Here is a 268,964-nt window from a genome sequence, read left to right as displayed (position 1 = left end):
GAATACGCACAGATGTTTGATTTATTTAATCTTTTAAAAAGAGTGGCTTCATTTGAATTGCAGGAGGATGTTTGTCCTGCGAGCGCACCCCGTGGCAGGCAGTCTGCCAGCTCCCTTGGGACCCCCCTCTTTACAGAGCAACCCACATGGGAAACAAAAGGAAGGACATACTATCCCCTGCCATGTTACACATAACTTCTGTCATTTTCTGGAGTGTATCAGAGTATGCATCAGCTCCTGGGCCCAGTTATACTTCTACCCTGTGCCAGTAGTGGGCATAACAAATATTGCCCAGGTACATGGGAGTGCAAACCCCACCCTGAGCAGAGCTAAACTCTCTGATCACCTGTATTCTTGTTAATGTATACCCTGATTTTAGCTGGGTCATGTCTGATGTGTTTTCCTCCTTTTACCTAGGCACATGCACAGTATTTTCCCTCACCCTTCGAAATCTGAATTGGAAAGAATTTAAAGTCTCTTTCATCCTTAAACTGAAATAGAATAGTATAAGGAAAATGAGTGCTTGCAAAGGGAAGAAAAAATCCTATTAAACAGCTTTACAAGTCTCAAACCCAAGAAAGAGTTGAGGCATGGGCTAAAAGAGGTGTCCAGGTAAATTTAAAAGTAGGCAAGCCCTCTTGCTTGATGTGGCAGGCTGGGCAGTGATGGGTGGGTGAACACTCTGATGGCCAAACTAGAACTGAGATGGGACCTCAAACTCTGCTCAGCCTTGGCTACCTCCTGTGACTCGGGTGTGCCAGGTCAGGTTGGGGTGTGCCAGCCCCAGGCCCCCCAGCAGCCATCCCAGCCCTCCAGGGGAGCTGATGCTGCGGTGGGGTTTGCTCCCCGGACCCGGCACGGCTGAACACTCAAGGCTGCGGCTGACGGCAGCTGGGGAGGGCAGAGCAAGGAAGCTGTACTCCAGTAGCACGTACTCTCGCAGCGACTTTCATCCCTTTGCGCTGTGTGACATGACATGGGTGGTTTAATGGTTTTACACCAGCTGGACCAGGGAGCTCTAAAAGAACCAGACTTTTTGTGTAACAGTCTGGACACCCAGCTGCCCTGGGAAATGACTCAGCCAGAGTTTGGCTGCAAAGCGGAGGAAGCGCTGCCTTCTGTCTTCCTCCTCCAGCACCTTCACCCCTGCCACAGCCCCTTCCCAGGACGTACCACCCTGAAGACCAGGTTGGGGATTATATATTCTGTCAGGTTCCTCCAGGGCTGTTTCTGTGCTCCTTCCTCTGTATCCTTCCCTCTCTTTCTTCATGTCCCCCTCTGTTCATTCATTCCACCTCTCTCTATTTCAATATTTCTCTCTCACCCCTCTCTGTCACCAGCACACATTCTTCCTCATACACCAGCAATACTCAGGCACAGGCACTCTTTCTCTGCTGAGGAATCTAGAAAGAAGCCTGCTATCTTCACGTCACTTGGGTGGTGTTCATCTGCATGTGGCTACCACTCTGGGCCTGACTTTGGGGTCCAAATTCCCAAACACTTTGTGAAGTGAAAGGAGCATTTTGAGAGTGCATTTCCTCTGACTTAGGTGAGATGGTCTCTTAAAAAAGAGGTGAAACTGGATGGATTAGCATAGGGTAGTAGGCTCAGATGTAAAGTAGGTGGCTAATACCTCATACAAGTCATGCTTGCTGGCTTGGAGTTGAAGGGGCCATGCTAGCAGTCCTAGCAAAAGTATCTTTGCAAACAGAAGAGGAACAAGAGTTCAAAGTTCCTAGGTTATCAGACTATAAAATCAAGTATATCAGACTATAAAATCTGGTCTCATTTATAAATGACAGTGTGTTGGTTTTGTTTTTTTCCCCCCAAATATTTGATTATCTCACTCTGACTACTTCCCCTGCATATTTCATTCCCCTCGGTGAATTCCTTAGCTAATGCTGTGGTCAAGTATGTCAGCAAGGATGGAGTCTTTGAGATGTGGACATCTGGCTGCTTGCAGCTCCACAGCTCATCTCATGTTGGCCGTGGGAGTTTGTCATGTGGCGATCATAAACCAGACACTCTGTCTTAGCTTGGTTGAGACAGGGATCAAGGAGTGGGCCTGCAGCCCCAGGGCAGGGGTGCTGAGTCATCCAGCTGCCTCAGCAGCCTTTCTGATAGCGATTCCTGCTTAGATATGGCACATCGGTGCACTTACAGGTGTGACTGGGTGTAAGGTTATTTCATTAAGTCTCAAATGACAGGGACATTTAGGCTCTTGTTTAACTCAGTGATGGCAGCAGCCCACACCTTGGCTTCTGCTTCTGGGGGCTCTCGGGTGCCTCTAAGGATGACAATGCTAAAAGAGATCATTGCAATCCTGTGTCACCCTGGCCTAATCCTGGGAAGTCTTGTACTGACCCCAGTAAATGGAGGCTCTAAAGACACTTCTCTGTCTACTTCAAAGGCTTAAATTCAATTTAAGTTCTTCAAATGATGGAAAATCCACGTCATGTTTTGGTGAGTTCAGTTACATTCACTATTAAGAGTTTGTGCCGTATTTTCAGTCTGAGTTTGCTAGTTTCATCTTTCTGCCAATGTCTGCTTGGCTGATGAGAATTCAGTACCTTCTTCCAACATAGAAACATGCAAAGGTTCAGTAAATCACCGCTGTCTCTTCTCTTCAATAAAACAAGGAAGCCACATTGCTTTTAAGTCCCAGTGTCTAATTGGTTTTCTGGAACCTGAAGCAATTTTACAGTTGTAATGACTTTTGTCTCTTTACCTTTCACCTTCCATGGATGTTATGTCTGTGAATGCAACTATCCATCATTCTGCAGTCACGCCATCCACAGTGAACTGGAAACAGGTAGCATGCCCCAGTGCAAACTAGCTCTGATTCTGTTAGCCTAACTCTTTAATATCACTCCTTCCTCAATATGTCCCTTAGGCCTCTTGGCCACATAAACAGGTTTCTCAACTTGACTCCATTTTACAGTCTTTTTAGACTAAATAAACTGGGAAATGGATTGATTTATTTTATGCTGTTTGATGTGCCTGACACTTTTACTGAGGGCTGCAGCTGGCCAAAGAACACAGGGACTGCTAAGAACAGAAAGAGAGTTCAGGGAGGATGGATGCTGCTCTTGCTTGCAAATGTGTGGCAGGAATAGCTCCTTGCCTGTAGCGGATTTACCCTGTAATAAGTGAGATCAGAGTCTGCCTACAAGTCCAAGGGAAAAAAGAGCACCTTGGAATTTCCTGACTCATAAAAGGTAAAGGCTGAGTCATGAATCTGGCTTTTAAACAAGCCAGACAAGTAGCTGTATTAGTTTTCTTTCAGGGTGCCCTTCTTTCTGCCTTTCTCCATGCCGGGGTGATGGAGGAGACACCCCTTCCATGCAGGACTTGCCTGCTGAACAGCAGGGGCCCCGCTGGGCCTGCAATCAGCAGGAACGCTAGGAACTTCACCCGCTTCAGGGGGCACATACTGGAATGGGAAGGGAGGTGGGGGAGTCAAACTGCACTGTCTATTATTGTTGTTGTTGCTATTACTACTTAGGTGATGGGAAGGAGAGTTACATCAGCCTGGCCTTCTGAAATATCAAAGAAGCTTTAGAAACAAGAGTATGAAAACATCTGGTTTAGCTGACTCTTGATAACATCAAGCTTCTGAGCACTCAGCCAGCCCCACTTCAACACAGGTGAATATCTCATTTCCACAGAGTTACTGGCCTTTGCAGATGAGACCTGACACCACAGAGTGCAAGAAGCTGCAATACAGCAGGACTTACTCTTTTGCTGTCTAAACAGTCTTTCCAAGGAAGAAGGTGGATGGGAATCACAATATGGATAGAGACCCAAAAGCTCCTTTGCTCCTGTTCAGCCTTGTATCCCTGGTACCATGATGCAGAAGGCACCAGCGAGGAGCTATTGTGGTAAATCCACCACTGGATTCTCTCAGTCCCTTAAAAAATGCCAGGTGAAGGGAGGTACCTTGAAATGTTACTCAACACAGGTTTCCATTACTGAGTAAGTATGCACAATGCGGTGTGGCTTGCACTCCTCGTGCTGGCATACACCCAACAGCTAAAAAGAAAATCAGATAGTTCAGGTAAACCAGCCTGACTGTCAGCACTCCAGGACTGAGTGATTATTTCTCTAAAGAGCTGGTATAAATCAGATCCACTGATACGGGTGAAGCCTCAGCTAAGTCTGAAAAATGGAACCTTCAATATTTAATTCATTCATGCAGCCAAAACCATTTATATTCGAGTGAGAATACTGCCTTTGGGGAGGCATGACTGTGGTTTTCATCCCCCATAAATAGACTCAGATTTAGTAGGACAGGTCTTCAGCTGGTGTCAATCTGTGTGACTCTGTTGATTTCAGCAGTCTTAATCTGGCTGACAGCAGCTGAGCTGTTCCACTGTGAGCAAAAACATGAGGGTTTGAATGACAGTAGCAAAAACCCAAGCCATTAAAATACTAGTTTCTGTAAGTTCTCATTTTAAAAGAATTGTAGAACTTTATTTCAGTTTACAAATATGTGTTATATTAGATTTTCAATTATCGATGCCAGTAACTTCAGATATTGTATTTTCTTCATTGCCCTCAAAAGCAATGGCCTGACTACGGTGTTCGTCTGTTCTTAAATTGTCATAATTTCCTTTTGGACATTTATGTGGCCATTATGTGGGCAAAAGAGATATTCTGATGGTTTTGAACCAGTACCAGGCATTCGTGACAGCAGCAACAGTACTCTGGGGTATCCAGTGTTTTTCCTGAGCAATTTTCTGTCTCAGTATCTGCTCTCAAAAAACATCAGTTTCTTAATTAAAGCTTTCAAACAGAACTTAGAATAAGAAAGAAAAAGAAAAACAACAAACCACCACACAAATAAGATGCCAAGCTCTCACAATAATTAATAACCAAAATGAACAGGCCACAGAGAATCAGAAACCTGCCAGAAATATGAACAAGCTTTGATAAATCCTTGCTGTAGAAAAGTAGTCTTCTGGAAATAAAGATTTACATAACATTTGCTAACCAATAAAAGAAGCTGGATTAATAACACACATTGAGTCTGAGCCTCAGCTGGTACAAAAATGAAGTCCTTGGAGTTGCATTGATTTGTGGCATTCATGGGTGCAATGCATTATTCATAAATATTAGTTCAACTATTTGAACAAATGCAGGAAGTGCAGGGGAGGAATTAACCTTTGCATTCGCCTCCTGCAGATGTTTTTCTTGATGCACATGAAAAAAGAAAAAAATGTATTGACTAACAAACTATGAAAGGATGAAAGGATGAAGAATCTCGACAAATGTTGCACACATTCCTGAAGCAGCACAGTCTGCTCCCTTCATAGGTTGGCCTACTTCATATCATGGTCTCCTTGACAAGTAATTTTATGACATGCTCCAAAAAATGACTTTGCCCACTGTGGATAATGTGTGCACCCTTGTATTTCTATTCTTTAGATCAGCGATCACAAAATTACACAACTGCTCATTCATCTGGGCCTTTTTTCCTCCTACTAGTGGAGCAATATACTCCAGTCTCTGGGATGGAGTTGACTACATGAGGAGAGAAATCTCTTCTGTTCTGCTGGAAATTCACTGTGTCCAGTGTCATTGCTCCAAGTTGGGTCTAGCTAAGACTGGAATCAGATTTGATCTTTTCAATCACACATTGAGTCTTCCCAGCACTGTAAATAGGTCAGTGAATTCCAAGGTTAGGTTAAATTATACATATCTTTGATAGGAAAAAACCCCAAGCCAATGAAATTGCATTAAGTGTAAAATAATGAAGGTTATAAAACATAACCATCTCCTATCTCAGATGGGCTTGTTTTTCTGTTGGAAAGTAAGTCTACCCTTCTAGCCCATGTGTTGCTTTTAAAATATTTTGTTAATAAATGCAGAAAAATCTTTTTTTTTCATATTAAAGAAAATAAGAAAGAAACCTTATGAGATATTTAGAAAAGTTATTAATAGAGCCCCAAGAGATCAAACCTGTTTGAAACATGAAATATTCAAGGACCAGCTTTCCCTCTATGGCCTGAGTATCCAAATTCTGTATTCTAACTCTGGTAAGATTTTATTCGAAGTTTCCTTTGGTATTTGGTTAGTAAACGTTTCTCTCAACAGAGCTGCTTTCAGTCTCTGTTTCCTGGGGAAATGGAGCTTATGCAATCACTTTGTACGTGTTCATGTCTGCCTGTCTGTGTCCCTTTGCAGTAATTTTTGAGTCTCTTGGCCAAAATCAAGCCAAATTTGACAGAAAGAGAGATATCTCACCGACGATCACATTCCTGCGCATTTTGTGAAAGGAGGCACGGAGGAAGAAGAGAGAGGCCCTAGGAGTACCACACCTTTGGGAAAAGTGGCGTGTTTACTCATGCACTATTAGACGCCAGAGAAGCCACACAGCTGAGACCTCTCAGACGGTCGACTGCAGGAAAACAACTTCAGCTGGAGCTTGCAGTCAGCCACCAGACACAAATCTGTGGGGAAAGCGGCTTTATTGATGTAGTGCTCACAAAAATACTGCTACTTTAGGCACACGTAGTCCACATGCTCTCAAGTTCTCATCTTTTTATTTTTTTATTTCTTGCAAGCAGCACTTTAAGCTTCCTCTCCTTCCAGCCCATGCCAATATTTTTCCTTAATTTAGTCTCGGTTATAAAAGCAGAAAGGGTGAAAACAAAGGTATCCATTTTCATACCACCACCTTAGGAAGTAAAATATTAAGTCTGTCACAGATTCTTCCCTGGACACTTTCAAAGTGCAAAGATACAGTCACCTTCCAGTGGATATAGAGTGGTTCTGCCTCAAGAAGGTGAATAAATTGAGGGTCTGATATGGGCTGTTTTGGAGACCTCAGCAGAAAAAGGTCTCAGCTATGGAGATCATTCAGTATATATGTGTTTTTATTACCATTGATAATTGCATCTGAAGCATTTAAAAAAGATTATAAAGGAGAAGATAAAATACTTTTCCATGCTCTGGAGGGTGTTCACCACAATGCCTGCTAGCGTTTGTTATCAGTTTTATAAAACTGGGAGCATTATGATTTTGTTTCCTGATTTCATTTGGAGCACCGTTGTTTGCCAACCCAAAAGGTGCAGTCCCGAGGCACAGAAAGGTAACAGGGCACAGGACGTGATGTATCACACCCGGAGTGCCAGAGCAGGTCACAGCCCCAAGCTCTGCTGTTTGTGATCAGTGTCCACCTTGCTCCATCCCTGCCCAGTGTGATAACACTTTCCACCCTCTCCTGGACTGAGGGCACCACACAAAGTAATCACTGTTTACTTCTGGGCTTCTTTTTCCTTCCTCTTCCTCCCGTCAGCCTTTTGGAGCAGATGGGATGATATAGACTTGTATTCAACCTGAGGGAAAAGGAGAACAGGCTGGAACAAGGCCCTGAGCGCACATCCTCAGGGGAAAGGTTGGTGCAGTTGATGTCTACCTTGATCCAGCAAATGCTTTTTTTTCTTCATCAAGTAATAACACGGTTTAAAGGGTTCTGGCAGTACTTCTTTCCCTTTAACATGGTTTTGGTCCGTCTTCCTTTAATCACGCCTGAAATTGTTGAGTCCCTGAGGAACCGCTGGGCTGCACATGTTCAGCCAGGACAGGCTTCCCAAAGGGAATTTGGACAAGAAGGACATATTTTGGGACATTGTGTGAGACAGGCACAGCACAGGAGTTGGGAAGGAAAAGGAGAAGATTCTGGCATGGGATCCACAGCACTGTGCTCCTGAGGCTGCATTAGTTATTCCTGGTTTTAAACACTGGAAAAATACACAGAAGGTAAATCCTGTATCCCTCACAGTTAGCAAAAACTGTGGCCAGCATGTTTATTTTTTTTTTAAAAAAAGGAATGCTAAAAATACAACCTGTACACCATCAGCCCTGAAAAGCATCCAGTTTCACTGAGATGGTTGCACCTATTATTAGTAAGTTGGAACTCAATTTGACATTAGTAGCACCATTAGATGCCAAAAATGAAAACTCTTCACCATGTTCCACAGTCATTTTCTGCCCTAACACTGTCATGATACCCAGTCCTTACTTGACAAGGGAGAAGTTTGTTGACTTAAAGCCCCAAAGGGACCAACTTCACTTCAGATATCACAGGTTGAGGAATTTGGGGGCTGATTCTAGTGAATCAGAGGGCCTTTCTTACTCTGTTCCCACTCCAGCAGCTTTTTTGATTTAGCTGTTCCTTTCTACTGGGTAACAAGGTGTAGTCTTTACGTTTGCAGAGCTCAGGACTGTTGTTAAGAGTCTATCATAACACGGTTTCAATCCCTGAATAGTGCATTCAGGATGCAATACAGTGGGAACTCTTTTAACTGTAGTGAAGCCGCCCCCCCGATCCCATAGGGTTCTTCATCTCTGTGCAGGCTGGTTTCCATTACTCCCACTCACTCTGACTCCCTGACCTCTGTTTGGTCCATCACAACATGACCCACACGTCTCAGATTGTCCTTTGGGGCATCCCACAGAAACACCTCTCAGAACGAATGCAAGTGCTCAGTTTTAAAGGAGGAAACTGGAATTTCAAGCAAAAGTGGTCACTTTGGACCATTCAGTTCTAGCTTAATTTGGCAAGCTCTTTCTGCTGCCTTTTGCAGTCTTATCTGTTTGCTTTTTCAGTCTCAAATGCATTTCTCTGGCATGACGTCCCTGGTTCCTCATGACAGCCCTTTAGGGACTGGCTGGCTGAACTCCCAGCACCTCACAGAGCAGGATTCAGCATGGAGCCAGGAAAACACACAGTTCACCCCCATGACTGAGACACCACAATGCCCTTGTGGGGTAGATGTTTTCCTTTATTTTCAGTTACTTCAAGTTGTTGCAGGCTATGGAGATGAAGTGTTTCCCAGGAAAGCCACCCTTCTCTTTGCACAGTGGGGACTGTTGTCCTCATCCTGTGTCACCTCCCAGAGGCACCTTAGGAAGAAAATTCTCTGACCCATTTGAGGCCTCAAGTTGGCTGCTGAGACTACAACTAAGGTGGCCAGCTTAGAGAGCTTTCATGTATTAAATGCCTGATGGTTTATTTATTCACCATGTGCTGGGTCAGGGTCCTTGAAATGTGCCTGGGGAAAGTATCCGCCAAGGTGATGGAGAGGGCCTGCTTCCCTCAGGGTACCAGTGATGGAGTACAGCTCCTGGCAAAGGACCTCCTTGGGTGGGAGCCATCATAACCTCTCTCCTGCCTCAGGACCCCAGGCTTATTTTTTTCTGGAGCAGGAAAGGGCCTGGGCTGAGACCAAGGCCAAGGCACTGAGCCTCTAGTGAGCAGACTCAGGAGCTGAAGAAGAAAAATGGGAGGGGGAGGGAGGCAAAGGAATATGACCGAGGCACAGTCAGAAGGCTGGAAGAGACTCAAGGCATCCTCTCATATCTCCCCTGCCCCAAGGTACAAACCGCATTAGCTAAACTCTTCCTGACAAATGTTTGTCCAATCTTGTCTTCAGGAGCAAGACTGCTTCCCTCTACCCACTCTGCAGCAACCTGTTCCAGGCCTTCACTGTCCTCAGAGTTAGAGAGTTAAGCCTAATGTCTACCTTAAATCTCCCTTGCTGCAGTGTAAGTCCACTGTTCCTTGGGCACACTGAGGGAATTATTTCTTTCCTCTTCATTTCAGCATTTAACTAGTTTAAAGACAGTATGTGTATCATCTCCACTGCAGCTTTCTCCCCTTTCCCAGTTCTCCCACTCTTTGCTCAGACATTATAATTTCTTGCTCTCCCTGTAATCTTTGAGGTGCCTCAAACCAGGACTAGTACTGGGACTAGACAGAGACCTCCTTTTTACACATCCTGGAGGTCACTTACTTCCCACTTACTTCTTCTTGACCTGCAATCCCTAGATTACTTCTGTAGGAAGCCACCTATTCCCACCACGCTGGTTGCTCCCACTGAAGTGAATGCCAAGCCAAACCAGGTGGTCACCCGAATGGCCACAACCCTGTTTGTTAGCACCTGGGAAAGCAAGGCTGGTCGCCACTATAGCAGATGAGAGAGAGAATGTCTGTGACATCAGTTAAATCTGCTGGGATAAAATGGTTGACAGCAGCAACAAAATCCCAACAGCAGCAACAAAATCTCAACAGCAGCAGTAACCACCTTTAGATATGCCCTGGCAGAACCAGTAGCCTGCAGGGCTTTACTTCTCTCCCTCTCTGTTATTTCCCCTGTGTTAGTCTTCCTATGGAAAATGCATGTCAATCCTGTTCCTTCACCCTTGGAGAAAAAAAAGGTCAGTGTTGTCGATACAACTGAGGAGCCTGAGCCAACCCCATACCTACTGTTGTCCTGAACTCCTTTATGAACTATTTCAGAGGATCTCTGTGGGATCTTTTCTCTTCAAATTTTGACTTGTATCATCAGCAGATGTAGCTCCTACGTGCTGCTGTCCAAGACAAGAAGATTTTGAATGACCCCAGGTTACATCCCAGAGCCCCACTCCAGCTATTCCTCCAGGGCGAGAGAGCAGCACAGATAACCCCCGCTGAGCATAATTCTCCTACCGGATAGCCATCTACACTACAGGATTTAATCTGAGCTAGATTCCCAACTCACCTGAGCAAATTTCATGTGAAATAGTGCCAAAAGTCTTACTACAGTCAAGATGAAATCACACTACAGCAACTTCACCACCTTCTACGGTACATACTCTGTCTCCCCTATCCTCAAGATCTGTCACAAATCTGGTGTTCTTTTAATCATGATTTGTTTTGAACCAACCTATGCTTGGTGTTGCTAAGAACCTTCTGATCTTCAAAGTCTTCAAAAATGGTTTGTTCCACTTGTTGTTTCAACATTTTTCTAGGTCTTGAAAGTATGCTGATTGGTTGATAATTCCCTAGCTCTTCCTTTTCCTTCACATCGATAGACGCATATCTGCGTTTTTCTCTTCCTCTTAAGTCCCACATATCCTTCAAGACAGTGGCTAGCCAGTTCTTGGATTTGAACAAAAAACCCTGTATTTTTAGAGAATTGTCTTAGCCTGCCTTTTGCTTATTGTAGACTGAATTCCTCCTTCCCACTCATTGGTGTTAGGATATTAGTCATTGGCTCATAGCAGTTTTAGTGAAGGCTGATATGTGAAAGTCATTAACCACTTCAACCCTCCAGGCATTATTAGCTTTCCTTTCTCACTAAAAGTGGAGGACTGGCTTCTTCCTTCATCTTCCTCTTTCTGCTGAAATATTAATAGAAAGCTCTTTGTTACCTTTCATGTCCCTTGCTAGTTGTATTTCATTCTGCGCTTTGGCCTTTATGATTTTGTCCCTACATGCTCCAGCAATTCTTTTATATGCATCTTTAGTAAACTGACCTAGTTTCCACCTCTTGCATGTCCTCATAGACCATCTGTCTGATGCATGCAATTGCCAGCCGTTACCAGCACAGGCTGCGTTTCACCTCCAGTCTGGAGACTGGGGGGAACCAGGATCCTCTACCAACTCATTTTCACCAAGATGAGGTTATTAAGAAGAAATATTGTAGGATTGTTGCTTCTGGGAGCAAAGAGTAACCTTGCTGTTGTACTGGGTTGGAGAAGCAGATGCCTAAGAAAGAGTTGTGCCATCAAATGACAAAAGGTATCCGCCCTCTGTATTCAGTTATCAATGTCTTTTAATTACACACGCTTCTTCAAAATTGGGGCATGGGAATTCTGAAGAGGAATAGGGTATTAAATAACCTCAGACACACACTAGTGTGCCTGAATCCTCTCCCAGCTTTTCTTAAAAGTTTTGCTCTAGAAAAAGTCAAAATGGCAGCACATCTGCACCAACAAGCCCAAAGCCTGCATTCCTTGTGTCATCTCCCCTGTAAGCATTCCTGGGAGCTGCAAGTACTTATTGAGGGATAGCTCTTTCCACTGTACTTTCCTGTGGAGAAGCATGGTGAAGAAAGTGCTGGAGTAAATTATCCACCGCTTGAGTTATTGTCATGAATGATAAAACAGATGTTTCATATGCATGAACTTTTCATGATCTTGGGCTGCAGGCTGGCTAGGTAATGTGAAATCCTACTACAGCATGGAACAAGGAGTTGTAGTGGGCATATAAGTCCCAAATCTAGCTCCTGATGATATAGTTTTTTCCACAGCTTATCCCTTAAACCACACACGTGCTAGTGCTTGCACATCCAGCAGCATTTCTGTACCCATTCTTAGCTGGAACTGAGAATTTTGGCAAATTATTTGGAAAACTCCATAAAATATATATTCCTGTTTCCCCAGCTAATGCTAAGCCCTGTGCCCTTCAGTGTGCTCAGGGTCTCTGGAACGTTTCTGAGCATGATTGTTTCTGTTGCCTTCTCCCAGGTGAGAATGTTTATTCTTACACCTACTATTAGCATGCCCAAGGCTTTGCAAGAGAAAATGCATCAAACCCCTTTGCGCTGCCCCAGAGACACAAAGCAGCTATAAAGCAAGCTAAAGCAGTTAATTGCTTTGCTTCCCCAAAGCAACTGAAAGGACTTGGAGTACTCTGGAGAATCTGGCATTTATAGAGTAGTTTCTGTTACGTGAAAGGCATAACCCTTAAAATCATAGACATAATGCTTAAAGGGATTTTGGGAGATCACATAGTCCAACTTTCCACACTGAGGTGGGCTCAAGGTTAGAGGTAGGTTACAATTGATTATGTTTGCTTATGTCTTTTTTAAAACTGAAGGTGTTTACACAATATATTTCCAGAGACTGATATGTACCTGCACATGCAGAATGGCTGAGGTCTTGGAAGAGATTTGCACGCCAAATCCTCAGTCTTTCTTTCTGTTTGCTGTGCAACTTTCATACCTACTGTAGAGTGGGTGACAGGAACCAGCACTGGAGATAGTAGCAGAACTCTTTTCTCCCAGTAGCCACTGGGACTTGAACCAGGACTCACAAACTTTTGGGCTTGCCACCGTACAAAAGATTGTAAACCTACACTTGGGAACCAGGCAAAGCCTTCCACCAGCTGCACTGCTGGGACAGAACGATCCCCCATTGACAGCTGCCTCTCCAGTGGGCACATGTAGCAGAGCTGAATATCCCCAACATGCTGTATGTGTTGATCTAAGATCAACCCTAGATTATGTCACTGCCATATTCTCTCTTTGTAAACAGAATGAAATGTGATGAAGTTTTGGTATAAATTATTCTGATCTTGAGTAATTCCTTGCATTCACACAACTAATCATGAGGTTAGGGAAATACTGTTTGAAAGATGCGGTAATGACTTGGAGCCCAGCACAAGCATTAAAAAATTGCTCTGTTTTAGGAAATATTGTCATTATCCCATAAACACGGCATATCTGCATAGTCTCTGCCTTAGCACATATGGACTATGGAGAGGAAATTATATTACACCATCACATTGTCATGTGCAGTTGGCAGGAATTCTGGGAGCTGTTCCTTAACTCCATTCAGATGAGAGCCGTTCGGATGAGAGGAGAAAGGGGAAAGAAACAAGTGGCAGGTAGAGCTGTATCAAGGTAGAAGGTTTAATGTTTTAAATAACTTTTCATCTGAGACAGATGTACGATGACAGAAATATAAACCCATCTGTACGATGATAGAAATATAAACCCATCTTTCCCCAACTTGGCCAAGGTTTCTATGTGATGAAGTCCTCTGCATGCAGTTTATGCATGTGTTGAAGTCATTTGCTTGGCTGTATCCTAAAAAAGCAGAGACATTTAGTTCCCTTTACCATATGAAATAAAAGTAATTGCAACATAGGCCAAAGCAATGGATTGTTTGGCCCTACGTGCTACTCACATCAAAACCCACAGCAAGAGCATTAAAGGAAGATCTGGAGGTGTGTACTTCAGCAGATGAACCACCCCCTCAACCCCATGGACGCTACTGATTCATTCTCCATTGTCCATAAAGGGAGCCTGGGTTTGTTTGGTCACATATAGACACCTTATGGACATACGCACTATATGTGACGTCAAACCCACTTACTGACTTCTGTGGGAACCTGCAGAAGTCACCCTTCCATGGAACTGCATGTTTTTGGGGTTTGGTTTTTTTTTCAGAAGGAAATTTTCCGCATGGTGGAAATGCATCAGTGACAGATATGCAATACCAGGTGCACACATGGGGGTCTGAGGCACCAGTCATGTTTGACATGCTGGATTGCAACCATTAAAGGAAGAGAAAGGGGCTCAAAAAGAACAGAGAAAAATGGAGGAACTCTCATATATCCTGCTTCATAGTCCTTTATTAAAAAATTAGATAGGCCTACACATATTAATAAAATGGGCTCTGAAATCTCTATATAGTAACATATAGATATACTTTGCGCATTACTAGCAGCTCAAAGCAGGGCCATTTTTATAGGATTTAAGACCACTTTTCGTGCTTCCTGTGAATTGCAAGTCACAGAATATCACCCAGTTGCCTGCAATCAGGTCATGCTAAAGGCTTATCTTGAAAAGCATCCAGCCATGGCTGGAAACAGCAGGAGACTGAGCTGCCACCACTCCTCTTGCTGATTTGTTGCAGTGATCTAATCAGTCTCCCTTTGGAGAGACAGGTAGACCTTGCCTCTACCTTAAGCTTGTCTCATTTTGACTGCTGGCTGTTTCCTGTGCAACTTCTCTTACTTCATATTTTTTCCATGCCTCCAAGAGGCACCTCGTTCTTCTTGCCTAGTAACTTACAGAAGCCAAATTTTCTAATAACTTACTTATTTCATTGTGAGATATTTTCTTGCAGCCCTGTAGGGTTTTTTTCTGTGGCTTTTCTCTGCTACCTGTACAATTTTTCAACACTCCTTTAAAAACACAGTTATCAGGCCAAGATGCAGTACTCTAGTACACACTGCTGCTGCAAACCCAGGTAGAAATCACGTCCCTTCTCTTGCTTTCCTCCTCTGTGTATGTCTGATGATGACATTAGTGATGTCATTTCCCCAGCATCATTCTTAAGGTTAAAATTCACCTCTGTATCCAATATCATCTTTAGGTCTGCTTTGGTCTGTCCTTCTAGATACAGGTACCACCTTTATTCAATTGCATTTACTTTGAATGGGCCCAATTTACAAAATGTTTCCTAATCTTTTTATTATTGCCTAGTCACAGGATAATTTACTAGTCTGCCAATCTTTATGTCATTGGGAAACTCTAGATTCAACCCCAAAGTTGCTGATAAAAACTTGGAAGGTTTTGGACCAATCTCTCTGAAATCCACTAGAAGATTTATTGCTTCATAAAATCTACTCACTAAAAAAAAAAAATAAATTGATAGTGGTCAGTTAAGTGGTTCTTTACTCCGTTAAATATGTGCTTTGATGTTGTACAGGGCATATTTTATCTTATTTTATTTAGAATATTGTGTGGTACTAAAAGCCTAGAATATCTAGAGTATGTTCAAGCTATGCAGTCTCTTTAATCAGTCAGTTTACTGCCATATGCAAAATATCAGTTTTGTTAGATAAAAGCTATTTTCATATTAACATGTCATTAATGGTCATTAATTGTAGTCCTAGTCTTTAACATCATTGTTGATTTATGAACATGTCTCTTTTTGATACAAATGGCTGGTTGGCTTTCAGCCTATCTTTGCATTGTCTTGTTTGTCCTTAGCAAATATTGGCAGAGAATTAACATTTTTCCAGTCGTTTGTAATTTCCCCAGTATTCTGAGATTAAAAGGAAACATCAGGGAACCAGAGACCGCATCAGCTTCACTTTAAGATGCCCGAGTCAAAGTTACCCAGGCCTGCTGATTTCAGAAAGAGTTGTTTCATGTTCTCTGAACTACTAAAGGCTCAGAAAGTAGTTTATCATCCTCATGTGATCTTAGTGTATCATCCTGCTTGCTCCCAAATACAGACTAGAAGCACGCTACCTTTATTGTTACTAGCATTTAATTTGTTCCTGATATACTTACAAAACCTCTTTCTTTCTGTCTTTGGCTTTTTCAGCTTGGGATAGTGTCTGATGTCTTCAGCTTCCCTTATCAACGACCTAATTAGAGAGAAATCACAAAACATATTTCCAACCTTCTCATTTGTTCTCATTTGTTATTCTTTTATTTTTAAATTGTTTCTACTCATTGTCTTTACTTGCTAATTGCACTTTTAACCAAAACTGGTATATTTTTTTTTCTTTTCTGATGATCTGACACATTCTTCGTAAAGACAGTCCAATTGCTACTCCCGATGACTCTTACTTTTCTTTCTTTTAGTGTATCTTAGTGCATTTTTGGTTGCAAGCCACAAGCTTACAGGCAAACCTCACTGCTTTCATTTCTGCTATGGGCAATGATGAACAAGTGCTAAAAAAGAGTTTGAAACTTCAGCAGGAGAGTCCCAGCATACAGACACGTTAGCTGTAAGCATCAAAAAAAAAAAAAGAATTAAAAAAAAATACATTAGTGCATGTAATCTATTAGTGATTTTGTTAAAGCATCTACCTGAGGGCATCAGAGCAGTACACAGGGCATCAGTTTGATTATTGGGAGAATTAAGGCATCGGCTGACCTCTGCCACTGCCTGGCTGTGTGACCACTGTCAACTTTTTCTCTTTACTTGCCCTTTGAATATGAACAGATAACAATAAATAAATTGTATAGTACATATCTATGCCCAAGAAGAGTTCAGTGGAGGTTGCAGATGGAATCACAAATCCGGTGTTCCTGACTGTCTGAAGACAACTTGCAATGGAAAAGTTTTCTTCTGCATATTTCCTCTTGTTTGTTTGCTTTTTTTAATATGCTCTTTCCCAGGGATTAGGGTTTTTTTACTGAGGGAAGAAAGTAGCTTTCTTTTCATACATTGCTGTTTGTTTGCTTGCTTTTTTAATATGCTGCTCCCATGGATTTCTCCTTTTTTGTGGTAAGCGAAGAATCCCACAATGTATTGCATCAGTCTCCACACTATGCACCAGCAACACAGCCTGAACCGCGTCTCGAGCGCCACAGCAGAGAGCAGAGATAGAGCTAATATTAACCACTTGCAGGAAGCGTCTATCAGCCACAGCCAGCCAGGTGTTGAGAAGCGCTGTGCTGCTGAGCCTGATGTGGTAGGCACAGGTGAGTTTACAGAGAGATCTTGTCTTTCTTTGCTTTTATGTCTCTGAACTACTGCCAGTGTGTTTTTGCTGGCGGGGGCCCTGCTATGTAGAGCATGAATATATGTAGCCACACATTCATGCTCCAGCATCATAGCAGGCTCACAGAGTTTTCTTGAGAATCACCTGTGATAGAAAAATGCTGATTTTTATGACTAAATGCAGCTCAAATGAATATGTCTGGAATTCCATACAATAAAAGAAAAAGGCAAATCTCTAGACCCTAGACTTCCTTGCAGTGAAGTTTCAAAGGCCAGCAGACAACAAGGCTCTTCTTGCATTTCTCAAAAAGATTAGAATAATTCAAGATGTCTGACAAATGCCTCTATATCTCTCCATGTGTTATGACAAGGTCAAGGTAAATATTTGTATTGCTCAATTCTTATGCTGCGTCACCATTATAGCTGTTGCTGAGCATGTTGTGACCTACCAGCTGTGAAGGCAATGCAGGAGACACAGGGACCAGAGGAGGGAAAAATAATTTACCCCCTGGAAGCTACTGAAATCTGTGGAGGATTCCTTTACAGATGATGGAATTACTCCTGGCAGGGCACGTTCTTCTCCGTAAAGCAATCACTGGATGATCTTTTGAGGGCTGAGTGACACCAGCTGTGCTCTTCTACTCTGGAACACTTTTTAGGAAACTATTAGAAAATGTGATTTCTGTAGTCATTCAAATTAATTACAGATTGAACATTTGAATAGGAAACTTAAACTCATGGCTGTATTTCCTGACTGTCCTCAGTATTTTTTTAAATGGGTCTTGTTCTGAAGATTCTGGAAACCAAGTTTTTATTGGAAATTCTATAGAAAAGTTGCAAACAATATGTCATCAACTCAAAGTCTTGTGTCTGTGTCTATATTTTTTTGCTGAGGCCACCTATTATTTCAGCATTTATTATCTCGTTTTGATGATTTCATCTATCAGGATGCAAAATATGAATGGCACCAGCAATAGTCAGCATGATCTGTCAGTTGACCCTTATCTCTGAGCAATGTACTTGCCTGTTTCTGCTCTTCCTTAGCAAATATTGGGTGACACATTCACACTGTCAGATAACATCACCCAAAATTTACTTTCAAGTCTACTCCCTTGATCATTCACTTGGACTGAATATTAATTGTAACTTGTGCTTTCTTTTGGAGTGAACTATCTCTTCATCCAACACAAAACCTGTCATAGTTCAGCTTTAGGGCCCCTCCCAATAAACAGGACGAGTGAGACTGCAGTGTACGTGGCTCCAACCCTCACACTGCATCCTCCAACACAAACAGCCCTCCAAGGCACATCATGTATTTTGACGGTCCATGCCATTAAAACACCCCTAGTCCACAGAGTGGTCCACAAACTGTTTTGGACAGCTGAAACAAACAAAAAAATCACATAAATGGATCATGATATCTTAGAGCTGCACAAGGCACATGATGCCCAGAAAAGACCAGTGCCAAGTGCTATGTAATGTGACAACTAGAAAGTGCCAGCACTGAATCGTGGATACAAGCTTTCTGCACCATTTGGCTGTGGGCCCATATTAACTCCCCAAATCCCACTTGACTTCTCTGTGTCTAGTCCTCTAGGCTTAAGAAAGAGATTTTACCTTTTTGTTCCTCCTAAAATATTCAGAGTAAACATTTTTAAAGTTGAAATATCCAAAAAGTATGTCTCGATCCATGTTTCACACACAAAAATAACCCACTTGATTTTTCACTAAGCAGCCCCCTCAGTACTGCAGAATATACCAATATCCATAAATGGTGAAAGAACCCTGGCAACCCCAGCAACCTCCATAAATAAAGAAATTACTGTTATTATCACAGTGCGTAATGGGAATGCTATTTGAGATACATCATACTCTTTACACACTGCAAGAAGCATCCTCTGGTGCTTGAATCCCATCATTTCCCTTGGAAAAAGGTCAGGGAATCAAACCCACAAACCTTATGTTTAAATAACATTGCAGGCCTGGCTTCAACCCATGACAGTAATGAAAATGCTTAATGAAGGTTTACAGTTTACCCCTAATTCACTCCACATTGCTTAACTATTACAGCATATGTCTCACGTTGTACTTACAGTGAGCTCTCTCCTGGACTGAAGAGTCCCTCTACACCCAGGCAGTCTGAATGAATTGGAAAGGATTTTATCTTAGTTCTTGAACTTATTATTTCTGTGGGTTTCTGAGTGATCTTTGATGTTATTTGAATACTGCAATCTCGGTAGTAGAATCTGGTCTTTACAATAACATTCAAATAATTCAAAGGCAGCCTAAATATGGCAACATTATTAGCAAAATTGTTAGAGACTACTGCTTTTTTTTTTTTTCCTTCTATTACTGTAACATTCAAAGATAAAGCACTAAACAAAGGTCTTAGGAGACAAGGCTTTCTCACAAGATTTCTAGGTGACTTTGGACAAACATCTAGGTCCAGATTTAGCCCAACTAGCTTTCACTGGGCTCATGTGAAAGGATGAGAAAGACAGAGAAAGAAAAAAACAGGGAGTAGAGACTTTCAGAGGGAAGTTCATCCCTCATTAATGAGGATTGCCCAGGTGACAGACTTTCTTCTTTGAAAGTTGAGGGAACCTTGGCCAGCTGTTTTCCTGCTTGGGGAGCTTCAGTCAAGTAAGCAAGCTAAATAAGAGACATTGGGGCATGTGTCTCCAGGCAGCAGATCTTTAACTGGTAAATGTTGGCCTTTGTGCAATGGAAAGCATTGAAGAAAGATTCACTAGAGAGCAGGAGATGCTGCATGCACAGTAGCTCAGCTGGGCAAGTGCCCAAATACAAGTCCTGTCAGTAGGATACGATATTCATGTGGTCCTTAAACTCACATAGAGGGTAGAGTCTTCACTGGTCCATGTGTATTGGTTTCATAAGACATTAGCTCCTATCAGTAATAAGGTCTGGAATATTTTAAGCCCTACCCTGTCTGCAAAAGAAGAGTCAAATTTTTGCAGCATCCAGCACATGGGGTTCTACTCCAGGTCCTGCAACATGCCTACCTGTGAAAGATTGTCCAAAAAAGTGTTTAAAGAATGGCTATATAATTTTTTGGGGGTGGGAGAGACTAAAACACGTTGGCTTACACAACCAATCACCCCTATACGGAAGTACGGCCTGCCTTGGACTTCCATTGGAGGTTCGTCACAGCTTGTAACACTGTTCTGGAGGGAGTCCTGGGATGTCATGCAGAGGTGCGGCAGAGTCATGCAGAGTGACTCCAAGAGTTACCTGCCTGACTCTGGGTGTTGCTCTGAGTGGTATAACGCAGAGAAGCACAGCAGATCAGTTGAAGACAAGCTGCAGCTTCACTGTTGCCGTCCTTGTTAGTGCCTGGTTCATCTGGCCTGCTCCAAGATTGCAATTTATCAACTCAGGTCCTGCTGCTCATTGTAAATTACTATTTACCTCAACACACTTTAATAATGACCCAAGTTTACAGCAAATTTAATACAGTCTAAATGTGAAGCATGTTTCCCTTTGTAAAGCTGCTTCAGTGCTGTGTTGACTTTTATTGACAATTGTATTTATTTTTACAGGGATAGTGTAACATAATTAGGACAGAGGCAGAAGATTAACCATTCTACATCCAGACCACTAAAACCCAAAGCACATCCAGCCAAGCTGCAGAGCCATACCTAGACTGCTCGGAGAAAAACCACTAAACCCGTGAGGCTTCTCAAAACCACGGGCATCTTTGTACAGGGAGGACACATTTTGCTGGGAGAAGGTTGTGCCCTTAGCAAACACAACGTAGTAAACTATTACTATAACCAAGTTTATCATATCTTGGCTTTCGCAACTTCCTCAGTGAGTGGCTTTGCCTAGCACAGTCCTACTGAGGCTAGAAACTAATTTCAGTTTTGAAGGGGTCTGTAAGCTATGTCTACGGCAAGTGACAACCACATAGCATATAGTTACCCAGATATGCTTTAAACTGTCTAGGATGAGTACCAACAGCCCGGAGCTATAATGTGGATTTGTTTCCTCAGGCAGATAAACTAGCCCACCCCTAGGCCATTGACAGGCTGCTTCTAACATCCTAAGGGGAGTGCTGATTCGCATGGGCCAAACTGGAACAGCTTTTGTGCTAGAAATTAAACTTTAGGCATGACCACGGCATGGTTAAGCCCACTCCCCTATTTTAACACTACAGCTGTAGCCATACAAACAAGTCTGAATCTAGCTTGATGTTCCTAATCCTGATGAATGCCTGCAAGTTAGCACAGACGCTAAAAAATCCAGAAGGTCATACTTTATTAAGACCTCATGTTATTTCATGAGGCAGTGTTATTTCATTGCAGTTGAGGCTCACATTTTTACAAGATATAAGACAAAAAGAAGTCAGTTTGCCAAGAATAGATGTGTTCATTGCCACTCCATATATGTATCACAGATGTCTCACAAGACAAAAAACTAAGACTGTTCTGCAGCAGCACAGATAATTTATGTTCTCCCTCCACAGCTAACTGTCCTTCCATGATTACAAAATATTTCCTTCTCTTTCCTCCTTAAAAAAAAAAAAAAATTAAAAGCACTGTTTGGGATGCTTGGTGGGATGATGGAATGTCTGTTACGCTGAAATAGGGGACTGTTGGCTAAACACTGATGTGTGGAGTGTAACTTTTATGTAAGTTGACATCTTTAAACGTTCAACAGCTGCTCCTCACACAGGATGCCCTCTTTCCCTGCAGAGTGAGCACACAACAAAGCCTGTGGTGCTGAAATATTTTGTGTTCTGGGATTTAGAATGTCTCTTCTCCTACTGCAGAATATAATAAAAAATTAACCCATGCATCATTCAGAAGCGTTTAGCAAGGGTGGGAAGGCAGGCAGTGTTTTTGTAGTCAACTAAGCCCCTGTTACATGGTAGCCAACAGATGCTTTCATCCTGAGATGAAATGCAGAGTGGAGGTGCAAAAGTAGAACCTGTGTTGCTAGCTTGCATTTCTGAGGCAGAGCTGTGGGAGTTTACTGGGACTAAAGCAGCTAATGTCTTCCAAAATAAAGGACACTGAAATTTAGCAAAAGTACAAGCTCAGTCATGGGATGAGAGGTCCATTGTAGACTGAAACCATGAAAGGATCTGATCAGCCTTGTATTTTAACATTTTTTCTCATGATGAGACCAGTTAAGGGCAAAACCTTTTGTGTCCTCTTTTTACTTTTGGTTCTGTGCCATTGTTTATCAGGAATAGGATGGAAAGGTTTTATATATGATTCTATGATTCTGTTGTTCTTGGGTTTGAATTTATTTGGGCAAGTTACTCATCTGTGACTAATTATATTTGTTATAATGCCATGGACATGCTGTTCTAGAAGGGCTTTTCTGTATTTTTTTTTCTTCTTTACTGAATGCTGAATATGAATCTTTCCTATAAAATCCTAGCTAGGATCTCACGACGCTTATTTCCGAATATTTATTGATCACAATAATTTGTTCATGATGCAGGAATAAAATTACTCTCAGCTATATATCACATATGCCCAGAAAATAAAAAAAAATATTACTTCAATCTGCATTGCTGTCCATACTCCAAGTGCAGCTCTTTAATAACACAGTATCTCAGGCACAGCATGGAAGATGACCATGTTACAGTAAACGGATTCTTTCTCTGATAGTTCTTCACCAGTAATCCCAGTTCTACCACTGACTCAAAACCTACAGGACAAGGCCAACATTAATACTGCTCTGCACTCAGAATTTGGGGCTGTTTTCATTTGCCTTCCACTTTTTTACGCAAACAGATTTGCCTTTTCCACCAAACCATGAGGGTTAGAAATGTACTTTTATCTACACAGAACAGGCAAATCCTTGCAAAATCACATGACCCCAAAAGCTGGCTTTTGAAAAAGTCATGGCTCTTTCAATGGTATCATTCTCTTTCCAGTTTTATTCTTACCAGTTGCCAGTTAGTCTAATCCTACATCTCTTGGTAAGTTCTAAAGATAGGAAGGAGAGCAAGAGAGGCAGCGTTCATCAGTTTGACCACAAAAACGTTAAGATGTCCAAGCTAAGCTAATCATAGGCACATTCCAGAGTCGATGGAAGTAGACAGGGATGGGGGATTGAGACAATTTATTTTAAACACCTATCATAGTATGAGAACAATTTCCTTCTGGGATTGACCAAAGAGGGAGTGTAGTTCACTATTTGGAATACATGCATAACAGATGCACAATCTAATTTTTTTAGATGACCTGAATTCTACTGTATATGCCTTCAACAGAGCCCCCGGAAGTCATGGCATGCCTTGCAGTATAAAAGCATTCTGGGAAAATACCAACCTTTTCAAAAGGCCAGAGCAGAAACCATACATGAAAGAGTGCTTCAAAATAGCATTGAAGTGGGGCATAAACAATGTGTGTCCTCTGTGCAAGGACAAATTCTGTGGCCCCATTGATGTCCTGCTCCCGAACTTTGGATGTTGCAGCCCACTGGGATCTGATGACGGGGCTAAAATATTTAACTTATGAAATTAGTTCTTCTAACACACACGGTCATCTTAAAAAAGCCCAAATCCTACGGAGCAGTACTGGAAGGGCAGTATACCCAAGATGGAAACACCTCTAAGATTGCGTATTGTTTTTCTACCCTGTGAAAGTAATTCCCATTGCGATACATACACATACCAATATCTTTGGAAAGTAGAAACGCACTGAAAATCTGCTGATGATCTTCAGCTCCATCTTCACCACAAGCTCCCCCTGGTCCTATCTTGAGGTATAAATAGAACATATGCTTTCTTTCGTCACACAAAGCCAAGCCGCAACAATGCGCAGTAATGGGTACTTCCATTGTTATTATTACTGTGGGACAGACAGGGGCTAGCTCAGAAGCACCATGGTGAAAGAGCACAACCCTAATTGCCTTGAAATCGGGTCTAGAGGGAGCAGTTTCCTGTCTAAACCTGCTGTGCTAATTATAGTCCTGCAAAATGAACATGAACTTTGACCTGTGTTTGCAGACATAACTTGAAGACAGCCCTTGGCCTGGATCCAGTAACAACCTCCAGGCGGGTGGGTCCCGGCGCTCATGAATCACCACAAAAGCAGATCCTCCATATGTATGTGGAAAGAGGTGAAAAAAATGCTGGCTGAAGAGAGATTGTAAACAAAATCTCTAATGGAAACAAGGTGGGTGGAAATGCACAAAGAGTAAAGATGGCTGATGGGCCTTGTGAAAGTACGTTTGTCTAAGCACAGCCTGGAACGTAAAGATTGTTTTATAATTAAGATATGAAATGAAGGGAATCCAAGTTCAAACTCTGGCCTTTGTAAACGCTTGTTTCATATTTTTCATCAAGTCACTGATTTGATCCTTCAGAGCTAATAAAGACCTATGAAGAACTGGGTCGCAGGTCCCCTTCTCTCTGCAGATGGAGAACCTGTAATTCCTCTCTATACATCTTGGTTTTTTGCAGGACCCTCCCCCTTCACAGTCTTGTAACCATATGGAGGAGAGTTAAAATATGTAGACATAGCTATACACTTTGCATTCATAACTTGTAAATAGAGATTGCCATAAAACTCTAGGTTCTGAAATAAAGAAAAAATGTGAATAATAATTTAGAGAAGTCACTTGAATGTGTCAAAAGTTTAAATTCCTGGGGATATTTCAGCAGTAACAAAGTTAGCTGAACCTTCTTGTATCCTTGGTAATTATCAGGCATCCTGAAACAGTACTTTAGTTGATGTTTTAGATCCTATAACTGAGATTCTGTATTTGAAATGTAAACAGGAATTTTGTTGTTTAAAAATTTTGAACATAAAAATAATATCCTAGAGGGTATGAGTGTATGAAGATAGTGTACATTTAGTGGCTGTCAATCTGTAAGAAACGTGTCTGTCATTTAGGTCAGCAGTGACATGTAAATTCACTGGAAGTATCCCATAAATGAGCAGACAGATAGGCGAATAAATAAATAAAATACTGAGTGGGGGGGTTAACTCATCTTCTGATCCTTCCTCTAATGTACTCATAGTTTACATCACCTCCTGTCATGTCAGCCCTGGCTCTGAGATGAAATGTGTTGGTGTGATTTGTGATAACACTGTATTGCTATAGTAATAAAGGCAGCTAGTCTGCCTATGCACTCCTATGCTTAGCTGAATACTTGAAGTGAAATGCAGCTCAGCGGGAGTAGACTACCACGGTGTACTGAAACAGAGTCAAAGAAACCTTGCCATCCCAAACTGGTAGCCAACATCAGACTCGTTTTATGAGTTTCTCTTTCTTACTTGTGACAATATACCTTACCCTTTAAAATACTGTGGCCAATTCTTCTTTTGACTTAATTTTCCTACTACAGTTGCACTTTCATTTTTATTTTAGCTATTCTTCTATCAGCACCATATTTCTTTTATTTGATTTACCAATTTTTTAATGTAATAGGGCCTAAGGGCTGAAAATCACCATACTCTTTGCTTTTCCATTGGCCCATCTTTCTGAGAGGAGCTGTGTGCCTTGGGGCTATGTCCTGTGCTGTCCTAGGATGACTTTTGCCATACTTTTTCTTGTAAAATCTGGCAACCTAACCTACTCTGCATCCTTCCCTGCTTACAAGGTTATCCCCAGTAATTTAAATTTCATGGACCTTTGGCTGAGATGAGACAAGGGTAGGAAATGAGGTAAACTCAAGACACTCAGTTGAAACACCTCAAGATTTTTGGCCTAAAACTCCAGGAGCTAAGGCTGACCTATGTCAGATGTCAGATCATGATGTCTGAATTTAGTACAACAAATCCCTCCATTGGTATTGTCTCTCAGAGTGATTTCTCACTGTGCCTGAAACACAGACAACCCTTTCAGAAATGAGTGTTACCACTGTAAGGTGGTAAGACATGTAAACCAAGAAAATGGGGAAAATAAGGAAAACTATCCTCAGTAAGTTCCTCCAGAAAAAAATCAGTGCAGTAGGGAAATCATCACTGGATTTGTTCACAAGGATCTTGGGGAACGGAAGGACTTTTATAAAGGAGCATTTGTAAACAGGTAAATTCATCCACTGCAGCCACTCACAAATCCCATTTCGTTTTCCTTCTAAGTCTGGCAGTGTCTTGCACAAGGCACTGTAACCAAGGCTGCATGGTTAGACCTTGAGTGTTAAGGACAGTAGGCTTTTCATTGAGGAGAGTGTTCAAAAAAATCCCATTTCAAATGTGTTGTTCAGCCTCCTATGTACATCTAAAATGCCCACAACTCATGTAGGATCATGAATTATTGATTATTTGATTCCAGCCAGAAATAACGAGTGGAATGTGCTAAGCTAAAATGAGAGTCTGCCCTAAAAGTCTTCATCCTTTAGTAGGGGGGCTGAGCATTTTGTCTTCAGCCTTAAAAGGGAAATCGTTATTCAGTTCCAAAACTCTAAGCACTGACAGTCTGAGCACTATTTATCAATGCACTGTATTAAATACATCTGACAGTGGCACAAGAATTTGAAAAATATTGCAGCCAGGGCGGGATTACTGATGTCTCGTCTGTTACTACAGGTAACTGGGTACAGTAATCAACACTAGTGATGTGGTGACAAGGGGAAACATCCAGAAGTGGATCTCTTTTTTAGTAAAAGGTTCTCTGAACTTGGCTGTGTAAAAAATTGGAGTAAAGGGAATGTTCAGCTTCCAGGTTTCCAGGTTATGTTAGTCACACTGGAATTAATAACACTTAGAAACAAAACACCTTCTTGCAAAAATACAAATTTAACTTTGGTAAAAGGATAAATTTTTCATTGATGCAGGCACTGAACATAATCAAGAATACATCCGTGTTTTTAACATGAGAAGCCCACAAAACACAGGTAGTCTCCAGTACCTGCATTTTCTGGGTTAGGGAACAAAAGGATCATACAGCCATAGGAACCGTTGAATTTCCATCACAGCAGACCAGAAACCCATGTTTTCACATCTCAACACGAAAGAAAAAATGAACACATGCCTTGGAATTATGAAACTGTGGTTGAATTTCCAAGAAAGCTTAGCAGCTGTGATTGAGCCAAATGCCTCAAGCCAGGAATCCTGGTGCGTGCACATTAGAGGAGAGAGTGTTTGGGATGCTTGTGACAAGGAACATCCTCAGGCTCAGAAAGGTCAGAGGGGCTGCTCAGAGAGCAGGACCAGGCTACTGTGCTGGTGGAACTGGGTCTCCTGCCAAAGGGACTACAGCAAAAAGCAGTCAGAGATGAACGTTTCACTAAATGAAACAAGACCTCCTTGACATTTCATGCATTCAGAACTGACTGATGTTGATGAGCTCTGGAGTAGTCAGGCAATAGGGAATCCCAAAAAAGAAGAGCATTCTGAAGAAAAGGCCCCAAAACTGAAAAATGGTTGTGAAATGAAAACTGATCTTCAAGAGAAAGCCTAGGTCAGAAATGTATCTTTCAGCTGTGTTTTCTTTAATCCCTTTTCCCTTCCTTAGCTCCTTCTCTGTCTCAGACACAGCCACTCAGACATAGCTGTGAACATGGCTCAAAGGAAAAATAACTCTTCTTATTTAAAAAAAAAATACTAAGAGGAAAAAAGCAAACCCTAATAAACCTGTCATTTCAAATTTTTATTCAAAATGTATTCAAAGCTCTGTCTTCAGGACGGGTGAAGGAAGAGGAAAGTGGAGATAGGTAACATGTTGACTGACCTGCGGACAGACCTTACAGCAGATGGGACTGTTAGGATTTCACTTTGATGGTTCACCCCAGGAGAGAGCCAATCTGAATTGGGAAGTCCCCTGCTCACACTGGCATTTTAGGATCTCAGCGTGGGATTCCTCGGGCTACATTGGGGTGTCTTACAGGCATCCTTTAATAGATGATGATCAGTCAGTAGACTTTTAGGCCATGAAACACCTGATCTGTGAGGTGCATCAGCCCTGGGAGAAGTCCTTAGGCCATGCCCTAGGCTGCTCTGCCTCTTCTGCAGAGGAACGTGTCCAGCTGGAGGCACATCCTCTGCCAACACCTGTGGGTAGTCATTCCCTTCAAAAGGCTCCAGAAAAACCTAATCCCAACATTTTGTAACTTATGGGGAAAAAAGAGAGATGTTATTAGCAAATATTAGAAAATTGAGCCATTTTCTGGAGTTACTGGCTTCTTTCCATTATCTACAGTGGCTACACCTGCATTAGTGAATTCAATAAAGCTGGACCAGTCTCTGGCCCTGAGTGTATATATGGGGTGCCTGTGCCCAGGTGCTGGCAGTGGGGTTCTTCTTCCTAAATGTCACACAACCGTTAACTTTGTAGACTTTAGGAGCTGCAAGTGGAGGAAAGGATCTTTCCTTCTCTTCCCACTCATCTTCTTCTCCTGGGTGTTTCCTGGGGGACTGGGACCAGATCCTGCTGCTCCTTCATCTGTGATAGTAAAAATAGTGCTGAGGGTGCTGGATCTCCTTTTGTCCCACCTCACTCCACACCAGTATGAGACCTCCTACCCTCATGCATCTTCTGTGCAAGACAGGCAATTGCTCCTGTGTTTCCTGGCCCTAGATTGTCACCGTCACTTCACATCATCCTCCCTTTCAGAATTATTAGTCCTAAGGGATGGTAAACAGTATCAGGGAACACAGGAAAAGGCAACAGAAATATTTTTGTCAGCATAAAACATTTCAACACACTGTAGATGAAGATTAGAAAGGATTGAAGGTATCCAGACATTTGAAGTAGTAGTAAAACACCTGGCCCCAGATTGTCTATGATTTTTTGTAGGATGATGAAAAATGAGGATCCTTGAGCAGCCTGCAAAAGCAAATAATTCAAGGACCCCTGTTTGCTGCACAGGCTTTTTTTTTTCGGTCACTTAAGGAAAAAAAAGGAAACTTGCATTTTCTATTGTGTTTGCTGCTCTTTGGAACTGAATCAAGAAACTACTCTTCTATTTCAAATTAACAGTCTGAAAACTGAAAATTTCTGCCTCCGTCTTCATGGTGGAAGTGTGACTGGAGCCTCCACAACAAAATCTCCTCAAACAGCCAAGGATTTATGCAAGGAATACATTGCCATATCCTTTCTCTTTTTTCTCTTTCCTGCCTTTTGTGTAGCAGTTGGTTCTATCAACACTTTATTTTTCTTCATTGAGAAACAACTTTTAACCCCAAAGGACCCCTGAATGGTAGCCTGAGGCTTTTCAGAGCTTTGAATGTTTGGATTCCTTAAGCTGAGAAGAAAAACGAAAGAAAACTTCAGCTCTTCATCTGAAGGCTGTATCTGACTCACCAGCTACTGGACAACTATCTGGAAAGTTTTAAACTCTCCTGACAGTTTTGGCCATGAATAACTGAGATGATGATACACACTTTTCTGAGACTGCCAACAACCTCATCTGTCACAGGCTCTAGTCAGGATTCTGTAGACTGTTTTTATGTCACTTAAAGCTACTTCTGCAGAGGATATTTCAGTTAATAAAGTTGTTCACAAGAAGAGCCTGAAAAGTGGTGGGGAAAACTCAGCAGGTGTCTGTGGAGGGATGCCTGGCTCCACAGACCTTTATCAGCTCATCCCAGTACTGATGTAGAGCCTCCCAGGTCCTTGACTGGGATTGTGCTCTGGATCCATGGATCTCTATGTCATCTGCAACTTCTGTAGCCATAAACAAGCAGAGTGGTGCTGTCTAGAAGAATGACTGAGAAACCTGCTACTGCTAAGTGCTTTTAAAGCTTCCCTTTAGCTACCAGTGGTACTCTGTGTTTTGGGAATTTAAGAAAAGAGCTCTCGTTGCAGCTCTCAGTGGCTGCAAGTTATTTCTGTACTCATCATATTTGCTGTCTGTCTGCAGGGATTGCCCCAAAGCTGTAATAGAAAATAACATCCCTAACATGCTGCTAACTCTGCAGGTTCAGATTACAGACAAAGAAATAGTGCACAGTGAAGGCTGCAGCCACTGGGGCAAAACAAATGGATAAGAGTAAATTTGACACTCGCATTGTGAAAGATGCACAGACGATGCTGCACAAGAGAAAGCCTGCTGAGTGTGACTGAGCTGTTAGCTGTGCATCTGAAGTGGTGTAAAGACTTCATCGGTCATGGGGACCAATTTACACTGTATCTTAGTAGGGTGAGAAGGTACGCTGTGTGTGTATACATAAAATGTACTTTTTCCTGACAGAGACTAGTGCACTGTTCCTGCCCAGGATTTGCTGAAAATGCTCTGCCTTGGGCTTTGGTTTAAAAGATACCAGGAAGTGGCAGGAAACATGCACTCCAGTTGCACATCGCACTTGAAGGGAGACTTGGCAAATAGTTAATTATTTATATCTCCCTATGTAATTGTACCAATATTTCAGTTGCATCGAGTCTCTGCCTTGGCTGTGTGATGCACAGCCTCAGAGGGAGACTTGCACTGACAGAGAGAGCCTCCGTCCTGCTGAGCACGGCTGTGTTCAACTCAGCACCCTGCTTAACACTAGCCCTGCTCCTCCTCCTCCTCCTCTTCCTCCCCAGCACCACCAGCTGATGCTGTGACGAGTACCCCACTCATTCCCTGCACATGGACGCGTGTCCCTCTCTCATTGGCCCTGAAGACCTCTGGTCCTTCCTCTTACAAGAAGTGAACACCCAAGTTAGTTATCAAATATCATGATCTGATATTTGATGCTTTTAACTCTTGCCCTGGTTCTGTCTGCACTGCAGCCCACAGGGTGATGGGGGTTTGGAGTTATACCCCAGTTATTTCTAAACCAGCCAGGCTCAGCCCTGAATCACCCCCTCTTTTTAAGGCTGCGGCTTGGTGGCCTTGCAGTTCCAGCACATTTGTTTTGCCCTTCCTGTCATCAAGGAAGGCTTTGACTTGAAGTCAGAGAGATCTCTGCTGTGGGTTTCAGTGGGAGGAGACCTCAGCTCTGTTTGACCCTCTGTTTTCTTTCAAAGTACTCTAAACAGAACTTCAGGCTGCTTCCAGGGCCAGACACTTTCTTGGCCAGTTACAAGAAGCCTTCCTGATCTGGCTGCGGTACAAGCAGTCAGAATTTCACTTGGATGAATTGTTCTCAAACAACGTCTCCAATGTATTAGGTAAAAAAAAGGCTTTTCTTTTGATGTCAGCTGTGATACAGGTTTTTTTATCTCAGCAGACTTTTGTTCACAGACCTACTGTGGTGGATGAATGAAAATGCTAGGTGGGAATTAACCATGTTGTGTCTCAGGCACCACTGCAGCACAGTTTTCGTTTGTTTATTTTTTCCCCTATACTGTTGCCATTAGATTTTATCTACTACCTTTAAATGTTGCTCTCTGGGGCTGTGAATCAACTGCTTTCTGCAGAGCTCTATTCTTTTAATTAGCACTAAACTGACTCCCTAAGCACCTTTTAACAATATAAACACTGTATTAATTTGTTGTTTGGTTTTTTTTCCTCTCTCTCTATTTTACTTTTCTATTCAAAGTCATCGTAAACTGTGAAGTAAATTTCATGAAAAATGGAAGTGGAATAGCTCCAAGTTTCCCACAGCAGCAGCACAACAACAAGCACCAGTGCAACTGCAAAGCACAGCAGGTAAAAAATTTCTGTTAGGGTTTGCTGCAGTTAAGGACAGCATCACAGCATAGAAGCCAAAATGAGCAGGGACTGGATTCCTTGCTAAGTGCAAGTCACCTGGAGAGAAGAGGGGTACCTTGCGGGGACTTTGCAATGCACCCCCGCTGTTGGCTTTGCATCAGAGGCTCAGCTTGAAGGTGAGGGAGAAGAGTTGCGTGAAATGAATATGGACAGTGTGAAGAAATGGGATAGAGCGGAGATAAATAGTTAGGGGTTAAAGAGAACAGAAAAAGCAGCTGCAGAGGGGAGGAGGAAGTGGGGGCAGGAAAGAGACCATGTACTGCAACGCTAAGCCTCAGCAGGCCAAGGAAGGGCTGTGGGTGTAGAGCAGGACTCTTCCAGGACAGCATTTTCTGTTGACTCAGGGGCTGTGACAAAACCAGTATCAGTTGGGGAATGTGTATTTCTTGAAACATTTCTGTACTGGCAAAAGCACCACTATTAGAGACAAAAAGGGCCCTTTTTTTGGAGTCCTATGAGCAGTAGGAGTGCTTCTTCACTACTACAAGCTGATTTGTGTAGGAGGGTCTAGCTGGACCAACTACCCCGGTTCAAGTGTCCTCACAAACCTTTTCTAGCATAGACCTGACCTACGGCAGCATCAAGAGCAGGGTGGGAGTATGGTCTCCTCTAACTTATCTTTTCCTGAGAGTAATTTCTTGCATTGCTATACCTTAAAATCTAGCTGGCTTTCCACTCCACCCACCACCAGCGGCCCTCCTGAGATGACAGAAAAAGAGGAGTCAAGCAAATGATGAAAGAAGCCCAGGTAGACATGCTCATGGGCTTACAGCTCTCCCAGCCAGGCTTACAGCTCTCCCAGCCATGCTTGCATTTGAACTGGTACACTGCAGAGCTATAAGTATGACACTGCTGGTGAAGGGAAACTCAAGAGCCTACTGAAAAGCTGGAATAGGTTCTTAACATCTGCGACTTGGGCTAGTTATACCAGGTCTTTATTGTACTTATCTGGCTGTAAAATGGGAATAATAAAAACTCCGCTCTTTGCAGGCAGGAAAAAGAAGTAAATGCCTCATCTTGTAAGCTATAATAAAAAAGGTGATTGATTTTTGTTTGTGAAAAGTAGAGAAACATCCTATAGAGACTTACGTTCTGGAGATACAGAGCACTCACCTTCCCTCAAGGTCTGCTGTTGGGCATTAAAAGTAGTAGCTGATCTTGAGCATCATATCGCACAACCTCTGGTGGGACACACCATGTATGTCATGCTTACACATGATGTTGTGTTCTGTGAGCACCATGTTAACTGAATTTGAAGTGATGATCAACAGCCAAGGAGGACCATGAAACCTAGCAGGTAGAGAGGGTGACAAGAGTGGAGGAGTAACCAAAGGAGTTGACACTAGCCTTTTGTCACTGACAGGCTTGTGCAAAGGGGAACATGGCATCCTCCATGAGATGCAGCCTGGTCAGCCATGGGGAACTGCATGCATAGAAAAGCAATGAGGATAATAACAGGGAAGGCAAATTTCACCCAAAAGAAAAGGTTGTGGATTAAAGTAGCAGGTTAGATTTGTCTGGGCAGATCGCAAGCACCTGATCCCTGGGAATCACCCTCAAAGTTTAGCTTTCTAGTCTTCATTGAGCTCCAGTGTGTAGACACAATGGCCTTACTGAGAGCTAAGCATAGGCCAAGAGGTCTATTTTTAACATGCTAAAATATTCCAAAAAGGTGAAAAAAAGGGTGTAAATCTGGAACTGGATTCCAAGGTGGAGGGTTGTGGAGCTTTTTTGAGAAAAATGGCTTCTCAGAGAAAGTACTCCTTTTGGAACATTTGTGGCATCTTGGCAAAGAAATAATTCATTCCCTCATAAACACAGTCACCACTCTGAGTGCAACTAGTATAAATCAATGCAGCTTGCAGCTTCTGGCTCTGCTGGCATTTCTGACTTCAGCTGAAAGGCAGGCCCACAGCTTTTGATAGAAAGATCACTGCCAAATTTAAGAGCTTCAGCCCTTGTTCAGGCATTTATTACCAGGCATGAAAGGAGTGCAAACTGCCGTGCAAGTGATCTGAAGCAAACATTTCTGTAGAGTTTGACTTCTCTCTCTGCCTGTCAGCCCTCTGCTGCCTTTGAAAGCAGCCAGGCTTGTGAATGTATGTTTGACTGTGTCAGCTGGGTCAGAAATGATTTGTGAGGCTGATCTTTTAACTGGCTCCATGGGATCCTGTCTCCTGTGAGTGCTTATCCCTGAGGATTCCCACAGGTGGGTGTGCACCCCTTGCATCGTGATGTCCAAGGGGTTCAGCCTTCATCTCACAGCACAAGGCCTGAGACCCCAGGAGGCTGTAACAAAAACTGTGTAAAAACAGAGTATTAGGGTCAGAGAAACCAGGCCGTCAGCCACAACTCTGGCTAGTCTTTAACATCTTATTATTTCATGCCCAAATCTTATGTAGCATTTGCCTACAAGAATTAAGGGTAGGACAACAGGTGTAGTAACATGCTTAGCTCCTAAGGTACTAAGTTAGGTGCCTAAATAACTTTGTGAATTTGGATGAAATAGGGAGATGGCATAGGGCTCTCTTCAGCACATTTTGGGAAGTGACCGCCTCCTTTCCGGATGCTTTATCCCCCACAGACCCCCCCCAGCGAGGGAGAGACAGGATGAGGTCCATCCTTCCCCTGCTGTAAGCATTGCTGGAAACACCTCTACTGCTTCTGAACAAAGTGCTGTTGGTCACCACCCCAGGCTGATCTACACCCCATGTGATAGGAGCTGGCTTGTGTAACTGCCATACACCTTACCCCTGCTACAAGTTAGGATTTTGAATGAAAAACACCCATTTGGAGTTTTTCTGTACTTTAGGCTGGGCTGACTTGCTGAACTTAATGATCGTGCTTTGGCCTAATCCCTTGATAAACCAACCATACAGTTGGTTAGTTATTTGCCCTATCTTTCACCTGAACATGGGCTTTACTTTCAGAGCTAAATCTCCCAGCTACCAGCGTCCCACATGATCTAATCAAATCCCAGGTACTTCAAATCCCCATCGCAAACTACAAATCTGAGGTCACATCCCTCTGACCACTGAGTTGCCAGCCTTCCTACTCTAATAGCATCTCTTATCTCCACCTGGCTGCTGGCGGTCCTCTGCACTTTTGCTCTGCACTGCCAAATACAGCAATACCTGCATGCAGGTTTCATTACATCATGATGCTGCAGAATTGTATCTTGATCTGCTACATCACTGAAATGCTCTCACGATAGCAGAATCCAATCTGCTTCATCTCAGGTTTCTTAAGTTCAGTGTTTGCCCTTGTGAAGAATTGTCATCGTAGTCATGATAATAAAGGGCTGTGCTAGATGCAAGCTAAAAGCCTGCTTGAGGCAGGGCCTACCAGTCTTTCATGCTTGAGCTGTGCCAGTTTTGGTAGTTACAGAGTAAGGTAGTCAGCACCCAGCCATTCACATTTGACTTGCCACTCCAAAGATCAGCCATTAATTCAAACTTGTATTCACTGTGTTTTATGATACAAGTAGCGAGCAAGATCTTCAGACCCAGAATAAATCCCTGCCTTACCTAGATAAGCTGTTCGTAAGGTATCTAGCCAAAATATTTTAAACAAAAGATTGTTCGCCGAAAATTCATCCTTCTATTATTTAGAATTGATGTATTTGAACAATTATGATTGCATAATCTTTTTATGAGAGGCTTAAAATCAAAACCATAGCCTTCTTGATGTTTTATTTGGTGTTTTATTGGTTTTATTTTTCTTCTCTTTTGTCCCCCTGCCAAAAGAACCCCAAACAAACAAAAATCCAGTTCATCTGACTCCTGTAGGGTGACAACAATCTTAGAGTTCCTTACAAAACCTTTTTTTTATCCTTTGGTCTGAATTTTTGACCAGGTTTGATTTTTAGCCTTTCAGCCGAGGAGGACTTAATTTGCTTTGCTGTGGAAAGTCAATTCTACTTTACGCACTCTCTGCACATGATGTGTCAGTCTGTGGGAGCTGAACTGAAAAGAAACAGCAAGCCTCTTTGCTCTTCAGCTTGGCCTCTCATTTCACTGGAACTGCCTGACACATGCAGACCAGATCACTACCTTCAGTGGCACATACGAAATGCTGGTGTAAACTGGTTGTGACTCCACTGACTTCTTTTATATTATTGCAAAATAGGGGTATGTGGCGTAAGAGAGCACACATACGTTAGTAATGAATAATGGTCATGAAAAGAGCTAGCTGCCCCTGAAAACTGGCCGGCTGTTAACATGGAACAAAAATAATAGGTGAACTTTTTTTGGTCTGTCTTGCTAAAAATCTCAGTCATCTTCAGCAGGAAAGCTAAGCAAAAGGCTAAATTGTCCCTTCACAAGCCAATGAACTGCTGCCAATTGCAATGGTTCTTTTCAACGTGGACATCCACTCATTATGAAAGGGCCAAGACTCCTAAATGAGCACTGACCATTGCACAGATGTTGGGTGGGGCTTCCAAAGCCATAATGGGAACTGGGCATCCAAATTCCCTACAGGTTAGTGGAATCTGACTTAGAGAATTCCTTAGTCAGCTTTGAAAACCAGCTGTGATGTTTAAAAATACCCAGACCCGCCTGACTTTGATACAGTGGCCTACAAGATACTATCAGTTGCGTTGACTTTTGCTCACCAGCCTCTCTATAGAGTGATTGCGTAGGAAGCAGCCAAGGTAAACTACTGAGACATTGCCTCTCATACCATTATAGCAGAATACGTGAGGAATAACAACAGCAAGGAAAAGGAGGTGTCCTTAAAACAACAAAATAACAGCTTTTGTAATGACTCAAAATCTGTGCTGTGAAATGTGCATTTTCCATACCCAATCATACAGCCAGCCTCCTAAAGAGTGAGTAAATTTAGCAGGAATCATGATGCGAAATTGTCTTAATTGTCCTTGGTGGCACATCAGCTCTCAGCTGAAGTCCACTGAGTTTTAGTCACTGCTGGAATCAAAGGATCTTTCTTGGGCAGCTGGAAAACTAGGAGAGGGAGCTAACATCATTGTGACCAAAGGCCACGCTAGAGGATTCACATCTGCAGGGGCAGGAACTAATGACCTCTCAGCTTTGGGCCAGATCAACGTCATGGAAATAGAAAAAGTTGGAAGCACTGACTATCACACTTCCTATTAACCAAATTCTCTCACCACCTGAAACTTATATAAAATCCCTGCTAGACGGGTGTCTATGTTTCAAAGACCAAATGAGAACCATGTGGAGGATATTTGGCTTTATGATCATATTTATTTTTTTAGCTTCATATAGGGAGGAGCAACTGTCCATAAATCTATAATTACTACTATATAAGCCACTGCTATATATTGTAGTTGGAGCAAGTTAGAGAGAATATGAGCCTTTCATATAATACAGAGCATTGGCTGTGATGCTGCTATGGTAAAAGACGGAGTTGTTAAATTTAGCCAAGAGAATTATATGACGTGGGTCGCTGCAATAGCAGGAAAACAGCCATGATGTTCCAGCTGCATGTGTCAAGTACTTATGAAAATAATTAACATTCCAGCATTGCCATTTAGTTGTTTTCTTTCCAATTTTGCATGGTGAAATCTTTCTAATACTCTACATTTTTTTCTGTTGCTTAATATCTCCTGTGCAAAAGAATCACACAAAATGCTGTAGGTTAGATATTCAAGCCTTAAAATGAAACATAACTCAGCTCCATATACAGAAAGGTTCTGATGGCTCGTCTTTCAAAAAGTTCAAATTAAATTCCTTAATTGTCATTAACTTGGTTTGTCTGTGTTTGTGTTCATAAGGAAGTTTCAAAGGATGCTTCACTTTTAATAAATTATAGCTGTTTCCAGTAGGAAGGAGGAAAGCATGGCTCTAGTCAGCATGCTTCTGTGCATTGTTTCACCACCAGATCATTGAAGTCTTTGGTATTTCAGCTTAAAGCACAATGATCTAAATAGTCTGAGAATGTATTTTTCTTACTAAGAACTATATGTGGGAACAGACTTGGCCTCTCAGTATCACTAAGGCTAAAGTGTCCTGACCTCTCTGTCAGTCAGCCTACACGTAGGCTTTTCTAATTAAATCTCCTTATTGGATTTGACTGGCCTATTTCTCACAGTGTGGTTCCCCATAAGGAAGAGTAGTAAAATCAGGATTTACAGCCAAAGACTGGATCACTTGTACTGCTGCAAAAGTCACTTCAGGTTTCAAAGATGTTTGAGCTTAAGGACCCAGGATGGAAGATGGGTGAAATATGGGATTAGATGAACTCATGGGATCATGAGACAACATTTGTCTGCATAAAAATGCACCTTGGCAGAAGCAACTTGAAAGAGGTATGGAGAATGAACAAGACTAGCATAAGGGAAGAAGACGGTGCAAAGAACTGGGAAAGTGTATTGCTTTTTTAAAGGAGGACACAAATAGTGGGCTATAGAAAAGAGCATTAGAGCTTCTAGGAAACCCGGAGAGAGACAGAACGGTCTAAAAAGCTGCATCTAGCGCAACAGGGTGGGTTTGGGGCAGTCTGTCGCTAATGAAATAAAGATGTTTTACAAAAATTCCATACTTAAAAAGGCTATTTTACCAAACTGACAGTTGAGCTGGATGCATCGGGAGGGGTGACCTGAAAGCCCAGTCATACCTAGCAACCTACCAAGCCTACTAGATGGCCAAGACTGCAATTAGGAGGCTACAAGGCTAAGCTGCTGAGTTCCTAGCTCAAAATTAAAACCTTTTCTCAAATTCCAGAGGCATATTTGGGCTCAAGGTGGAGCTGAATAGTGAGTGGGAAAAGATTATATATTTGGCTTTCACCAACATTAGTCAATACTGAAGACTTTTAAGTCTGTCCTCTGTTTACCAGATCCATGGGCAGCAGATTAACACTGGGGTGGTTATGTACAATAATTAGTTCTCAAAGATATTTAATTTTGTATGTTATATTTTATGCTTTATCATATTATGATACAGAAGACAGTATGTTCACAGTATTATGAAAGGAACCCTGGTGAGCTGAGCATTTCCTGTTGGAGTTATTCAATTTATTGGAGGTGTTTGGTTTTTTTTCTTAGGATTTGATGGTTTAGAAGCCAATTGAGATTAATTTTGGGGAAGCTGGCCTGTTTGGAATGACACTACCAAAGTTGGTATACACAGCAGGGAAAAAATTTCTTCATTTGCGTTTCTATTTTTAAATATTCATCTATATAAAATAATAATTAAAAACATATGTTTAGAGTTTACTAGGATTTAAATGATTTAGGTATTATATTTAGCATTCCAGTGTTCATACAATAGCCTTTTAACGTCTCTTCAACAGGCGCTATGGGATATTGGGTTGATTCATCAAAACTGTTAGTCTCATGGCCCATTTTTCCCCAAAGTGATTATTTGACTCAGTGTAACAACACAGCCTGGCATATGGCTATACCAAGCCCATTCTCCACAAACAATAGCCCATTTAACATCAGTATTTCACAGGGACTTGGCTGGTGTCCTGGAGAATTTGATTTTTTGGAAGACTACAGTGCAGAAAAAAAGAACATTAGCTGGGAGAAGATGCCTCACTCAGTGTTGGGATTGAAAGATAGAAGGACCAGTATAGAGAGCAAAGTGACCTAAAATACTTTTAGATGAGTTATAATACATTTGTTTAATGGATGAAAAAAAAATTTTCACATTTGCTGAAAATTTTTATATATATATAAATACACATATATATATATATATAATAATAATAAAGATTCACAGGACTATTAGGGTCAAGCTAAGGAGGACTGGGATGCTTCCATTGTGGAAATTAGGTGACAAAACTAGAGAAACCCACATTTCTTTAACCCAACTCACTGTTAAATGAATATGAAATACTGTAGCTCAGCTTTGGGTCTTCCCAGGGCTGGAGATATGCACATGACTGTCTGCATATGTGGACACATGTAAAATCATACCTGTTATTAAAAAAGGAGGTTTTGGCAGGGTGCATTAAGTTTTAAATAGAATCTATTAGACATCGAGTTCCAGAAGCAGCCTCAAAAGAGGAAAAAGTAAATGCAGTCTTGGCCAAGGAATCACAACTGCTGCATCTATAGTTACTGCAAAGTAAGCATCCTCTGTTGAGCTATACCATTAAGATCTGGGCTTTTTAAGAAGTTCTTGAATCTTTTCTTTTTTTCATTACCAGTTAGCTAGCATAGGTAAAGATAATGATGGAAAACACAGTTCGATTTCTCCATCTTTACTTTTTTATATTTAAACAGTTAACAAGCTTCTTCATTCTTATGTTCTTTTTATTGTTTATTGAACAAGATGTAAGTATAAGAACTATGAGTGTTACACACTTTTGCTTCTAGCTAGGTAAAGTCTTTGGAAACCTGGATACATGGCAGACAGCAGTATCTGCTAATGCACTGGCAAAGGTCCCAAGCAGCAAACAAAACCTTATGAGTTGTTTTATTAAATCATTTCAACACTGCACAAGAAATTTGGGTCCTACTGAAATCAGTGGAAATTTTCCTATTAGTTTCAGGGCAACCTTGGTTTCACTTTTTGTTCTCAAGTATCATGAACACGTGTGTGATATCCTGTCAAATGGGGATTGCCGGTTGCCAAATGATCCCAGCAATAAATTAACAACCTAACCCAAACTACCTTCAGACCCATTAGAGATATACCCTACTATGCACTTTTCTTTACGCTTCCCAAACTATTCTGTATCTCACCTTCTCCTTACAAAAGATAAATGTTTGAAGGACAGCACATTCTAAGCTTTAATTAACATATGCTTTGTATTATCTCTGCTGTGTGTTGTGCTTTACCCAGATGGTCTTATACATATTTCACAGGTGATCATGAGCTGAATATAACATGTGCAGGTGCCTGACTTCATGTGAACACACTCAATGCATACTCTTGATTCCCTTCTTACATTGTTCTTCCTGGATCCAACCCCTTCCCATTTTCAAGCTTTTTAATTTTCTCCAGAGTGCCAAACCAGGCTCCCACTCCTATCAGCAGCTTGTGATAGGATGAGTAATAAAAAAGAACAAGTCAGATATGACATCTGGCAAATTTGAGCCTCATCAGCTAAGGGTCTTCTCAGAGTTTCAATGTACATCCTTTTCTGTCTGGTAATACTACAATGTGTTGGCATTTGGGTAGTTGCAAAAAATAAAGTCCAAGTACTTTTGTTCTGTTTTTGCAGTTTTTATTGATACTTCATTTTTCAAATTACAGTTTCTTTTGACCTAAAATAATAGCTGTAGGGCTTATTTTGTGCCATATTCAACAATTTTCTTGAAAAACTACTTTCTTGAAAGGTCTACTGTACTTGTTCAGAAAGTTAACTAAAGGAAGCAACTTGTTCACCTGGTGTGACATGGTTGCATGGATGTACAATTGTGTGACAAACCCATCCAATAGCACTGTGATTTTCTATCTGCTGTAAGCCACCTTGTCTCCCAGTGGCTGGCTCTCCTGGGTGGTAAGTCCTTCACTGGGAGCTTCACTAGGGCTGTTTTCTGCAGATGGCTCTCCATTACTTGCACTTCCTGAAAAGACAATATTATTAAGATTAAAATAAATGTCATATCTTTATGCAGCAAGCTAGAAGGTATACACTTAGTCAATGACACTTCAGAGCCTTTTTATGCAGCTATAAATGTTCAGGAAGCTATTTTTCTCAGTTTGCAGTCCACTTGCAAAATGCTTTAGGGTAATGGCAGATCACCTAATGGTAATTAAGTATCATGCTTCCAGCATGCTTTAAATAACTGCCACTGGAATGCATAATAGTTTGCACTCCACTTGTGCAAGACTTGTTCTCTTTTTTGTATTATCTCCTGATACTTACCTACGAGGCAGAAAGTGTGGGGAACACTTTGTGAATTTTCTACAGGTGGGGTCCAGTCTGGCTAACTTGGACACATAAAGTATGCCTAAATGTCTAAATTTAGGCACATGAGTTAGGCAGACAAGATTTCACTTTGAAGACACTAAAGGTATCTCCTTCTCCCCAGTTGCAACATTGCTTACAGAGGCACTTATTTTAGGAGGACTGGTTCTGTTTAGACACCAGTTACATGAGTAAGAGATGTAGACTGGATCCAAGTCTACCTGTTTGGGATGCAGTGAGAAGCCCCTTATAATGGGAATCACTGTTAGGCAGCACAGTGCACCACACTATGCAAGGGGAATTTTAGCATTCAGACATACTGTCTGAATATGCATAAATATTCTGGAGCTCCTGTTTTTAACTGAATTTCAAGTTGTTAACACGTTCCCTGGAAAAAACCATCCACAGCTTTTTTCCACAATGGCCACTCCTCTTGTTTCTCATTTTGATGTTTCCCATGGAAACCATCATAATTCAGAATATAAAGCAAGTCTTTGAAATGTAGCCATGGGAACTCCATTTACTAAATCCAAACCTTTTCAAGCACCATAACTTTCATAATTCCCCAGGTAAACTGCTCCCCAAAATGCCAACTTTACAAACTGGTTTCAAACAAAACTTCAACAGATTTATAGATCATCTGAATCAAACAGAGTCAAACTTTCCTCCATAATTTGTAAAGGCACTGTCAGTAAATACCATGAAGAATCAGTGTGTTTATGACATGACTTTTGTTAAATTATCTTCAATTATATACCAGGCCAAATGAGACATTCTGTCATTAAATATTGCAGTCTGATCACAAAATGAAACATCTACTACAACTTGGACAATATTTTTACTAAATTGAAAGAAAATTACAGGTAACAGTTAAGCTGGATATGTACACAACAGCTTCTAGATCCAGCAGTGAATAACCTAAAAGACATGTAACTTAATCTGTACAAGAGATCTGAATATGAGAGACTTTATTCCAGTAACTGCAATTTATGAGTTTAGGAATAACTCAGTTTTCTGCTGGACTGAGACCTAAGGTCTAAGATATAGAGCTTTGAGGCTTTAGTTATCCCTAATTTGACATTTCTAAGTCAAGACATTTCACATGGCCGTAAACAAAGGATCAAGAAAAGATTTTGAAAGGCCACTTGCAGTTAGATTTTATGATCACTGGTTTGTCCAGTTCTTCTCCATTTTACTGAAATATGTTGATTTTTTTTTTTGCTTATAGGTCACAGATGATATATGAAGCTGGAAAGATATTGATTTGAAGGAAGGGTTGAGACAGACAAAACAGGATTCATCACAGATGGTTGAGGCTGCATCAGAATAGACCCTCTACAGCTTTGCACTTGGACGTGAAAACTGGATTGTTTCATTAGCAATGCCTCTTGCTGCCACACTTGTAAACTCCATCTACTTGGCATGAGGCCACAAACTGCAACATGCAACAGCTGAGACTCAGCAGTCAGAATGAACAGTGTATCATACAATCCAAAAACACTATCATGAAGATTTATAATTATTGAAAGGCAGGAAACTGCTCTTTTTTCCACTAAGTATGTGTTAGATCGGATCTCACAGTAGCTGACTGACAAATACCTCCCCCTCAGGATGGAGTGCAAGGTACATCATCCAAAAATGGCTTGCAGCATTGCTTTCTCAAATCTAGCATCCAATATCATGCCAGGATCCTATGCGACAGCCTGGCAGCACTCCAGAAACAGAGTCTGGAGCAGTCAGGTAACAACAGAGGTGCAGTAATTCAGTTCTGAAGGGAGGTACAGCAAGCTACCACTGGTGCCACGAGGCACACCAACCAAGCAGCAACATTATGTTTAGCGACTTTAAAAAAAAAAAAAGATTTCAGTTCTCTTGACTGAACACATTCTACAGTCACTTGTCCACTCCTGCAGAATGTAATTTTGGGGAGCAATGCAAGCGATGAACTTGTACTGATGGACAGACACTGCTTTGGCATGAATTTCAGCACAACATCCTCTCAAAAAGAAATTGAGGGTGTTCAGCCATCAGCGTCTGAAGTTCATACAGTCCTTCTAGCTGAACTGATGAACATTATGAATCTTTTTTCACAGGAGGTGGGCTCAGATTGTTATCAAGAAACCCACATCATGAGTTTCTGTAAGTTACCATCCCATGCTGAGGTCTGGAGCAGAAGTGGGTTTGATGTGATGCCTATTTAAGTAGAAGTTGTATGAGAAGTGTCAGTATTCCAGTGTGAGATAAGACTAAAGATGACTATCGAAGCAAGGTGACAAGCCAACGTTGCTATGAGATGGAATTTGGTAAAAGTCAACTGTGTAGCTGCATTACCATGGTGCTGAGGCCAAGCAAATACTGGCTTGAAGAGCAGGCAGGGCGTACTCACTTCTGCTTGCAGAATAATATGTTGACATGTACTTTTTAAACTTTCTCCTTGACAATCTATACTCCATAACTCTCACACTCTGTGGCTTGTTTTCAAAAATTTGGCTCATTTGTGAACTCTTTCAGTGTGTTTTTCTCTCCCTCTCTCAATTTTCATGTTTAACATTCAAGTATTTGGTTTTGGCCACTGACAAGGGCAGGATGTTGAGCTAGGCAGACCATCGGACTGACCCATACACGAATGTTGTTGTGTTCTTATGCCAGTTTGGATGGTTTTAAACCTTCTCCGTTTCAAAAACAATCTGCCCTGGTAGATATTTTCCCACCTTTTGGGGGGATTTTCTGTAAGAGCCGGGAATAGCCTCTGTCCGTGGTGCTTGGCCAACAGTCGTTCTGCCAGAGCTGTGACTTCCACTCAGTCTGGCATTACACAGCCATAATGCTGCCAGATGAAGTCCCAAAAGATGTAAAAGCTATACTTGGGACTGTTTAAACATCAGAATCAAGCTTTGTAAATTAGGAATATCTCGACCAGCAGAAAGCCATCAGAGAGACCAAAATATCTCCTCCGAGCTTGAAAGACATTGAGGGATACCAGGAAACTGATTAAAAGGCCTACAGCAAAATCTGGAGTCCACTTTTGAAGAAAGACCATGAGTAATGATTCAGGCTGCCTCCTGAACAAGAGCATTGATGCTTTGTGTTTGTATCAGAACCACCAACTTGATGGTTCTGAGACGTTATAGTTTTGTGTCACTCAAACATCAGCCTCAGTCCATTTGAAGTGGTCTGTCAGGCATAGATAGCCTGGGTATCTTGGTATGCTGGAGAGTACATTTTGTTCCCAGAAGTGCAGCTGCCTGCAAAGCAGGAAGGACCTGGACTGTGTTCACTGTGAAGATGAGTCTTTAGGACATAAAAAATACTTGTAAGCTTGCAGGCCTCCAAGAATAATTCAAAACATCTCTGAATGCCAAAAAGGGATGGTTTTGTTTGCTTTTCTTGAGGCTATCCAAATTAATTTATAAGATACACAGACATGAAGGGGACTTTATTTACCAGAATAAATTGAGAGTTCAGGACAGAGGAGCAGATTGAAATCTCAGCAGAGTTGGTTTTACTGTCCTAAAAAGTAAGAAAAATTGAAGGAATCTCACAGCTGCATGGAAATTTATGGAGACAAAGGAGAAATACAAGGGACATAACCAGCACAGATATAAAAAACCAAAGAAACTTATCTAGTGTGAAGTCAAAGCATGCAGGATCCATAGTGAGAGATATCTAAAGCCTCAGTTACAACTTTACAGTGGATAGAAGTTATTGTGCTCCTCCTAAGTCATATGAATCTCAACATTCTCATGTTAGGTGCTTTCAGTAGACAAAAGAGGCCCATATACCTAGTCTTCCAGTTTAGTCAAAATCTATATTACGACTGCAAATAGAGAGCAAACTATTAGAAGATACAGCTTCATCATATCTTCTATCATCACTGCAGGAAGGTTTCCCTAGGTCTAACCCCTGGACAACAAAACTTTATTATACACTATCTGCTATAAAATAAATTTGTTTAGTGTTGCATCCTTTCGGTCTCCAGAGAGTCTTAACTATATACCCTGGACAATGCAAGATGTTTAATTTATGAAGAGTATTTTTCCACACTGATATAACAGGACTACAGTCAGAGGAAAACATTAAGCAGAGAATTTAGGTTTTATTTAATGACAGGAAACATTCTGCTTACCTGTGGATGCTTTCAGTCTTCTGATATAATCAGACCAAAAAGAACAGTCTGCTTTTTTCAATCCTTTACGAGTCAGCAAGGAAACAGTGAACTCCTTGTAGTTATCGCTGTCATCATTTGACAGATACATAGGCCAGTGGGGCATCACCCCTGACATTCTTCTTGAGAAACTATGAGGGTAGTTTGGATTTCTAAGGGAACAGGAGAAATGATCATTAGAAAACAATGTCATGGACAGTAAAATGCAGAAGGAGATCGGCTAGGTCAAGGAAATGTGTATCCTGTCCCTCTGACCAGCAGAGTTCAAATTCTGTCAAGTCTGGTGAATCATCCACTGTGTCTCATCTGACAGTAACTTGTCAGTCTGGTTCACTTCCTAAGGAACAGGTTCACAGAACCTGTATAGACACAGGCTTAGGAACACCCTCAACAGCCCTCGGTCCCAAAACAACCCAAGGTATTCTAAAAAGCACATAGAGTCACAGTCCCCACATTAGCTTTCCAGGGATACTCCTCATTCTCGAGCACCCACAGCACAGTAAAGCTGAGGGTTATTCACAGAGTAGTTGGTAAAGGGTGCACTGTGTCTTCATGTGCTTTCCCCTTTCTTCTGGGAATAAGGAAACTCTTAGCCAAGAGACTTCAGAATTGCGGTCCTAGAACTAAGCTCTGGAAACAACACCAAGGCCTTCGTAGTCCCATATATTTAAGTAGAATTTGCAGCTGCTCCATGGAGATAAAATTCCTGTTACTTCTAGCTAAGTGTCATACTACAGATCTTTGGTATCTGCTTGACAACTTGGCCATGACTTTCCCACAGTGTTGACTAAAGCCCCCTCTGTAGGATTACAGATTGCTAGAGGAAATGGAGGCTACTTGTGTGAGGGCAGGATCTGGACTACATTCTCTCTACTCCTTGCCTCCTCTGCAATCATAGCAATTTTTAAATGTCACATACATACCCAGAGTTTACAAAATTGGAGATATACTGCATAATTTGCAAGGAAAGGCTCTTTTCTTCCAGAGTAAATTGTTCTTCATAGTTTGGGTAGAATGGCAGTCCAAATGCATACTGAACGTCCAGCAAGAGCTCCTGACCTGAACTAAAAAAATATTTATATAAAGACAATTAAAACCACCATTTATTTATTTGGGGGGAAAGGGAGATCATTTAATTCAGAGAATAAAGCAAAGTTTTAAATAATTAATGACCATTAATTAGAGTGTGGTGAGCTGTGGGGCTTCTTTAAATTAGAACATAAAAGAAGAGCAAGCAATAACAAGAGAATTTGCGATTAAGTTAATGCAGGGTCTTTAACATTTGTTACAAGAGGAAATTGTGGAAGACAGCAGGGCACATTTTCTAAATTAAGTGGGCATATAAAAGAAAGTGATAGAGGCAGAAAGCCACTTGGCTATTCCTTAAATGCCTCTTAAGTTTTGTACAGATTTTTCACTAAAATTAAATTCAGAAAGTGGAAGCAAGTGGTGACATGGAATCTGGCAGCCATGATGGAAGGTTAATTATGGTTTATTTCACAGACTTGGAATAAAACCCTGGCCCTTCTTAACAGCAGTTGGAGTTTTTCCATTGACTTCATTGGGGCCAGGATTCTGCCCCAAATCTTTGGATAAGGAAAGATGTAATAGGAGATGTTTATGAAGACTTCTCTTAGACATAGTTTTAATCCAATTTCTCTGCTGGCTGGGTAGTTTTGGTTCATACAGTCTGTTCTCCCCAAGTTTTATATGGCAGTCAAGTCAAAACAGCTTGAGATAATCACTTGCATCAGATTTAAGAAAGAACAATTGTTGTGTAGTTCCATGTAATAATTGACACATATAATAAGGAATATTTCAACAATTCAGAGACAAGACTGGCCAGGCAAGACAACACCACTTGTAGGAGCTAGTAACAAAGGTTACACAACTCAACATATTCAAGTCCTGCAGAAAAACAGTGGCCAACTTCTACTAAGAAAATTATAACTAAACTATGCTCAACACGTAGCTTTGAACCACAGCTCAGAAGGAGACATTTCTGGTATGGTCCAACTGTGTTTTCTGTATCCCACATTTAGACAAAAGTCTAACTGACTCCGTTAAATGCTGCATGAAGGCACACAGCATCAGGGAACCTGGGAGAAGGAACAGATGCCAGGTAGGAATAAACAAATCCCAGATCCACTCAGCAAGATTTCATCTACAGTAGCTGCAGAGGTTGTTGTCAAAAGGTAGCACACCTGAAAATATTTTTTCTTTGGACAGCAGCATTGATACGATGCTGATACTACCTCTAATGGAACAAGGCTTGTCATTCAAACCGTTATGGGCAGGTGGGCTGAAAGCAAGATGAGTCCTTCACATTTTATGAGTGGTGGCACCAAAGCCTCTATTTTGAAAAACAAACACACAACCCTCTAAATGAAATACATCTTTGGTTGTATTTTCCTTAGTCTTATCATAATACCTCAGTAATACTTTGCATCTGGAAAGTGAATTATTCACAGATTATTCACCAAAAAAAAGTAGAACTGAAACAAGATTAAAGCATATTTTTCTTCCCCAAATGTTTATAGAAGGATTAAGCAAGATCATAGTTTAATAATTTTGCTTTAAAAATAATTTGCTTGGCCCAGTATATTACAGCAATGTTTAGTGTCAGTATTGCAGCAAAGGTACTATATACTTAAAGGAGCTATTTTCTTTTCAATGAAGAGTCACTTTTGAATAGAAGAGAGGACATGAAATTAGTTGAGATGCAATGAAGGGACAAATGTACCCAGTTAGGGAAGGCATAGCAGAGGTGAACTTAGCTCTAAATCTAAAACGAGTGAGCTGAGACTGAGGGTTTCCCTCCAAATGAGACTGTGATCTCAGCCCACATGTTTCTAGAGGTGAAAACTGTTAAGGTCACAGCCCAAACTAAAATTCAGCAAACTCCTAAACAGAGAACTTACTAGGATTGAAATTATTTGTACAACTGGAATGGGTTTGATACAGAGACATAAAGTCGTACAAAACTACAATTTCATGGGCTGCTTTCAACATTTCTGGTTGATATTACCACACCCTGGCCAGCGAGTATCAACAGTAAGAGGATGAGAAAGAAAACATAAGGTTAAGAGGGGAAACAGGCACACACACAGAAAAGCAGTAAAGACCACTGTGAAACATCTAGATGGCCACTATCAGGGGAACAGTTCTGTCTCCTCCCTCAAACTCGGATCACCATCTGTTACTGCCAGAGAGGAGTGCAAAAGGGCCAGAAATACCCAAACAAGGGTTTTGGAGTCTTGTAGGAGCTCTGAGCATATTCAAGCTAGCACCAGGTAGTGACACTTTTTTCACTGGAAGAAAAGTGTAGTGAGAGAAAGAGAGGAGTGACAGACAAGCACATATAGCTTTGCTGTTGTACACTGCTAGCTCTGCAGGGAGGTTTTCATTTCCCGAGCTGCTCCAAACTGCACTCCTGATACCCCAGGGTGCCATATAGGTGACTCAACAGCATCAACTCTAAAGAGGGAAATGTAGAGCCCAGCAACTGCTGGACTTCAGAGGACAGTTTGATAAAAGGGAGGACTGCAGAGACAATGACGAAAGGGATTTGTAAAGTGTTTTTACGGAATACAAACCAATAGCAACTAACTTCCCCTACAGAAGACCCTTTTCAAGGAACAGATCTATAATTTTAATAACAGCGGTGAATGTAGTTACATATAAGGATGAAATCTTGGCTTTGGTGACTTCATGGGACTAGTACTTCATGCAAAGGTATCGCTTCAGATCTTCTGTGTACACCTTTCTATTTAGGATGTCAACTTTTTTTGAAAGCGATTCACAGCTCTTCTTGTGCGACAGTATGATGGTCTGGTAAATTGAGCCATGGGGAAGCCAGGAGCCAGACCCTACCACTTCGTTCACACAAAAGTGAGCTCCCCTTGAAGAATTATTACTTCACTTCAGAAGGAGGCACTACTGGAGTTCAGTTATCCAGTTTACAGAAAAACAGGTGGTAAAATCAGAAACTTTGTGAAATTCATAGCCAATAATTTAACAGCAGACCCTGAAATATCACTTGCTGGGAATTTTCATTATACAGTGCCAACCCATTTAATTGGGAAGGTATTAGTTCTGAGAAAATTTTCCTTAAGCCTGAGATGGAGTTTCCATTTAAAATTTTCCAAGTAAGAGAGAGAAAGTGATTTCTTAGCCATCAGATACTCCACTGCTCTTTCTATAGAACTGTGGTTACTTTTGCATACAAAGAACAGGTTCAACAGGGAAGATTAAAAGATGAGAAGGTCAGAATTTAGAACAAAAATACCCAGGTTATGGTTGATTTGGTTCAAAATCTTGTTCCAAATCAAACAGAGCATAAATGTAAATCCAGATTTCCAACAGTTGAAGTGAATATCTTAACCACAAGCTTTTGGAACAGTAAAAAAAAAAAAAACCACAAAAGCCAACAAAATTCAAACAACAACAACCTAAAAATTTTGTTTGCAAAATGGAATTGTCATTAATAGCTATCCATAATCATGGCAGGCAGAACAGAATATGATCTGGCAGACCACCATGCTATTCTACATAAGGACTGAATGAACAACTTAGAGCTGGAGCTGCAGAGACCTCACACAATGATCCATTGCGAATTAGGACATACATCCCATTTTGAACTTTGTCCTTGTTCTAGATCTGTCTAATTATTTAAAACTGGAAACTCATTTTGATGATTAATGACTGACTGTAGCCTAACACTTCTCTTTTTTTTTTCTTTCATTTAAAAATAGTCCTTAGTCTCCCAGTGTAATGATTTCAACTAATCTCAAAGCCTTTTGAGTCACAGCTTCTATTCTTAGTTGGCTTAATGTAGTTTTTGGTTCTTTTTTAAAACTCTACACACAGATAGAAGCCAATGTAAATTAACTCAAAATTCAAATGACATCCTATACAATACCAAAATACCAAACTTCCCACTGCTATCCAATCATTTAAAATTAAAAGTAAGAAGATAAACATAACTCTAGCTAAAATTCAGCCAGCATTATCTGTAAATTACCCAGGATGAAAAAGCAAGCTGAAGAAGAATCAGTTTGTCATTAGTGAACATATCAATGGGTTATTTATTTACCAATCATTTTAGCTGTATTGACAAATAACGATAGATATTTTAGTCCTCATAAAGCACAGATAACTATTAACAGAATGTTTTTCTAATATATATGGTCCAGAACATGAAACTAATGTGTGGACATGAGTTTCATTTTCTTTTTGTGCTTTAAATTTTTTTACTGATAACTAGGCAAAAGAACCACACAAATGGAAACATAAAGCTTACTGAAGAACCTGACACCACATCTTAAATAGTATGTGGGAGGAATTTAATTGATATTTTCACTTCAAAATTCATTCTATCTTCATTCATACAAACAATTTTAGCCAATTTTCTTCATACTGCTTTTTATACAATTTTATATACTCAATCTACTGTCATTTTATGACACAAGCACTCCCTTTTTCACAAGGGATACTGTTTTGGCATTTTGGTTTTTTGGTTGGTTTTTTTTTTAATGAATGATAAGTTTGGAACAAATATAGTCTAGCAACCATATTTCTCAAGCCCAAGCCTGAAAAATCCTGTATTGGGTTTGCGTGGCAAGGTTTTGGTAGCGGGGGGGTTACAGGAGTGGCTTCTGTGAGAAGCTGCTAGAAGCTTTCCCTATGTCCGACAGAGCCAATACCAGCCGGCTCCAAGCCGGACCCGCCGCTGGCCAAGGCTGAGCCCATCAGCGATGGTGGTAGCGCCTCTGGAAGGACGTATTTAAGAAGTGGGGGGAAAAACTGCAGTGGGAGTGAGGAGTGAGAACATGTGAGAGAAACAGCCCTGCAGACCCCCAGGTCAGTGAAGAAGGAGGGGGAGGAGATGCTCCAGGCGCTGGAGCAGAGATTCCCCTGCAGCCCGTTTTTTAAGATGTAGTTTTTATTTCTCATTACTCTACTCCAGTTTGATTGGCAATAAATTAAACTAATTTCCCCAAGTCAAGGCTTTTTTGCCCATGACAGTAATTGGTGAGTGATCTCTCCCTGTCCTTATCTTGACCCATGAGCCTTTCATTAAATTTTCTCTCCCCTGTCCAGCTGAGCAGGGGGAGTGATAAAGCAGCTTTGGTAGGACCTGGCATCTAGCCAGGGTCAACCCACTACATCCTCAAATGATCTTCAGTGTGTCCCCCAGCTTTGACTAGAGATGTTGGCCAGAATTCTCATTACCCTATGTGATATGAAGCCAGGCTACATAGCCCAGTAAGCTAGGCCTAGCAAAACCCAAAAACCTAAGCAGATAACTTCAGAGGCTTAAGTTCCCAGCCCCATCACATTGGGGACAGTAGAATCATTAGTCATAAATGGTCTACCGGGCAACTCCTTCTTCAATGCCTGCACAAATCTTTCAGTTCAGCTAGAGCATTGCAACCCAGTCTCTTCAGGAGATGAAACAGAGAGATCTGTTCATTTTGTTCCAGCTACAATGATTGTCTGAGACATGTAGAAGAAATAGTATACTCAAGCTCATGTTAGTCACTAAACTTAGCAGATATTGGTGATCTGCAACAGATTTGTGAGATAAGAAAACCATTAATACTTTAAACGTAAACTTTTATGAGCATAACTGCTCATTCTAACAATTCTGTGAAAGGGTTTGTGTTAGAGATGGGATCATGGTTTAGAGTTCCTAGCCTCATATTCAAGACCCCGTTCAGTATCCCATTGGCCTATCACTACGAACTAGGAAAACAAAACAAAACGCCTATCCACTGTCACTTGGGTTTAGTGAGAATAGGTCATTTACATGCTGATTGGATTCAACAGCACAGATGAAATCCCGACTCACAGAGTTGGTGATAAATCTGCTGATTTGAGTCAAGATAAGATTTCATAACAACCATGTCCCTGGAGAAGAGGACATGATTTATATATAAAATGCCACTGACTGCATGATCTTGTTGTCTATTTCTGTGTTTATTTTCAATAAATGAATTTAAAATAAATTTTTCCAGGGAGTATTGGAAGTACTAAATGTGGTTATTTGCACACATCTACATTCTCTTCATATTAATACCAGCAGATTTCCAGAGTGTGATCAAGTACCTTAGGCTGTTAACAGGCACCATCTCATCCATGTCATGGAAGAGGAGCAGCCTACCAACACTGCACTTCGCCTGGACTGAAATGTTCATTTCAATGATAAGCAAAAATAATTTACAAAAAAAATATATATAACCACACATCTTAGAAAAGGAAATGGTACATGATTGCAGAGAGAAAAAAATGCAAAGGATAGCTGGATATTTATAGAAATTTAATGAGCCAATGTAAGGCCTGGTGTGACCTCTGCAGTCCTGGGGATGCATTTGGCTCATCGTGTCTCCTCACATTACAAAGTCCTGCCAGACAAATGGGGGAAAGCATGTGAAAAACAGATGAACATTTTTCTTTCTTTCTTCTTTTCAGGAAAATCAGGACATATGGAAAAAGCTTAACTCCTAAGAGGATAAACTGCCAAGTTTATCCACCTTTGTACCAAAAAAGCCCTATAGATACATGTGACTTGCAGAAGTATCCTGGAGTTTGCTATGTCTTTTTCACTTGGATTACTCCCAATACACGCAATGTTCTACTTTGCATTATAGCTGTGCCAACTGAAGAAAATAAAACTGAAGTAGCAGATAATAAATTCAAGAACCTGAAAGCTCATATTAATTGAAAAACAAAATAACACAGATTAGAGAATTTTGTCAGGGAATTAGTGCATTAAAAACCTAGTAATAGGCATGTTGAAGCTTGAGGGCATCTTTGGGGAACAGAAATTCAAGCAGTTGTTCAGAATGCCTACTCCTGAGCTGAATGAATGGATTAATTTCCTTAAAAAGGTGATGAGTCCACCCAAAGACCCCAGAGCACAAAGGAAGGTTTCTCTAAATATATGGACTTTGTGCTTATCTTCTAGATTACATTTTGTGGGAACAACCTGTTGCAGTACAGCACATGCCATTCCGAAAATTGCTTTGTACTTTTCCAAGTCTTTTAGCTGAATTTTGGTTAACTTAAAGCTGATTTCTGCTTTTTCTGAGCTTGGTACTTTGCCTTTGTATATTTATGGCTAATTTCCAAAATCTGAAAAATCTACTGAATGATAAAGGCCCCTAAACCACTCTGTGGGAAGAAAAAACAAATTGTCTAGACCTCAAGCCTTTAGTGACACAGAAATTGTCTAAAGATTTGAGAATGGCGTGATGTGGTTGAATCAGTGGGAGAGTGTTTTCATAGCTACAGATGGCGTAACGCAATGGATAAGGCCAGAGGGATGAGAAGTAATTCCAACAAGAAGAGCAAAACAACAACGTTTAGGAGATGATTGGGAGTACAGCTTGACAGAGAAAAATGACAAGCTGTTGTTGCAGCAAGTGTATGTAGCTACCTAAGGCGACTGTGGTACCTGCCCAGCTATGGAGGCAGCGTGCATCCTATCGTCTTGTTACAACCTCTCTGGTGCCTTACCTGCCTTCTGTGTTTAGATGAGTTTCTCTGAAGTGCAGAGGCATAACTTTCTGTTTGCCTCCACAGCACCCAATTCACGCTGTGGCCCCCCAACCTATGGGGTGTTGGTACTCATGGATTAACAACTACAGTCAGGAGGAGAGCCTCAAGTGGACAACAAGTGGTGGACAGGTTAAAGGACGGGCATATGATTATAACAAAATCAGAAGAGTAGAAAAATCTCCTTTAATTAATGAGATATTAAGAATAGCTAAAATTACCACAGCATATATAATAAATAGAAAACAAAAATAATTCACGTAGTTTATACACAAACATTTTTCTTTTTTATCAGTCAGGAGTTCTCACCGTCAGTTACAAGAATCATAAAAAGTGTCACCAAAATCCAGCCAACTATGTGAGCATTGGCACAGAGCAGTCTTTTAACAACACACACCAACATACGCAAGAGCGCATAGTCAGGAGGTAAAGACAGCCCCAACTAAAATGACTCAAACCAGACAGCAGCTCATTAATCTTGGATGAATCTGTCCAGTACACAACAGTTAACAAAAGCTTCTGTGACAATTTTTATGGTAATGTTAATAAATATAAGATAGAGCCTCATTAAGTCTCAGTTTAGACCCCTTCAATGACAATAATGATGCTTTGCCATCATGCTGCAGCTGATGATCTGGCCTTCTCAGTGAGCAGAGGACTGATTTTTATCCACCATCTTTAAGACAGCACATTTGGCACCACAGCATGACTTGGAAAATATGCTGGTGTGGCAAGCAGTGCTACTTCATATAATATGCAAAAATCACCCAGAAACCTCTTGAAGGGTTAACAAGGCAAATCTTTGTACAGTTAATAATATTATCCTTGTCAAAACATACTTCTCCTATCACATACTTCTTTACTGTAACTAAAGCTATATTCCAGCCCTCCTCACTAATCCTAGGGAATGCTGAGCAGTCACATTCCTCCCACATTGTTTAGAATAAATGTTTACTCCACGGCCTAAGTGTTCTCAAAAAGAGAGTGAGAAAATGGCATCAAGGTTATGTATATATTTTTACCACAGATCATTAATGCAGGAGTTGGCTACACATCCCGCTCCTTATTCAAAGGGGAACTGAAGACTAAAGCAGACATGGTGTCACGCCAAGCTCGGGAGAATGCTACCACGTGGAAGGAGATATTAGTTTGCTCTCTGCAAGATCCATTCATCTATATGAAAACTGTCAGTTCATGGTTTTATGTGATTTTCCACATATGTCATAGACATCAGTTTAGAGTGGGCTTTTTAATCCTACCCCTGTATCTATGCGTGCTTGAATGTGTGTATGTGTATACATTTTGGAAACATCCAATTGTGAGACAAACTTTTGCTAATTGACTTTACTGGTAAAAATTCCTCCCTGTTTAATAACTTTTTGTCTACTTCGCATCATTGCAGTTGGGTCTGTCTTTACTGGCTGACTTCTCCCTCCCTCTTGTTTATCTTGCTGTGAGTTATTAAGGGACTGGACTGCTCCATGTGAAACAAGAGGAAATACCAGTACTTTTTCATCTCTGCATTTTAACTCTCTGTTCTGTTACACATTTTGGGAGACACACATAAAGTAGGAGAGAGGTAACAGGGTAGAAATTGGAGAATGTGTTGCTATACTGTGCCTTATCTTAATTAGTGAATGGCCATTTCCCCAGCCAGAATATTTTACCTAAGAGTAAATAGTCTTCCATTGTTGTAGTTATCTGAACACAATATTACTTTAATGTACTCTTTCCAATACCCATGTGAGGTAGCTATTTGTAGTTATTATAGATAATATATAATTATATTATCATCATCATCTTTATGATATAGATAACAAAAAGAGGGAAAGGTCCATATCCTGTGTAAACTGATATCTTAGGAAGAATTTAGACACCAAAGACCAAAAAAATCATTATTTTATCTCTTATGTTACCCTATGGACATAATACTGTAGCAGTTTCCATTTTTACAAGCAGAGGACTGTATCTCAGCAAACCAAGTTGTGATTCAATATCAGACGGGCCAAGATACCATTTTTCTGTCAAATGCCTATGAGTGATCGGGAATTTCTAACAAGGTGTTCCTCCAGATACAGTACATTGAGGGAGATCTGATCCAGTATGTATACTCACAGAATATCCTTTACATGACTACTATGTGCAAAGCATACTGTTGGTTACTGCATTCGTTAACACAAAGAAATGGCTGTAACAGGGTTCTTCTATTCAGGAATTTAACAGCTAGAGTGTTTGCAGGGCCCCAGATTCAACTCTCACTTCTGCTGAGCAAGTTCAAACCCACACATCTTACCTTCCAGCCTAAGCTGTAGGTTACTTGGAAGAGTATCTGCCTCTGCTCTTCCTCCTAAGAAGAGTCACAATTTTCAAAGAAGAACTTGAGAACTGTCAGGACTCATTACTCCCTTGGAAGTCCCTTGGGAGTTGGTGACATGCTTGCCAGATCTTTCCCCAAGATTAGTTTGTATTATACTTGAAGGCTGTTCCATGTACTTCATTGGTTTGAATCTGGTAGGGCAAATCACCAATAATAATCCCAAACGCTGTGTTTTGTTGGTTTCAGAGTACTGATGGTTTCTCAGTTTGTGGCAGGTAAGGCCACTCTCCCACGCGAAGCTCCTACCCTTGACAGGATCACATCATTGGCATGCAGTGAGGCTGCTGGCCAGCCTGCAGTGCACGTATACTATATGGAGGGGGAAATGCTGTAGGGAGGGTGAGGTCACATGGCAAAACTGGGATGAAGAATAAGGAAAGATTCATTTAGGAATGAATGACAACAACGTTTAAACAAAAAACTAGCAGCACATTCAGCAGAGGACCTAGTGTGTGGTCCCTTGGGAAAATGAGGGTATCACTTCATAAATAGTCACGCCGTAGTGTCAAATGAGATCCTCTGGTACACGGACAAGCTGAATTCTGCAATTTCTGTTTAAGTGCTTCCCTTTGTAACCTAAACATTTATTTTAATGGTACTTAAGCATGACTAAAGATGAAAGGAGTAAGAATGTAAATGCAGCATACCAATTTGGGCCCGTTTCTCCTTGCAAGTGGCTTTGCCTAAGGCATTTGAACCTCTGCCTCAGGTTCCCACAAGTTTCAGACAGCACACTGGCTTTTTTGTTCTTTTAAAGAGGGTTATGAAAAAGCAAACTAATAAGTTTTGAACTAAAATTTAAAGTAACTAGCTTAGGAGACAACTGACAACATAAATATTATTAAAATGTGTAGCTAAGTGCTACATAAACTACTACTGCACTGGAGAGTGTGAGGAGAGCTAAATAACACGAGCACAAGAGAAATCTTAAATAGGAACAGGAAATTCTCATCAATTCAAAATCACTGCCTCAAAGCCAGTGAGTCTAAGCTGTATAAGTACTATTTCATCTACTTTCAAATAAGATCTTATCATAGATGACTGAGTCACTATCATTCTCCAAAGCAAGAGAAAACTTGCTAGCTAATTTGAGAACACATCTTTTCTTTTTGTGTGGCTGGATTTTTGTCATACCATAGCTCAGCCCTGTTTGGAGCCTTGTAAAAGTCACTTATCTGAGCCTATCAGTAGCCAAATGGAGCACTGCGAACATTCCCGCTGGAGCTGCCAGCGAAATAACGGCTCCCCGAGGATTAACTTCTCTGCTAAAAAGAAAGCGCGCCTGTGTTACCGCAGCATAATGGCCTTCATCTGTAACCTAGATCTTGGCTGGTTTCTTTCAAATGCTTTTTCACTACGCTATCAGAAAAGGAAAAATACGGAGTAGTTCACAGGGAACTTCACAGTATCAGATGGTGCCAGTAGGAACTCGCTGTCCCTCGCCTGAGCCCTGTTGGAGAAAGCCTCCAGATAAAGAAAGGGTCTCAAAAATCTTTCCTGGAGAGAGGTATGGGACAGTAGAGGAAGCAGGGGACAAGCGCTGCTCTCTCAGTAAGGAAACAGTTAGAAGGTAAGTATCCCTGTGTGATTTGCTGCCCTAATGTGTGCACCTCGGGAACAGGAGGGGCTACTGTCACTGCAGTTTCTGATCACTCAGCCTTTGAGAGCAAGGGACCAGGAGCTACTGTTGTGTGTCACATCGCAGCCCAAAGTGCTGACCACTGCCTGCAAACCTGTGTCTCATCTTGACTTCTGGAAGGAGCTGGGTCTAAAATAAAACCAAGGAGGGTCACCTTAATAGTCTCTGACTACCAGCTTGTTCTGCGCCCAAGGGAACAAGGCATCTGCATCTCCCACAGGCCTTTAGACCTTTCTGTCTAAAATATCATACAGCTTCTCCTGCTGAAAATTTTTCAAGTAAGCTTCTAACATGAAGGACGACATAGAGCCTGCGTCTGCAAATGGTTTTGTTCAAAAGTACTTTCCCTCCCATGAGACAGTCTGTCGGCTGATCACAAGTCACGGTGCTGGAGCAGGAAGGAATAAATCCCAGACCCTGTCCACACTGAAGGCCAGGCAGTGGAACTGTGGTACAACTGCACTGACTTCAAAAGGGGGCAGTGTTAAATTAATGTTGAGTCCTTAGAAAATGTTATCCCATTTATCATGAGAGCTGTGGACTCCTGATGACTTAGACTACCTTCTGGTTCTTTGTGGGCGATTTATCAGATATAAAGTAGAAATCTAAAAGGCTATCAGGAAATGGCAAAGGTAGGTAAGTTGAAAAAGGGAAACTTAATTTAGACATCTAACTTGAAGTGCCTCAGTTCAGAAACAGCATTCCTATATAGTCAATGGAAAGAAATAATCTATTAGAGCCCAATCAGTCCTTTGTTAACCTGAACTGTTTATTTGAGGTACCTACATCTATCCATTTACTCTACAGGGTGCCCAAGCAGACAGCTCTGGTTTTGAAAACTCTAAATCCAAGAAACATAATAAAATATGCCTCCTTACCTGCTCTGTGAGGAGCTCTCGGGTACATGGTACATGAAGACATTTCCTCTGGAGGCAGCAGCCCAGTGACTGGCCATGTTTATGATGGGACACGTGATAAACTGGTCACTGATAAAAAAGGAGGAGCAGGGAACAGACACAGTCACATAACAGAAAAAAGGAAAGAAAAAACCCCACAACCAACAGACCTCTCTCTATATTGATAGTGTTCTTTAAATTTTCCAAAACAGCTCACATCTCTGCCTTCAAGTCCACTGAGGGAAACCCCATTTGCCCTCTAGGAGTTCAGTACAGCTTAGAATTCACTAAAATTGCTGTTTTATGGAGTGTTGAACAATGGTAATGATACTAAATAAACCAGATCTAGCACATAAGGAGTATCCCGGCCAAAAAACCAATCCCATTTTACTCTAGTTTATGGGGGCCCATGCTTGTAATAATATAAAACTCCTTCTTCTGGCACCACTAGGTTGCAATGGCATCTAGTAGAAGGACTTATACATTTCCTGGGTTAAGGATCAATAATATCATTTCTGCATTTGGATCCGTGTTATTTTTGGGGGTAGAGTTTCCAGAGCTGGAAGAGGTAAGAGACCACTTTTGGAGATATCCTGCAGGGCCCCTGGCAGGGCTCAACAGCATGGAATAACTGGTGCAGTATGTCTGGGAGAGAAAGGTTAAACAAGAAAAGTACAATGAGATAGTTAAATTTATCACCAGGTATTGCAATGCAAAGGTATGAGTGAAGCAAATGTATCCAAAGCTGCCTAGCTTCCATTGCCCCAAGAAGTGGGGCTAGAAGTTGGGGTAGGCAGTAGCTGGAAGGAGCACAAGCAGTTCAAGAGGGGCAGGCAGAAAACAGGACACCTTACTGCAAGATATCGCATTATGATTCCTCAAGGCAATATTATATATACACGTATCATCACTTCTCATTCTACATGTGCCCAAAGACTCAGCACACTCTTTGTGTGTTTATATATCCATAACTACATGAGCACACACAAACATATCTGCTGCGGAAGTGGAGGTTTCAGTTCTCAGTCTAGTGAATCTGAAACAGTAGCTGCTTTTTCAAACTTGGTAGGTAAAAAAAGAATGATGGCAAGAAAGAACAGTGCCAGAGAAGCATAAAAACACATTGCTATATTTAACTGGTATGATTATGAAAGGCACTGTTTGGGTAGTTATCTTTGTTCAGCAGAGTTTATTTTAAGCCCATCTGTGAGACCACAAGCTATGGGCTGACTGACCACAATACTCTTTGACAGTTATGGTTGACAACACCCATATGAAATGAAAATTACTGTTCTTCACATGCCTACGAGCATGGGGTTTTAGAGGAGCAGATGGTCTTTGAATACTAGGGAGTCTGTGGAGAGCACTGGCTCTTGAGAAATGCTTTGAGATACATTTCACCACTTAAAACTGATTCTCAGTTGGTGCTATGGGGGGCAAAAGTCAGCTATTCTGTGGAAGTAAAAAAAAAATTTAAAAAATAGTAACCACAAAAATAAAATGGCTCTTTCTTACAGGCATGTAATACCAGAGTTAAAAAAAAAAAAAAAAAAAGACTCATTTTATACCTGGGAAAAATACCAGAGAATTGCAGCTAAAACAATTTTTAAAGTGGAAATATTTTAAAACCACAAAATATGCACAATGTATGTAGTTTATAACAACCACTTATGTTGGTTCCTCACACTTTATAATCCTGTTAAAGCTTTAGCAATGCATTATAACTTCCTGACATGGAACTTTTCTTGGGTTACACATCTATGCCAGTAGTAAGTTTTTTGTTAAAAAAAAAAACAAACAAGACAAAACAAAACAAAAAAACCCAACCAACCACCAAAAAAGCAGAACCAAACCCCTCTTTTCTCCACTGTGTATATGATACTGATGTAGGTGACTGTCATTCTGTAACTGCTGTCTCCCCTCCCTTTCTGCTGTAGCTGAAGAAATTTCCAAAGTGTTTAAAGCAAAGGATTATCATCAGATGCCCTGGTTTCACTACTCATCCTTCGCCTTGCTCATGGTCACTCTTTAAGCCATTCACCTCTTTCCTTAGCCAAGTCATTTGCCACATTATCATAAAAAAGCAGGTAATCCCTATGCCCATGAGGCTGCTGTGGGGTGCTCGGATGCTGAGAGCCGGAGGAGCTATTTGTGTATCATATTCTTGCTGCAAGCGAGCTAGCTGTCGTAGCTTTGCAAAAGTCAGTGTTTGCACCATGCTGAGCCCTGGGGTGAACGTGGATGATCAAATGTGACAGCCCTGTGTTATAACAGCTCCTTATGGAGGTGTCTCTTGATGGGAAGAAGGGTTAAAATTTAAGTCCTTCAGTGGTTTATTATGGCTTAAAAACCTTACTGATCTGACTAAAAAATTATAGCTCCATGGGTAATGGTGGTGATGGAAAGAGATTGAGGAAGAGTTCTGGCTTCAATGCTCATGAACCGCAGCACTTCCATGCATGCTGCATGCAGTGGCCCCAGACGCTGCAATGATGGGTGGCCTGTCCCTGGGACAGGCTACGAGGCAGGGCAAATGCAGCACGGTGCAAGACTCAATAAATGGCACAAAGCTCAAGCCACAGCCTTCTGGCTTGTTTAATCCACAACCTCAATGCACCTGCACACCTGGACCACCCAGAAACTTTCCCCAAACAGATTTGGTCACCACTGTCTTGGATCAGAGGTTTCCAAGTGAATCTTGGCTTCTGTTCATCTCCTGCTCCTTGAGGCTCCTCTGGAGCAATGCCCTGCAACTCTGATGGAGGACTGAAAGGAAAGTCTTGTCTCTAAGGTCTCATGGAGAGGCTCACAGTGGGACAGAAAGCTGTAACACTGACAGTGCAGATACCAGGAGCTTGTAGCTGTGAAGCCTCGGTTCAGAACAGAGGTGAAACAGCTTGGATGGGCACACTAGGACTCAAACCACTAGCTTATAAAACACACCATCTTAGAAATGTAAAGAGGTTTCATAACGAATCTGCTCATGAAGCAGAGACAGGAATAGGGAAAGAGTTTTTTGATTCATTTTCTGAAAATCTGTTCCACTTAAACATTCAGCCCTTGAGTTTGCACAGAGGCGGGAAAAAGGAGGTAAGGAGATTTTTCTCAGTTTTTCTCCTTTCAGAAAAACAGGCCCACCCCCCCGCTCAAGATCTGTAACTGGCTAGAGCAAACTGGCTGCCCATGGGGGAGAGAGCAAAATCTACAGTCTACTCTGCAGACCAAGCCACCATGTGACTCAAGCTAAAGATACCCACCAGTCTCTATGGCCTACCATAGGTGTCATGACTGCTGTGGAGTCTTAGTTCAACAGGGCAATGAACTCGTCAAACTGACTGTTATTCAGAACTGCTGGACCCTGATGCCATACCCAATTAAGGGTCGAATCTATGCATATACACTAGGTGACGTGAACATGGCCCACTGCTCATCTTCCACTTCCCAACGGTCCCTGCCTGCAATGTTTCAATGCAAAGTATGGCAGTGTAAGTTGCTCATGCAGCTGCTGACATTTCTTCACAACTATTTCCTTTGGAAGAGGCTGGGAGGCACTGTGAGTCTGCAGTGTGTCCTGATGGATCAAACAAGGCAAGAGTCAGATATCATGTATTCTCCTTTCACCTCCACAAGACTTCCTACAGAAGCATCCTATTGCCTGATTCTGCTTTCTCTCACCATGGGAAACCATACACAAAGGGAGCAAAATGCAGATTGGATGACATTATACAATCACTGCACGCTGGCATAAATGATTACACAAGGGTCAAGTAAATACATGTATCAGCTTAAGGGGATTCTTCTGTCATGGGTAAAATGGAGATTAGCAATGCACAGAATGGGGTTTTCTGAACACTTTTCTGAACATTCACAAATGCTTCACTGTTTTATGCAGGATACTCACCTGCAGAAAGCCTGACATTCTGAAGAAATATATTTTTCAGGTTTCATAATATAAAAATTAATGTAATTGTTGAAATCAAAGTTTTCAAACTTGACCACTCTCCAAATTTCCAAAAACTAGGAAAAGTATCTAACTGTATAATTAGGTGACTGTTTGTGAATAAAAGCCAGTCTATCAGTTCTTCTACTGTCACAGGGATGAGAGGACTCAAGGAATATTTGATGCAGAGTGTGCAAACAACCAAGACATCTTTGACATAAAAGAGTACACGAAGCAATAGTAGTCTAAATCTAATATACAGTTCAGGAAAGACAATTCCAACTTTTCACAAAGCATAAAAATCAGTTCAATTTCTGTTTACCAATGACATTGGAAACCTGATGGAAAATGAAATCATGTTGCCCATTTTCTATTCATTTGCATAAGAATTTCTCAAGTTTTTCAGAATATAAATGCACCCTTGAGATAAGCAAAACAAACGTTGCTTAACCCCAATCACGCAGTTGTAGTAAGATGAGTTTCTTACCGGGTGGCATTTTCCAAAGCCCTGGAAAAGGATGAATAATCATCGGTTGAGTGTTCGAGGGAGTAATACCACGTAGCTGCATCTTCAATCAATGAGTTGGAGTCTTCTCCTCCTAGAGAATTTTGCAGAGCCTGATAAAAGGCTGTTTTGCTGTTGGCTCTTCCTTGACTTTCTTCAAATTTCTGAGAACAAAATGCATATGTGGAATTTACAAACAAAACCAAAATATACATTTTTAGTGGAACAATACAGGCTCAGCTCTCCCTCTGCTGGAATGAGTCCTCTCTGCTGTGATCTCTGATTCCTAGGGCAAGAAGTAGGGGACAGTCCTACTTTTGCTTTCCCAAGACTGTCACCAGCCAGCAGTATTGGCTTCCTCAAAATATACTATAGGATTGAATCCCTAATCTAGTAAGTCCAAATCATAGGTACCATGCTGTGCTGATGTAGCTCTAATACTACAGAAACCTCTCTGGCTCTCACAGAAGTAGTCCACATGAATAGTTCTCCACTGTAGGTTTGCCCAATGCTGCCTTTCTGATGATCTCCCTGAAGGAAAACTAGAAGGGAGAGAGGGAGATATTGCTCCTTTCCTTTGGAAATTCCAGGAAGTGAACATGTCATATAGCCATTTCATGGATATACCACTCTGCCTCTTCTGGAAGCACCTACGAAGAAATGTGGCTGCCACAAGGCCTGTATTTAGGTCCCTTCTGGAATAATATCTGCCTTAGCCCTGGAAAAGAAATCCCCCTCCTCCAGATCCCAATGCAAGTAACAGCTATGATCTTCCAACTTCATAACGCTAGGGCCTTGCAGAGACACCTACAGTGAAATGCCTTTTTCCTGAGATCTGCCTCGGGAAAGGTTTCAGACATAAAGGCATTTGCCCCAGAGTAGAGTGTCCATGTCACTGCAGAATTACTGATAGCAGAGGGACAATCTTCTATGCCAAACTGCATACCTGAACTTATTTTTACCAAAGCTAAAGACTGCTGGAAGTTTACAACACATCTTTCTTTAAGGAAGTTTTTTATTTTATCAATTCAGACTTTTCACTTTTTCTTTTTTTTTTGAAAGAATTTATTTCAAGTTCAGAAACAGAGCAACTTCCTGAAAAAAAAATGTAACCTGAACTTTTCTGTGGAACAAGTCCTTTCTAAAGATGGAACCTTGCAAGTGCATGCTGGCTGAAACTTTGTATAAAAGAACTCCAGAGAGAAAGATCTAATAAACGACCTATATTATTTTGGGCAGTCAATCTGATGCAAAATAGGCTGGTGTCTGCCCAGTCCAGTTACCATAGATGCTTTACTGAATACATTATTTTGATGGCTCACAGCTGGTCTTCATCACGCTGCTAGAAGGTCTTTCCACAACCCTATACAGAAAGTACACAGGGAATAATTACTTTTCAACAGATTCACAGAAATGAAAGATGGAAAATAAGTCCTCATCTGCTGAGGCTGAGGCCTGTCCTTACTGACATACTCTGATGCTTTGTGCATTTTGATTAAGTGACTTTACAAGGGATTTCAAAACACTACCAAATATCCCAAGGTCCAAAAAGATCTTGGCAATTTTCCTTTTATTTGTAATAAATGCTTCTTTTGCTAGATTTTGGCCCATGCATTATGAAAAGAGTCATGTGGTGCCAGTTTTAGTAATATAGCTGTGCTTCGAAAAAGATCTGCAACTCACACATGACACGTCACTTCATGTGCACAAACGCCACATATGAAACTGTGTAGCACACTTGCCTGCAAAATCATTCAGTTTAAACACAGCAAGGACACGTATATTTTTCTGCAAGAAATAGAAACTATTACTGAAGACCTGACTGCAAGTTCACTGAATTCAAAAGCAATCTTTCCATCAGCTTCGGCACACATCAGTTCAGGTCCCTGCTAACCAGCATAAGCATTGCTGCTGTCTAATTAGGAATCTCTCATTTGGTGACTGGGGCTGGTGGATTTGGCTAGCAGTTATGGATAAGAACAGCTGCTTTTCCATGTCAGTGCAGAGCCCAAGCTCTTATGTGTAAAGAAGTAACTTTCATGCAATGCTTTCATTTTGTTGGGTTTTTTTAAATGGATTTGTTACCTTATTCTACACCTGTCATGGATACTTAAAACAGAGAGAAAAAGAGAGAGAAAAAACCCTTGGGGTATTGATTATGTACCCTAGGAACTGATCCTTCCCTGCCTTATCAACTATCAAGCATCAAATAAAGATTATGGTTGAAAACCACAGAGAAGGAGATGGATCATCATACAACACATGGTTAAGCTGAGGAACTCCTTGTCACATGGTTTTGCAGATGCCAAAATTGGTGAAGATGCAGTTTCATGAACAAGTTTTTGAATTTAAAAAAAAGAAAAAAAAATCAGTTGATGGTTATTAAATACTGAAAGACCAAATCAGGCTAGGAAGTCCCTGGGTGGCAAAGTATTAGAGATTTGGAGAGCATTTAGCAGAAGTATCAGATTTGCTTACCCTATTCTTACAAACATCCACTCTTAGCCACTGCTGAAAACAGCATTCTGTGCTAAATGGGCCTTTGATCTGACTCAGTGCGGTTGGTCTTAGGTTTTTACCGTGCCTATGTACTAGTTTCTGTGATCTTCAAAATGCCCCAGAAATTCTGGTGACCTTTCTCAGCAATCATTGATAATAGAGTGGGGCCCCGAGACATGTTGAGTCAGATGAAAGAGGACTCAACAGACAGAGATGGATGAGAGACAAAACTGGCATTTGTAAGACATCTTGAGAGTTTTCATCCCAACCACCACTAAAATAGCACAATCTGAAACACGATTTCTCAAGTGTCGCTTTGGCTACAATACATTATAATTTAAACATCTGAATTTAACATGATAGCACAAAACAAAGCAATGTGTTCAAAGTAAAACCCATGAAACATTAAAAAGACAAAGCATTTTAACTTCTCAGATATTGATTCAATTTGACCAATTTTCTATGTCCCACAAGCGTTTCACATTAGAAAATATATGACCAAGGAACAATTTTCAAATAGCAGTAGATACAACAGCTGCTACCAGATTAATAAAAAAAAACCCAGCTGCACATTATGTCAAATAATTTACATTCTGCTAACCTTTAAAGAGGTATTAGCAACTGACCTCAGAGTTATAGTGGGGTTTTCAACTTTTTTTAGAAAGTAAGTAAGAAAATAATTAAAGACAGCAGGTGCACCACTTTCTACTGTTCTGGTGATGCAAAGCCATCATAAACATTGCCTAAATAATGAGTTAAATAATGCTTACTGTTCTTGTTGCTGCAGCATAGCTTCTGCAGCATATGAGTGAATCTGGTCCAGTGTTTTATTTAAAAAGAAATTGTAGCAGCAGGTAGACCAAACATTTACATCTTTCCAAGGGGGAAAATGTACTTTGATAAATGTTGTCACAAAAGATAGTGAAGGACCTGCCAGCCATTCAGTCTTTCAAGGATTCCAGCTAGTTGCAAGATAAAGAAAAGAGCTGATATCAGCCCATTCTCCTCACTGATGGCATTTATCAGGACACTGCTCTCCTGGTCATTACAATTAATATACACATATCTGCTGTCTGTTGTATGTTGCTGAATATCTTTATCCATAAAGAAATTAACTGACTGTGATATAGTGCAGGATGGAAGTTCTGCTCTGCTTAGATCCAGTTGCTTACATGAGGTAAATAATCTATATTTCTACTTATCCACTCCCCTATATCCTGGTTCTGGGTTCTGCAGCCAACTACACTTTTACTAAGGAAGGAAAGAAAAAGAAAGAAAATGCATAAAGTACAACTTTATTCTTCCAACTAAAAACAAAGTTAACAATCCTTGCAAAGTGGAAATTACATAGTAGGCACAGAACATATGGAGGATATAAACAGGGCTATACTGACTTACTTACATGCATATACAGACTAACACAGATATAGAGCAGCATGAGTGAATACATATATTTAATGCCAGTAGGAACCATTAGATTCTCCCACCTGAGTACCACATATAGCACAGGGATAAAATTTTGTCCAGTTGGGAATTGAAATCAACATTTTTAGAGGTTTCTGCTCAGCTGCCCTAATCTATGACTGCTCAAAGCTAATATCCCTGAAGGTCTGCCATGGGAATTGCAGTTAACGGGTTCAGGCTTAACTGCTCCATATGCCACATAATAGTGCATTATGGTACCACTTGCCATTCCCTTAACAAACTCTGCTTTGTTTCTCACCTAGTTTCAACCATGTGATGGCTGCACTGGGGATGAGTGCGAAGTGCTCCAGGAAGTGGTAAATCTGTCTCAGTTCACATGAATAAGCATTCAAGTGAATGCCATAAAACGGTCATTTCCATGGGCAAGACACTGAGCACAAATGTTCAGCGTACTTTCTGCTGCAAGCATCACTGAGAGACCTCAGCTTTTAATTGTAAACAAATCGAACATAAATGTTTTGCTAGCACAGAAGTGGTGCCTTCTGCCTTTCTATTTCATTTTTAATAGTAAAGGTCTTAGGCATAAGCACAGTGTTGCAGTGGGAGTACAGAGACACCCAACAAAACCAAATGCCAGTAAGCCCCCACAGAACAACATGGTGCCAACTGGATTTGCCACCTTCAGGTCTGGTTGCAGTCTAGAGGTTGCATCATGTCTCAAGCTTGCTCGCATCCAAATGGCTAAAAGTGTCTCCTCACCATTTACAGGATCAGTATTAATAGAGCAAGACCAGAAGTAATAGTGCAAGCCCTTGGCTGAATTTGCCAGCACAGTTATTCACAGGAACTGGTGGAACAGGTCAGCTGGGGTTAAATTTTTCTATCCCCCACTCTTTGCATCTGACTACACTGAAATCAGTCATCCTGAAGGAGATGGAAATGAAGGACTTTGCCAATTCCATACTCTCGCCACAGGACCTTTTAGCTGTGCTGTTTATCTACCCAAATACATGCATGGTTCTTCTCTCTACAGAGTTGGAGCACATCCACAGATGGATTTTTACCCCTGGGAGGTTTGGTCCCCTCTTTGTAGAACTTATTAAATAACATGGTTGTAGTCAGAGGCAAACTAGGAGCTATGCCTTGGTTTCCCGAGTTCAGTGCTCTGTCCACCAGCTAAGACCTCCCACCGTCCTTAGTATATCGGAAAAAACAGCTCTGGGTTTTCCCAGAAAGAAGCAAGTCAGATCTACCTCAAGGGAACCCTTAAAGTGAATGAAGTAGAAGAGTGGGATACAATGTGGGTTGTCTCAAATGCTTCTTCTAGGTCTGTTGTGGGGACAGGACAGTTAGCACAGATCAAACATCCCTTTCGACATTATGACAGAGGAAATGGAGCACAGACTTCTCAGTAACCGCCACCCGCACCAGTATCTGCCACTGTAGCTAAATGCGTCTGTGGCCTACTCAGGACTTTATCATCTGACTGACTGCAACCATGCATGGTCACGGCTATGATGTAGACATGTTCTTGAGGACCTGGAAGATGCATGTTCTTAAATAGCTCAATGATGGAGGAAGCATTACAGTTTCACAGCAATTAATACATTAACTGTGTGGACAAGGAAGTAATCAGGAAATTTTAACCTTGCAGCAGGTCTTTAAGAAAACAATCCGAAGACAGGAATACAGACTGGGGTATGTAGTGATAGGACAAGGGCTAATGGCTTTCAACTGAAAGAGGGTAGATTTAGAGTAGATAAAGAAGAAATTCTTCACTGTGGGGGTGGTGAGGCTTTGGAACAAGTTGTCCAGAGAAGTTGTGGGTGCCCCCTCCCTGGAAGTGTTCAAGGCCAGGTTGGACGGGGCTTTGAGCAACCTGGTCTAGTGGAAGGTGTCCCTGCCCGTGGCAGGGGGGTTGGAACTAGGTGATCTTTAACATCCCTTCCAACCCAAACCATTCTATGATTCTGTGATTCTATGATTGGTCAAAACAGTCATATTCCCTCAAGGCCTAAAAACTTGAAGACACAGGAAAATAGAAACAGAGGAAAATGTGCACAAAAAAATCATCAGTTCTTACTGAGAACCTGAAAACAGCTTAAGGAAGTGAAAAGGGAGAAAATAAAATATAACCACCTACCATGAACATTACAAATTTTCTGGAACAGAGATGGAATCTGACTTACAGCAGTAGCACCAAGGTAGGTACTATTATAATAGCTAGTAAAGAACTTAACTATACTTCTAAGTAAGCATAGTTAAACACTTGCCAAAGGAGATCAGAAGATCTCCAAACAGTAGGAGATTTTAAAACAGGTCTCTCAGGTTGAGGTAGATATGACCATTTCTTAGTGTTGAGTTGCACCAACTTTTAGAGTCCCTTCCAGTCTTATTTACTGCAAGCCTTTAAATAAAGAAGATATTCCAGATTTTGGGTTTGGAAAGGCAACATTTTACTGCTGAGCTCTTAGTTACAAGTGTTTTTCCTTTTCATTTCAACCTGACAGTACTGGCTTTTAGCACTTGTGGCTTTCATTAACACTATGATTTGTTGCATAATTTCTAATACATCATGGAATTTCATTTCCATTTTGCAGAAAACTGTCATATGTGGAAATAGTGGTAAAGGAAAGAATTTCACTTCCTAGTCTTCATCGCATGACTTGTAATGAGGTTACTGAGGTTTATTCCCCTCTCTTAGCATCTGGATCATTATCTGCAGGCCTCCAGCATCACAGTCCATTTCCTACGCCTGACTTCCTCTTTTAATTGATTCCAAAAGAGAAAGATACATGAAATAAAATCAGGAAACTTCTGATGGAGACTAAACAAGCAATATGAACTTTATTCAGGTGGGTCAAAAAGCCTTCTTTCAAACGGGTATTTTGTCATTAATTCGGAAGTAAATTGGTCTATGTGTTATTGGCTACCAGCAAAGAGAAGCTGTAATTGACCTTTCACTGCCTCCTAAGAGATGAAATCCACACAGTTACAGAGAGATAGCAACAGACCTGCAGTTCACTTAGATAACCCTCAAAACAATCCTGCTGTGTTAACATTCTCCTGTTGATTTCTCAGCATATATCTGAGCATGTTGGAACATTTAATTTAATTTGGCATTGTTAAACAGGGAAGTGCTATCGTTACCATCGTAGAGAAGGACAAATGAACTAGAAGAGGTTGATATGCTGTCTCAAGAACAGACAGTGCCAGAGGGTGCACAAGAAGATGTAAAATCCCTCTGAGTAGACCTTCATGCTTTTGAGGACTTTTATGTCTGAAGTACAGCATGGAAGCAATTCTTTTTCATTTCACCAGTTTATGCCCTGAAACCTTAGCCCGCAAATCAGGCTAGTCCAATTCTTAGTCACAGCTAGCCATATTCAGAATCATCTTTACAAGAAAACATACTTCTTAAAGGCAACAGAGAAAAAGGGTTGCCGCAAAAAAAACCTGTTGGCATGGAAAAGACTGACTTAGCCCTGCTGCACAGTGAAGAACCTCATAACCAAGTTATGAGCTTGCTTTCTTCTTTGTGAGATACAATTGAGGTTGCAATATAAATAGGATTTTAGGGACAGTAGAACATACTGCTGCATATTAATACAAGCTAAATCATTGCCGATCTCTTACCTTTTCATATCTCTCCCAGTAATGTTAATCAACAAATATAATAATGCCATTAATCAGCCTAAACAGGACTGGCTGGAGGCGGACAATGTCTTTGTGTATTTGCGTGGAGTATAATTCACAAACCGTAGAAATCAAAAAGCATCTGTCCTGGCTGCATATGATTACTGCCATCACTATAATAATAGTAATGCCATCAATTCATTAACAGTGAGTCTCTTCCTACCTTAATTGCCTTAGCTCTGCTGATCAACCCATCTTGCTGAGCACTTCCAATGAGCAGATCTACTTTCCGAAGTTGAGGGCGCTGCAGGGCTTTAGCTAAAGGTTCCCAAAGGTAAATTCCATCCATCACTGGACCCCAGTACTGGAATGGGCCGCTTATAGCTAGGAGCTAGGTTAGCAAAAAAGCAATAAGAGTGCAGTTAAATTAGCTTACCCTGGTGATTTCCATTTTATTTATGCTTCAGACAACTGAGTTGATAGCCTTGAAGTGAACAAGTGATCGGTTAATGTAAGTACAAACTCAGCATTGGCAGGAAACAATGCTTTTGCTGACGATCTCAGTAGGTGAAATGAGCTGAATAGGCCAAGAGAATTGATTGTCTTATAGTCATAAAAAAATTGTTGTAAATTAGGGATTGGCTGGTCCTGATCAGAAAATACATTGCCAGTGGGTGTTTTAATCTGTGGGTAAAGGATCCATCTCGTTTATACTGCAGTTTTTGCAAGTCTCCCACTTAGGAGTCAGAGCACTGACATCCCTCCCCACTTCCTTTTCTGGAAAAATGCAGTTACTGAAGCTACAGACACTTCATCCTCTTCTAGAGTAACACCCAGGGGCAGATGAGAGGGGACTGAAAGAAGTCAGAAACTATATTTAGATTAATTTTGGAAGATGTGGTCAAAGTAGTGTAAAAGGAATTCAGTCTAAAGGAGAATCATGCTGTGAGTATTCATAGGTCGGAGGTGGATGTCATGGACATCAGCATCACTCCACCAAAGCTAGTCCAGTTCCTCTTCCACAAGGATTCAGCCCAGTTTATTTCTTAAGCTTCCTCACAGCTTTGTATCAACGGAAACTTTTTGATTCCTTGCCAATGGCACATATTTTGCTATGGTGTACCTTAGTCTGTGCATCATTGAGGACACGAGCAGGCAACTGGCGGAGGCAGGCTACGATTTCCTCACTAGTGGATGAAGGGCATCCCACTTCTTCAGCCAGGACTGCTGCTTGGGTCTGCGCTCTTCTCTTAGTAATAATGGATGCTGGAGAAAAAGCTGAACCTCCCTGGAAAAGAAAGACAATATCAGTCAACACATGCTAGCAAAACACTTGGTCCCCTGGTGCAGGTAAAGAAGATGAGAAGCAAAATCTGACCAGTTGCAGGTTGTTAAACACTGGTATTTAAATCATAAGAAGCAAGTTCTAACGATCAAAGCAAAGGGGAGAAGGATAGGTTTGTTTTTTTCCAGCTCTGCCGTGGTTATTTTGGAAGACCTCTGAAAAGTGTCTATGTTATGTCTATAACCAAGCCACAAATCTTTCTGAAAACTTTGCTGAAAGGAGAAACATTCAGACAGGAGGGGATACAAAGAAGGTGCTGTGAGGCACATCAGGGAATGGAGAGCCCATCTTACAAGAGAAGACTAAGTAGAGTTTTACTTCCTTAACTGTCATAAACAAGGACCGAGAGCAGGCATGATCTTTATAAATGAATCCATGAAGAAGAGCTATTTGTACCTTAGGACAATGCTGGTAAAAGGCCAAATGGGCATTAACCATTCATATTGAGTGTAAGTAAATTTAGGCTAGAAACACTAAGATAGCTAACCCAAAGAGCAGCGAGGTTTTAGAAGAGCTATGAGCAGAGGTAGTAGCAACAAAAGGCTAAACCAAGATGAAGAAGATAACCAGAGCCAGAGTGCATCAAAATCAGAGCACGGGCTACAGTCCAATCTCTATCCCAGACTCTTTGTTTCTTTCCTACAGCTGTGCCAGCATGGAAAAGGTCCTTACAAAGAAAAGATGGTACAACATCGTTGAGTAACCATGAAAACTACTCATTGAAAATGCAGAGAAATTAGCATAAATCTGATAAGATTTGACTGAGAACAGAAAGGCTGGAATAGCTCTGACATGGTTCAAATGACTAATTTCCAAACATTTATATCAGTTTACTATAATAACTGCTAAGATTAGCTTCCGTCTTCTAAAAAAAACCCCAAACCCTAGATGCATGATATGAAAGACCCCGATCTATTAAACCGATTAACTTACTTCTCACTGAATTTGCTCAAAGCATAACTACGTCTGAAAAAGCGTAAAACCAGGAGCAAGTTAAAAAGAAACAGAAAACAAAAAGCAAATCCTTAACTTGAAATTGTCTAAAACCTTTGAGCCTGAAGAACTCTATGCAACCCTGGCCAGCACCCAGGACAGTTTTTATATTTCAAACAAGCAGACCCATTGATACTAATGGGATAACATTGCTCACAACTGGAGAAATTAGTTTCCAAAAATAATTAGGAAGAGGTTATTGTTTGGATGAGACATTCTTTTTCGTTCACTGTATGTGGAATTTCCAGTGCTATTACCTTCCTGAAAGGCTTTTCTTCCTTTTTAAGTGATCTAGAAAACAAGCACTGCTGTTAGCTTAATGACTGAGACCCGGATGGTTGCAGATAAGCAAAGGAAAAAGCTAAGATTGTCAATCCTGGGGCACTAGAAGAGCCATCTCTGGTTTTAAGAGGGCAGAAGAACTAAAGAAGAAGAAATAAACACCACTTCGTCATATTCCTCACTTCCATCCTCGATTTAGATGAGAACTCGAGTGAGCAATGGGCTTTATCCTCACGTGGGATTTGCGGTGGCCTATTTTCTGTTTGTAAGGCATGATATTTGCCAGCTGCTGACTAGGTGCACTGACTCAGTTGGTCATGAGAGAGAAAGAAAAATATCCTTGATGAGAGTATCTCTGTGTGTGGGTGTGTCCCCAGGACACAGAATGAGAATGTTTTTTTGCCTGGCCTTCAGAAGAGCATGTTCACCAGAACTAGGATGAGTGAGACTAGAAAAGGGATAACGTGGCATGCCAGCTTCCCTCAGAAGAGTAGCTTCCTTGCTTTTCATTTGGAGCAAGAAATTATGTGCCTCCCTGGTATAGCACAGAAATTAGATCTAGGGTTGCACAATATTTATCCACTAATCTGGCAAACATATTCTTCAACATTAGATCTGAACGTGCTCAGCATATTTTATCAAATATCCAGTACGTCTAAATGACATTCATTTAAAACCAAACCAAACCAAACCAAACCAAACCAAACTATAAAAAATTAAAGGTCTTCAGTTTCCCAAATTCTGAAAGTTTCACAAATTTTGAAAGTGGAAGTTTCTGTGGAAATTCTGAAGTTGCCTTATTAAAAGGCTAAGTTTGGTAGGGAAAGAGAGTACTGAGATCAGATGACATACAGAATCCAAAAATTCACTGGGACCAAGAAAAACATCCTAGTCTGTGCTTGATTTTGAACACATCTCCTCCCAGGGATTTAAAAAGCTGTACAAAGTTCCCCTGTCTCTGAGATGTCTACAAAGTGAAAGACTGCCCTTGGGTCAAGTACTGAGACAAACAATGATTGCAAAAGATTCTCCCACAAGTCTTCTGTGCAGAGGGAGAGCTAAATGCCTGGACAGGCAAATCTTCATGTCGCAGCGCTGGATGTGTATGGTCTAGCATTAGATATGGTCCAAGCTCAACGTGTAAAAGAAAACCCCAAAACTTTTGCAAATACATTTGCGAGGTGAGGAGAGTTCTTGTTTGGAGCCTTACTCTAGCTGCGGATATTTTCTCCTGTTTCCATAAGTGGTTAGAACAGGTTTACATGCTCTTCTTTATTCTGGTTTTTTTTTTTTCTTCTATTTTCCATGGTAATGGCCACTTCCTCAGTTTGCTTTTTTGATAACATCTGCATTCAGGTATCATGTCTTGCGTTTGGGGTTTGAAAGAGATGTGGTATCCACTGCTGTTATTCATGTTTAATTTTTATTGGGACTGGAAGTGGGTGATAGAGGAACTTGGGACATTACTCAAGCAGTATTTGGAAGCAATACCATTATGTTCCCTCCCCTGGTGCATCTGAAATACATTCCAAGCTCTAGAAACAAGGCTTCTCTTACCGCAGAAGTTAGGCAAGCAAAACTATACAAGTTGTCTGTTTCTCAAATTCACATCACAATTCAAGCTCATTGTTTCCTCATCCTCACCAAAAAAACCTCAGGAACAAATAAGTGAGAGCAGAAGCTGGAGACTGCCCAGAATTAAATTTCTTCCTTTTTGAGCCTGCACTTTTCGCATTAAAAAGAAATCTTCCCTAAACACTGTAGCCAGATTAAAGGCAGGCTCAGGACACAGAGGATAACATAGCTACACTCAGCATTTCCCTCTTTCCCTATAAAACTAAAATTTATTTGTGTGATTAGTCCCAGCAACCAGTAATGAAGGAGTTGTGTGTTTTAAAAAATAGGACTATTTAGGCAGAAGCAGAAATAGCTGAGGGACTGTTCATTTCCATTACATGACATCCATATTACCATCAACATGACAGAATCATGAATCAGGAAGCCAAAAATCATGAGATCAGCTCAAAAATAACAAACACTGTGTTCTTTTTGTTAGTCCTCTGTTTTTTAATTCTCCAGGAATTCTTCTGTACCTATAAACACAAGAGCTAAAAAATTAACTTTTGAAACTAACAGCTCTGATCTTCAGATAATCCTGCAGAGTAGTTTTTTGAAAGCAGACCTCTAAACAATATGAGATATACTATAAAATTGTGAATGTTAGCCATCTTGCTGTCACAAGTTATTTCCCTATCTCAGTATCATTTAGAAGGGCTTGACAGGGACCTGAAGCCACACGCAGTTCTTGCTTCAGCTGTCCTTACAGATTGACCTGCTGTCATCAGAGGAAGTTCCGATGACATTTTTGACAAAGAACCAGATGAAAGCATTCAGCACTGAACTGCAGAGAAGAAGCATTTGCAACTGTGTTGCACAATCCACAACAACAATATTACACCGTCCTTTTCACAGGAATAGTGGGAATATCACAATGTTGGGCAATAGTACCTACTGTAAAAAATGATGCCATTGAAAATGAAAGGCAAAGCCTTCAGTACTATTTAGTTCAGGGACCAGAATTTCTTTATTTCTCTTTTCAAAACTAGAGGTTAAGCTAGACAGTAGAAATTCACATACTAGGACATGTGGCAGCTCACAATGGTGAGAAGTTGATGAACACAAATCAGTGTTACGTGAAGATGAATTCTTACTTTGATGTCAGGCTGTGATCGGCTGAGTTGAGGCTGGTACCTCTTGCAAACTTCTCTCTTGAGACATCATAGCTCACAGACCTGCACTGAGTGCTATCCTCTCCACCCCAATTCTCCCTCCACAAGCCCTGGCTGTTATTCTAATGAGATAATAAAAAAGAATACACAGAATTGTATTGGATTTGTGTGGCAAGGTTTTGGTAGTGGAGGGGTTACAGGGGTGGCTTCTGTGAGAAGCTGCTAGAAGCTTCCCCCATGTCCGACAGAGCCAATGCCAGCCAGCTCCAAGACGGACCCGCCGCTGGCCAAGGCCGAGCTCATCAGCGATGGTGGTAGCGCCTCTGGGATAACAGATTTATGAAGGGGAAAAAAAACCTGGTGCACAACAGAAACTGCAGCCAGAGAGAGTGATAATATGTGAGAGAAACAACCCTGCAGACACGAAGGTCAGTGAAGAAGGAGGGGGAGGAGGTGCTCCAGGCACCAGAGCAGAGATTCCCCTGCAGCCCGTGGGGAAGACCATGGTGAGGCAGGCTGTCCCCCTGCAGCCCAGGGAGGTCCATGGTGGAGCAGATACCCACCTGCAGCCTGCGGAGAACCCCACGCCAGAGCAGGTGGGTGCCCGAAGGAGGCTGTGACCCCGTGGGAAGCCCACGCTGGAGCAGGTTTTCTGGCAGGACTTGTGACTCTGTGGGGGACCCACGCTGGAGCAGTCTTTGCCTGAAGGACTGCAGCCCGTGGAAGGGACCCACGCTGGAGCAGTTTGTGAAGGACTGCAGCCCGTGGGAAGGACTCACATTGGAGAAGTTCATGGAGGACTGTCTCCCTTGGGAGGGACCCCACGGTGGAGCAGGGGACGAGTGCGGAGTCCTCCCCCTGAGGAGGAAGGAGCGGCAGAGACAAGGTGTGATGAACTGACCCCAACCCCCATTCCCCGTCCCCCTGTGCCACTGAGGGGCAGAGGTAGAGAAAAGTGGGAGTGAAGTTGTGCCCAGGAAGAAGGGAGGGGTGGGGGGAAGATGTTTTAAGATGCAGTTTTTATTTCTCGTTACTCTATACTCTGGTTTGATTGGTAATAAATTAAATTAATTTTCCCCAAGTCGAGTCTGTTTTGCCCGTGATGGTAATTGGTTGAGTGATCTCTCCCTGTCCCTATCTCGACCCACGAGCCCTTTGTTATATTTTGTCTCCCCTGTCCAGCTGAGGAGGGGAGTGATAGAGCGGCTTTGCTGGGCACCTGGCATCCAGCCAGGGTCAACCCACCACAGGTTTATTACCGTAAGTTCTACCTCTGTCTCCCAACATACCTGGAAAAGACAATTACCCTATAAGCTGCAGTGCTGAATGTCTTTTAATTCCTCATTTACTCTGGAAAGTAGCTTCTGCAAAGCTTTTCAAAACCAATTCACAACAGATCTAATGATTAGAAACTTCACTGCAACTAGTTTTTATCAACAACAGTCTGTAAACCCAAAACCTTCTTCCTCTCCTCACATAATGACCTCTTGTTTTTCCAACCTGACTTGAAACTGAAAACCCTGCTTGAGCCACGTTTGCCTCTTTGACACATGCACTCCCTTCAAATTAATGCAGTTTCTCTGATGGCTGCAAGGCTGCAGACTCCTTTCAGAGCAGGCTTTCTGTCTGCCCAGAAGCATGCTATAGACAATACAAACAGGAATAACAGTAACACCACCCGAAAGGTAAGATCAAAAAATACCTAATGAGAACAGTCAAACCAATGGAATATCCTGATAATTCTACTTTCCCAAAAGAGCCAGCTGTACAGCAATATTTTATTCGTTAAAGATATGCACTCTCTAGGCACAGATGCATACAGTTCCCAGCCAGAAGTATCTGTCAGACCATCTGGTTTGACCTCCAGGATAGCCAAGGCTCTTCCATTTCCTGACTGCTGAGCTCAAGTGCTTCCTATCACTTAAAACACAGCTTGTCTTTGACTAAAGCCTGATCTTGCATAAAGCATTTAAGCTGGGCTCAGAGACACCAAGAAATGGATACTGCAATCTTCTCCTTTGCTGTTAGTGCCTGAAGATAATCACTCCACTGACAGAAAACTGCACCTTATTTCTGTTTGAGGATGTCTCCAGTTTCAGTTAATGCCAGATTAAAAAGACTTTTTATATCCTGTTTTTTCTCCCTGCAAAAATAAGCAAGCTGCAGCTGAGTGACCACTAACTCTTCTTTCCAATTGGCTTAACAGATTATTCTCTAAAAGACCGGATTTAAAGTATTTTCAGAAGTTGTTTTCAATTTGGAGCCTTTTTTTTTTTTTTTTTTCTTGCAGGGTTGGTTTTCAGTATCCTGCATTGCTTTTCCTTAGACATCTAATTCTGCATAGTGGCAAGTGCTTACAAAACACCAAGGTTGCAGGGCTCTGTGTGAAGACATTAATGTCATTTTTCCAGGCTTTCAGACAAACTCTGTCTTCAAGAACCTGGAGGAGTAGAAATCTTTAGGACCAACTCAAGGAGTCTCTGTCACAGCTAAGGAGCTACATGGCAGACACGTGACAAACACTAGCACACGAAGTGTAACAGGGAACGGGCAGGTCAGTCCAGAAATGGAAAGGGAGACTGAAATATAAACATTTTTCCCTCCATAACCATCTACTAGAACTGTGATTTCCAGATAAAAATGGGGGAAAGGGGAGACTCATCTCTCTGTTATCAAAAATAACATTTTGAAGAAGAAAGATTTCTTTTTTACACGAGTCTCGGCAAATCCCTCTTTGCTGTAATCAGAGGCAGTCCTGCAAGTGCAATGCTCCTCTCTCAAGTGACTCACTGAGTGCCTGTGTCAGGTTAGTGACTTGAATAACAGGATATGAATACTTTTAAGATGACATATAAAGCCCCACTTAATTAATATCAAAACTTTCTTCCATTTAGATGTAAACATTATCAATTATTTAAAGCAAGTTATTAGCTGAACGCACTGAAAGGGTAAACTGGCTCTCATCATTGCGCAAGAGTAAATAGCCACCAGAAACAGGCAGAAATAACATGGAAATGGAGAATTTTATTTACCTCCCTCCACTGCGAACTCTACAAGCATGGTACAAACCGTGGCTGAGATTTATTGTTTCCAGTGGAGCATATTCTACCAAGCAAGTCCAACCTCTTCTTTAGTGTGACCGATCTTTCCTGATCAGTCTGAGGCCTGCCCCATTCGTAAGTGCAACTTAGGACGTAACCTTACTTTTTGTAAAGGCACAAAAACCATCAGAGCCAGCCTAAGGCAGATATTGGTGAGAAGGATCAGGAAAAGGCAGAGCTCTGCCCCTGCCTGTTCCTATGTGTGGTGCCGACATCCCCCAACCCGTGATCTTTTAGTAATTCCAGAGACATTGTACATCCATTTGGTGAATGCTGTTAAGGAACATGCATGCCACATCCCTATGATTTGAAGAAAGTAATAAGGTCCTAAACAATGAAAATACAACTGGCGGGGATAATCATGGGGCATTATGGTAAAACCAGCTCCCCAGAGCACTGGCTATAATGCTGTCACGGCTCTGTGTCGGAGACTGATTTGCTTATCAAGCTCCCTAATGCTTTCCTGTCCCTTCAAAGCGGGGACTGCTAGCTCAGCCCATCAAAGAGAAAGGATATTCTCCTGAAATTACCATAGCTCCAAATTTTGGCACAGCTTTGGGAATTTAATCAGTGTCTCCTGGTTCCGATAATGCTTACACAACAGTTCCCACCCTAGCCAACTTTTAGTTTTCATCATCAAACAGATTGGCATTACAATGAGCATCTACTCAGAGCTACTCTGGTGTGAAGTAGAAACTCTACTTTGGTTTGCTGGGTTTTCTGGTAGGGTTTTTTTGTTTTGTTTTGTTTCATTTGGCTTTTTTTTTTAATTTTACTATACAAAATTAGGTATACGAGCCTTTCAGATCACATCTTGATTATAAAAGCAAACAGCAAACCTCAATAAATCCATTTGACTTCTATATTCACATCTGCTGTACCATATTCCTGAGTCACTTCAGTCAGGTTATTTAACTGGCTAGTATCTTGGTTTCCCCATCTCCGACACTGAGATGAGAGAGGTCCTGAGGCTCCTGCTTCTGCACCTTGTACAACTGATGTGAAAATGTACTTCACAGACAGGCTTTCACTCCATATGTTTTCATTGCTAATACTGAGTTTCAATTATTTGCAGACAGAGGTATTTTGGGGTACAGAGTAAAGAATAAAGCAAACCTTGCATTCCCATTCAGGCTCAATAAGAGTGGAAAATGAAGTTTTGTGCCTCTTACTGTCTGTCTGAAAAAACTAGCAAAACTACATAAAACAAAACAGTTGGGGACTGAACATTACTGGGTAAATAAATTTGGAAGAAAAAAAAAGAGAAAGAGAAACGCTTTTTGTGTACGTAATGTAAAACAAGTTATTTTGCTCATTTTTTATATCTGCTAAAACCAGCCCTGATGCAATATGTTGAAAACCTCCCTGTTTTTCTCAGCCCATAGATAAAAAGTGTCTTGAGTAGTGACTTGCAACAGGAACCTCATCTGTTGCAAACACTTTGAGCCTTCCTTATTTCTCAGAGAGGAAGTATGTGGCCTGTTTGGCAAATGCTGCTCTACATGACAGCGTGAACTTCACAACACACTCATTCGACCGGCTGCTCCTTGACTTGATCAGCTAAACCTTGCTGGCAGCATAAGCACGGTATTATGACTACGGCTTTTTTGAGAAATACTGCGACCTGGAATATCATGCCTAGCATTTAAAGGTAATCATTGCTCTGATACATTTTAGATTATCTGCATACGGGACCAAATGTTTCAATTTTATTTATATAAACGGGAGTTCTATTTCATTAACAATGACAGTACTCAGACCATGGATTTCAAGTACCACCAAAGGTAGAAATAGAAAAGGCTGCCTTGATCCTTTTCATAAGGAATGGTACTAAAGACAGAAGGGACAAGGATTATTTCTACTGAAAGCTCACAGTAAGATAGGTGCATAGGACCTTATGCTGAAGCAAACTGCATTTCGCTATAACCCAAAATACAAGCCCACAAATTAGTGGGCTTTTTATTCGACGTGTTAGAAGTTCACATAATGTGGTATTTCTGTGTTGTTTCATAGTTGCATGTTTCTGTGAATTACCTTGATTACAGCATTACATTGTTCTTTCTCAGTGCAAAGGTACAAGTGCCTCAAAGCTGAAAGGATGTTTATTTTGATTAATGACAAAGTAAGGGAAATTCACCAAAAAATATACAGCTTCTGAAATCTAAGCTGCTTTTTTTCCCACATGAAAAATAGCAGGATGCCTGTGCTTTTATTTTCAAGCTAAATGGGATTCAGACATTACCTGTGAACCTCATTGAGAATTAAATTCTGAGACCATGGCTGTATAGGTGTGAATGTCAGGCAACAAAAATGAAATAAGGCATAGCATCCCAGGAATGATGAATGTCCTAATTTTACTAGTCTGCAGTATTCCTTGCAGAGGGGCTTTACTCAGGTGCTTATCTTGCCTTTTTATTTCTCTTACTAGTTTAATTTCTTTATATTTACTAATTTTCAAACATTTTAAATATAACTTTGAAAAAGTTCTTACAAAGTGACAGAGGTTCTTATGCATCGTGTTATTTAACTGCTCCAGAAGCGCATTTTCTCAGAGAACAGATTCTGCGAGAGGAAATTACTGCTACATGTGCTGCACACAGGAACGGAAGGTGTAAATTGTACCACAGGTTTTTGGGACCTACTATGTAGGTCAGTTGGATCCAAGTCTTGGCAGCTGAAGAGTTCGTTTCTGCTGAGAGCTCTGCCACTGATAAATAGGACACAAAGCAGGACTGGGGCTGTAGATGTTTCCTCACCTTCCTTTTGGCAGCAAAAATAAAGCATTAAAGATCACTAAACCCCACTAGTTGTGTGTTTGCAAACAGCTATGGCTGCACCGACCAGCTTTCCTTAAACAGCACATGCACAGGTGGAAAGGGGACGGGAGGAAGGACCAAAGCTTTGAAGACTGCAAATGTGATCTTAATGGTTAAAATCAAATTTCTGCACAAGCCCGAGGAGGTGGCCTGTGAGTGGGGAAAGCTGCAGGTAGAGTTTGGTTTGCAGCTCGGCAGCACGGTGGTTTCTCCGAGCTGAATAGCAGCTGCGCTCTTCCATGCGGGGCTTTGGGTTGATAAGACAAAGTGAGCTTAGAGTCTATTACCCCTCCTTAATTCTTCCCAAATCACCCTCAGTGAACAATTTTCTTTGGATCTGGCATAATTATCTGCTTCTGCGACAGAGGGATTCCACCTCTACTCGTATTCCAAACTCTGTCACCAAGTTTAAGCGAGATGCAGTGCCTGGAGCAGATTCGCCATTTCAAAAGAATATCATCTGTAAAACTGTTATTGTTCTGCTATTGACTTAAATGATAAAAAATTGGCTCAGCCACAAGATGCTCTACAGTTTCCTGTAAGTCTAAAATTTCAGAAAACCACCATACAGGTTATCATATGGTGATACAATGGATTTGTATTGCACTGCCAATACTCGATGCAAGCACAAGCTACTTAGGCCATTAAGCTCTAGCATGCACTGGAGCGTCATGTGCACTCTTGTTTTAGAAATACCCCAGATACTGATTCATACGCTGTTACTCTAAAACCAGTGATACACCATTGCCAGTGATGAAGTAGAAACAATCTTTTGCACCCCCCCTGCCCCATTTCAAACAAAACTTCCAGTTTCTTCCATTTCCGTCCTGTTTTCAAATGTCTGAGAGTTGAGCCATACCTCAGGGCATTCACTCCACCATCTTTGACTGGACTATAGGCACCTTTACTCTGCCCAAACATATAATGACAAGTGGCCTTAGTGGTAAAACCTAGTCTGATATCTGTCATTTTCCTTTTAATCACTTTGGATAAGTGAATGAACAGCAGCGGTCACAGCTTTCCATTCGCTTATTTTCATTGAACGCTTCTGCCACGAGTCTAGAGAACATCTTGAACTTTCAGTCCCGTTCAAGACTTTATGCTGTCACCAATGGTAATAAATGGCAGTAAAACAGCATGGAAAATATAATGAGACACAGCAAACTGTCATGCCAGTGACATCAAAGTCCAAAATGTCATTGCTCTTCACTGTTACTGTAAGTACTTAATAACATTTGTATTTTCCGTAAGTCAGATTCTTCCACATTTAAAGTAGCAGCACTGAGCTGCACGCTCTCTCCTGTTGACTTCAGAGGTCCTTTGAAAAGAACGATGATTAGTATGGCAGAAGCGAGCCAGGCCAGTTTGGGATGTGCTCTGCAAAAATACAAAGCAGGCACATGCCCGTTGTCCGGTACTTAATCCGTCTGGACTAGACAGCAAGTGGTTTAATTACAAACTATATATGAGCAAACCTTCAAAAACACTTCAGGTATTTTTAAAGCAACGTTTAGAGTTTAGAGCCCTAAATACCATCTAGGAATATGAAGGCGTCTTGCTCAAATGTGCCGTGCTTTTAGAAAGTTTGTAAGTGTGAGGTAAAGCTTTCAGAAGTCTTTCCATCACGTACAAATGCTACATATCACTTTCCAGAGTGACTCAGGCACACCTGAAAATTGTATCCCCTGTGTCTTAAGAGTAGGAAAAAAGCCCTTGAAAGCACTTTGTCACAAGTCTGCCAGTAGGATGACTTGCTCTCCTGGCCCTCAAATACCAACACCCAGAATAAAGGGGTATATAGAGGTAGGACTCTATTATTTTTATTTTTCCATACTTTTGTGGCACAAAATTCAAGTACTGTTCTCATCTAAATAACAATTGCATGTGTTAAAGTTATAGATGGGCATAAGATATTTACGCTGCCATGCTTGGCACCTATCTGGAATTGCACAAAATTTTAGGTAACTGCAGCTTATTTACTATACACTTAGCCAGATTTGAACTGCCCTTTTCAAGTACTGCAAAAATGCAGCTACTACAGCACAGAGCTCAGTGGAGGTAACCTGTACAGGTATTTATCTCACTTCTCTGGCTGACTTTTTCAGCGCTGTTGAGCTCTCTATTGCTATGCCCAGGAAATTTTGATGGCTAATTTGAAGATGAGCCAGGAACATCTATAATATCTGCAGCCAAAGTACTGGCTGCACTATTCCTATGAGTATACCTCTTATTCTTGATGGGATACAACTGAGAAAAATGTTGAAGAAATTAAAATTGGGTCTTGTGAAAAAATATTCATAGTTAGTTCAGGAAATTATAATCTTGCAAGTAGACAGTGCTTGCCAAAAAGAATTCTGATTTCAGTTTTAGAAACTTAGATGCATTTAAATGGAGAATGATTTTGTGTTTTCAGTGAAGAGAGACCCTTTTATTCAAACATGAATACCCAAATAGTTTATTTAAATTTAAAGCTACTTTTTTATTCAGCTTCTAGACTTCTTACATCAGGCAATGAAACGATTTCTTGTTCTTGCAAAAGCAGATTTCAGACACTTGTCAGAAAGACGCTGGCACAGCTGCATCCTACAGATGTGCCACAAGCTAGTTCCTGAGTGCAGACAGTGAAAGGGTAATGCGCCATTTGGCCCGTGAAATAGACACTTCTAGCAAAAAGCCTTTGGGAACAAGGACTAAGAAGCTCGAAATCGGATGAGGTAGAGTCAAACTGTGCATTACCATCTGTTTTAGCACTGATTTACTTGCATTTGATAAGAGACGAATTCTCTTTCTTTTGAACGGCATTTTATTCTGTAGGGTGTCTTCCTGAACTCGCTGTATGACATCAAAATTTATGGTATTAAGCCATGCACTCAATTCTGCCAATCTTATGCCAAAAGACAATTAGTAATAAAGTCTCACTGATTCAGCAGTACCACTTCTCAAGTTAGACACCTCTCCAGCTAACACCGTCAGGCTCTAGCCTGTTGTAAGTAAAGAGCAGCATACCAAAGGCAGTAATCATCTTTGAAATAATTAAGCTAGAAAAGACTGAAAGATGCAGAATACCTCCATGATGCTGCTAGAGCTCCTGTTATCATTTTCACAGGGCAACTGTCAGAAATATATTTTTGAAAAATAATTACCTATCAGCAAGTGGTGTTGAGTTATTTTGCTTTAATGTACAATTTCAAACATATATAGCTTATTCTCCTCTGCCTTTGAAAATATACCCTAGCATGAGACACCTTCGACATCCAAAGGGTTCTTCTCTCTGTCCCCTGTCAGGTAGAAATAGGATGGGTGCAATAAAGCCATGAGAAGGAACTGTCCCTCTCACAATATTTAGTTCCACAATTGTCTGATACTGTTTCCTGTACATCCACCAAGACTTTTTAAGACAAGTATCTGAAGAATTTGCACCAGTGACTTTATGTAGGGGGAGTGTTTTGAGATCAAACATTTTGAGGCAAGGTGTTACTTAAGAAAAAAAAGAAAGAGGAAAAACAACATTGCCCACATTCGCTGAGAGCACAACTGCATCAGAAAAAAACTACACCGAACAACGTTCTTAGAGTCCAGCAATAAAGCGACATAATATACACACAGCGCTGAAAACCAGATACATCAATCTAATTAATTTCTTTGTAGCTTCAGAACTCCAAATGCTGAAAAGAACATTTTGTATACAAAATGACTGTATGGGCATGGCTTTGCTGTGACTTCCTATTGTGCTGAGGTTCTGGTAATGGAAACTTTTACTACATTGCGTTCTTCTGAGCAACTTCCCTAGCTGTGGTTTTCTGCTATTCCCCTGATAAAAGCACCAAGTGGTGAGAGTTTAGCAAGTATGTAAAACTCTCACATGAATTTGACACAAGAGTTCTCAAAAGCAAAACTGTATAAAACTGGAGACACCCAAACTAGGTCATTTCTCATCTGTTGGCACAGCAGGTGTTATTCTGATGTTTAATTTCAACGTCTCCTTTGATTTAGTTCTGAAGAGCTTTGACGGAATTAGAGAGCGCAATGGGAAATACTGTAAAAACGCCGAGAGCCTCCGAAGAAACAAATGTGCCAAGCCAAACGGGTAAGCACTCATTTAATTTCTTTCAAGAGAAAAAGATGTTCCGAATATTCATCCATGGTACATTCATCCATGTGTCTTCCTGTAAAAGCAGGCAAGTGCGTGACTGCTGTGGGAGAAGGAGGGCATCCTCTAGACAGTGCTTATTTTTAGGTACGTTCTAGCTCATTTTCCAAGAAGTACTTTAATTAAAAAGCCCAAATGTTAAAACCATTATTTGCTGGTGCTCCTTGAAAGACGTTCCTTCCAATTCAAAAAGCACTGAAGCACTATTTCAGAAACCAGAAATACTGTATTATTTTGATGTATTAGTATGTGATATTTTATAAAAATTTGTTCTTGAAATTTGGGGTTGCTTCATTTAAGGTTAAAAACCTTTATGATGCTGTGCTTGCACTGAACCTGAAGTCCACTGTTAGGTAGTCACATTAAAAGTAGCACACAGACAACTTGTCACCAGGTTTATCAGTAAAGGTTATACAGAAATACACATTTCACAGGCCAAACTGCCAAAGGGGGATCTAACGTATCTGCCCTATGCATCCACACGTGAAAAAATCAGGTTGCAAACCCCCCCCCCATAGGCTGGTAGAGGTCATGCATCGGAGGGGAAAAGCAAGAGGGATTCAGTGACCTGCTACTCCCAAACTGCAAGTAGGTGGAGAGTTAGTACAGCCTCAGCCCTCATGCTGCAATACGAGAGACAGCTGGTAGAAGAGCTGCAATAAATCACTCCCCATAGGTGAGGAAGAGAAAACAGTTTTGGTTTTTCGTTTTGTGCTTTAGTTTTGTTGGTTTTGTTTTTTTCTTTTAAGGGGGAAAGCCTTAATCAAAATTTTGGGGTTTTCCATGAAAGATGGTCCAGTTGGGCTGCTCATTATTATAAGGATAGGGAATCAGCCTGGTTTCATTAGTGCTGGAAGGAAACCCAGCCCTGGTTTCAGCATGGCCAAGAACTGATACGGGCAGCTGTGTAGCCATAGGTCCTAATAAAGCAGAGACCAAATACTGTTAATGGCTACTCAGAGGCCCATAACATGAACTGACAATTTCTTTTATTTTACAAAGAAGAATACTTTATGTTGATATTCCCAACAACTGCTGTCATGAATACCATAACCATCAAAACAGAGACTCACCTGCACTCAGAGCAGGACCTTGCTGATGAGTAAGTGAGTGAGGGGTCGCTGCCATGGCTGTGACCAGGTTTGTATTGTTCCTGCACATGCTAAAAGTCAGGATTCAGCAGGGCTAAAGCCAAGTGCATCCCTTCAAGTGACGTAAATAGAACATACTCCTAAAAGATAACTCGGCAAACATCGATAGCACAGCAATTGCAAGGGGAAATTACCCATTTAGGAATTCAGGGCTCGATCTACTTGTACTCTCCTACACGTCTAGCACATCTAGAAAGGTGCTTTGTCAGATCCTGCCTGACCTGCTGCTGCCACTTGGGAAGGGAACAAGTCTCCCATAGCTGGCAGTGGCATCTGCCAAGGCCATAGGGATGTCTCAGACACTCGCACAGCTGAAATTGCACCAGATACCTATGTCTAAGCACCCAAAGGCAGCTTTTTGGCCACAAAAATGGTCAGAGGGATGGAACACCTCTCCTATGAGGACAAGCTTCAGAGAGTTAAGGTTGCTCAGCCTGGAGAAGAGAAGGCTCCAGGGAGGCCTTATTGTGGCCTTTCAGTACTTAACGGGGGCTTAAAGAAAGATGGGGACAGACTTTTTAGTAGGGCCTGCTGCGATAGGACAAGGGGCAATGGTTTTAAACCTCTTTTAAAAGAGGGTAGATTCAGACTAGATATAAGGAAAAAATTTTTTACGGTGAGGGCAGTGAAACACTGGAGCAGGTTGCCCAGAGAAGTCACAGATGTCCCATCCCTGGAAACGTTCAAGGTCAGGTTGGACGGGGCTCTGAGCAACCTGATCTAGCTGAAGATGTCCCCTGTTCATTGCAGGGGGGTTGGACTAGATGAATTTTAAAGGTCCCTTACAACGCAAATTATTCTGATTTAACAGCTTGCAGAGCTCTTTGGATCTAACTCTTAGTCTGGATCAGACCAGCATCTTTCATAATGGCTTAGATGTTGCTAATTAAAGTTGGGAATACTGACATCAGTACTGTCATCCAAATCCAATGAAAACAGACTTTTGAAAAGGAACTTGGTACTAAAAGCATTTATTGGGGTTAATAGAGTGAGTTTGTATCTATTTTTCTTCCTGAGCAGATCAAAATCCAAATCACATCACCAAACACAGAAGATTTCCCTGAGGCCAGAAACAGCCACCTTTGATTTAAGTGAGGTGGAGGATCCAATCTACGGACTTAGAACAGTCCAAATAGTTATTAGGAAAAGCAGGTTTTACACGGGCTCATTTCAGTGAGACTGAATAAAATGAAGGACTGAAACAAAAGTGAAAAGAAGGGAAAGAATATCCAACAAGAAGTGGGAAGAAAACAGATAAGTGGAGTCTGCAGATTCAATCTGCAGCGTGAATGTGTTCATCAGAGCCCTATAAGCCCCTCATGCTGCCTCAGAGCTGCACTGAAAGCAAAACCTTCTGCTTTCCTCACCTCCAGTGCATCAGTCTTGGTCCTAGGAAAGGGAACAGTGCATAAGCTGCATTTTCCAAGGACGCATTTGGACTCCAAATATGACTGCACTCCATCTGAAAGCCCACGGTATGGGCATCCCTGGCATAACCTAGGTACTGATAACAGAGTAGCTACAGCAGCAAGGGATCGTCAGGGGACTGTGAGCCCACCCCCTCCTCTTTCCTCCCTTGTGACCCCGAATCAAGGGTTAATCCTTACTGAGCTGCACCTGCATAACTCTCAGTTCCCAAGCTGGCTGGTTTAGATCTAATTTGGGTATGCCAGTGTGACTGCAGCCACACCTTACGGCTGCTGTACAGACAGCCTCCCAGACACACACGAGTGCCCTCCTTTACCCTCTCTAGTATATGCCGTGCCATAAATCATATTCTTTCTGCTGGACAGTAAAGCTGGGATGATGCAGGGAGCTGAGCTCTGAGCAGCTCTTTCCCACTTCAGACGTGGACCACACTGGTGCACAGCACAGCGTTTTTCGAGGGTGTTGAGCTGGATCTGGGTGCTTTGCCTATGCTCTCCTTTCTTTCTTATAGTGCTTTGTAGTCCATTCACAATGAATAATTTGAAGCCTGCAATATTCAGTCTCACACTTTGCAAGATATCCAGGGATGCAGACATCTAAAACTAGCATGTATTTCATATTCATTTTCTACTCCCAAAAAACCCCCACCAGAATTAACACCTGATTCAGTGGAAATGACTGTGCTTCGATCTTTCCACTCTTAACTTTTGAGTTGTTCCATTTCAGATGTAACCTACACTCGCACTGCAGAGGAGAGGTTGTGTTAGAAAAACTCAGGCAGATCTTCTTTTTTCTTTTACAACTTAAAAGTGTGGGGAGCTCATCAGATCAAATCTATTAGATCACTGTGAAATTTAGGTGTGGAGAAACAGTGTAATTTGTTTAGTCCCTGTTTCGAGGCTTTTGTGTTTGAAAGGAGCTAGTATGGGTTCTGTAAAATGTTGTAGAGTGCAGTGGAGTACTTCACATGACCAAAAAACCCAATGAGGTTTGATTTAAATACCAATTAAAATGAGGTCTTGTTTGTGGAGTAGGAGAGTTGAAAGTTTTTGAGTAGTACAAAACCCCTTTACTTTCACTCTAATATCAGTACATGTAGTTTAAGAGGTAACGTTTGCATGGATGTGGCAGTGAACACTATGATTAATTCCTTCCTTTTCAGAACTACAAATTAACATGCAAAATTGAAACAAAAACGAATATAAAGATGAAAGTGTAAGCAAAGTAACACAGATCTTGCTAGAGTAAAGTCATGTACCCCGCCATGCATAACAAAATGCAAACCACCAGTACGCAAGGAAGGACAGCAGAAAAGCACTTGTTTTCCACCCTTTCAGTATGGAAACAAAACATTTATAAATAAACAGCATAAGTTTAAAAAAAACATTGCTAAAGGCATTGTCATTAAGCTAAAAAAGTGACATTCCATGTAGAACTGCTGTCTAACAATCTGCAATGAGAAATTAGGTGACGGCATTTTATCCTCATTCTGCAGTTCTTACAACGTACCTTCTGGTATATATTTCTTGTAGTCCTGGGTAAAGATTTTGCTTTGTTGAAAAAGACTCAGCACCGATACTTAGGTCTTGTTAGCCTCAGGTACTAAGCAGTTTCATAGACAGAGAAGCCGTCTCTTAATTTTTAGTGCAGAACAGAGAAGCAAAGGCATGCTCAGCACAGAATTTCTTCAGTATAGTTGAACTAATTGTATAATAAGTTACAGTAGACTAATCACAGCAGTTGGCTGATTAATATGAAGGTACTGGACTAGTCCTGTTTAATTCAGTGACACTAATCAACTAAGAAAACCATGGCAATACTAATACTAAACACAACATCAAACTAATCAATGCCTGTTCCAGACTCCGCATCTATGCATCCATAAGGATGCTCACTAACTGTATTATGGGGCTACTTGAATGGGCAAAGGCTAGCAAGACTAAAAATGCTTACAGTCAGCTTGAAAATTAAGGTAAAATGACCCACTACTTTGCATAACACAAGTCCCTATAAGATAACAACAAACAGATACTCAAAATGAACTGAGAAAACACTGCTTTTTATTTCCTTTAAACCACAGATGTGGAATATTTTCCTCAATACTTATATTCTTATTATCACTGCTGTAAGGATAACAAGTGTAAAATCTCTCCCTTGAAAATATTTATTTTCTGCAGGCTTGCATGTTTCCTTCAGCCTTTCATTGTTATCACTGTGAGTTATTTGTAAGGCCCTGGGACACAGATGCTGAAAACACAGTCAGTCTCAGCATTCATTCAGGATACTGTTTCTAGGTTTCCCTAAAAAAAAAAAAAAATCTTCCTTAAAGACAAATTGATGAGGAATCTATATTAAACAAGAAAATCTAACAAGATACAGAAGTGTGTCTATCTCTCTGGGTAATTTCTTTCGCTCCCCCCTGAACTCATTCCCATTTTTGCACATGTTGAGCTGCACAGAGTGGGCAAGTTTGGAGATCAAACCACCTCTGCTAACATACTGCTAGATGGTATTACTAAGGAACGGAGCGCTGATCCTGCTGGAGGCAGAGGGAAAGCTTTGTCTCCCCGTGTGCCGGTGGAGAGGGAAGGGACCCACTTTCAGGAGAAACACAGGCACTGTATCGCACAATCCCTCTTGCCAGGACTTCTGTCAAAGAGCTCAAAACACCCTGCATGACACATTTCTGAATCTCCCACCTGTCAGCATTTGGGGGCCACCACGGATTCCTGCTGGATGAGGAGCTCTTGAACGTTTGATAGTCCCAGTCTTGTGCAAAGTGCCTCCTCCATCCTTCAGAAACCCAGGAGACTCAGCACGTGTCCTGCACAGTGCTGCAAGGCCCAGAGTCATCTCAGCTGACGTAAAAGGTCTTCTTATCTCCTTACTGACCTCACTTCTGCAAATTGCAGTTGTACAATAATTTAATTGTAAACACCCACGTTGCCTCTGTTCTTTCATTGAAGATAAGGGCATCACGTGCGACCTCTAGTGCAGTTTCCACACAAGGGGGGAGAACAAAGTGCTCTGGCTGTTCATCAAGCTAATTTTAAAAAGTGATGGGAAATGGGCAATAATGGCCAAACTCTCATTGCTCTTGATCTAAACTAATTTCATACCTTTGGAAAGTATCAGTGGTGTTAAATGATGGAACAATTCAATATGCATCTTTCATTCCCTAAATATAATGCATTAGCTTGGCTCAAAATTGTAGCTGGAGGCATTTAGAGACAGTGTCATTAATCAAATGGGGTTACTTCCTAATACTGTAAATACTTACTAATTTTGCTAGTTTCAAACTGAGTATGTCCTTTAAATATGGTAATTACTAGAAAAAGTGGTCTAAATTTAGTTGCTTACAATTAACCAATTGACTTTTTTCATTTCTAATATCTTCACATTCTTCTTATAAAGTTATAGGCTCATCTTTAGCTCTTTATGTTTACCAAGCGACATTTCAGAGTGAGATTTTTTTTCCCATTTGACCTACTATGTAATTTGTGACATATAATGAGAAATCCATTTCTGCTTCAGAACTCTATCTTGTTGTTGAGTGACATTTTCTTTCTTCTTTAACAGGTCAGGAGAGTGATTTCCTTGCTGTCCTCTATGACTATCCTTCAGCAGACATAAGCCAACCTATATTTCACGTAGGGGAAAAACTACGTGTGCTATCAGAGTAAGTTGATTCATTTTTTTTAAATTAGGTTTTGTTAAAATTGATGCAAAGCTCTGTTTTATGCATCCAGCTCAAACTGGATGCAGTTCAGCAAAATGAACTGAGTTTAGAATTTGCAAGGAATTTGCTTAGCCATGGTGTAAATTTCCCTATAGTTTAAGGGTTTGGGATTTCAGATTGTTCTTTGATCCCTGTATTCCTCTGACATGGTTTCTGAAGCTGGATTCAAACTCTATTCTAAAGTAGGACTCAAACCAGAATTCTGCTTTGAAAAATTCTTCTGAGAAAGTATCCCCCCCCATGTTAGTGGAAAACAGAATAAGAGCAAAAATAGTTTGAATCACATAGAAAAGGAAAATTATTCTGAATTTCTGTATGTCAGGTGTGTCTCTCATTTTCTTTCTCACCCTATTTATCTAACAACTCCTTTACGATTAGGTCTTAGAATTTTACCCTAGATTTAAGGCAACACTAACAAAATTAAAAAAAAACACAACTTTTTTTTTTTTCTTAAGTTTTTTAATTGATTTTGCATTTTCTTAGTGGTAAAAAAAGTGTCAAAGATTTCCTAGCCAGTTCCACTCAAAAATGTATGAGCCCCAGAAGGAAGCAGGCTTAAAAGCGCTAGTCCTGACTGTCTTAAAGCATAGTGCAAATATTGCCACACACGAGAGTGAGCACACTTCTTGAAAAATGGAAGCTAGAAGCCCTGAAATTCTTTTATACACAGCTTGTATTGGCTCACAGTGACCTCCTAGAAGTTACTTAGCCCCACAGCCACTGTTTGCACTGCTTAAACAGAAATGAAAGATTTCATTTTTGCAGCTGGTGGAGCAGATGGATTCAAGGGGGGACCAGGCACATTCAGAGCAGAGAAATTCCCTGAGGATTCCTAAATTCATTAAAAAAAATTCTCTACCTGAAGAAGTCAGAGCATCAAAGAGTTGGAGGACAGAAGTACTCAAGAGATGTATCACAGACAATTGATGAATTATTGGACTTTTCTGCAGGCCACCATGACCTACAATGGCCTTTTTCAGCAACAACATACGGGGCTATGCGGACTTTTGGTCTGACCCAGAATGGCTGCAGTTACATTCTGCTGACAAAGTGCTTTCCCTGCCTCCCTGAACCTAGAGGTCACAAGGCTCAGACAGTACCACTAGATGAATTTTCTGCTGATGGAGAGCTTCCCCAAACCAGGGGAATTCTTCTCTGGTAACTTCTAGCTGTTTAAACCTTTCTGCAGTTTGTGTAACACACACGACATGGTACAACAATTGCTTTAGCTTGGAAATTCCAGCTTAAAGCCTCACTCCCAGCTTTCAACACCTACGAGCCCTCACAACACCGCATAACTACATATGCCTGTATCAATGGGAATTATAAGTGTGGTGTATCATATGCATGTATGTGCTGCATAGTATGATCTACTGGACAAACAACTTCTAAAAGAACTAGGCTTCTGTAGCAGCAGTATTTATCACGTTTGTCTGTTGTGCAGTGATCAAGGGCTTCTCCTAATAGTAAATAAGAGTCCAAGCAAGCCTTGATAGGAACTTTCCTCCTTCTCTTTTGAATCAGCTTGTTCACAGAAGACAAGACACTCCAATGCTCTATGCAAGGCATAGCGTCCTAATGATGGACCTGTTCTTCCCTACTGGGGTATGTGCTGATGTTAATAGGAACTGTTTGCCTGCAGATTCTTGCCACACGTAAGCTGTAGGTATAAACTTTTTCTCAAGTCATTCAAAGAAGCAAAATGCAGTGGAAGAGAAGAGTAGCATGGCAGGCACGACCAGAGCACAAGTGATGAGGAGTCACCACGGAGAAGCCAGCATGAGCGGGCAGCATGTACCGCTTTTATATCGTTGGCTTTTCAGCTTTCTACCAAAGTTATTATGCGTAGCGGCAATCAGCCCCACCAATCCTGCCAGGAACATGATATATGGAACCCCCATAGAAAATATAACTCCTCACAGATGTTTGTGACTGCTCTGGGTTGGCAGGATAAGTACCACTGGCACAGTTTCTCACTCTCCACACTTGTCAGGCACCTTTCATTACCAGATGAACAACTGCATTTAGCTGGCAGCAGTCAAACCAGATGTCCTCCAATGATCCCCCCAATCTACCTAATTTTTGTGGTTCCTGCCCAAGGAGAGATGTGCTGCTTTGGGACTTTTAATCATCACAGAGTTTTTTCAGGGTTAGTAATATTACATTTGGGAGGGAGGGAGATGCTGAATCTCTCAGGGGTTTTTTTTGTTATTGCAATTTTTGGTTCTGTCTGGGAGAGTTGCAGGGAAAAAAACCAAAATAACCTAAACTTCTTATAGGTAATTTCATGTCAGCTGGAAACCCACAAACAAAACTTGAGGGGCCCTGAAATTTCCAGCTCTGAGCAGTAGACACTTCCCTTTTTCCCTCAGCATATACATTCTGGATCATGGTCCCAGTGGTTATAACTCAGGAGGTTTAACCTAAGTGTTTTCAACTTAGCTCATTTGACATACATTGAGACTCTGGTCTGCAGTCCGGGCATTATTTGGGAGCATTTACATAAACATCCACAAAAACAGCATTCAAATACAAGACACAGTATTATTTAGATCCAAACTCTTAAAGGAAAAGGTGGAGAGAACCCATCAATCATCAGCATCCTTACAGTAATCACTAAAGCTCCACAGCATCCTGGTGAAAATTCTTGTTACCCTGCCCTTCCTAAGGGATTCAAAAGCCAAAGCCAGCATTCAGCATCACAGCAAGATCCTCAAATATATCAGTGAAAAAACATACATCTAGTCACCTAGTTTCAGCTATGAGGTCTTTTTTATTTGAGTCTGGTCAGCAACTCATTGAAGAAAAGGAAAAGAGCAAACCATGAACCAGGTTCTGTTAGACTGAAAACCTGTTCCCAGGCAGGCAGGGTCCATTTGCTAAGTATCTCTACCCTGATGTTACAGGAGTAACTACAGGGCTATCCAGACACAGCATACTCAGCCATAAGCTGAATATCTTGGATACCAGTACAAGTCTAGCTGTGGGAAGGCAGAGCACAGCATGGTTTAACCACTGAGTATTTACCCTTCTTCTTTTAACTACAGAAAAATATTTTATTACTTACGTAATTTAAATGGAACAAATGTAGCTTATTTCTGTGTCCAAATCTAATCCTGATGTAGGTTTAGAAATGGAACTACTCTAAATGAAACAAACTTGGGGCCCTTTCTGAACACGTAGATTCAGGAACATAGACAGAAGGTTACAGGCTACTCTGTATGTCTCAACTCACTTCTAAAATGAGGACAAGCTCTGAAAGTATATCTGAAAATATCCCTTCTCTTGCTTTCACAGTGAAGGAGGCTGGTGGAGAGTCCATTCCCTTACAACAGGTCGAGAAAACTATATTCCAGGAAAATATGTAGCAAAGGTTTACCACGGGTAAGTAAATGCATTTCCTATAGCCTTTCACCACTACATTTCTACATATACTGCCCTGATTACTTACTCAGTGTCATAATCAAAACAATGCCAACAGTAACTAGAGAGACAGAAATTTTATTTATTGACAGTCTAAAATAGTTCCTTTGAAATCTGAGAATATCAAATCCACATCTAAGTTTAGATTATATAAAAAGGAAAATCCTAGTTTTAAATGTTGCAAAGCATCAAAAACCCCTCAAATGTCATATAAGATATTTAAAATACTTCTGTTGTACATGGACTGACCTGTAATTTTAAGACATTGATAAAGAGACCCTATTTAGCAAGATTTTTTAATATTTACAGAAAGTAAACTTTAAGCTAGAGTTGCTCATGAAAAACAGACCATAGAGAACAAATAGAAAGACTAGTAAGTCTTACAAGAATATAAACTCTCACACTGGAAGAGCTAAGGAAGGTTCAGAGGTTTCTTGTTGCCCTAGACACCAGTCAGGAAAAAAACATTAAAGCACACACTTAAAACTTTTCTGGCAAACATTTTAATACCTGTTTAATTTTAAGCATATGAACTGTGAACTTCACTGAGACTTATGCAAGTGCTTAAATTTTAATATGCTTTTATATCCTCCTGAAATAGAGATGCTTTCCCAAAGACAGGGCACAGATATGGTAATGGAAGCTACTGTCTGAAGCTTCCCCAAGATCATTTTGCTGATAGCAGACTGGATCGAACACACGAGAACAACTTTAAAATGAAATGCCAGTAACTCCTACACCAGCCGAGCAAGCTCAGTTACGTAGTTAGACACTAGCTTTGGCAAAATACAGCAGTGCACCAAGCTATGATGAAAATCAGTAGGACTGATTCCACTTTCCCTTATCCACAAAGCCAATTGACTTAAATGCCTGGACTGTTCCCTAGCATAAGCAGAATAATTGTATTTTATTTTGCATTTGTTTATGATACAATAAAATACAATTTAGGGTTTGCAAAAGTGGTTTAAATGAAAAAGAGGGATTTAACTAATGCCACAGATACGCCGTCAATATACCACATGGATACGTCCCCAACAATTCAGATCAAGGCAGCTCGAAAGGTTTTGTTTTCCCAATAAGTCCAAACCTTATTCACTCTTCTCTTAGTCTCACAAAAGTTAGTGGAACTCAAAGAGAGAGAGTTTTTCTCCATAAACTGGGGAAATATGCCTGGACATAGTTGAGAGAATAACTACAGAAAGCCACAGTGTTATTTTTGCAGTCACTTTTCCTGGCTAATGCTGCACTTTCACGGCCACATGCTGATCTCTGTTTCACTGGTGTCCAAATTTCAGAATTTGTTTTTTCCTGCTTCACAGCTGGTTATTTGAAGGGCTGGGAAGAGAAAAAGCAGAGGAACTTCTACAGCTACCCAACACCAAGGTCGGCTCCTTCATGATCAGAGAGAGTGAAACTAGGAAAGGTGAGAAAATATGATTTTTCCCCCCTCGATCTCAGGCATTAACAGTTTTACAGCTCTTTAATTCACTCCCTGTCCTGCTTCATATGGATCAGTCTGAAACCAGAAAATGTATGTAATGGGAAGGCAAAGGCACCCAGTGCAGCATGCCAGTCTTCACCAGTCACCTACGTTATGAGCGGTGCTGGAAACAGGGTTAGCGATGGCCATGGAAAGTTCCACAGGCATCAGCACAAACAAGACACAGTTGTTTAAACACTATTATTTACTTTGGTCGCATGCAAAGCTTATTAGGCAGTGGGACTTTTCAAATGGAGGAAAAGTCACAGCTTTGCCGTGGTCCACAAAAGATTGCCTGAAGAAGCTATAAAATGCACACCAAGCAGCGGGGGTGGCTGATAAGTGCATTTCCTATATAAACAGATTGTTCTTTTATTTACTTTTTAAAAATGAGATGCCTTCAATTTTATTTTCTTTCATAGCAATTCTTTTGCTACATGGTAATTGTACTATACACACTTTACACTTTTATTCTCTTCAATGGGAATACATCTCCCATTGTGCAACGTGTTATCTTCCCTTTTTCTGAAGCACCAGAACACATCCTAGTATCATGATACTACAGTTCAAAAAGAATAATAAATCATCTATTCTGACTTCTTGCGTACCACAGGCTAATTAGTTTCATAATACCTATATTAAATTCAAAGAAATTTAGGATCAACATTGGGTCCTTACCAACTAAACACTGCACAATAATTTCAAACAAAGAAACAGGAAAATCCAAGTTGTCATCTCCTGCCAGGACTGCATTATCAGGTATCAGCTACTGCATTATTGGGAACTGACTAAATCAGCATACCAGCACATGAGTCTGGTCCCTCTCTTCAGAGGAAGGCAAACAACTTCTGTAAAGGCCTATTTCCTTTACACCGTTTAAAAAAATCCCATACCAGCAAAAATAAAGGAAAAACACACCAGAAATCTAAATTCAATCAAAATCTCAGGCCCTGATGTTGGGCCCTTTATTCCCTTTGTTATAGTTAAGTATATATAAAGTATACTATATAAGTAGAAATTAGGATGGCCACTCAGTTTTTTTCAGATCTTCCTGGGACCTTTTGGATCATGGCACCACATTTTACAGATACTCTGGTTGCAGTCACTGCTATCCACCCAGAATTAGGCCCTACTTTGGTGTAATTGGTTCTCCTCTTTCTCCAGGGTTATATTCCTTGTCGGTGCGGCACAGGCAAGTGAAACATTACAGGATCTTCCGCCTTCCAAATAACTGGTATTACATCTCTCCACGGCAAACCTTTCAGTGCCTTGAAGACCTTGTGAATCACTACTCAGGTAAAAAGAACCGCAGAATAAACATATTTTCCACTGGCAACTCTAAAACTATCTATCAAAGGTCCAGAACAAGAAGTTTTGCCTATATCCGAGACTTCTAACTACTGCCACAGAACAAATAATGGAAAAACTTTTGGTTTATATCTTTTACTTTATTTTTGATGTTAAATATAAATACGCTACCCTTAACAGTACAACTGAAAGCAACCCAAGAACTCAGCTAAATAAAGACAGATAGGCTCTGCCCATATTGGTATATGATATTGTATGGCCGTAACAATAATACTTTTTGGTCCAAACACTAGTGTCTAGCACTTCCTAGACAACTTTCAAATACAGCTTGGAGGTTAAGCACAGGCCAGTGATGCCCAGCCCCTCCCAGAGCACAGCTAAACTCAAAGTTTGGGTGTACAAAAATGTTAAGCTGTACAGATACAAGTCATGGTTCTGGGTCCCAAGGCCAGAGTTCAACTCCTGGCTCACTTTGTTTACCAGCATGGACACATCTGCCATTTATTTATTTACCATAGAGACAGATAGCATCAGGACATGCAAGACCAGGTTCTGCAATCACGTTTCTGTTAGGAACCACTACACTACACAACCTTATCTGCAGCAGAAAATTCTCAGAAATGTTGATAGTTTCTTCCCTATTGCTTTAGAAGAGTATGGCTGGATTTTATTAGCAGAAGTTATCTCAAGGGGCTCAAGCTGTTAGCTCAAATCTAGATTCAGCTGTCATTTTGACTAGTATCAGTCCAGCAGATGACACCTGTTGCAGTGATAGTTTTCCAGATTTATGGCAATTTAACCTGTGTCAGAGAGATAACTTGACAAACGACACAATTAAGTGGCTGCAGTTACCATGCACTAAAATGAGAACATTTTAAAATGAGGAAGGAAGATTGCAATAAGTTAATTGCATAAAAGTTACAAGAGAACAATAGGTTCTGTGCTTTAATTAGTAATGGCTACTCTGTAATTTTAAAAGTGTAAAGCTACCATATCTGCATTTCTCATAGGTAAATGAAAAAGACTGTTGGCCAAAGAGTGCTCTGATAAACTGGGGAGAAAAGCCATATTCACATTCAAAACATGCAAAAGAAACTTTCAAGTCCAATGATATAAACAGAGGAGTGAGAATTTGGAGAGGATTTTTTTTTTAACATTTCAGTTAGCTGACACCTTTCTCCATTTAGAAAGAAGCAAACAATCGAAGCCTAAAATTCAAGGGTGGTGGTGGGGGAACCTAAAACTTGTAACAATTAACATTTTTACTTGAGTTATAGACGTAAGAGGAGACAGTGAGATTTAGCTCTCCTCCTTCCCCCACCATGAGATGATACAGAATCTCACCCTGAAATAAGGTTCAGAGCGGTAAAACACTAGCATTCAGCCACCATGTTCTCTACTTGGGTAGAAGAACATATGCTATGTTCCTAGTGGAACAAAGAGAAGAGGATAGAGAGAAGAAACATAGATGAAAGCAACATGTGAACCTTGACTCATTCCATAGCCGTGTTCCACAGCAGAATAGGTGCACGTACAACCCAATCTGAGTGGTTGCATCTTGCATCTATTTTACACTCTGTTTGCATGGCTGAGATGATGGGAGGCAAAAGCAGAACTCACTAAGGACTCAGAAAACTTAGTTTTAAGTCCCTGCTCTGTCACAAACTTCCTTCTAGACTTTGGGCAAGTCACTTCGTCTTTCTATGTCTCATTTCCTTACTTGTACTGTGGGAATTATACCCCATGATAAATAAAAGGCAAAGGTATGAGGAAAGGAAAAAGTTAAGCCTGTGTTAGTGTCCTTGCTGAGAATGCACAATTTATTGACTACTACTACTGTGTCCAAAACTGTTTATTTGAGCATGCATCAGAGAAGGAAAATAGTGAAGATAACAGTGAGCAAAGATTAACTGTGTCTTCATTTCCCTGTTCAGAAGTTGCTGATGGTCTCTGCTGTGTCCTTACAACACCTTGTCTTACCCAGTGCACTAACAACAACAGCGTAATGAATCAAGTTCCTCCTGTGGTGATGCGGAATAAAAACTTCAACTGGAGAAATATTCACAGGTACCACATAGAACACAGGCTGCCAAAAACAACAAGGGTTTTTTCCAGCCTTGTATGTACTTGTATCTACAACACAGAAGAAAAAGCCATTTCCTTCTCTTGAGACCAGTTTTAAAGACCAGACAATCTTCAAAGCTGCTGACAGCAGGTTAACCCAGGAAAACTGGATGTCCAGCTCTCTAATTGATAATCTTGGTCTAACTTTGAAAGAAAGTATAGTTAACATTCAACCATTTCTCCTATCCAGCTAAGAGTGTGGCCACATAGGCAGTCCCTTTGGGCCTCATGAGTCCCCTCCACCAAGGGAACAGGAGTAAGAGCCAGGCCATAAAGCCTAGTCAGATCCACCATCAATGGCACACTAACGTGCAATGGCTTACAGGTGAGCCCTGACAGTCAGAAACGGCTCTCCCTTGTTCACATGGTGGCCATCCAAGAAGCAGCACAAGTGCAATGAACACATTATCCCAGAATAAATCTTTCCTGCCGTGTGTGTCTCAATACACAGCCCAGCTCGAGGTTCATGAGATTTCTAATATCATGACTGCGGGCTAGAGAAAGTAGGTCAGGTTTCAGAAGGTGGTGAAACAACCACCTTCAGAAACAAAAGCACGTCTTACTTTTGAAGTGTAAATTTCCCTCCGCTACCCTTCCTTCACAAAGCATATTCATTTGCTTACAAATGCAAGAAAATTTTGTGCAGTATCAAGGCCGTTTTTGATACAGATTAAGAAGAAAGAGAGAAAGTACACAGATGTTATTTCCTTTCCAGATGCCGAAAAATATTTAGATACTACTGTTGTACTGATTATTTCAGAAAATCGCTAAGTGACAGAAATGTTTCATGATGTATGAGATAGGCAATTTTTTCTACAACAAAATTAACATCATTTGGTTTAACAACTGTTAATATTATATTAATAGGCTCAGTTCAAGTAGCTGAAACAGTAACAAAATTTTGTTCTTTTGAAGGCTGGAGGTGACTGAAGATACTGAAAGCACCCTGGCAGCAATGGATGATTCTTGTCTCAGCTATGGCCTGAGGGAAAGTATCGCTTCCTACCTCTCCTTAACAGGGGATGACAATGCTTCTTTTGCAAGTACCAGAAAGAAGAAAGCCCAATCTCTTATATACACAGGGAGCAAACGTAAGAGTACCCTTCATTTGCCACCGACATACTATGAAGACTAAATGTAAGACAACCAGGGGAAAAAAAATGCCTGAGGGGTTAGAAGGGAAACCCAGAGCATTCTGTGGTCCTGCAGTCCTTCGACAGCTGAGACACACAAGCACACCAGCTGATGATCAAATGCTGGCAATGCTTCTGCATTTCCTCTTCTGAATGTTAACCAGAGACCTTCTTAAGGGTGCTATCACAGCCATGGCATATGCTGAGAACGTTCCCAGTGCACCTGATATTAGAACCTGCTCACAAGCAAGATAAACTGAGAGAGACTCTAAGTCAAGAGCCAAGTGAGGCAGATGACTCTTCAGCAAGGTTGATGCCCTCCATTGTACAAAGGTGATTGCATAGGCAAGGACTAACTACAGCTCAAGAACTTAAATTAAGTCTTACTTTGGTATTCTCCACAAGGCTGAAAACCATCTTTACAGAACTTACCTACGTTGAGAAAAGGAGCCTTTGTCTTGTCCATATAGAATAATTCATTGTCATTGACAACGGATCAGAAAGTCGTCAATAACCCCAAGAAAGTATCTAACATCTGACATCCAAGAAACTCCTGATTATAGTGACTCCATACTTCTGTCATTTTTGTCTTTTAGGGGAAAAAACTAAAATCATTGACTTCCCAAGTGGCATTTAATTCAACTGCTGGTAATGGCCTGCAGTGTCACAAAGTGGTCACAAAATTAAGAACAGGCTTAACTCACTGAGAAAAGCAGTTCCTGCTTAGCCCTGAGCTGGGAGTACAGACATATCTAAAAGCATAACTCAGCTGCTCATAGTCTAGCAGATATGCAACAGAGAACAAAGGGGTTTTTAAGTGAAAAGTAAAATGTGGCAATATCATGCCTAACTGCAAAGGTAGGTAGGCTTGCAAAGGTGTGACCTTTCATGTGTAGAGGACCACATTTTAACCTCATCTCCTGAAGACACCCCCATATTTATGTATAATATTTATATTAATAGCAGCTTTTTAAAATAAACAAACTAAAAGAGCAAATCAGCAACAGTGGATGTTAACGAGTTTTCTGAATTTTTTGTCTGAAGACAGTTATGTCAAATAGTAATGATGCATTTCATCGAACTGCTTAAAGATTTGTAACTGGGTTATCTGAAATGTCACAAATTAGAGATTTTTTTCCATATATATGTACCCTTTGCTAAGTGACAAAGAGCAGTTAGCATGGTCCTTTGAACCTGACATGTGATTGCTTTCTAAATCAAATAGTCACTCACATCTGGGTGTGTAAAATACTGCAATCTATGTTCTCGAGCCAAGATCTTTTCAACCTAATATTCTGTCATACCTTTTTGCACAGATTTGCGTCATGAAGGTTTGGAGACATAGGGAATTGGAGTTTTATATATACATATATATCTCCTCTCTGTAAATACCTCTTAGCACAAATCTCTTTAGATCTTGTAACAGATCATTTGCACTAGCAAGAGAGATTCAGAGATCAAAGTAGTTCACAGCATATTTAAACATATTTCAGAACTTAAAGGATGAATGTAATTTGACTGGTAAACATTGAACACCACAAAGCAAAATGAACTCAGGAACTGTAGGTGTTTGTATAATCTCATTACTGTTACTGATCATTAATATGTTATCGTGACTGCATTTTATCCAGTGAAATGTATATGGGGAGCATTACAGATTTCTAAGTCATGACTTGTATTTATTCATTAAAATAATATCCAGTAGTTACTTTGTATTGCTTCTAGAAAATGGTAAACCTAGCGTGCAACTAGCACAAACACCCAGTCTTGCAATGGCACTGCAGAAGGTATCTTTGGCAGAACACAACTAAAGAATCCAAGAGCCCATGTAACTGGGCAGCACTTGGAACATGCTCTGTAAGAAGGGGATAAGACATGTTCTGACGATGACAGGTGCGCACATCACAGACTGGTTTAGGTTGGAAGGGACCTCAGGAGGTCACCTGGTGCAACCCGCTTGCTCAAGCAGGGCCACCTAGAGCTGGTTGCCCAGGACCATGTCCAGATGGCTTTGGAATATCTCCAGGGATGGAGACTCCACAACCTCCCTGGGCAAACTGTGTCAGCGCTCAGTCACCCTCACAGTAACAACATGAGAAGGTGACAAAAACTTAGGAATTGTGCCATAAGGGATAGCTGGATTTCACAGATGGTTATGGGGAAATTCTGTGAGGTCTGGCCATTTCTCACAAATAACTCAAAGACTATATTGGGGAACTTTTGGGAAGCATGATCTTGCAAGGGCTGACAGTACTGAGGTGAGTCTATACAAATCTGAGATTACCTAAGAAACAATATCAGAAATACCAAATTTGGATAAGGATGTAGCAAAACTGTGACCAATGGAAAAAAGTAATCAGAGGTGGCTGGTTTGAGAGGGAATGAGGCTGGAAAAAGGGAAAGAGAAGGAGATGGGAAAAAGTGGAAGAAAGGGGATCTAAAGGGTAGCTAATCATAGGATCAGGGATATTTAGGGTCCCTGCACCTGACTCTAGTATTTTTCAGTAGGGCAATAAATCTGGTCTTTCCACCATTGGCTGACCTGCTTCCATGGCCAGGAGGGTCCTGGTGTCTTCCCTTGAGCTGGGTGGAGGAAGCCTGGGAGGTCTCCTCCTGACACCCACCAGAGAATGCCTGGAGGGGACACCTAACATCTGCCCTTGACAGCCTCCTGCAAGAGATGGAGGCAATCCATACCATCGAACCACTCCTCTACATCAAAATTGCACTGGTAAATAAATCAATTAATCAAAGGATGAAGTCAAACATCATGTTAATGTTCTCTAAATGATTTAAAACAAGACCATAATCACTGAGACTACATTTTTCTAATCATACTACTGAAAGATGAAAAGTTATAAAAAGTCCCCACGACAGCTTTGTGTTGATTTTGTACAATCTTTTTTCAGATCTGTTCCAAACAAAATCTATTATAGGGCAGACATAGGAAACTCAAACGCATTTCACTATTTCAGGTGCACATCTTCTTGTAGAGAAAGTTTCATACATCACACTTCTTTGCATGCTAAGAAACAGTATCATTTTTTTATGCATGACAAAGACCCAAACAAGGAGCGCAAAACTAACTTTTGCAGAAAAGCTGTATTGCTTCATGGGATTTTCCCTCAGGAAAGTTGTATCTGGTATATATTCTCGGTTTCATGATTCTCAGTCTGTGTGCACCTCCTTTTTTTACAGTAAAATTAAAAGTACGCAATGATTTTGATGTTTTGGAACAAAAACAAGATACATCCCCTTACAGGAGGTCTAGGTGAGAAATCTGAGTAAACCAACAGTTGCATTCTGCATCACTTCATTACTAAAAAAAAAAAAAAAAAAAGATAAAATATATTTTTAAGCTATTGCTATTAGGGCTCATTTTTATTTTATCAGTGTATTTCACAAGAAAACTAAATCCACCGTGACACTGTAAGGATAAATACTTAACTTTACTTTGAAATAAGTAGAGATCCTGCTTTTGCCGAGACAGTGGTCCGCACTGTCCCAGGTACAAACACTAGATTAGTGGGAAGAATTGATCCCCCTGCCTGCTCGTTGCACTTGCCACTGTTTTCCATTATGCGAAGTCCTGCTGTAGGAGAAAGCAGGAGTTTAAACTTTATTTTATGAAAGAAAAGATGCAATGCGGAACTACACTCCAGAAAAAATGATAAGCAGAGGTCCTTGCATTTCCCTTTTATCAGTTGCTCAATGGGTAAATTGCACAGTATCCTGTTACAGCTTGCACAGGGCCCCATCCTGAGCCACGTCGCTGAAGGGTTTGTGACTTCAGAGAAAGAGTAGGATGAAACTGTACTCTGAGAGAAAAGGACCCTGGGTCTATTAGCAAATTAACTGCTATGCCAAGAGCTGAGTAAAAATCTAGGAACTGTGAGAGGAATTATCTGAGAATGACACAAAAAAACAACTACTGAACAGCAATTTTCAACAACTTCCCTTGCCTTCCCCACTAGAGTGATGCAATTAAAATAATCTTATTGAGACATGGGGATCCAAAAAGCAAGTTATGTTTCTAGGAACACGGGCAAGCTGAAGAAGAATCATGTAGTGAATAGAGATGTCATTATTTTCAAGGCAAGATTTTATTTAATTGGGCCCTGAGTTTCCTGGACCAAGAATTCTGTTTCTCTGCCCACTGTTTCAAGTCAACACTGCTAGCAGAGATCATTTTGTTCAGGTACAACTTCTGCTGGATATATAAACCTCCACTGAATATTAAGGGTCATTTCAGAGCATACTACTCTCACCTGAGGCTATAAAGATCAATGGTAGTATCGATGCTGACAAAGCTGATCTCAAAGTCTTGAGATTTGACATGGGAAGGGCTGTAAAAATACGGATCACTTGGGTGGCTGTGAAAATGGTCCGAGCTGACAGCAAACAAGCCCGTGGGTAAATGGATTTTTACTCTCTCTCTGAAACTTGCTTTTTCTTTTAAATGAAATCTGTCATGAGATCAGATAAAAAGATTGGATACTTTAAACATGCGGATGTTTGCCTCGTCAGTTTTAGAGTCTAAAAACTGCTGATCAACAACCATATTTATGGAATGGAAACTAACCTGTTGTACCTGTAAGTTATGAAACAAGACTATTTATATAATATACAAAAAACCACAGTGACGAAAACCAGATTCTTACTATGACTAATTCAATCACCAAAGTGCATCTCTTGTACATCCTTGTGAAGCACCCAGCTCCTGGAGATAGCAGTCACAGGTGAGATGAAAAATAACTATAGCAATAACAGCCCTATTACTGCTGCCAAGGTATGGATGAAATAAAACCAGCGCCCACACACTGCAACATCCTCACGACTGTAACAACGTCCTTTCTCAATGGAGTCAAAGTAGCAGGAATGGGACTTACCATCAACAAAACCCTCCTGAAGAGGTCCATATTCACTGTCTCTGTGAGCAGGTGAATGCTGGTAACGTCTGCCCCACCACGGTCGGCTCCTAAAGAAACCTGGCTTGGATCTCCTCCAAAGCTAGCAATGTTCTGCTGCACCCACTTCAAAGCTGTTAATTGATCCAAAAGGCCAGCATTTCCACTCACCTCAGGAGAACCTATTGTGGAAAATAAATAAATAGGTCTGAAAAGAAATAAAACTATAAAAATTTGAAGTTTTGATTAAATGTTACATTTTTAGCAGCTCTGGCAGCTGAACCTCGACAAAACTGATACCAGAGTTTAAGTCTGAAGTGGTGTCTTCCAAGGTCAACACTTTACAGATTGACTCCCTTTCAGTTTTTACCACTCCACCAGGCATCCCTGGAGGTGCCTGATTGTCTGTCCTAATGATAGGAAAATAACACTCCAACTTCTAAGCTTCTTTTGGACACCTCATGGCAGGAGACTTGAATCCAGGCTCAAGTATCCATAAATTCAGGCCGTAAGATTCTTTTTCTACATAAGCAGCTTGATCTTAAAATGAATTAAAAGTAAACAAAAAATCAGTGTGTTTGCCAAATTCTCAAGTTGGAAGGGACACATAAGGGTCATCAACTGTTTCCCTGGAGTACACCTAATTGCATCTGTTTGCTTCCTACATCCCTTTTACACTTACCCTGTCTGACCAATCATTTTTAACACATAATTTTTCATGTCTTTACACATGTACAGATATTATTTTATAATTTATAATATCTCCATAAATATCCTTTGAGATTGACCCATGTCTAACTGATAGAGATCTGATTTATATGTATTCATATTTTTGTTCCCATGAAAACAAAAGCAAAATAATTAATCGTGTACACCCCATGCTTAGGTATCGCCACTGAAAAAGACTTTCTTTTTAACACCAACCAGAGGTAACCTGATACTTTGATTAATAGGAAACTAATGCTGAAAGCATCTAATGATGCAACCCCCTAGGCAAGCTTAATTTTATATCAAGAAAAGCAGAAATAAGTAATTCCTACACAGTCCGTAAGAAAGGAATAGAAAATTATTATTCACTGTCTACTTCTTTTTAATCCACAATGAGCCATTCATTTTTAATGATTTTAAATTCTCCACATTTGAAACTTGGGAGAAAAAAACAAGACAAGACAGAAAAGCCAGGAATAGAAACACAGCTGAAACTATTTGTTTCTTCCATTGCCAAGACCAAATAGTACAATTTTAAAGTAAGGGCAGGCTCAGAAACTAGTGAATCAAAATGAAAACATAGTGGAATAAAAAGCTGCCACTTTGTGGACAGGTAGCCCCGTCTCAGGCGAAGAACAATTGAAAGCATGCATCGTGTAGTAGATATCCATATGCCTAGTGTAATGAATTACTGAGATACTGAGATTACTGTTGATATTACTGAGGTGGATTTAAGCAGCAGAATAAAGGAGACCAGATGTTGATAGCCTTGCAGTTCTTACAGATATCCGCATCACAATAGCTACCACTATAAGTGCCCTTCCAGTAGGACAGCCAAGAACTAAATGGCCCCGGAAACTACAACCTTCCACCTATAGCCATAGTTTCAGATGATCAGGCCAAGCCATGCCAGTGAAGCAATGGAGGAAAAACTTTCCCTGCTTTATTTTTTAGGGTTTTTTTTTTAGTTTGTTCTGCACACCACAACCAGTTCCTAGGGTTCTCAATCCAGTAATAAACCCACTCTACGCTGTTAAAAAGGAACTTGCTGCATGCCTCGTGAGACCTCCCCAGAAGAAGTGAAATCATAGAATCATAGGAGCATTTAGGTTGGAAAAGACCTCTAAGATCATGGAGTCCAACCGTTAACCTAGCACTGCCAAGTCCACCACTAAACCATGTCCCTAAGTGCCACGTCTACACGTCTTTTAAATACCTCCAGGGATGGTGACTCCACTACTTCCCTGGGCAGCCTGTTCCAATGCCTGACAACCCTTTCAGTGAAGAAATTTTTGTATGTAAAACCATGTAAATGTTTTAGTCACACAATGTGCCTCACTACAGATACACTAAACAAGACCAAGGAGGGAAATGTAACCAGTTCCTTTTGCCCTGGCAAAAAGCACAGCCAGGTTGTGAAATGTACCACACAGGGAACAGATGCATGCATGGACATTCATGGTAGTTAGACCAAAAGAAACGTGTCTGCCAGGAATCTTTTCCACTGCCTTTGTGCAGGGGAAGATCACATTCCTGAGGACCACAGGAGAATGAAAAGAAACCAGTGTTCGGAAGGAAGCAAACAACGACATACATATGCATTTCTGTTATTACTAAACTGGAGAAGAACAATAGTGCTAAATTTAAGCATGAAAATAATCCTGTTTTATATGACTTTATGGACTCTTGAAAGAATCAGGCCTGAAAACGTGACTGTCTTCTCCATAGTCTTGCCATCCATATCACTGGCAATTCACCTTAACTTTTCTGGGTGCAAAGTGAGAGGTGAAGGCACAAGTAAGAACGTGCATCACTTTTTGCAACATTAATGGGCAACAGAAAATTAAATTAAACATCCTTTATACTTAGAAGAATAAGATCTTTTTGACTGCTTGCAAAAACCTTGTTAATGACAGAACAAAACTGCAGAACTAACAAAAAAAACCCAAACAAAAAAAGGGAAATCTGTTGTTTTCACTACCCTTTATACCTCAAAATCTCCACTTAACTCCGTCATTTCTAGTTTTGCAATTTATAAGAAGTCAGTGTGAGAGGATTCAGCACTTTTCTTAGTTGGACAATGAAACTGATATTGCTTACAGGATCGTAACTTTCATTTGTAACTTCAGAGCTTTCTGACAGTCCTTTTCCTAATGTCCCTACAATCCTAAGGATGAACGTCTGCTGCCTTTGGGGGTCCAAAGGACCAGGAGTTGTCCAAGTCTTTCAGTAAAAATGGAAACATCCCTGGTATGTCATTAAGGATTTGGTTTGAGAAAAATTCTTACAGTATTTGACCCAGGTTGATAACCTTCATTGAAAATCCCCAGTGGATACTGGTCATGTACAGAAGGAGTCAGAGGTACTCCACCAACCTGTGGTGGACCAAAGAATAGATATTGCAGTGGGAGCATTGCTCAACAGAATGGGTATGACTGAAAATCCACGCTGACAGGGAGACTGGTACAGACATACGACAGCTCATGACCCCCACATGGACTGAAGGGGACATAGGGGAGACAGGAGTGTGGCACAGAAGGAATTTTTAGGGCTTCCTATGCATGTGGTGCTTAGCTTGCTCCATTGACTCTTGCAAAGAGCTTTTCCGACTTGCTCCAGTTCCCTCCGGAGCAACAGGATTTTCCCAAATGCACACCCAGGATTTCCCACAGGGGAAGAGGCCAGGAAAGACTGCACTTTTCCCTGGCTACATCTCAACAGTACAGAGAAGGAGAAGGTCCCTGATCACTCCCCATCTGTAATGGACCACCCCTATCTGAAGGTTTGCAGGAATGCAAATTCAGTACACTCAGCTCATGCACTGACATTTTGGGCCAGGTGTGCAGATCCCCATTAAAAAGAGGCTGGAGAATTCATCCCGATCCTTAAATTATGGACCATCATATAAATACTGCTATATAATATTCAGCCCAGCTAGCAGTTTCCACTTAGGAAGAAACCTAGGTGAGATTCACAGGGCTGAAGGAGGTTAGTGGGTAACACGTGGGCAGTGCTGCGTAATGGAATCTTGCACAGCACATATCCACACTGCATTTGGCTCCAGCCAAAATGAAGCCACAGTATCACTTTCATAAGCATCTAGTTTGCACTGATGAAAACAGTGATTCTTTCCCCAGATACACCTATTACCAGCTTCTTATCTAAATGAGTAAGGAGTTTGTAGTGCCAGCTCTCTAGTTATTGAACAAAAACCAGGCTTTGCTGGGAGTGAGCTTTGAACAAAACACTAAAACAGAGAAGGGAAACGATAACCAACAGCTGCAGCTATAACCCCAAACTAGGCAAAATCCACCCAGCGTCACTAGCAGTGATTACTCAAAAGAACCATGAGGCCAAATATGTAGGTCTGGTATCTGCAAACATGGCAAATATAACCTCCTAAAGATTATAAAGGTATTAAAATGTCCACTAGAGAGACCAAGGATTGCCACCAGACCAATGGAGCCAGAGCTCCACTTGCAATTGTTGTGTTTTCTCTTCATGGCTCTCTACCTTAAGTTCCCCTGCCCCAGCCAGAATTGAAAAATGGTAGAAATAAGAGTGTTCCCTACTTGGTTAAACAGGCAAATATAATACAAAGCAAAATGAAAAGAAAAATAATCCCAAAGACTAGATGGCACTACCACAAACGTTTAGGGAGATGTGAATGTGCGTTTTCACGTGTACAAGACAAAATCCTGGATGTAATGGGAATTTGTATAATTTTTAATGGCAATTGATATTAGGAGGCAATAGGAGAGCAAAAGTATCCTTTACACTAGAGTATGGGGAAGGGATGCAAACGCAGAACACACAAATGTTCAGTCACGTCCAGGACTGTAAAAGGGGTTAACAGAATTCAAATTCAGTGTGGCAAACCCTTCAGAGAAGAAGTCAGACTGAATTACCGAGCAACAACCAACTATCTTTGTGCTATACTTTCCATACTTTCATGTCCTTCTCACCATTAACCTGCATTATCCCTCTCTGCCTCTTCCCCACCCCGACACGGGCACAGTAGAGCATTAGCAAAATTTCATGGATGGAACAGTTGGAAGTTGGAGACATTGAAAACCATATCCACAATGAGAGGTCACTGGAATTAGCAGGAATTTTGATGCCTAACCGATCTTCATGTGTGTCTGCAAAACCCAATATCCACAGTTGCATCTGCAAACAGAAGTCTAGCCAGTGCTTTGAAAGAGATGCTTGCATTTTATTTGTTCTTGTCCCTTTGCCTCCAGTCTTTCTCTTCAGATCAAGAAACAGAAGTGTTACAGAATGCAATTTAGCCCATAGTTGTGTTTATTCTAGAAATCCATGACTCACCAGTACTAAGGAAGCCAAAAACACCGACTCGGTAGTTTGCCGTCACGATAATGATGTTACTGATGGCAGCTAAGTATGATCCATCAATGGTTGTCTTTCCTGTCTCAGCATTGTAACTCCCTCCATTGTGGAAGAACAGCAACACTGACATGTTTTTGACCTGCTGTGACAACAACCAGGTTAATATTCCTGTAGCCAACTGCTTTTGTAGGGCACTGATGAGAAAACAAGCGTCTTCCCCATTAATATTATCTCAGCCATTCATAGGTCTTTAACAGTGACCATAATGAGAGGATATCTGGCCATCTGTCTGAAATTCTAGGGCTAAATTGTCCACAATGACCTATATACCATTAAAGAGCACACTATGTCCAGTATAAAGAAGATATAATGGCACCACTGTGTTCCACCAGACAACAGCTCTACCAGGTTAGCTCAAGGCAGACCCATCCTGCTGACTTGGCCATTGAGCACGTGGTGGGCTCATCTTTGCTGTAACATGTCTGCTTTACACAAACACACAGGAAAAGTTCAAACAAGTGGGAAACAGGAGAAGGAAAAGGCCTGTTGAGTTGCTTCATCTTGAGCAGGACTAATGCAATAGCTGTGCAGGTCTGCTTCCTACTCTCCAGTCTTCAGCACTTAAACATTGCCTAGTCTCAAAAATCTCACTTGACAAGAGCTCCTCATTGCTCCTTCGATCCCCATGGAGGTTTTCCCCTACTAGATAGATAGAGTGGTCCTGCAGAGAGGACTTTGTCTCTGCACGGGAGAGACTCACTTCTCATTAAGCACAGTGGGGGTCTGCCCTGAAAGAGCCCAGCAGGACTCCTGGTATGGGAAGGAGCTATGATGGGCAGCTGCACCCGATTTTGCTCAGAAACTGAGGCTTTTTCCCAAAGCAGCACCCCATCGGTGTGGACCCTCTCTGCACACACAGCAGGGCTGCAGCCAGGCTGCACAAAAGCAGAACTGCCCCAGGAGACCTCAGCATTCACCAGCAGATTAAAGCTCTGTCAAGGTGACACTCAGAAGAAATACCAGTGACACATACAGAGGGGTTTGGTTTTGGGGGTTGGTTTTGGGGTTTTTTTTCCTTCCTGCTGCATAAAGCAGAATAACCTGCTCCAATGTTAGAAAGGGTTTTTCAAAGTGTAACCTCAATTGTCCATTCAGCACTTTCACCCCCTATTGCCCACTTTGGGACTATCCTGAAGGAGGCTCCTCTCTCCTCCGCTCGGCAGCGGGTCACTCACAACCACCCGTCCCGCTTTCCGCTTTGGCAGCTGGTGGTGTTTTTCAAAGAAGGGCTGGTGGCCCCCGCAGCAGCATCAAAGTACATCTGAGGTTTGTTTTTGCCTGCAGCTAGAGGGCATTGGGCTCTGTTGCTGTTATTTTCTGGATGGAGCTTAGCTAAACACAGCAGTCCCATCTGCTCTGGCAAAGAATAACTCCAGCAAAAACGCAGCTGGCTGTACAGGAGAAGCAACAGAGAAGTGATGGTTGCAGCCCCCTGCAACATTACAGGATAGGAGGCAAAATCCCCTCAGCTGCCCTTAATTTGTCAGGACTGTGTGCACTCCTCACTTATCTATCTGGAGAATCACTTCAGAGGCTTCTTGTAACTTGACAATGTTACCAAGAAAACCCCAGAAATTGCAAGCACTGAAACATGCTGTTCTCTCTCAGGAACTTCTGCTCCTGAATAGGAATTGCCTAATTCACACTGTCTTGTCCCTGGTTCCCATTTCTGCACCACGTGCAGCACAGAGAGATGGGGGTAAAGAAAAAAAAAATGAAAGAATCTGTTTTCACATAGAAATTCATTCTAAAATACAACCACATTGAGCCATGTCAGCTAAAATGGCATTAAATATGATGTTGAGCCTGCTCTGTCCCTCCAGCTCAGCATGGTTAAGCCTGAGGTCCAAACTAAGCATTTCCCATGTGTCCACAGCCTGCATGGCACCATGACCCCCAGCTGCCCTGTAAGTTGTATATTACATTATGCTGACTGACTTTACCCAATGCTGTAGTGACGAAAAGCTTAAGAAAGGCAAAGATGGGAGATAAAAGTTAAAAACAGCAAAACAAAGCCTGCTGCAACAGATATGGAGCAATTCGGGGGAAGATTCAGTACTGGGGCTGTGCCTAGTGCCAAATGTCTGGACATAGCATTCCCATTTCTAGTCTGCATCGAGCAATGACATATCCCTCTCCTATGTAAAGGTAAACTATCATGAAAAATAATTTGGGTTTTAATCTCAAGGGATTTCAATCCCAGAGGTCATGGATTTGGGCATTTTAGACGAAGGCTGTTTAACGTAATTGCCTTCCCATTTCTTGTTAGCCATTTTAAAAGCACAGCACAATTATTTTCATGCTGTAATTGAACTGTGCCTCACAATATGAGATACTTCACGTCACCTATCTATCTATCTATATATTTGGTAGCCAATTATTTTCTTACTGTACATTAGCTGCTGGATAATTTATTTTGAATATAAGTGAATTTCCCCCAAGCCTTGTTCTCAACCAAATTCAACCAACCACTGCAATTAAATCTGTGCGGCAGAAGAAACACAAGGCCTTAACTAAAGCCTGCTGGAGCCAGTCCCTTCACCCACCACCATTTGGTACCAGGCTCAGATGCAGCACCTCCAGTATCAATGCCAGGCTGCAGCGGGGCACACGCGGCAGCTGGGCAGAATGGGGCCAGCACGTTCCTCGTAGACAGGCCACGGCTGCCGTGTGGCTACTGCCCAGTGCAGGGTTTTGGTCCATACTTAGCAACAAAATGCAGAGAGTCATACTTTGAGGTGTAAAATCTGTGCAAAGACTTCCAGCTGGGACATGGGTCCCTGGCTTAGGTAGAAGGGGGATGTCTTCTGGGTAGCCCTGCAACTCCACTGTGGTCTCATGTCTGCGGGGGCTTAGGTCCCATGTGCAAACTCGCAAGGGGGAGAGAAATTCAGCATCCACCAGGAAGCTGCAAGTCAGCTGGAAGTCTGAAAGGCTTCATAATATTCAGAACCATCTTCTCCAACCTTCTGTAAAATGCTTAATGAGCTACTTGGCAGGGATAGATTTAAACTCTACCGAGCCAGGCAACATCCAGTGCTTTTACTACTGTACAATATTGCTCTGTAAAGAATTCAGTGCAACAGGGATGAGAATAACACGTGCAGGGAATGGGAGAAGTGGAGAGAGAGTACATTTTCTATTCTTATTTAGTGGAGAGTTTCAACTCTTGATCTTACATTTGAATGCTTTGTAAATCAAACTGAAGCACAGCTTTGATTTGCTAGTGTGACAGGTGGTGATGGTTATAGGTGGAAAAAAGTCTCTCAGAAGGGCCAGTTTTATTTGGAGGGTTATGTGGTACACATAGCTATGGAAGCAAAATGAGGTGATGTCATTCACCTTCTTCACTGCTTGACACTTAAAGAGTCCTTCGGTGACAGGCAGCAGCCCCCGCACCGTGCTCTTGTTCAGGCTCAAAATGCTCCTGAATGACCTCTGCATTCACTGCTCTCCAGGAGATTTTATATCCAGTATTTACTAGCCAATTTAACTTTCCATGGGCTGAAAATATATAACTATAGCTCTCTGTACGTGAGTAAAAAATAGAGCTAGCCACAAAAAGAAACAGGAAAATGCCATGCCTTCTGCTCCCAGCTACTTCTGCAAAAACAGAAGTTTTGGTTCTCTCTTGGGCTAGACTTACACATGTGAAACTGATTGACTTGATCAGACCTACTTCTACCTTACGCCTCTACAAAAGGCAGGAGGGATTCAGTTCTCAGTACTGCTAAGGAGAAAAGACAAGCCTATTTAGTCTATCAGATGTTAGAAAATACAATGCTTTCAAATAAGCTATCTTGAAAACAGCACTTAAGCAGAGATGGCAAACTGCCTGGGACGGTGACCTGATGTTTTCAATAAGCAATGACTGCACTCAAGGCAAAATGACAGTCTGGTGCTGCAGGGAGAAAACAGACTGCTGGTCTTTCTGGTGACTAAAAGGACCTGCAAGGGACTCTGTGTGCTGCTGTCAGATAGCTAGACCAGCTCTTTGCAGTATGACAGGCTCATAAATTTCTATTATAACCACCGTCACCTTCTGAACGTTACCAGTACTGTGGAAAAAAATAAAGCTCTATTCCTGTGCTCTGGGCGCACTCTTCAATGGGATTCACATGTTATTCAGCATCTTTATCCCCAGCCCCCCAGGGATTTGGCCAATCATCTAAGCTTGGCTCTAACTTGAAGCTTTATTTTATATCTGTTTGGAATGAGAAATTCAAGAGCTTTCAAATGATAGTTTCTCAGACTGTACCACTGGCCCAGTCGTCTTTAAAACGTCTGTTTTTATGCTCTGGGGGCTGGGCACAAAACTAGCACTGCTTGCTAACCTCATTCTTCAACAGAGCTGCCACAGATATCAACAGGGGAATAGTGAAGACGAGGGTGAAAAAAGCCTCATCTGCTGCTGCTTGATTGGTGGTAAGTGTTGATGTGATGTGTTGTACCGTGTTATCATCTCCTGGACAAATGGTCTCATTTCAGGGACATTGCCATTTCTGTCCTTAATTTCTCCTCCTTTGCTGCCACCTTCTTGTGTTTTATTTCCCTCTTTGCTGCTCTCTTATTTCTAGGTTTTTAATTTTCTACCCTCCTAGTTACCCAAACACGGCTCACTGAAAGCCTGTTAGGGAATACTCTTGCACCAGTACAAACAACAGAGCACCTGATTTAACCTTGCAGGGCTTTGTGAAGACCACACGAAAACCAGTCATTCGTGCCAATTAAAAGTACTTTGAAAAGAGACAGTGCTCAGCTACAAAAAAATTTGACTTGACTCCTACTTACAGTGGTGGCAGGAACAAAGACATTCAGATATAGGCAGTCTTCACTGACAGAGTATGACGGGGCCTCTCCATCTCCTGGCTGCCAACAAGCTGCCCTAGAGACACAGATTGAGAGAATGACAAGAAAAAGGCTTGTACTCTTTTTCCACTGCTTCTATTTCCTTATATTTTGATGCACTAAGTTTATAAAATCTTTAAATCTGTAGATCTCAATCACATTTAAAACTATGCCCACCTGTACCTTAGTAACAAATACGTGGGTTTGTACACACACACAAATGCAAAAAACACATTGCATTTTCACATCTAGAATCCTTCCCTCAGAAAACCAGCCTCATTTTAAAAATATTAGAACTTGAAAATAAGCCTTCAGAAAACTCACACTTTGTGTAAATTGCACAAAATTAGTACCAGATGTAAGGGGAGCAGGACTGGGGGTCTCAGGCACAGGTCTCCCCCTGCTATTGCCTGCAAACCTATGTAAGCCACTCTTTCGCTGAAATGCCAGTTTTCTATTTTAATTTCTAATAGTCTGTGGGCTACATTTATTTATATTTATTTTAATTTCTACTGGTCTGTGGGAAAATATGTTAAGTTCAAAATTTTAAAGCATTTTTAAAATCTGTTTGCTCTAAGCGTCATAGCAGACTATTAACAGTGCCCAGCAATGTTAAAAGTAACGTTTCAACAGGAATTCAGCCAGCCAGCCACGTACAGAGAATCATTTTCTGGCCATCATCTGTATGAGATTCATGTGATCGAGGTCTCTCCATAAGAAGAATCAACTGGATGACTTTTGCAGGTCAGATATAAGCTATTTTGAAGCCAGTTCCTTCTACTTCACAGCCATATTTATATCACATAATGAGTTATGGAAAAGCATCACAAGTTATTAGGGAAGAAGCCAAAAGAGGCTATGGAAAAGACAGTAATATCTCAGAGAATTATCTCTAAATTATCATTGTTAATGCCCTTGTAAAATTTTACACTGAAAGTGCAAGGAATTTAATAGAAAACTACAAGGAAAAGGACCAGCTTTAATGCAATTCTACAAAATCTTTCCATAAGAGAGGTTCCTAGGACAGTGATATCACTCAATAGCTTTCACACTGACATAAAGAAGCACATCATCTCCAAATAAAACTACTAAAACCATTTTAGGCAGAGAAAATACAAATTCCCAGGTAGGAACCCAGCCAGGACAACAGATCTAACGCTATTAATCGTACAGATTTCCACAGGGCAGTGGGAATCATCACCCGTGCTCACTGGCTATTTTTTTTTTTTTTTTTTTTTTTTGTTAGCAGCTCAAGATGCCCAGCACCTCCAGCTCCCAGGATCTCCTCCTGCTGGGACGGACTCCAGGGAAAGGCTGCCACCTGCTGAGCAAGTCCACAGCTCCTCCAGCAGCTGGAAACTCCAACAGCTGGACAGGTTTTTTGGTCAGTTTGGGCTTTTTTAAAAGTCTTTTATCAGGTCCAGGATGATAAATAAACATTTCTCTTCCATCAGTAACGTCACTGTGCTAATGTGAATTTCCTATATGCAAATATTGTGCAACACCAGTATAGAGTCCTAAAAAAATATAGATGTCAACACTCTATACACACACAGAGGGAGGTCCCTCTGATTCTCCAAGTGCACCTCCATAGTGCTAAGATCAAATAATTTTTTTTTTTAACCTTAAATGAATAATAGAAGATAATGGCCAAGTTCTTCATTGGCCTAAGGAAGCACTGAGAATTCAAAAGATAGGAGCAGGTTAACTAAGGTCCCTAAATCTCTTTGAAAGTCTCAGCCAGGCTGCTCATTGCAACACCAGGTCTTCAAAAGAGACCAGAGAGGCAGACGGCTCTTACCAAAGTCCTAGCAGACACCACGCTGTGGCTACAGACACAAAGAGCTGATGGTGTGTGTGTTAACCCAAAATCACTGTGCACCTGAGAAAATAAAAAGCCACGTCTCACCAGAACCCTCCGACGTACATGAGGCTGTGCGGCTACTGTGGTTATGCTGTTAACACCTCCACAGCTCAGGTGCAACCTGAAGGATGAGACTACCAAAGCCCACGTGCTCTTTCAGCTCTTCAAGACAATGCTGCATCTCTTTTCACTCAGTTCGTCACAGGCTTTGCTAGAAAACTCTGGAGGCAAATCCTGAGCAATGGAGGGACCAAACAGCTTCCACACAGCTGATAGGTCTCTAAATCTGTAGCCTTAGGGTGTGTTTCCACCAAAACAGGTGGTGATTCGTGTCAGGCCTGCAGGGTGCCATCCTCCCAGCTCCCTTGCAAAATCTGCCTTTTCCTGAACCATGTAAGCTCTCGGCCAGATCAGCTAGCTCAAGTAGTTCGTCACTAACCACATGAAGACCGCTCCCGGTGCCAGGAATTGAACAGGACTGCATGGCCAGCCATGGCTGGAAGGATAACACAAGTTCTCAAGAGACCTTAGAGTTCTCTCTCAGGTCCATATTAGCTGCCTTGGAAGCTCTTGGGTTGCTATACCTCAGCTGTCAGCCCTGATTTCTTCAACTCCTTCTACAGAAAGTTCACCAAGTCCTTCCACCAGACTCTCTCCTTTTGACTGTTCTGCACCTTCAATCTCCTGTTTCTTGTTTCTATTTTTTTTTTCCTTGCAGCTCCTCACGTCTGCCACGAAACAGTCTGCCTTTTATTGATAGGGACATGATCGGGTACCAGCTCTCCTCTATCAACTTCCTGTGTACACGTGCAACACGGCTCGCTCAAACAGGTTTTGTGTGCTCTCTAGTTTGCTTTCTATTATGTGGAGCAGGGATGCACTGTGAGAAAGACCCTATGAAAAACACTCCACTTCCACATCTTATTTCTTCTTGTTGCTGCATTTCTATCTGCTCTGGGTATTTTTTTAAAAGAAATCCACTGTCCTAACATGTTCCATAGCACAGATATACTAAGTAGTGTCACCCAAACCTTCTTTTCTTTAAAAAAATACACATTCACAATTTGTCATTTTGGTTCCCCAATGCAACAAAATAAAGACTCATATCGCAAGACTAAACGAAACACAAATGTGCACACAAAGACTATGTCCATAGAGTGCCTCCAACCTAAACTCACCCAAAAGGGATATCTGCACAACCCTGGAGAGCCAGGGCCAGCCAACAGGAAATATTAGATATGGTGAATTAAGAGAAATTTAGCTCATCTGCTAATACAGTTCCTAGCACTCGTTTCCTCTTAAGGCATTACCTAAAATGTTTATAACTTCTGTACTTCTGTGCAAGCCATTTAGCAAGTATTTGTCTTTTAATAGTTTTTGGACAGAAAAGACTATCTGGGTCCTTCAGCCTGATCTCCTAGACACTACTAGACAGAGAATTTCTATATGAGGCCCACAGCTTCAGGTTACATCAGCGTTGCAACACCCCTGTTTGATTAAATATTCTACAAATTTATGGCTCAGCAGGAGGAAAATGTATTTTGTATAAATATTATAAATACTTGTATAAATATTCAGAATGAAAATGGATTGACAGGAGACAGTCAGTGGAAAGTTATGCATAGATTCAAGGCAATGTACTGGAATGCCTTTTTTCTTGGGGATGCTTGCATGCATTAACATGTAGACAGAGAAATTATTCTTTTTGTTAAACAAAGTCCTAAACTTGTATTAATCTGTACCCTATAGGTTCTTTTGCAAGACAGGACATGGATATCATGGTCATCGCTCCAGCTACTTTCATACACCTGGATGGACAAGCACTTCTGCAGACGATCAAAAGGGTTTCTTACCGAGCCACAGTAGCATCCCAGGTTTCCACCCAAGCAAACGGCTCTGGAGGACTGAAACGCCTCTCTGCAAGAGGAGGTGCAGCATACGGGATCCCCAGGAACTGGCTGATATTTTTCCATTCCGAGCCAATGCGGATCACCTGGGATTTGCCCATCAGATCTCCATGGGATGGAATGTACGCAGATGGGGTTAAATCCGATTCAGAAATGGGCAGGAATAAATCTATTGGGGGGAATGGAGGAAAAATAATTTGCTTTTTCAAGTTAGTACCATTTCAGAAAAGAAAATTAATCCCATTTCCCTTAATGTTAAACTGTTAAGTGTCTAAATCACTTCTTTAAATGAAACAGATAAATTTGTATTCTCTCCCTATAAAATACTTCATGCTATGCTATATGTTAGCTACTGGATATGAACATTTAACTTTCCAAACGTTTACTCAAATATTTCTTCCAGATCAGACATCACATTAGAATATAAATCTGAGCATTTCTACAAAAAGGGAGAGAGATTTTCAGACTTCCCCCCACCCACAGCTCTAACAAGCACAATGTTAAACCTTTAAACTTTTATAGCAAGTCAGAGAGAGGAAAGATAACCACACAGCTCATTGGTTTGGGCTCTCACCAGGAGAGACTTGCACTTCAGACCCCTTCCCAGTAGCTGTTTCATCATGCGAGACAGAAGAGCTTCAACAGAAGGCAATGAGCACAACCCAGGTCCAAATTCCCTACAGTCCTGTGTCGGGACTGCTGTTCTTGAAGTGGGAATCACCAGTGCAAGCGCTCACTTGCATGCTTTCTACGTGCCAGAGAAGGGAATGCAAGAGTAGAGGGTACCAGAGGGCCTTCATCATCATCTCTTGCCTTACACACTGTTGTGAATACTGCCATTTTCTTCCACAGAGCTTATGCCACTATCTACATTTTAGATCAAACAAATTGCTATCTGATTTATTTTTTTTGTCTGCAGAAAATTGTGACATATTAGGGGGTTATAGTTTGATCCAATTTTTTTTCTTTTTTACATAACAATTATCTGAATCATTAGCTATCTACCCAAAGAAGAGGTTTTTCAATAATGCCTTACATTAAAACAGAGCTAAGTGATACCTCATACTATTTCTCTCTTAAAACAATGTATTTGATAGGCAGGAACCAAATTCTAAGTCATGTGACTAAAACTAAAACTGTACAGAAATATACAAACACACAAGTCCAGCTTTTAGGTCTCAGCCTGTGATTTTGCTTCACTTGACAATGATAAACCCCTTTTTCTCTCATTGAGTTTGAACCTAGAAGGTTCCCATTGATTTGTCAATTCTTCACAGAAATTTCAGTGAAGAGAAAAGGAAATATTTCTTCCCTTCCCCCTTATTGTTACCTGATTTCTAATTACTTCTAATAAAAGAAATAACCAATATTACATGAAAAGAAAGCAGTCTCTTTTAAAATCAAGGGAAAAAAACAACAAAACTTACAGTTACAATAAGTAAATAGCCAAACAATAGAAATTTTACCTGTCTACACAACTTCTATTTCTCTCTTAAATAATTTTCTATTCTTTAAAATATTAGTTCATCTTGGTTTAGGGTTTTTTGTTCGTTTGTTTTTGTTTGTTTGTTTTCTCCAGAGATGATCCTTAAGACTTTCAACTGAAAATGGGTTTTCAACACTCCTTGTGTTATTCTCAGAGTTTAAAAGGAAGAACATGCAGAAACATCTTCTGCAGATGAAAAGGAAGGAGCTGGACTTTCATTAATTTTTTTTGTTTGTTTTTACCATTCTGCATTTTCAAAATGTCTTTTCTAGACTAGACTTCCTTTATTATACCCGATTCAACACTAGATGGTAACACTATGATTTCATGCATTTTTACAAAAAGTATTTGGGGCCATTTTCCCATCCCGCTTGGCTGTAACTCCACTGAAACAGGAATGGACAATTGCCTAGGAGACATCCATATTGCTTTATGTCTAGTGAGGATTTCCTCACTCTTCCATTCACAAGAATTGTGCACAGGCCACCACAGTTGAGTTCCTTCCTCCACAGCCTTAACCTGCTCCTACCTTGTCTCCTATAGATATATGTAGCTGGCTCCTTCAGTAAGACCCGGCAGCTGTGCCCTTGCAGGCCATGTGTGCACATCTGTGTATCAGGGTAGAAAAGGCATCTTATTGCCGAAGGCTTGATTTCCAGTGTAACCACTGTACATGACTGGTTCTTTGAACAAGCTGCGAGGTGAAACGTGAAGAAAAAGAGCAGATAAAAATGTATTCTCAAAGTATTTGTATGACACTGTTATAAGATAGTTAAAAGAAAGGTTTTACAACAGGTCAAGCAACAAGGATATGAAGTAGCTCTGAAGCAGAATAATGGGACATAAACGTCCTCAATTCCCAGAACATTCTCCAAAATAGCTAAAAGGCAAAAGGTTATATTGGCTTTAAAATGGAGCAATACAGCAAGAGAACTGGTATAACAGGTCTTAGGAGAAGAAAAACATCTTCTAATAAAGTACTGAGGACCTCAGCTGAATTCAACCAGTGCCCAGGGAGCCCCAGGGAAAGTTTTCAGAATAAGAACAGTGATCCTCTCACTCATCCCAGTTTGTACTCAGAGGTGGGTATCCAAGCCTTTTCCTTTAGCAAGGCTCCTCCAAACAGTTACAGGAAAAGGAAAAAACAGTAAGTTATGCTGCTCACCCTCATAAGGTGAGGACCATTTACTGCAAAAAGTAGGACCATTCCAACGACCATCCTCAGCGGTAGGTGGGAACTTTTCCTTGTTTCTGCTGCTCTGTGGCATTCAGCGTTTTCCAGTCACATGAAGTTAAAGGACTCTTTGCTGTCTAGCCAGGCTATTGATTAAAGCAGTTCCCTTTGTTGTTACTACAGTCCAACCCCTGCTTCAGCCCAGCTGTCAGTTAACCTGCCCTCATGCACCACAGCTACAGGTTACTTCAGATAATGGTAGGTGGCTCTACTATCTGTCTCACGCAATGAGCTTCCCTTAACTGTTCTTTAGAAAATAATGACATAATCCCTTTAATTATTCACCACAATATTCTCCAAGTTGTACAATGCCTGGAGAAGGAGGAGATCTCTGCACCCCAGCGGTGTCAAAATTACACAATCACCGTATGACATTTTATGTCTATTGTATCTTTCATTAGATAAACTGTTACAGGTCCCTTCTCTCAAATTCAGAAACACTGGCATAGTCTTTATAAATAAGTAAAATCAGTATGTCTATGCCAGAAGGGTGGGAGGGCAGATAGCTGTTCTTGGTTTTTCAGGCTCATGAGCCAGTATTTTCTGTAAAGCTATGAATAACCATTTCTTACCGGATAGACAAAAGTCTCTGGCAGTGGAGAAGTCATTGGATATATCTCTACTAATTTGCACAACTTCAAAATTTGAGATGGATGAATCCATGAGAACGGAGGACACATTTAAGGGTTGCCATATATCCAAATACTCTGCAAGATGAACCATACAAAAATAATATAAATATAGGAATCAGTACAAACTTCAGAGGAAAATAATATAGAAGTAAAAGCATTGGGGAGTTCCCCAATGAAAGACTTTCACCTTCCTTTGCATCAACAGGGAATAAATGAAATAATATTCAAAGACCTCTGATTGACTAGAGGGTCCAGTCCCATTTTCAGAGGTCATGTACAACTAGGTTTACAAAGCTATTCAGTTAATAAAGAGGTAAATCTGGAGCAGCTCCATCCAGGTTTGCATGTAAATCCAACTGATTTAAATAAAAGGCTTCTGAACAGGCCTAATTACATTAAAGGACATAGGTCATAATGCTTACACACAAGTTCCTGAGCAGGTACAGTCACTAACTCCTTGGAAAGCAAGTGGGGATCCTGCATGTAACTGAGCATTCCCAGAACCCTTAGCAGACATCCACATCTATATCTAAAACAGGAGCTGGTTTCCTAAGGTAGGCTTTACCTCAGTCACCTGCAAGGTAGATGTCTACATCTGAATTAATTACACTAGACTTCTACTATCAGGAGGAACAGACAGTTTTACTACACAATCTCTCCATCCTGGTTTAGATGTCTGCTTTAGGGTGAGACAAATCACCCCCAGGAACCCACTGACTACATGAGCCAGATGCCCATGTTGTCAGTACAGGGAACCTCATGTGAGTAGCTGAAATGGAGATGCCTATGTTGCCTGCATACATCCACATCCAGAGGACAAGTCCCGACCTTACAGACTAAGTGAAAACGAGACAACAGTTTTCGCAAATGGTATATTTTGTCTTCACTTCCCTTACAAGCAATCGACCAAACTCCCACAGAAGCACATGCAATTTTCACAGATTTAAAGACTTTTTTTAAAGGTCACAAGGATTGATTATTTTGATCATTTTAATCTGATTTCATAGACAGAATTACAGAAAATACTGTGAACTATGCTAATGTCATGTAACTGCTACATAATTAAGATTTAGTTCTATTTCATATGTATATATACACATATACACAAATATATACATATGTATATATGCATGTGTATTACATATATAAAAACGTATATTCACATATGTACATGTACACATGCATGTACATGTGTGAGCATAGATATACACATACACACTCACTAGTATTCATCAAGAATTATTCTTCTGTCTCACAGTGGATTTAAAAAAAATGCCGAAAGCATTCTTTTCTCATACACAAACAGACGAAAACATCTGCAGGCTTTCAGTTTTGCATACAGAAGTCAAAAAAGAAAGCTTGGGAAAGAATAGGCCTTTAATTATTTTAGTTCCTTTCAATAGTTCAATATGTTTTAAAAGCAAAAGGGCCCTGCTGTGGCCACCAAGTCCTAAACAGGAGGTTGGCATTATCCTTTGCATGTAATTGTAGGGTGAGGACAGAGCTGAGTCAGCTGTTGCCTTGCTATTCCTGGTGAGCAGGTCTTGCCCTGTTGCTTGAGTTCATTTACCATGCAGATGCAAAAGTTGTGACCATTCACTTCATTAAAGATTTCTTTTAGTATTCTGTGAAATGGGTGACTTGCAAAGACAGCCAAAGTTTCCTTCCTTCCCTTTCCTCACAGAAAGACAGCTGTGACCATACCACTCAACATAAACCTGAAGCTGAGGTCTGGGGTTCATACAATCAGTGCTGTGGCGTGCCCTCCCTGCAACTTGGAAATCCTGGCGTTCACACACTTGTCCACTTGATGAGAACCCAAGACCCAAAAGGGACGACAGACTAGCCTGGTTGCATCATTCCTTGAGCAAATAGGCAGGGAATAGCAATGACTAAATTAGATTTGAAAATTATTTTATTCCAAATAATTCATGACAACACAGGGTAACTGTCACAACCCAGGGCTCCACATTGATGCTAAAAGTCTTTGTGTTCGCAAGGTAAATCCTTCCCAAGGAAGTGTAAACCTCAAGCATGAGTTATCTCCCAGAGGACAAGCTGAAAAAAACTGATGTGCTACCACCATTGCCAAGGCTGTTAACCTTAGTGCTAGCACCTTTGTTCTTACCCTTGCTGAAGAAAATGTCTGATAGAGTGATGAACTGACCTACTGTACTCCATGTAACTTCCCAAACAGCCCAGCCCTAGTTCACACCTGTGAACTAGAGGCAGGAAAGCAGCACTGGCTCCCATGGATCCTTTTCAACCACTTTAATATCATTTTATTTCTGTCATTTGGGAGCAACTCTTCTAAGAGGTAGAGGCAGAAAGTCTCCAGCTAAGTAGAAATTAAGGTTAATTCGGTATTGCACTGTTATATGTTAGAGACCACAAGCTCACTTGATATTGCAGAGTAGCAAAGTCATCATCAGCACTATATTCAGAGGGAGTCTGAACTAGTAAGGGAGTAATGACCCTGCAATGACAGCTTGACTTGTGCAACAGACCCACTGCACGTAATTTTTTCTTCCCCTTAAGCACTGATTATTCAATTATTTTAGAGAAACACAGTGGTTTTAGTCATGTGGAAATTACTCATTTCATATTGTCAATCGTTTCTCTATTTTAAAACCATCTAATATGACCTGTTGCATAACCTGTGTTAGAAAATTTCAGCCTCTACATCTAGGGTGACACTTTGTGGCATTTATTTAGAAAGACACTTAAAAATAGAAATCAACTCTGTAAGTGATGGAGAATTAACCATTACATCCTCTCCAGAGATTATCTGCCTGCACTACTAGATTGCCCAGGTCTTACTTTTCTAGATTATATCTTGTCAGTTTATGTTTTCAATTTTTTTTTTTCTGAAAACGTGAACAAGAAAAGATTTTTTTTTAATCAGTATGACTTAAACTTTGTTTTTACATAAGAGCAGTGTTGCCATCTTGCACCGTGTACAGTACTAGTAAGTGATGTCCTACTACTGGAACAAGTAATCTTTCAGACACAAAGCTTCAAATTACAAGCTGTGGTTCTTTCAAAAAAAAGCCTTGTCTGGATTCCATTGTAAGTCAACAAGTCTGGGTGCATCAGTGGTTTTGGAAGATATTTCACCAGACTGACTCTCTTCCCATAGCTTGCCTGATTCACCGAGTGACCTTGAGCAAGCCTCATAATCCTCATATGCCTGTTTGCCCACAGGTCAAACATTCAGAAGTGTTCTTGCAAGCTAAATTCTACTCTCTTAGGAAAGAAATTCAAAGCAATTCCACAAAAGCAAAATAAATTCCTTGGATTTACACCTCTGACACTTGAATTTGGCCTCCTGTATCTATTTCCCTGAGGTTTACTAGCTTACCATTATTAAAATCTTTTGAAGGTGCTCAAATTAAGCCTGTGAGCGCACACTGCCATTATTAGGCACATGTAATGTGTTCTACATTTGATCACAAGGTAAACTTCCTATTTCTATATTAAAAGATTTTTTTTTATCCCTTCATGTGGGGTAGAGTTAAGTTAATAACATTAATTTTGAATACATATAAGACACAATGGGCACTTTGCAGTCCATGCTAGGCACAGAAGAGTGACCACTCACGATGCGAACATCCATAGATTGTACGTTCATACCTAAACCACATTATATTTTGCTTATTCTTTGCCCAGAATCTCACAGAAGTGACCCTTGCAACCTTCCACTACCCACATGGGGTTGTTTTTTGGGTTGGTTTGTGGTTTGTGGGGTTTTTTTTTTTTTTCATTCTCAGTCCTGGACGAAGCATTCATAACCTCAGATCAGTTTTATATACTGAAATTTCCAGTGTTTTCCCTTTCCAGTCTTCTGCCCAGCTGAACCCAGATGCAAATAAATGCAGAAACACTAATGCTTATTTTAACGACAGAGCAAAGCCCTTTAACCCAGAGCCATCCATGGCACCACTGTGGACATTGCCAGCCAGCAGTCAGCTGCAAAAGAGATTTTGGCTATTAGTTGTTTCCTTCTTCCCTACTCCTGGCAGCCGATCCAGCAATGCCTGCAGCCATGCACACCCACTTCATTACATGGGCAAAACAGAACTTTCCATGGCTGATCTAAACTTGCCTCATTAAGAAACTGCTCTCACAAGGCACGCAGCTACAAACTGGCACTGCTTTACTGAAAATGCATAGTGCACCTGATGGGCTGGAAGACATTTCTGGTTTATATATAGGTTAAGCTCTGACCTTCCAAACCACATTTTGGCAAGTGCTTTGATTGGATAATTACAGCACTCTGAAGCCAGCCAGCCCTTTAAGTTTTATTGCAAAATTATAGATGTCCCATACAGAGAGCCTTTCTCTTCCAGATGTTCTTATTTGGGTAGGCAAGGTTTAAGACTGGATTTGCAAAAGGACTCACACTGGCCTTGCTCTGTTCCCACTCAAGTCATAAGATCATAAGACTGGAATAGATTTCCTGGGGGCACAGAGTTCAGCCTGCCACTTTCACAGGCAATGACAGTATAAAATCCTTTTCATAAAGTCAACAATAGTTTCATCACTGACTTCAGTGGAAGCAAAGAGGGGTCAGTTCTGAGTTTGCTGGAGAAACTGACATTTGATATAAGGAAACAGAGATACAGAAGTGCAATAATATAACAGGTTAAACATAGAAGAATACTCATGAAGTTGAGGAGGTACATAAATCAGATGAGGCTAACATGAGGTTAGGGAGGTACATAAATCAGATCTCTGGGTTCAGTATACTTGATTTTTGTTTGAAAGACAAATTCTAACTTAATTCTGAAACTTGTGAGCCATTTTTAATAGCCCTGACTCAAGCCAAAAACTTGCTTACAGACTGAACTCATTGCTTTATATTCCTAGTGTTCAGGTTTTTTTCCAATGAAGACTGCTAACCTGTCTGTATACCAATAATCTCCAAAACCAGCAAATCATCAAGTCGGAGTGGAGCTACAGAAAATATACTCTTTCTAAAATATAGTTGCTTCTCATTTTTGTCCATCCACAGAGATTTGAACAATTCAAGCCGAGTCATTTTCTTAAAACTGCTGCATAATAACTATAATCACGCCTCAGACAAACATGTCCCAAACTAAAAAAATGTGTTATTTATGGCCTTTAGCAGTGAGCAATCTTGCTATGCTCATATTAAATGCAAGCTTTCTGCCTCCTTCAGTAGTGCCAATTATAGTAAATGGTACAGTAATAGGATACTGAAAATGTACCAGATATTTATCCAAGTTTAAAATAAGCTGTTTTCTCAAAAGGCTAAAATCCTCATGTTTATGAACAGAATAAAAATCAAACTTTAGACCAAAGATAGAGTAATTCTACACCAGAGGTCCTATATGCTGTATGGGGGCATGGTAGATCAGTTCTAGAGGATGGATGAAAAAAGGCTGTCTTTCTTTCACACCAAAGATCTCTCTGACATAGCCTCAGCATTGTGGGAAAAGAGGAAGAAAAATGATACTATTAATCACCAAAGTCAGCTACATCAGTACCTGTACTACCATCAGCATCTCTGTTGAGAGTGGGAATACCCCATGTGTTGAGATAGCCTGATGGGAAATTTATTCCCAGATCAGAAAATCCCACAGCCACTGCTCAGTCCTGTATCGAGGGAACGACTATAAGTCATTAGGGGATCACAGGAGGCAGAAGCAGGAAGGGCCTAGCAGATCATTACATCCATGTGCCTCGGTGGTTTCTCAATGGGTTACTTGATTTGAGTGGAGTAGGAATGGAGCCCATATGATTTGTATATGATCTGCAGTCCTATGCAGAGATCACTATTTAAGGGCCATTGTCTTTAGCAGTTGCCAAATCTAAGACACATAGCTGTATCCTATGTGAAACTGAGGAACCTGAAGACAGAAATGCTCATTAAAGTTTGGATAATTACCATATACAATTCATAAATCTCATAACAAATTACAATAGCAGAAGTTATACATCAGTGTCACTCCTCCCTTCCACATGTGCAGGAATATTTTGCTTTAAACACAAGTATTCCTTCTAAAAAGCCAGGTAACATGTTTCACAGATTGTTTTGCTTCTTTCAGTCTCAATTGTAAAGACATAAAAACTTCCATAGCTCAAACCCGTGTGCATAAACTGTATGAATACAGCATTATAAAACCATAAAATAACAATACATGATTTCTCATAAAAAAACTTTTCTTATATCTCCCTATCTTACAGCTGGCTGCAGAAAGTTCCATCTCAAACCTAATTACGAGACCTGACTGTTTTCTCTTTTACATAACATTCCTTCATATTCATACAACTCAGTGGAGTTGTTATTTAAATACCAGCGTAGTTAACTCAAGACTGCAGCATGACATATTAGCATTTTTAGCGCGGGCAGTCTTAAAATAACAGCTGTCCTTCCACTGTTAAAGGTCACAGATCATACCTGAAACTCGTCACAGATGGTTCCATACTCAGTGTCATCACAGCACATTAACTTCTTCAGGGGAAAAAAAGCTCCAAATGTAACAAGTCGGACTTTCCCAGTCTGTTCAGGCTATCTGCTTTTCAAGCATTATTTCTCAGGTAACAGAAACTATGTGGAAATCACAACAGACCAGCAGGAGCATGCTCTGCTCCATGTGATAGATGTACAGAAGACAAATAAAAGTATTCATTTAGTTAAAGATGCAAACCACACATTCAGTTAAACGCACCACAGATTAGTGATGAAGATGACTTGGTGAGTATCTTGTATCAGAAAGGGTACTGCAAGAACACAAACAGGCAAAACACATTGAAGCAACAACAAAGCAACAAGAATTCAGTTAAAAGACAGTGTGCAGCTCACCTCCCTCCTGCCAGACAGCAGTGACCTGCAGGCATTACAGATTACACTTCATTCCCCTTTTTTTGCAGGCTAATGGGGTATCTAATGAGTGTTAGAAATGCCTAGCAGTGCTGCTTGTAGGGGGAGTAACGTGGGGAAAGCCAACAGGAGCCTCAGGCTATCAAGAGGAATCACAGGGCTACAATGGGCTGCTGGATGAACAATCTGGTACAAGGCAAAGAACAGGAAGAATCTCAAGCCTTCCCTCTCACTGTATCTCTCCTGAGGTTAGCCTCACATGGGGAAGGGATGTTTTTGCATCTCCTTGGTGGCTGCAGGCTGCTCTATGACAGGGCATGAAAAGAAGTCACTACTGAAAATTATTTTTGCCATTGCAGATTCAGAGGTTTAGAGGTTTTATGAAGATCACTGCCCATGCACATCTTCAAAAGTCCAGATTGGGGAACAGAAGGAAAACAAATACGTGGTTTTGCTCAATTTATTTAGGGAGAGTTTCAGTGAAGGAAACTCCAGTAAATTATTTGGGCGAGACAAAAGAATTTGGTCTCAACTCTTCATCTTTTAAACCTGTAGCAACGGCAACAGAACTCCCCTTTGTGTACAGTGGAACTAACAGGGCTGGACAGTGCCTTGCAGCTCCTTGGCTCAAGGATTTCTGCCTTCGGGCTGATACTAGGATAAATTAAATCATTCCAGCTGTCCCTTGCTGACTTTGGGCAGTTAAAGATTGTATATGCAAGCTTTAAAAAAAAAACCACAACAAAATGAAAAAACAGTGATATTCTGAGTTTAAATAACACAGAAAGTGAAACAAATCAAGATCTGGTGACAGGCCAAAGAAAGACAATATAGCTCTGGGAGAGCTGGCTTCATTGTAGAACAAACAGACAAACAAAACGGTTTGGGGCCATAAAATTTTCTTTTAAAGAGTGTTCTCCAGCTTATTCAGGGAGAAAATGGAGAGTCTTGACAGGTTGGTTTGTAGTTTGGTTTTGGTTTTTTTTAAATTAAAGAATGGCACTTCGACATCTCCAGGGCAGAAGGATTCTATCGGCTCTTCAGAAATGCTCAAATCTGAAGTGATATCCCTCCATAAGGTTAGAGATGGAGGAGCTGGTATTTAACGATCTGGACTCCTGGCAGATGTCAAGGATTCCTCAAAATGCAGCTTCTTATAACTACAGAAGCCAGCTAATGTAAGATATTACCTCAGCTTGCAAATCTTGTTTTCCTGACCACCTAAGGAAAGACAGCAAAAGCCAATAGTCCTATTAATTTGAACTAGAAAAGCTGAAGCGTGTGTGAACATGAGAGAGAATACCTATTTTTTTTAAAAGACTGAATGTTAAAACAGCTTCTCCATACAATTGCTAGAAGAAGGTCCTAGCCAGTTTTCACACAGAACTGAAAGACAACTTGATGGAAGACAGCTTGATCCAAGACATAAGTCTGCCCATTTCTCCAGCCTGTTGAGGTCCCTCTGAATGGCACCACACTCATCTGGTCTGTCAACCACTCCTCCCAACCTTTTAACGTCTGCAGACTCACTGCAAGTGCACTCTGTCTCATCACCCAGGTCATTATTCAAGATATTAAATGGTAGTAGCCCCAGTATCAACTCTGGGGGTATACCAGTGGCTGGCCTACAGCTGGATCATGACTCTGTGCCCAGCAGTTCAGCCAGCATTTAGTCCTCCTCACTGTTGCTTTATCTAGATCTTACTTCAGTTTCTGTGAGGCTGTTATGTGAGACAGTGTCAACAGCCTTTCTGAAGTCAAGATAGATAACATCCACTGCTCTCCCCTCATCCACTTAAGACAGTCACCTGATTGTAGAAGACTATCTGTTTGGTCAGGCATGATTTTGCCCTTCATAAATCTATGCTGACTACTCCGAATCACCTTCTTGTTCTTCATATGTCTGGAAATGGTTTGCAGGATCAGTTGCTCTATTACCTTCCCAGGGATCAAGGTGAGGCTGACCAGCCGATGGTTCCCTGGATCTTCCTTCTTGCCCTTCTTGAGGACAGGGGTGACATTTGTTTCCCTCCCAGCCTCAGGCACCTCCCCCATCACCAGGACCTTTCACAGGTAATTGAGAGTGGCCTCCGAATGGCACCAGCCAGTTCCCTCTGCACTCATGGGTGCATCTTGTCAGGCCCCATGGGTTTGTATGTCCAGCTTGTTTCCTAACCTGATCCTCCTCCGGTGAGGATAAGTATTCCTTGCTGCAGTCTTCCTCCCTGGTCTCAAGGGCCTGAAGGCTGGACTCACCAGTAAAGACTGAGGCAAAGAAGGCACCTCGGCCTTTTCTGTATCCTTTGCCATCAGGTCTCCTGCCCCATTCAGCAGCAGACCCACATTTTCCTTACCCTTCCTTTTGTTGCCCATGTACTTGTAGAAACCCTTCTTGTCGAGGCTTTTTCTATCGTTCTATGGTCCTACATGCCTCTACCCTCTCTATCGAGAAGAACAATGAGTAAAATAGGCAAAGCATCTACTTCCCACGAGACTGAAAATAAGTCTGCTAATCTGGGTTTCTTCACAACGTGTTGGGGCTGGACACACCACAGACTTGGAATGGAGTCAGCACCCTGACTGCAAATGGCAGGAAGCAAAGTGCTGGGCACTCTGTCCTGAGCATTGCAAATTAGCTAACTAGAAAATGAGGCAGTCAAATGTATTAACTGTCTGTTGAAATATAGGCCTTAATTGTGCTTCAGTAAACTCAGACACTAGATCGGACATAACATTAACTTCACTATTTCATAGAGCCTTCTGGCAAAGTGTTGAAATATAAGTATCTTTCTGATCTTTTTATGAAAAGTTTTATATATATTTTTATATACATATATATATACACATGCTTACATGCGCACACACACACATATACACATATGACAACGCCCTTTAAATAGTGCCCTTTTCTCACACTCACCATCTGGTTACCACACAGGAGTCACAGTAATTTTTTTTTTCCCCATGTACAAGCAATACCACAATGTAGCAAATTCAGTCACTGCTAGCTTTCTATGACGCCCAACTCTAAACCCATTAATCTTCTATAGCATAAATTAATATAACATATATAATCACAAAGAGTTTGGAAACAATGTTTTTGAAAATTTCCCCAAACCTCTGACAACACGACACAGATAGCAATCTGACCTAAATAACCAGTCTGGTACTTTTACTATCAAAATGAGGCAGAACATAAGAAGGGCAGATGGTGCCCAGTTGCATTTTGAATGCATTGCTGCACACACTGGTGTCACAGACCCAAAGAGTACAGGATACTAGCACTAATTTGACTTCCAGGCTAGTTGTGCTCTTTGTAATTCGGCAACTTCTCCCGACTGCTATCCTCAGGACAACTGCTCTAATCCAGAATCCTGTCTCTTTGTGGGAGGCTCTGCTCACTTGGGTGGTTAACCAGACCTTTGCAAACCAGAGACATCCCTAGTTGTTCTGCATTTGAAAAGATGACCTGAAAATGGGTGTGATAGATCAAGAATGTTGCTAAGGGTAAGATGAGCACCTCACTTGCTGTGGCTGACTTCTGGGCAGTCTTTACAGCAGAAAGCAAATGACAGATAGAAAGGCCTAATTTCCTTAAGTGCTGCTTAGGTCACTGTTTTCCTAGATTTAACAAAGCAAAAACAAACATAAAAGGAAAATGACAAAATTCCTACTAAGCTTCACACTGGGAGAAAAAAAGCTTTAGTAAAGTGCTTTGCTACATGCCATGGGAAAAACAGTTTGCAAAGAAGTTGAATTGCCCAACCTACACATTACCCCACTAGGTCCTCAAAGCATTTCACACAAAAAGTATTTCTGCTTGCCTATAAAGATAGGAGTTTTCCTTCTATTACATTAAAATGATCATTAAAAAAGCACAAATTTTACTAATAAATACAAATAGTCTCAAGATAATTGTGACTGGTAGTCAGAGATATGATGACAAAACAGTTAATAATAAATTCTAAACTCAATATTGAAAATTCTTTGGAAATATTAACCGTCTACTGCAAGCCCAGTTGCATATGGTTTAAGGAACGACAAACACAAACAGATTAAAAAATTTGTTCAGATCAAACAGAAAATCAAGGGCAGAGATGGATGAGATTTCTCAATTTCAGTCTAACCTGAGGGTTAAATTGAGTTATCTAATGACTAGTCAACCTGCTTCCTTTCCGTTACACACAGCATTTAGCGGATATGCTGCGTATTTCTGGAAAGGATGCATCAGGAAAGCCTGTAGCTGTTGACAATTTGCATATATTTTTAGGGGGCAATAGACACAGAGCCCTGTAAAAAAGCAGTTAAGTTTCATTTATTAAGAGGATCCACCCACTTTTAAAATAACGCATGTGAGTACCATAAGGTTCATTTACTGTAAGACTGAAATAAATTTTCTTCCCGATACAAAAAAGATGGTGTCATACTAAGTTACAGCATCTCTTCAAAAGTGGGACCCAACAACACCTCAAATACTACATTTCTTTTGATCCAGTTCTGAATAATCTTCGAGACAATATTCCCATCCTTGCAGAAAACCACAAACAGGGACTAAAGGCAGTACATTTTATCATTCTTCTGTACCACCAATTATGAAGCAGTATAAACCTGCATTAATTTCTGGAGGAATTGCCCCTTTCATCATCTTGGGTTTGGGGGAAAACTAGATTTGCTAAATTTGACTTTGCATCTCTATTGCAATTGTTCATATCTATTTGAAAACCCATTGTCACTCCTTGCATTCAGCATTACTGACAGAAACTGCTGGTGATTTGTCTAATCTGACATCCCTTGCCATCCTGGCAATCAGCAGATGCTACAAGAAAGGTGCTAGAACACCCACAACAGTGGACAATAATGCAATAAACAGCTTTTGGGGGCTACCATTGCCAGAGTTTTTTATCATCGGCCACTGCACTAAAATGTGAAGTTATATCCATTGAAAGTGATCCGACATCTACACTTATAAATGATAAATTTCTTTATCAATCCTGACAAATATTTTGCCTCAGTGACCTCTTGTGGCAGTGAGTTTGAGAGATATTAGGGCAGCACTGTGGATGACAACAATTTTTCCATTTAAATGATACACAATTAATAAAAATAAGTAAACACCTGAATGAGTAAACTCATGGGGAACACAACCACTTCATTATAGTGTGAGCTTTTAGCAATACATACAAAATAGAGGATGTTTCCCTTTTTTTTCGGCTTAATACATGAATACACTTACCACTTTCTGGCCTGGAAGGTAAACTAACAGGTGGACACAGGTTAGGCATGGTATTCTTCAAGTCAGCTAAAAGCAGAAAAAACAAAAACATTTGAAAACATTTACACTTGAAGGTTTAAAGTGTAATCAACACCTCAATATTTCCAGCATCACTTCTGGGATCTGAATGTTGCATCTTCTCATCACAAACACCAGGAGTAAGGATGCGAGGCTGCTTTGCCATCTAACCCTTTTGAGGTCGTACATGAAACCAGACTTCCCTAAATTTCCATATTTATAAACATTCCCACAAACACTTTTCAAAATGCAGTTATTTATGAAAAACGCATTTCAGTAGTTCTGTGGGTTTTTCCATGCTCCTCTCTGTATTTGGTTTTCTGCATCACAACAGACATGAGATTTTCTCTGCTTCCTGATTAGCAAACTGGAATTTCTCAAAATAAGAATTAGGAACAAGTCAGTTTCCAGCAGGAAATTTTCCAAATTAAAATTCAAATAATCATTCATAATTTTCCACATCGAAATTTCTCATTTGCTAATATTTCCCTTAAACATTTTGTAATTTAAAAAAACAAATAAGAAGTTTCCCCTGTGCATTCATATTTTGTAAAACACTTCAGTTAATCAAATCAGTTATGAATTCTCAGTTATAAATTACCATCCCTACAGAAGCTGAAGACAGATCAGATTTTCCGTTTGCTTCTTCCACTTTGTACTGCCCATGCATGTAACCAATAGATATTTCTAAAAACTCAGGAGTTTTACTATTCACACCAAGAGGAGTGAAGAACCAGGGCTACCCAGAACTCTCTTTAAAATGCTACTATATGTTCCTCATTGACTGAGCTGCAACCATGACTATACATACAAAGTCAAATTTCTAACGAGCGGAGCTGTGCGGTCAAACAGCTCACACGTCAACTTAACATATTATGAAACGCGGAGGCACAAGTACCTTCCCACAACAAGGCTGTGGACTAAAACCAATTCGTGCTAATGTACCACTGCCTACAGTAAATTCCTCCTCCGGATTTCACTCCTTTTCCTTTTTAGCCTCAGAGCTTTTTTGTGGCTCTTCCTGGTGCCCAAACCCCCAACACACCAGCACAACTGATACAAACTGTTGTCTGCAAATATCTCCATTTGCATAAACATCTGTGCCTTACTGTATGTCATGGTGGAAACACATCTGAAGCTTCCTCACTACATAAGGAAATGTCACTGTCTCTCCTAACACTCCCCCCTTTGCATATAGCCCAGGCTCCTCTTCGTCATCCCTCTGCCCGTAAAGTGAGCAACATCCTTTATTTTTAGTTGGTTCTTTGCCAACGAGAGGAAAAACAATTCCAAGAAGAGGAAGCGTATCTACACGTCCGCTGTCTCCTCTTCACGGCACCTTTCTACCATTCTTCATTCCTACCCCCGGCTGCCTCTGAGCTCCCCCTGCCCACAGGCTCCTGCCGTTGCCTACTTGATCAGGGCTGCTCTTCCCTTCCTCTCAGTGCCAGACCCTCAGCCCATCCTCAAGCTTCCCCGGTGCCTCCCCACTCCGTGCTGTCTCTACTCTTTAACAAGTGTTGCCCCAGTAGAGAAGGAAATGGATGGTCTAGTGGGCAGAGTGCCAGCGCAGGACTTGAAAAACTCAGGATTGAGTTCATATGACACTTCTAGTGTGAATGAAGGTTTTCTTTAGGTTTACCAACACTGTAAAAAGCAGTGTATTAGGATATCTGATCTAGCTCTACACAACTTTAACTAGATTATCTTTATATCACATGCCCTGGACAGTATATATCTACACTTCATGCCTCCCCTCTCCACTCAGGTATCAGCCTTTCTCTACTCTGCAAGAACTAAGAGAGTTTAAAAGCAGGAAAAACTACTCCTTATTTAATTTTTTTCCCTGATTCCATCAACATCACCGTACCTGCACCCGTGGGGCCTTGCTGCTCTCAGGGGAGTTCAACAAGTTTCTGCCTTCGTAGACTCAGTAACAGGCTATCCTCCCATAAAGGGGGATACAGCCAGCCAGGCATTTGTTTTCCTTATTGTTTCAGTTATGTTCTATCAAAGTTTAACAAAGTAGAGCTAGACCCACCCAAAAGAAGTTTGACAAATGACAAACCCATTGGAATTTTTCAACAAAGTAAAGGAGCCTTTGTTTCGCTATGAAAAAGAAAATTCACTTTGACTGTGAGTGGTTTTGATTCCTCTCGAGGAAATAACCTAACCTCTCACAACTTCTCTTCTGTTTAAACACGTGACGGCTTCTTACTGCTTAAAGAATACAGCGCTACCTTGGAATTGGTCTTGGCCCTTTCTTTACCAAAACAGCCAAAAGTGAATTTTAAATTCCGTAACAAAACCAAAACTTTTGAAGTTATGCATCCACACACACTGTTAAACCATAAGCCAAGCAGTGAGAAACACAGAATGATGTCCTGACCAGGACTGTGCAGTGGGACAAAATATCTTTGGATTCTGACATTGGCCGCAAGTGTCCCATACAATCTAAGAAATTAAATTATACTTCTTTCAGGTACTTCTATTCCTTTTCTATTAAAATGGAGATTAAATTGCACTTTTCTTTCCCTTGCACATGCTTGTCTGCTTTGTCTATTTGTGATCCTTGCAAATGGGTCCTCCATCAGAAAGTTGAAGCTTCTGCACATTGAAGCTTATTATTTAGCTTCAATGTGCAGAAACCAGTCGGAAAGGCCATGTGCCCTGCATCGCTTACCAGGCTTTTGATACCAGCCAAACGGGTGTACTCTGACTTCAGCATCTGGTGAATTACAATTTGAGACTTGCCAAGCACTTCTTGTTTCCTCAGCACACGTCTGGATTCCTAGGCTGTTCAGAGTCAGGCACAGAATCTTTCCACCTGCCAGGGAAATACACGGCTATAAAAACAATGAGGATAATTTTCCTCTTCTAGATAGTATTTTGAGGAAAGCGAATACAGCATGGTTACACTGAGTATTAAAAGGTATTCCACTGACTTAGAAATCAAAGGAGGGAAATACTAAAGTGGGCCAAGTTTTACTGGTTTTGAAAATAGTGTTGAAAAATCACAATTAATTCAATGTGAGGGAAGGTGGGTACACCAACATTATAACCCTTTAAGGTCACTTGGCGTATTTCCACTGAGCAAAGATCAGGACCTCTTCTTTGAGCAAGCAGCCCTTCCTTGTTAATGCAATCCTGGAAATTAAAAATCTGCATGTATGCTGAAACACAACCCCTACTTCCATCAAGATAAAAATATTTATGAAGTGTTCCAAATTCTCAAATGAATTGTAAAACCAGCACATCCTAATGACCTCAGGGAGAACTGATTAGCACATGACACTTCTGAAAACAGAGCTGGCTGTTTTAGTGGCTTAAATCTGAATTTGGAATAAAATATTAAAAACTACTTCATTGACTTTGATCTGGATGGCATCCCATTTTAAACACCTGCTAAAGATTTCTTTTAAACACAGCATTTCCTTTACAGTCAGTGGAGAGAAAGAAAACTATCTCCAGAACAGGATTCAGTCAACCAAAGCTCTTAATGACCCTATAGTTGTGTCTACACATCTCTCTGCTGACTATAGAAGGAGCATAGGATGGCAACACCCCTTAACTTAACCATCTCAGCTGAGTAAAATATGCGTGTTTGACTTTCTAATGGCTTTCAAGTCATGCATATTTTTAAAGATCTGATTTCCTCAGACTAAGAGAAATTTTACTTGAGATGTCTTAAGTAGCTAAAATACTGAGGAGAAGATAGGCAACCTCTATCCCAAACCAATCTTCCTCAGGTAGAAGACTAAAATTTGGGAGCACAGAAGTTCAGACATCCGAGAAAGCCAAAAGGCTAAGCTGCCCCAAAGTATCCACAGACATTATGTGCCTAACGTGCATTTAATTTCAGTAATATTTAGGCTTCTAAGTCCCTTAGGCTTTAAAAAATGAAACAAACAAACAAAACCAAAAAAATCACAAAAAGAAGTCAGCCAACATTTTGGAATAGAGGTTGATAAATGAGAAGTAACAGTTCCCTGGACTTTTATCAGTTTGAATTCCATGCTGTTGGAACTGCAGCCATTTAAGGAGTCATTCTCATGAAGTTTTCTTAATAATTTCTGAGACATGGAACACGTCATTGGGCTGAACTCCTAGAAATGGTTACGATTACTCAAAAAGTTGCTAAAGAGAGTTGCGTAAGATCTGCAAGGGCTTTTAAAGTACCCTTCACAGCAAAAGAATGGCAAAATTTGTAATAATGAGGGAAGACTGAAATTATTTTAAAAATAAAAATAGTGGAAAAATACCTGATAGCTGGGAGTTATTAAAGAAGCCAAATCCTGTGCAACAGGGATCAGCATCACACCAACGCTCACACTCAAAAAAGCTGGAAAAGGAAAAACATCATTAAACTACGACACTTTTATTATCAGTAGTAATCTGTCTCTGCCATAGAGAAGGGAATAGAGGATACTGCATAGGGGAGAAACACCGAGAACCTGTAGAGACACCTTTCATGATAAGACCACCTTATGCTTCTTCGTACTGCATAGACACCTCCATACATTTTCCATTTGTAGATGAAATTACGTTCTATCAGTATACATCTACCAGACTGTATCTAATAATTTAGATGAGTATTTTGATATCTGCCCTAAAAATATCAGTTTACATTAATTTGGTGTATTATTGCCAAGAGATTTAACTGGCCAACCAGCAATTTAATAGCAGTATGAGTAATAATTCACATATATACAATTACTAATTATACACATTATTATTTATAACTCAATTATAAAAATCCTTTAAATTATATGGGGTTTTTTTTCCTTTATTAAATATTCTCAAATAATGCTTTTCTTGGATCAATAGGTCTGATTCCCTTCATTTGCGTAACAGGGCCTCGGTATTCCAGGCACGATTAAACTTCCAGTAAAAACAAAGGAACAGTCATGCCCTACCCATCTGAAACAGCTTTTCTGCTCATGTCAGTCTTATTCCTCACTGAGATCCCAGTTACTTTCTGGAATGGTACACGTGTGTAGAAGCTCTTCACAGAACTTTTTAGAGTGACTGGAAGGAAAAAGAAAAACAAAATTGGAAAAAAATCAGCTTAACATTATGATTTACATATGCTGGTCAAGTAATCACATGGTAAGGGTAAAGTTTATGTTTCTATGCTACAATGGTCTTGATGCATCAAAAGGTAATTTTTACATTATCACAGTAAACTTTTGACAGTTAAGCCTGAAGATGAACAAAAATCCAACAGATGAAGGCTCTAAAAACTTAGCAAAGTACATCACCAAGGAAAGACTTCCAACCCAGGGCTTCTGTTTCTGAGACCTGTATTGACATTACTCCTTCCCGAAGGTCCAAGTACTGGGGGACAACTCCAGATAGGAAGACACCAGTGTACTCATGCATTAGTCAACTTGGGCTGCACTTTGAGCTCCCCAAAAAGACACAATTTAATAGTTTAGTTCAATGGACCACTACATTTTTCACAGCAAATGTATAGGTTCCTGTACAGTGATAACAAGTTTGTTTGTCCAGCTTCCACACATGAGCCCTATGAGAAAATGATTGAACTTCCGAAACATTCAAAGAGCAGAGGTCAAAATCCACATGTCTGTAACTCTGGATTTTCTAAAAAAGATAATAAAATACTACACTCAATGACTTTCAATTTTTGCATTGCTTAACTACCATGGAAATTTTAAATGGTTGAAAATGGCATTGGTGACATCCCAATGACATTCCCATTTCACCCACATCATAAAAAGATCTAAGACCCAACATACAAATTATTTGAGCTACTTTTGGCCTCTCTGAATTGGGAATAACTGAGGTGGAGAGTCAAACTCATGGTTAATATATTTCCATTCAGAACCAAAAATAAAAAACCATACCCAGGACTGCCTGACCTTCTCTTGCCCTGTCACATCCCAGGACTCATTCATATATTCAGACTTTTTATCTCAGAATCAAGAGCCAAAACACTAGCTTGCATTATCAGGGTTAGAGCACACATTATATGGCCAAATCCCCAAACTTGCCTATTTTATGATACAATGTCTGTGGTTGTTGGGGTAGCACAGTTCGACAGTTTTCTGGTATTTGATCGATGCTGCCATCACAAATCTGTGCCTCTGGATAGAGCGTGCACACAAAGTATATGTCTGTGGTGTTTTGAAGATCTGCCATTCGACAAAACTCATCTTCTTGTGAACAACCTAGGAAGCAAAGTCACTAAGAGTTACACACACGAGGGTTTCTTCCCCTCTCTATTCTTCTTCATGACTTCAGTGCACTTAAAGCTACCCATCAGAAAACAACTAAAAGTGAGAATGTCAATATTATTCTGTTACGGCGCAAGAGAAACAGGGACAGATTCTGTTTCTAGCGACACTGAAGAGCAGGTTTACCTGGAGAACACAGAAAAGGAGCTACACCACAGCTAATTGGAAAGATACATTCCCCAGCTGTGACAAGCATTAGCCTAGTGTATTGGTGTCATGCTTACATTGTGATTCATAAAGATCTCTCTTTTTCTTTTTAGTAAATTTGACATACAAACTGTATATAAAATAACTCTGCATTAGTTGTGGGGGTCTATTACTTCAAAGAATAGAAAGGACAATAAAATAACATATTTTCTACAATGTCTTAGGATATTTTTGAAAAAAATATTTCTAAAGGGTTTATACATTACACAAAAATATAAATAACTTTTCCAGAATCAACTGTTCAAGCATTTGCTTGTAGCAATTTGCACTGAAACTTGCCCCAGGGTAATAATGCACCTTCAGAAAAGAAACAAAGCTGTCAAACCCTTTTCTTAATTACTGGGGCAATGGCTTCTGTAAATACATATGTCAATGCTTAATTTTAAACAGGCATAGCTCTACTGACCTCTGACTGTGATGTTTGTGCACTGTTTAGTACTCTAGGTTCTGCCTTCCTGGTAGTCAGAGCTAGAAACTCTTCCTCATTTATCGCATCAAAATATACTTTATCATTAACCCCAAATATCTGTATTATACCTTCTTCCTTTACCACTATGTCATCTATCTATTTGGAGGGGAACATTTCAAGAAGAGCAGAGTATTGCCTAAGCTGTATCTTCTACTTCTCTTGCCCATAACAGGGATATCCTGATGATGAGTGATGGGTATCCTTTCTGCCACAGTAGACAAAGTTAGTAAGGAAGAAACAGGTGGCCCCATTAGCAACTTCCATAAAAATTTTGTGGGTTTTCCCTGAAAAATCTCTAAGTCCAGAGTTTCTATTCATTATGATTATAATACCTATTGGAAGATTTTAATTAATTAGTATTCACTACAGAATAACAGTCTCCAAGTTGTCTTACGTGTGAGACACCAAAGCATAGCTTCCTCTGCTGAGTACTTCTGCCTGAAGACCCAATACTGCTGATAAGGGAGAGAATAGTTCAGGTCACTTTGTACCCGGCTGTTGTCCATTAGGTAGAAAAGATCCTTTGTGGAATCTGAGATTCAAACAAAGAAACTGCTCAAAACCACAAAAAACTTAACTATGATCTGGAATAAATTAAATTTATTTATATATAAAATTCTGCCTTTCACAGTAGAACAACTGCAACTGTTTTGTAGGGCTAGCATACACCAAAGGCTGCTTTTAGTAACAGAATTGTCCACCCACAGTTATTGATGCTTGTGTAGGCAATGCCTCCTCGCTGAGCTGCACTGCACAACATAGCATTGTCTCACTATTTCCACCACCCAAAACCTAGATGAAAATCACAGCACCTAGAAATAAGAAGGTTCTCTCTACTCAGTCATACAACACATCATCCTAACAGTGAAATATGATGCCTCAGAGGATGCTCACCTTAATCTAGTTTTATTAATCCAAAATACAGCAGTTTCCTTATATTCCCTTGAGAAGCTTTTACACCTCTCAGTGTTAAAAGTTTTCTTAACAAGCTTAATACCTATTTCAGCCATTTATTTCTCCTAGTTTATGCTACCATAGACTACATTAAGTAACTACTTTCTGTCACCTGCCTGTGATCTTTAGATGTGTATGCAACGCTTTATATACCCTGAGCTCCCTCTGAAACAATCAATCACAGCTATTTCAGGCTGTTTTCAAATTAATCCCTCTAAATAAGAGTCCAATATTGAAAGAAATAGACGCTCTTCACTGATCTCTTACAAATTTCTTCATAAACACCTTTTCATTTATCAAATGCCATCAGCAGGTCTCATCCCCAGTTACTCCTACATTGTGAGAGATTCTGTTATTTAATCTTACATGCACTGAAACAGCCAGACAAAAATGAGAATAGGAAAGTAAAGACATGCTGATAATTGCAGCTGAAATGCTGAAGTACCTACTGACATGCTGGGAGTGCACAATAGCTTTGAATTTTCTATCAGAAAATAGAAAAGATATGTTACCATGTGCTTTAAGGATGATCACCATGTAATAAAAGCTCTGTAGATATTTTCCCAGATGTATCCATAACTTTTTTTTAAAAGGTGACTTATAAGTCTTGTTACCTCTCAAGACTTAACTTCAACCTTCAGTTTCTCTTGAAACACTTTCTGTCATGACTAAGACTAAGGGATGGAGGAAGAAACTGCATTCCTTGCATAACTTCAGGTTTTAATGATATCATCAGCCACAGCACCGTAAATGGAGAGAACCCTGAGGGCTGCACTCATGCCTGGGCAAGTAAACGCAAGAGAATTTCACCCAATGTATTAAGTGCAATTTTTTTTTTTTTTTTTTTTTTTTTTTAAGTCTAGACTTTAAAATACCACTAATTGTAGAGGAGCACCACTAGGTAAATGGGCATTTTAGTTTACCTTCCTTTCAAATTACATAAGCAAAATCAGCAATTCACTTCATGTTAGGATTTTACATGTATTAAACCACATGCTCAGGTATTCATCAAGACTCCTCAGCAAGGATTACAGTTCATTAGAGATGAACCAAAGTGCTCTCAACAGGCTCCACTGCTCTCTTTCTCTTAGGATTATGGTGCTGAAGGCCCAATGAACTCTAGTAATTTAATACAAATTATTTTGGAAATATACATGACTTGGTATAATGAAGAGCAGACCCTGGTTTAACAAAGGAGCTAGAGACTTTCACAGGTCCCTCACATTCATCATGCATGGTAGAAACACTTGTGATTGCAGTTTCATCCTGAGTTTCTCTAAGCATCATATTTACAGTCATATTGTCAGTAGCAGTAAATATGCCCAGGTACCCAGGCTAAGGATTTGATTCCTGGGTTTATGCAAAATTTTTTCCCAGCCAAATAATATTTCCTGAGTCTTTACAGTTCAGTAAGTCTGAAAGAATAAGCTTTCACAGAACATTTTAACACTTTCATTTCCAGCCTGGCCTGGAGACGTAAAAACCATAAAGACAGGAGGCTTACATTTTTAATATCTTTCTCAAAACCTGTATCGGACTTCCTACCTAAGAGAAATCCTCTGGACTTCACAATACCTATATCATTATGATGCATACATGGCAATATATGATATTTTACGGTTAAATTCCGCACCCCCCCTCTGCTATCTTCTGCTGCCTTCTCTGTCTGCCCTTACTATAATACCTGATAACGTTAGAACATTCTCTGTCTTCAAAGTGGTAGCATTGCATGCAGAGGTTTTAGTCCGGGTCACCATATCGGAGCCTGGAATGCAACAGGGATTAAAAAGCATAGTAATTCCCTTTATCTTTCTTCCACGAGACAAAATCATCCTTAGTTCCCAAAATTTAACAAATATTTTAAAGTGCACCATTTAGGAAAACTCCTTAGGTAGTTCCACCAACTGTTGAATCAAAAATGAGTAAAACTATCTCCGTATAACTCTGAGGAAAACCTAAACCAAAACACGCTGTTTTGAGGATAAAAGTAAATGCCATACCCACAATCACCATGCATTCAGCCTCAGTGCTCTGGAGGCTGTGTACATTTATAAAGCAGTATCACAAATAATTTGTGCAGGTCCTGCTGTGTACATTGCAACATTCAGAAAGTAAACTTGCAAAAATAACACATACAGGGTTATCATGCTAATAAAAATAACCCATCTAGTTATGCATAAAGTGCCAAATTATTATGGTACCTGGACACTGATGGGACAAAGGCAAGTGTCTGCATGGTACCATCTTCACAGGTATTAAAAGTTATCAAGTAAATTCTCAGACACAAGAATTTACCCAAATTTCATGAAACTGACAGTAGCAGAATTACTCCAGATTATACCCACCCCTGCCAGAAAAGACTTTTGAGTAGTGTCTCAATTTGGACAGTATAAAATAAAGTAAGAATGACACTTCCATTATAGAACACACATCTGCCACTGCCCACAGTTCATCACAAGCTTTTATAACAACTTCTGAGAGATAACTCACCTCTCCACAGGTAAATTTTCTGAAAAGTAGTAAAATTTCTTTCTGCCTCTTCTACCAACTTAGAAGCTAATAAAGAAAAAAGTTTGTTAGAATAGCCGCTCAAATTAACAGGTAGTACTGAAATGCTCAGAAATTGCATTAAAAATGCATGATTAGACTATGCATCTAATTTACAGTACAAGACCCTAAGGAAGAAAGTCCCAGGTGTGCTGGTGCTAGTCTGGGTCCAGGGTACCAAGGCTTTACTCTATTTTCCATCATTGCTTTTTCTGTGTAGCTCTAGACATCTCTCTTTTTGTCTTTGCTCCAGACTTTGCCTTTCTTTCAGATTACTGGCTTGAATCTGCCTGAATTAAATACTGCAAGTATTACAGGGGGACATACTAAACACATTCTTGACTTTCATTAATGTTCACACAGTAAAACATGAGAGGTCCATCTGTCTAACAATGCATCCAGTTAGAGAGTTCTTATTCTTTTGTGATTGTACAGATATGGATTTACTTGAGAAAAAAGCACAAGAGCAGGCTGGTTAAAAAGGCAGAGTCTATACGAGAATTAAAGAAAAGTAATGGAAATTGAGATAATTCATTGACGTACTTCCACTGAACACTTGTCCTCCCAGGGTGAAGGAAAACATCTTCTCTTTTTCATCATAGCTCACACCTTTACATATCCCATCTATGACAGACATTAGTGTTGGACTCCAGCCATTTGCATTGCAGATCAGCACGTCTGGGTAGCTCATCAAACTACACAAAATGGTACCTAGGTTCAGGCAAAGAGAGAGTTGCATCACCCCAATAATGCTTTGCACTTACACAGAGCTTTTCACCCAAGCATCCCAATACTTTCTCTAAATGCCAACTGAACTTGTGTCACCGAGATAGATAACCTTTAGCATTGCTACCAAAAAAAAAAAAAAAAAAAAGGGAAGAAAATCAGAGCCATACATTCAAATTGGAGTACTAAGGTTAGCTATTCATACCTAAACTAAACATTCATAGCCTGCCTTTCAGAGATTTTAAGCACATACTGTTACCACCTAATAAAATATTACTATTATCTGATAATACCCAACAGCGTTCTCAGCACTTTATAGCACCACGGAGACATATTTAATCCTTTGGCGGTCTTACAATCTCAGGCTCTGAACCAAGAAAGCACTTACATTTTTACTGGGATGGTTTCCTGGACTGGTGCCTGATTTCAGTCAGCCCAGGCTTGAGTCTCGCCCAGCATCGCGATGTGAGTCAGGGGGACCAGCATGCTTAAGGCCAGGTGTTCTGGCGTCAGTCTGTTACCATAACGTCTAGACAATGCTCAGCTCTTGCTTTGTACTTGCTGTCACAGCTCAGGCATTTCTATGGTTTTACAATGCCCTCTCTGGTTTGTTTTTATGGACTGGGTACATGAGATGTTGAATATGCTACTTTTTTCTTCTTTTTTTATTTTTTTTAAAACAAAATGCTAGTCCAAGTAATGCATTTACCTGTAGTATTGATGCAAATAGGTAACCCCAACTAAACAGAGAGCTCAGCAACATTCACCTTCTCCACACCCCCTTCTACGCTCACAGGTATGGAGAACCCCCAAATTTGATGGTAAATGTATAGAGGAATGGACTTCACAACAGAATCCACCTAGAATATTTTGATGCAAAAAAATATGAGATGCCAAACCAGAAGATAATTTTCTGGAAACATTTGCTTGACAACTTCCACAGAGAAAGTTTTCTCAAATCCAGGATCACTTTCCACTCAAAACTGGAGAAGTGCTGGCCACATAGCAGCCAGTAGCACGTGCCTGGATTTGTAAGAGCCCGTCTTTAAAAGCCTGAGACATCTCAATCAGAACTTCACTTTTTCTATAGGAAATGCACCTCCAACGGAAAAGTTGATCCCATGTGAGCTTGAAAAGAAACTACAAAAAGCAGGCACTGACATCAAGTGCTTAAATTTGCTGGCAGAATTGTGGGCTCTGCCTAAATCCCACCTCTGCCAGACTCTGTCCATCCCACTCCCACTTGCTCTCCTAGCTAGACACCCAGACTTAGGAGATTATAGCATTCCTGCATGCAATAACATAACATAATTCCCTCTTTAGCATCCTCTTTTCCTGCTCCAGAAAGGGAGCTGATTTACATTTGCACTACAAGGACTCTGTCTGGAGGCACTGTCTTAATTCCATCAGCTGAAAGGCACCAACTTCTAGCAACTGAGCTGTGTTACATGAGGGCGGAGGCATTTTCAGAATGATTTCTCTCATCCAGATGCAGATGTCTAAAGCAGGTCAAAAGAATAATCCTTTCAAAATGTCCATTCCTCTCCAAGAGCAGCTTGCTACCTCAGGCCTTTATCTCTATTGCTCCAAGTCTTTGGCATTACTCAAATTCTGCCTACACCAAAAAATGTCAGTGATGTAGAGGCAGGCTGCTGACACTGCTGTGATGTAGAGATAGCTGTACTGTGTCCAAAAATGCGTTCTACTCAGTTAGTGTTGGTTTTCTACTGCAGAATTTTTTATTTTGCAGCTCGACAATACCTCCATCAAGTGCAATCTGACTCAAGATGAAGCCGTCACAGCAAGAGTCCCAGCTGCAAGTCTGCCGACAGAAGAGCTGAGCATCAGTCAGAGATGTGCTAGCTGCTGAGAGCACCACGGAGCGATACACGCCGGAAAGCACATTCTGAAAACTGGTTCTTTCAAAGGTCTTGAGTCCAGATGAGTTAAATTCTTGTCCTGGGTAGACAGAACAGGAAAGAATGTTCAAAAGAGCTCAAAGAGGAGATGGGATGCTTTTGGATTGCCTGCAGACTGGAGCTGGTTGAAAGTTTTATGATAAAAACTCAGCCTTAAAATTCCTTTTCTAGACCTTGAGTTTCAGATGCAAGATAAGATCGTCAAATGGTTTGGTGCAATTATACCCGGATAGTTGGTCAGAATGTACTGCCAGGGTAGGAAAACCAGTCCACTGTACCAGCAAAGGGCTCCTAAATCCATGTATGCAGTAAGGTTGGTAATATTCCACTTTCAAACACTACATTAGTAACTCCCAGGTATAAATGAAATAAAACTTATCTCACTAAAAAAGTAAAATGTGGAATTTGGCCAGCATAACTGCATCTGCAGTTAAGGCTTCTGCTGACTAGACACATATGTAAGAGGACATGATTCATATAATCCTGGATCTAATTAGCAATATAAACAGAAATCTAGAGCAGATCTGGTATCAACAAGATTTTGACTCCAACAAGCTCAGGGGACTTGTCTTTTTTCAGGGGAGACTTAGCTCTTTATTTTTATTATTGTTAATAAATGGTGACTCAGAGGTTTGATAGAAGTAAAAGGAAAACAGTGACAGCAGAGAGTTTTGACTCAAACTCTGCAGCATTCTGCATTTGGTTGTCTTCTTTCAAATTTGGCATGAGGCTTAAAGTAGGACATACATTGGATAGGACATGCAGTGATATCAATCACACTCTAAGCCAAAAAAAAAAAAAAAAAAAAAAGTATCTTGTACTTTCATTAGTTCAGCTGAATCACTTTGGGATTCACTGAAGAGCAGGTTATTTCTTGGCTGGTATATTAGTAGGACAATTCACAATCAAAATTAACGTAAACTGTTAAATTATGTACAAGCTAGCTGTTAATAATATCTTATATATTCAAATAACAAACTGTTTAATAAAGAGAAATCATAGTACAGCAGAACAGAACAGAATAGAACAATACACTGGATAGAATTTGAGGGGTTTTGGGACTATCTGCTGGAGAAAGCCATCAAAATGGCTTACAAAAGCTGTATTCCTAATTTCTAGGGAACAAGACATGAAGGGAAGATTTGATGAGGTTTCTGGGCTATCACTAAATGCTAAACTCTGAAAAGTATTGTGTCTTCTTAAACAAAGATGCTCCACACATTTAGTCATGATCCTATATAGAAGTAACGACAAATTTGGGCACAGCAGTCTAACATTAGAGAGTGACTCGCATCTGGTACCTCTCTTCAAATAGACCATCACTGCATCTCCCTCTGGATTCCTGACATGAAGCAGGCAGCTGAGACGACTGATACTAGTGGCAGCAGGGTTCCCCAAAACACCTTGCACCTGAGACAGAAAAGAGGCACGCACAATAAATACAACCTAATCGATTTCCTCTCCTAAAACACATTTTCCTTATTCAGAAACTCAGGGGGAGGAATTAGCACACATGGCTTATAACCATCAAAGCTCCAGGTGGCCCAGTGTGGACTTTTTTTATTCTATCAAACTGAGATCTCAACTCTTCAATGCCACATTGCAGTGTTTAAAAGTAGCGAATAGGAAGATGTTGCAGTGCTAAGGAGCACACAGTTCATACCCTGGGCTAGAGGAAGGCACCAAGAACTGATGACTGTTTCAGCTGACCTGATTATCAACCTGGATACTTCTAGTCTGGATTATCCAGATTAACCCTCCTTTTAAGTTAACCAGATTCCCTGACTGCAGGAGTTCAGCATGTTTTAAGAGCAAAAGTTTCAGCCAAACACTGAGACATTCAGATGTCACTTTTGGAAACATCTGGGTGTAGCTGCTTTACCAACTTGCAGGAATTTATTACTGCCACAGTGAAGAGCAATGCGCAAGGGGTCAGGTAATAGTCTGCCTTTCTTCTGTGATGCCATCTACTTATATGGAACATACAGTATTATGATAAACACATATTTTTAAATATGATCATTTTTACCAATCCAGAGGTGCTGCAGTTGAAGTTGACTTCAGCAGCACTGTATAATTCACAGAGAACTTCAGCACCAGCAGGAGTTACAGTTGCAAAACCACATGCATCTTCCCTGTCACAGCCTGAAAAACAGGAAAGAAACCTTAGGTTTCCTAGCATTTCATATGCAAAATTTCTGCTACAAATTCCACTGCCATTTGCCTAGTTTTTCATACCTCTATCAGACTGCAAGCACATGAATTTCATTAGCCAGATGAACTTTAGTATTCAACTATTTTAGTAGAGGGTTAGGTTTTTAAATTAACTTAAATTAATGCAAAAAGTTTTTCTCACCTGATGATACAAACAGCTGAGTTAGGTCTAACCACCCACCCTAGTATTTACAGTCTGGTGGACAATTTTGCCCGAGGCAGGCAGGGAGGACTCTCACGGACCACTTTGCCAGCACATCACATCTGCCTGATACAGTAACCCCATGGCAAACAGGTTGTGACAAATATTGGAGCGATAGGAAGGAGGGAAACATCAAGTTCTTCAATCGTGCCGGCTGCCTCTGCAGCAACCACCTGGCCAGTGGAAGGGAGCCATCCCCCTCCGGATTTACTAGTGGCTGAAGATCCTTCTGCCCTTACACACTCACCACTAACTTGCGCCCACAGCTCTGCTCCTAGAATAGGAGGTAGAAATTTTTCCAAATGTCTTTAGCATAAAATCAACCAGCTTTGATCAAAACATTATTAGAAATGTAAGCTAAGCTGTCTGACTTTGTAGGGAAGCAGAGAGGGAAATACTAACCCTTACCCTTTAGTGAGCACCCCAGCAGTAATATTTTGCAGTAGTGCTGCCATTTGACAGTGGATGTAACCTATAACAAAAATACAGGCTGCGTGCACTGAATCAGATTGCTTATCAAAGGGGCATCTTTTCCTCCCTAATTTCATTCCTACGGTTCTCTCAGCTCAGTCTCTTGCTTTTGAAGGTCTCCAGCTTCAGAGGAAGGTGCAAGAAACCTTATAGTATACAGCTAGGGGATGATCTGGTGCAGGAAAATAGTTCTAGTAACACATATAAGGCTTAATGTATTCACTTCTTAGCATGAGAGATGACTGCTCCAGCTAGATCACAGCATGTGACACAAAGCCACTGATGTCTGCCCTACAAACGGGCCACCTGTGCTATTACTGCCTGGGTGTCTTTATTTTGAATGTAACCCCTCTGCCTCTCTTCACAGTCTGAGCCTTTGGAGACAGAAGGTGAGACTGATTCAAAGCAGCCTGAAAGCAGTGCAGTGATTCCCCTTGCAAAGTTTAGATGACTTTGAACCAATATAAACCAGCAAACATGATGTATCCAGAAGTAATATAGTATATACACTGTAAGGCTCGGCAGAGGAATATCTCTGCACTCCTTATAATATCCTTCTGACGTAAGCAAGGATGATTATTCCTCTTTTATGTGCCAATCAGGTAATTTGGGAAGAGGTGAAAGCTTGGTTTTCACATGTCCTGAACACCTAATCCTCCTTCTGTCTGCACGTCTGAAAAGTCTGATGAATGTTTCCTGGTCTGAACCTCAGCTCTCATCTGTATTGCAAACTATACTAACTGGCTTTAAAGTCAGATGACTTGTCTGAAATGGTATGTAAAGTCAGAAGACTTCTTTCTGAAAGAAAGACCAATGTCTTCCCTGAACCAAGGTCACCAAAAGTTGTAAATATCTTGCAGTGAATTGGTGCTGAACCACAAAATACATAGTTCATCTAGGAACTTAACTATAAGCTCATCATATAAGAAGATTATTATTTTCCATGATTGTTAGTGTTGTCTCTACAGATTTTCTGAGAGTTTTCCTCACCTGAAATGCACTGAAAAGCTGGACTTTGCAGGTCTCCCCCAAATGACTGAGACTGAAGAATTTGAGCTTCTTCTGACCCATAAATCAGTCTGGAGGCAGGAACTCTCTCAAATTTTCTGAGCACTAAAGAAAACACCAAAAAACCAACCAGGTACTATTATCAGTTCCCATGCTGCAGAGAGACAAAGACTTTAGGTAGAAATAAAAATTGAAGAATTCTGTAGGGAAAGAGGTTTGCTCATTAAATGATGTACCATAACTCCACAGATAACACAGGAGACAGCTGGACTGAAGATATAATTTCTGTTTAGCAAAAAAAAGTGTCACAAGATCTTTTAAAAAACAGTTAGCCAGGAGTGGGCTGGAAGTTTATATTCAAGTGAGACTTCTCTTCCAGCAGCAGACTGGCCATCTCCCATCACTTGTTCGTGGCACTGAACCAACTATTGAGTCAACGGGGAAACCAACTATCTGCAAAACAGCCACTGAAACAAGAGCCAGCTCCAACAGAACTTGGTTAGAAAGGAAATCTAGGAGCCTCATCACGTGTTTACAGGAGCACAACAGCCTGATCTCCACTGACTTCAGGCTCAGGGATCTATCCAATGTAGGATGTCCTACATGCTTCTATTTTACTCCTTTATTCAACCTTTGACTCCAGCCTGTCACTTTACTTACCAAACCCTTTTATCTACTCTCTCTGAGTTGGACCCACTGCACCTGAGCGTAAGGGTGTCTGACAAGCAGCACTGTTCACACTCTGGGAAAAGCTCATGGGGTCTACAGATGCAAAACTCAAAGGTCACTAAATGGGGCGAGAATCCAATTTAAGCTCCAGAATGTTTGGCCCTGGTCGTGCCCTGAAGAAGATTATAATCTGGTGAAGGGACACACAGTGGTACCACCACTACCCGGCTCAGGTTGCTACTGTGTTACAAAGGGGTTTTGGTACCGTGTGTCCACATGTTGATATACTGGTATCTTTCAGTGAGCATAGCATATTAAAGAGAAGGGAAGAACGTGGTGACTAAGCATCACCCCTGTGGTGACCAGACTTCTCCTCAGAATGCCCCAAATGAAAGCAAACCTCTGGCTCATTGCAGCCAATGCCTGGCCTAGACCTAAAAGAGCTAAGAAGCAGGAGCCCTGGTCTGATCTCGGACCGTGGGAGATGTCTGCACACGGGAGAACTGGAGGCTCAGCCCTTCTCTTCCCTGCGCATTTGGGCGCAGAGGTCCAGGAGGAGCATCCCAGGCCTCTCTCCCTGAAATGTCTGGATAAACCACAAAATAAAAGTCAGGGATAAGTTCTTAAAACAATCATTTGTACTCTTACAGCAGAACAGTCAGGACTAAATCAGAAGCAAATGTCCACTGTTGTTAGGGCTGAGTCAGCAGATGCTTTTGATAAAACTGTCATTTCTGCTCAGAAAAAGCATGAGGGCTAGCCAAACATTTAACACAAAAATATCCTTGCACTCCAGCTCGGCTGGGGAGAGGGCTGAATCATGGTGTAAACAGAGGTGGAAGTTTTTCCCTTCCTAGAAATACAGGACACCAAAATACAAGCATCAGCTTAATTCTGCACTAAACTGAATCCCTCTACATCTGCAACTTGCAGTGATGCCTGGTTAAAACCAGAATTCACATATTTTCATAAAACTGAAAAGAAGCAGAGTTTTTGTGTTGTTTGTACTTTTTGCTGCCATCATTTCTAATTCAAAATAAAAATTACATTTTTAAATGTTTTTCTTTTCTTCTGATACTTTTTTCCTAATTCTGGCTTCATCCCACCCCTCCATTTTCTCTGCAATAATATGGGAGAAAAGTAGAGGAAAAAATAGGAAGTGTAATGAAACACTAAACTGAAAGCATTGCAAAACTAATAGAAAAGCTGCCTTTTTTTAATTCTTGAATTTTGGTTTTTTAATATAAAGAAAGATAAAAAAATTGCATTAATGAAGCTACTCTGTCAATAAAAAAAAAAAAAAGGTACAACAAAACATATTCTACCAGCTCCCATTTTCATGAACTAGTTAGTTCACACTGCCCTCTTCTCAACAGTAATATAACTACTCAGCCATTTCACAGGCTTAGTGTATAGCAGAAATTCTCCATCTCACTTACTACTAGGGTAAAGCTCTAGATCCTATCCCTGCTGCAATGAATGAATGAATATTAAGCGTGGCTTAAAATATAACAAGAGAGAGAACAATACAAATGAGCATGGGTTGTTACAGCTTATTACTGTGCATTCATACAAGGGAATTCTTCTTCCATCTGAAGACTCAAACCCCCAAAAGAGCTGGGTTATTTATTGACCCTGCCCAATCACCATCAACCTGTCAAAGCAAGATCGGTCTTCAGACCCTGCTGTCTTGTTGCATGCTGAATTCAGTTACAGGAAATAGAAGGGGTAGGGCAAAAAGTAAAAATAGAGATAATCAGTTTCGCTTTATATAATGTTTTCTGGAAATGCAGCATGATCTTTAAAAGAAAAAAATGAAATTAAATTAGCCTGTAAATTATTAAAAAAAAAACACAACCAGATTTCTTGGGTGTTTGTTGTTGTTTTTTTAAACCCTGAATTGTCAACACTTATAAATATTTATTTGTAATGAAATCTTCTAGCATGACGCACAAAAATAAACACAGATATCTACAACTACTCCATCCTGGACAGAGCCAGAAATGCTCATGCCAGAAGGCTCAAGGTAAGTAAATAACAGGAGAATTAGGCTGCTGTGAGTCCTCTGCCCAGACAAACATCCCAACAACGCTGTGACTGAGAGCAACAGAGGCTAACACCTTGTGTCGATAACTACGATCAGTCTCTGAGTATGCTCAGGGAAAAAAATAGCTATTTTAACCGAAGATAGTTTTGCGACCTCTTCACAACCAATGGCTCCCATTTCACACTTCTTCCACTGATCACACTTGTCCTAAGACATTGTCTAATTCAGAGCACATCATGACATAAGTTTCTAAACTGAATATTCCATTAAATTTGATACCAATCATATGATGAGTAATAAAAACTTCTGGAAAACTATTTTTGGGCAAGGCAAAAGCTTTGAGGCTGAGAACCGTAATTAGACCTTACTGCAGGCAGTTTGGGGACTGTTTGATGCATGACTTTTTTTTCAAATTATTCATCCTTGAGAACTGGCATTTCACAACTGTGTTCAAGCAGAAGTTCCCCCAGCTTGCAAGGATATGTTCACCAAGTCAGATACCATACAGCAGGAGCCCAGAGGGTGACGTTATGCTGCAGCTGTGAGGTCATTGCCAAACACAGCCTATTATTTCACATGAACACACTGATAAGTGATAATTTTACGAAGAAATTAATCATTCTGCTTCTTTCCCATTAGTCCTCTCGTTACTCTTTTGGGTTTCCAAGCAGACAGCAGGAGGTCAGCATACATCAAAGGCTGTCAGCCATCTGAGAGTGCAAGAAACCTGCTTCTCTCTCTTCCCTTACCAGAAATAGCTTCCCCAATATAGTCAAGAAATGCAAAATTAAGGAGGAATGTGGCTTAAGGCAGAGGCCACAACTATGGGAAAGTGAATCCCCACAAGCTGTCAAGTGATGAGTATTTTCATAAGGAGGTTTCACTTATGTGGGGCCAAAACATATCCAAAATATTCTTCTGACACTTACCTAGGCACTGGTAGTCTGTAAGGAGATCATCTGTTTCAGTCCAGTCCAGTGCTGCTCCAAAGCTATCGACGCAGAAGGATTTCTTAGTGTCAGGGTCTTGTTGGGAAGGTCTATACTGGCCATCTTCATCACACTGCAGACCCTGCTCATTGCTTTGACAGTATGAGATACCTGTTACAAGCAAACAAGAAAAGAAAAAAGTACTTTGATAATGCTGTTACTGGGTTTCACAGAATGGTTCTGGTTGGAAGGAACCTTTGGAGGTCATCTGGTCCAATCCCCCTGCTCAAGCAGGGCCACCTAGACCTGGTTGCCCAGGACGATGTCCAGATGGCTTTGGAATATCTCCAGGGACGGAGACTCCACAACCTCCCTGGGCAACCTGTGCCAGTGCTCAGCCACCCTCACAGTAAAAGTGTTTCCTGATGTTCAGCTGGAACCTCCTGTGTTTGAGTTTGTGCCCACTGCCTCTGGTCCTGTCAATGCAGTAGGAGAGTGTTTCAATGCCGTAGGACAAAAGTGCTCCAAGTACAGCAGCGACTTCACCGAAAATTGATCCATAATTTGCAGTGTTTCATGCTCTGAAACATGGTAGTCTCCCTGCTTTGTTGCTACTGCAATTCATATTCCAAACATTTTTAGGATTCTCTGCCATTGATCAAATCTCCGTTTATGCTAAGTACTGTAAAGCAAAGAAGTACAGAGAAGGAACTCTATATTCATACAGGTTTGTTCAGTGCCTGCTGCAATGGATCTGTGAAATGTTATGAACAACAGCACAAGAGCCATCACATCAATTAAATCAGCAAAAGCTTCAGACTTTTTAAGGAGACAGCAGGGAAAGAAAGAAAGAAGCAAGCTAAATGTGTACAACATGGCTTTTTGGAAAGGGCTGGCACTGAGACTCAGCACACAGGTAAGGTAGAAACAGGCAGGGAGCAGGTTTAGCTGCAGGCACCTGCAGTAAAGAAAACCTAAAGAGCAAACTTTTAAGCACAGGAGTCCAATACCAAACAGGGAACACATATGGAAATGAAGAATGACAACTTTAGGCAAAAGCTAATTGATGTCAGGGTGCATTATAATAAACCTGTTCTTTTATCGCACCTAAGAGAATAAATAGGTTGAAACAGAACAAAGCAGACTCTGTACTCACCTATACTCCCAAGAAACCCATTCTTACTACTCACATTGATTTTTATGCATGAGCTAATTCTGCAGACACAACTGAATTGGGACTTAATAAGTAACTTTCTTTACGGAACTGCATTCCAAAATAGGTCATTTAAACTGAATACACCACCTTTAGTGAACATATCGATACCTGCTTTGTGAGAAGTGTTTGTATTTGCAGGGGAAAGACCTGCACAAAGACAAGATTACTTTAGTGTTCATGAAAGTGACAATAAATGAACTACATAAGATGTTTCTCACTGATACTGAACATCCAGATATCATTCCTGAGGACAATGAACACGTCTTAAGGAACCACAACATCCTGGATGAGGCTGACCACTCGTTTCTCATGCATTTTTGGTCAAAACACCAGACAGTTTGTTCTGCCCTTGTAAAAATGTCTTTGAATGTATGCAGAACAGATCATATCCATCCAAAAAACCCCAGAGGAAGGATTTTTTTTTTTTTTTCCAAACTTACAGATGGAAGAAAAAAATTCCAGTAGTTGTTTGAAGCCAGAACACAAAGGATAAGGGAAAAAATGAGTTTAACTTACAGTGATCAGCACTGATGGCCCCATAGGAGTTGGTAGTTTTGCCCACAGGACACTTGATACAGGAGGAACGTCCTGTCTGACGCTGATAGTAGCCAAGAGGGCAGGGAATGCATTCATCATTCTGGAAATGACTGCCTGGAGGACAAATAACTGCAAAGAGAACAATCACCTTATTACTCTTTTGGAATCTAACCAGTTCAGGCATTTGCACACATATGTGTGGGTATGTATATATATATATTATGCTGGTAGACTTGCCATAGGCTTCAAGCTTTTAATATATGTATTTCTAAGTGCTATAACAAAGGTAAACACTCCTTAAATGTTCATTAAACTCACCAATGACTGGAATACAGACTATGGTCTTTTTTTTTCTCAGATCACCCTAAAAATGTTCTTGAATTAGTGCACATCAAGCTGTTTGGAAATGCCAAGTGCAGGCTTAACTTCCATTTGTCAAATCCATTTCTAATAAGATAATGCACTTTGTGGATACGTTGTGAAAGAAAACAAAGGGACACAAGCTACAGAGTAATTTCTCACATTACAGACAGAAACAGGAAGGCTCCTAGGAGTAGGAAATCTAAAACCATCATATAGAACCACCATATGGTAACATTTTCATTCAGAATTCATGGTAATGAAATTTTTGGTAAGCCCTTCCAAACTAAACAGCAATGGCTGGATTAAAAGTCACTGTTTGTGCACATGACAACCCAAACACAAAACAAAAAGATATTTTTAGTCTGCATATATATAATTTTCAGAACAATCAGGAGTAGTATTTCCAGCTGACCTGTTGCATATTACAAATAAAACTCTTTGTCTTCTGCAAAGGCATGAAGTACTGTCTTTCCCTCCAGATCATTCGAATGAACGTTAAAGCAGAAGAGTCACAGACACATTTGCAGGACAATACCTTTACTCGTTATTTCACAGCTGCTTTCCAGATGTAGATTTCCTTCAAAACACTATCAAATGTATATTTTGGGACTTTGACAAGGTGCAAAACTTCATTTCTGTTCTTTCCCTATGTCTTGACAGCAGTTTAAGGTTGTATGAGAGAGAAACAGTAATGGAAAATTGGCCATCCCCAGAACAACCCATATGATGAATTACTGTTCTGGCCAACACACCGGAATGTAAATTAATTTAACTTATAGAAGCACCTAAATTTTAATAGAATAAAAAGACAACTAGTATAAAAACGATCATATCTTCCTTCATCTGCTCTAACTGGTCCAATGGGAAGGTCTAGGGTGAGACAACTGTGAGATTGAAATTTTCCTCCCAAGTACACATCAAGGTAATTACTCTAGGTATAACACATATCTAAAATCAACTATGGAGCCAAAAAATCCTCCATCAGACAGAATTCTCCTTTCTCAAGCACATTATTTAATACACAAGAGTGTCTGGTACATTTTAAAGACATTTTCCAACACATGCAAAAAGGATCATACTCATTGCAAATGAACAACAGTTGAAATTAAAATGAAATGAGTAATCCATGCCTAAATTGAAGACAAAATGCAAACATGAGGGAGACTAATTAAGCAATTAAAGTTTAAAAAGGAACAAATTAAGCTCTTCAAAGCATTCTCCTGTTTTTGCAGTTGTAGTTACGATGTAAAAGTAACATCTGTGTCTCCTATCACATTTTAAGTAAAATTCCCTTTTGTCTCACACATTAGATTAACAAAAGGGCACAAAGAACAGCAAAAACTGTTGGTGCAGAGACGCATGTTTTCTAGACTCTATAACTCTTGGAGGCACGTATCATTTCAGCTATAGGTTACATTCAACACAATCACATAGAGGTTAGGTTTGATTCTAGAAGTCAGACAAACCATCATATTGTACTTCTTCCAAGCTTTAACATTCACACATTTTAAGAATATAAGAAACTAGACAACAGCTTTGTGCCAAAATCTCAGAGCTAAGAGTTAGCACTGGATCCAGACTTTGTATCCCTGAAATAGGAAGGAAAAAAAAAAAAAAAAAGCCCAAATTTAATCCCTTTCTCCGGCACATGAAATTTGGAACCTGGTTTCACTTCTAACTAGGCTCGAGCTTCTGTGTACCAAGGAACAACATGCTGGGTAGCAAATTCCAGGCTAAAGAACAACTCACTGGAGCGACTGTGCAGATACCACTCCTCACAGTAGCCTCCTTCTTCTTAAGACCAGCTCTCACTACGCTAAGCATGCTTAAAAACTGTCAGAACTGATCATTACCCAATGCTTGCACTGCTCTTTCCTCCCTCCAGGGATACTGGAAAACTTTGGGATATCAGATTCTTGATCTAGGTTACTAGAAATGAAGTCCTGAACTGCCAGCTCAGCTATAAATCTAGGACTTTATTTGATTTGGGTTATGCTCTGCTCAGAGCAACTCTGATAGAATTGCCAAGCATTCTAAATAATAAAAGGAACCAGCATAAAAATGTTTAATAAAACAAAGATAACTCACAAAAAGGCTTCAGGTTTTCTCCTGAAATAAATGGGGGGAGAATGTTTGAGTTCATAAAGCTACCTCCTGGACAGTTTCCAACTCTCTTCTTTTCGACTCACACCTAGCAATGAAAGTGTCCTTTGCCCCTTTAAAATTTAGCTAAAATAAAACTGTTACCTCAGACTCTTAAGAAATTATATTCTTAAATAACTGTGAGGTAAAGTAACTCAGTGTAAGACTGAGACAAAGAAAAAAATGTCACATAAGAAAAACTAACACATGATAAATGTTACCCGTTTTACAGGCAAGAAAACATGAAAGAAACAGATGGCTGTAAGGAAAATACATGAGATGAAGAGGCAGGTTCATGCAAGCTGCATGCTCCTAAATGAAAATATTAAGTTTACTGAGAACACCAGAAAGCTGCTGCTACTAAGAGCTGTCCGTGCTTCCTGAAACAAGGGGAAATGTCATTTACAGTGAAATAAAAACAAACAAATAAGTAAGATCAGGATCCAAGAAGACAATTTGTATTGCAACATCAAGGTGGAACAGGAAAGGGAAAAGAATAAAGAAAGAAACCCTGTCACCCTCACACAATAGATACCACACAGGTGATAATTCTCACTACTAGTCCCTATTATTAGTAGAGAAACAGACCCAGACAGGATAAATGACCAGAATATATCCATAAGGCAAAATAAAACTAAATATATATATATATATGCATGTATCTTAGAGGAACCAGAAACAGAATTCCTAAATCCCCTGTTTAGAATAAAACATGCAGTCCTCCCACACAAACCAGTGTCCAGCAGCGTGTATACCATGACATCTTAGAATACAAAATCTCTGCCAAAAGCTGGAGCGTAAACTGTCTCCTTTCCACATCTTTACGATAAGTCTGTTTTATTGAGTGCCTTTTTCTACAGCTAGCTGGTTCAAATATGTACGAACTAACTCACAAGGTAAATTAATTCACTGGTTCCTAGAGGCCTTTATCCCTGGAAGGAAATATTTGGCAGAAGGATCCAATTCTTTGTAAGTTCTTCTGCTCTCAGTGATGGACTCTATAAATAATGATATCTTTAATCAGTACAACAGTACATCTTGTTAAGTAACTGCAAGTTGTTACAGACTCCGGATTCTCAGTAGGAATTAATCTTTTTTTCTGCACGGTGTATTTAAATAACCAAAATCTGAAGTGTTTCAGACTATGGAGATGAACTGTAACTGCAGTCAATTTACCCTTAAAGGTCCAAGCTGGAAACTGCAGCAGTTCAGAACTGATTCATCACTTGATTACTTTGAAGCCCTTGCCCAGGCATTAGGAAGCTCTCCTAACTTAAAGAGAACCACCATACCAACCAAGCAGGAAGCTAAGTTGTTCATGTATTTTGATTTGCTCCCAGGGTCTCTAATTTAAGCTGCATAGTGTTGAAGTTTTCCCATCTGAAAATATTCCCCATATTGCAAAACGTATCCAATACTTGCTATTGTTGATCTTATACCTAGAAGTGGTACGTTCCCACTCTCTTCCCCCCCCAAAAAGCTAGGCATAGCGAATACATCCTAAACTGACCTAAGTAACACACAGACTCACTGAGGCTAACTGGGCCAACGAGAACGATCAGGGTTGCACTGTAGGAGGGTTGATGTTGATAGAAACAAGAGCGGGGCTGTTAAGGCAAAGGCTCTTTGGCAGCATGACCCGGTACACAGGACTGCTAGGCACAGCCACGGGGATCTGTCAAAAAGGTAGGTTTGGCAGCCCTGAGCAGGATGTTGGCAGAAAGGCAGCCTGTTCCAGGGAAGCAGACTAAACAGAAGGAAAGAAGATGAAAAGAGGGCAGAAGTGCAATCAGGTCTGGGTGTTGGCCGACACCAAGAAAGCTTCCATCTGAGCTGGCTGGACTTGGCCCAGGAAATCACAATCTCAGGATTTTTGCCGTTTCTGCATCTAGATTTCTATTCTGGGTAATGTGTTATCACCTGAAGCACTGGCTACATTATCTTTGTGAAATCTTCTTATTAATGATCACGTACATTATAGAAAGACCACTTAATACCAGACAGATCTAAAAAAATCCCCAAAAATGTTTGCAAAACTTTCTAGACAATGTCAGTGCCATGATGCCTATTTCCAAATCGTTAAATCATTGGTTCAATGCAAGGACTGAACAGTAAGCAAAGCACTAATTCCCATCTCTCCTCAGATTTATCATTCATGTTGGTGCTTCATGCCTTTCACATATTAACCATGAACACAAGTTCACTGATGATTTTCTAACTGTAGCTTTATACTGATTCCTAACAACATCAAAGAAGGGAAAGCTAAACTAAGACATACCACATCCTTGTGAATTTGGGACTGCTTTCCCAGAAGATGAAGTTCTTCGAAACCCGCTTCTACATCCTAGTTGCACACTCGGAGACAGATCAAACTCTTCATCCCGGGGAAAGTCAATGAAAGAGTCTGCTAGGAATAGCTTGGAGTCCAAATGCAGCAGAAAAGCACCATCTTTAATCTCTTTTATAAATGCTCCAATGAGATTTTCTCCCACAATTGCATTTTCTAAAGGGAGAAAAATACAGCAAAATAGCATGAAAGAGATTTCCAATATGGGAATGGATAACTGCACAGAAACTGATGAACTTTAAGTTAAAAACAGAGGCAGATACAGAAATACAAGCATGTTAGCAAACAGCAGAAAAGAATTAATCTGTACAGCGTCTATCAGATTAAAGGCCTAATCTCAATATATGTAGAAGGTGCTAAGGAAACAGCAAAAAAACCCCAACAAAACCCAGCATATTAAAAAACTAAAGCATCGGAGAACAAAATTTGATTTCTGAGTTACAAAAATTCAGCAGATGAAAACCAGGATTATCTGACATTCAGATTTATTTTATTCCTGTTTTTTTCAATGGGTATCATTTGCTTCTTTTTCAGCATTTTGTTGGTTTGTTTTTGAAGGCCAGAATCTGTAACAATATAATAATCACCTTCCATCACACTACTGATATTCAACATATCCATGTATGTAACAGGCATGCTCTTCACGTTTGCTGAAGCTGGTGTTTAAAGCTGGAAAACAGTGAGTACCTTTCCTACTCTCTATATTCTTAGTTGCCCAGACAGCTTCCCTTTTGATGACTTGTGCAAGGTCAATTTTCAGCGCTAGAGCAAGAGCAAATTACCCAGTTTGGCTGGACCAGAAGTACTACAAGGACAGTGTTCCCAGAGGATTTTGTTTGCTATCATGTTCTGTTTGTCCCTGCAGGGTTTATGACATTGAATGAAATGTTGATGTGGTTTACTGGTCCAAATTTGCAAGACAAAGGCCTCCTGTAGCTACAGGTAATGGGCAGCCCAGTAACCCAGCAGATGGGGAAGCCCTGCACCCTATGTACTTTGAGTTTTGTGACTACACTTATGACCTTGGATGTTGAATTTTCACAGGGAGGATGATACATACATAAAGAGAACATGAGGAATGTTACAGCTCACATGCTGTACAAAGATTATTATTTTGTGACTGACGTGTCCAAGGCAAATAGCTGAGGGTATCGCTGCCTTCTCATATGGCGAGTTTCCTGACTTTGCACTGTAGCCCACAGGTGGCTTTTCAGTTGTGCGAAGAGAGAATTTCACAGCCCGGTACGAGGCTCCAGTGACACAGCACTGCCCTCCTGCCCGTGCTGAATGGACCACAGACGTACAACGCTTTTTCTGAAAAATCATCCTAGACCTTTAATACTGAAGGTGTAGGTGTCCTCTCTTCCTGAATGTTGGTCCGTAGCCAATTGCTGTCATGTAGACATTTCCCCCCTTGCAGAAGAGGGACATGAGGTTTTTACACTTATGGGCTAAAGTGAACAGACCTCTCATTAAAGCTGGCAGCTGTGTCCTTGTATTGTCAATGCTCTGTTTCCTCCAGCTTTGAGCAACCTATCCTTCTGCTGCACTGACACATACTATAATCAACAAAATAGCACTTGGTTTTGTTCAACCCCAGGCCAAAATGATACTTAGCTCAAAGAAGTAATTGGAGATCACCACATAACCAACAACACTTTGCAAATGTTTTGCCAGAAATTGTCTCATAACTGAAAGCAGGAATAAGCAGATCAGCCTTTTATTCAAACAAATATCCTTCCTAATTCTCTAGTGACTAGCTGAGGCAGAATTAAAAATCACCTTGAAATGACAGCCAAAGGGAATTCACATGTAGAAAAGAAGCCAATAATCAAACCAGTAAGAACCCACTTAAGTCTGCTGAACATCCTTTAGTCTAAAATGTTTCCCTGTGTTGAAAAGTTCTTAACACTATCACTAATTGTGACTCTCCTATGACCAAACTATGTATCCATGCATATACAATATCCTTTACATTCAGAGTATATAAACGAGTGTTTAACTGTAGCATACATGTTCACGCGTGGCAAGTAGACAGGTACATCCTGGAATGTCTCAATAGAGAACAATTGAGTGCCTGACGGACATGCCAGCCACAGACTTGCTGCTAACGTCTTCCACGAGCTGCCTCGGTTCAGCCCTTCCAGCACAGCTGGCCAGCTTGGGAACACACTTCCCTGCTGACATAAGACCTAGCTTCTGGTCCAAGATGAGCTTCCTGGGACCTTCAGCATGCTCTAAAGCATGGCAGATAAAATGGTGCTTCCCTGGTTTTGCTCCTGTTTTGCTGAACAGTTTTGGCAATTCAAGCTACCACGTGTCTCATACGTTGTTAGATTTACTGGAAGTTCTTACTAAGCATTTGTCCTGGGCCTGGTATACCTTTAGGGACTTAGACTTCTCAGGGGACAATACATCTTTTCACATACAGAAATATCCTGCAAATTGTTGCATCTTGTGTTGTGCAGTGGGAAAAAAAAATCTGATTTAAGGTTTGCTTCTGTTGAATGAAGCACTAATTTCAACAGGAAAGGTTACCTAGAGTTTATATTGGCCAAATGAGAAAGTGAGAGAAAAGAGAAAGAAAAAAAAGTAAATTTGTTCTTTTTTAAAATTTTCTTTAAGGAAAATACAGAACACAAAGACACAGCTTAAAATATCGATTGTGTAGGGCAGGGACTGATTTCCTCCAGTCTCACTGATGGGGACTGTTTACTATATGTTCATCCACCAAAAGCTCATTTTTATAATCCACAGTATTTTTGCCTGTTGAACAGAAAAGAGAAAAGTTGCTGCAAGTGATCCTCAATATTTTAGAGCTGAGGTCTAAGCTACAAAGCCAAATGGTATAAGATCCTTCATGAAGGGATTTGCACAGCCTTGGAATTTAGTACATGAAAAAATCTGGAAGGAAAAAAAGTAATGAAGCATTCACAAGTGATTTAGATTTGAAACTCTCCATTGGGAACATATGCATGCTGTGCTTCTGTTTAGTAATTTTTTTCTCAGCTACTCCACAGGAGAAAAAAAAAAATAGCAAGACCTCTCATTTACCCATAAAGAAGCTAGGAGAAGAACAAAGCTGGTTTAGTAATGTAGATTTTCAAATCAGAGAGCCAATTTGCTCACCCTATGTAAATACACCAGAAAACACCTCAAACAGAAAGACCCAAAGCTGCCTTAGAAGGTAATGGAAGTTGATAGTGCCAAGCGTATACAGAGAGCAGGTTCTGCTCTGCCTCGTATGAAACCATACAGTCATTCCCTGAAAAGCAGTTTAGTACTACAGGGAAATTATAATGTGGAGAAGGTAAAAAATGTAATGCCCTTGAAGTGGAACACTCTCAAAAGTAGAGTTTAATGTAAAACCAAACACACTTATTCTTTGATCCATCTTCTGAAAACTGCTTGAATATTCATGTTTACCTTATAATCTGGAGCAACTGAATGGATGTAAACATAAACAGACTGTAAAGCCAGGAACCACACGACCACTGCAGCCGCTCTCTGTGTCCTAAAGGCTTTTGAATTCGATTCTGATCAGGCAAAAACTGCTGTAGGCCACACGTCTCCAAGTCTCAAAGATAGAGGGAAGGACGCGTGCAGGCAGAGTTATTTATATTTAGTGCTGGGAACACCACTGCAAAGCAAGGAAACTGGCGAAAAGGTGGCACAGAGGGCATTTGAACTTGGGATATGTCTTTTACCTTTTTTATTTTAAAGGGAAACACTGACTGCTTTCAAAGAAGTTCCTTACACCATCCCTACCTCACTTGGAAACTACAGAAAAAATCTGCCAGTCAGTGGTCTCTGCATAATTGCTCTAGGACATCTTAGGCAAGGGTCATTCTTTAGTGTCAAAGGTAATGTAATAAATAGAAAAAGCGGAAAAAGAAAGAAAGCACAAATACAGGCTGGGAGATGAGTGGATTGAGAGCAGCCCTGTGGAGAAGGACTTGGGGATATTAGTGGATGAAAAACTGAACATGACCGAGCAATGTGCGTTTTCAGCCCAGAAAGCCAACCGTGTCCTGGGCTGCATCCAAAGAAGTGTGACCAGCAGGTTGAGGGAGGTGACTCTCCCCCTCTGCTCTGCTCTGGTGAGACCCCACCTGGAGTACTGCATTCAGCTCTGGGGCCCCCAACATAAGAAGGACATGGATCTGTTGGAGTGAGTCCAGAGGAGGGCCACAAAGATGATCAGAGGGCTGGAGCACCTCTCCTATGAGGACAGGCTGAGAGAGTTGGGGTTGTTCAGCCTGGAGAAGAGAAGGCTCCAGGGAGACCTTCTAGCAGCCTTCCAGTACCTAAAGGGGGCCTACAGGAAAGATGGAGAGGGACTTTTTACAAAGGCATGTAGTGATAGGACAAGGGGTAATGGCTTTAAACTGAAAGAGGGTAGATTTAGATTAGATGTAAGAAAGAAATTCTTCACTGTGAGGGTGGTGAGGCACTGGAACAGGTTGCCCAGAGAAGCTGTGGATGTCCCATCCCTGGAAGTGTTCAAGGCCAGGTTGGATGGGGCTTTGAGCAACCTGGTCTAGTGGAAGGTGTCCCTGCCCGTGGCAGGGGGGTTGGAACTAGGTGATCTTTAAGGTCCCTTCCAACCCCAAACATTCTATGATTCTAAAGGGGGAAAAAAAAAAGCCCCAAACAACAACTTGGAAGAAATTAGTTATATTTTTGGCAATGTGTGAATTGTGTTTCTCTGAGTCCAACCCAAAAAGGAACACAATCTTTTCCACCACTGAGGACCCACCCAATGGAAATTAACATCTGGGACAGTTCAAGCTCATGCCCGATAAAGTAATTTTCAATCTCAGTTAAGGAAGCTGGGAGAGGCAGTTCTATCTAAAAGAAACATTCAATTATAACTCCTTTCCACTGTGCAGTCACAGCCTGAAAAGAGAAACACATCAACACCATAAAGCTCAAAAACACAACTCCAGTGTTATAAAGACAATTTCAGTGAGCATTTGTAATACCGTGTTAGTGTCTCCTAAGAGCAGACACAGGGAAGCAAAACAATTAAAAGCAAAGGAGGTTTAATTCACAGAAATATCAGAGGAAAAAAAACTTACCAATATCATGTAAGTCAGGGAGAGAAGCTGCCGGGATGTTTTCCAGCTGAGTTCTCCACGTGACGTTCGCCCCGAGGCGGTCCATGCCCAGGCATTCGACATAGACAGTGGAATCATCACATACAGAAACGGAGCCAGTACTTCCAAACGCATTTACCTTGAGTTCAAAATTAAATGAAACCACAGTGAGTCAACCTGAGAACCTTCCAGTTCTTGCCTTTCCCTATTCATTTGCACTGTGCTATGCTAAAAAAAAACATTTTCAAAAGGGCCTGTAAAAACAGAAGGAGGAAAAGTAATTTTAGCGAGTCATTTACTCACTGTAGGAATAGTCAATATGTTCTCTTCCATAAAAACATATTTTTAATAAATATTGGACTGATGTGATATAATTTCTATAGCTACAATTAAGCTGATGTGGGTTTAGTGAGACTAAACATCCGATTTTCCCAGTCATCCATATAAGAGTGCTGCCAGTCCTGACAGATTTCATGGCATGTTCTGCTCTTCCACCTCTCTCAAACAGGCAAAGTCCTACTTTGTGTCTCGCCTTTTTTTTTTTTTTTTAAATACAGAAAAACACAACCAACAAACAAACAAAAAAAACCCCCACCAACAACAGAGAATAAAGAATTGAAATTACCTGGAGGTGACATAAACCACGAGCCTTCAACTCATCTAAAATAAATATCTGGAATGCCTGGAGTAATCCAGAGTAGTCAGAACTACAAGTCTTCTCAGGAGGCAGTAGTAGTTGAAAGTGCGTTTGAGCTTGGACTGTCTGAAATAATTGAAGCTCTAAAAATTAAGAAGAAAGGGCATTTAGTAGCCTTGCTAATGTAGAAACTGACTTTCAAAGTTACTTTGAGAAAAGGCAACATTGATTTGGCATTTTGATCTTGCATCAATAGCATCTCCCCATTTCTAGCTGAAAGCAATAGAGTTGTTGGTAGTAAATAATAAGCAGCAAGAGACATGCTTGATAAATATATATGTTGTGCATTAGGGAAAAAGCTGGGTGATATAGTTATATAATAACAAAGAGATATTTTACACTGAAGCATTAACTCACAGAAGGATAAGGAACAATCTGGATCATTAATGATGACTTTCTATAAGCCTTAGCAGATAAGAATTTCCAGAGAAGTAGATGAAAGCTGACGTTATGCCAATACTTAGAAAATAAACAGGAAGACAAGAATTATTGACCTGTCAACCTCCATTTCTCTTAGACACAATCATGAAAATACTTCTATTAAAAAAGGAATTAAATGGTTAAAGCAATTAATACTAATTCAAATGGGATTTCAGAAACCTAGGTTGTCAAATTAACTGGGAAATCAAATTTTAGGAGAGAATAAATTTGATTGCATAATAATGGCGTTGATGTGGACACCTACAAGGGCCTTTCGATTTTTTGATAGCAAACCAAAGTGACACAAATCACACAAATCGATGAGAAATCAGTGAGCTCATCAGTCACAAAATGAAAATCTATTTAGCCAGTTTTTAGCCAGAAAAAAAAAGGTGCAAATTTCTTGTCTCCACTGGAGTTATGCTGATCCCAGGCTTCACGGAGGGTTTGTTATCTCAGAATCAGCACAGCGGTCATGCTGTCATGCCACCTCCAAATGGAGCTGGCTCTTATCCCACCAGCCTGGACAAGCGCTCCCTCTTTCCTCTCCCTCATTCACCTCCTCTACAGACCCTCGCTGCATCACATACAAGCGTCACTGCTGGATTCCCTGTCCCTCGCCCCAAAACGAGCATGGGAAAGCCTGGAGAGCTTCCAAGGAAAATGGTGGGAGGGACCAGAGGACACAAAAGCCTGTTTCTTCCTGCAAGGCACAAAGACCTCTCTCTGTTTAGTTTATCAGAGAGTACTTAAGAGCTGCCTTAACCACAATCTCCAAGTGTACACAGAAAGAACAGGCAATAAGATTTTGAAGAGTGTGGGTAATTATCCATTGGAACAAATTACTAAGTGTTGTGGTGAATTCTCCACTATTGTGAAGTTTATTCGATCACCTTCTGATGTGCTGGGAATTTTTTCTTGCTCCTTAAACCATGCTCTACTTCAAACACAAATTACTGGGGGAGATCCTTAGCTTGCATTGAACAGCAGCTTGTATCAGATTGCCACACACCCCCCTCTGCCCTTACAGTTATTCAACTGCCATGAGGCAAACACGAAAGTTACTTGATAACATGCTACAATAACCTAGCAAACATGATTACAGACAGACAAAAGCCTCAGTCTGAAATTTAAAGTTTAAAAACATTTACATGTGGAATAGAAGACCTGGGTTACAACTGGAAATGTGTCAATACAGAGGTTTCCAGAATGGGCTTAACCTATTCTGGAGATGAAGAGTAGCTGCAAACTTGTCATCAAGATCTGCATTTCTCAAAGTTGGGCACTGCTGCAAATTGCCATTTTGATCAGAGTGTATCTCTATTTGAAATAATTGAAAAGGCCAACATTCAGATCCAATTACCTGAGCTCTGAATAGAAAACTGATTCTTCCAAGAGTTAAAGTGCCATTTTTTTCTTGAAAGAAAAATGGTTTGAAAAACACCACAAATCAGCCAACAAAGACAACAATAATCCTAAAGAACAGACTGCTGCAAAAAGATGCAGAAGTAACAGTGACTTGATTATGCAAATAAACAGTGAAGTTCTGCCAAATTCAAACATCTGGTGCTCATCTGTTCTTCCAGGACTAAGTGGTTCCATCAGAATCACTTTGTGGTGCCAGCATCTTTTAACTAACAAAGAAAAATCTGCATATAGATTGAATAACTATTTATAGCTATATCATTACAGAAAAGTGGGACTGTTTCTGGCATAGGAGCCAGCCAAGAGACAGAGATGAAGATGGCAGAAGACAGGACGAATCTACTGCACCTTAATTTAGCAACTCCCATATAACTGTTGTGTCCTATTAGTGTCATTCACACAGTAGCTTCGTGGTGAAAGCAGATTTTTGTACATCTATTTACACTACTCTGCACCCTTCCCAACCCACAGCAGTTCAGACATACTCTGGCAGGCCTGGTAGAGTGGGACAGCCGAGACCCATCGACGCTGTTGCACGTCGCACTGAAACGCCGTGCTGGAAGAGGCACTGCGGAAGCCCTGGCGACACACCAGCCAGCACTGCTGAATGCTTGAAGCTTGCCCAGAAATGTTTTCACAAAATACAGCTCCGTTGAGAACAGATGAGGCGCCGAATGGCAGAGCACACTGCGGACCTTTAGGCACATGAGAAAGGGGATATATTAGTGGCATACTACGAAGCACTTCCAGTAAAAAGTCCGCAAAACCCTTGTATCAACAGAGAAAACCTAGACAGCACGCTGTGCATTTCCCACTCATCTCCACTTGGATCTGGTTTGATGTCAGCACGGTTCAGTTTACTAAAACTGATGAAAAGACACATGTTGACTTCGATGGGTAATGCATTGGGTCCAGAAAGTTACATGCATGGTTTCTAAGAACAGATAAGTTTAAAACAGCCCTGAATAAATTTAAGCAGGAAATGAGAAGGAGGTTTCTAACCATCAGCAGAACAAACCTTTACAAAAGATATCCAGTGGAAATAGGCAGAGCCAAAGAAAAAAGTATCCATTCCCTTTAGAGTGGAATTTGAAAACTTTAAGATCAGGAGCTCATGACTACAGTGTCTTCAACAGCACCAGGATGTTTCTGGTGACCCAGCAGGTCCTTAACAGCAGTATACAGCTTTGGAGTTGGAGCACAAAGTCTACCCTATCAACTCACACTGCATCAACACAGTCATTTCAACCCTGCTAGCCCACTGTAACAAACTATTATAGGAGGCTAACTACAATGATAATTAATTTCTACTAATCAGTGCATACCAAATGCTTCACTCAGTGTTAGCCAAATCCCAACCTAATTACTGAATATATCTAGTAATAATTAAACAATTCTGAGTTCTAGAGCTACAAAACATAGGAAGAAAAATCAACTTTTTCAATTAGAAATAAAGAAAAAGATGTTCTCATATTGTACATTCACTTGCTTAGTGTATATATAGAGAGAGAGATCATTTTCCAAATAGCAATGCTCAGATCAGTCCCAAACTCCCTGGTCACTGGAGGAAGGCAAACATTGCTGATGATTCAGGTCTGAGCAGCCTCTGTCTCCCCTTCTGATGGAGATATGAAGATTAATTCCTTAACTTAGCAGCCACTTCAGTTAAAGCTTAAAACATTGCAGGATGAATCTGGGATCCAGTGTGCACAGTACATCTTTGTTTTCCAACCCTGAGCATTTCAATGCCAAAATAAAAGGCTCTCCTATCTGTCTTTCTGAAGTGCAAAATGCATTTTTTTTCCAAGTTTCCTTTATAGCATCTTTTCTGCAATAACTCTGTAAAATGGGGCCGCTACATTCCTTCTCTTCACTCATTGACTCTGTATCCAGTCTCTTTTTCAGTAAAGGTGGAAACCTGGCATCCTTGCTTAACTAACTTTTAATAAACCCCCCAAGATTTTAGGACAAAAGATATCACTGTAGAAGAGATAGTAATACTTATCCTGACCAATGTAAACTGCATCCACCATTGTGTGTAAATTACATTAATATCTCTTTATACAAAGTACATAAAAATCAGCCTGTGGTCTTTTTATCGCTCTGACACAATTCTATACCCAGCAAGTCAAATCCAGTCTCAGCTGTATGCTGCTACATGCTTTTACTGTCTGTTCCAGTGAGAGTTGGTGTGTGAACTAGGGAGATAACCAGCCCCCAAAACATAAGTGATGGATGGTTTCCTGGTGTGGTTCACAGGTTTCAGTTCACAATTAGTAATTTGCTCATTTATCCCTCTACAGATGTCATCCCATTTACTATCGTTATCAAGCCTGCACCATTTTGTCATTCTTATATTTCTGCCCCAATTGCTTGGTCCTGTAGGAGTGAATCAGAATCCAGCTGAATATTGACACTGCTTTCATAAGTGTTTCTAAACGTTTCCATAAGGAAATTACTGTCTCCAGGACCTTCTCTGGAAGGCTTTCTCTTCTCTATCTCTGCTCAGAGCTGTGGAAAGGGGGCATGAGGATGGGAGAGGCGTGTGAGGACTGCTGGGATACTTGGCATCATCTCTCCGGTGCATGTCAACTAGAAAAAGTTGGATTCTACCTCTGATGGAAATGATTAAGCTAATGAAAAACTCATTGCATGCACTGGGCACTGTGAAGTTATTACTTGCTGTTTACAGCTGTCTGTTCTGATGTTGGAGGAGAAGTTTATCATATTTTCCCACCACAACAGCTTCTTTTGCTGATAGACAAGATCTCCAAGATAGTGAGATAGCACTCCTTTCCCTTTTTCCTGAATAATTATCAGTACTTCCCAGGACTAGAGGTATAAGGCTGATAGACTGAGGGGAAAAAAATCTCTTTTGCTTCTTTATTCTTACACAATAACTAAGTCATTTAGCATGAAAAAGTTCCACTGCTATTTCAAAATCCAGGAAAATCATTAAAGATTATTTCAATGGTATTTCTATGCAGAAAATAACAAATAGCTTTCAGTAAAGCCAGGTTTCCACTATATTTTCAAAGCAGTTCTCTCTCTCAGCTCAGTCTTTTAAAAAAAAAAGGTCATTAATCATTCAGTCACTATTTCCGCTAGGAAAAGTACAGCATCAGAAAAGAAACATCAGAAGTGCAAGCAAAATGTAAAATCACCTTAAAGGCACACTTCAGGGTACACCTACACCCTCCTTAGAACATATTCCTAAATTCCCTTGGAATTTAGGGGGAAATCTAGAAAATGAGCTTTCATGGAGAGGAGGTATCAAGGACTTAACATTTACAACTAGTTCTGACTTTTCTCTGGCCTACTAGAAATGCTTCCATTTTTTTCTGTTCACCTTCAGAGTCTATGGGAACGTCAATCCCAACTGCTGAGTGCCAGGTGTCACGCTGAGTTCCTCCAGCTGGTCTAAACAAAATAAATATCACAGAGTCCCATGTCCCACAGAGATACTAGCCCGTAACCTGAAAGCAGGACGGCAGCAGCACTGTACTCGTTAGACTGATCAGCTCTGCTTCTCTGAAGAGCTAGAAACCTGTATTGGACTGCTACGCTTACATGGCTATGCCACCCGAGCTCTGGAGCTCATCTCTTCAGAGCTCAGTTGGGCATCTCCACACACCACCACAACGCACGAGGCAGATACAACCCTGGGGTCTCCTTGTGGCTTCTCATAAAATCCCGACCGCATAGCTCTCTATTGGTATAAGAGAGTTCAAAGAAAATTATGTTGGCGGTGGTTTCCAAGTTGGCTGAGGAGCTATCTAATTGATTGAAATGCCTTACAGCCAGTTGGGCTGACCCAATCAGGTATTTGGTTGGTGAGCATGTGTTGCTCTTTATACAGCAGAATCACAAAAGGAAACTGAAGCAATTTCTTATCATATGGTCTCATTTTCCTAAATCTACCAACAGCTGTCATTTAAAAAAAAAAAAAACCAACAACTATGGAAACAGTAGTGTCCCGCAGGAACTAGTTGAAGGTTTTCTTTTTACATCTCTAGTTTCCACTAATCATTACACTTCGGAGCACAGCCTTGTAGAAAGTTTAATTTGTTTTGCTTCAGTGATGGGAACATGTAGAAAGGCCATTGCAAATTAAATTTAGCAAAATGTCTCCCATTTGGACATCTCACTGGAAACCATGAGTGAATTCCAGTGCTTTGCAGCTCTGGTCATGCAGGAAATACTCTGTGAATATGTAGTGTTTTGGCACATCCTTTTCACAACTCTTGTCACAAGCCAAGAGTAGGAATGGCAGAAGCATACATTTTTCAAATTTTGTTTTAGTCAGTTGAATGGCTTTTAATCGCAGAGCCAGCTCAGACTAGAAGAGGTTCAAGTTTGCACCGAGCTGTTCAGATTGACTTTTTAGCTAAGTTTTATAGCTCAACTGCTCTGATTGAATCAATTTATGAATAAGGAAGTCAAAGATCCATTCCCTTCTCCTTTCTCCCTGACAAAGCACTTGAAGAAAACTCGACATCATGCCCAGGTAGGTCTGAAATCTGCTATAACACAAAGATAAGCATACTGCTTGAGCAAAAGACTCTATAAAGGTCTGAATAAAGAAGATTAAATACAACTAAATACTGGAAAAAGTCAGGATCGGGGTCAAGTTCAAGACCTGGATTTGCTCAGAAGCAATACGCCTCAAGGAGGAACTCACTTGCACATGCAGGTCTTCCTCCGCTTACTCGTGTCCCTGGCACCTCTTCTCCATTGTCAAAGACACACCAGCAGCTCTCTTGATCCTGGCTGCATTGCACGGGTGAGAAAGTCCCGTTGTCCCCTTCACATTGTGGGATGTAGCCTTTCCCAGCTTCTCGTAAACCAGTTTTAGACTTCAGCATATTGCAGAAGCTAGGACCTTTAAAGAGAAATTCATTGCAAGATACAGAAGACAACAAACTGTCCTAAAGACTTTAACAGTAGTGCTTTCAGCCTGTTTTATTAGAAGGAAGAAAGATGAGGGATCATGAAACCATAAATAATTTGAATCATTATTGAAAGAGGGAATTTTACTTCCACTAGAAAAACCAAATTTTTTCTAAAGATTTAAGTGCAAGTTATATGGGCTTGCATCAATAAAATAGTTGAAAAAATACTGGTATTTATTTTGCACTTACATCTAATTTTTTTTACCATAAATTCGATAATGTATCATTTAGATGCTGATATTTAATTTTTTTTTAAATCAAATCAATCTTTTCTGTAAGAATTTTTGATCAAGCTCATTTTAAAATGTAATAATATGATCATTTACATTTTAAAATAGTCAAAATGTCCCAGTTTTATACAATTCTTCAGTGAACATGCAGTTACTTATCCCTCATCAGTTTTGTTGCACATCTTCATGGATTTCTATCATTAGCGCATATGTAAGAAAAAGCAAGCAGTCTTGCTGGGTCACATGAAAGTACTATCTAACTCACTATCCTCTCCTAATTATCTACTCTGTTACAGATGTTCCAGGAGAAGGTTTGCCTGAAGCCACCAGATTATTCTCCCAAATTTTCCATGGGAGATGGCAAGCAGAAAATCACCAGCTAAAGAACTGAAGAAACAAGCACAGCAGAACTGTAGGCTCTTGGGCTGCCTGTACTGCTCAGAAGAGCAGAGCCAATGCACGGGCTCCAATAGGGCATTTCAATTCCTACAAGCAAAGATTCTTCAACTTTTTGGACCAACCATCTCCTATGAGACTTCAACAGTTCTCTCTCTTTATTTGAAGACAATAAAAAGGTATTATAGATCTAATTCCATTCCATGGAGCAGTTGTGGACCACGTAAAATGGACTCACTGACCGCACACGGCCCAGTTCCTGACTGACTGCCTTAGAAAACTCATCCATGACCCAAAAAATTTTCTACGGTGGTAAGAAACGGAAGGTAAAAAAAATGCATAGAAGCCTGTTCATCAGTTTGTCTAGACTGGTTTATTCCTGGTGTTATGGAAGTAAAAGGATAACTATTTTCAGATACCCTTTCAATGTTGATGTGCTTGTATGTACCGTATCACTGAGGAATTAAACTGTAAGGCTCCCATGTTTCACGGGCATCATTCTGAAAAGGAAAGTACATATGCTGCAAGCATGAGTCATTGCCACTAGCCTCACAGGCCGTGGGTAAAGCATTACTCACACTCAGGATTGCCATCCAAATCTTTGCTGCCACGCTGAAATATTTCTCCTGACACAGGATCTACACACCAAATATCTGAGTCGGATCTCTGTAGCACAGCGTATTCTCCTGTCTACAAAGAATCAATTGCATGTCATTGCAGAGCAATGTATACCAATACAGACATGACACAATCCGTACCCCAAAGGTTGGTTAAAATATTTGATTATATTTACATTTGTCAATTAATACAATACATTGAAAAGAAACACAAAGGCCTGTCTCAGGGCTCTATCCTGCTCACTGCCATGTTTTGAGAGCATCACAGATGCTATTTTGGGATACTTGCATCCAAATACCTCTCTCATCCTGACATTCTCTCACAGCTCAGGAAGAAAAAGCCCCCCAAATGTCAGTCAATTAAGTTGTGCCTTTTAAGCACAGCACTGCAAAACGACTAGGCAGAGCTACCCCGTAGGAGGGAAGCGTAGGCAGGGACAACAGGGCTTCCTATTCTCAAAACTATTTAAATTCTGCCTTTTGCAGGGCAACGCCTGCTGTTAGTTTTGTCTTACCATTTTCTTTCAGGTTAATAGGAATGCACAAGGGATGCTTAAGGAGCATAGACTGAAACTATACAGGCCTTTGGCATGGTGTAAGCAAAACCGCGGAGGTTTTGTTTCTTCCTCCCTCATTCCTGTTAAATCACCTCAAGGCAGTAGGGGACGAATAGATCAGCTGAAGAGGCATCCAGCTTTGAACCGCTCTGTCTCCAGCTGGAAATTAAGGCATTGGTTCGAGATCGCTGACATGATGTCTGGCCTGTAAGAGAGAATACATACATGCATGTTAAAATAAAATCAAGATCTCAAACCTAAGCTAGAGAAAGGGGTACATCCCCAGCTCCTTCGCACATCTCCATTAGACTCTGCTACAGCCTTAGGCAGGGAATTCCCAATCGGTGTTTGATAACCACACAATCGCAGGATGGTTGAGGTTAGAAGGGACCTCTGGAGACATCTGGTTGGATGTCTGGTTCAAACCCCTGGCTCAAGCAGGGCCAGCAACAGTAGAGGGTCCATTCTCAAATCAGGCAAGCCAAAATCACACGTAGTGAAATTAAATGAATTAGCAAAACAAGCATAAAATCTCTTTTTCTTTTCTTGCAGTGGTTAGCAACAAGCCTTGCTTCTTGCATACCATACTAGAATTTTCAATAACTATTAAAATTTGTAAGACCAGGTAAAAACAAATATTTAGAAAGAAAAACCAACTGACATTTGGGAAGTTCTGCTGAGCGTGAGACCAAAGAATCCATGACATAACGTCCTCTCTCATCCACGCACCAGCAATGACCTGGCCAGGGAAGAAAAGCAGCTTTATTTTAGAAGTTGTACTGCAGTATGCTTTGTTGTGTACTGGGGAGATTTTCATCCTCAGCAGCACTATAGAAAGTGGTCAGCAAATCTAAGTCACAGTTAAGTCTGCTATCCAGAGATAAGTAGACCACACCTGAGAGCAGTGGTGAGAATGGAAATGTAGCAGATCTGGTGAGACTCTTCCATTGCAGCCCTATCCCGCAGCGTCTCATCTGCTCCCAGCAATTTGGTATCACCCACAAACTCGCTGAAAGCGCACTCCATCTCATCGTCCTGGTCATTATTGAAGGCATTAAGCAATACCAGCCCCTGAACCGACCCCCGAGGAACACCACTAGCAGCGAGCAACTGAACATCGACTGGGTTTTGAGCCCCAGTGAGCTGCCACTTGAGTTCCTCACTCCAGTCAATTTTCTACCCATTTTGTAGACCACTTCACCTCTTTCCAGTTTGGCTACAAAAATACAGGTTTTCCATCTTTTTATTAGAATTCTGCTTAGATTTTCTTTGCTCAGACAGCCCAGAGTATCTTGTTAGCAATTGCTCACCTGTGCTTTCATAGCACTGAGTTGGCTCCCAGTTTCCCAGACCATCACACTGTGGGATGTAAGGGAGAAATCCCAGCTGCGTTGCTTCCCCAGCAAAACGTTTTGAAATAAAGTGACTTCGCCAGTAGAAATGTAAAACTATAAAAAGATAAGTACAAGAAAGCTGTTAGTGTCCAATACAAGATATTTTAAATGCACATGTTTGCAAACACCTGAATGTTCCCTGTACTTCAGAAGGCAAATAGACAAATGCTGCAAGTACATAAACGCTGGTAAGTGTCCAGATCTTATGTATGCATCACGTCATACATATAAGACAACTGAAATCAGCTCTTGGGTTGGCAGTTTAATTATACTGATTAATTATACCTGCTGAGTTGCACCTGTTTTTCAGCAAAGTTGAATTTGACATAGCGTACTCCTGCAGAGATTCTGGGCATTAATCCATTTAATTAAGCTCTCATCAATCTTTCACCTACCTGACCATGCAGCCAGCTGGAGAGCATAGCCACTGCCCGATAACAGCTTTTCAGAGACCACCACCTCCGACTCGTAGGGCCGAGCAGAACGTAGGAGGTCGTTGTCTGTGAGCTGTATTCCCTTTGCCATCAAGAAGCTCTCTCCAAAAGGGAAGTGGGAACGATTTGATGCTAGGATGAGCTGCTCTGCCTCCTCCATAAACTTCACGGCTTCCTGCTTAACACCTTCACATATACCAGGACCTGTAGAACCAGCAGGTATATTAATGCCCTTCATCTAAATCCAGTAAACATTTGCATGTAAAAACTAGCTGGTCTTTTAATTAGCATCTTCTGTTTCCTTCTCCACTTGCTTGGTTTTGAATTGTTTAATGAAACAAGCAAACAAACGAGACTTGTCTATGCTTAGCTATATAACAGCAAGAGTCCGAGAGTACCAGGAATCACCCAAACATTCTCCAAGTCTTGGGCCGAAGCCTTGATGATTTTAAGTTACCTCCTCCTCATTGGTTACAAACGGAGTTAATATGTCTCTATAGAACTGCCCTCAGTTGCTGTCATAAAAAAATCGGATAATCAGAAGAGAGAGCGAGAAAGGAAAATGAAGGTTTATCCCTTGGGTCCAGAGTGGCAGCTGACACTTGGCCTGTCCTCTCCATACATCTACTGGCTCATAAATGGCAGTTCAACATAAACCAGGTCAGTGAAAGCTTCTCTGCTAAAATAACTCTCTGCTAATATTCTTCGTCCCCTTTATTCCCCATTTGCCCACAGAACTGGCATCGCTGGCACTCCTTGCCCATTTGGAAGTTTGCCATTCATTGTCCTGTCTCTTCCTCCCACCTGCAAAATTACTATGATGTGATGAGAATGGTTTGAGTGACTACATTTATAATATAGGTCATCTGCTGAAGTAACCCCAAAGAGGACCCAACAGCTTTGGTGGAGGTGTCTAGACAGAGGGCTTACCAAACCTCAGTGCTGGCCTCACTCTTTTCCTAGTGATTTTAAGGGATATCTGTGACTCTTGACTGTGTAGTAAGAAACAGTAAAGAAAACTCCTCTTGCCTCATTTTAAGGCATTCTTGAAAGTCATTTACATCACAGTGTAATCCTGAATTTTCCATACAACTCTTCACATACTGTTTCTATCTTCAAAGTGTCCTTTGCTGCCTGGCTAAGTATCTTCTGCAAAAGCATTATATGTTCAAATTCCAAATTATAAAATCTACACAAACTTGATATGGAACTTTATTCCTCCTTATTTCCAAAGCTGAGACACCTCATTATTTACCAAAAATGAGTCACCAAACCTCTGGTGGCCAGTGACAACGGCAGTATTGGTGATCTTTCTGACAAGTAATTTTCTCCTACTTCACAGCACTTGAAAAGACTTTCCTCTTGTGGCATAAAAGCAAAGACCAGACACACTGCTACTTCTGTGCCAGAAATTCTGTTACTTACATGCTGGCACCTGGCTCACTTCTGCCTTTGTTCCTTGCAGCTCTTCTCCTTTGCTATCAACACACCAACAATCACGAAGTTCAAAGTGGCTTAATGGAGCGCTGAAATCAGTATAGGGTCCTGGGTAATAGGTCAACTGCTCATTCAGAAGCTGCCAGAACACATATGGATCCAGTAAAATGTTCTCAGATGCAGAGGTCAAGTTTCCTTCCAGCACTTCAGGTGGGAGATCAGTGAAGGAGGAATACGTGGTGAATGCTGGGAAGACGTTCTGGTGCCCAGCCTCATACAAAGCTTTAATAAAAGCTGAAAAGCCTTTGGAAGATGCCTCTTCATATCCGGTTGTGATGTTCAATAGATTAGCAGCTGGCAGGGGTTTGCCTTCGTTGTTCTCTGCAATCCACCTTTCGTACCACGCAAAGGCTTGCTCGGGAGGGCCGCTGCACTGCACCTGCCTCCAGGCACCGTCAGCATCGCACTGCGGGACGTAAATCCTGGAGACCTGAGACAGAGCACTTGGATCTGACAACAAGAGTTTCACAGCCTTCAGAAACTCCTGACCAGCTGTTACTTGGCAAGCGCTTGGGCCTGGGGAAAAGAAAAACATGCATAGCACATCTTAGGAATGCACTGAAGATATACAGTACCCCCGACCCCCCTAGTACTATAAACACCATTACTAAAACTTGGTCACTTATCCCAATACTAACAACATTATTTCTGGCCTGTTAGTAAGAGGGCTAATGCTATTAAGCTCCCATGCTGAACCAAGGTAAGAGTGCTCACATGCCTTTGGAAATAAAAGATGCATATAGATATGATTTTTAAAAATATTTGAACACATTGGATGCCTGTAGTTCTTACTGGGGAGGATAGGTACTTGATGCCACTAAATGCCTTCCTGAATCTGTTCGCATCAACAAGGTATTTTCAGATACACTTGATAATCTGGCAGTTACTTCTTATTCAGCCAATCCCTGCAAAAGCAACCATCTGAACAGCAGGATAATACTGATTTTATTTCCCCTTGGACCTAATCAGGATTTTCAGATTCTGTTGTCCTCTCTTCTTATTCTCTACAGAATATTGCAGCTGAATATAAAAATACCATCTCTCAAAATGCTGGAGTGATTTTTTTGGAAGCCTTTTCTGCCATCTCCAGAGCCAAATTTCATTTTGCCACCAAGCAGCTCTACAAACCTAGCAAAACATAGGAGCTCATCTCCTTTTGAGCACCAGAGAATTATGAACCTGTTTATTTTGATTGCACTACAGATGTGTTAAACCCCCTACCAATTCGGATCATTGGGATAAATTCCCCACTACTTCTGCAAACTGCTATTCAAAGGAGCTCCTTCAATATGTACCACTGTCATCTGCTGGATACTCTGCTATTCCTTCTAAAATGAGAAGCGGGCTCTTCTCTTGGTCCGTTCTCCCTGTTGATGTGCCATTTTCAGTTCACAGAAACTTGACAGACAAATATCCCCAGCCTATGTGCTTCCTTCTTCCTTTGTATTACGTTAACAGAAGGGCAAGAAGAGGCAGTTCATAATCTATAAGCAAGTTGCAATGCCAAATTGATGTCTGACAAGTCATTTGCAACTCACTTTTCTGGCCTGACTGTGTGACCTTTATGAGAAACCTATTAGCCTTTGACTCCCTCTCCTATGTTTGGACTCCTGTGACATTCTACCAAGTTGAGGATATATTCCTGGGCTAAAAGACTAAAAGAGGTTCACGGTTTAAGGCACTGAAGCTCTTCAGTTCTCAGGACAAGGATGAGCCAGTGACCATGCCCACGTGACTTGGTCCTGAAAGTAGAAGGGCTTTTTCACTTGGCATGGGTCACATTCAGTTACACAGATGCTCCAGGTCTCATGGGCATCACAGATGCTATACACACTAGCTACGCACTTAGTAGAGACATATGCCAATGACATGCTCATTAACAAGGCAAGACCTCAGGCTCCTCTGTTTTGACTGTGCCTACCCTATGCACTGGAAGAAGAAGGGACCATTTTTAAGACTTAGGATATCAAGGTTTACATACACTGTTTCCCACTGTTCCCCTGCAACTATAGGGCTGACTTGCTTTCCTTTTAGGGGACAATATTGTTTGTATACACCATTCATACATTTCCAGATATAATCAGATATGAAGAAAGAATCATGAAATTCCAACACAATAAGGAAGCATTTTTAAATTTCCAGTCCCTAGGACTTACATTGCATTGGCTTTCCAGCTTTTCCCCTTATTCCTGGAATAGTCTTGCCATTCAAATCAACACAGAAGCAATTTGTCCCATAACACTGGAGTGGCAGAAAGTCTCCATCTTTGGTACAAGAGGGAATAAAAAGATCTGATCCAGCAGGCAGGCTTTGCTTCAAGTTTTGCAGGTTTCTCCTTTGTTTCTCACAATCAGTGGGACACCTTGGACGTTTGCCTTGAACTCTTGAGCCTGGAATTTCCTTACCTGAAGTGTCCAAACACCAGCACTCTCCCACATAGCACTGAACTTCCTCATACCTCCCCTCCTTGGTGCATGTTGGAACAAACAGGTCTCTTGGCTCTTCACCACAGTTTTCTGATCCCAATGCTAGTTTCAACACTTCACCTAAATCTTCAGCAATGCTCTTGGGGACAGAAATCACTTGCTGAAGAAAAGTAAAGAACTCTGGTAGTTCCAGAACAGAGGAAAGGAATTTCATCATATTCTGATTGTCCTGTAGGGTTACCGTGCGGCCAAAGCTGCCTACAAGAGGTTTATTCAAAATGGAGCTCCCCTTTGATACCTCCAATGAAAATGCCTCAGCTGATTCCAGAAGGCTTTGCTCGTTATCCCTTTCTGCCACATCCTGTGGGAAAAACTGGGCAATGCTGTACTTCCCACTAGTGCCAAGTGCCCCCGTGAAGTTAAACTGGATCAAATTCTTCAAGAACCTTCCTCCAAAGAGGTTTTCTTGGAAACGTTTTGGATTGGCAGTAAATTGCAGTGCCATCTGAGCCAGTTCCCTTGATGGGAATATCCCTGTGATGGCTTCACTAAGGGTGGTTTCTAGCCCAGGAATCTGACTGACATACGGGCTTTGTGCAACTGGGGACAACAATCCAGAGTCCAGAAACAGCTCCTTGAAGGAGGGAGGGCAGGGTCTTGAGAAGCCAGCTGGTTTTTCCGATTGCGTATCTGGAGTGGAAAACAAATTGGTCTGGCTGAAGTACCCAGCAGGGCCATAAAAGATCCTCGACAAGGCCCGTCGCCTCTCTGAGGTGCACACTTGTTCTTCACCTAGACAAAGATTAAAAAAAAAAAAAAAAAAAAAAAAAAAAAAGCAAATTTTGGAACCTCCAAAAGCTGTATCTGTATGACTATCTTTCAAGCAATCTAGGCAGAAACCACATAAATGTGTAGTTTAACCTGCCTCTAGTTCCTAGGCTATGCATCACGCATAGTGATAAGGAAATTTGAACTGTTGCTGAATACAGTCTATAAATAAAATTCTCCAGTCAAGACACAAAGTGAAAGAAAACATTCCTTCACCACATCTGAGTTGTCTGCTCTGTGGTCTTCTTCTGGTTCTATTGTTTCCCAATGTAAATCCTTATTCCTGTTCCTATGGCTGAAAGAACAAATAAAGTCTTTTCTAAATACTTTAATTCTCTGGTAGGATGCCTGCTTCTAATGAAAACCTCCGATGATCCAGATGCAGTAAGTGAATCTAAGAAAGAGAAATAGACTGCAGAAGAACAGAAAGTTATTTTAACCAGTGCCCACTAATGAGGAATTTATGGAGGCTTCCTACCTAGATCTTCAGTTTCATAGTGAAGTGTTCATTACAAAAAGTTTGAAAACAAATTGTTAAAATTAGCAGTAATAGAGTGCTAAGGACCAGATGGCACTCACAAATGAGCTCCGAAGGAAAAAAAGTACAAAATTTCAACAAAAATAGTCAAATGTCAGGGTACTAAGGGTACCAACAGTGGCCCTGGCCACCCATATCCTGGACCAAGCTATGTCACAGGTGTATCTGCATCCAGTCCCATCTGTACGTTCATACACAGACAGCAATGGCTCCAAGTTAGGATGCAAAATATCACTGAAGAAGGACCTTTGAAAATGTCAGCTTAAGGCTCAAAAGACATCAAAAAAGGAAAGACTTGGTAGATATAAATACACTGAGAACCAAACAGACAGGATGGTTATGGCACTGATTGGATCTCTGGAACACACACAGCAGCTTGAATCATCTGCCACATGGTTACCTCTCCTTGAAAAGTAGCAGAGTTATAGAGAAGGGATGCAAAAATATTTTGAGGACAGAACAGCTTTTCCAGTAGGAAAGACTACTCAGCTTGGACAAAAAAAATATGATAAAGGTTTTTAAAAACCAAGATTCTCCACAAGACTCACAATAGACAATTATTATTCAGTATTTCTCACAGTACAGGAATTAGAATGGTCCAGAAGTAGAGCACGTAATTATGATAATGAAATTTATTGCCAGAGGATGCTAGGAAGCATAAAAGGTTAAAAGGCAATTAGGCATATCCCTGGAAGATGACTCCATAGGGGAGTGCTGAACACAATGATCTGGGTTCATCCTCCAGTTTGGGGCCTCTCACGCCTGCAGCAGGATATATGGAAGCTAAATGTATTTCCCATGTTTCTCATACTTTCTCCCTAAGCACCACTGCTGTGCCTGTAGGGGACAGGATGGTGGATAAACTGCTTTGGTCTGCTCCAGCATGGCCTCCCTTGGGCTCCCCACCCCATCCCTATTTATTCCACATTCAGGCAATATGATAAAGCAGTCATAAATCCTGTTAACAGTAAAGATAAAAGCTGGAAGTCTTAAAAGCTGCTGAAATAGATTAGCAAGTAATCTGAGGCTCTGTGATCAGCATCTTTCTCACTCCTCCTTTCGCACCCTTGTCCTGCTCTGCGGTTCCTGGCAGGGGCTCAGGGTCCCTCACAGTGGTTCCTTTGTAAAGGCATTTTCTGTAGGATGGGCCCCTTCTGTTTTCAGTGTTGGCTCTTGGTAAGAGGGTTGAAGAACATTCCTCTGGGGACCAATAAGTTAGTGTAAGCCACAATCCCTCAAGTATGCTGATATGAAACAAATGTAGGATCATGGTCTTTAAATGCTCTCCCCTCCTACCCACCGTTGAATCAAATCAAAGCAGAGTGAGAAGGAATAAAGAGAAAAGCACTGCTGGGTTGAATTTACTGTAAAAGGTCTGAAAAGAAGCATGTCCCTATCAGGACTGCCTCGTGGCCCAGGTCATGTGAGTACCCAACGTGCTACCCACACCTACGTCTCCGCCTCCTCCAGTGTTCATGCTGCTGAGTGTGAGAGTCAAAGATATTAAAGAGAAATAAAACAGAGCAGAACTGGAGACACGCACATGGTATGTAGCTGTCTGAACACAGACTGCAGCTATATCTTCATGAAATACCTTCTCAGGAGCTAGTCTGCAAAACCTCTGCAGAAATTTTTCCCCACTTAAATTTCCTGAGTCCGCCAATAAAAGCTGCAAGCAGTCTCAAGTCATTGTGTGCCCACCACCCCCCCAAAAAAAAAAAAAAAAAAATCATCAGGAGGGCTCAGCAAAGTACATTCAAAGAGAAAACAACCAGTCCCAACATATGGCAAGGCTTCTCGGAGGTTCCCTTGCAATATCCTTGGTGATCAGCCTCGGAGGCATGTTAACATTTTCATTTCGCAGTAAGCCTGTCTGTGCCTAGAGCACTCTGAGCGACTTGGAGCCGTGACACCCAGACTAGGTTTCTCCTTCTCTATCTGCATGGTAAGACTGTGTCTTGCAGACAGAGCAATTACCTTTCCCAAAGGCGGCCCCCGCGTTAAGACCTTGTGCCCCAGCCCTCCAGCGCAATCCTGAAGATTTAGGTAGTACGCTTCAGAGTGAAGGTTTTTAACTTTCCTCCTCCCCTCTGGCCCTTGGACATTTCTGCTGTCATTTCCATTTGGGGCACTGATTTGATGGTGTATTCTTCATGAAATCTCTCAAAGCCCAAACCCATACACCTTTTCTGAATTGGTTGGGGATTTTTTTAACTGGTTTTGGCAAATTTCATGGCCAAATATGCAGTGACAGAGACGGGAAAAAAAATGCTTAGGATGAGAGATGCCTTAGAAATTCCATAGCATTTCACCAAAGGGAGGAGGTAAAGCCCAAACCATCATCACTGGCTTCCTTATATTATCCCACATATTCGGACTTCATGCCCCAGCTCCAGGAATCAAGAGACAGATTATCATGGCTGCAGAGAAAAGCCTTGCTGTATGCAAAAGTAAAAGGCTAAAGAAAGGTCACGAAGGAAAATAAAAGGAATATGATATTTAATAATTTATTAGAATGTGGTTCTTAACCCCAAGGAGGTTTTTGGATCTCAGGTTTTGAACACCAGAATCTGTCAGAGCTGAGAAGGGAACCGGTCCTTCGGGTTTCTTTCTACAGACGCCGAGAGATGTGCTCATTTTTCCTTTTCCAAACCTCATACATACCGCAGGCTGGGGGTTGTCCTCGTCTCTTTGTGCCCTGGACCTCTTGCCCTTTGGTGTCCGCACACCAGCACTGTCCTCCCTGCTGACACTGCACCGGCGTGTAGCTCCCATCAGCTTCACAAGACGGCACGTAGGCGTGCTGGTAACGCAGGGCTGCGTACCGCTCAACCTCACACTTTGAGGGGCCTGGAAGAAAGCCAGTATGTGTTAAGGAGACAAAGCTTAAAGTTTCAGAGCTATCTCTCCTTGATCCCATTGTTTGCCTATTTGGGAGGAAAAAAAAAAAAAAAAAAAAAAGGAAAGTTTAATTTCCTGACTGTTTTCAGTCACACTTCAAGTACCAGCCCAAAATATGAATTCTCCATCCTCTTTTCTCCTCAAGGATTGGCCCCAGGGTTTTCTACTGTAAGTAGTCATTTCTGAAAACTAAACAGAAAATAAAACCTCAACACATTTTTCAGCCATAGTCATGGGTAGGCAGAATAGCAGCATCTCTCTCAGGGAGTCCTGCTGGAGGCTAGGTGAGCTCTGGCCCTTAATGCAAATGCAAAACTGGTCAACAAAGACAGATATGCAGCTTGGAAGACTGAGATGAAGGCAAACATCAATGTTTCTGAAGAGAGTGAGGCATTGCTCCCGCAAAAGGTTCTGTACCTGACTGTGGAGACTTGGTCTGGGACCACCCAATATATTTCTCTCTGCAGGGATCTGAAGACCCTATTCCTGTCAAACTGGCCTTAACGGCAGAGAAGCCAAAGCTCCATAAAGCAAATTTTCTGAGTTTCGATCTCTCCAATACTGGACTCCATCCTTCCAACAGAAACTTTGCTTGTTTATACAAACCTGCAATCCTACAGCCTAAACATTTCTCACCTTCAGGAGCTTTTCAGCTACCAGGTTGAGGCAGCAAGAGCATCACATCAGAGCAACCTGTCCATCAAGGAAATCTGACAACTTTCCTGATGCCTGTGGCTTCAGGTGGCAGTGTGAGATCTGGGTAAGTCACCAAAGCAGTCCCCTTCAGCGGCTGACGAACGTGGTCACATCTCCATCTTGTGGCTGTTACAGCTTCATCCTTGCTGGCAGCCGCTGCATCCCTAGCTATAGCCAGAGCTTACTCAACAGCACTGTGCAGTGAAGGGGGGAAGATGCTTTCCAGACTCCCCAGAATGATCGGCTTGTCCCAGAAACAGAAAAACCGTCTGACTCTGTGGCCGGAAGACTTACATCACTATGTGCTTAGTACATCTGGTGATGCAACTTCTTAGCGAGGGTCAGACAGCGATGGCAGAGGAATTTGGATAGGAGGATGAAGTATCACACCAGCGGGTTCAAACTCTCCCCAGCCAAGGCAATTCTCTCAGGCTCTGGTAGAGGAGAGAGAAGGAGGCACCTGACCTCCTGTCCCACAGAGTTCACCGCCCGTAGGCAAAGAAACTCTCTCCCCATTTGCCTGCCCCGACCAGGACGGGAATGGACCCAAGGGCAGATCCAGAAGTTCAGCCTTGCTGGCTAAGGCAATACAAACTCCTCTGTAGCCTCCTGGGGACTGAGTGTGTTGTGGTCAGTGTAAGATCCTTCCTATTTCTGAGTGTACCAACATAAATTAGGGAGCATTTTCTCAGGCTTTTAATTTAATAAATCATCAGATCCATCCCCATGATCTCAGGGCAAGAGATATGGAGAGTTCATGGGATTTCAACTAATGCGAACTTCAAGTGCATGGGAAAGCACTGATCGGAGGACAGGTACAATCTGCTGGTAAGAATGGTTAAAAGCCAGCTGCAATTCAAGGACCATGATTTTTTGCACTGAAACTGTGATATTATATGCTTTTAGTGCAAAAGAATCCTAGAACAAATCTCCCTAATGGCAGCTGTCCCATATAAGCTCCAAAATTTTCACCTTATGTACAGGGCATCACCTGAGTACTACTTACATCTGAACGTGCCAGAGGTAGCTAGCTGAACCCCCAGAAACCGCCTCTGCAGGATCCGATATATACTGGTCTCTGTGAACATGCGGGCAGGGTCCAGCGTAGAGAAAACTGTGTCATAAACTTCATCGAGCAGCAGTTCCAAGCCTGGAAAAGAGAAACTTTTAGCACAGAGCCTGGTTTTAAGACAGAATTCACCTGCTTTACACCAGAGTAGCAGAACTGGAAGCCTATCAGGAAAAAGAAAACCAGTCCTCTAAACAGACCAAATGCAAAATTATACTGCATAACCCTAATGCACCACACCATATAACCCACTGCTGAGTCCCCAGCCGCTAGCTTTATGCCTTGACATCTACCAAAACAAGCAGGAGGAACATCCCATAACCAGCACTGTGCTGTGGTTTTGTTAGGTTCAGTCTACAGTAGAGTAATTGATGGAATTTTGGAAACAATTCCCAATCATTTTGTTTGTATACCAAAAAAAAAGAGGTACAGTAGTTCCCCTGAGTGCACAAATTTTTTGAGAACTTCTCACCCTTGTGGCAATTAAATGTTGAAGTTCTCATCTACCATGTAAATTTTAAGCTATTATGCTTTGTGTTTTTCACGGGTTGGTTTGTTTGTTTGTTTTTTAATTTTTAAAACCACAGTAGCTAAGGAAGATGAGCTGAAAGTCCTTAACTTCCTCATTCCTCCTTCTTGGAAAAAACATTCTTTCTTCTAAAGTGTCCCATCAACTATTAACATGCCTAAAAGGTATCCTGAGGCGATGAGAGGAAAGGAAGTACCACCTGATGCCCCCACCCATAGCAGGGGGCTTGGACTAGATAATCTTTAAAAGTCCCTTCCAACCCAAACCATTCCATGATTCTCCTGAGCAAGAAGAAAACAGTTCAGTCTCCAGGCCCTTTATACTCCCCTGCATTTGCTAATTTGACTTATTAAATATGACACAGCTTTCTAGTGTGGGCAGAGGTTGGACATTCAGATACCCTATTCCACCATCCCAAAAAGGAGAGGATTAGCCCCTGGGCAGCAGCTCACAGGCTGAAGTGCTGCTCCTAAGGATGGAATTTCATTAGTGAGCTCCAGCCTTTCCCATGGGCACTACACCGGTCACAGTGATCTTACCCCTTGTAAGAATGAAAGTGAAGTCCCAAATTAATCTGAAGATGGGTAAATGTTATTTGTCCTTTCCCTTGGGAATTCAAAGCCACTCAAGTAAAAGGGCTAGATGCCGGAGGGTACTCACCAGTGTCTGCTAACTCTCTGCCCAGGCTGTCCACGCAGTAACAGTACCCAGAGACCTCGGGGAACGTCTCCCGCAAGGAGCTGAAGGTTTGGAAAGCCCCCGGGAGCCTGAAAGGAAAAGCAGCCTCCTGTGAAGAGCCCAGGGAGGCCCATCGACAACAACAAAGCATCATCTGTGTTGCCCTCCCGAATCTGTATGGCAAGGATGTCTGCAGAGCACAAAGCCATCACAAAACCCTTCCATCTCCCTGTGGCAACCAGGTTCTGACACGATGCTGATCAGTGTTTCAGCAGGCTAACAAGTCTCCTAAATGCCATTTTTTTAAACAAACACAGGACAATCTCCCTTCAGACAGATTTCTGACCCTTCCTGAGCAGGTACACTCAGCATCCAATACTCATTTTCAATTCTATTCTCATCTTTGAAAGCCTGTCAAAGAGTGTAAAATAGATGGACGCTGGCTTAATGTTATTGCAACACCCGTTCATTAGCTCCTTCCACAAATCTGCACAGGATGGCAGAGTGCCTAAACAAACAGGTTGCTTCCTCTTCCCTACATGCTACGTACGCTTTCTGCACTGAATTAAGCACAAAAGCTGATAAAAACCTCACTAATCTTTTTCATTTTCAGAGCATGGCTCAACAGATTAAGGAGAAAGGGTTTTTAACATATTACAAGTAAGATGATTGACTCTTATTTCTGGAGATCAAAGAGATGCTAGTTTGCAGTATAATATTCTAGGAGTGGCAACAGCCAGATTCCAGCAAAGCAATGATTTAGGAAGGAAACTTAATAGGGTCAGAGTTGGAAAAAACATAATAAATGTGATCTTAACTGACAGACACTCTAGGGTTTCTCCAAGCAAACAGAAGGTAAGTTTTTCTAAATTCAAAGTGCCAAGTTCCTAAACAACCATATTATTTTACAGACACATACCCATACCCCGAAATACGATAAATATCTGGTGTCCCAGCTGCATGTGGCTTATTTAAGGAAACCTAGCAACAGGGAAGTGGAATTTTCTGCTCAAGACATAGAGAATTACACGCATTAGGTTTTTACCAAGGAAGGACACTTAGCAGTAACAGTAATGGTGGATTAGGCCCTGATCAACTGGGAAAAAGATGAATGTGCCAAAGCAGCTTACAGTGACGCTGTGAAACCGGGACTATGACCAGCCTCAGTTCAGGTGCCACCCTCCTGCAGCCTCAGGGCTGCTCTAGCACGTGCAGCCTGCGGTGCCCCTGTGAAACGCAGTGAAATGCTTGTCTGGCTCCGAGCCAGCGGTCAGGTGAAAGCAGTGGAGTAAGGGGCCTTTGCTACCTTCAAGAGTCTGCCTGAGAGCTCTGCCACCTCTTGCCAGGAGAGCTGGAGATGCTACTGCTTCCTCAGTACCTCAAAGCAGAAGCTAGGGAATGCACGAAGCAACAGCAACCCCTGGCAGAGGAAGGGGCTGGTAACCTCGGGGTTGTCCCAGCGTTATCCAGCAGTGCTCCGGGCTCAGAGCTTGCACATCCCTGCGTAGCGCTGCTTCGCTCTGGCACTATTCCACGTCTTCAAATTAAAAGCCTACTGACTCCCTCCATTTTGGATCGTCAAATCCTGCTCCGCTGCTGACACCGGCATGCTAAAAGCAATCAAAATGTCATACTTCAGGGCACAAGGAGACTTCTGCCAGCATTAAACAATGCAATTTAAGATATAAGCACCTAAATACCATCTTTCTATGGTCTTCAGTACACACGTGGACATAAATATCTTGGGGTATTTCAAGAGCTTTCTGCTCCCCTAAATTATCATACACTGGCCACTGCCTAATCAGGAATATGATCTTTTCTCTTCTTAGGAGAGCAATGCTCCTATATTTAAAGGCAGACCTCTGCAGTGCTCATGTCCTTGGAACTCATCACCTCAGCACCTCAACATCTAGCTGAGTGAAACAGGATGCAATGAAAAAATTCTGCATGCTGCTTTCTTTCAACCTCAACGTTAAGAAGTCACATGCATAATTATACTACTTCTATATGGGGCAGATGTGTAGTCATATCCTGTCATTCTGGTTATTTTTGTTCCAAGTTAAGACTACAGCTAAATAAAGTACAAACGGATATAAATTAGACCCACACAAACAAGAGGACAGAACTTTTCTTACCTTACTTGGAAAACTCACTTCCTACTGATTCTCTTTTCTCAGCTTCTTTTTAATCAGCCCTCAAGATGAGTAGCGATAACACAGAGTACCTCATCTATCAGACCCAGTCCAAAACAGTGGCCAAAGCAAAGATGACTACATTTAAGTTATGGATAAATATATATAGTGTATCCATGTGTTTCAACAAGAATGCTCGCACTCAGAATTATGGGAAAGTAAATAAATGTGAGGTTGTTGACCTTTTCTTCAAACGGTGAGTCTCTTCTCTTGGCTTCGAGCAAAAACAACTCATTACTGATCTTCAAAGCAGGTTTGCAAGTAACCCCTTCTATGTTTCATATGTGCAGCTCAAGTTATAGCTGCCTTTCTCATTGACTATTCAGAAACAGAGAAAAAACCAAATCCTGTTTTTTCCACTGCCAATGAAATAATACATAATAGGGCAAAACCTCCTGCGAGCTGGGATAAAGACACTGACACAAGGTCTTCAGCCTGATGACAATTATAGCATGAAAATAAAAATATCCTCCTTGATTTTTGTTTTTTTGATCATTCCCATCAATCTACTACAGGGCTTTCTATATGGCTGCCCATCCAAGTAAGACCCGGGCAAAATATATATATATAAAATAAGTAACAGCAGCCAAGCTGCCAGGGTGAGGCAGGAAATTTGGGCTCATCTTTCTTTCCCAAAGTTTTCCTCTTGGGAAAGTCTTAGCTCTAAGCTTCTGTATCTCTCCATATTTTTTTTTTAACATACTGATTTATTCTGGAATATTTATGAAGGTGTAGGAAAACAATTTGGGAAGAGTGTTAGTGTGACATGTCTAGATTTCAAAAATCAGCCTGTGGAACCAAGGAAAGTTGCTCCACTGATTCCACACGAACATAAAATATGGGTTTAAATCCCTGTTCTGCTATAGTCCTTTGCTGTGGAACTCATCCCTTTCAACTTTGTATTCTGGCCTCCTGTTTATGGGATGGGATAATGACATCTGAGGCAGAAACAGTGTGAAAATAAATATATTATTAATGACCTGAGATACTCAGATATGATGGCAATGGTTTAAGTCAATGCCATAATTAGAAAGGTAGACAGCTGGGAGTGAAATGATCCTGCTGTGATTAATTACATGACATGGACACAAGAAAAGCCCAATCTTGCAGGGCTTTGCAGACAAATCTCCCAATGGGAGAAAAAAATTGTTAATTTAAAGCATTGCTTTCTCCTCTGTAATTGCTCTTTTAGAATTTCCACACTCCACAGGCCAACAAATGAAACAGCCAGATTATTTTGCTCTTGCCAAAATAACCTCTCCTGAAGCTCTGACAAATTTGCACTGCGCATTTGGGTCTGCCTTTCAGTTTTGCTTAAATTAAAAAAGAAAACCCTCAAGACAGAAAAACTGACATTTACAATAAAACACCTTTGCTACTACAGAGCCAAGTCAGAATGAGACATTACATTTACTCCACTGCCCTCCACCGGAGAAATGTGTTGGCTGAGATGCCAAGATAACAGCACTTCATGAGAGACCAAAAGGTTTCTCTGGAGCGTCTGAACATCTGCACCAAACCAAACTCCTATCCCTGTAGATGGCAAGGGGCCCATCCCTTATTTATCCACCTGAGCATTAATTCCCAGCTCTTCCACAGGACAACAACTTCTTGCTCCCACGGACAAGGATTTGATCCAGCATTCTGAAGTCTTCCCCAGCCCTCTCCAAACGTACAAAGCCAGTGGTATGTCAGCACACTGTTCAACACTTGCTGGTTCACCTGTGTGAGCAACCCTGGCACAGCCTAAATGGACAAGAGTTTCCCGTCGTCACGTGGAACTTGCTCTTTGCATGTTGCCACTTGTCCGTCTGTCCATCTGTTTTCATCTCTCACATGGAATCATCTTTCCTACCTCATATATCCATCAGAATTCCTCTCTTCCTTGTGTATTTATCTCATTTGCAGTTGTGTGTCTGTCTGAAAAGTAGACCTGGCTACTTTTCCAAATACAGATTGCAATGTGGTATCCACTGCTGTGTGTAAGGACACACTGATTAGACTGCAGGGATAGAATATCAGTTTTTTCTAAATGAGCAAATTTAATTCAGAAGAAAAAAGTTTTTTACTTGGTCCATTCATTAACAGAAAATAACATCACGTGCAGTTACAGAAGAAGGGCTTCATGTGGAAAAAAAAAAAAAGCAGTAAGACAGTGGCTTGAAGAGGTATGCAGGATTGCTTTCCTGTTTCAGAAGTCTGCACTCTTACCTGTTATAACTATGAACGAGATCAAAAAACATCATGTCCGTAGTGTTGACAAACTTGCACTGGACAGGCAGAAACTCTCCATCTGCTGAGCATTGTGGTGGGCTCTTCTCCCCAAATCCATGCAGAATGCGACGGTCTCGGATCTCACAGTTCCCTGGACCTGATGGGAAACAAAGGTAATGCTTATTGGTGTTTTAACTTCCCATGAACAGCTGAATAGCCACCCCAGGGTTTGGAAGGGGTTTAGATTCATTACATTGAACATGGACATCTAGGTGCCTCGTATTGTCTTTACGAGGAGCAGGGAGTTGGACTTGATGATCCTTATGGGTCCCTTCCAACTTGAGATATTCTTTGACTCTACAAAACAGGGACTTAAATGCCTTAGTTAAGCACCTATACTTCTATAGGATAAGTATAGGCTGCAGTGTCTACGCTTTTGATCTACCACCTTTCATTCACACCAAACCTTTCAAACCTACGAACCCCACCATTTTGTTGAATATTACTTACAGCGCATTGGCTTTCCTCTCTGCCTGGTGCCATAAATCTCCATTCCTTCTGGATCTACACACCAGCACTGACCCAGCTTTGTGTCACACTGCACCACATCAAAAGCCCCTGAATCCAGGCACTGAGGGATGTAGGAGATGCCACTGCTGTTGACGTATCGACTTACTAAGATCCTCTGCTTTTGCAGCTGGCAAAAGGATAAGCCTGTTGTAGCGGAGAGGGATACTGTTAGAGGAAGGTACTTATTGGGCACTGAATCATTTATTAAAAGAACATCAGTTTTCTCAGAGCTGTAAGTTCTGATTCTGCCACCCAGGTGGCATGAAGACATTGATGGACTTAAGGTTATGAAAATTGGTATAGAAAAAACCACCACAGAGGGGGTTGAAGCTCTCCAACTCAAAAGCCAATATACTAAGTTGATCTTTCATTCAAGATTTACATTACTGTGACCTTCATACAGACCATCCAGGTGTATCAGGTTTCCATGATCAGCCCTGAAGAAACTCCAGAACTTCCACTAGAAAGACCCGGCAAATTACAACAAACTGGAGTCCATCAAAGTCTGGGGCTAACCTATTCTTGATTTCAGCAGTTCAAATGCAGATTTAAATGGTTCTTTACCCAATCTGAACAAAAATAGAAACTTGTCACTTACAAGATATGGGATAACCACTCTGTTTGCTGCCAGGTACCTCAATGCCATTCTCATCCACACACCAACAGGAAAGACCATTCCTACTGCACTGAACTGTCCTGAAGAAGATCACAAGTAACATATTTTATTTTTTTAGTGACAGAGTCCTCAGTCAGTACAGAACATAAAAAAAACCATAAAGCAAGCCAAACAAGTTCAAGTACTTTAACACCACAAATAATGGAATCGGAAAGGGCTGTGTTTCTGGTGACTCTAACTACCTGATGGGAGCTCTTAATTCTAGTAATTCTCTGAAGTCTTCAGGAATTGCAGGTAAGTGACTTGAAGTCATTCAGGAAGCAAGCAGTTTGGACAGTACTCTTGATTCTCAGTGTTTGAGATTTACTATATATTTTGAGACATTTTCTAAGTCAGATCTAGAATAGTCAAGGTCCCCCATCCTAGGCAATAACAATAAGATAATAGTAGAGAACATTACAATTTGTGCTCCCCCTCAGCCTCAGCTTTAACTCATTAACTTCTTGCATCTTCAAGCAACATGCTGCCCTCTAAATCACTGTTCTCCATGTGCTTTTTAGTTCCTTTACTGCCTTTAGAAGGAAACCCAACTGTGCCACTTACAGCAGGGTGGATAACTTCTCCAAGTCAACTTGGCTCACCTGTGCCAGCTGGGACACTGATCACAGACCGCGTGCCCATGAGCATGCGTAGGAAGACAGCAGTTGCATTACACAACCACTTGCACCAATTTAACATGCAAATAATGTTGCCAAGATTAGCCTGTTAATATTAGACTGACCACTTAACCTAGTGATTATTTCCAGCAACAGGGAATTCATTCAGGATAGGCTGGATCTGCAAGATGGCTCAATGAAGTCACTTCAAGTCTCCTGCACCCCTCACCCTCCAGTCCACCGATACAGAGGCTCTTCAAAACAGAGGCTAAAGCTTTCATTAGTAATGAAAGGTCAGGTCGTATAATAGCAGAATAATAGCAGGGATGAATCACCTGAACTGGCCATCTTCTGAGCACTGAGGAACGTAGGTTTCTCCTCCTGAGAAAGCCTTTTCCCTCTGAAGTTCACACGGTCGTAATGGTTGGGAATCTGTCTGATACTCTGAAAACAACAAGGTAAACACATAAGGGTCATTTCGCCACAAACCTGTTTTTATCAAAACCCTGTTAGTGCCAATGCTGCGTGGTAACAGCCCCAGGTCCATGGGTCCTCCTTAGCTATTTCCCCATCGCTCCTTGCATGCATTTCTGCATGGGACAGCACTGAGCAAACTTGCTGGGCTGCCAGCTGCAGGATAAGCACATGACAGAGATGCTCATGAACTCCTTTCCCAGTCTTGTATTTAATTAGTCTCAGCTCTGTTCTGTACTGGTATGGCTATCATTTTCTGGTACCTGGGGTACTTAGAGTTAGTTGTGCCTATCACCACAAAACAGCCCTTTGCCATAACGACACACATCGCTGTTAATGTTTCTGAGTATTTATTCTTTACTGAAGCTAAGTCACTCACTATTCCACCAAAAGGAGAGGTATTTCTTCTTAATCTCATGAAAGACCTAAAAAGAATAAATGTCTAGCAGTTAGCATCAGGCTAATTCATATTAGGAGCACTTCTCAATTTTTACTGGGGCAAGTGATCAATTACTGAAGCCACCTAGCGAGAAAACAGTCAGCTCTTCAGTTCTTAAAGCATTCAAAAGCATATTTGGATGCTGTTTTAGGAGAATGATGAAGTTCAGTAGGTTCTTTATTACAGAATAGATTAGTTGATTTGACACTTGCCCCATCCTCAAAACCCAATGAATGTCATGCTCTTAATTCTGCTGACTAATTCTATAAAAATACAGCAAACAAACAAAAACCATAGCAACAGCGATTTAGACCAAAGGTTCACTTAATCCAGTATTTGGTCTGAGTATGACCACACATAGTAGGGCAAATACATCATAAGCATTCTGGATACTTTTCAGCCTCCAATAATTTGCAGCTCAGGGACTTCTTTAACCACAGATGGTTTCTGTGCACCTAAGACCTCTCAAGCACTTCTGTAAGTTTTTACTGTGTCCCCTTAAGCCCACGTGAAAATTTTCAGGAGACTGTAAAGCAATTTTAGGTTAGCTAACCTATAGATATCCACATGTAGGCAAACCTCACCATTTTCATTTCAGGCATGACTTTGAGCCAGTTGCTCTGGGATGTGTGGAGATCCCTGTGTACAGTGCTAGAGAGGGTCTACTAAGACATCTGAGTTAAGAGATTAACCCAGTAATTCAAATTGCTTGTTGTGCAGGACTATCAAACTCAGACCAAAGAACTGGGGATGGCACTCAGCCTATCCAGTATCTTAAGGTTCAAGCCTAAATTAGATGATGGCACATACAAATAGAAGATACAAGCTTAGGATCTTCACATTCCTGCAGCACCACCTTTTCTTACCCAAAGTCCTTCTGTAGTCCAGCCCGTTCTTCCAGAAAACTTTTTTTTTTTCGTCACTCAAAATCAAGGTGTACTGAACTCAGATAACCCTGACCATTTAAAGATCCTTATAGCTTAGTATTTAACCTGGAGTCCAAACTCAGTTTGCACCGCGCACAGTAACTAGCCAAGTTTGCAGCGTGCAGCATTCAAGATCATTATATACTTTGTCGCAATAACACACAGAGCAGCACAAAGATCACAGGAGCACAGTCACTACTGGACGCAGGCAAGGGAAAACAACAAGCGTACTTACCAAATATATTGGCTGCTGCTATGCTAATAAAGCAGCAAAGAAGGGTGCAAAACGGAATGGAGCCCATCTTGCGATGGGAGAGCTCCATCCCCTTTTGTCAGCGAGGCAGCCCTGCACACCCCCTGTAACCTTCACCTGCCTTTTTATAGCAACCATCGTGCGGATGGGTTCACTTACGCACCGGTAGGCTGGTCACAAAATTGGGCGAGTGACGCATGCGATGCTTCTGAGAAAACCAGAAGAGGCCCGTTCACCTGGAACTGCCCTCGTGGTTCTCCTCAGCCAGATCTCATCCCCGCTCCAGGGAGCACTACTGAGCCCGCTCATCGGAGAGGAGAACAACCGGCAGCAGGCCCAGGGGTGTTAGGGGGGACTTCATTAAATCAGCACGCAAATTGAGCATATTGACATGACCCCGGCCAGAGCTCCGGCTCTCACCTGCACTGTGGTGCAACCAGACTTTGTGCTCTCCATTAGAAATACTTGTTTATGTTTCTAGAGAGCCTACCTACCGAGGGGACAGGCAAGAGTTAAGCCTCCAAGTGCTAGGAGTAAGTACAATTCATAATGCAGTTATTTATCAAGTCAAAACCAGGATGGACGCAGCTCCACTGACTATGAAGGGAATTAAGGGTCAGAGTCAACTGCGTTCGACCTTTTGCTTTTGCTCCCACTTGCACCGTACACTTTGATACAACCAAATACCTGACGGGAACCAGCTGAGCTTCTTGGGTTTCACCCTCTGGGTGTAAGATCAGTATAACCATTAAGCAAGTCAGGTTGAGATTTTTGGTACTAACTACACGCAAGCTCCTCGACTTAAAACACATCAGAAATACTATTTCCTTGGCTGCAGAGCATCACTTCTTACTTGTCCACCTCCTACAATTGTCAGTTAGCATTTACTTGCACCGGGAATTATGAGAACTCACCTTCACTTGTGCAAAGGTAGTTGGACAATTGGGCCCAGAATAATTAGCTAAATAATAACAGAAGCACACGTTTGAGGCTCAACTTAGGCTGATTTCAAGAAAAAGTGACAGCAGCACTCTTGTTTGTGATTCATGGGTACTAGACAGTCCAGAAACAACCCTACTGATACTCTTACAGACCAAGATTGTGCTAACAGTGATCCAAGCATCCTTCTGTGTGGGCCATTGAAAACTGCAGCGCTACAGTGTTTGATATATATGGTAAATGTCATCTCAAACAGCAGCACAAGCTTGCTTTAGCATGACTAGCCTTTTTAAAATAAGTGGGACTATATTTGGATTTTACTTTCAAGCAACCTACTCTGGACTTGAGGGAAGCCAATAGTCCGCAGGAAGATGAAGCTGGGAAAAGATGTGTCCAGCATAGATGACAGACCAAAAAAGGCAACCTTCAGAAGAAAAATCCTGTAACAGCCCTGATTAAGCAGGCACAGAAAGAAAATTAATTTCTGGATTAGCATAGCATTTGTAGGGAAACATACGTGCAGTGCAAAGGATTCTGACTAAACAGAGAATAGCCAGCATTAGCACTAGGGTGGCTGAATCAGGAAAGATGAAAAGTTTGACCGTGACATATATTTCTGACTCAAGTATGCTTCAAAAGCCTCAGGTTTGTGTTCGACCCCCAGTGCAGCGGGGCAGTTACAGCAAAACAAGAGACAGCCCAGCCCAGTATCATGGGCTCTCCAGGGGCAGCAGGGTCCGTGCTTACAGGAACAACCATGTTTCCAAGCCACTGAAACGCAGATCCAGAGTGTGTGTTGGGGTTGTGTGTGTGGTATTGATTTAGTCCAGTTTTCTAAAGTTAGTAAAACAGTGTCATTCAGGTTCCTTGCACAGCAAATGGGGAGAGAAGCAAGCTCATTAAGGTAGCTATTCACTTTCCTCCTCTATTCTTTGCTACCAAAGGACATTAGTAGCTGATAACAGAGTAAGGCAGACAGGAAAGCAAGGAGGTATCAAAGGGCTATTACTAACAGAAAGAAACACAAACCTGCAATATCTACATAGTGTTGATTCCCAAGATTACTTTTATTTCCTTCAGAAACACTCAGAAAACAACCTCTGAACTATGCAAGCTAGAAAGAACAGCCAAGTCTTAAAAGTCTCTTAAAAAACAAAGTGAGAAAGTGAGTTTTGGCAACTGGCGTCACTTAAACCACTTCTAGATGTGCATCAAACCAAGACGGGCATCTCAGTACACGCAAGTTCAATGGGATGCAATAGCCCATGGATTAAAAAGAAAGAAAAAAAAAAAAGCAGTTTACAGAGAAATATGCGCAATCCACATTCGTCAGAGAAAAAAAGGCACTTGTAGTCTATGGCTGGTCAAATTCAAATTAAGAAAAGCCTCACTGTATAACTTTCCGTGAAGGGACAACTGAATTGACCTCTGTTTTTAGCACTTGAGAAAAGATGGAAGAATACCTTAAATTAGCTCACCAATGAAAGGGAGAAAGAGTAAGTGGAAAAGGTCTCTGTGGCCAATACAGCCTTAAAAAGAACATGTCTTCAAAATCATTCCTCAAGTGCTGGAAATGAGGGTTTCATTTGTTGTACACACTGGCAAAAAGCTACTCAATCTAGACTATAATTGTTGGGGGGGGAAGAAAAATGTCAGTGTGATGAAACATTGAAATCACAAACCTCAAGGGAGAAGCAGACCATTTATTCATTGTTCCAGTTTTGCATACACTTTCTTAGCAGAAAAGGTGGTTTGTGCAACTGCAATTTTTACATATCCAAAAGCCCAAGTGTAAACGACTCCTGTATATGAACACATAAACATCTACGCCCACAGAAAAGTTGCTCTCACCCAAATAAAACTTGAGCCTGAGAAGTCAACCTTAGTTTAAGAAACAAACTTAAGGGAGCCTCCTGAATGAGGCAGCAAATTGGAAGCAAAAATTTTAAGAACTTAAAGCATTGTCAAATTATGCCTATATCAATTTATTTTAAAATAATAAACTGCTTTTCTGTGTTAAATAGATCACCAATATTGGACAATCCTCTCACACATTTTAAGAAAACTATGTAAAAACACAGACTAACACCATTCATTAGTAATTTATTACACTTACAGACAGAGGAGAACTGTGTTTTACATTTGGTACATTTCTTCCCAAGCATGAGACATTTGTCTCAATCTTCTTCACATGATTTTGGCAGAGAAAACAAGACCCTCTGAAGCACTTCTCATCTCTATCATCTCTACTTAAGTTTTAAAAAGGCCTCATGTGATGCAAAACTAAAAGATGACAAGGAAAAAAGCACAGCCCCACCAGATAATACAAGTTTCAGTCACTTCATACATGACATGTTCTTCAGATTGAAAGAATGACAGGGAAGTTCCAGTAACTTCTATACTAAACTTGGCTAGATAAGAAAAGAGGGCAGAGGACTTCTCAAGTTTTTGTATTATAATTTACTGGCTGGCAAAGTGCCTTTGGTGACAAAAGAACCTAGAGGCCCATGTAAGAACATTTGAATTTACCTTTGTCCCTGCAGAAATGAACCATTTCTAGGACAGGTAAAATGGCTTTTTTTCTTACTTATCCATTGGAGATAACACAGTTTTCCTCTATCTAATAGTACCACAGCGATGCAAAGTAGAAAAATATTTATTTTATTCTCACAACATCTGGGATGCACATTGTTTTGAAATCGCAAGCAGAAGTCAGTTCTGCAACCCCCAGTGGTGCAAAGGATAGATTTGCACGCTGGATAGATTCAATGTTTGACAAAAGCAAGCTAATGCAGTAAGAAAAGGCCCCTCCAGTCACACAAGACAGCAATAGGGTGCCAAACTTCTGGTGTTGGTAGGATAAAACTACTTTTGGTCTTTTCAATAATGCAATACTTAACCTTCTCTGAACTGAAGGCAACAGCGTACAGCCAATGGAGTCAGAAAGCAAGTTCAAGGACAAACACGACGACTCCTGCCACGCGACACAGCTGGGGAATTCAGTAACACCACCTGATGTTGTGGAGAGAAATGAATGAAAAAAGACTGATTAAACTCACGGTTTTCACAAAGGTTTTGGTAAGGGAAACCTCAGTTTACCAGAAGTGAAAGATACCTTAAGGGAAAGACCAATTTGTACAGATCTTTTATAGTCAGTATGTTTCTACAGATGCTGACACTGTATTTCTACTGAAGGTTATACGCTGGGCTGGCTCGGTATTTGGTCTGTCTCAGGAAACCTCTTCTTTAATAAGTCTGCTAATTAGAAAAAGTGTTTCAGCGTATTACTCCAAGATCTGAATTTGGCCTCCTACCTTAAATTTGAAAGACTGCTCTGAGACTGTACTTCAATACTGATTAAAATATCTGTTTCAGAATTAAAATTTTGAAATTTCTTGCATGTTTAAGATGATACCTATTTTTGCTATGAACAACAGAAACATTTTTCTGTGTTAGTAACTCATTTAGTTTCTGTCTGATTTCATTCACCTGCCGCTTACCATTTGCACCCTGTTCCACAGGACGTCTAGGACAGGAACTTTCTTAGCATCTTTTGCTTATTTCTTTCCTACTACAGTAGCATCCTAAGCAACAGCTTGTAGGCAATATTAAAATAAATCACTAAAAGCAAACTGAAGATTAAAATAAATCACTAAAAGCAAACTGAAGTTATTTTGTAATGACATTGTACAAAGGCACAAAACTAGAAACACCCTTAGAAGGCAGATGTCTGCCCACAAGAAGAGATGCCATCACTGTGAATGAGCCATTGAAAGACATTGTCTTTCAAGAACCAAGTGCATTGCAAAACTCAAACCCCGAAATTGTTAAACACCAAAGCAGTTCAGGAACAGAAAAGTCTTCTAATTATTTTGCCACCCAGTAAGTAATTCAGTACTGTAAATAATTTACTGACTCCATAATTTGCCTACAGGCTAAAATACAACTGAAGATTCCCTAAAGCTTTGCAATGTATACAAATAAATGAGTATCGATGACTGCATATAGCTTACTGACTACAGGCAAAAAATGCAACTGAAGATTCCCTAATGCTTTAAAAAGTATACCAGTACTCGCTAGCTCACCAAAACAAAAGTCCACTGAATGGGAGCCCAGGCACATAACAATCTCAACAGACCTTTATTGTGAGTATTAGAATGCAGTCAACATTATTGCTATTATAAAAAACAAATCACAGAAGAAAGTATTTTGCTTCTCTCATAGAAGATTTAATAATAGTGCACTGCTGCCTCTCTCAGAGTGTTTAGTGACAATACACTGACACACATGGCTACAGCTGAACAGAGGTGGCTCTGGCCAGTTTTAAAGAAAGGAAGGCTGCTGTTTGAAATAAACAGCAATTGAACTAGCTTTAGTTATTCAATTCATAGAATGAGGCTGGCTCATGTAGCGCTTACACACAGGCCTAGTGTGTATGGAAAGGGAAATTCACTCCTGAACGATTTCTCACGCTAGTTCATTTTCTCCATGTGGACTCCAATTTTTTATTTGAGTTGTTCAGGCTGGTGCAGAATGGCTGCCAAATGCACAATCTGCTCTCTGTGCAGTGTATTTTCACCATCATTACATGCTCCATATTTGTTTTCCATATATAAACAGATATACACATAGTGTATAATACTTATTGCTAAAGACAGACCCCCACATCCAGTGCCCAGGACATAACAATAAAAACCATTACTGAAGTATTTCAAACATCCTCTGTAAAATGATCACCTAGAGCCATATGGACTCAGTACAAGAGAAACAAAAAGTGTTAGCTAATAAAATGTGAGAATAGCAATGGGCATTTCAAAGGTGATCAAGCCTCCGACCTTAATAAAGCCCTCCAAAATTAAGGTGCATGTACTGTAACATTTCTAAGCAGTAGAGAGAAAACCTACGGTTCCAGTGTTCTAAAGTGACATGGCAAAGATGGGTCCTATTTGCAAATGAATGGCATCATTGCATGCACCCCCTTTACACATCAGCACCTCCGTATAACTACCAACAGGGTGAAGTAGTCAAGATGGCCTGACTGCACACTTCTTGTTATGAAGCCCCTGTTTGCAGAGTGCTTCCCACCCCCTACTTTTGCTGTTGATATTTACATCAAGCTCCAGTTTAGTTCAGGATCTCTTTTGTGTCTAAATTTTAAAGTTTCAGTGAAGAAAAATAGTTGCAGTTTCCCTTCAAATACAAAGGGACAATATTCTGGTTTGCAAGCATCAAAATACTTTTATGATTTTATTGTGATCTTCAAGTGACTCCTTTACATCCCAACCTTCAGTTTGGTAAGGAGTGCTGGGGCCCAACAGTGCCAGAGAGGATTTACTGTAATATGCGTTCAAGTCTAGTTAAGTTAGAAGCCAGATGGGAGTAGAGGCAGATCACCACTTGCCCAAGATCAGAAGAGGCTCACTAAAGGCAGGCAGCAAAAACATCTGAACATTTTGATCATGGTACACACACTCCAACTGTGCACAGCTCACAGGACACACTGGAGGCTGAGGACAGAACAGCAGAGACCGTTCCCTACGACTGCTTCCCACAGCAGCCAGAAAGAACTGGGCACGAGAACAGAGGAGTGAAACCCTCCGGGCATCACGGAAGAAGCCAGAGTGCAGAAAGCTGAAGAACAAAAGGAGAAACAGATGCAAGCTGCAGAACAGATGAGGGACACATGTAGAAGCTCAGAGACAAAATTGAGAGACAGGTGCATGTCAGCCATACAAGAGGACTGCACCCATGGAAGAACAGTTTCATTCTTTGCCACCAAGCAAGTACGTGAAATGCATCAGAAAATTGCAACCCATCATCTTCGACTATTTTAAAGAGAACGACAGGCTTCTACCACTGTAAATTACTCCATAGTTGAACAGAGATCTACGCATCTAAGGCCAGAATACCCAAAATATGGGCACTACTCAACCTACAGCTACCCAAGAAAAGGGTTAGCTGGAAGCATCTTCCAACCCATTCCCTGCCACAGGACTTAAAGTACCTCCACTTTGTAACTGAAACATAGGCAGCCCCATCATGTGGTATCTCATCATGTCACCAAGACTACATTTCATTTATGACTGCAATACTGATGTCCTACTGCCATCACTGCAACTGAAAATGCAGAATTCCTGATGTAGATGCCTACAGTATTGTCACAGGAAGGAGGAGGCTTTGAAATGAATCACCCTGATACCTCCATGAAAAAAACAACCCTCAGACAAAAAGCTGGGCATTAAAGGCACCGCAAGTTTCCCATTTAGCCCTGTGAAACAGCATGTCCCTTTTGTTTATTACTATTGAAAACTTACATTAAGTTAAAAGAAGGCTGCAAATTTAAAAATTTTACTTCAAAAAGAAGTCCTCACATTGCCATATACTATTTCTTCCTCAGAGAGGGTCTGCCTCCATCATCATACAGCACAAGCAATTGCAATTCACACCCCAATAAATGATGCTGCAAATAGACTGCATGTAGATCCCTGGCTTATTTACAGAGGAAGTAGGAAGACAGATGGAAAACGAAGCCTACAGGAAAGTATCTCTCGATAAGGCCAACTAGAAGAAATACTGGTATGAGCCAGATCACATCAGGTTTGACTGGCACACGAGCAAAGCAATCAACTGTAGGTTACATTCTATGCAAAACACTTAGCATTTTTATGGCACTTGACTTGTAAGTGTTTAAAGAAAAACTTCCAGAAGCATCCCAAACCTTTGAATACTTGAGAAACTGGGGCCAAAACTAATGTGCACGTTACAGACTAACATCACACATTGAGAAAGCAAACTCAGACAAGTTTGTGAAGCATTCAAGCAATACACAATGCATCATAGCACTGTCCATAAGGACACTGAGATTGTATTTCTTAGAAGATATGAAAGCTTGCAGGAATTTTTATAATACATGACTACACAAGAAATGAAGATAAAAAAATAACGAACAGATTATTTGTTTTTGTAAGCACAGCCCATCCTGAATAAGGCAGGATCCTGAGGGATAAAATTACATACTCATGTAAATTTAGAGACCATTACATATACAAACAGAAGACAAGTTAAAGCTGCAAGGGCAACCTTAACTTTGACCTTACGATTTCCTTTTCAGGATACCATTCCTCCATCTCTGTAAAAATGAAACCTCCGTCCTCCCACCTGGAATCTCTCGGTCCATCTAACCTTCAGCAACATTTACAATTATATTACATCACACGCATGCACACACATTGCATAATATTGCTACAGTGTATGCTGTATAAATTATGTAAATACACTCCACTTTGTTTCAAAGTAATTCATCTGGATTTACACTTCTCTTATACAGTACACACAGTACCACATTCAAGGATATGCAGCAAGTGAATAATATATAAAAAAGTCTCACATATCCAAAAGCAAGTAGGTCACTCAACTATTCATATTGTTTGAAGCAGTTATTTAAGCATCCAACTATATAACACAGAGTATTTTATTTATTAACAGTTGCTATAAAAATGTCAACAACTCCTCAGCTCTTGTATTCTTTCTGCATTATGAAGTTGCCAATCATGATTCCATAATTAACTTCCATGTTACCATGCAGCTCTGTAATGTCTCCTATAAGCTTGATGTGGCAAGACTTTTTAAATAGCAACCACTCTGTAACAGGGGTTTACAGTTTGCTTTGGACATCAAGAGTGATAATTTCAGATATGATAGACAGATGGGAAATGTCAGGGTAGGTTTATTTTAGCAATGAACCAGCCATGCTGCTTTCTTTCTCAATAATGGTTTTATCATGGAAGTTCAATGCACTGGTTGCAAAGTCTTTCCCAGATAATCCATCTTTGGCACATTTTTAAATTTTATGCATCCTCAAAAGGCATTCCAGGATTTTTTGATTTTTGATGGTCTGTACATTATAACAATCACTTCTTTTTTACATTTGTATGTAGATCAGGAAGAAAAGTGGAAAATGTAGAGTATGCAGAATAGTTTTAATAAACAGTTTTACATACAGTACCTTACATATAGAACAGTGTGTTTGCAAATTTAAATAATTTTTGAATGTACAGTGGCTTGTACTCTTATCAAAAGGTAAATTCAAGTTTACTGTCTATCGGTTCTAAAATGCATTTATACAGATAACTAGAACTGATAAACAGATGTGAGGCATAAAATGTTCAAGTATCTTAATGTCATCAGTTAAATAGCCTCCTTTTAACAGTCATATTTTACAAATTTCAAAACCTGTACATACATTATTTTCAATTTTAGAAACTGCTTGTTAAAAGGTAACATTTCATGTTAACCACCAGTTCTTAAAGTCTATTGTAATAAAACTAGACATGTGTAGATATAAATGTATATAGTATGTATATATGTACATGTGTATCTATACACATATACATACACATACAAATATGTATGTAGCACTGGGTACAACGGCAACGTATAAGCACAGGGAAAGTCCTGGGCTCAAAATCCAGCAAGAGCTAACAGAGCAAACAGGTTGCCTTTGGTTTCAGGACATTTCATTCACTGAAGCTGAAAGATTTTATAAAAACATCTTGGATAATCTATCTTGTGATATTTATTCTAGTGGTTTAGTATATTCAAAGCCACAGACAGTTTTGCTGCTCTTGTCATTCCTCATCCCAGCTGAGGATGGTAAAGTTTCAGAGGGCCAACACCAGAACAGAGCTACCCAGGACAAAAATTGTACCTTAAATCCTGAATACTGCAATAGAACATAAAAAAAAAATATAAACTAGACACAATTTTGGATGGATTGCTGGCACCAAGTAGGACTTTGGAAAAGCTTTCATGTAAGTCATAATTAAATTCTCATCCCAGTGGTTTTAATATTGTTTGGCACATCTGACCACTATTTGCCACTTATATTTTACAAGGAGCCTAAGGGTGCTGTAATAAGGATTTCTATTTAAAAAAATATTTTAAAAAGGAGACCATGATAAGTAATTTCTTTCAAAAAAAAAAAAAAAATCAAAGCTAGTATGTTCGTTTTCCTGAACATTCACGAGAGAAGGAAATAATCTAAAAACTTTCCTTGTAGAGAGGATACATATCTCTCTGTGTCTATCTTTCACTAGCAAGATAAGAGGAATTCATTAAAAAAGCAGTTCCCAAGAATTTTTAGTCAGCTGAATTCTGCAAATTAATAATTTTTTGCCAAAGGTTTCAAGATAGTAGCATTGTTCTTCGCAGAGTTTTTGTTTGTTCAACTTTCTTGTATGCGGGCATTTTCTTGTTTATCATGTTAAAATGATATCAACATTTCTCAGTATGTAATATATTACATTTTGAAGCCTGGACACTGAATATTCAGATTTTCAATATACCAGATTCCTTACTCTAAATTTCCTCTCCTCTCTCTAAAGCTTCAGGCTATTAATGTAATCAGCAAAGAACCAGATAAATGCTCAGCTTTTTGCTGTCTTCCTGTCAGTCTTGTGGCTAGTAAGAAAATTCACTGTGAAGAATCTATTTGTATTTATTTATTCTTCCTTTTGTCATACAGAGCAAAGCGTTGCTATTTGCTGTACTTTTCCCATGTCAACTAAGAGCTGTTTGATACGTCGCTTGAGCTGAGGCAATCTTGCCAGAGGATCTGGTGGTTCCAGTTCTCCAGTGAAATCAAGCCAGCTTTCTAAAACTACAGAAGGAAAAGGAAGAAGCTGATTAGAAAAAGTCTTCAAGAAACAGTTTACATAAAAATTAAACTTTTCTTTCTTATTCTGTCTTTTATAAGAAGGGAAAATATACTGAGGCTGTAATTTTTATTTAACAAAAGCAATTTTGATTAGGGAAACACCAATTAAGTCCGTGTTTCACTCAAACGATCCAAACATATCTTCTGATTTGATTGTTACTATAAAAAGGTAACCTCGGAGCAAATTATACCCTTGGCTAACAATTTACCTTCTACACACATATAAGAAACTTTAGTTCATGATCTTCTTGCTATGACAGTTCTGCAACAGAAAAAGCAACCCTTAAATGCAAGGCTTGCTTCTGTCACTTCAACAGGCTCCTGCTTACAAGGTCCAGATTACAGAATGGTTTTCCAATCTTCAGCAAATGTTTTCAAGGAATTTCTATGCTTGTAGAGCCAGAGAAGGGAAAAGGTCAACCCTGTTAGCCTAGAAATACTGCCTAGTATGAGCAGGAATATTGAAAGTAAAACTGCAAATAGGAATAAGGCAACTTTATTTGTCAAAAGCTAATTAGAGACTCCTATGACTAGACTACAAACTCACCTCATTCTTAATTTCTATGACTGGTGAGTAAACTTATGTGCTGTAATATTTACACCTACACTGTAATTTCATTCAAGTTTTCTCATGAAGCCTGACTTGCCTTCCTGAAACCCATTACTTACTAATATATAGCAAACCAAAGTTGAAGGCAGAACGAACGCATCTTTTTCTTCCTAAACATTGCCAATTACTAAAACAATCAGGCCAAAAACACTCCAGGCATAGAAAAATCCATCAACTTTATGATCCTTATCCAGACAAAGACTAGACAAGTTATCTAAGCTTTCTGAAGTCTGCCTAATATCACAAACTTGAGCTAAATTTTCAGGCGTCCTGAGTGCTTAAGCTACTTTATTGGGCACTCAAAACTTGTGGAAGGCGGTGGGGGGATCAAGGGTACAAGCTCTGGTTATAATTTTGGGTACCCAAATTTGAATACAATACTTAAAAAATCCATCCTCAGTGCCTTCAACACAGTGGCTATGAAATACGCTGTTACAGGTATATTAACAAGTATCTGGTAATGCAGTTACCATCAACTTCTTTTTCAATCAGGTCCATTCTGCTGGTGACTTCGTTCTGTACATTCTCTATATGGGTAAGGAGATTTAGCTGCCATTGAAGATGTGTGTCCACTTGTTCTTCTGAGCCTTTTCTTTCATTACAAACAAACACAGTGTTTCCTTCAGCAGAATTCTTCTTCATAGGAGCAACAGAAAGAAAAAAATTGCCATTTAAGAGGGGTTTTTTTGTTTTGTGTTCTTTTAATTTCTGGTGTTGCTTTCAACACTTGAGTCACATGATAAACTATGCTGTTTTAGAATTGTACTTCCGACTACTTGACAAAAAAGCATACTCAGAAAGCCACGTACCATGACACACCAATAGACTAAACCAAACAAAATGCAAACTCCATACAAACGAGCATGTATAGCACTGGGGGAGTGAGGCAAGAGGTAAAGTTTACCAGCTCAAGCACTTTGTTTAACGCAGTAAGACAGACTGCATTTCTGTGCCCTTTTTATATAAATCGTGACTTAAATCATTAAGCGAACTGCATTGGTCTACTGTCACCAAAAATGTGCAAAACCCTAAGGTTTGTTTCAACTTTAGCCAGAGAATGAAGGAAAACTCTCTAAAATGCAGTAATATCCAAGATGTCAGTCACTATTTTTCATAAATAAGCTGGCCATTCTATTTGTGGATTAAGACAAAAGACTTCTCTTCCTACTATTGCTATGGTCCCTTGTCACTTGCAAGCACAAGTCTGGGACAGAATTGTACATGTTTGGGGATAGTTACAAGGGCAGTAACACACAGAGTTACGCAAACATAGTTTCTGAGGAAGACTGACTTCTTTGAAATAATTAGTATCTTCATAGCAAGTCAGACATAATACACAAGCTCCTCATCTTTCTGTATTTGACGTTTCAGCTAAGGGAAATGACCAAAGGAAGTATACCGGATTTAATGAGTTAAAATGTTCAGCATCTCCGTTGATTAGCAAGATTCACAGTTTCCATTTTATAACCACTATGACTTCGTATCTGATGAAGTTCTTTCACTATTTATGATTCTATTTTAGGGACTAGAATGCTGGATACGTGTGCTCACGCAGTGTCATGGCAAATGTCAGAGCAAGGAGTGAATTTTATCCTATAAATACACTTCTCTGAAGAAGTGCTCAGCTGATTTTTTTCCACGTCGCATAACAGATTTAACACCATCTTTTTCTTCAAGTATTTCTTCCTCCAGTCAAGAATGGCAACAGTGAGAAGAGAGGGGAAGAAAATAGGGACTGATGGATTTTAAGTTACTTCTTAAGCAAAACAACTTTCTTTTTAAGACTTAAAATCAATTAAAAAAACAAATCAAACTTGGACCAACCTGCTGGCAGCTTTATGAGCGAGTCCTGGAGAACAAGTATTGTTAATACAATATTCATTAAAGGAGTTATTTATCAAAGATAGATTTTAAAAGTCATAAAAGCCTCTAAACTCTCAAACCTTTCAGATAAAATCTTTTTGTCAAGACATCAAGTTTGCCTCCAGTGTTTTCACTATTCAAACTGTTATTAATCTGATAAAGGTATTTTTCAGCATAAATAAGAAATGCCCTATGTATTACAATTTTCAGACCCTCTCTAAAACCACGAGAGAAGAATTCCATTGCTGTATGAGGACCCAAGTCCATAATTCTAAAATCAAGATCATCTGTTAGGTGAATCTTTTAGATGCCCACTGCAGTAAGTTAAAGTCTTAAAGCTAAATAACTTGTCATCTAAATAACATAATAAAAGATTTTTTCTTCCTTTTAATGGCCTCTGTATTTATTCAAATGGCTAGTAAATGCTCCTTGAAAAAAAAACCACAAGACCGAACAGGTCCTTCTCTAAGCTAAGAGATCAATGTAGGCAATCAGGGAGTGGTGGCAGAGGTAGTAAGAGAAGCAGAGTACAGGATCCAGCTTGTGACGAAGAAATAAACAGGAGGTTCAGGTGCGGAAGGCTTGTGCTTTCAGAAGCAGGAACAAGGAAACTAAATACAATTTTAAAGATGATGCATAGTCCAAAAAGGGACTTGATAACAGTCAATCTGGTTTATAAGAGAAAGAAGATATGTAACAGAACTGTAGATCAGGATAAGACAAAACAGTACGGAAAATCAGAACATTCAAGGCTCTGCAGGTGCTAGAAGGGAGAATCCAAAGCCCCAGCCAAAATTTTGACAAGGAGAGGTGAAGAAGGCAGTTTACAGAGAAGGCAGTTCTTGTAAAAATGGCACTTCAATGTCAGCGTCATCATGGTTTTAAGGTAAGTACAAACAGGTTCATGGAGAAACCAAGGAGAGCTTTTCAATGTGTATTAAGTCTAGACAGAAAGCCTTATTTCAGATATCAAGGCTGACTACTGACAACAAGGTGAACTAAATGTGTCCCAAAGGAAAGACACTGCCCCAAACAGATCTCTTCCTGGTTTAAAACAGACAGTACCTAGCTTTTTACATATATGCTTTGGTCTCTGAAGGAAACATTAGTTTTGCTTCACTGCTCATATGTATTTTCTTTTAATTCTAAATATGTTTATATTATTTACAATGACAATTTAAGGTACTGTTGGAAGGAAAGTGTATTTCATACTGCTGCATATCTCCTTACTATAAAAACTGAATATAATCATGCGATTTAGCATACAAACAGTTATTTCTAACTAGAACGAGCCAAAATTTCCCATTCAGACTATATAGCTTACATGCCACATTTAAAACTAAAATTAAAAGAAAAAAGATGTATCTTACTCATTTCTTCCACACCAGAAACTGTACTTCAAAAGGGGGATGAGTTGGGCCATTTATTCTCACACAGTTGGTATTGTAGAAAACAGAAAGGTTTGTTTCACTTTGTTTTTTGCTCAACTTCTCTTCACTAAAGAACTCTTCACTAAAACCAGACTAACAAGTTCAGACCTTTTCCACAAAGTAATGGATTCAAACCATTAATGCAAAAATGAGAAAGAGATGTTTAAATAGCCAAATATAATCCTGACTAAAAACCTGTGAAACATTTAATTAGAAGAAATACGCAATATAAAAGACTCAAAAGAAGTTGCACACGAGGTGAAATTAGTTGGTCAGTAAATCATTACTTGTGGACAGAATTCTAGATAGTGTTGGTATTAAAAGAAGAACACAGTACAATAATAAACACTATTACAAACCTCAGTTTAACAAACAACAACAAAAAAAAACACACGTAGAAAACAGAATTGAGAGGAAGAAGGAAACTTGTCCCATTTTCCTCACCTCGCAAAAACATGCAAGTTTTCTTCAAGACTCTGCATTTCAAGCATAGGATTCCCACCCACCCCATGCCCCTCAACACTGGACTGAGCATAAACAGTTTTAGCACAGGCAATACTTTAACCATACTTTGCATTTCATTCACCAGCTGAAATGGGTATACTTCACCTGAAACTATTTCAGTCATCCAACTTTGCTTCTAGTGATTTCTGCTGACATTTGATAGAGTATGTCAGCTTAGAACAATGAACATTTCTAAATACTTGTATGCACTTGAGGTTTATCAGATTGAACATATTTTTGCACCTAAGAAACTTCCCAGATGAAGAAGGATACTTACCTGCTCATTCATGCCATCATCTTTAAAAGAATATTGTAAACAGTTTTTATTCTCTGTGTGAAATTCCTGATCTTCCTCAAAACTACTTGTATCTTCATCATCTGAGCTCATAGGGTCAGTGACTGCTTTGCAGTCTTGACCAAAACTCTGTGGTTTTTGGTAACTGTGCTCACTTGTGATGTACGTTTCTTCCATCTTCTGGGGTATACTGGGCGGCTCTTTATGGTTTTGACTGTGACACGTCCTTTCAGTTGGATTAACAGCATCTGGCAAAGTCACTAATTTTTTCTCTACCCCAACAGTTATTTGTTCTTGTTCTTTTCGCATCCCTGAATAAGCCCAGAGATGAAGGTCTGGGTGATGCTTATTTCTGCAATGAAGGGGAGGAAAAAAGCAAGTTATAGAGATACCACTTACAGCACTAAACTATTGAGCATCCACTTCTGCTAGATCACAGCTATTGATAAGCACCATTATCAAACATGTAAGCATTCCTAGGTCACTTATCAATTTAGGATAAATCCAGAATGTCCCTTTAACACAAAAATTGACTTAAAAAAAATAAAAATCACCAATAATCCCAATACACCGGATCTGCTCAGGTGCTGAACACCTAACTCCCACTGAAGCTGAGGGTATTCTACATCTTGCACTTGAATTATTTAAACTATTATACAAGAAAGAACTTTAACGTGAGAGAATAATGCATATGGAATAATGGTAGTCTCTGCTACCTAAATATATAAAGATGGAGAATAAACCTCCACTGATACTTACTTTAATATCCCAATCTTCAACTGCAGTCCATGCAATATTTCAGTTACACCATATACATCTGCCAGTAGGTGATGTGTTGACACAATCTTTTTGGCATTAAGATGAGAGTAGTTTTCTTTCAAAAATGATAATCCACACATGTGTCCATTGTTAAGCCAGTCTTTATCATAAAGATATTTGGCACTCCACCTCTGACCTGGGGTAAGCAATAAACAAATTGAGGGCCATCTAAAGCCACAGCAGAATTGTATTTAAAACTAGAGTGCTATAATTATATGCTGTACTCTCCTAAATGTCTCCTAACATCCATCAAAAAATGATTCAAGATCTTGCTATTAATATATTAAAATTTAGTTTTCATGGATTAAGAGGAAACTCTTAACACTTATGTAAACAAAAATAAACCTGAAATCTCAAGACCTCTCTAAATGGCATTTGAAATGAAAATCTAATCACCTTTGCAATCAAAGTACAGGATATCAAGAGCTGTGCTATTATCAAACTGAAAAAAAAGTTTACATGAGTATTGTATTTATCTAACTACTGCAGCTTACTTTAAAAAAAAAAAAAAAAGCAAACCTAAGTTACCAAGAGAAATTTCAGAGAGTGGATTTTATATGGACATATCCAAAACACCTAGTTCATTTCTAGAAGACAAATATTTTGCTTCAATACTGAAGTCAGTATCTATTTATTAGAAGCCAAGAGAAGACTTCAGGAAAGCAGACATTTCAAAGTTATCTGACAGCAGAGTTCTCACACTCTCCTTTGAGGTGCCTTTTACCAGGCACTACTAGACAGGATATTGATGTAAGTGGGCCTTAGGTCTCCCATCCTATGGCAACATCTACAATTGTAAACCAACAGGCATGACTGAGTATTTAGCTAATGCTTCTATAGTAACTTAATAACTATTTAAAAAAAAAAACAACACACAAAAAACCCCAAAAAACAAAACTAGAAATGTATAATGCTAGTTATTCCGATATTATTGTTTACAATGAGGAACCCAGACAAACAGACTGACTAAGACTGCAATATCTTACACTCAATTTCATATCAGACTATCATCATATACAGAACAAAGAATGGGTTGATGGAAGCCCTTCATACCTTTCAGGAGAATACCCTGTCTATCTCCTTTCTGCCCATTATCCCAATACACTTTAAAATACTGACATTGTGAATGACCTTTTTCTCCTGACATAGAAAGAAAAGAAGTAATGGTTAGGAAGGGAGAGAAGATAAAAATTAGGGACACAGTCTCTGCATAGCAGGGGATAACGTAGTACCTAGTACAGTGCAGGGAAAGAACACAAGACAAATTAGTTGGTTTTAATAAGAAAAAGCTTGACTGCTCAAAGAGTACACCACACAGAACTATCAAACAAGACTCTGTATCATCAATTTAGATTCAGATTGGGGCAAATGGAAAAAGTCACATCTTTCCAGCTCTATTTTCCTAAATTTCCTTCTCAAAAATAACTAATAAAAACGGTACTATTTTATACCTCTGCAAACAATTTTCAGATTTCATTTCTTAAATTCAGAATTAAGGGAAATTTGGGGGTGTAGTCTCATTGCCCTTTTAAAACAGCTGGACTGTTGGGATATTTCACCAGAAGACATATATGTGCTTTTGTACCAATTGTCAGAAAAAATACTAAAACCTTTCTTCCAAATCGTATAGTTTTTCTCCAAATAACTGCTAAGAAAAATGGGTTCATGAACAGAACCATTTTTAAATCAACATCTTCCTAATCAAGTATATTCAGTTTAAAAGTAAATAAACTTTTCCTAATTCGTACCATTTCAAACTTATTCTAACAAGCTTGAGTTCAAGATGTGCTGTTTGTGCACTATCATTTACCATAAAAAGTGCTAGATTTTTTCATATTTTACATTTTCAGTTCCACACCTTTATTTACACAATTCTAAACAAGCACAAACATTATAAAATTGCAATTAATATGAAATGACATCCACAGCGTATTTCAGTGCACTGTGGTAATGAGTGCTTTTTCTCTAAAAAAAAACCAAACCAACCAAACAAAAAAATTTTTAAATGAACAGGTGTGATTCCAATTATAGGCAAAACAGATCACTGAAAAGAATGATTTGTTTAGAAAGACTTTTCAGACTACAATGACATGAAAAAGTGCTAAGGTTTGGGGGGAATTAAGTTTCAACAACTAAAGCAATGGTAATTAAGATCAAGAGTAAGATTTAGCATAGCTGAACAGGATGTTACTAACAGGAAAGTAAGTTTCTGCTCAGAGCCAAACTTCAAATCACTTGCCCCGAAGAAGTATAACAGATAACACAAAACAAACAGAGCTTTAACAATTTAAGCAATGCCTAATATCTCTGCTTAAAAATCCCAAGCAGACAGATGCAGATAAAGGTGGTTTACCCGTACCTGGTGGATCTCTGCAGATATAACAGATGTACTGCTCTGGAATGCTGTCCTCTAACAGTCCCATGCATACACTGTGCTGCCAACACAAGCACTCTTCACACTGACATCAGAAAAAAAACAAAAGCAAAAACTAAAACTGAGATAAGTAGATTAAAAAATCGGAAGCTACTTCTTGTATCGTCAAAATGCAGAGAACAGCAGTTTAACTTAAATAGCTGGTTTGAGTAAGATTATTTTAGTTGGGCAATTTGTGTTTGGGTAGGCAAAGACATCAAGCTAAAAAAGAGCTCTAGTTCTGAAAGTTACCTCAACCACAAATTCCAGACTGGAAAAAAAAAAAAAAAAAAAGAAATTGAAGATGTAAAATTTAATAATATTTTATTACAACATTCAGTATTTTAGCACCTAAATATTTAGTAGTGAAACATAAGACAGGAGTATAATATTACAGTAAAGTAGAAAGATAATGTAATACATTACAGCATAACAGTGAAAAGTAGAAAACTCTTCAGTTTAATTATTTATATTTACAAAGCATCTCTCCAGTGCGCTAGAAAGATGTGTTTTTAATATCGCACCAATGGAAAATCTAAAAGAAAAAGAAAATGAAGAGAAAATGAAAGAGGAGAAACAAGAGAATAGGAGAGCAAAATAGAAGTGGTAAGACATGAGGGCCTAGAAACAGCAAACTGGTTGGTCTCAGTGAGACAAGGCATGAAGAGGAAAAATCAGGCTGTCATTGGACTTCAGAAACGGGCAGGAAACTACCACTTAAAAATACATTTCCTTTTCTCAACTGAGCGTTTGCCTGTGTTCTAAATATCTGCTGTTTTACTACTGAAAGTCTCTCCTCTTTTTACTTTGACATGCTTTTGAGCATCGACCTATTCAAAACACTGAAGTCATCTTTCCTCTTGTTACACTGCTATGGCTACAACTTCCTCTCCTCTCTCCAAAGATTTCTACGCTAGTCCATTTTTCCACATTTTTAGCATAGCTGAACTCCTGCTTAGTTCCTCCAACACAGCGCTGCATTTCAGTGTGTTCCCAGGGACAGTCTTTGTGTCCTTCGTTTTCAGATCTTTCTGTCATTTCCCAGACTTTAAGTCCATTAACACAGGACAGCCATACTCCCTTCCTTCAAATCTCAACTAAAAAGGCTCCATATATTCTACAGAAACTGTACCACATAAATAGTTGAATACAAACCTGATTTTCAAGTGGGGAAAAAAAACCAACAAGAAGTTCATGACTTTTTTAAAGTTACTGACAACTGAGTTCTTCCTCACTGTTGCTTTCATTTGATCTAATCGCTATATTATGAATTCCTTGGGACAAAAACTTTAAATTATTCATTACTAGATGGGAAATGCTCCCTTCATTGGAGTACAAATAAATAAGCAGCAGCAGTTGCAATCCATCAGCACTTGAATGCTGTGCAGACACTGTATACTCTTCTCCCCTTTTTTCTACACCAACTAAGATTTAAATTCTTAGCAGGTTCTAAAATGAGCTAGTGATTTCTAGTTTGAGAACTGCTATTCTAAGATGAAGCATGCACATCACACACATCACAGTTACTGACAATATTAATGTCTGTATGGCAGAGATCTTGGATACAGCTGAGATACATTTACAGTGAGCAGAGCGGTTTCTACAATTGGTACTGCACAGCACAAGGGCCAAACCAGAAGGGCTGGTATAATCGGGATAGTCTGTGGAGAGAAGCGATGATTTCTGTGTGGGAAAGGATACTTTATTCCAAATTTATCAACTGGCTATAAGGAAAAACGTTACCTTTCCTTATAAATCTGTTCTACATATCGATTTGTTAGAGAAACCCCATCCTAGAGTAATAGTTCTGCATACATCAAACAGAGTCATGCCAAGTGCAAAACATAAAAATATTTTGTTATTGTTCACTTCTATTTACAGCTCTCTACGTAACTTCGGTCTCCAACACATCAAAAGGGCACCTTCACAAGCAAGAAATTTAAATGGAAAACATACCGTCCCCCCCAATTTCTTTACCTGAATCATAAAGCCATTTTCTTCATCCAGTTCACAAATGCATCTAACAATCTCATTGAGAGCATCATCTTCATCCTGAGACTCTTCGAAGTTAGTTGAATCAAAGTCCTGATTGTATTCATCACCACTAAGTAACAAACTCTCCGTAGAGGAATCATCCAAAAACTCCACATCTGAAAGGTCTAGTAAAAATAAATACACATGAAACTGTGTGTGCATAGATGCACTACTTTACAGAAATATAGGGGGTTTTGGCAGTTAAAAATCTTAACCTGCATATAGCAAAAAATGGCTCTCAAACACACTGCTGGTATATTAGATTTCTTGACGAATTTTGCAAAATGCCTTTAATGTGATCTCCTCAGAAGCAGAGTAGCAACACTTAACCAAAGCAAGTACAATGCAGAACAGCTTAAGGAGTGTAAGCATTTTGATTTAAATAGATGAAGTGTAAATCAGTCACTACATTTATAGCTACAATCCCAAACACAAACCAAATTATTTCCTTAAAATTCTCTCTTTTAAAGAATTAAACCTACAAACTGAAAGTTGCTGTTCAGCCAACCTACTTTCTCCACTAAGGTCAACAGACAAGATAGCTCTTGGATACTGGTATGATGTATTCTTCTCTGAGAACATGCTGCGCAAAGTCAGAGAGCTCCCCGAGGACCGTGTTAATGGAGAGGAGCACCTGTCCAAGAATTCAACAGAACTATCTTCATAATCTGAATAATCTGAAAAGTTACAAGAAAATAAGTTGCTGTTACAAAAGTAAAGAAAAGTTTATGACAAATTTAAAAAAAAAAAGAATATTTAAGTATAATGCAAAATTATGTTCAGAAGTAAAGAATATCAACATTGAGGTATTAGGATGATGAAACTGTAAATATGAAATGGCAAAAGCTCTTCATAACATATTTTATAAATAAATTTCCAGTAAGAAACAATGATGTTTAATAGCCAAGACAAGCATTACCCATTTAACTCCCTGCTCCCTCCCATCTCTGAATGTACAGAGGAATAATTTTTCCTAGAACATTATACAGTCGTCTTTTTCCAAAATTCATCCTGTACCATCTGCTATCCTTAGAGATGCTGCTGGTAGCACTCTTTTTTTGCTTTAGGTCTGTTGGTAGCGCTACCAACATTGCTACCTAGAAGTAACTCCAGATGGTCCTCTCAGGTTAAGTCATAAAAGCTTGTCTGCACACCTGCAGAGGAGCACAGGAAGCCCAAAGAAAACGCTCCTGGGATGCTCCCAGACCCATCCCAGGAGCCATCAGCCATTGATGGGCCGATGGCTCCTGGGATGGGCCTGGGAGCATCCCAGCAGGGTACGCACAAGCCCAGAGGAGCATGAAGAGCAGGCAAACAACAAACACACCCTGCCCGCGGCCCTCCCAGGGCTGTCCCAGCCGTGCCATCACCCCCCTTATCCAGGCATGAAACCCATCACAACGTGTTACCCAGAGCAGCTCTCCAGATCACCTTTTGGACTAAGGGCATTTGCAGCCCAGGATGGGGCACACTATGGGACACAGGGGAAAATCATTTGGGGATTGCAAGACTTATTATAGAATGTTTAGGGAAGGAACTAAAGGTGGGGAAAATGGATGGGCCTAAGTGATTTGGGAAGGAACAAGTGTGGGGAAAATAGAGGAATAAGAGGATAAAAAGGGCCAGTCGTGCATAAACAGTTTGCTGGTCAGTACAGTTCTCTGGGCATGCCCTGCATCTGATCAGCACAGTCTGTCCTGGCTGTGCTGGCAGAGGTGGTGGAGTCTCCCTCCTTGGAGATACTGAAAAGTTGTCTGGACATAGTCCTGGGCAACCAGCTTTAGGTGGCCCTTCTTGGGCGGGGGAGTTGGACCAGAGATCCCTTCCAACCTCAACTGTTCTATGATTCTTATTAAACCCCATTACTAACTCTTACCCAGGTGAGAAGCTCTTTATTCAGTGTGCAGGTGTGTATATGGGGGTCTAAGTGCCAGCAAATGGAGTCAGGCCACAGGTCGAAAGGCCCATGTGTCTGTGGTGCCAGCACCTGGAGAGACTGGAGTGACCGAAGTGTCAGCCACTTGCAAAGGATCTCTGGTCACAGAGGCCCATGAGTTCATGCTGCAGCACCTGGAGCCAGTCCCCGTGTCTGACTGCTAGCAGAGATCAAGGTGGACCAGCTGGTGAGCAGATGAAGTGGCCTGGGAGCCAGGGGTGAGTGGGTCTGCAAGGGCCAGCTCTGGGTGTCAGTACCTAAGGGTGAGAGCCAGGGGGCTATGGGAATCTGGCGAGTTCTGGCCAACTCTGGCAGTGTGCAAGAGTGCACATACGAGTGAGATGGTCTGTACTGCAGCGGGGCTGTGGCCCCACGGACTCGTGTCTCCAGGTGCCAGCAACTCCAGAGGCAGCTACTGGGCAGACAGTGTCTGAGCTCAGCTGCTGGAGAGATCCACTCTGTACATGTATACATCTGTATATTCTCACCAGTGGACCCCCATCCTGCTCAGCCAGAGAGGGAAGCAGGATGAGGCTGTTAGAGCACACACACAAGCACAGACAGCACCTTGCACTTGTGCCTACTGGTAATACAGCAGTATTGACATTTATATTGATACCAGCACGATATATTTTCCTCTAACATATACTATTTGCAACAGTCTCAAGGAAAACATTTCCAAGCCTGTCCTTAATCATAGCGACAGGAGAGACTGTCCCAGGTAAGTCATGGAATCACAAATCACAGAATGGTTTGGGTTGGAAGGGACCTTACAGATCATCTAGTTCCAACCCCCCTGCCACGGGCAGGGACACCTTCCACTAGACCAGGTTGCTCAAAGCCCCATACAACCTGGCCTTGAACACTTCCAGGGAGGGGGCATCTACAACTTCTCTGGGCAACCTGTTCCAGTGCCTCACCACCCTCACAGTAAAGGATTTCTTTCTAATATCTACTCTAAATCTACCCTCTTTCAGTTTAAAACTGTCACCTCTCGTCCTATTGCTACACTCCCTGTTAAAGAGTCCCTCCCCATCTTTCCTATAAGCCCCCTTTAAGTACTGGAAGGCTGCAATAAGGTCTTCCCAGAGCCTTCTCTTTCCTAGGCTAAACAGCCTCTCAGCCCGACCTCACAGGAGAGGTGCTCCAGCCCCCTGATCATCTTCATGCCCCTCCTCTGGACCCACTTGAGCAGGTCCATGTTGTTCTTATGCTGGTCAAATGGTAATTAAGAGTAGCCATCCATTTACTCCTCTTAAAACTTACTATTTTGAATACGTGAGTAATCAGATACCTACAATTTCATCCTTCTGTAGGAAGCATTCCCGCTACCACCTGTATCTACAGTTTTCTTGCAATGAGTTCCACGATATGCTTCTCTCCTAAATACCTTCCATAAAGCCAGTATTCACATTTACTTTCTCCTTCTGCCAAAAACACTATCTACCACACTTCCTAAGTATATTCACTGTAGGGGAATCAGCTCAACGTGTAGTTGAGTTGATTACTTCATGTTGTATTGCTACCAACCTCACTGTAACAGAACAGTATAAGTAACAGAAATTACCTACCTTCTGTGTTATATGGGTTTTATATAAACAAACATGCACGTACTCAAAGCACAAAAAAAAAAGGTTTTGTTGGGGGTTTTTTTGATCATTTTTAAGCCTTGCACAAAACTCATCTGAAGCACACAATGTGCCTGCTTCTTGTTCTTCCCCAAGATGCCTCAATTTGATTCCAAAGGAATGAAGCATGCCTCACACCCTTTCATTTTTGCCCATGCCCTGAGTAGAGTGAGCCAGTACTGGAGAAAAAGATGACTACTTTTTTAACAGATTATTTTTCAATGGTCTTTCTCAAGGTCAGACACTGGAGTCAGAATCTGCCAAAGCATTTGTTTTTCCCCAGTTTAAAAAAAAAAAAAAAAAAAAATATCCAGGCAGAATACCTCTATATTTCTAGAAAGAGATTTTCACTAGAAGAATTTGCAAAGAATAAAATGCTCAAGTTTTATTCACACTGCTTTCTGCATCTGGATTTAAGATTCGTATTTTTGGGGGCACTGGGAGGTATATGGTTTTCTCCTAATATTTACAAGCATTGGACATGGCCCCTAGAAGTTGGAACCTAATCATGGTACCTCTGCCAAGCTTCTAAGTTTCAAGACAAGTTGGCAAAAAGACCAACGGAATAAAAAGAATTAAAAGAAACATCCCACCCCCAACAAACTACCTTACGACCTCAACAAGATAAAACCAAAGAACAATACTGAGCAGAACACAGCTCTGTGTTAATTTGCAAGAGGTACTCTATTTGTATCGATTTGGAAGAATAGGGTTTGCAGAACCCACTGCATGTCAGAGCTGCATGGAACCAGAGAACCAAGTGCACCCCAGACAGTCCGAAGCCTTAGACTCTCTGATCTCAAGCACAGCGCTTCGCGAAACAGCAAAGTGTCACATGCTCAGATGAGAACCACCCGTCTGACCAACTCCTCCAAAACCTTCTAAATTGTGTGCTACCATCAGCCTTTTCTGATGATTCATCTAAATTCCAGGATTCAACACCAAAGATGATAGAAAACTTCTCTATTTACCTCTTTCTTTGGAAATATAAGAAACAGAAGGCTCAGGGAAATACCATATCAATGTTTCCCCATTACAAAATATACATATGTAGTTCTAACCTTATTTCAAATCTGTAGCTTAACTTGTTACCTATTAAAACAGTTCTGCTCAAAAGATCTTTTTTCAAATTCTTCAATCATTATTTTGCTTATTTTTATGCAAGTTCTTTTTCAAATACTTTTACACCAACACTCAATGTCATATACCAAAGGATAGAAGAGCTATAAAATATTTTTCTCACTCTTATCAAACTGCATTGAGAGTGCTACTGGGGATATTGCTGTACACAAGGTGATGGGATATTACTTTTGAACATCTTCCTAAAAACAGAACCAGTAGAGCGTATTAAGTCACTCCGCCATGTCTTAATAATCATAGATGAAGTAGCCAAGACTGCACAGGGTCTTGGGGTTTTTGTTCTTTTCTTTGGTTCTTGCATACCTAGCATTTACCAGTATCTTCTTGCAAAGACTTAGATGCCTTCCCAGTGCAAGTAAAAAACTCCCAATAATTTTTAGGTAAAATAAGCAATTTAAGTTTACAGTTTAAAATTATATTACTCCAGTATAAAGATGGTGAAGTACGTGAAACCTAGATTATTGCAGTTCACATTCAAGCACTGCATGATTTGGGAGCATTTTCACGTTATAGCACAAATTTTGGACAAAGGCGTAACTACTCAAGAGATCCACAAGGCATCTTTAAAAGTCTGTGGTCAGAAGCTCTTTTAATGCATAGAGTTTTTCCACATGGTCTTGAGGAAAAGTTTCTAGAAAATTCTTTGTTTGATAGGTTTTGAATTTTCACATTCTCATATTTTAAGAAATTTTAAATCAAAGTTATTATTACAACTGATATCTAGTAAAGTACACTGTCAATGTACATGAAAGTAAAGTCAATCTGATAGGCATAGAAAGGACAGTCTATATTCTCATTTTTAAATTTTTGAATATTTAAAGATGTTCTCAAAAAAACCCTAAACCAAACACACACCACAAACCAGCAGCAAGATAAAATAAGTAGTATTATTACTGTATTATTATTATTATTACTAGTAGTATTATTAGTATAAGTGCTAAGGATTAACTGTTAAGGAGGGGCTGCATTTTATACAGTAAACCACTGAAATTCAGCAACAGACTAGATACTAGAATAATTTTAACATCCAAGCAAAATAGGTAGGATGTGTATACAGAGCTTCAAATGAAGGATTTGGAGAGAGGAGAAGGGCGAGCATATCTTTTGAAGGAAGAATAAAAATAAATCTATGAAATATCTATGTCCATCACACAGAGACAGGCTATAAACATAAAAATGAGGTCACAGACATAAGTGTCCTTTCAACATTTAAAGCCAAAACTTATTCTTTGAAATTTCTAAAATTTGACATTTATATTGTTTAGAAACAAGTTTTAATATCTAATGCCATAAATATGCTGAGTGGTTTTGCTTAATTAAAAAAAAAAAAAGTAAATTGAACTTACCATGCTGTTTAGATTTCTTCTTTTTTTTCTTCTTCTTTTTCTGTTTTGATTTATGATCTTTCTCCTTTTTCTCTTTTTTCTCCTTTTCCTTTTCTTTCTTTTTACCTGAAATAAAAATTAGTAATTTTAAAACAGCAGTACCATTCCAAATTACTTGCTTCATTTGGCTTAACCTAAACATGACATTCAAAATCAAGTATTCCAGTTGCCTAGTCAGATCAAAATGATTCAGTTAATTTACTTGATATCTTGGGCATGTCTCTTATTAATTGCTGGTAGAATGGTTCAAAGGAATCTCAACAAACAACATTTTACCATTGTAAGTATTTCCAAATGAGATATCATAGCAGAAGATATAGGAAAGCACACAAAATAAGTGACATTATTTAAATAGCTTATAACATCCATTTTACTTACAGCTTATAACAAAAAGGTTTGGGCAAGAGAAAAAGCTTTCAAAAGTGCAGAATTCCAAACTAAAAAGATAACATTGTCTTAAAAACACATATTAGACCTACAGAAAGTGATTTGAAGCAAATTTCAGTATCACAAAACTGCTGATGCTGTCAGCACTTTCTACTACACAGCGACATCCTCATAGAAAACTGATTCTGACTAAAATTTGTGATACATTTTTTTACACTGCAGCTCACTTCTAATCACTGTTGGTATACGCATGAGGACAAGTACTTTGTCTCAGAAAATTCTATTTATCCTGTTAATTCTCCCAAGACAAAATACATCCCACAACATTTTCACTCCATTAATCATTTTCTAAGTAATCAGCAGTGAGATAAATAATGAGGAAATTGACTTGTTACAGAAACTAAATCCTTAAAGTCAGTATTTAAGGATTGTTTCCTGCACACAAATTAGAGTGTTATTATCTTCTTGGGGAATACAGAAACAGAAATTTTACCTCTTGGAAAAACAAGGTATAATCACTTCTAAATTCTTGTTCATCTCTAATATTTTTTTTTTGTTTTTAAACACAGGATAAAACCAAAGCCCTCTTAATTTATATTTTCTTTCAAGAATTGCCAAATGTTTTGCTAGTAACACTTAACTGTCTTCTCCTCCCCTTGCCAAATCGGTCAGTACAAGGAAATAAAGGCAGTACCCCTAATTCAACTAAAAAAAACCCAAACAAACACAAACTTTTTTTTTTCCAGGCCTCTCATAGGTACTTTTGGATCCTTCCAAATCCTTGCTATGGGCACTTTCATTTCCTCTTATAAAATTATTCTTCTACTATAAACTTGTCATATATATAAAAACTGTTTTTAAGACCTAAACAAACAAAAGAAGTGCAGCTGGGCCCAGGAAATATTTTACACTTTTACATTTGCTCTTCAAAGACATCAAGTGTTAGAGAATTTTTCCTTTTTTCCTGAAAACATTATTGCTCTGTACATACCATATGTTGAAGAACTTTTCTCTTCCAGTTTTCCTTTTCTTTCCACTCTCACTGCACCTGCAAATTGAAGAAGAATATGTGACATAAGTGCAATGTCTGGCTGATGACCCACTTTCTTGTAAAATCATTAGACCGTAAAAAGTCCTACTGGTACATAATAAGAAGAAACATACAAACAATAAAATTATTTTTAATGCCACTTTACAATTATTTTTATTGTCTAAAGCACTGGAAACAAAAAGTATCGTAGTTTACCAACTTCTGAATGCTTGTCCTTCTCAATCACGTTCTTTAATATTTTCTCCTTCAGACTCTCAAAACATTTCTCCTTTATGGGCACAGAGCACTGTATCTCTGTCCCTTCAGAGCTCACTGATGTGGAAGACCTCTTTTTTTTACTATTCCCTTTGGGTAACTTTAGACTATTGGTTAAAGGCATTTCCAGATGCAAGGCATGTACATGGGACGAGGGTGCTGAAAACAAGAAGACAGATTTACTAGGCATTCTGTAAGGATTGCAGCCAGATCACTGGCTGGGTCAGATCACTGAAATGTCAAGTACTGGTAATAATATCATCACACTTAACATATAATTACTGCATATGAATGCCTAGGTCTTAGTCTTACATACAAGACAATACATGCCACAGAAGGTTTCTTTGGTTTGGAATTTGCACGTGCTTTTTAAACTACTTGTATTGTTTAAGTATACTTTTGCTGCTTTTAAGCCTTTTTGTTTCCTTTTTATTTCACTGTAATAGAAACCCGCGTCAACAATAAGGGTTAAAGGTGCTGACATTGTCAATATCATTTAAGTTAACATTCCATTATCTGAACAGAGAAACTGAGCTCTGGTACAACATTTTCAGTGCTATGTATAAAATTTACACTTCTGCTTATTGCATTTTTCATTTATTTCAATAATGTTTAAATCGTTCACTGTCTTTCATGAGTGTATTTAATCCACATTTGAATTACATGCAAAATACTGTGATAATTTGTCAGAATTCAGCATCATATACTGACAGTTCTTACCTTACACTATTTAGAAAAGTTTATTCAGTGAAATATTTAGTTGATTTTCAACCTTATTCTGATGCAAATTAGGAAATAACACGGTAAAATAAAACTCAAATTATAATTTTCAAATAATCAAACTAAAATAAAAGTTATTTAAAACTCTCTATTACTGTGTTCATCAATATTGTGAGAGCTTTAAGTTTCATTTAAATGTAATTAGGAAAGCCTAATCTTCATCAGGCCATTGAGGACATTTCAGGACCGTGCTGAGGACATACTGTACAAAAAATGCATCTCTGCAAAGTCACAAAGGGTTCAGGTTTTTCAATGCCAGCTGTAAATACTTGGAGGCACCAGACACCTGTGGTGTCTCTCAACTTACGAGCCCAGCAAAAGTATCAGCACGTAAAAAACACTCATGGGTTAAAGTGCTGAACCAAAAAAAAAAAAAAAAATCCTGAAAAATACCTGCTAGCATGCTAGCGGTCAAGATATTAAACAAGACAAAATACGAAGCTTTTTAAAAAAAAAATTCACTAATAAAACAACAAAAAACATTTAAATAAGCAGTGTTAAGATAGTTTAGTAAATTCATCAGTCATAAAAGGATTCTGGGGAAAAGGCAAGAACATCTCGGGGTTGACTCTGTAAGGAGGCCTTCCAGGCTTGGACAGACCAACCCAATTCTACTATGATACAACATACACGTTACATGAACTTACTCCAGCTCCTAGGCAGACTTCTCAGGAAAACAATCAAAATGCCACAAAGTAAGAAAGCCGCAGGGGCACCGAGAGCAACAGAAAGTGGTACATCACCTACCACACCACACAGCACTTTTAAATGCCAGACGTTCCCAGCTGCAAGATGCAAGGCATCGCCATACCATGCAGCCAGAAGCAGCTGCTCAGTTCTGCATGCTGGCTTCTAACACAAGACACGAGCTGCTTGACCATGGCTGAGGCTACCTGAGCCTTTCCACTACCTCAAATCAACAATCTCACCTAAGACCATAATCCTTTCAAGGGTGGTCTACTATTCAAGCTCTTGCCTTTGTCTGTATTTCAAGCAGACTTAGCTTGCTGGGATACTTCTCGACACAAAACATTATCCAAATTATTCTTTTCTTGGGTTTCCTAATTAGCATTTGTCTCTGTTACAGGACTGAACTGCTTTGCCATCTGTGGAGCAATGAGTATATTTTAGCACCTCAGTAAAAGAAAAAAGTGACACTTCTCCACATCATCATGCTATCAACGTCTTGTCTCGTTTCTAAAAAGAGCACAAAAGGATCACCCAAACGCACATAATTTGGTTAGGTCACTGCCGTTTTGATGAAAAGATGTGAGAATACTCCATCCAAACAATCTCAAGAGAAATTTAGTCTCGATATCAGATTAATTAGTATTTAAACTTCATTACTCAGAAGAAATCCTGACCTCAGACATTCAAACATGCTCAGATATTGATAGCCACAACACAACAAACTTCAGTATCTCAACAATTTTCAACACAAGCACATCTGACAAAGTAATCAGGTAGTAACTAAATAACTCTTTGAGGGAACATTTATGATGGGCAGAAATCTGCTACAGTCACACAAATATCCATCTCAATGACAGAGCTCTCCAGACAGCCTTTCTATAGTAACCCGAAAAGAGAAATTACTATTATGCCTGCACACACTGCAATGTTATTCTTGGCTTTTACTTTTATTAATCAGAAATCATTCTCGACTGAGAATCTTAAATTCTCAAATCCTAAATAAAGTGTTAAGGCTTGCAAAGTCTAATTTTCAATTGTGCAATCACTACGCCGTACAAGTAACCACAAAATTAGACAAAGTAGGCAATCACAGTCTGAAGGGCAAGTAACAAATACAGCAAGATAAATATTAGTTTATAAAAAATCTCCTTTATAGAAATGTTAACTTTTTTTTAACTGTTACTTTTAATTGCAATTTTATTCCTGTTAAAGAGTCTAGTCAGCCACCTCCCACACAGTGAAGTGTGGGAGGTCTGCAGTTAACACTCAGCAGAAAGATGCTTAGAGATTAGACTTGATAAACTACTGATATGTCATTGTTCTAAGATCAATTTTATCATCAGAAGACTGATTTCAGATGAAAACCAAATGCAAACTACAGCACTTTCCAGTCCGGTTTATGACACGTTTCCAATGCTACCTCTCCTCGTCTGGCACGGTGAAGTGACACAAGCCCCTCCTCGTGCAAGCACAGGCACAGAACAGGATGCTGTGCTACAAGCGCAGCAGCACAGACGGGCTTTTAAGTGGTACTGCTTATTTCAGTTCAGCAAATTAAAATAAATTGTACCAATGTGAAGTGACTTATTTTGTTGCATGATACTCTATTCCATGGCTTTTGATGTTTCAACTTTCCTAATAACAGACATATCATCATCTGCATTAATATACAACTTAAATCATAACATGACCAGCGGTTCTATCATAATTAATTTTGTGTTTTGAATTCCCAGTGCATAGGATGAATTTTATATCTAAATGCATTTTAAATACATATTACAGATTAATACCAGATCCTGCACAAAATTATCTCTTTAGGAAGGATGAGGACATGAAAATTTCTTGCTTGCCTTCAGGTAACTACCCCAAGAATCAGCTGAGAACTTCAGGGCAGAGATTAGAATGGCAGACATTCAAATTAGGGAGTAAACCTGACTGTCACTAGATGTTTGGAGTAAAACAAAAAGCTCCAAAGTAACAAGAGCTTTAGCTCACTAGAGTCTACATACCTCTTAAAAGCAGGGCAGCCAGTAACACTGGCAAGAGCTTATTAAAAAGCGACTGATCTCATTTTCTGAAAATTTTGTACATCAGCCATTTCTTGTTCCTGCTGCAGTAAACTGTTATCAATAAAATTATGTAAAAGTATACAATGCTTTTTCTTTTAGCCTATGTGAAAATGTCTCCCATATAGTTAACCTAATGTTACCCTACTAGCAAAATAATCTAGACTGAGCTACAACAGGAAATAACAGCTAATGATAATATTGTTATATTACTATTATAAATATGTTAATATTGCTATATTAGCAAATGTAACAATATTTTCCTTTTACTTAAATTTTAAAACCCATATTGCTTGCTGAAATTGTTTGCTTAATACATAACAGTTAAACTAACATAAATGGTGTAGAGTTACAAAAACGAAGAAAAACCATCACAAATTTAAGAAAATTATAACTACAGAAAGATCTGAACTTCATGTAGTCAGAACTAGAAAACTACAGTGTTCTGCATGCATTTAGACTGACTGTGAATTTAAAGTCTAAGTGACAAAAAGGCCACTTATCTCCATTTTAAGCAGTTTGACAAATGAAAGCAAGGATTCTTAGTTATGTATGCAATATCAAGTGATCACATGTAGGTCCTTGCACCAGTTTAGGCAAAGCAGTACCTCTGTTCAATAATTAACTGGTAGTGTACCAGTGTCTACCAAAGTGCACAGTACTTCCATGTAGCCTGTGGACTGAAGGAATTGATCATAGTGCTTTTGTGCTGCCTTTATGCTGTTGTGCTGCCTTTCATGCTGTTCATTTTGAGCAATGATCTTGAGAAGAAATCTATGTTAATACTATGGGTTACCATTTATGCTTCTGCACTTCAGTGCACTTTATCCCTCCTCTCTGAAAAACGCCAACTTAGTATCTTTTTAGTGAAGAAGTCATTGAAATGCATCATTTTCAACAACATAAAATTATGGATAATTTCTGAAACTATCTACAGTTATCTGTTTCAATGATTACGAAGACAGCAGGTCCAACTAAAGCGCACTTAGCAAATTCCATAGTGTTGTCAAAATCTAGAATGCCAGATCTGTCCAGACTGTGTCAATAAAATCTAAAAAGCAGAAATATCATAAAAGGACATAGATTTAAAATAGCTCTTTCAGATTAAAAAAAACAATTACAGGATAGTCTGGATTTTACACCAGAGTTCTCAAATTGTAACCTATAGAGTCACAATGCATACACTAAACAATGCAATATATTAAATTACATTTAGGCAGGCAGGTGTTCCTGCATAATGCAAATTAACTTTTCTCAATAATTTCAAGCATCAACAGGAATGAGAAAGGAAAGCTTTGGGCACCTCTCCTTTATATATTATCTGGCTATTGTTTAAACAGGTTCATTAGAAAAGGAAAAGTTGTGATAAATAGAGTGGGTTCCATTCATTCTCCTGAAGCATGCAAGAATTTGGTAGAATCATGCGTGCTTAAGTAACATGACTTGAGAACCTGTGCTATTTCAAAAGTAAAAAGATGCCTTCTAAAGCACAGAACACAACAAAAACTATTCAACAGTGTAGAGTAACTCCAGAGTTTTCAAACCTGAACTTAAATGCTATGTTTTTCTTTTTTTTTCTAAGAAGAATATGAGGATAGGACACAAACAAGTTTCACCAGAGTTAGAAACCCGAGATGAACCCAAAAGACATATGAACTTCAGTTATAGAGTCCTAGAGATACTACTGACAGAGGCAGCTAGCTCCAAAACTTTCTATGAAATCTCTGAATTAAAGATAGCAAACTGCTTAGATTAGTCTTTCAGCCCACAAAGCTTATACTGCTCAAGTGGAGGGCTGGGCTGAATACGTCTGAAAACTTCTAACATTTGGGCAAAAAGTCAGTATGAAAGCTCAAGACAGAGTTCTATTGCATGGAAGAAAACTGTAATACATGAAAATTAGGAACAATACACAGGTCCTTCCAGAATGCAAAAAAACAGAAGACAAAAAGGGAGCTGGCAAATCAGTTCCTTAAGAGCTTATAACTCTTAAAATCATGTAGGTCCAAAAAAGCTCCATTAAGCTTTAAATACAGTATAAACTGTATCCTCTAGCATAGGTTGCAAGTGGTTCCATCCTCCCATGCTGGACTCAAGTAGTAATAAGAGAGAATTTTGTTGGGGAATGGTTTCCCCTCACACAAAGTGTGTGGACATGTCAAATATTTTTGACTCATAAATAAAAGTAGCTATAAATGAAACATATTATTTCTTTAATTAGACTCAGCTGTGACCAAGACCCAGCTCAACAAATAAACAGGCAGAAGTGTACTCGTGGACACTGGGTTTAGAACCAGCTTGCTCAGACTCCAATCCAGTCCCATGACGGAAGCAGGCAACAAAATAGATACCCGTTAGCATTACCAACTACACATTAAATGATCCAGAAAACATATCAGACAAGCCAAAAGTTAAATTGCTAGTAACTGAAGTGAGTTCTAATAAACAAGAAACAGATGGTAGTTGGAAGCTGTCGGTTTCTTTTATAATCTTGTTCTATGAATGGGCAAATATACAACTCCCAAAAGCACTTCTCTTAGTGGCAGAAGACATGAGATAAAAGGACATATACAGAAGTAATTTTCCCAGGAATCTGCAATTCTACTGCTATGCAACGTATCAAAGGCAAACAAAGACTGTCACATGTTTTCACGTGAGAAATTAAGTAATATTTTTAAAAGCTGAAGTGGCAGCTCATTAGAAATGCCCATAGCCCTTATTTTGACAAATTACTTTAAGAGATTAATAGATTTTTTTTTTTTTTCAGAGAGAGAAAGAAAGGATAATTAACAATCACCTATTTTAATCTACGCAATATTGATCCAAGAATCCAACCCGGCTTTTGCTACATCAGGTTAAATAGCTATGCTACAACTCAATGAAGTGATCACCTTACACTTTCAGTGGAAGCATGTGTGGGCAGACACCCAAGAAGGGGCTGTACGTACTAAATAAAATGCTTCACTGACCTATTGAGCACTGCAGCTATACTATCAGCTTAATACAAAGCTGTTGCTCCCCCCCCCCCCCCAGACAAGACTAAGTTATAATTTGAGTGCCATAATTATATACTTTAAGGTCGTGTTGTCCTCCTTTACTATTGATCACATTTACCAAAAAACTTCCCCAGAAAAGTAGAATAACTTGATTTTTTCCTCCTCTTACTTTATTGAACAATTTTCTCATTTAAATAAAAAAACCTCTTTCTTGGAAGCCAGTTAAAAAAAGTATATGGACACCTAACATAAACTGGATGAAAACCCACTTTTAGGTTCTGCAAATCACTATGTAAACCGTCCCCCCAATCTCTAATTGCCTCTATCCAAGTGATTCACTTAAACCACAGTAGCCAGTAAACTGTTACAAAGTGAAAGGCAGCACAGAGTTCCAGTATTGGGCTCTATGCTAACTCTGTGAGGGTGAACCAAGTCTATGTAAGTTTCAGAGGATTTTTCAGAAATATTTTCAAGTAACATTTTGTAGCAAGCGACAAAATTTCCACTGCAAACAGAAGCAAAGGTAGAGGAATGCTGACTGCCTCGCAAAATGCTACTAAGTTTTTAAAGCTGAAGCTAGAAGATCAATGAGTACATCCAGATTTAGTGTATATTAGTATGTTAGTAAACAACTTCATAAATTATTTTTACAAGTTTTAACAATATAAAATATTTTTGAAAGAAATACCACTTTTTATACTCCACACTCTCAGATCCCCCCTAAAGTGTGTTAGAAAAAGTGCTAATTCAGCTCAAAGCCAGTGGAAGACGAAGAATATGCAGATGGATGGACCCCAGAATGAGTGGCAGGTTTGTAAGTGTGCAGAAAGGGGGGGAAAAAAAAAAAAAAAGTATCCTCTCTTTCTGTGTGACATACACGTTTCAACCCTGTAACTACAAACCTAACTGGTTGTATACTGAATCTCTTTACCTGACGCTGTTGTAGCTACTCTTCCATCAGTTACTGCTTTGGAAGAAAGATAAGTAATCATCTGAATATCTTCCTTGTCTTTACTGGGATATTCATTACGGAAAGTGGATTCTGTGGATAATGGTGCTGTAACTTCCGAACTACGGCTTAAATCAAGAGGGAGACATGGTCCACGCTTCTCAAGTGACATATGAGCAACATCAGGTACTACATAAAAGAAAAAATGTAATATTAAAAAAGATACATAGGTCCAACAAACAACAGTTTGGATTGCAGCGTTACATAACATAGGAACAGCATACAGCTTTAGCTACAGTAAGTCAAAATATCCCATTAGATGAAAACCGTGAAAGGTCTAATTTTTAGGATTCAATTTCTCTTGGGCAGTTCTTTATTAGATTAAGATACATTACCCTCCAATTTTGATGACTGTTGGTTTTGACCACTGATGGAGAACACTTTTCCATCAGTAACTGAAGAGGGAGAAGAAACTTTTTCTACAGAATCATCAGGCAAGGAGCAAGTGGCTAAACGCTGTGATCTTCTTCTCCGTTGGCTATGTTTGTAGGATCTAGGGGAATTCACTGGCTGTGATGGACCTAAAAAGAGATCTTTCAATGTTCATGAAGCAGAGAGATATACCATAATCTTACTGCAGTATTTGAGATCTAAAGATGGGGAGTGCTTTAAATAACTCTTATTTGCAAAGCTGGTAATCACAGCAGAACCGGTAAAAGTAATTAAAAACTGTGACTACCAGGAGCAAAAGGAGTTATGCTCAAGATATGATTCTGCTTTTAGCTTATTACACATTATGAGGGCATCTACTTCCCCACTGATAAAGGCTGTTGTTTTAGGCAAACAGTGTACTTAAAATAAGCAACCCCCCCATATAACCCATGAGAGTAGGCTACTTATAATGGAAGGGGGCAATAGAATTTAACAGTAAACAGAACAAAAGATCACAGTTAAAGATCTAAAAAGTATGGATAGTGGTAACATACAAAAAATAATCAAAAGCAGTGGTTAATTTTATATCCCACCTCCCATCTTCTGCTAACCTGTTATCAATACTCCAGCTATATTTCAAATGCACACTGCCAACACATGGCACAGTAAGAAGGCTCAAGAACCTTATACTTTTTTTTTTTTGTAAAAAAAAGGGGGGGGAGAATTGATATAGATTAATAGAGGCCTGATTCATTAAAAACGAAAAACCCACACTCCTCTATATCTCTCCAATTTTACCCAGTTTCACAAATTCTGCCTTGGAAAACATTTAAGTCATTATTACACTGTAAAACACTGTTCTCTCCTTTCCTTAAGCAGTTTTTAGAGTCAAAGACATACAGATTTAAAAATAGACACAGCAAAATTAAATTTCCATTAGAGGTGGTAAAGACTTGGAAGTCAAAGTTGAAAGACAGCACTAACAAGATCTAATGTATTAAGTAACCAATTTTTAAATTAGCTAATATTTAAAATATTGCTACAGAGAAGTTTAACTTACTCCAAAATACAAACATGCTCAAGGAAAACTACTTACCATTATTTTAGGGGTGGGGAGGGAAAGCATATTACAATATAGATGACCACTAATATTTTGTGGGGACAAAATACAATTTATACCTGTGTGCCCTGAATAAATAAAGATGGCTGAATTTGTACCCCCCCCTCTCCCATTCATTTAAAGTTATCTGTGAGAAAAGATTAAAAGAAACTTATCTCCTAAGGGAAAATATCAAATTAAGGTTAAGGGGACACGATGCAGGTTTAGTCTCCCATCCTCAATCACTATTCTAAAAAGGAAACAAAAATGTAGCTTTTGACTCACTGGAACCCACATTTATTTTAACTCTTGGCCTCATCATTTAATGTTCTTCAGGCAACAAAGAGTCTGACCCTAAGCAACACTAAAAACCTAATGTAATCTCAAAAAAAAATTATAGAAATTTTAATATTCACAAAAAATAGCATATTCAAGGATGCAGCATGAACCTTTCCCTGTTCTTCTGAGAACCAGTATTTTGGTACTTTGCAAATCAGTTACACGTGTTTGAGAAGCTTGTATTTTTCTGAGACAAAGAAACCTGACTTTTTTATATTTCCCCACCACAGATCTTGAACCCATCTTCTCTTTCACATCGTATTTGGAGGAAATATCACATAAGGTGAAGAATGCCACAGCCAACAGGTACAGCATATCAGCCTGCTGAAGGTGGAATTTCTCAGAGAAGGAAGGGTCCACAACCAAGGTGTACATCTTTTCTTTTTAATGAATCAGGCCCCTTCAGAAGAGAGGTTTGATTTTTCCTGTATCACTGTTAATACTAATGTGAAGATTTAAGCTGGAGGGAAAGCCAACCGTTAAAAGCCACGACTCCATAAATATAAAAGTATTATTTAAATGTATTATTTCCGGTAGAGTAATTCATATGCCTTATTATCTGACTTGACTTTTAAAATACTGAGCTACCCCTAAATCTCCCGCTTGGACCTTTTATTTAAAGCAGATTCATTTTTAAAAGCAATAGCGATTTACAACCAAAAAAAAATTTCTGTATATCTCTTATAAGTAATTACGGTATTTTTTTTAAAATGTCTGTGCTCACTAGTTTTATTTATCACAGAAGAAGGAAGCTGAGAGACCAGCGTCAAATCCTCGACTTGTATTAATTCTGGGGAAAGTGGTGATTTAGGGGGCTTTATACACCCAGAAGAATCTCCAGATTCTTGTTTGCATTTCTTGCTGCGAGCCTTTCCTGAAGACAAAGTTGAGGATAACAGTGCAGGTTTCTGAATGTTGGCAGAACTGCTAATATCAGCTTCATTTTTTTTCTGACTTTGTGGTTTAGGTGAAATCTCCTGAATAAATAATAAAAAATTGATACTTTTATTTCAGTTTCTTCGCTGTAGTTCTTGTATTCTATTTTGATTTTTTTAAAAGCAACTTTAGTATTCAAAACACATTTTAAAGCAACATTATTTTCAGTACAAATGAAAACTATTTAAAATTCATCACATTAAACAACTTTTTTAAAGGAGCACCATCAATTAGTTTCAGTGTTCAGAACACCCTCATTTCTTACTATTTGAAATATATGCAAAAAGCCTGAAAACAAAACATTTTTCCTCTATTCCCATTTTAAAAATTCACCAAAGTCTTTTCAGTTTCTGTCTCTTTGATTTTCAGTAGACCAGGACTGCCAGTGCTTCCTCAAAGTATAACTTGGAGAACACTTGTTACAAGCTAGAATACATACACTGATGTATAATCATAGAACATCTCAATTTGGAAGTGACCCATAAGGATCATCAAGTCCAACTCCCTGCTCCTCGCAAGACTACCTAACACTAAACGATATGACTATCATCCAGACAATCCCTGAATTCTGACAGGCTTTTGCACTGCTATGAGCAAGCGATCCTTGTTCAGGACTGCAGTTCTAAAAAAAGTTGCCAAGATTTTCCCTTCACGGTCCTCTCCCTGACCATAGCAAAAAAAATTGAAAAAGTTCCTCAGGAAAACCTTGTTTAACACAAATTTCATTTTTAGAAAAGAACCTGAAAAAGTTGATAATGCTCCTTTAAGGAATGTCTGAAAACAACAAAAAGTTTCCAAATACTGAACACACTCTCACAACAACCCCTTTCAGTGCTGGGAGTCTGGATTTCACCACATTATATGTTTGTGCAAACACATGAAGAAATCACAACTTCTAGCACCACAGGGTTAAATAGATTGCTAACTGTTGGGGAAAAATGAGCAGATAAAGAGTTAAAACAGTTTTTGAAGAAAAAAAGAAAAAATTCTACATATAATGCAGTTTTCCAATTTCATCAATTTTCATCCTTCTTAACACACATACTTAATTTGTAGACAATTAGCATGCATTGACAGACATTAGCATTTTAGATTTTTAACTGGAAGTTCTTCCTACTTTACTGAATAAACTGTGCATGTGTTACAACTTGCCCAGTAATGGCAAACTACAATATCTGAACATAATTCCTTAAACCTGTCCCCTTTCTTGTCCCAGTTACATCATACAGCATAGTACCATCTATTAAAACCATAACTAACAAAGTAGAAAGATATTTCTAGAATGTGTGCACCACTTTATCCAAACTAAAAACGTCACATTTCTGATGATTTGAGGGTATTATTGGGTTTTGTTATAAATGGCAATTTTATTTTCCACTAGAACTTTCCATGTTCCAATGGAGGGGGAAAAAAAAAAAAAAAAGTAAAACAAAAACCCACAAGTGCACGTTCTATGTTTGCAAAAGGGCACCCCTGAATGCTACATGAATAGCTTGCTGGAAGTATCATGTAAAGATCCGGTGCAAAACATCCCATTCAGCAGACATCAGTTCTACCTTGAATAACTCAATTACACATGTACTAAGTGCAGTTTATTCATTTAAATAAAATATTCCATGAACTGTGGAGTATACCTATGCTGGTTATGAGAGGTATTACCAGAAATTAATTAGAGTCGTAACTTGTAAATAAACAATTTTATTGTTCATCTTCACAGATGTGAAAGACATTACTACAGCATCCATTATTTTCAAATTACAAAGTTATTTAAACAAGATTAAAAAAATTAAATTAATATTTTGATAAGGTGCTTAACCTCTTAACAGGACAAATTAACATTAAAAACCTTAATGAATTAAAGTTATTCATCTAACCAGGTCTTGGTCAAAAGGAAATATAACATGACATACCCTAATACAGTTAAATAAACTACTGTATCTGCAACTAATCGTCTGAGGTTTTGGGTTTAAGACAACTGTAAACTAAAAATATATAAATATAAATAAAATAAACTTCCATCAACAAAGTCAGTTTCGGCTATTGGCCTGAATACTTCTACCATGTTCTGTATTACATTATTAAAAAAACCTACAAGATATTTTACCCATTCAATTTTATAGCAGTAGCAGACAAAACCTCTAAGGAACGTCAGCTTTGCTATTGGAAAACCTTTTGGGGAGGTTTATAACTCGGCCATTTTAATTTGAGTTTGGGCAGGAACTTAGTGAAAAAAGCTTTAAGCTCAAAAATTTTCCTCCCCACAGTTAATCATTTAAATATTTGCGAGGTTTCTGGTTTTAGTTAGAAGCAAAGGAATAGGACAATTTGGGATTTTAGATGCCTCTTTAAAGGAGCTTAACTACTATTTCCAAAAATGAGTTTTTTCAGACCATTAGCATGTAAACAATGACAAGAGACATCTTTTTTTATGTTTAATCAATAAAACAGAAACAGCCGAGTTACTAAGTTTAAGAAGTAACAAAAAGGTTTTAGTAAATATGCACTGTAGTTTATACTGTTGCATACACAGTCTATGTAAACCACAAAGTCCCATTCACTCTAATGGGATTCTGCATGATAAGATTTACATTGTAATGATTCTTCCAAAAACAACATGCTGTAAGCCATTTCACAGTTTTTTGCACATTGAAAATATCACACACAGTAGCAATAAAATCATAGCATCTTTAATATGCAAAAAATTTGAGAAATGGAATGTCATGTCAATACATTGTAAACCTTTATGCAAAATATCGGTCAATGCATTGACACCGTAGTGGCTCAGTTAGCCGTTACAGTGACAGCATTAAAAACAGAAAATCATGTTCCATTGACAAGATTTGCATCCAACGCAGCGTCAATGGAAAAACCACAGCAATGCAGTTATATATCAGCTCTAAAGAACCAGTACAACCAAAATATCGAATAAAGTTTGGGGTAGGGACTGTTCATAGAGTGTGCCGGGGCTTAAGAACAGAAGTGCTCTTTTAAGAATTGCAAGCAGCAAGGCTATTTTATTCAAATGCTGCTGTTAAAGAAGAATGAAAATGAATACAAAAAAGCTGTATTAAAACTACATTAAGGCTCTGATTTAAATCATTGGAAAACAAAGATGTCCTGAATCAAGACTACTGTTCATCCTTAGCTTGCTTTACCATGTTTAGGCATTCAGCCCTTTTAATATGCAAGATAATGCACAACTCGGAGTCAAGCAATGCCTGAACACAATGGAAGAAGCCAAAGATAAAATGGCAGCCTTCAGGTCCTGCAAATATGCAGGTTTAAAAATCAGACCCTTAACATTATTTAAAAGTTTCTTTTTTGTATTTATTAAAATACACACCCTTGCAAAATGTATGGCTCATTGAGCAGTTCATAAAACACATACAAGCCTACAACACCAAATTCGTACAATATAAAAGAAACTTCTTTTAAAAGAAGTTCTACGTGATGTCAAAAACCCTGTTTCAAACACAAATTACATTTGTGTAAGGGCCTTTTCCTAAGCCAGTCATGGTCATGGTTCCAGCTATAAAACTGGACCTTGGGACACTGGTCTCCTCACATTTGTTGCATGGAGACTTCATTTTTTCTTTGTTTTCTGTTAGTTTTCTAACACAAAAGCTGATTACTGAAATCCAAGTCAACACTGTGTTTAGAGACAATTAAATTCCATACTTCTGGCTCTGCCAGAAATGTAAACATAAGATCAATTTTCAGTTCCCTGTTATATCTGAAGGGGCAAATTTTAATGTTGTAGGTACTACATCTCCATGGCACACTCCAGTGGGAACCTTGCAAAAGAATCAAACTCTACCATTTCATACCTGCTCCAGGACTGGAGCTGTTTCTTTGTTGCCTTCCTTTTTTTCAGCACCATCTGCAACAACAGCCTTGGATGCCAATAAACCTTAGGAGAAAAGTTGCAGAGATTTTTAGTTAGAAGGAGCTTGCAACAAGAATTTGTGGAAAACAAGGCAAAACAGTGAGACGAGAAACATGAACTGCTTATATCTACCAACATAATTATCTCTGAAACAGCTCCACACAAAGCTGAACACTTTAAATTAGAAGAAACAAAAAGTTAAAGGACATTCCCATGATGGTGTCCTTTCACAAGAGGTACTTCTCTGGCATTTCCACTAACAAGATGAAAATCAAATTATCAACTGTAAAATAATTCCTCACCATCCTTATAAAGCCCAAGCACTTGGGCTTTAAAACCAAGCCTGCAATACTTAAGTAAGTTCTGAGAGATCAAAATTATTTACAAACCTTTTCTACCTCTCCCCTTTCCAGTCTTTAAGAAATTCCCATCAGAATTTGTATTACTACTTCTTAACTCTAACACATGCAAAACTTTCTTAGACATAATAGAACAAGGGATTTAATTTCCAAATGAATATTCTGAGCAGTGGAGCTCCCAAATTACCTCAATAACAAGACCATATTGGGAGCAAATACATCAGAATATGTCACCTCATTCATGAACTCATATACAATACCACTACTACTGAAAATCTGTAAAACACAAGGAAACATAAATAGGAGAAAGCTTTTTGTCGCCTAAGCATATAGCAATAGCTTCAATTCTACTTCACACAATAACTTAACTAAGCATATAGCAATAGCTTCAATTCTACTTCACACAATAACTTCAATTACCTAGGTACACAGAGAAAGAAAAAGTTCTATGCCATAAGACAAAGCAGAACTGATAAAACCTGAAATACACAAATCTGAATAAAAGTTACTATTATAATCCCTGGGAATGTCAATATTAGAGGTGGAGAGTTTAAGTCCTCAAAAATAACTTGAGCTGACAAATCCACAGGAAATTCCTGTTGCATTCCATGAAAAATTAGATATGCTCAAAATTAATTTACAGTGCACAAGGTCCAAGGAATTATAAATTAGTTAAGCCTGGGCTCTCAGGAAGTGTTCAGGACATTAATAAACACCAAAACACGCACACAAAAAACCACTGTGGTATTTTGCTAGAGAGCTATCACATTTCAGCATTCCACAATAAATACTAGGTGCTCTGTTTCCTTTACTCTTTATGTTAGATTAAGTTATGCTTCAGTGTACTGGAAAGCAGTTATGTTTTAAATAAACTTTTTCAGAACACCATGTCCATAACAAGAGCTGTAAACTAATTGATTTTACAGCTAAATAGGTTAACTGAAAAGCAGAAACTTACTTAGCCCTATTACATTAATACAAATAAAATTATCAGGTAAGATTGTAATTCTGCATTAGGCTCCATAAAAGATTTAGGTTCCGTGGACCTAAATAAACATTTGTAACGCAAATTATCCTGTTTAAATCAAGTTGCAAAATTAGCTATGTTCTCTATACTGACAATCATACATTTAAATTGAAAAGCATAAAATAATTTTCAAAATTAAGTGAAGTAGAGTTTTAAATACTAAACAACAAACTACAGCCTATAAGGCAGCTTTTGTGGTTCTACAAACCACAGGCTGGACCAGAGAAGTGGATGCCCCATCATTGGCAGTGTTCAAGGTCAGGCTGGACAGGGCCTTGAGCAGCCTGATCCAGTGGAAGACGTCCCTGTCCATGGCAGGGGGGTTGGAACTAGATGATTTTTAAAGGTCCCTTCCAACCCCAAGCATTCTATGATTTTTATTTCTAGCTAGATGCTCAGTGCTCAGAAAGTAAAGCTGTGAAATGAACCTAGATTCTGTCAGACCTGTGAATATATAACCCTTCTTTCTTCCATTTTCTCTACCCCATTACTTATTTTTCTAACCAATCACCATGTCTGTAGAAAGACAAAAACAACTCCACAAGCTACTACAGCAGCAGGACTACAGGTTCACCATCCTCTGTCAGTAACAGCACATAACAAATAAAAAGCATGGGGTGGCATAGTGAATCAGAACTGTTTTGCTCTGTAAGCTTGCTGCGGATGTTATCTGTTCTTTTAGGTATCACACTGCAGCAGGAGATGTGGAACCAAGCATTCCAACAGAGGCAAAAACTAACTGGAAGAAGACATGAATACATGCTTAGCAGGAGCCATCCTTCACCTTCAGGAAATGTAATTTCCCCCAGTGGCGGTAGCAGAGGGAAAAGGAGCAAAGGAAGCAACTTTATTTTGTTGAATGGTGAGCAAAGAACACCAGATGCAGCTGTGGTCCTTGTGGCAGACAAGGAGAACCTTCTGCAACAAATACTGAATGCTGAATTGAAATCCAGGAAACAGTTCCCTTCAGACAGCCTCTTACAACCACATTATTTGCTCTATTTCCTCAATACAGCCATAAGACACTTGGTAAATGAATATTTTCCTAACAGCTACAATGCTTTGTGATTCTTTTGTAGCCATTCTGATGGGTACATCAGCATGATTCCCAACGTTCCTTCAAATCTAAAAGCTCATGTCGCAGACACAAACGACAATTTACAAGTATTTCAAGCATAAGAAATACACATGTAGCAAGAGAAAGTTTGATCATCAGCAGTTACATTTTCAAAATACTCTATTATATGCAACAATAAAAACCTACTACAGTATGAGTTGCAAAAGTGCATTAATTTGAGAACAGCTACACAAGGTAGCTACCACGCATGACAAATTTCATCTTGTAATTAAAGGATTAATTCACTTTCGCTAAAAGGTAACATATTCTCTGCCAGCAGAGTATGCTTTCACGGAGACAGAGACGCACTGTTTTTAGAATGATAACAAAGTCAATGGCTGCAACATTATGTTTTCTGATTATTCAGTTCAGTCTATATGAGCCCGCCCAACTGCTATTATTCTCAAAAAGCTCCTTAGAAAAGGAAAATCTATCCACAAGCACAGAAAAATATAATTTCTAGAGCTACAGGTCTTTCAGCTGGTTTTGGTATCTTCTGCTACTAACTGCTATTGGAAAGAAATTAACAGGTCTCTGTAAATATATATCAACAGTATATATATCTTATACTTCTACTGCTCATGGGAGAAATTATATTGGGACTTAACTGAGAGTATATGCAGTATGGGCAAAGGAGAGTAGAAATAAGGCTGATAAATCAGACATCTGTTAACTTAGTACCAAATAAGAAGCCTTCCAGGAAAGAAAATCCTGGAGGCAGAAGATGGGTTTTTCTAAAGACTGTTTGCTTCATATCATGTTCCATACTGCCCCATTTCATTTATTTTCTCCTTTAGATTGAAGTACTGATTGAGAGACTGAAACGGAACCATACTCATAAGAAAGCTGACTAAACATCCTCCACTGCTGACCTATGAAAGGTTGGATCAACCAAAACAAGTCTGAAAAAATGCTCATCACGCAGTTTACTAAATCAGGTTATTTTTATCTTATAGAAACAAGACTTTTTATATGAACGACCATACCCTATCTACTACAAAAAATAAACACACACACAAAAAAAACCCCTCTCATCTGTAGCATAGAAAAGTTTGCCAGATTTCACACAAAATATTATTTACTAGAATAACGAGTGGAATGCATTTCTATCTTACCGTCTGTCCAAGGGGGCCCTGTACCCTCTGCTAAAGGGAGGACGTCACAACATTTTTCCACCCAGCTTTTGAAATGCGTGATACTTTCCCAGCACAGGTACAAATTACCTCATCCTAAATACCGACAGGATTAATGCTGGCAATACAATTTGCTTATTGAGAGGTATGGGGGAGGAGAGATACAAATGGAAATAATTTTTTCACAGTTAAGTAAATTTCTATTAAATTTTGGAATAAAATGCATTTTTCAACTTTTAAAGATAAGACCAATTATCTATTATTCCATTTCCTTTTGTATAAAACGTATTCTATAGCTGTATATTTGCTTGCCATTAATAACTTTGAGTAATAAATGTGGGAAATGAATGCCTTAGACACTGAAAAAAACATTTCAGATCATCATTGCTTTGATTTGTAGCTAGGCTTGTATACTTTTAAATGACATACTGTAAACTCTTTTCAGCATCAGTTTTACTTCATGACAAACTATGACAAAACATTTAGTTTTTCCATAGCTAACAAAAGCTTTAATTTACAGGGGTAGTATGTAACTCATGACTATGTTAAGAAGTTGTACAAACCCCGAATTCACACGATAATGTAGAAAACTGTGCAGCTGGAATTAAAACACACTCAAGAAATTCATCAGTTCAGGATGGCTACCTTCCTAAAAAACTAAAAAGACCAAGTCAAGTCTGAGACCATTCTCTGAACTTATGAACAAGGTAGATTTTATTACCATTTATAGATTTCTTTAAAATTCCAAACATGTAAAAGACTGTAGTGAATATCTGCCTCACGAATGGGATTTTATCAGTCTACTTTAGTACCTTATGAGTAAGCATGTATATTTCACTACATGAAAAAGAAAAAAAGTCAACAACAAAAAAAAGTATTTTACCAGTGATCTTGTTAAGACGAGCTCTCTTTGCCTGAAATGAGTTGCCTAGACTACTTTTCCTCTTGTGTGATAACGTGCTCTCTGCCTGCACAAAGGCCATCTTTGGAACATCCACTACAGGAAATCCTACTTTTAAACACAAGAGAAATCTAATAAATGCAGATTTCATAAATATGTAACAACACACAAAATACTTCAATATTTCAGAACCCCTATTACAATTCTGCAGTAAAGAAACTTTAAAATTCTATTAATAATGAAAATGACACATTCTGAAGATTTAGTATTACACATTGAAGCATTAGATGCAGATTACCTCAAAACTTGTAATTTTTACTCAATATTATGGAAGTCAGTATTAAAGACTATTAAAATGAACAAATTCTTATCAACCTAGAAATAGTTTCAAACAACCCTGAATATGGATATATCATCCATACTGGAATTGTTTTTTTCTTAGTACAAGATCAGGGATTGTCTCACAGGTAACAGAAGATGCAGGAATATGAACCAAAGCATACAATTAGGTCATTTAAAAAAAACTATGTTCTGCTCTTGTTAGAGCTAGTTAGAAATTTTGCACAAGGATTAAATGCTGACTGAACTAAATTTATCTGATAATTGTTTCTAAACTGATTAATGTTATGTACCATAAAGCTATCATAATAGCAAATGAAACATCTTCCTCTAGAAATACTAGTTATTACTTAACTGCAAAATTAACAACAGGAATTCTACTTCAACATTACAGAAAAACCTATTTTATCTTTCATAGAATTTGTTTTTACCAAATGTGTCACTAGATGTAGGCTCCTCTTCCTTTTTTTGGACTTCCTGCATGATTGTAGAGGTTGAGGTTTCTTCCTTTTTTGAAGGAACTTTTAGCCATTTTCTGTCCTCTTTATCCTTATTGCTGTTTGCGCTGGTTCGAGGTTTACTTCCTGCTTTGTTCTTGGCTGCTGCTGCAGCAGCAGCTTTGACCAAAGCTATCCAATCCTCCAAAAAGGAAAAAATGGTAAGTAAGTATTAAAAAGTGCCTGAGACTCAAATAGAAAATACTTATAAACCCAGTGAAACTTCATCTAGAAATGTTCAAGAGCAGTTGAATTTATTTTTATGGCTACTACTCAGAGAGTGGTAAAATGAGTTTCCCAAATTGCCTAAATAAACTTGAAGTATTATCAGTATGCCACATGGATAAAAAGCAAAAAGAAAAAACCTTCAAAAAACACTGTGTATAGAATTCTGGCTGCACACATTCCCTGCTACCTATTTTATATGTCATAGCTTTAGAAACCCAGAAGCTCCCAAACCCAGAACGCTGGGTTTGTTCTTACCCTTCTGGCTGTGAAATACACCAATTCCATTGTTGCTGGAATTTAACAATTATTCAAAACTACAATCAACTCAAAGCATGATCCAGCAGCTGCATGATTGGGCAGAGTTCTTCCTGAATTAAACTGATAAAGCAGGGATAACTCTTACCTAATTATATCTGTGTTTCTAGAGTAACTAGAGATAGCACTCTCTTTGTATTACATAATACAAGTTTCATTCAACAATTTCAATAAAGTGCTCTATAATATGACTGAATTTCACAGTCTACATTTAAGATAATAAATGTGACCATACAGAAACATCCAAGGAGTGCACAACAGAATATACAGCCCAAATTAATCTACTTTTTGTCATGTAGATGAAGTCTAGCCACCCTATAAGCCAATGGAGAAAACTAAATACTTCCAAGGCCGAGCCATGCTCTTTCCACTAGTTCAGAATGACTCCTGCCTTATGTCTCCTGGATGTCAGGGATCAATCTGATCGCAAAAATTTTAACTTGCTCCTTTTTACTGAAGTATTTTTTCACATTTTCTATAACATCAAGGTACACAATTTTTCCATGGAGAAGTAATATGCGATATAAAAACCAATAGCAGTGTTCATCCTCCACCAGTAAGAATTACGCATCTGAGTGTTTTGAACGATAATTAATTTACTACATGGCAATTTGGCTATAACAGTATTTGCAGATTTGTACTACCACATATAAAAAAGGTACGATAAAGACTATTTTTTGTCTAGTTTTGCATGAGTGTTTTACAAATAGTAATTTTTTTTTTTTCCCCCAACTGTAGACAGACTATATTTTATCCTGGACTGTTTCCTTATTGTTATGTTATCATACGAGGTACCTAAGTATCTTGATTTTATAAATCTTGTTTCAATGCAACTTTTTCCCACTCATTATGTATTATAAGCCTTTCAAATTTCTGTCCTATTGAGGGTTTCTTTGCCTTTGATGTATGAGAAAAGCATAATACAAAATACAAAGCATCACTTTTCCTTGTATTATGCTTTTTCTTTTCCATAGCTCAATACTTTTAAATCACTGCTTTACATAGGTTATGCTTCTACTTTGCATCAAGCTATGTACTTAGAAACACCAACAGTTTTGATTCCTCTAAGATGAAGTGTTCCGTGTCCAAACTGTCAATGCAAGATGCATACACTCAATCTAGCTAGCAGCAGCAACGTTTGGAAGTGCTTTGGCAATGCTTACACGACAGGCAACTACCCAGGCCATTTGGTGACATGCCAGCCACAAAGAGCGTGTCTAACTGCCAGCTGCATAGTCAATCAAAAACACACATACCTCTTTTTTGGCCAGCCAAAACGAGCACACACATTAGCCCCAGTCCATCCAGAGCCTTGCCCATCCAGCAGGACAAAAAAAGGATTGAGCTATTTGTGCTGGTGAGGAGTTAGGAGGCCTGAGAGTAGAAGTCTTACACTGTACCCTGGCCAAGGGATGAAGAGGATCAGTAAAATGGCTGGAGCTTGGATCTTATGATAAAAGTGGGAAGCAAAGGAAGCGCAGCCTGCATCAAAACAGCTTCTAAGCAGCATTATAATTTTCAGTCAAGCTAAGCACCCTGAAATCGGAAGCTTTCAGAAGATACCTAGCTTTAAGGACCACACTGAACTAAGTATCCTGTTCTAATGGTAGCTGTACTGGTGCAACATGAAGGGGGTTTTTGTTTGCATTTTATTTCATTGTTTGGATACTTAAGACATGGAGCTTACAAAGGGTAGCAGGACACATATAACAATGAAGCAAACAAAGGTTAAACATTCAGAAGCCAGAGCAGAGTGACATTAATTATGGCGATAGTTATACTTTTTTCCTAAATTAACATGCAAATTTAAACTCAGTGAAGAGAACCTTGAGTGGGGGGTAGACAAGATTATCACAAGAGCTCCCTTCCAACCTCAACAATTTTGTGATTCTGAATTGGCCAGAAACTCTGTGGGTCCATTTTTATTTTGGCTCCAGAGTAAACATACAGGCACTAAAGTGACACAGGTAGTTCCTGCTTTTTAACCTTGAACTTCTGTGGAGCAACTGCTTAGCTGCACAGCTCCTGATGTGTGAGAACTATTTAGCACCTAAGATGCTAAGGTGACTATATTTCTTTTGAAGAGCACAGGAACTCCTCCTTCAAAAAGGATATATTTGTGCCTTTTTCAGAATTTTTAGAAAATATTAACAAAAAATGGGAAAATAACAGTGGGAGCCTAAAGCACAATGAATTCTGAAATCTGTCTCAGGGTCATTTTAAGATATCTACTCTGTCAACCATAATAGCAGGACACTAAGTATCATAGATATAACAGAAACTAGTTGCAAATCTTTAATAGCAGGACTTTTCCCAAGAGCATTGAATATACACAAAGCCAAGGGCCCAAATATGAACACATTAGGAATTCGTAACATAAAAGCAAAATCCTCCTAAGAGAAGTTTTCCCTACTTCTCCCTCATGTCCTGACATTTTCCCTCTATTGGCTGTGGTTTTGTAACTCTGCACCAGTTACTCTGCACCATCCAGCCTGATTTCCTGCCTCCCACAGTATCTCACCCCAGTGAGTTTCTCATTTATGTATATAACTTAAGAAAAAAGAAGGAAATACACTTTTTTTTCCTTACTAGAATTCATCTTTCAAGTAAGCTGAGAAAATTGACAGGAGAGAAGTAATGGGACACTGTAGTTAAAAGACAAAACATTACTTTATCACTACTGAGGAAAACTGTCATTATGCTAATCAGAGTCACTAAATCAAAGCACAGGAAATTGCACGATCAAGAAATATGTTAGTAGAAATTACCCAACAGCCTTACATACTGGCTAAAACACTTGTATTTTAAAATATTCCTTTGCGTAACCTTAAACCTGCAACAGTGGGAAGGCAAAACCAGAATAATTTCTAAAATCCAACCCTTGCACCAATAGAATTCACACACACATCGTTCTCCCTTCACCTGCCTACAACCACCACCTTTTTGCTTCTCTAGAGTACTAAAGATTCGGCTGTTTTTCCTCTCCTGACACATCACAACTCCCAACTCCCACACATTCATACATACACATACACAAAACATCATCAATCTATTGACTGGCTGATTCCACATCAAGCCTGGATTCCTTACCCTCACCTTTCAATTCTAAACAGTCTGCCCCACCTACATCTTGGCTCACATTGTCTCCTGTCACATCTTCTTTTTTCCTCTGTCCCAATCGCAAATCCATGCTTTTTCCTCAGCTTCCTCTTCCTGTGTGCCAAGTCCCCTCCCTCTCCTTCAAAACCCTCCTCAAAACTCACTTCTTTTGGTTCGATTTCCGTCACTAATCTCAGCTCCGGCGCTATCTGCTCCCTCTCGCGCGCCTAATTACATCGAAGATAAAACAAAAAACATGAAACAGAAAAAGTAAGTTATCCGAATACTTCATATGTGCTCTCACAAGGGCAGTCTCAATATCCCCATCTTTTTTTATTTTCTCTCTATACTACATTAGCCACATTTCTGTGTGATTTCAATTAAATTGCTCTTATCTGCAGAGCAACCTAACCTACAGTCTCATTGCATTGAACCACACAAGTATTTTCCACTCTTTAAAAATTTTGCCTTTCCACCCTCACAGCTGAGTCTTATTAAAACACACTTCTGCTGCAACTCAAAAATAGTTTGAGTGTTATAGTGTTTACAGTCTCTTCCTTTAAGACATGCTAAGCTCAAATCAAAGAATTAACTAGTCTATATCTCGCTTCCTCCATGTAATTCAAATTCTGCATGCTTAGCACACACCTTCCAAACAGATCTTATATTTGTTAAATTTGCTAATGCACTAGCACTTGAAGTATCTTAAGCTTACACTCATCTCTTGAAATGTATTTTTTTTCTTTGGAAACAGATAAAAAAAAAAAGCCATAGGTTTAAATTAAGCATAAAGTGTTGGATCTGCCAACTCAACTATTTTTCAAATCAAGTTATAGTCTTGGCTTTTTTTTTTTTTTAAGGTTTACATAATTTTTAGTAAATGTCGTCTTATAAAATAAATAATGCAAAAAACCAAAAACATCCATTTAAATTCTAGGCTTAGACAAAGCTCCGTTTCAGAAAACTGATTTTCAAACCAAATCTTAGATCACTTTTTTATTCTTAAATACCACAAAAATATTTTGAAAAACAAACTTATTACCATAGCATAATGATATAGGAGATGTTGCAGAAAAAAAAAAAGTATCTTTGCCTTTGAAAACTACAAAGTTCATGCCTGTCTCTAATTTTGCAGAATGAAATGCTACGACTAGTATAAATTAGCATTATAGAAAGCATAATTGGTGTTCTTGCTGCAAGACAACTTAAAAATTCTAAATTCATCTCAGAAAGTGTAAATTTGGCCCACTTATTGTTTCTCAAGACTTCATTGAAGCCACCTACATTCAGCCCCAGAGATGCACGAGACTGACACTGTAACTCTCAATTACTGAGAAAAATCAGAAATAATAATAATGAGCTGGTCTGCCACCAAGCATGTCTGGATGTCAAAATGGTTGCTAAGGAATGGACTTACTATTTTTTTTTTAAAGCTGAAAATGCCTGTGGCCTAAGAGTAGTAACTCCAGATTAGACACAACATAGCTCCCTAGAAAAAGTACAAGACAGAGTAAGGGACTTCACATTGTCACAGAAGGGCTATTTCAGTTCAGTTACAACCACATTACCCAAGTTTTCCTTTTTATGAAGTAAAATTAAATACTCTGGCTTCCTAACTTACTGTTGTACTGAAAGTATTGTTTGAAATATTATATACTGGTTCAATAGAGTTATTGTAAGACTGCAGCAAGAAGCCAGTGTTAGCGTGACTAAGGATTTCAGTTTAACCTGTTTAAGAAAACATAGTTTAAATAGTGCAGTGTTGCCTGCACAAAGCTCCAGTGTTCTTTGCATAGATGATCAACTCTAGTGTACAGCTACCTGTAACCTGGAGGAGAAGATATAGAAATGCTTTCAAGCCAATTTGCTATCCATCTGCCCTTGTTACAATATAGATGGTTACCAACAGTAATTATTAAATACCCAAATTTTGTTTGCCAAGTTAGAAGGAGTATTCTGAAGAAAACTGAGAGCAAATAAGAGCATTTTTTTCACATTTCTTTCAATTTCAGTGGAGTAATTTCTCATTAACTATGAGAATACAGTTACCATGCAAGTTCAATGCAATGGCATTTCCACTGAAAGTATGTAACAGTTTTCAATGCTGTTTTCCTTTTGCAAGGAAAGATATGCCTAGTGACTAAATCATGTCCTCTACTTCACAGCCTCCCTCAACTTCTACTCAGCATCTCTTCTTTAACAGCAACTGGACATTATCAGAGATAAAGAAATATTCATCTGTCTGAATCCCCAAAAGTTCTGATACAGGGGAGAAAATACCCACAGAAGAGTCATGTTAATAAGAACATGTGGGCAAAAAGCTACCACAGTAGCAAACAAATGAGATGGGGTGGAGGGTGGGGAAAAAAAAAATAAATGGAAGGAAAAAAAAAAAAAAATCAGCAGCACAGACTTCTGACAAGCTAAAGCTTTATCCTGAAAGGACACCAGAGAAAAAGGTCTCTGGATGACCCCGGTTTTGTAAACTCTGCAAGACAAAACTCTGGGAACAGATTAGTCAGCAATGGAGTGTACGGCAGCTAGGCATTTCAGAGAGAGGCAAGACTACTTGAGCAGCATACTCTGGGGCATCATCCATAAAACTGTTGAAGCAAGGCAGTGCAGGACCTAGAATAAAGACTGTAATCTAAAACTAGTTGTGCTAGATAGCATTTTTACTATCTTAAGATATTTAAAAAAAAAAAAAATCTATATAAAACCTAACAAAGAGATACCTAAAGTATTCTTACCTGCCCTTTTGCATCCTCTGGCATAGATTTGATATGCATCCTCTTAAGACATCGAATAACACCATCGTAGAACTGTACTGTGAACGTTCCTAGAAAAGGATTGATGTAATCACTATGAGTAGTTAAGAAACAAACACACCTTGTTACTATGAAAGCTTTAGCAAAAATGTTTTGCAGCCTATATGAACAAAATAAACAGGTGTTACCTATAGTCAGGACAGAGAATTTTAAGACAAAAACAAAACTGACAGCCTCAATGAAACCCTGCTTTTATATTGTTACTCTTTGTCCACTTGGACAATTTCAAGCATGTTTAAGCTACTGTGTCACTTTTGCTCATAATTCATTGAAAGAATGATGTAATATTTAAGTTGCCACAATAGGGAAACAACTCAATTCACAGTCAAATCCTTGTTTACTTTAAACTACAGTAAAAACTTTGACTTCTATTTATGTTCATTAGAAATATCACTCCATTGTGAAGTATTGCATCTAAGGTGTTCCTTTATTTCCCCATTTCCATTGCTTTTCTTCAACAAACAGAACTTTAAATATATCTACCATTCCTAAAACAATTATGAAAATTTAAATATATTGTTAGCCCAAATCAACAATAGTACAAAACATTTGTAACACTGTGCACAGGACATTCTTCTCGTCACTGAGAAATCATTAAGTATTTTGTCTTCCAGGAGAAATTCCAGTTTTCTAATTTCATACAGATAAAAGACAAACCTCTTACTAAACTTGATAGAAACATTTTCACTTAATATTGAGGCAGTGAGGAAAACTTTATACACATGTCAGTTTTTTAACCAGACTACAGCTACAGCATAGCATATGCAAACAGTCCTTACCAATGGACCATACATGAATACATACCCTCTTTATTAATTGCTTCAATCTTTGCAGGGTAATATCGACAGTCTGTCCAACGAGCTAGGACTTCTTCTCCAGGTTTAAAATCCTATTTTATACAAATTTAGTCATTAATATTTTAATCATTTAGATTTTTTCCTAAAAAGAATGAAACATTATGTGCTAGAGAGATTTAATGTAGGAAAACAAGTAGGACAGTTTACAAAAAAAAAAAGTCAAAGACAAAATAAACGTGCCACTTACGACAAATTCTTCATCATCTTTCAGCCCTTCTTTCCTTAACGCTGGTCGCTCCAAGGGTCGCAACCTATTGCTGTCCCAGTAAATCCACTCGTCGTAGCGATGACTCCAACGTTCAAAATGGACCAACATCTTCCCCTCTTCATAATCTATCTTCTCAATACGAGATGGATACCTTGAATGATAAACGTAAACTGATAAATTTCAAAGCTTTTTCAAAGGTTTTTATTTTTTTTTTCCATACAACAGTGCTTACATGACCATTCAGAATATATTAACACCTTGTACTGAGAAATCTCCCAAGTCTGAAAAAGATGAAGCTACTAAATTGATAGCAGGGTAACACTTAGTTTAAGAGTTAACTACACACATCAGTGATATGTCATCAGCTTCATCCTAGTCAAATGATTACACACAAATTTAAACCTCAAACTCCTAGACCAAAACTGCCTGAAATTGGCATTAGAAGTTTGTGCTTATCAGTTTTAAAACCTGTGTCTGTCTAAAGCAAAATCCTGTAAGAGTTTGTTTGCTTCGGGATGGAAAGGATATAAAATAGTTTTAGGAGTACATTCATTACTTTTATAATACAAAATATTTAATCAGACTATAACATTGATTCCAGACAAATCCGAGCAACTAATCAAACCCAGAAGTCAACAGAACATTCTTAATCTAAGCCACTTACTAATTTATAGATTAGCTTCCATGATTTCACTGCCATTAAATTTGATTCCTAGTGACTATTTTTTAGCAGTCATCTCTTTTACTCCACATGCACTAAAATAAATATGTCAGTCTTAATTAACACATGGATTTTACTCTCACCAAACATTGTACGTGCTCAGTAGAACTAATCAGGACTGAGCTGCAACCAGATCAAGTTTTAGACACATAATTTTGGGTGTGGCATAGATGTAGTTTAGGAACCATAAAGGCTGAGATTACATTTGTAAGGAAAAATGGCAAATTTCTCTAACTTCAACAATTACTATTCAGTCCTACTATTTCTGTTTCACCAAAGTGATATATTTCACAAAATTGTAGTAGGGGAGCAAGGCACAAACTGGTTTTGTCGCACTACTTCCTCCACTGTATGAAATGCAGAGAAAATTGGAACGAGGCAGAATTCAGCTCCTTCTGCACTTCACAAAAGTACTGAAATGGATTCAAAAGTGCAAAGAATTAAAAAAAATAAAAAAATTAATTAGATCATCAAATTTTCTCCAGAGTTTATATTAGGGATGGTCTAAAGTTAACAAAACACGTATTGAAAAGAAAGACCACAGTAAAAGGACAGCTGTCTTTCATTAAGAGACAACCTTTTTCTAACAAAGTGCTACTGTGGAGCAACAGTAAGAAAGCAGAGCTTGAGCAACCGATTTCCAGTCCTACTGAAAATTCCATCAGCTAGAAGTGCAACTGACATATACAGGAACCCTGACAGTGTTTTCAATTTTGAATACTTTCTCTCTAAAATACTGACGGTGCTGACAAAGGAGTCTTTAACACTACGCTCTGAGTAAAATATAAGTTCTCAGGAAATACAGGCTTCCCTTGTTTTCTGGTGACTAAAACAGGTCATTAAAACAAAAGGTGTCAATCTCAATTTGGTCCTTCATTTCTCCAGTCCTATTTCTTCAGCTGCAGTGATGCATACAGCTTCCCAACATCTAAATATCTTGGGACTTGCTGAATGAGAAAAACTCTCTCTGATTTTCTAGGTTACTACTGCAACTACTTCAGCCACATTTCAGCCTCGCATCAGAATGCACAGACAGTCCAGCCTCTTGTTGCATTTCTCTCATCCATACATTTCAGAAATGCAAAATATTTTCATAGCCGTTCTTTAAGTTCCCAACTTCTTCTCACTGAACGTTAAAAACAAACAAAGAAAAGTCTTAGTCTCAAACTGGAGACTCTCATTTGCCATCCTACTAACAAAATCTTTTTCAGGTTAGGAGAACTCCATGCAACTTCTTTCAGAGGAGCAACAAGATCAACCCCTTTTCCCCCCCTCAAGCAGACTGACAACAACAATCTAACAAGAACACTGAAGCTGATGGTATATTGTATCAAAACAGAAAGTAAAACTCTTAAGTCAAAACCTGAATCCCACCATCAGCATTCTGGTTTAACTTTGAACAAGGCTTCAAGAAAATAAGTCAGCCAAGAGGTGGTTTTCCTAAGCCCTGCCTCTGACGACACTTTCTTCTTAAGTCCACATGCTGCTACATTTAGGAATATTATTACCAAATAGTTTTTTCATCATCCCAAGTGCACCAATTTCAGACTTCTTATAACTAGACACCGAGTGTCAGAATAAGCAGGAAGAGTAGCAAAACAGAGGGAAAAGTAAAGTTATGTCACTACAGCAAATGTATGAGTAGCGATGTTACCTAAAAGAGTTCCAAATAGAAGTAAAGGATGACAGAGAAAGCATTTAACAGAGGGAAAGAAGGAAAAACATCAGAAGAGCAAGAGGACAGGAAGTTTACTTTGTAGCAATCAAAAATGTGAGCCTTATGCACAAGCACTGAAGCTGCAGTAGTGAAATGGAAGGCAAGAACTATGCTGCTCTTTCTCACTACAGTTGGAAATTTCAGGTTCATCAAATGTGAGCAAGGTACTGATGCAAAACTACAGTTATTTAACAAAATTCAGGGACCATCAGCCAAAAGACAGAATTCTCCTTTTCCTACGCATCTACAATGCAAATACTCTTTTCCCATTATGCCGCTACCCCATAGCAGTTCCCTTGCTACATTTTTATTGCTGTTATGGCTGGTAGCTTTCACTGGTCATGGTCAGCAAAGTCACCATTCCAAGCATTGTGTGAAGACAACAGAAGGGATAAACTGGCAAAATATGGTACACTGTCCTGGAAAGAGAAAACTGAGTGAGAGAGGGAGGTAAAATACAGAGTATGGTTTAGAGACAAATGTATAAAAATTAAGATAGTTTTAAGGAAAATTCAGCAAGCCAAGAATCAAGACGTTAATATATATGGGGGGAAAATAAAGTGCAAAGCTAGCATCAGTTAATAAAAAAAGATATGCAAAATATTAAGTCTCATTAGGGATCACTCAACAGAGGAAATGCAGCACCAGGTATTTATTAATTTCTCTTTGATAGATACAATTTCTGCTATCAAAGTCTTTTTAAAATGTCATTACCAGCTCTGAATCAAAGTCCATGATACTCATTTTGCACAGTTAAATCTTATAATAATCATATCATCACATAATGGCTTTATTCCAATAATTTATGTTTCTTCAATGTATGTTAAGACAGTGGTTGCAAGATGAATATAGCCAAAACCTGCACTCAACTCCAATCCTCAGAGATGGAAGATTTAGCAAATCTCTGAACCATCCAAGCTATATACAATTGGTTATTAGGCAACCCAAAAATAACTTTGTATGGATTTAGCAACAAGCTATTACCCTCAGTACCCACTAAATTTAGCCACACAATGTGCTACAAATATGTATAAACAGCAATATTTCACAATACTGATCCCATAGTGGAAAAGAGCAGAACATACATATTGCAGAATTTACTATTGCAAATTTTACACCGCACAGAAACATTTTTCTGGTGTTACAGCTTTTGTACTTTTACTGAAAATAATCAATTTTATAAACTGCAAAATCATACAAATATTTCAAAGGTAAGTATGTGTTTCCTGCTAATAAAATGGCAACACAAATTTTTTAATCTGCCTCTTTAAAGAATTATAGTAACAATGCATACCGGAAAGCTTTTACTATGGCTAAGAACAATGTTTATATTTATTCTGTAGAAAGATGATTAATATGAAGATGGTTACATCTCGTACACATAAGAAATTTTATGTAGAAATTCCTTCCATCGCAAAGCTACAAGTAGGCATTATGAAGAAGTACTACAAAGGGGACTACAAACATCGCTTTTTACAGTACTGAAGTGTAATGATGTCTAAGGCCCAAACAACCTTCCAGTCAGGTTAATTCTCGCCATTCACCCCCAGCAAGTACTCCACACTAAGGGATCAGAATGAATTTGGTATACAAACAGATTTGCCAACATCTGTTCAGCACAAACCAGAATAATACACTCTAAAAAACTAACAGAAGTCTTTAATTTTCACAGAAAAAAAAAAAACCAACAAAACAGACCACCATGCTCCAGTTCAATAATGAAACTGTTCTTTTTGTGGGAAGAAACAATAACCTGCAAGTTTGGGGTGTGTGTTTTTTAATAGCGTGCTGGAAATAGTATTTAATTATCCCAAACAAAGTTTAATCCAAATTTCAGGGGGGGGTTATTCTTCTTTTTTAAAGAACAAGAAAACTATTGTTAGCTGATAGCATTTGCCCAGTTTACACATTGCATGTTCTCCATTCTCAGGTTCTACTGATTCCAACCCATAAGAATTATGGAACATTTTTGTAAAGCTGCAAAATTGAATATGGCTTACAAATTTTACACTATGAAGCAGCAGTCAGACAACAATAATGGTCCAACGTTCATATGGAAAACTTGCAGCTTTCATTTCTTGACAGTGTAAAAGAAAAAAATACCCATTTTCTCCAACACACTCAACACACGTTAATGGCCACACAGACAGTATTTTTCATTTTTACATCATCATCACCTTCCTTTTGACCCTTCAAAAGTGACCAAAAAGTGGAGAATTGCCCTGTGAGCTGGGACAACAGTTATTTCAGACTGTAAAAAAGGATGCAAAAACATTAGTAAATTTGCCCATGTTTGCACATACGAACTCTAGAAACAGACACATACTTCCTGCCTTCACAGTAATGGTATAAAAAGTCTTTCCTTCTACTTTGTAGAAGATATAAAACCAGATACCCTTCATTCTGACTTCTCCACAAAAAGTCGTCTTGTATCTGCAAAATCTGCAAACGCCTATTTTTAACTCCCCGTTTTTTATTACATATATTGTATTATACCAATACAAACCAGTCTTCACAGTCCTCCCAAATACCTGGCTGTCAGGTAACCCAGTCAACTGAAATCCAAAGCAAGGACTACAAAATAAGGTTTCCCAGTCTTACAGGCAAAAAGCTTCCTCCGTACTGAAAAAAGAAAAAAGTCCATCCAGATTAACAAATACACCAAGTCAAAGTGCTGCTGTTCTGATAACTAACTTATTTTAGTGAGCTGTTTCCATTTCAGAACTGCAACAAGGGTCATGTATCTGTGCTTCCTTCATTACCTAACTCATAGTTTAGAACAAGCAGATTAATAAAGACTATTGTCTCAGAAAAATAATGACTGTTTTTTTCAAAGCAATATCTGGCACTTAAAGGACAACCAGTAGGGAGCTAGAGCCACAAAAGACACAAGAAAAGAGAAAAAAGGAAGAGATGCATCTTTAAATACATCAACCTTGCAGAGACTGTGTCCTACTTGTGGGAGCTAACAGCTTAAGAACCAGTCTTACACGTGGGCGCCTACTTTCAGGTAAGTGCAGTTTTATTACTGTTTCATTTGTTTTGTCAGTGAGAGGCACGGGGGGATTGTGCACATGTATCAGTTTTTTTATGAGATCATAAGATAATTCAAGTTGGAAGGGACCTCAGTAAGCCTCTAGTCCAACCTCCCACTCAAAGCAGGGTCAGCTATGGGATCAGACCAGGTTTTCCAGAGTTTTATCGAGCCCAGTCTTCAAAACCTCCAATGCTGGAGACTCCCCAAACTCTTTGGGCAACCTGATTCACTGCTTGACTGTCCCGTGGGGAAAAAAGCTTCTCCTTGTACCTAGCCTGAATCTCTCTTGTTTTAACTTGTGCCTGTTGTCTCTCGTCCTCCAACCACGCACTACTGTGGAGAGCTTGGCTAAGTCTTCTCGATGACATCAGTGCAGGTATTGGAAGGCTGCTAGTGGGTCTCCTGAAGCCTTCTCCAAGGTAAACAAGTCCAGTTTCCTCGCCCTCTCCTCACAGGTCGTACTCTCCAGGCCCCTGATCATCTCGTATATATTTAATAATTTTCTATTATCAGTCAATCCCATCTCATTTACTATCTGCTGACAGATGATCACATTGATTTTGATTAGCGCTGCATTTCATAGTTTGCTTTAGTGATTTTAAATTTAACAGTTGGTACAAATTCATTAGGTAAGATGACCCCCCCTGTAACAGTATACTGTTGCACTTGATAAAGAAGCAATGGCAGTTACCTCCACAATAAAGCAAAAATAAACACGCTCATTGACAGCCTGTCTTTGCTGATCAGTTTGACCAGGCTTTCTTCTACTCAGCAGCTGTACGTGCCAAATGATATCATTGACCCAAACACTGTCTGCAAAAACTTCCTCATTTAAAAGTACAGAGTTTTTAAGCAATAGTCAAGGTACACAATAACCTCTCCAAAGTTTACAGAATTCAAACAGAACACCAGATTCCATGAGATGATTTTCAGCAACTACTACACAGGTGAAAATTTAAGACCTGCAGAAGTGCCTCAGAAAGCAAAACCATAATTTACTATATTTTTTTCCCATGCTCTAGAAGCCTTTCTTGATTAACATTTTAACTGGTCATGAGCACTGGATCTTTAAATGACAGCAGGCTTTCAGAAAAATGGAGAAAAAAACTAAAACCCTTTCAAAGGCTATTTTTCAGCAAGTGTTCTCAATTTGTCACTTGTAGAAAGAGTAAGCTAAGCAATATTACTGCTCTTCAATTTTGGTTTTGTTAAAAAATATAGAGATTTCACGTAAGTTCAGCAACTTTATTTTCTTTAAAGTATGTATTTCTGCATGCAGATGAGGGGAATGCATACAGCTTATATATAGAAAGAATTTAAAAAACATCCACCACCCCCTTATGCAACAGAAAGCTAAAAAAAAAAAAAAATCCCACAGACTATTATTCTGGCCCACGTCACCTGAATAATAAGACAGTAGGCTTCCTCTAACAAGCTCTTTGGTTATGTATATGAGTATTATTTCATTTGAAAGAGTCCTGTTTGTAGTGTTGCTGTACCTGCAAAATTTTAATATTAACTGTCTGCTCCCATATATGGCACCACAAAAGTTCACAAACGTATAAACTTGACCTGTTCTACCTGGTGGTCCAAATGATGAATCAATTCCTAGAAAGTTCAGGATAAAATCTATTCTGCTTGAAAATACCAAGCAACTCAGCTGCAGAGCTTGCGACAGGACCCACACCTGACAAGGCCAAACCTAGACAAGTACTCCAGAACTGACACGCGACCTTTCCCTGTGAAAAGGCTGGGCAGATCTGATACAAACTATACACTGCATATTCAGTGATTTTTTTTTTTTTTGATGCAATTAAGCTGAAACTGGTTTTACATATTAACTTTTGTTATCTGGTTACATTAACCAATTATCTCTAGTCACAGAAGATGCTATAAAAAGTTCTATTAAAATTATTTTATTTTTATAGCATTATTCAGACAGTTTCATGATCTTAACATTCAGCTATAGAATCAATACGTTGAAAACCCACTCTACAGCAACAGATAAGAACAAGAACTGTTCTGTAAACTGTATCTTCCTTTAGAGATAGTTTATTAAAACAAACACCTTTGCTATAGTTAAAATCAAAGCTCTACAGATAAAAAGTTTAACCCAACTTTTTATACAGAGCATATAGCTACTGAAGTAAGCATGTAAATAATACACAGACTTCTCTATCACATAACTTGGAGTTAGCAGGATCAGACATTTACAGGAACACGCTTAGCTCTCTAGGAATGCAACAGAAAAGCAGCTACAGGCCTCTACATTTCTTAGCCCTAATTAATCAGAGAGCAGCTAAGAAAAAACTGGGTAGAAGCTTCAACTTCCTCTGTCAGCTACTTTAACAAAACCAGGGATTTTTCAAACTGAAAGAGCATGGCCAGCATACATCATGAAATTATCCCACTTGCATTAATAAAATTTTGACTAACAATTTATTTCAAAAGAACAACTCCTTTCACAATACACATGCTGTGTAGCATGATCCTTATGCCCACAAATTTCCATTTTATAGTCTTGACTCTTATGATATGACTGGGTGGTGCAGAATCAGAATTTTAAGCACTTCATTCCTCCAACTGTTTGATACAAATACAATCACACTTGCCTAGTCCACAAACTCCGATTAAGGATGTTTTCTTTTTTTAAAGTCAGTTTTGTGAATTATGAAGTGTGATAACTGAATACAAAGCAAATTTCCTTGCATTCCTTCAAATTAAAACAAAAGAAGTCTTTAGTCACAGAAGTTTGCCACATTAACGTACTGATCGTCTTGCACATGACGCTGCATTCCACACTACTCTGGAAATGGTCTTTGCTTACTACAGCTGCACAAGCATCTACAAGCAAACAAACGAAAACCTGTAGAAAACGTTAGTTTGATTTCTGAAGAGAGAATATTTTCCTAAAAACTAACAGTTTTAAGGGACTTATGTGGAAATTCATAAAGTTCACACGTGAGGCAGTCAATTAATAAGCGCACTAAGTTTTATAGTTAGACATCAAAACATAAAATATAAACATAATTATGCTCTTAGCAAACACTGCACAATGTCTTCCATACCATTTTTGTAAATAGTCCAGTGCCTCCAAACGAGCACCAATCTCAAATGTGATTCCAGGACGATTTGGAGGCTTTTTACTCATCTTGATATTTTCTTTTTCACTACCTTTGGAGGAGGGGAAAAAAAAAAAAAAAAAAAAAGTCATATTAAAACACATAATGTTGTCTAAAACATGTCACTGACAGCAAATATATTCCAGAGGGTAGAAAAGATGTGAAATTTCTATCCTGACTGTCCATTAACTGCTTAGTTTTCAGAAGTATAGTCAAGGCCCAAAGGTGGCATTAAAAAAAATTCATGTGTTTTTATTCAGATTTCTTTCCCTCCCAAAAAAAAAAAAAAAAACAAAACTAGTCATCAACCATAAGTGAAAAAAAAAACCAAAAACAAAAACCTGGTGCTCATCTCTGGAACTGTACTGCACTGTAATTCCTTGACACCCTTTTGGAGCATAATTTTAAGAGTTACTTAGAGCCAAGGTGTGTTCTCTCCTCTGGTGTGGAAAGGGTAAAAAGAAAAAAAACCTGCCTTACCAAGAATAGAAATTTAAAGATAAACACGGCCTAAAGGACAGGTAAGATGAAATTAGCAAAAACAAAAACAAACAAACAAAAAAGCCATCTTCAGCCTTTCTATGCACTCCCGAGCCTCACTCACAGCACCAAGTAAGTTTCAGTCACAAGCGCCTTTTGATGGTTTTTTTGGCAATTCAGTCACCGTTAAAAAAAAAATATATATATCACTCTTCTGCCCGGCTACCACCGCTGTTACCGTGACTTTCTGAGCTACTACTACCTCTGTCATCCCGAAGCACAGAGCGGCTCGCCGCGGGCGCCTGCTGCACGCCCACTGAAGAGCAAGGGTTGGTTCCAGGCTGCAGGGCCGGAGCCTCCTCGGTCCGGTCGGCGAGAGGAACGGCGCCCGGACCCCCAGTTTTTAAGCGGGGCTCCCCTCGCCAACGCTGGCACCGCGACCGGGGCCGGCCGCCGCGGAGGCGGTGGCCGATCCGAGGAAGCCCACGCCGCTCCCCGAGCGCGGAGGACACAAAGGGGTCCAGCCCGGCCGGGCTCGGAACGCGGGAGGGACACCCCCGCCCCGCCGGCCGGGGGCCCGGCGCTCCCGCAGGCCCAGGGGAGGACGCGAGTGGCCGCGGCCCGCCGGACCCCCCCCCCCCCCAGCCCCTCAGGCCGCGGGCAGGGCCCGGCGCGGGGAGGGCGGCGGGCGCCGCCCCGCCAGGCCCGGGCGCCGTGAGAGGGGCGCCGGAGCCCCGCGCCGCGCCGGGCCGGGCCCGCCCGGAGGGGGGCCACGGCCCGGGGCCGCCCGCCCCGCCGCCCGCGCCCTCCACGAGCTCCTTACCGCCTCCTCCGACTCGCAAGGCAGCGGCGGGGCCTGTGGCGGCCCGCGGCCCCGGCGCGTCGCCCGCTGCTCCCGCTCGGCGCGGCGCGGGGTGTCCGGCGCGGCGGCCGCCCTCACAGCCCCATCCTCCCCGCGCCCCGCCGCCGCGTCACCACCCCGCGACGAGCCCGCGAGGCGCGGCTCGGCGCCGCCATGCCACCGCCCCCGCCACGTGACTGCGGAGCCACCGCCGCGTGACTCCGCGGGGCGGGGGGGCGAGCGAAGCGAGGGAGACAAAGAGAGGCGGTGGCGCGCGGTGACTGACAGGGCCGGCGCGCGGTGGCTGACTGACTGGCTGACTGACTGACTGGCTGACTGACTGACTGGCTGACTGACTGGCTGACTGACTGACTGGCTGACTGACTGACTGACAGAGCCGGTTCACTCCGCACCGGCCCGCGGGGTGTGGGGCCGCGGGTCGGGGCCGTCGCTGAGCGGTGCTGGCACGGCGTCACGGCTTCCCCTGCTGCCGACGTACGCCGTCAGCCTCGGCCATAAAAAGAGGGGAGAGGGAGAACGGGGTGGGGGTGGCCACCGAGGTGGCCGCTGAGGTGGCCATAGCCAGCGGCCGGCCCCCACACCAGCTAGCCGGGTGGGAGCCGCAGGGCAACGGCCTCATCGCGGCCTGTGTTTACCTCCCGCCTTTGCCGGTGAAACCGGCTTTATCTTGACCCACGGATATTCTTGCTTTTATTCTTCCCAATCGCCACCCCCATCCTGCTGGAAGGGGGGGGGGTGAGCAAGCGGCTGGGTGGGCGCTTGGGTGCTGGTGGGGCCAACTCACTGCAGTCCCTTTTGGCACCCAGCGTGGGGCCAGAGGTAGGGACAGATTTGGTCAGGGTGTGCTAGGCTGGATTTACAGCTGCTACTTGCTGTTGCTGGTCCCAGTGCTGAATTATTTGCTCCCTTTCTTGCTGCACATTAAACCCCAGGGATTCTTAATGACTGCTGTTAGTTTTTGCTGTTTGCTGTGCTGCTTGTCACCGTGGTTTGCTTTGGCTGGACCTACGATAAAAGTACTGGCCTTGAGCCAAGTCTGGCATTCGGCCCCTGCATTGCTGCCATCCCAGTACCACGTCACGGAGACCTTCCTCCTCTTCTTCTCCAGGACAGATGTTTCCAACCTTCTTATAATGGCAAGATCGGCATCATCACATCCCCATGGATGTGATCAGTAAGATAACAGTCAAGTTTCCACCAGCTAACAAAAAAGAAACGCAACCTTTTCTAGGCATAGTGGGTTTCTGGAGACTGCACATTCTGCATCACAGTCAGTTTGTGAGCCTTCGCTGTTGAGTGACCTGAAAGAACAACTGTTTCAAGTCTTTTGGGTTTGCGTGGCAAGGTTTTGGTAGCAGGGGGGCTACAGGGGTGGCTTCTGTGAGAAGCTGCTAGAAGCTTCCCCTATGTCCAATACAGCCAGTGCCAGCCGGCTGTAAGATAGACCTGCCACCGGCCAAGGCCAAGCCCATCAGTGACAGTGGTAGCGCCTCTGGGAGAACAGATTTAAGAAGGGGGGAAAAAACTGCTGCACAGCAGCTGGGAGAGAGGAGTGAGAACATGTGAGAGAAACAGCCCTGCAGACCCCCAGGTCAGTGAAGAAGGAGGGGGAGGAGGTGCTCCAGGCGCCAGAGCAGAGATTCCCCTGCAGCCCGTGGGGAAGACCACGGTGAGGCAGGCTGTCCCCCTGCAGCCCAGGGAGGTCCACGGTGGAGCAGATATCCACCTGAAGCCCGGGGAGGACCCTACGCCGGAGCAGGTGCATGCCCGAAGGAGGCTGTGACCCCGTGGGAAGCCCATGCTGGAGCAGGCTCCTGGCAGGACCTGTGGTCCTGTGGAGAGAGGAGCCCACGCTGGAGCAGGTTTTCTGGCAGGACTTGTGACCCTGCGGAGGACCCACGCTGGAGCAGTCTGTGCCTGAAGGACTGCACCCTGTGGTAGGGACCCACGATGGAGCAGTTCGTGAAGAACTGCAGCCCATGGGAAGGACCCACGTTGGAGAAGTTCATGGAGAACTGTCTCCTGTGGGAGGGACCCCACACTGGAGCAGGGGACGAGTGAGGAGTCCTCCCCCGAGGAGGATGGAGCGGCAGAGACAACATGTGATGAACTGACCTCAACCCCCATTCCCCATCCCCCTGTGCCGCTGGGGGGGAGGAGGTAGAGAACTTGGGAGTGGAGTTGAGCCGGGAAGGAAGGAGGGGTGGGGGGAAGGTGGTTTAACATCTGATTTTATTTCTCATTATCCTACTCTGACTTTTAACTGGCAGTATATTAAATTAATTTTCCCCAAGTTGAGTATGTTTTGCCCATGATTGACGGTAGTTGGGGAGTGATCTCTCCCTGTCCTTATCTTGGCCCATCAGCCTTTTGTCATATTTCCTCTCCCTTGTCCAGCTGAGGAGGGGAGTGACAGAGTGGCTTTGGTGGGCTCCCGGCATCCAGCCAGGATCAACCCACAAGTCCCTAAACAGCAGCAGGACAGACAGGACACTGTGTGCTAGCCCTTGGGCCTGTCTAGACAGGACCACCTGTGAGAAACATGCTCTGCACTGTAGCTGGGGAACATGGCCTCATCTGGAGCCTCTGGCAGAAAACACCTGGAGAGACCCGAGGTCAACTTCTAGGGTTCTGGAGCTGAAGGTACCAAGGGTCTGAGGTGCTTGTGCTGCACTAGATGTTCGTAGAAAGGGTCCCCTCTATGCCTTACGCAACGGACGCTACGTGGAGTAAGTGGGTAGCATTCATTGATCATGCAATGGGCTCACATGGAGAACCCCCACTGCCCATGAATCCTGGAAGAGATCAGAGTTTGGCCAGGAGGCAGAGATTTCAGAGCATCACCTGAGGAGGTGGCTCAGGCCTAAGAGTATAATAAATTAGCAGAAAGTGAAAGGCAATATGCTCTGTTTACCAGTGGATCCTGTTGTGTTGTGTGAAACCATCTGATGTGGAAAGCTGCTGTGTGGAGTGCAAGTCATGGACCAAATGAATTGATTGGACTTCTGTGGACATTCGGGGGATATCCCACAGACTAAGGGAATGATGTCTGTGTGTAGGTCAAAGGACAAAGAGGGGGGTCATGATTGATGGGGATGTATTGGAGAGTGTAGGACCTAAGTATGCTGCAAATGGTATGGAACAAGGGGTGGAGATTGTACTGGGTCTGGCTGGGATGGAGTTGACCTTCTTCATGGCTGTCTGTATGGTGCCATGTTTTGGATTTGTGGCTAAAATAGTGTTGATAACACACCGATGTGTTGGCAGTTGCTGAACAGTGCTTGCACAGCATCAAAACTTGCTTTTTTTTTTCCACTCTGCCCGCCCCCCAGCAAGTAGGTTGGGAGTGGGCAAGAGACTGGGAGGGGACACAGCCAGGACAGTTGACCCGAATTGGCCAAAGGGATATTCCATGCCATAAAACATCAACCTCAGCAAGAAAACATGGGGCAGAGGAAGAAGAATGGTGGGGCTTTTGTCTTCCAAGCTGGCTGTTGCTGGGAGACTGGCTGGGCATGGGTCTGCTGGTGGGAGGTGGTGAGTGATTGCCTTGGCATTGCTTGGGGGTTTTTTGTGTTGGGTTGTTTGGTTTGGGTTTTTTTTTTGCTTTCCTTCACTTATTAAACTGTCCTTATCTGGATCTACAAACATTCTCACTTCTGTTCTTCAAGTGAGAACTTGGGGGGAGTGAGCAAGTGGCTGTGTGGGTGTTTGGCTGCTGTCCGAGGTCAACCTGGTTGACCCTGCGAGGCTGCCTCCCACTTGAAGAGTCTTTATAGGGAGGCTGTGCAGTGGGATATTTCAGAGTACTTATTTGCTGTGGGATTTTTTATTCCTTCTTTGATTTTTCCCTGTTCCCATTTTCTGGATGGTGGTGGCAAGCAGGTGAGACTGAAGGAGGAAGGAGGCTTGAAGAAAAACAAACAAACAAACAAAAAGCGCTTTTTTCTCTCTTTAGTAAAAAAGTTGCCATTGCATTCATTTGAAATCTCCAGCTCCTACTACCCTGAGTGTCATTTTGATGCAGGCTTTTGTTTAGAGAGTTTGTTACAGGATGGTGAGGGTTGTTGTGTTGGCAATGAGACCTCTCTGAGTGGCAATGAACATGCAGCATCAGGATACAGTTAGAAAAGTGAAGGTGCTTCTGTCCAAGGAGAGGGAGATGGGGGAAAGATAA

General features: G+C 40.3%; 3 protein-coding genes across 15 annotated transcripts; 1 reads left to right on the top strand and 2 right to left on the bottom strand.

The window, feature by feature from the left end:
- Positions 1-40,737: 40,737 nt before the first annotated feature.
- On the bottom strand, positions 40,738-199,412 carry TG (thyroglobulin). The gene is made up of 48 exons (XM_052786814.1): positions 199,346-199,412; positions 197,607-197,715; positions 196,598-196,695; positions 195,940-196,143; positions 195,427-195,586; positions 191,006-191,112; positions 189,754-189,897; positions 187,815-188,000; positions 183,515-184,576; positions 181,287-181,874; positions 179,823-180,065; positions 179,344-179,481; positions 178,695-178,772; positions 178,126-178,238; positions 177,438-177,549; positions 175,963-176,163; positions 171,767-171,976; positions 169,365-169,519; positions 168,722-168,878; positions 163,572-163,796; positions 158,768-158,917; positions 157,036-157,206; positions 153,373-153,495; positions 151,525-151,640; positions 150,797-150,905; positions 149,338-149,535; positions 147,394-147,561; positions 146,794-146,859; positions 145,988-146,068; positions 143,744-143,881; positions 142,431-142,607; positions 141,333-141,444; positions 140,679-140,758; positions 139,100-139,243; positions 136,360-136,425; positions 124,220-124,354; positions 122,943-123,107; positions 120,874-121,096; positions 117,100-117,193; positions 112,228-112,387; positions 107,173-107,372; positions 72,205-72,369; positions 71,305-71,472; positions 63,504-63,685; positions 59,059-59,166; positions 46,529-46,669; positions 45,567-45,757; positions 40,738-41,096 (listed from the first exon to the last, which is right to left on the bottom strand). Exons 1-48 carry the CDS (start codon positions 199,410-199,412, stop codon positions 40,981-40,983), a joined length of 8,304 nt encoding a protein of 2,767 aa, XP_052642774.1. The 3' UTR covers positions 40,738-40,980.
- On the top strand, positions 80,954-103,294 carry SLA (Src like adaptor). Of its 2 annotated transcripts, none has more exons than XM_052787518.1 (8): positions 80,954-81,182; positions 86,341-86,434; positions 92,656-92,755; positions 96,113-96,199; positions 97,558-97,661; positions 98,883-99,014; positions 100,961-101,093; positions 102,066-103,294. In XM_052787518.1, exons 2-8 carry the CDS (start codon positions 86,374-86,376, stop codon positions 102,283-102,285), a joined length of 837 nt encoding a protein of 278 aa, XP_052643478.1. In that variant the 5' UTR covers positions 80,954-81,182; positions 86,341-86,373; the 3' UTR covers positions 102,286-103,294. The 2 variants fall into 2 exon arrangements, with proteins under 2 accessions (XP_052643478.1, XP_052643480.1); XM_052787520.1 differs by lacking the exon at positions 80,954-81,182 and adding an exon at positions 84,974-85,061.
- Positions 199,413-204,423: 5,011 nt separating the features above from the next.
- Positions 204,424-264,908, bottom strand: PHF20L1 (PHD finger protein 20 like 1). 12 transcript variants are annotated; one of them, XM_052787512.1, is made up of 24 exons: positions 264,749-264,906; positions 263,392-263,497; positions 259,818-259,908; positions 254,828-254,999; positions 254,588-254,672; positions 253,706-253,794; positions 251,120-251,182; positions 247,248-247,455; positions 246,460-246,588; positions 241,882-241,964; positions 237,843-238,095; positions 235,644-235,829; positions 235,231-235,437; positions 227,708-227,926; positions 227,453-227,509; positions 226,036-226,140; positions 220,498-220,662; positions 219,929-220,110; positions 217,898-217,997; positions 216,592-216,678; positions 215,479-215,674; positions 214,702-215,071; positions 211,098-211,263; positions 204,424-209,960 (listed from the first exon to the last, which is right to left on the bottom strand). In XM_052787512.1, exons 4-24 carry the CDS (start codon positions 254,954-254,956, stop codon positions 209,818-209,820), a joined length of 3,222 nt encoding a protein of 1,073 aa, XP_052643472.1. In that variant the 5' UTR covers positions 254,957-254,999; positions 259,818-259,908; positions 263,392-263,497; positions 264,749-264,906; the 3' UTR covers positions 204,424-209,817. The 12 variants fall into 12 exon arrangements, with proteins under 12 accessions (XP_052643472.1, XP_052643467.1, XP_052643468.1 ...); XM_052787507.1 differs by lacking the exon at positions 259,818-259,908 and having other exon boundaries at positions 211,098-211,260; positions 264,749-264,907; XM_052787508.1 differs by lacking the exon at positions 259,818-259,908 and having other exon boundaries at positions 246,460-246,585; positions 264,749-264,907.
- Positions 264,909-268,964: the final 4,056 nt, after the last annotated feature.

Source organism: Harpia harpyja, chromosome 5 (assembly GCF_026419915.1).
Source record: "Harpia harpyja isolate bHarHar1 chromosome 5, bHarHar1 primary haplotype, whole genome shotgun sequence".
NCBI lineage: Eukaryota > Metazoa > Chordata > Aves > Accipitriformes > Accipitridae > Harpia > Harpia harpyja.
The sequence above is the reverse complement of the archived record's forward strand: the minus strand, read 5'-3'. Positions and strand labels throughout refer to the sequence as shown.

Bases quoted from the DNA above. Each gene is read 5' to 3' on its own strand.
- SLA (XM_052787518.1), top strand. From the start codon at position 86,374: ATGGGAAATACTGTAAAAACGCCGAGAGCCTCCGAAGAAACAAATGTG. The intron at 96,200-97,557 runs GTAAGTAAATGC...CCTGCTTCACAG, and splicing joins GTAGCAAAGGTTTACCACGG to CTGGTTATTTGAAGGGCTGG. The intron at 101,094-102,065 runs GTACCACATAGA...GTTCTTTTGAAG, and splicing joins AACTGGAGAAATATTCACAG to GCTGGAGGTGACTGAAGATA.
- TG (XM_052786814.1), bottom strand. From the start codon at position 199,412: ATGGGCTCCATTCCGTTTTGCACCCTTCTTTGCTGCTTTATTAGCATA. The intron at 147,562-149,337 runs GTATTGTCGAGC...GCCTGAACCTAG, and splicing joins TCAGATTGCACTTGATGGAG to GTACCATTTTGTGTAGTTTG. The intron at 139,244-140,678 runs GTATTTTTCCAC...TTTCCCTGGCAG, and splicing joins TAATAACTCCCAGCTATCAG to GTGGAAAGATTCTGTGCCTG.
- PHF20L1 (XM_052787505.1), bottom strand. From the start codon at position 263,474: ATGAGTAAAAAGCCTCCAAATCGTCCTGGAATCACATTTGAGATTGGT. The intron at 235,438-235,643 runs GTAATGTATCTT...TCTTTTATGTAG, and splicing joins ACAGTCATCAAAATTGGAGG to TACCTGATGTTGCTCATATG. The intron at 217,998-219,928 runs GTAAAGAAATTG...TTCTGATGTCAG, and splicing joins AAAATGGCTTTATGATTCAG to TGTGAAGAGTGCTTGTGTTG.